General features: G+C 38.9%; 11 protein-coding genes across 26 annotated transcripts in view; 9 read left to right on the forward strand and 2 right to left on the reverse strand.

Annotated features, from left to right (window-relative positions):
* The first annotated feature begins 9,827 nt into the window (after positions 1–9,827).
* LOC308699947 (uncharacterized protein) lies at positions 9,828–23,899 on the forward strand. 8 transcript variants are annotated; one of them, XR_014031241.1, is made up of 6 exons: positions 9,835–9,891; positions 10,862–10,942; positions 11,074–11,328; positions 16,427–17,716; positions 20,909–20,993; positions 21,756–23,899. XR_014031241.1 is itself a non-coding variant. In XM_081381149.1 (5 exons), exons 3-4 carry the CDS (start codon positions 11,271–11,273, stop codon positions 17,707–17,709), a joined length of 1,341 nt encoding a protein of 446 aa, XP_081237275.1. In that variant the 5' UTR covers positions 9,835–9,891; positions 10,862–10,942; positions 11,074–11,270; the 3' UTR covers positions 17,710–17,716; positions 20,909–21,233. The 8 variants fall into 8 exon arrangements, 4 of the variants coding, with proteins under 4 accessions (XP_081237273.1, XP_081237275.1, XP_081237276.1 ...); XR_014031242.1 differs by lacking the exon at positions 10,862–10,942; XM_081381149.1 differs by lacking the exon at positions 21,756–23,899 and having other exon boundaries at positions 20,909–21,233.
* Positions 23,900–29,115: 5,216 nt separating this feature from the next.
* Positions 29,116–57,192, forward strand: LOC308699899 (uncharacterized protein). Of its 2 annotated transcripts, none has more exons than XM_081381045.1 (5): positions 29,116–29,184; positions 30,363–30,648; positions 37,939–39,373; positions 54,028–54,125; positions 55,092–57,192. In XM_081381045.1, exons 2-4 carry the CDS (start codon positions 30,591–30,593, stop codon positions 54,095–54,097), a joined length of 1,563 nt encoding a protein of 520 aa, XP_081237171.1. In that variant the 5' UTR covers positions 29,116–29,184; positions 30,363–30,590; the 3' UTR covers positions 54,098–54,125; positions 55,092–57,192. The 2 variants fall into 2 exon arrangements, with proteins under 2 accessions (XP_081237171.1, XP_081237170.1); XM_081381044.1 differs by having other exon boundaries at positions 29,122–29,184; positions 55,113–57,192.
* A 1,567-nt stretch (positions 57,193–58,759) lies between these two features.
* LOC308686868 (uncharacterized protein) lies at positions 58,760–87,806 on the forward strand. 2 transcript variants are annotated; one of them, XM_081358937.1, is made up of 5 exons: positions 58,760–58,898; positions 77,810–78,029; positions 84,012–85,296; positions 85,955–86,051; positions 87,150–87,806. In XM_081358937.1, exons 2-4 carry the CDS (start codon positions 77,972–77,974, stop codon positions 86,022–86,024), a joined length of 1,413 nt encoding a protein of 470 aa, XP_081215063.1. In that variant the 5' UTR covers positions 58,760–58,898; positions 77,810–77,971; the 3' UTR covers positions 86,025–86,051; positions 87,150–87,806. The 2 variants fall into 2 exon arrangements, with proteins under 2 accessions (XP_081215063.1, XP_081215062.1); XM_081358936.1 differs by having other exon boundaries at positions 58,787–58,898; positions 77,805–78,029.
* Positions 87,807–109,112: 21,306 nt separating this feature from the next.
* Positions 109,113–120,772, forward strand: LOC308704063 (uncharacterized protein). Its single transcript, XM_081388137.1, has 4 exons — positions 109,113–109,277; positions 113,558–114,983; positions 118,542–118,638; positions 119,398–120,772. The coding sequence occupies exons 1-3, from the start codon at positions 109,160–109,162 to the stop codon at positions 118,609–118,611; spliced, it is 1,614 nt and encodes a 537-aa protein (XP_081244263.1). The 5' UTR covers positions 109,113–109,159; the 3' UTR covers positions 118,612–118,638; positions 119,398–120,772.
* Positions 120,773–122,644: 1,872 nt separating this feature from the next.
* Positions 122,645–138,592, reverse strand: LOC308704146 (uncharacterized protein). 3 transcript variants are annotated; one of them, XM_081388256.1, is made up of 3 exons: positions 138,540–138,579; positions 134,522–134,808; positions 122,645–124,579 (listed from the first exon to the last, which is right to left on the reverse strand). In XM_081388256.1, the coding sequence occupies exons 2-3, from the start codon at positions 134,637–134,639 to the stop codon at positions 123,372–123,374; spliced, it is 1,326 nt and encodes a 441-aa protein (XP_081244382.1). In that variant the 5' UTR covers positions 134,640–134,808; positions 138,540–138,579; the 3' UTR covers positions 122,645–123,371. The 3 variants fall into 3 exon arrangements, with proteins under 3 accessions (XP_081244382.1, XP_081244383.1, XP_081244384.1); XM_081388257.1 differs by having other exon boundaries at positions 122,651–124,579; positions 138,524–138,592; XM_081388258.1 differs by lacking the exons at positions 134,522–134,808; positions 138,540–138,579 and adding an exon at positions 132,768–132,910 and having other exon boundaries at positions 122,651–124,579.
* Positions 138,593–147,487: 8,895 nt separating this feature from the next.
* On the reverse strand, positions 147,488–159,513 carry LOC308704690 (uncharacterized protein). The gene is made up of 2 exons (XM_081389179.1): positions 159,381–159,513; positions 147,488–150,905 (listed from the first exon to the last, which is right to left on the reverse strand). The coding sequence occupies exon 2, from the start codon at positions 150,898–150,900 to the stop codon at positions 149,497–149,499; it is 1,404 nt and encodes a 467-aa protein (XP_081245305.1). The 5' UTR covers positions 150,901–150,905; positions 159,381–159,513; the 3' UTR covers positions 147,488–149,496.
* Positions 159,514–159,965: 452 nt separating this feature from the next.
* Positions 159,966–178,905, forward strand: LOC308698252 (uncharacterized protein). The gene is made up of 12 exons (XM_081378184.1): positions 159,966–160,141; positions 161,396–161,946; positions 162,091–162,220; positions 167,137–167,368; positions 167,496–167,775; positions 170,170–170,424; positions 170,553–170,739; positions 170,839–171,081; positions 171,179–171,350; positions 174,602–174,750; positions 174,986–175,248; positions 177,127–178,905. Exons 2-11 carry the CDS (start codon positions 161,602–161,604, stop codon positions 175,201–175,203), a joined length of 2,211 nt encoding a protein of 736 aa, XP_081234310.1. The 5' UTR covers positions 159,966–160,141; positions 161,396–161,601; the 3' UTR covers positions 175,204–175,248; positions 177,127–178,905.
* Positions 160,010–190,615, forward strand: LOC308698329 (uncharacterized protein). Its single transcript, XM_081378315.1, has 4 exons — positions 160,010–160,136; positions 186,347–186,486; positions 187,030–188,017; positions 189,430–190,615. The coding sequence occupies exons 2-4, from the start codon at positions 186,429–186,431 to the stop codon at positions 189,470–189,472; spliced, it is 1,089 nt and encodes a 362-aa protein (XP_081234441.1). The 5' UTR covers positions 160,010–160,136; positions 186,347–186,428; the 3' UTR covers positions 189,473–190,615.
* A 7,090-nt stretch (positions 190,616–197,705) lies between these two features.
* On the forward strand, positions 197,706–201,774 carry LOC308701878 (uncharacterized protein). Its single transcript, XM_081384349.1, has 14 exons — positions 197,706–197,844; positions 197,927–198,004; positions 198,120–198,197; positions 198,281–198,376; positions 198,558–198,873; positions 199,010–199,295; positions 199,418–199,441; positions 199,881–200,090; positions 200,273–200,364; positions 200,466–200,570; positions 200,680–200,794; positions 200,874–200,955; positions 201,175–201,339; positions 201,424–201,774. The coding sequence occupies exons 2-14, from the start codon at positions 197,967–197,969 to the stop codon at positions 201,704–201,706; spliced, it is 1,890 nt and encodes a 629-aa protein (XP_081240475.1). The 5' UTR covers positions 197,706–197,844; positions 197,927–197,966; the 3' UTR covers positions 201,707–201,774.
* Positions 201,775–215,423: 13,649 nt separating this feature from the next.
* Positions 215,424–265,000, forward strand: part of LOC308693264 (uncharacterized protein) — a 67,533-nt gene continuing 17,956 nt past the window's right edge. Inside the window, exons 1-4 of one of the 3 annotated variants that reach the window (XM_081370061.1) lie at positions 236,366–236,436; positions 253,973–254,092; positions 254,524–254,777; positions 255,271–256,870. In XM_081370061.1, coding sequence (XP_081226187.1) covers positions 254,618–254,777; positions 255,271–256,870 — 1,760 coding nt within the window. In that variant the 5' untranslated portion in view covers positions 236,366–236,436; positions 253,973–254,092; positions 254,524–254,617. Of the gene's footprint in view, positions 215,449–236,365; positions 236,437–253,972; positions 254,093–254,143; positions 254,778–255,270; positions 256,871–265,000 lie in introns of those variants that run through there. The other 2 variants (XM_081370062.1, XM_081370060.1) reach the window with 2 other exon arrangements.
* LOC308693288 (uncharacterized protein) lies at positions 215,427–254,066 on the forward strand. 3 transcript variants are annotated; one of them, XM_081370088.1, is made up of 4 exons: positions 215,427–216,922; positions 217,401–217,519; positions 221,474–223,220; positions 254,004–254,066. In XM_081370088.1, exons 3-4 carry the CDS (start codon positions 221,479–221,481, stop codon positions 254,017–254,019), a joined length of 1,758 nt encoding a protein of 585 aa, XP_081226214.1. In that variant the 5' UTR covers positions 215,427–216,922; positions 217,401–217,519; positions 221,474–221,478; the 3' UTR covers positions 254,020–254,066. The 3 variants fall into 3 exon arrangements, with proteins under 3 accessions (XP_081226214.1, XP_081226212.1, XP_081226213.1); XM_081370086.1 differs by lacking the exon at positions 254,004–254,066 and adding an exon at positions 226,442–227,404; XM_081370087.1 differs by lacking the exon at positions 254,004–254,066 and adding an exon at positions 226,442–227,404 and having other exon boundaries at positions 216,545–216,922; positions 217,165–217,519.

Here is a 265,000-nt window from a genome sequence, read left to right on the forward strand (position 1 = left end):
ATGTTGTGAAGCACAACACAAGCCACTATGATGTCGCATGCCCTCTCTGGACTGACACGGAGCCCACGCAGACACTGAAACCTAGACTTCAGGATCCCTATGGTCATCTCCACCTTGGCCCGTGTTCGGCTGTGAGCCAGGTTAAAGCGGGTCTGTGGTCCGGGATCAGGTTCAGGGTAGGGTGTCATTAAATAGGGCAGACAAGGGTATCCTCTGTCCCCCAGCAAGTAACCATTGTACTGTCCTGTAATGATTCAAATGTACAATACAAATATAGTAAAAAAAAATAAATAAAAAAAATAGTATACAGCAAAACATACCCTCCTGAAATGACTGACATAATGATGACTCGCGGAAAATTCTGGCATCATGCACAGATCCTGGCCATTTTGCCTCCACATTAGTAATGATGTGGGTTGCCTCACATATTACCTATAGTTAGAGGGAAAAAGTAATGAGTTTAATGATTTTAACAAGACAAAAAATTAGGAACACAAAATGAAATTGTTACCTGCACATTGATACTATGAATAGATTTCCTATTAACATAGTCTCCCTCATTTACTGAAGGAGCTTTAATAAGGAATGTGTGTGCCATCAATGCACCCAATTACATTTGGAAATCCTGAAATAGAAAGTCATATATGGAAGTTTAAAGTGAGTGTGTGTGTGTGTGCAGGATGAATACATGTATAGATATAAATAGTATGACTACATATTTAATATGCATCATAGATTTTACTACAAAGGACAAACCTGCCACTCTGTGGAATTCCTCTTTAATAACACGCAGAGGTTTATGGCCAGGGAACTGTACAAACGTGTGTAAGAATCGTTTAAGTGCCAGACATACTGTGCGAACGGCTCTACACACAGTTGCCTTTCCCACATGCTCTGCATCGCCCACATTGTACAAAAAATGCCCTGACGCAAAAAACCGAAGTGATATGCACAGAATGTTCTCTGTTCTAAGCGCAGACCCGCGGTTTGTGACATTTGCAATATGTGGTCTCAAGAGATGTGTTAAATAAATTAACGAATCTTTTGAAAATCGATAATGCTCTTTCAAATAATCATTAGGAAATGAAAATACATCAATTTGCGGTCTTATAACTCTCTCCCGGCGAAAAAAACCTAGTATAATTTGTGCCTCCACGTCCACAGGATTGTCATCAAAAGGGCACGCCATGCTCAGTAACCTTCTGAAACAAACTAACCCTGGAACATAACCTGCTACCGCGCAGGTTATCTTCAGAGAGTAAGTTCCTATGGTTACATACATACCCAGAAAGTTACCTCCGTTTTTGGAACCGAAAGTTGAGGTTATCCACTAACTTACCCTTAAACTTATCCGGGTATGTCACATAACCTGCTTTCTGGAATACCCCCCAGGTGATTCTTTGAAACATATTTCCACACAGAACTCAACACTCCAGACCCCAAATCAAAAGTCTAATCTAGGGCCCTAAATGGAGTGGGCTCCAGCCAGTCTACGCTAACCAACGAAAAACCCCAGCTAAGAACTTTATGGCCATGCAAGCTTCAAAGAGCCCAACTAAAGGCTCACCTTTGTTTTGTTTTGTTTTGTAAACATCTAATATTTGGTCTTCTGGAGAACTACAGATAAGCACAGCCAGGGGCCTGTACCATGAAGCCGGTTTAGGTGGCTAGCCAGCTATGTTTCAGTTTAGTTTCCGCCAACCCTGGGTTTTAGGTACTATGAAAGTAGCTTGGCTTTAATCTGTGTTCGTCGCCATGGTATCTTACGCTGCACGGCTAACCTGCTCCGGGGCAGGTTATGTTCTGGATTCAAGATCTCAGACTGAAGTTTGACCAATCAGCTGAGAGCAAAGAAACATATAGGTGACGTAACTTATTCCCAGTGTCTGTTACAATGACTTCACCTTTTCTTCCAAATCCGGTGGACATCTCAGCACAAATTGTTTGACGAGCACTTCGTAGAGAAAGAGTTTTTAGCCAGACAAAATCCCCTTGCCTTTCTTGATAGTTACTTGTATGAAAGATACAGATTTTCCGTGGAAGGAAGAAAAGAGTTGTAAACATTCTTATCTTTGCGAACTTCTTGAGCCGCACATAAAGAATTTAACACGTCGAATTCATGCACTTACTGTACCGCAAATGGTATTGCGTTGCGTTTTTTGCAAGTGGTACATACTTGCACGGTGGCTGACGCACAAAAGCAAGGGGAAAACATGGTCTGTCAAACCAATCGCAAGGTCACTCTGCAGGAGTACATGAATAGTTTCATTAATAGTGTTCCCCGGACATTTATCGACCATGTCCATAAAAGAGGGCTTTTATAAAATTGCCGGTAAGATATATTGATAGGGTGACATCATATGAACACTTTTTTTTTTTTGTCAAAAAGCAAATTTCACAAATGTACTATACAATATAATACATGTTAAGAATTATTTTAAATCTTTATTATTATTCTGTTAATCTTATGATAGGATTCCCTAGAGTCATTGCAACATGTATGCAGTCTATTGCTCCAATCTCCACTGCTCTAGAGGAACATGAGGCAGATTATGTTAATAGAAGTCCTATCACAGCCTTAATGTTCAGGTAGAGATGATGTGAATATGTGAGATGATTATTTTCTGTGAGATGGATCTTTAAATTAATAGTAACATTAACAGATATAATAATGATCTACTAAACATTTCATCTGCAGACGACTTGTGGTCACATGAATGTATGATCACATTAAGTTTGGATGCCAAATGGCCTGGCTCCAGTGCTTGTCTCACAAATTTTCCGTAAGTCTGTTGTGTCAACGCTTTGAGGAAAGCAAGTTAAATTTGGTACAGTACAAAACACTGTTAATTTGAACTGAGATAGAAAAACCTATACACAATAACCCCCTATCATGACCCTCAGACAGGGCCACAGCACCACTTCAATGTGGCCCTCAGTAAAACCAGAGTGAAGATAGAGATGACCTTTGGCATCCTAAAGGCACATTTCAACTGTGTTTGGCCCTTAAGAGTCACCAGAGCGGGCATCACAGATAGTGGCTGCATGTGCCATTCTGCACAATATAGCCACCAGTAGAAAGGAGCGAGAAACACCACAAAACCAGCTTCTCCCCGATGAAACTGTTTTATTATATTACACTTAATAAAGCACATTGAAACTGCACATAGGTCTCAAACTGTTTTATTGGTTTTGTGGGATGGGGAGAAAGAGAGCAAGAGAAAGTTGCATTAATAAATATTTATACTAAAGTGTTACTTGGTTAAATAAGTTCACATACTGAGATCAGTTTTATCCAGCTGTTTGATCTCCATGTTTTTTTTTTTTTGAGCCTCCTCAGCTCACAGTCCAGCTCCTTTAGTGTGCAGTCTAGTTCAAGACTCCTTTTGTACAGGGCCCTGACTGAGTCTGAGTTCCACCTGAAACATAATTCCACCACAAACATGATCATTACAAGTTTTCTGGAGGCTCATCAAATCACAAAAAGTTCCTTGACTTCCTACAAACACAGGATTGACTGTAGTTTATGTCAAGGGTTTTAAATCCTTACACATTTCTTCTGAAGCCCATTGAGGTAGAGGCCTCAGTTTCTGGGGCAGGTCGTGAAAAATCCTACAATAAAAGAGATGTGTAAGGGCCAGTCCCTTTTTGATGCCAAACATTCAAATGTTTGCCATAATAAAAAGCCCAGTGCATTCACATCAGCAACTGTCTGAGAACACACAGACAGAGTGTCTTCACCATTTACTCCACCCTAATAAATAAAAATAGGCCAATGTAAAGCATAGCTGTTGTAAAGCAGGTTATGTTTGGTGTTCTGTCTGCTGCATACTGACCTCTGTGTGGGAGACTGTGTGTGTGTGCTGGCTTCAACAGGGACACTGTATTTCCCTCTACTGCAGAACATACAGTCAGCCATATTTAAAACTTAAAAAAGTAGTAATGTATTGCACACGTACCCAGTGTTACTTGCTTAGAGGAGCCAGCACCAGGGTCAGACTGTACAGCACCTGTAATCCCATCCATAATCGGCCGTCCCTTATTGCCTACTCAGAGCCAACTCCTCCGCCAGTGTATTCTGAATTTAACTATTTCTGTTTGCTGCAAACAAGTGTTTGTGATAAAATGTTCACAAAAATAATAAAAGGTTGTGGTAAATACTCACCACTTTGAATTATATTTGTATATTTTGTCTTTATCTGCTGCCAAGAACATTTGGAGTTGGGGTTGCATCTAAAAAAAATCAATGAATATTAAAGGACAAGTTCGGTATTTTACACTTAAAGCCCTGTTTACAGATCGTTTCTGATGAAATAGAACGGTTAAGATTAAAATTTGGACACATGCTGCTGTCCCGGGAATTTTAGGTTTCTTTCGCTTTCCCCAAAACCTCTAGAATGGGTGTATAGCTGCACTCGAACACTCCTTCATAAAACGCATTAAACTTTCGTTTACAAAGACCTGAAACTCACAGAGTGGTCAGGGGTGTTCACTGATATGCTCACACAAAAATCGCTGCAAAAGATGCATTCCAACAGGTTTTATCGTAGTTTTTGTCTCCTCCATTGACTTGTATAAAATGTGCTGTGTGAGGTACGGTATTACTCCGCCGCTTCTTCTTCTGCTTCTTCTGTGTATTCAATGAAATGCCAGCGGTTTGCTTGCAATTGGCAAAGGTGCATCGCCACCAACTGGGCTGGAGTGTCATTTATTCAAGCTCTCAACGGAAGAATCTACGGGTGAGAGGCGTTTGGAAAAATAGATCCACAGTTTTACAACGAATGGTAAAACACCTGTTGGAAAGCATATTTTGCAGCGATTTTTGTGTGAGCATATCAGTGAACACCCCTGACCACTCGGTGAGTTTCACGTCTTTGTAAACGAAAGTTGAATGCGTTTTATGAAGGATTGTTCCAGTGCACTAGAGGTTTTGGGGAAAGCGAAAGAAACCTAAAATTCCCGGGACAGCGGCATGTGTCCAAATTTTAATCTTAACCGTTCTATTTCATCAGAAACGATCTGTAAACAGGGCTTTAAGTGTAAAATACCAAACTTACCCTTTAATCTTTCTTAGTACATACATGCACATTTTTTATACATTATAAAAATAGGCTATATTACACATAGGCTACACATACATATAATAATTTTACACAAATATAGAACGTATTTGTTTAACTTACACATTAACAATCAGCAATCTTTCTCCAACAGTCTTCTCTTGCTTTGGCAGCAGAGACCGTATTGTTTCGAGCTTGAAATACATATTTAAATTCATCGTAATAATGAATGATTATCTCTTGCTCCTCCGCGTAAAAAATATATCGCTCTCGCTCTACCCGCGATTGGTTGTTCAGTATCGACGTCACTCTTTTATGTGCACACGCGCGTGGAGTAATCATAGCTTGAGGATCAAAGCCTGAGTTGACAGAGAAAGTTGAAGAGCTGCATCATGGTACCAATAAAGCCTGATTGCATCGGTTTGGTTTTGTCAACTCAAAACTAATCCTGTATCCCTGAGTTTGTTCAGCTACCTTCATGGTACAGGCCCCAGTTATTTAATTTAAATGGTTTTCTTTTCACTCACAGTGAGTTTTTTGCACATTATAGGATTCCTGTTACAGGGGAATATACAAATGTTTTGATGCAATATCTCCTGAAATTTGTATTTGTATCCCCACCTACTATAGTAAGTTCTAATAGAGCTCGGGCGTAGACGTTATGGAATGATGCATTGTGGGTAACCACGGCCATTTTAGAGGCAACGCAGAAGTGTTCGGAATAAAGTAATAGCGTAGCCGACCGGTCTCCACCGGCACCGAGAAAGAAAGAGAAAAAGTTATGGGCCGTGACAAAAAAAGTTGGCTATACCGTATACTGACAAACTTAATAATGAAGCCAAACAACGCTACTTAAAAAAAAAAAAAAAAAAAAAAAAAAAAAAAGATTTGATCCCTATGAATAAAGTCTGGAGGTGGCTAATACCAAGCCTCAGTTTCCCTGATATTTTCCTACCTGGTCTGTGGAGTAGCGCTTACATCTCCGATCCAGAACCGGATTTACAATTTCCTGTGCCCTCGGCAACAACATTCACACACACATTTTAATTGTTTAATAAACAAATGTTTTTTATTTTGTCACATTTGGCTGCAAAGATGAGGTTGACGATGCTGATTGGCGATCTTTGCTGTAAGTGAACGCGCCAGAGAGAAATGCAAATTGCATACGGATTAACTTACATAAGCAGAGAGCTGTCTGTTTTCTTTCGTTTTGAATTGTTTGTTTAAAAGTAGACACTTTTAGAAAAGTAGAAACTTGTCACTGGAGGCTCACTTGCAGTTCACAAATGGATGAGTGCAAGATCTGCAGATCTACAAAGTAAACGCGGAGAAAACAATCGTTCGCACCGTTAACCAAGCATCAGTAGTGACACACACACACACACACACGTACACTTGTCAGATTCTGTGAGCTACGAAGCTTGTCTATGCGGGTTTGTTACACTTCAGGAGTAATTTATCATACGTGCAATAATCCACTGTTTTCGTCCGGTTGACGACCAGCGGCGACCCAAGCCATTCGACGAAAATAGGGAAAACTAATATGATTTATGAGGCGTTTGCCCTGTCGATCATGAGACCGATTACAGCAGTTCACAATACAGCAATACTGAACCATTTTCCAGAAAATAACCTAAATGAATGACCAAATGATCAACGTTACCTACTGCCTACTATACGCTACTATACAGTACAATCTCTTACTTCCGTACCGTGATTCCCACAATGCATTGCGGCGTGACGCAACGATCCCGAGCTCTATAGGTAATATTTATTTCCCTTAACTCACAAAACAGATCCATAAGAGCAGGGGCGCAACAGTGTCAGAGAGGTATGCAGCAACCAATTTTGGCGCCCACAATTATAAATTAAATATAATTAATTTTTATTTTATTTTTACCATCACTTTGGCGCCCCCATGGTGTTGCCCCCCCCCCGCGCCGCATATAGCGCATACCCACTTTTTGCGCCACTGCATAAGAGCGTTATTTCAAACAGGTTTGGCTTATAATCAACATTTAATTACAAACAAAGTTAATGATTTAATCATTTAAAATTATACATAGAATTTACCCAGTTAAACTTTGTGAAATTCACAACCAATTTTGTGACTGATTTAAAATGCACTTTTTTTGCGACAGTTGCGCTGAAACTGTAGTTCATGTATTTTGACTCTGCCCATTTGTAAAACCATTCTGGCAAAATATTTCTGATTTTATCACTCCGAGCTTTGATGGCCAATTTGTGTTGTTTTGGAAACTTCTATTATTTGGTCTTTTGGAGAACTACAGAGATAAGCACAGTCAGGTTTATAATACATTGTATTTAACATGTTTTACATCATTTAAGAAAGTAATTGAGCTTTATATTGATCCGATTTTTTATAAAGAAAAAAGCAGTTCAAACTTTGAAAATGTATTGTGTGTCAATGTGTTTATGTAGTTGTACATTAATCCCCCTAGTGTTACATTTGTTGTGTTTTTTTTGTATACTGTAGTGTATGGAAGTAAAATAATCTCAAATGTTTTTGAAACAAAAAGCCTGTTGAATTGTACTTGAAAAATAATAGGCATTGCATTAACCATGCTTGCATTTTAATGCATTGTATTTTTAGGGCTTGCATTTTTATGGGCTGAAATTCAACATGGTTGAATATTTAAGCTGTGAATATTTCAATTAAAAACATTTCAAACACATTTTCATTATTAAAAATTCAATAATCCATATTCACCTTTCATATTTCACTTCCAAAATATTCAAACTGTTTAAAAATACAACCTATAATATTCAACAGGCAATTTTCGGTCCATTTTATTTCGCTTCCACAAATTCAGTGGTTCAAATTCGACAGTAAATTCAACGGAACTGCAGGAAAACCAATAGATTATCGAGCATACTATCCATCTGCTGTTAGTCAATCCCACCAGCAGGTGGTGCAAAAGCGTTGTTGACGAAGACCAGCAACTGTTAGAGCAAGCCATTCATTCATTAAACTCATTTAACAGCAATGTAAGTGTATTTGTGATTATTATGACGGCGGTTGTATGTTAAATTCAGTGTCTTCACGGTTACTTTCCCTGTGTAGCCTACAATCATCTTTCTCTACCGTGAACAAGATAATGTTATTCCCCGATGCGGATACGCAGATCCAATGTTACATTTTTGAGGTTGACGTATATTTCTCTTGGTTGTTTAGTTGCCTTAACTTTATATTGTGGCGATGTGCTGCATGCAAGCTATAGGGTTTCCCTCAAAACGTCAGGATTCCCCTGCTGGACATATAAAACGCTTAACGTAGCTTAATGGACTAATTACAGTGATATAAAAGACCAAACTCGCAGGCAAGCAGATTGACTCAGAATAACGCACAAAGTTTAATGCTGAGCGTTTCCCAGTGATAGACTGGCATAAAGTTGGCTTGACGTTTGACATTCGCACATTTAGGGACCGTCTCTAAAGTGTATACGTCTTTGGTATACACGTTTCAAATTTCAATATCATTTGAATAGAACGACTTACAGTCATAAAACCAACTGTAAAGTGTTCATGTGGTGCCAGCCATAATGCGCACCCTTTGGATTTTTGATATTTATACAAATAAATTAAAGTTTGCTATTGAAGTTAGAAACGTGTATGCCAATGTTGTATGCAACTTTTGAGACGGTCCCTAAATGTGCGAATGTCCAAATGTCAAGCCAATTTTACATTTATTAGGCTACATTTAGTCATTTATTTAGCAGACGCTTTTATCCACGTGTGTGTGTGTGTGTGTGTGTGTGGAGAGAGAGAGAGAGAAGAGAAAAGAAAGTGTTAATGATCAAGTGTTGATTTTATGCCAGTATATCACGAAACGCTCTGCATGAAACTTTGCGCGTTACGTTCATATTCTTAGTCCATAGTAGCCTACATCCCCATAAAGGTGCGAGTTTGGTCTTACATATCACTGTATTAGTCCATAGCGTTTTGCCCGGGAATCCTTGAGTGTGAGGTATTGAGGGAAACCGATTATAATCCTGTTCATGTAGGTAGAGAAAGCTGATAACATGTAGGCTACAAAATGTAACAATGAAGTTATTGAATGAAACATAAACACAGCTTTTGTGTCTTTATCATCTTTTCCGCATATACTAATCATTTTCATTTTATGAATGAATGGCTTGCTCTAACTGTTGCTCGTCTTCGTCAACAACACGTGCTTTTGCACCCCCTGCTGGTGAGGTTGACTAACAGCAGATGGATAGTATGCTCGATAATCTATTGTTTTTCCTGCAGTTCCGTTGAATTTACTGTCGAATTTGAACCACTGAATTTGTGGAAGTGAATTTGTGGAAGCGAAATAAAATGGACCGAAAATTGCCTGTTGAATATTATAGGTTGTATTTTTAAACAGTTTGAATATTTTGGAAGTGAAATATGAAAGGTGAATATGGATTATGGAATTTTTAATAATGAAAATGTGTTTGAAATGTTTTTAATTGAAATATTCACAGCTTAAATATTCAACCATGTTGAATTTCAGCCCATAAAAATGCAAGCCCTAAAAATACAATGCATTAAAATGCAAGCATGGTTAATGCAATGCCTATTATTTTTCAAGTAGTGCAATTCAACAGGCTTTTTGTTTCAAAAACATTTGAGATTATTTTACTTCCATAGTAGTGTTTGTAACTCTTCTTTTTTGTTAACAGTAATAAAAAACTACCCCCAAAAGAAGGGTTCAGCCTTTGAATTGCGACTTCCTTCGTCGCGCCGCTGTGACGCAATCGCACTTCAAGGCGCGCAAACACACACACACACACACACACACACACACAGCGTCGAGTCTTCTGAGGTGAGGAAAGCAGTGTACGGTATTTCTCATATTTACACAACTTTCAAACACACTTTATACAGTTTGATTAAGCGACAGACTCATTTCTGTATTGTTTTCATCGATCACAGCGATACTTGTGCGTCTTTTCTGGCGTCTTCCTACTGAAATAAACATTTAGTGCAGCAGCAGCGAGCATGAGGAGAATATGTGGAGTTCATTCAGACCTGAGCGATTTTGTGTTCGTTTGTGTGATTGTCTCGATGTTTGAGTGAGAACTGTTACTGAATGTCAAGTCAAAAGTTAAAGTTTGAGATCTGTGAGGGGAATGGGACTCGATATCAAGTGTTGCTGCTGCCGTTTTATTTACTCTTAACATCTTTGGATTAAATTTGGTATTTCTTTACTTTGCATTGTTAAAATAGACTGGAAAAGATACCGCTAAATACTTTACATTGAGCCTATAGGGAGCCACGTGAGACAATTTAAACCTATACATGCAAAAAATAATATATATATATATGAATACAGTTTGACATTGTACATAGTGCAATAATGTTTAAACATTATTGTTTTGTGGTGCTCTTTATTTTAATAAAGGTTTTATGATCATTGTCAGTTTCTGCACACAAAACTGTATCATGTTAATGATCTAATTACATTATTGCAATGAATGTAGGCTAGTTATTAAATAGTTATAGTTATTGTCAACAGTGTTTGCGTTATTGATGTTTCATATTGTGAAAAATAAGAGTATTGTCTTTCAATATAGCTGTTTTACAGGCTTTTATCATGTATCCTAAGTTCCTGACTCAAATAATGTGTTTCTAACAGCAAACAAGTGAGATGATCTGCTGATGATCCTGAATGGCTTGTTGAATGAGTGTTGATAGTCTGAGGCTCATCAATATTAACAGATCTGCTGAAAACACTCTTTATTTCATGACAATAGTTCCTGTTTTCACCTCATTTATTATGCTGTTGTTTTCAGATCTCCTGTACATTGACACTTAAAGCTCATTTCATTGGTGTCAGCAGACTGAGGGGATTTGTTGGAGACAAATCTGTAGATGTACTTCTGTTTATGCTTATAACTGTTTTTCTTACCATTGTTTATACATGGAAGATTTTACACTATTTATATTCTGTTATCCATGAGCATAAAAACAAACTCAGTAACTGATATATTTTTGATTTTGCTAGATCAGCTCCTCCCACTGTAATTCATCATCATTGAAGCTCCTCCCATATCACTCACATGATCAGTGAAGCTCCTCCCACTGCAATTCTCCAATAAATGCTGGAATATTCCCATCAGCTACAAGTGAAGACGAGCATCAGAGCATCAGGAAGAGCTGAAATCTGCAAAGACTGAGTTTATTAAAGAGGACAGTGAGAACATGAGTGATCCAGAACCCTGCAGAATGAAACACACTGAAGATCCTGAAGAACAAAGAGGTTGGTGTTTATTCTTCATTCATTCATGATGCTAAAGAACATTCATGTTAGAAACATTCAAGCACTTCATTATCACTTTTAGATAAACAGTACTGTGAAATGGTAAACAGGTTTTCAAACTAATTATATCTCTGTTATTTTACATTTAAATCTGGTTCACATTTTCTGCATCCATGTTACCAACATTTTTTACATTTCACTCTCTCTCTCTCTCTCTCTCTCTCTCTCTCTCTCTCTCTCTCTCTCTCTCTCTCTCTCTCTCTCTATAAACAGTAAATTGTATGAACTTTCCAAAATTGAGCAAAATTTGATTTATAGTTCCTGATAAAGTTTTATTTCTCAAATTATAGAAGTTATTAATTCTTCTCACAGTAACTTTGGTAACAGGGTTGATAAATGTGATTGACACTGAACAGTTTGTGTAAAAACAGAGAAAATGGATTGAGATTATTTTATTGTCCTCCCATCAGGCAGTAGAAAGAGCCCAGATAATTAGTGATCGACCGATACAGATTTTTAAAAATATTATTTATAATTTTTTTTATAACCAATACCGATTATTTGCATGGTTATGTCCCCTATAACCGATATACAGAACCAATATTTATTTATTTATTGTTTTATTTCTGTTTTTGACAGTTACAGCAATATCACTGAACTGAACTGATTAACACTTGTTTTCAATACTGTAATTTCTGTAATTTCACTTGAATAGGAAAACAAAAACTTTCTAAACCACCTGAATAAAAAACATTGCTACTCCAGTGTAGCTTATGCTGAGTTCACACTGAACGATTTAGGCCCGATATTCGCTCGCCGATAGGTTTTGTGAGATCACCGACAAGTGTCCGAAATCATAGGCAAATCGTTCACGTGAGTGACAGTCAGGCAGTGTGAATTATCAAAGATGCGATCTGAGAGAATCGCTGACGAGTCGCCGACGCATGTGAGATATTTGGCATGCTAAATATCTGGAGCTGTTGGTGATTCATAATCCTGCTGTGTGAATGTGTTCTGACTGAAAACGACATTGGCGATGACCTACAGCCAATGAGATCGCAAGATACAGGGCAGCGGGATGTTCGGGGCGGTGTTATAGACCACAATATCAGTATTTTAATAAATATACCTACAATTATATCTAACAGAAACAAAGCACAAACATTTGCTTGACCAGCAACAGCACAAAAAAAAGAACAGTGACCACAATTAATTGAATTTCTAATTATGATTACGGATGTCACGATTATGTAATCGTTCAAATATAGATTACGAAAAAGGTCCATCTACATTATTCTACGTGCTTAAGTCAAGTCACCTTCATTAACAATGTAGATGGTTTCAAAGCAGCTTTACAGTGATAATAGGAAAATTACAGTAACAGAGGTTGTTTTGGCTTTACAGCAGCTCTAGAATAAAGTTATTTTCCAGCTAAAGTTAATTTTGATTGATTCACTCAATCAAAGATCATTATTTATTAACTTAGGGGTAACACGACACGGTTCTAACAGAAAACACTCAACGCTCTCCGGTCCGCTCATCTGCACAAAACAGTGCCTGGTGGCTCGAGAACGCGATATAAAAAATCATCGTGCTGATTGTTTTTGGCCATATCGCCCAGCCCTACCCCCTTCAGCATGTTATGTTGTGAGAGGAGAATCACGACTACTTCAGAGAACCCAGCGCAATATAGGAACTACCAAAGTGTACACCGAAATAAAGCCTCGCGCACAATTGTGGCGCTGCGCACTGTATATCACTTCACTATATATAATGTGTAAAAGAAACTACGAGCATGCATAGTCGTTACGTTGTAAATTAGCAAGTCATGAAATGAAAGTAAAATACCAAAAAATCACGTTACTGATACTTCAGTCTTCATGTTCGCTGAGAAGGATTTGCTTGCAGGTATGATGTTCATTCTGTTCATCAGGAGCAGTTTCCATGTTTCATTAACCGTTCTTGTCAGTATTGTGTATTCATCCTGGTAAATGTTGTTTCCATAACCACAAAATGCCACTTAATGTGTTATTTTATACATTTTTAAATTACTGGTGGCTCATGCGAATGTTGTATTAACAAAAACTAGTTTGGGATTCGGGCTGCACGATATGAGGAAAAGTTGCGATGTGCGATATAACATTGTTTAATATTGCGATGATGACGTTATGACTTGCGATAAATACTCAAATGTGAATGTTAGCTATACTGTTCCCATGTCTTAGTGCTTTAATAGGTTATTTGCGTGATAGGTCAAATGTTTATTACCTGCCTGGTTCAGATTACGCGATTTAGCGCGAGTGAGTGAGTGAGCGAGCGAGGGACAGTGAGTGAGTGTGTGTGTGTGTGTGCGCGCGAGTGAATGTTTGCGAGTGAATGTGTGCGTGTGACGGCACGCGATGACTGGTCGGAAAGCAACGTGTAGTCTGACATGTTTCTTGTCCATGACACGACAAGATTTTAGGAGTCAAAATCGTGTAATCTGACACCGTGACTATGGTAACAGACACAAAAATCTTGTAATCTGAACCAGGCGTTATTCATTGTGTCAGGCTGTCTGTTGCAATGTGTTCATCGCGCGAGTTCATCGCGATGACAATGAAAATTCGATGTATCGTTCAGCCCTATTTGGGATATTTAATCATTTAGCCTCATAGGCCTAGTGTTTATTTATCAGTATTAGTCATATTCTTACAATTTATGTCTATATACGTGTGTGTGTCAACAATTATTATTAATGCCAAGAATTATTAATGTTTTTTTCTATCTAGATTATGAATTACCTGTTGGTTATAATAAAGACTCGGCACTCATTTCTTTGTAAAACGCACAGAACAAAATGGTGTGTTACACTTTACTGTGCGTTCAAAAACATGTGCAACTATTCTTCTGTGAAACAAACAGAATACAAAGTGTGTATTTGTCCAACCATACAAAGCTCTATTTTTATCTGTGCATTTACACAGAACTTCTGTCATCATAATCTCCACACAGCGGTAATTAGGGTTGGGTATCGGTTGGGTTTTATCCGATACCAGTACCTACTCGGTATTTTTCAAACGGTTCCGGTGCTTCAACGGTTCTTGAAACGGTACTTAACAAAACTAAACTGCACACACTTTATCAAAAAAATAATACCTGTGTGTGTGTGTGTGTGTGTGTGTGTGTGTGTGTGATTTTCTGAAAAAGATTTTCTGATTAAATGAAAAATTGTGCCCTTTAAAAGGCTACTGATGTAGCCGAAAAATACTAGACTAACACGAAGAGGAACACTGGCAGCTGAACTTGAACTTTAGTCAGGCATGTCAGAGGTTTTGGGTTCTAATCCGCATTCATAGTTTATTTTTTTATTTTTTATTTTTTATGATTATGCTCATCAGTGGTTGTATATCAAGCAGGGACACTTTGTGTCCATTATATTTTGTGATTTCACCAGAATGAATAGATAGGCGTCGTCTAGGGCTTAAAGGGATACTCCACTTTAAAATGAAAATTCTGTCATCATGTACTCACCCTCATGTTGTTTCAAACCTGTATGAATTTCTTTCTTCTGCTGAACAGAAAGGAAGATATTTAGAATAATATCAGTAACCAGACAGTTTCTGGTCTCATTGACTTCCATAGGCTAGTAGGAAAAAAAAAATACTATGGAAGTAAATGAGACGAAACTGTCTGGTTACTGATATTATTCTAAATATCTTCCTTTCTGTTCAGCAGAAGAAAGAAATTCATAAAGAATTGAAACAACATGAGGGTGAGTATATGATGACAGAATTTTCATTTTAAAGTGGAGTATCCCTTTAAATCAAACTTCATTCACGCACATATGAAACCCTTGCATACACATAGGCCTAGCCTACTAAGTAGTCATACATGTATACTGCTGAATGCTCAAACTAATATGAAATGCTCAACATCACATCTAAAGTCGCTCACGCACAAACACGCAAACTCTACACACACGAGACGCGCGGAACTCTCCGCGCATACTCATCTGAGACGCGGGCGCACACACACACACACACACACACACACACACACAAACTCTCCGCGCACATAATCATATAGACGGCGCCTCATAAATAGATCGATCTCCGCAACGAAGCGCATGTCGGAGTGACATTGCGGTGAGCGCGAGCCACAAGAGAAAACACTGTATCCGCGCCACTGATCGCAGCGGCAACGAGCACTTTGATCACTTGATTTAAAAAACGCATTTCAGCGCTAGATCGCCTCTTATTTAACAAACGAACTAAATTAATGCTGGCTCTGCTGGTTTACTGGAGATGTTTTATTATTGGATCATTCGTGCCGCGAGATGTTTTATAGGGGGCGGTAAAAAACGTCAGGCACCGAAATCAGGCACCGAAAGTTTCGTTCTTATTCGGTCTGGTTACTACCGTTTACGTCGGAACCGGTTCCCTATTGGAACCGGGTCTCGGTTCCCAACCCTAGCGGTAATGATTTAGACGTTTAAGCCCTGAAGACATTTTAAGAATTGTTTTGTCTGAGTGATATTCACTAAAGTACAGACTCATAACTCTATAAAACTAAAGCAAGGAGAGTCAAAAGGGAGGTATCGTTTGATAGGACACTTTTCAAACCTTTAGACCATATATAAAAAAACAAAAACATATTTGGACATTCTCATCCTGAGAAACTGCTTATAAAAGAAAACATTGTTTTCTTATTATTTTAAATTCTTAATTGACATGCAATATCTCAGGAAGGACACTTTTTTTGGTGAAGTTCTCCTACATGTGAGCTGCATCCAGATCAGATTTTGTGGTGATTTCGTAAAGTAATCAAAATTTACAGTATTTGGAACAACGGAAGCCTTTTTGTTTAGCCCTTGACGCCCCTAATGGGCATTTTAAAAACTGTTCCTCTATGAGGAATATCTCGTGATCAACGCAATAGATTATATTTTAATCGGGAGAATCTGCTGTGAATAATGATGTGCCATTTTCTAAGATCTGTGTGTTTCATGAAGGTATGAGCCAAAATACCACTTAGACTTTTATGTCCTTTCACTTTATATTTCTCTCTTTTAATTATTTTGATATGCTGAAAATTAAAACATTTTCTTTCATTTCAGACCTGATGGAAGTGAAGGAGGAGAGTGAAGAACTGAGTGAAGTGAAGGAAGAGAGTGAAGAACTGAGTGAAGTGAAGGAGGAGAGTGAAGAACTGAGTGAAGTGAAGGAGGAGAGTGAAGAACTGAGTGAAGTGAAGGAGGAGAGTGAAGAACTGAGTGAAGTGAACGAGGAGGAACATCATGTCAAACCTGGAGAAAAACCTTTGAGTCGCTCAAAGACTAAACAGACATTTTTAAGGAAAAGAAGAGCCAAGAAATCTTTCACCTGCACTCAGTGTGGAAAGAGTTTAACACGCAAACATCATCTTGAGCGTCACATGAGAGTTCACACTGGAGAGAAGCCGTTCACATGTGATCAGTGTGGGAAGTGTTTCATAGACAAACGTAATCTTAAACAACACATGAGAGTTCATACAGGAGAGAAACCGTTCTCATGTGATCAGTGCGGGAAGAGTTTCGCACAAAAACCAAATCTTAATATCCATATGATGATCCACACTGGAGAGAAGCCGCTCACTTGTGATCAGTGCGGGAAGAGTTTCGCACAAAAAACAAATCTTAATATCCATATGATGATCCACACTGGAGAGAAGCCTCACACATGTGATCAATGTGGCAAGAGTTTTGCACAATCAGGACACCTTAAGGTTCACATGAGGATCCACACTGGAGAGAAAACGTTCACATGTGATCAATGTGAAAAATCATTTCTTAGGGCATCAAACCTGAAGGCACACCTGATGGTTCATACGAAGGAGAAGCCACATTCATGTTCTGAATGTGGAAAGAGTTTTTCACTGCTGTATAGTTTACAAACACATCAAAGAATTCATTCTGGTGTGAGAGAGTACATGTGCTTTGAGTGTGAGAAGACTTTTACTACAGCAGAAAATTTAAAACTGCACCAGAGAATTCATACTGGAGAAAAACCTTACAAGTGTTCACACTGTGACAAGAGATTCAATCAGTCATCATATCTAAAAATACATGAGAGGATCCACACTGGAGAAAAACCTTACAAGTGTTCACACTGTGACAAGAGATTCCGTAGCTCAGCAGAAATGAAAACACACGAGAGGATCCACACTGGAGAAAAACTTTACAAGTGTTCACACTGTGACAAGAGATTCATTCGCTCAGCAGAACTGAAAACACATGAGAGGATCCACAGCAGAGAGAAGCCGCACACGTGTGATCAATGTGGAATGATTTTTTTCTTTTATAAGTCACCTGAAAAAACACATGAAGATCCATGCAGAGGAGAAACAACATCACCAGTCTAAGATCACGGTAAGTAGTTCATCTTTATGAGAAACTCAGTCTCTTCTGTGTAAGTTAGTTTCTTATCAGCTAGGATGAGCGTCATGACATTTTGTTGGTTGATCTAACATAGGGCTGTGTGATATTAAAACAAAAATGCGATATACGATACCTTGTTAAATAATACAATATTCAATATGCTATACGGTATTGCTTTAAGTGTGTAAAATTAATTAAAATTATATTTAAAAATTAGCCTAGAAATCTAGACGCACCCTAGTGGCAGCAAAAATTATTTTGCAGCCAGGGTAGTCTAGCAACTCTCCGTTGACTTTCGTGCTGGAAAAACCTAAATTGGGTCAGGCCAATCACGTCATGTATGGAGTAGGCAGGGCGGGCTTAACATGATGACGACAGAGTTATGACAGTTCCCTGCTAACGTTACTTGAAAACAAAAAAGAGCTGCTTCTGGTGAACAGTCTTTCGAGTTGGCTTTGGCCGCGACTCTGGAGGACTTGGAGCAAAGAGCAAAGAACGGCACTTAAGTCATTCTTAAAAAAGGAAGATGTGTTCCCTTGTTTTGCCGGCCTGATTTAGAAGTTGAATCTATCAACTAACGTTAGCTCTGCTGTTGGGAAAACGCTCTTGTTGGTTGAAGCGCTGTCCTATTGGGTGCAGAGGGAATTTGAAAGACAGCCGTTTATCCTGCCCCTCGGATTGAGCCGTGTCTATGGTGAGTTGCCAGACCTAACATCTTGATGTAGGTCTGGCTTGCCAGGCTATTTAAAAAGATTTAAAAGATGAAAATGGTATAACAAATATACACTATATTGCCAAAAGTATTGGGACACCCCTCCAAATCATTGAATTAAGGTGTTCCAATCACTTCCATGGCCACAGTTGTATAAAATCAAGCACTAGGCATGCAGACGCTTCTACAAACATCTGTGAAAGAACGGGTCGTGCTCTCAGGAGCTCAGTGAAGTCAAGCGTGGTACCGTGATAGGTTTCCATCTGTGCAATAAGTCCATTCGTGAAATTTACTCACTATTAAATATTCCACCGTCAACTGTTAGTGGTATTATAACAAAGTGGAAGCAATTGGGAACAATAGCAACTCAGCCATGAAGTGGTAGGCCATGAAAATAAGTCAATAGCTACAGACCTCCAAACTTTGTGTGGCCTTCAGATTGGCTCAAGAACAGTGCATAGAGCTTCATGGATTGGGTTTCCATGGCCGAGCTCTGCATCCAAGCCTTACATCACCAAGTGCAATGAAAAGTGTGGGATGCCACTGGACTCTAGAGCAGTGGAGATGTGTTCTCTGGAGTGACGAATCACGCTTCTCTGACTGGATATCCGATGGACAAGTCTGGGTTTGGCGTTTGCCAGTAGAACGGTACTTGCCTGACTGCATTGTGCCAAGTGTAAAGTTTGGTGGAGGGGGGATTATGGTGTGGGGTTGTTTTTCAGGGGTTGGGCTTGGCCCCATAGTTCCAGTGGAAGGAACTCTTAATGCTTCATCATATAAAGATATTACAGACAACTCCCAGCTTTGTGGGAACAGTTTGGGGATGTTCCTGTTCCAACATGACTGTGCACCAGTGCACAAAGCAAGGTCTATAAAGACATACATGAGGGAGTTTGGTGTGGAGGAACTGGACTGGCCTGCAGAATCCTGACCTCAACCTGATAAAACACCTTTGGGATGAATTACAGCGAAGACTACGAGCCACACTAATGCGCTTCCAGAAGAATGGTCTAAAATTCCAATAAACACACTTCTAAATCTTGTGGAAAGCCTTCCCAGAAGACTTGAAGCTGTTATAGCGGCAAAAGACGGGCCAACTCCATATTAAACCCTATGGATTAAGAATGGGATATCCTTAAAATTCATGTGCATGTAAAGGCAGACGTCCCAAAACTTGCCAATATAGTATAAATGCTTCACATTCTTTTTGGAAAAGAAAGCCTCACTACAACTTCTGAAAGTGACCAGCAGTGTTTTAGCATTACATAAAAAGTAATGTCACAAATCTGACAATGTAATATTAACATGAATGTAAAAAATAAACTATTTAAATACCAACAACTCCTCTTTGGTCAATTTGGCAATATATTAGCCTGGATGCCAGCCGAACTTCGCCCCGCCCACAAAATTTTTAGGTCGGGAAGTTCGGTCTGGACTCGATCCGTTGAGGAGCTATTATGCCCGAAAAAAAATTGTTCGGACCAATCAAATTGTCAGGGCGGGCTTTATACGATGATGGACAGATGAGCAACGTAATCATCCACGTCATCAACGAGCGTTTGGGTTAAATTCGTTAACAACAAATATGACTGCCACTGGAGAATTGAGATTTCACGAGTTCACACTTACAAATAAGTCAGATAGAATAAATGCATATTTGGTGTGCTGTCTGAGGAGAGGGCTCGGGCTCGGTATTCGGCCCGAACCCAAAGTACTCCCCCCGTATTCCTGGCTGTGGAAGGACAAGCTGAGAGTGAGTGGAGGGATGCTGAAAACTGTCAAGGAATGTTAAGTGAGTTGACAGAGTGAATACATATATGCTTCCTCTCATGCTGATAGGGTAGACATTGTGTTTGATGACAAGTTGATTGGATTGATTATGTGAACGTGCTCCTCCCGAACTTTGTTTATGAAACATTATATGTAGATTCCGCCATTGCGTCTGTTATAGAAGATATCGACAGCGCATTAATTTTAAAAGAGGAACAGAGAACCGCGATCAAGGAATTTGTCGATCGGAAACATGAATGAAAACTTAATCCGTTGCTCTGATTGGTTGTAGGTCTATCCAGTTGAGTGCAGAGGCATTTTCCTTCCTGGTTCGGTTGAAACACGCCCCATAATCAAAGCTCAATGGACCAGTATCAGTCTCACATTCTGACTAGCCTTCCTAGAAGAGTTGAAGCTGTTTTTGGTCAACTTGGCAATATATAGTTATATCAACCTAAAACTTAATATCAAGATTTTGTGAACAAAAACTCCTGAAACTATGGGTTGAAAATTATTTATTTATTTAAAAAAAAAAAAAGTAATACAAAAAAATTCCATTCAAGTTTAAAACTGCACCAGGCAATTCACACTCGAGAAAAACCTTACAAGTGTTCACACTGCGACGAGATTCAATCTGTCAGCAAATCTGGATTATGTGATCTAATCCAATATTTATTTATTTATTTTTTCCTGAGTACCAGAAAGCATCTGGAAGGAGAGGACGGAGAGAACGCCAGTGATCCAGAACCTGCAGAATGAAACATCATGATACTGAAGAACAAAGAGGTTGGGGTTTATTCTTTATTCTTCATTCACTCATCATGCCGAAGAACATGCTGATGCTCACTAGATTTTTTTCAAGAACTTTTTTGATTTTTGACATTTTATATTATAACAGTTTATTTTTCTAAACTGTTTTAATTATTCTTTTTTCTTTTTATTATTTTAATTTCTTCTATGTAAAGCACTTTGAATTTCCACTGTGTATGAAATGTGCTATATAAATAAACTTGCCTTGCCTTATATAAAATTGAGATTCTTCTAATCATTCACAAGATATTCACACACACACACACACACATATATATATATATATATATATATATATATGTATATATGAGCTAGCTAATTATTGCTATATGACAGCATAGGCTAATTACTGAAAGCTTTCTCAAATCATAAGTCTGCTATGCTATTAAATATTAATAATGTAAATAACCTTGTGTATTCGTTTACAATAGCAGTTAAAATGTTAATGTAGTGCTAGTCATTTGTCCTGCATTAGTTATTGATTAGTTTTGCCTGAATTATGAAACTTGTTCAGTAGTTCTCTGGGAAGCTTTAAAAAAATAGTTATTGATTAGTTAATAGTGAACTACCACTTTCATTCTGTGAGCTATTACTTTACTAATTCATTAATCAGTTTCTTGTTAGTTAATAGTAGTTACTAGATTGTTAATATTGTGTTGCTCATTTATTTCTGTGTAGATTTTCATTAACGAATGAACCGTATTCTAAAGTGTTCCCTGATTATGTTGATGTTTATAGGTGTTTTGTCGTTCTGAACAGTATTTGGCGCGTCTTTGATCATCTACCGTTGGAGGCCGATGACGTCACTGCTCACGCCGTCTTTTCCATCATTCAGTTTCACCGTCGAGTCTTCTGAGGCGTTTCAATGAGGAGGAACTTGAACTTTGAGTTTTTGTTTTCAGAATGGATCCACAAATGAGCTGTTCAATGGGGTGTTCAAATGAGCCGTTTTATTGGTTGGCGCCGAGCCAATTAAATTACAACGCATTATTTAGCCAGCCGGGCCGTATCCAGATCACATGAAGACCTGCGCCTAGACACGACCACAGCGCATCCCTGAAGTGTCAGCAGAGATTGTCAACTAGACTCTTCTCTGCGAAGACGACATGACACGACAGTCATCGGCACTCATCCTCAACAAACTCGTCTCAATACCCGTGACTCCGATCTTCAACCAGATGGAACTGGATAATATTCTGAATGTTCTGATCCAATCTGACTTCTGACCTGTAATGCTGCCTGGATCATAATCATACACTGTTCTCTCGATGGCCAGAGGAGAACTGAGCGACTGAGTCTGGGTTCTCTCAAGGTTTTTTTCTCCATATCTGTCACTGAAGGAGTTTTGGTTCCTTGCCACTGTCGCCATTTTTGCCTTTATCTTTTGGCTTGCTTAGTTTGGGACATATAATTTAATATTCAACAATATTATTGATCTGCCTGCATCGACACCATTAAATGAGAACTAAACTGAGCTGAATGACATGTTTTTATTTTTTTTTACATTACTGTCTAGTGAGAATTCGTTTGCCAGGGTATCTACTAACGTACTTGGGAAAATTGAGCTAAAAGCTGATGAAAAATCCACAAATAGGATTTTAACATGAGTCTTTGGTTTCTCTAAATGTGAAAACAGCAGATGTAATACAGTTAAAACGGCATCCTCTATCCCCCTAAAGGACTGATATGCAAATTGCAGAGGATCTACAGTGTGAGATGTACTTTTTTACTAAACGCTCAACTTTTCATCACTAGAGATGTTTGTGCTATTGGTCGAAAATCATGTTATCCTAAAGGTCTTGAAACTTTTGCCACTGGAACTATTGCAGAAGTTCTCCATAAGGCAGGAACAACACCAGAATTATAAGATACTCTAAAAATCTCAGTAAAAACTGGTGCTAACTGAACCGCACAGTGTTTTAAAACATAACACATATTGCATAACTGGACCTGGCCTTTTACAGGAATAATATTTATAAAAGAACTAACTAACCACTTCTTCATAATCATCAAAACCAGCAAAAGATGTAGTCATAGGTGATGGTGGCTTCACTGAGACACCATTACCATCTCCCTTATGACAGAAATATGAATTAAGCTGATTGGCCATCTCTAGCTCCTCACGTCCTTGTAACATTGTTACAGTAACAACACAGGAAGTGTGTGTGTGTGTGTGTATTTGTCTTTTAATCTGCTTCTGTATATGCACCTCTGAGTTACCACATCCTGTTTTTGTATGACTTCCTCTTCTTATTAATAAGGATATTTAATTATTTTGACACGCAGGGTTTATATTTTGGGTAGACCTTAAAGATCTTAGTAGGAATGACAGTATCCACTCAGTAATTTATATAATCAGTAACGAAGTCAACATGTTCATTGATGTCTACACCAAAAACCTCCCACTTGGTATATTCAAAACACTTCTGCAAAACACCACACATCATTGTCCCACACTTTAACAGACTTTACCTGAGAATTTTAGGTTGTAAATGATCTCTTTTGTAAATTATTTGATTTGTGAATTATTCTCTCCATACCTCTGTTTTATTAGCGAGTCAGCTGCTTTCTTCTCATATTAAATCAAGTCCAATGAAAGGTATCACTATCACTGATAGAGAAATAAAGAAAACCCATTTAGTCGATGACACTAAACTCTTCATTCAAAACCAAAACCAGATTTCTGTGGCTACTGAATTAATCTGGAAATGTTCAAGGGCATCTGGTATATTTTGCTAAATGTGAGATTATGGCCATCAAGAAATGTTCTGAAGCTTCTTCCCACGTAGCAAATTTTATCTGTTGTTGTATTTGTTATCCTTGAACTGATGAAATTGGCATGATAGATTTACCTGACATAATAAATTGTTACATTTGATTTTACTCTGACTTGCTCTGAAATTGTTTTCCCAAGTAGATTAAACAGATTTTATTTCAATTTTGTCCCAGTGCATGGCCAGTTGTGGGTTATTAAATGGCGGAGACTTGGGCCAGTAATGGTCATTGTGTGGCCCTTGTCTTTGATCCAGATCTGGGCCACTACAGGGCCGTCATTCTTTTCGTTATGTGGGCCGAGGGAAAAGGGGTTCTGTGGGACAGAGCTGGGTCAGATCACATATCCTATGTGGGAAAGTGCATTTATATGACCCAAGGTCACAATCCTGATTTGGATCAGATGATCACTGGATTGATCTGGATCACACTCCTCCCACCAACATTCAACCGTCATGTGTTTTGCCGTGATCATGCTGTGCCATTATTGCCACACACGACACGGCCCAGCTCCAGCTGACAGGAGACATGCCATTGCCCACAGGAGGCCAGCAGTGCCAGATTGAGGACACATTCGGGACAAGACTGCTTGCTATGTGGGGTATTATGGTATTCCCTTGAAAAAATGAGGTTCAGTATTTGGGAATAGTCATTACTAAAGATCAGCACAAAAGGTGTTTACTAAATTTCACCCCAATTGTTGAAAAGGCGAAAAGGAAATTAAATCAATGGCTTTTGGGAGATCTTTCTTTAAGGAAGAGAGATCTAATTACAAAGGCTGAGGATATTTCTAGACCGACTTATACAGCAATGGCTTTGCATCTGAATAGACACATTTGTAAAGAGATTGATAAAGTACTATTTGACTTTATATGGAAAACAAAATACAGTACATAATGAAATTATGTGATGAAAATTGTGAATTTTAAATAATACATTTTAAGTAAATTGGCTTAGTCAGATTGATAGAAATCCTTCCTCCATTTGGAACCTCATCCCTTCCCATATGCTTTCTAAAGTTGGTTATATTCATTTTCTTCTTGTTTGTAATTATAACATTGACAAAATACCAGTAAAATTATCTGAATTTCATCGCCAGGCATTTTTATAATGGTCCTTAATTTTCAAGCTTAACTTTTTACCGCATAAGTATACGGACCAACAAGGATATGTTATAAATGCAAATCATTGTTGTTACGACCGTCTAGGGATCTGTGTCGTAACTAAGAAAAAAAGTGAAATGAGTCTCACTACCAGAGAGATTAGGAAAACGTATTTACTTTTATTTACGGGCAACAGGAAACAAATTCCAACTTCAGAGGATGACAAGGCCAAAATAATAAACAAAATCCCCTTCGTGTTAATAAACTAAATTCCTAAACCAAAGAAAAGAAAATGAAATACACAATCCTTCCCTAACTCCCTAAATAAAAAAACAGAGTGCAAAATATATACATCAAAAGAAATGGCGTCAAACCTCCTACAGCCCTTAATACGTTGACAGTACAAATCACCCAATAGTTACATAAGGTAATTTAGACAATACAGATTCATATCAATAGCAGGACATAGCCTTGAACTCTTTCTCTCTGGCAAGATACTCAATCCTACGAAGTGCGAATTTAAAAGGCAGCGACGCAAGCACGCGGTGGCACAAAAGGAATCTGGAAGGTGTTTGGGGTGGTCCTTTTATTCTGGCTGGTTGTGGAGACGAACCAATCGCCGCGTCCCGTGAATTATCTGGAGGAACACCCATCTGAAAAACAAGCAAATACCCAGAAGGGACACCAGAGGGCAGAATAACACACAAACTCCTAACATTGTTTTTGAAATATTGTTTTGACAGTGGCATCATATTGGTAGATCAGGGGCTCGTTCTTCGTACGTTGCTTATTACATCCGAGATCAAATGACACATCCAAGATGATATCATCGTGCTAATCATGATCCGGCTAATTGGGTTCTTCGAACTCATCTGTTGTTTATGATTAGTATCGCTGGATTGAGTTATCTGAGATAACTGCGCGTTCATGCGCTGGCTTAAAAGGGGATATGTATCGATCGTAGAAACATTGATCAGCAACGCTGCTATTGGCTGTTCAGCGTGGCCAAAGAGCGCGCACAGTTTTTCTCCTCAACAGAGCAAGATAGTCGAAGTTTATTCGGAATTTTAATGTTTAATCAAAACGCCAGGAAACACAAAGTCTGCAAAAGCCAGGAGAGAGGGCTGGCAAAAAGTAGCAGACAATTTAAATCTGTTAGAAGTGGCCATGTTAGATGTTTTTATCACTTATTAGCCTTTTTTGTATTTTAATAATTGCATAATTAGGCTACTTTGTTCATTGTAATGTCAGAGTCACCACACTAGAACATGGGAACAAATAAAAGTGAAGTACAAAAATATTCTACACAGCCTAATGGTAATTTTTAGTTATATTATAGTCTCTTCTCTTTTATAAAAGGCACTGTTAAATAAATGGTTGTCTGTTTATAAAAGCAACCAAGAAAAAGGCTGAAAAAAAAGAAAAGATCTTAGTAGCCTACACTGTAAAATAATTGTACAAATATTGCTGCATTAAATGAAGGCCGCATTAAAAGTAATGATGAATTGCTTTGACTTGTGAAAGTGAAAACTGATAAACTTATATTAATGTAAAAATATTTTGCCATGAGTTATTGATCAAATTTTCCCGAGTGTAGTTCATTGTAATGACATTGTGTTTTCCTCTTTTGTGCACTTTTACATAATACACCAACACTTGTATCTGTTCCCAAGAAAGTGGTGGCTGAAATATGTGCAGTAAGTGGACATTTTCTAACTTTCCAAAGGAAAGAAAGTATAAGACTTTGTAATGTCCATTTGTTTCCATTGCACTGAATAACCCCTCTCAGATAACTGTCATATGGAGGAATAGCCTACCTGCAAGTGCATAAATAACTTTACTTCATTTATACTTGTATGCTTTATGGCTGCAATATAAGTTGCAGGATTCCACATCTACAGAAAGGCCTACAGAAGAGTCTGCACAGATAGAGAAGACATAGGCCTACAGGAGGGCAGTGGATAGACAACTTCTCCTTTTTATTTGTTGCATGAGGCATGTGTCTAATATCTTGTTGCAGGCACTTGACCACTGGCTTTTCTTTACAAAGAACAATTGAAATAAAACTCAAGGAACTAAGCATATTTGTCTTTTATTAAACATTTAATGATTTTTTTTTTGGCAATGTTGTGTAATATGGCACATGTAGCAATGTCACAGGCCCTGTCAGATGTGCAACCCTCAGACTTTTCAGACACTGAAATCTTCCCTTTAGTTAGCTGAAGTTCATCTCATTGTGTGCCCTTGTCCTGGCTAGAGCTGCATTGTAAATGGTTTGGGTCAGGGAATGGGGTCATAAAACACCTGTCTGCAGGAACATGTCATAATCACCTATGAAAAAATGCAGTTCTGTTAGGATCAATAAGTGTATGTAATACAGTGAGCTTGATATTTAATTGTGGAACTTTCCTTACCACTTTCAAATAATGTGCAGGAATGTGAATCTCTGAAAATTCTTAAGTCATGCACAGATCCTGACCTTTTTGCTTTCACATTTGTGATTATGGAAGATTTGTCAACTGCCTTTTTTTATTTGATATAATATTATTAATCTGGAATATTAAGAATCACAATTGTAACTGGGCAGCACATTTACATTGTGAACCCCCTTTCTGTTCACATAATCCCCTTCATTGAGGCCTTGATGGCAGCCTATAGTCTATGGTACCAATCACGTTAGTGAAGCCTGAGTGACATATACTGTAATCGGCATGGTCATGATTGCATGATCTTCATAAAAAAAGATGATAGCCTAAAGAAATTGCTTTAAAAAAAAACTGCTTTACAACATTGGGTCTTAAGTGGCTTGGAAATGCCAAAAAAAAAAAACTGTTTTTTAAACCTAAAAGCTCCAGGTAAACTCCAAATGACACGACAGACAGCACTTTCCATCAACTTCTCCGCATCTCCAGTGTAAAGGAAAGAGCCACTCGCAAATAATCTTAGGGCAATGCAAACAGTTTGTGCTGTATTTAAAGCCAGACTCCGACAAGTCGAAAATAAATGTGCGTTTCCAACAATTTAATAATGTAAACGACAATCTCACGAGTCACGAGGAAAAAAAACATCTCAGAAAGTGCACTATCGCGCTGCGCTGGACTTCCCGTATCAGCTCCGCTTATGAAGCCGCAAACTAATCCTGTTTACATGAAATAAGCCTGCTCTCGAGCAGGTTTAAGCTTGCGCAGCTGTTGCTATGACAGCAAGTCCAGGATGAGCTTCGAAGAACCAAACGATCCAAGATCATGCTAAATCGTCAACAATCAAATCCAGCTAACTGAGTTAGTGACGTACGAAGAACGAGCCCCAGTTATTTAATTTAAATGTTGTTGTTTTTTCACTTACAGTGAGTTTTTTGCACATTATAAGATTCCTGTTACAGGGGAATATACAAAATGTTTTGATGCAATATGTAGGATTTGAGGGCGAACTAAACACAAATGAGTCTTCCAGGTGATTCGTTCAAACACAATTCCACACAGACCTCAACACTCCAGACCCCAAATCAAGTCTAATCTAGGGCCATAAATAGAGTGGGCTCCAGCCAGTCTACGCTAACCAACGAAACCCCCAGCTAAGAACTTTATGGCCATGCAAGCTTCAAAGAGATGAGTCCAACTAAAGGTTCATCTTTGTTTTGTGTTGTTATCTATTATTTGGTCTTTTGGAGAACTACAGATAAGCACAGCCAGGTTTATATAATGCATTGTATATAACATGTTTTACATCATTTAAGAAAGTAATTGAGCTTTATATTGATCAATCCGATTTTCTATGAAGAAAAAAGCAGTTCAAACTTTGAAAATTTGTAAATGTGTTAATGTGTTATGTAGGTCTACATTAATCCCCCTAGTGTTACATTTGATGTTTTCTTGTATACTGTAGTATTTGTAACATACTCATCTTTCTCGTTAACAGCAAAAAAATAAAAAAAATAGTGCCCCCCCCCCCCCAAAAAAAAGAAGGGTTCAGACTTTTTTTATTATTTTTTTTATTAATGCCATGAACCAGAACAATACAATGAGACATAATTACTTAAAGTAAAACAAATACAAAATAATAAAGTAAAATAAAATAAGAACAGTGCCAGAGGACAAGAAAAAAAAGTATTACAAAGGTTCAGAGCCATAGAGAGAAAGAGTTTCTCTCTATGGCTCTGCAAAGGTTCAGCCACTGTGACGCAATCGCACTTCAAATGCGCCGCCCTCCGGATTGACACACACACACACACACACACACACACACACACACACACAACGTCGAGTCTTCCGAGGTGAGGAGAGCAGTTTACGGTATTTCTCATATTTACACAACTTTCAAACACACTTTATACAGTTTGATTAAGCAACAGACTCATTTCTGTATTGTTTTCATCGATCACAGCGATACTTGTGCGTCTTTTCTGGCGTCTTCCTACTGAAATAAACATTTAGTGCAGCAGCAGCGAGCATGAGGAGAATATGTGGAGTTCATTCAGACCTGAGCGATTTTGTGTTCGTTTGTGTGATTGTCTCGATGTTTGGAGTGAGAACTGTTACTGAATGTCTTGTCAAAAGTTAAAGTTTGAGATCTGTGAAGGGAATGGGACTCGATATCAAGTGTTGCTGCTGCCGTTTTATTTACTCTTAACATCTTTGGATTAAATTTGGTATTTCTTTATGTTGCATTGTTAAAATAGACTGGAAAGGATACCGCTAAATACTTTACATTGAGCCTATAGGGAGCCACGTGAGACAATTTAAACCTATATGTAAAAAATAATATATATACATAATGAGTACATTTTGACATAGTAAACGTTATTGTTTTGTGGTGCTCTTTATTTTAATAAAGGTTTTATGATCATTGCCAGTTTTTGCACATACAAAACTGTAACATGTTAATGATCTAATTACATTATTGCAGTGAATGTAGTTATTAAAATATAGATTAATATGGACATTTTATTGTTTAGTAGGGTATAGTTATTTACCTGAGTGTCAGTCAAGTGTTTGTTTTGTATTATTGATGTTTTATCCATGTCATATTGTGAGAAATAACAGTATCCTATTTCAATATAGCAGTTTTACAGGCTTTTATCATCCTGACTCAAATAATGTGTTTCTATCAGCAAACACTCAGAATAAAGTGAGATGATCTGCTGATGATCCTGAATGGCTTGTTGAATGAGTGTTGATAGTCTGAGGCTCATCAATATTAACAGATCTGCTGAAAACACTCTTTATTTCATGACAATAGTTCCAGTTTTCACCTCATTTATTATGCTGATGTCTTCAGATCTCCTGTAAATTGCTACTTAAAGCTCATTTCATTGGTGTCAACAGACTGAGGTATCTGTTGGAGACAAATCTGTAGGTAATTTGTTGGAGATCAAATTCTTACCATTGTTTATACATAGACGGTTTTACACTATTCTGTTGTCTATGAGCATAAAAACAAACTCAGTAACTGATATTTTTGATTTTGCTAGATCAGCTCCTCCCACTGTAATTCATCATCAGTGAAGCTCCTCCCACTGTAATTCAACATCAGTGAAGCTCCTCCCACATCACACACATCATCAGTGAAGCTCCTCCCACTGCAATTCTCCAATAAATGCTGGAATATTCCCATCAGCTGCAAGTGAAGACGAGGATCAGAGCATCAGGAAGAGCTGAAATCTGCAAATACTGAGTTTATTAAAGAGGACAGTGAGAACATGAGTGATCCAGAACCCTGCAGAATGAAACACACTGAAGATCCTGAAGAACAAAGAGGTTGGTGTTTATTCTTCATTCATTCATGATGCTGAAGAACATTCATGTTAGAAACATTCAAGCACTTCATCACTTTTAGATAAATAATTAAACTATAGGCTATGTGCACAAGCGCCGCGACGAACTTCCGCTATTGTCAGAAGTCGGCATATCAGTTTCCGGTTTACGGCCGCTTCATCGCATCCGCTGTAAACAAACAAGATGAGTGCTGCTGTTGTACGAAATAAAGAGATATAATGTGCGTGACACATCTAAGTTTCTAAGAACTGTAGGTGGATCTTACGGCCATTTCCCACATACTCCGTGTGTGTGTGTGCGGTGCAGGAGCTATAGTACTTCACATGATGCGTTTGCAGTGAATAACTGAGTCATGGCTGTACCACAAACACTTACTATTTTTATTTAAAATCCAGAAGTTACGCTGCAATTTTTATTTAATAAAATGTTTTTTTCAGCATTGCGATTCTCTTTGTACACATAACCTACACTCTTTAATGGACGCATGCACTTTTAAACACAATTTAAACAACGTAGGGTTATTATTCCATGCATTACTTATATTAAGTTGCTCAAGCAAGTGGTCAAATATTGAACTGTAAATTGACAAAAACAGACGACTCTCATGCCTTTTCTTTTCCATTTAAATTTTAATAAAATAAATCTTGCATAGCACAAAGAACTTGTTTTTCCACCTCCACAAATGAGATTGTTGATCATTATGTCGCCTTGTTGAAGTAAAAAGTAAAATCTTGTAATCTGAACCAGGTGTTATTCATCGTGTCAGGCTGTCAAAATTCGATGTATCGTTCAGCCCTATTTGGGATATTTAATCATTTAGCCTCATAGGCCTAGTGTTTATTTATCAGTATGAGTCATATTCTTACAATTTATGTCTATATACGTGTGTGTGTGTCAACAATTATTATTAATGCCAAGAATTATTAATGTTTTTTTCTGTCTAGATTATGAATTACCTGTTGGTTTTAATAAAGACTCGGCACTCATTTCTTTGTAAAACGCAAAGAATAAAATAGTGTGTTACACTTTACTGTGCGTTCAAAAACATGTGCAACTATTCTTCTGTGAAACAAACAGAATACAAAGTGTGTATTTTTCCAACCATACAAAGCTCTATATTTATCTGTGCGTTTACGCAGAACTTCTGTGATCATAATCTCCACACAGCGGTAATGATTTAGACGTTTAAGCCCTGAAGGCATTTTAACCCTTTCACGCATAGTTGTAACAACAATGACTTATCTTAGGGAATTAATTAGCTCAAATTAGCCTTAATGTGAATATGCATACGTTGCTTACATGAATTAAAGAATTCCCAAATAGGGAATTGGTCAAAACCTCGGCTTATATCAGAGGTTACACAATTACTTGTAGTACTCACTGATATAGACGGGTAGAATATGTTCAATTTGGGGAAATTTTAGATATAAGTTGAAGAATGTTCATTTATTGTACGAACTGTATGTCCAGCACACAAAATGTACAATATCTGAACGGAAATCTCACGTCTTTAACACTGATAGACAATTCCTTTTCTGTGGCCACAAGAAAATAACTATCTTCGTGTTTTAGACCATTTGAGATTTCTTTCAATAGTAAAATTTATCGTAGAGCGTTAAGAGGTAAAGATCTGCACTACTCAGGGACTCAGTATTGAAACAAACAGGCAAACTTAATTCAAATGATTTAACAAAGTTTATTCAAACGAGCTACTGGTTACATATACTAATTTTAAATCACACAGGAGTAAATATGCATAAACAAAAACAATATACGATCGCAAATAAGGAATACAACAAAATAAACGTAAGATCAAAAGGTTAGAGTAGGGGAAGAAAAAGGGAGAATATAAGAGAGAGAGAGAGAGAGAGAGAGAGAGAGAGAGAGAGAGAGAGAGAGAATTTTAAGAATGGGTTTTGTGTGTGTACACTGAGAGCGTGGTAAGGAGAGGTGTGTGTGTGTGTGTGTAGGAGCACGCCTTTAGCAGCACGTGGCCGTGTGTTTCTGTCTAGGAACACGTGAATAGGTGGGCGTGTATGTGTGTGTGTAGTGCAGATGTGTGCGTCAAAGAGTGTGGAAGTGTGAGTGAAGAGAAATTAGAGATAGGTAGAACAGTTCAGTCATTCACACGAAACCCCAATAGACACAGTAATGTTAGACACTTTAAACAGCACTTCAGATTGTAAAGTTAAAGTCTACGTTACTCGGGGTGAAGCTCGGCCTTTGTGTGTCCGTGCGTCGAGTCGGAGTAGACGAAGCGTCTGGTCACGTGGTCACCGAAACAGAGGTCACAGCGTCTAGTTGCTATGGCGACTGGAAACGAGCGAAAACTTAGCAAGATGACTTTAGCTTTAAGTTGATTTCGTTGGTTGGTTGAAGGAGACTATCAACTGAAGTAAAAGTAGTTTTAAGAAAATAAAACTTGGAAGAAAAATGAAAATAAAGCGAACGAAGCTTCCAAGGATGGAAGAAGGCGTGTCGTTTCTCTCTCTCTGGCGATGTGCATTTTAGAGGAGGAAAACATGATATTTTAAAGGGGCCCAACTCACGCCCTCTCACGTATGTGAGCCAATGGTCCTTAACGGCGGGTCGGGTCCACCTCCTGACGTTTCGAGGGTCGATACGCCCCTTCCAACTAAGTATTGGAAGATAAATTCGTTCCCAATATTGATAACACTGTGATTAATAAGAGACTGCGTCTTCGGAGATTTTGGGTCAAAGATTCAACACCGTTGAGATTTTTGGAAGAGAACAATACCGTGAATGACCATGCTATGGTCTGAAGTCATGAAGATATAAGATTTTCCACTATAACAAGCATTTCATTCTTTGAGTATATCATAAAACTAGATTATAGCGGTCTGATTTATAGGGACCGTGACATATAACACAAATACATTTCAAGAATACATTTGGAAAAGGGTGATTTTTGATCACAATGTCCGGACATTTGAGCTTCTCTGTGTAATTGGAGGGGATGCCGAAAGTTCACAGGTTGTCGTGTCCGATGCGTGAACTGCGTCTCCCCCCCCCCTTTCTTTCCTGAGGGGGAGACCAGTATGTATGTATGTAATCAATGGGCATAGTATTTGGGATAAGGGATCATGCATACATCACGAGAATACATTTTAAACATTTCACAAGATGATTTCGATCCATACAATGGTAGGATCTGTGTGTGTTTCCTTGTGTGTGTGTGCGGACAGTCTTGAGAGTTCACACCCTGGCGCGTTGAACATTTGTCCCCGAGCACGGGATGAGAGTCTATGTGTGTGTGCGTTACTAGTTTTGATTAGATTAGCGGTCGAACAGAGTCTGGTTGTTTTCTTACGTGTTGACTGAGTGTCTAAATGTAAATGAATGTCTGACAGAGAGTCCCTAGGGTCCTCTTGAGATTGCTTTTATTGGTCAGGGGGGATTGCTCTTGTTGATCAGCGGATGTTCGCGGAGCCATAAACTAGAAGTCCCATATGGTCGATCAGTAAGGGATCTCTGTTTTCAGATAGGCAGTTCCATGATTTATGCCATTTGTCGGCGCCGTTGGGTCTATGTCCTTCAAGGAAGGATCTTGAGACAATAGGGGTGTTTGTGTATTAGAATTTGTGTTAATCTAATCAAGTCAGACAGCGACAAATGGGGTTTGGTCACGAGGAGTTTGAGCAATTTTTTAATTACATGCACTGGCCGTCTCCTTTGTGTTACATAGTGGTCACTACAGTGGACAGCTATTAAAATAGCATTTTCTTGAATTTGCACGGGTTTTTATGGCAAAGTTGCACATCAATCTCTTCATTGGACCCTGGTGCATCATCCTATAAATTGCAACCAAGTGGCAAGCCTTTGTGTTTCGATTTTTTTCCCCCTCCAAACCAAGATGGCCAAGGGTCAGTCAGACATGCCAAGTTGCTCCAGAATATCCACCCATTCCTTCTATCCTAGGAGACTCTTGTAGGTAAAAAAAATATTGCAGCATCAAGCAATATCTAATGAGTCATATCACAGTAAAATTTTCCACGTTTTGATTTTAGATTGAGAGAAAACTCAGCTAACTTTCAGCTACAATTCATAATTATAATGTGAATATTGTTTTTGAAATTTAAAACTTAAAAACTTAATATGCATTGACTTTTTCTACTGCAAATAAATGTACTGGTATTATTAGAATGTAATTTTCATTGACATTGAAAAAAGTCATGTGATTACATAATGTATGACACTTGTAATGCAATATCTGATATCAAAGATACGCGACGTGCAACTTGTATGAAGTTGTATGAAGCCATTGCAATTTTTTGCATTTATATTTTTTGTATATATTTTATAGTTTTCACATTATTTGATATAATTGCATTGATTAGTTTGTTAAATTCACATACTTTATCTGTTTGATTATTGTCTTATATTTAATACACTATATCTATATCACTAAACCAACCGCATGCTGTCCACTCAAGTGGACATCTGAAGATCTCTTTGAAAAATTTGTAAAAAAAATAAAATAAAAATCAATTCTTGTTTTTCATACCCTAATAGCAATAAAAACACATAGGAAAAAAATCCTGACTGAGGTTATCATAATTCATGCATGAAAGGGTTAGGAATTGTTTTGTCTGAGTGATGTACATTAAAGTACAGACTCATAACTCTATAAAACTAAAGCAAGGAGAGTCAAAAGGGACGTATCGTTTGATAGAACACTTTTCAAATCTTTAGACCATATTTAGACATTCTCATCCTGAGAAACTGCTTATAAAAGAATTTTTTTTTTTTCTTATTTTAAATTCTTAATTGACATGCAATATCTCAGGAAGGAAACTTTTTTTTTTTGTTTTAGTTCTCCTACATGTGAGCTGCATCCATATCAGATTTTGTGGTGATTTCGTAAAGTAATCAAAAGTTACAGCATTTGGATGAGGAATATCTCGTGATCAACGCAATAGATTATATTTTAATCGGGATCTGATTTAACCCCCTGGGGTCGACGGTATCGCCGGCGATACCAGCTCGCTTTTTTTCAGTTCAGTTCAAAAGAAATTAATTTTGCTCTGTGGACTTTGATATTACAAGCAAGTTTCATACATCAATCGATTCTGTTAAATGTGTATTATTTTTGTGTATACTCACAATAAAAACAAAGTGTTTTGCTTTTTGCCAAATAAAGAAAAATAAACGTGATGCGAGTTCTGCCTTCTCTCTGTCAGTGAAGACCATTCTGAAACGCGTCCGAAAATGAACGGTAACTCAGCGAATACTCAGTCAAACAGACGTACAGATACACAGACATGAAGCTTGAATTCTATGCTTTTATATGAGGTAATTTATATAAAAAACAAATATTCTTATCTTGTGAAATCTGTATTAAAAGAGAGCAATCCCAGTCGAGCTCATTAGAGCTAATTCAAAAGTAATGTGACTCCGCCCACGGAGAGCGCGTGCTATTCAAACGCAAATGTCTGAGGCAATCCAAGCAAACCTGTGAACGCCCCCATCTCAGCTCGAGAAAACAAGTTTATTCAGATCATTGTAGCCTACGTGTTTACACCATCTGGCAGCACTGTGAGAAATATTAATAATGGAAAATCTACCTCAGAGTGCGGGTATTGCAGGAGAGAGGATCCGAATATGTAGTAATTTTTTTTTCCTTCTCAAGTTAATCGCGTTTCTGTGAATGAATGAACGGCAGCCGCAGAGATGCACTGTTTATCACAGCTCGCAAAAAGACAGTTTAAATTTAAATTGCGTCTCTGTGTGAATGAATGATGATGTTTTAGCAAACTGTATTGCTATACTGAGTTGAGTAAAAATCGACAGAAATATGTTGAAATAAAATGTAGGCTATTTGTATAAGCAACGTATTAAACTGCAAATTAACATTTATATGCCCTATATTTCATAAAAACAACGTTACAGTCAGGCGTTTCTGTTTGTGTATGAATGTTTCGGTTTTTAGCAAACTGTATTGCTACAGTCAGTAAATATCCACTAAAATATGTTGAAATAAAATGTATTTGTATAAGCAACGTATTAAACTGCAAATTAACATTTATATTTCTTATAATAAAAATTAAAGACCTATGTTACATACATATGAAAGACAACATTTCGTTGATTAGTTTTGGATAGATTATACATTTTTACTGTAAAATATCTGCCACCTCAAATAAGCTTTTGTTTGCCAATATTTGCTTATGTTAAATATAATATGTTTTGTCAAAAATAAAGTTATCAAATAATCAATCAAATCCTTAACTTTGAAATATGTATGATAAAATGTATACTTTAGTTTTTACAAAGAAAGATTACACTTGAATTGTTGTTGTAATTGTAACCTTTTTAATAAAAAAAATATTTACAAGGTAGATGTAAACAAACTATTAAAAGGTAAATATAAGCCTTTTCTTTAAATAACTTTTATTGTGTTTTATTATTGACAAATTTGGGGAGAGGATAAATATTCCAAAACTGAAAATACAGTATGAGAATTAACTGCACAATTACTAGACATGTTTTCCTTGGATATTATAGGCCAAATTGCAAGCACAATATGTGGAAAATTAAAAAAGAATTGAGATGCTTCCAACTGTTGCTCTTGCATTCTTGTGGCTCAGTGACTCACCTGAATGAATGGCTAATTAAGTATGCAGGCCCCATTGTCTCCTAAGGTGTGAACTACTACATATACATGACCGTTGACGCCCACTCCGCATATTGCCTTTCCAAACAGAAAGTGCTTTGCAAAATTCAAATCAATGTATTGTGTTATGTGAATGATAAGGCAGGGTGATTTTCACTTCATTTTGAAGAAAAAACACTAGGCGATGACATCTTTTAGACAAAAGTCTTATTGGCACATATTTAGAATGTGTTTTATGGCCTAATTTCAGAAACTTTAGTTTTTAGTTTTTTCAATAACCATGCATAAACATTATTCTCTCAAAAATGCAGACATGTACATTCTTGTTGCTCACATTTCATGGTAGCCCTGTTTGTGCTAAATAGTGTGTAATTTTTTTTTGCCATTAAAATGTTTATAAGCAACTGAAAAAAGCAAAAATGTCAGGGCATGTCAGAACATCTCAAGGACCCCCAAAACACCTTAGACCCCAGAGGGTTAATCTGCTGTAAATAATGATGTGCCATTTTCTAAGATCTGTGTGTTTCATGAAGGTATGAGCGAAAATACCACTTAGACTTTTATGTCCTTTCACTTTATATTTCTTTCTTTTAATTATTTTGATATGCTGAAAATTTAAACATTTTCTTTCATTTCAGACCCGATGGAAGTGAAGGAGGAGAGTGAAGAACTGAGTGAAGTGAAGGAGGAGAGTGAAGAACTGAGTGAAGTGAAGGAGGAGAGTGAAGAACTGAGTGAAGTGGAGGAGGAGAGTGAAGAACTGAGTGAAGTGAAGGAGGAGAGTGAAGAACTGAGTGAAGTGGAGGAGGAGAGTGAAGAACTGAGTGAAGTGGAGGAGGAGAGTGAAGAACTGAGTGAAGTGAACGAGGAGGAACATCATGTCAAACCTGGAGAAAAACCTTTGAGTCGCTCAAAGACTAAAAATACATTTTTAAAGAAAAGAAGAGCCAAGAAATCTACAACCTGCACTCAGTGTGGAAAGAGTTTCACAAACACACGTAATCTTGACCGTCACATGAGAGTTCACACTGGAGAGAAGCCGTTCTCATGTGATCAGTGCGGGAAAAGTTTCCCAAGGAAAGATAGTCTAGAGATTCACATGAGGATCCACACTGGAAAGAAGCCGCTCCCCCGCACTCAGAGTGGGAAGAGTTTCATAGACAAACGTAATGTTAAACAACACATGAGTATCCACACCGGAGAGAAGCTGTTCACTTGTGATCAGTGCGGGAAGACTTTCACACAAAAACCAAATCTTAGTCGACATATGATGATCCACACTGGAGAGAAGCCTCACACATGTGATCAATGTGGGAAGAGTTTCGCACAATCAGGGCACCTTAAGGTTCACATGAGGATCCACATTGGAGAGAAGACGTTCACATGTGATCAGTGTGGAAAAAAATTTCTTAGGGCATCAAACCTGAAGGCACACCTGAGGGTTCATATGAAGAAGAAGTCTCACTCATGTTCTGAATGTGGAAAGAGTTTTTCACTGCTGTATAATTTACAATTACATCAAAGAATTCATACTGGTGTAGGAGTTCATATGTGCTTTGAGTGTGAGAAGACTTTTACTACAGCACAATGTTTAAAACTACACCAGATGATTCACACTGGAGAAAAACCTTACAAGTGTTCACACTGTGACAAGAGATTCACTCAGTCATCATATCTGAAAATGCATGAGAGGATCCACACTGGAGAAACCCCTTACAAGTGTTCACACTGTGACAAGAGATTCAGTATATCATTAAATCTGAAAACACATGAGAGGATCCATACTGGAGAAAAACCGTACAAGTGTTCACACTGCGACAAGAGATTCAATCAGTCGTCATATCTAAAAGTACATGAGAGGATCCACACTGGAGAAAAACCTTACAAGTGTTCACACTGTGACAAGAGATTCATTCGCTCAGCAGATCTGAAAACACATGAGAGGATCCACACTGGAGAGAAGCCGCACACGTGTGATCAGTGTGGAAAGAGTTTCTCTATTAAAAGTCAGCTGAAGCAACACATGAAGATCCATGCAGAGGAGAAACAACATCACCACAGTCTGAAATCACGGTAAGTAGTTCATCTTTATGTGCTGAGAAACACAGTCTGTTCTGTGTAAGTTAGTTTCTTATCAGCTAGGATGAGTGTCATGACATTTTGTTGGTTGATCTAACATAGGGCTGTGTGATATTAAAACAAAAAAGCGGTAATTCCCTACAAACCAAGCCTTAAACTTCTTGTCTGGCCTTAACAATTTTGATTTTTGATTTGAATTTTATCACTTCGGGGACTTATGAATTTTATATGCGAACCGAAATTTCCCGACAACGCTTTATCTGTAGAGTGGTAAAGGGATCCTCCATAAGGAGAATCTATTTGGCACTTCAGCACTGCGTTGTCATCGGGTCCAGGCGCAGGTCCTTCATCAGATCTGGATACAGCCTGGATCCGGCAGGCTGCGGGAAAACCTTGGGATAAACAAAACCACTAAAATTAGCGTAGATGCCATTCTTCTTATGATGTAACGAGTACATCAGGATTTATGGGAAGTGTTCCCGGTTCCGGCTGACCTAATCTATGCAGCCTAACATTGAATTTTAGAAGTCTATAATGTGTTATGTGTATGCTAGGTCAAAGAGATGTGTCTTTAGTCTAGCTTTGAACTGACAGAGTGTGTCTGCTTCCCGGACAACGTTAGGAAGATTGTTCCAAAGTTTTGGTGCTGAATAGGAAAAGGATCTACCACCAGCAGTCGATTTAGATATTCTAGGTATTATCAACTGGCCGGAATTTTGAGATCGCAATAGACGTGAAGGACTATAATGCGTTTAGAGCTTGCTCAAGTACTGCGGAGCTAAACCATTTAGTAAGTAATTCAGTGCTTTGTAAGTAATCAGCAATATTTTTTAATTTATACAACATTTAATAGGGAGCCAATGCAGTGTTGACAGAACTGGGCTAATATGGTCATACTTCCTGGTTCTGCTAAGAACTCGAGCTGCTGCGTTTTGGACCAGCTGTAGTTTGTTTATTAAGCGTGCAGGGCAACCACCCAGTAGAGCATTACAATAATCTAGCCTTGAGGTCATGAACGCATGAACTAATTGTTCCGCATTTGTCAATGAGAGCATATGGCGTAATTTAGATATATTTTTAAGATGGAAAAATGTGGTTTTACAGATATTAGACACGTGACTTTCAAATGAAAGATTGGTATCAAAGAGCACACCCAGGTTCCTAACCGACGACGAAGACTTGACAGAGCAGCCATCAAGTGTTAAGACAGTATTCTAGATTATTACATGAAGAAGTTTTTTGTCCAATAATTATAATCTCTGTTTTTTCAGAGTTAAGTAGTAGCAAATTCATCCAATTTTTTTATATCAGCTATGCAATCTGTTATGCATTCTGTTAATTTAGTGAATTGGTAGTTTTCATTAGGCTGTGAAGAAATATAGAGCTGAGTATCATCAGCATAACAGTGAAAACTAATGCCATAATAATAATAATAATAATAATAAGTTTTATTTATATAGCGCCTTTCCAGAGCTCAAGGACACTTTACAATAGACAAACAACAATAAAGGCAGTTGACAAAGACAGCAGACAGAACAACAGTAGGCAGTTGAGAGTGCAAGTACAGTAAGTGAAAAATGGGTAGATGGGGAGGCAATCAGCATAATACAGACAGATATAACTTTGAGAAAAAAAATTAAGAATTATAACATTCAGAAAATAGGTGAGTTTTGAGCATGGATTTGAATGCTTGCCATGCTTCCTAATGATATCTCCCAAGGGTAGCATGTACATAGTGAACAGCAGCGGTCCTAGTACTGAGCCTTGTGGTACGCCATACTGAACTTGTGATCGATAAGACATCTCTTCATTTACTGCTACAAACTGATAACTGTCAGATAAGTATGATTTAGACCATGCTAATGCAATAACACTAATGCCAACATAGTTTTCTAGTCTATTTAAAAGAATGTTGTGGTCACTGGTGTCAAATGCAGCACTTAGATCAAGTAACACTCATAGCGAGATACAACCACGATCGGATGATAAGAGCAAATCATTTGTGACTCTGTGACTCTAAATCCTGACTGAAAATCCTCACAGATATAATTTCTGCTGTGTAATTTTGCTGTGTAATTTCATTACTGCTGTGTTGCTTGGAAATTTCTGGGCTTGAAGCTTTCTTTTTCGTTAGTTTAGCCAGTTTCAAATAAATACCTAGGGTTTTGTTTATTTTCTTCTGATAGGGTTGAAAAATAAGCAGATCTAGCAGCTTTTAAGGCCTCTCTGTATGCAATTGAACTCTCCTTCCATGAAATGTGAAATACCTCTAGTTTTGTTTTCTTCCAGTTGCACTCCATTTTTCTGGCTGCTCTCTTAAGGGCCTGAGTGTGCTCGTTGTACCACGGCAATGGACTATTTTCTTTAATCTTCTTTAAGCGCAACGGAGCAACTGTGTCTAAAGTGCTGAAAAAGAGAGTTAAAATTTTCTGTTGCAATATCGAGTTCTTCTAAGCTATCTGGGATGCTGAGATGATTAAACTGATTAGGAAGATTATTGATAAAGCAATCTTTAGTGGCAGAAGTGATAGGTCTAACATATTTGAAACACGGAGTCGGCTTTGCAGCCTTGGCTAAATTTAATTTACACGAGACTAAATAATGATTTGAGATGTAATCGCTCTGCTGCAGAATTTCAACGGCATCAACATTTATTCTGTGTGATAATATTAGATCTAGAGTATGATTACGACAATGAGTCGGTCCTGACACGTGCTGTCTAACTCCAATAGAGTTCAGAATGTCTTTAAATGCCAATCCCAATGCATCTTTTTCATTATCTATATGTATATTAAAATCACCAACAATTAGTACTTTATCTGCAGCCAATACTAACTCTGATAGAAAGTCAGCAAATTCTTTGATAAAATCTTTATGGTGCCCTGGTGGCCTGTAGACAGTAGCCAGCACAAATCTCAAACATAATTTGTCATTTACACTATATATTTTTACATTAATTATGTACAAATAAACAACTAAATACTTGAAATTGTTTAAGTTGTGGGCCCTGAATCTATAATCTATGGAAGTTTAACGGTTTGAATGGAATTATGGAAATAAATAAACTTTTCCATGATATTCAAATTTTTGGAAAGGGTCTGCATTGCCAAGTTGATCAAAGAGGAGTTGTTGGTATTTAAATAGTTTTTTTTTACATTCATGTTAATATTACATTGTCAGATTTGTGACATTACTTTTTATGTAATGCTAAAACACTGCTGGTCACTTTCAGAAGTTGTAGTGAGGCTTTCTATTCCAAAAAGAATGTGAAGCATTTATACTATATTGGCAAAAGTTTTGGGACATCTGCCTTTACATGCACATGAACTTTAAGGATATCCCATTCTTAATCCATAGGGTTTAATATGTATATTTGTATATTTGTTAATATTATAACAAATATACACTATATTGCCAAAAGTAATGGGACGCCCCTCCAAATCATTGAATTCAGGTGTTCTAATCACTTCCATGGCCACAGTTGTATGAAATCAAGCACTAGGCATGCAGACGCTTCTACAAACATCTGTGAAAGAACGGGTCGCTCTCAAGAGCTCAGTGAATTCAAGCGTGGGACCGTGATAGGTTTCCACCTGTGCAATAAGTCCATTCGTGAAATTTCCTCACTACTAAATATTCAACAGTCAACTGTTAGTGGTATTATAACAAAGTGGAAGCAATTGGGAACAATAGCAACTCAGCCATGAAGTGGTAGGCCATGAAAAAGTCAGTAGCTACAGACCTCCAAACTTTGTGTGGCCTTCAGATTGGCTCAAGAACAGTGCAGAGCTTCATGGATTGGGTTTCCATGGCCGAGCTCTGCATCCAAGCCTTACATCACCAAGCGCAATGAAAAGTGTGAGATGCCACTGGACGAATCACGCTTCTCTAGCTGGATATCCGATGGACAAATCTGGGTTTGGTGGTTGCCAGTAGAACGGTACTTGCCTGACTGCATTGTGCCAAGTGTAAAGTTTGGTGGAGGGGGGATTATGGTGTGGGGTTGTTTTTCAGGGGTTGGGCTTCGCCCCTTAGTTCCAGTGAAAGGAACTCTTAATGCTTCATCATATCAAGAAATTACCGACAATTTCATGCTCCCAGCTTTGTGGGAACAGTTTGGGGATGTTCCTGTTCTAACATGACTGCGCACCAGTGCTCAAAGCAAGGTCTATAAAGACATACATGAGCGAGTTTGGTGTGGAGGAACTGGACTGGCCTGCAGAATCCTGTCCTCAACCTGATAAAACACCTTTGGGATGAATTACAGCGAAGACTGCGAGCCACACTAATGCGCTTCTAGAAAAATGGTCCAAAATTCCAATAAACACACTTCTAAATCTTGTGGAAAGCCTTCCTAGAAGAGTTGAAGCTATTATAGCGGCAAAAGACGGGCCAACTCCATATTAAACCCTATGGATTAAGAATGGGATATCCTTAAAGTTCATGTGCATGTAAAGGCAGACGTCCCAAAACTTGCCAATATAGTATAAATGCTTCACATTCTTTTTGGAAAAGAAAGCCTCACTACAACTTCTGAAAGTGACCAGCAGTGTTTTAGCATTACATAAAAAGTAATGTCACAAATCTGACAACGTAATATTAACATGAATCTAAAAAATAAACTATTTAAATACCAACAACTCCTCTTTGGTCAATTTGGCAATGCAGACCCTTTCCAAAAATTTGAATATCATGGAAAAGTTTAGTTATTTCCATAATTCCATTCAAACCGTTAAACTTCCATAGATTATAGATTCAGGGCCCACAACTTAAACAATTTCAAGTAGTGATCGACCGATATATCGGTCGGCCGATAATAGGGCTGAAACGATTAGTCGACTTTGTCGACAACGTCGACAATAAAAAATTGTCGACAAATATCTTTGTTGTCGAGTAGTCGTTTGATCCCACGTGACCTAATGTAAGGGCCTGCAATATCGCGATTTGACCGCTACGGCGCTGTAGCGCTAGAGTGTGATGCAGCCGTTACAAATGTCTGCCGTTACAAATGTTGGTCTGCTGTCTGCCGATCGATTGCTCCTGTCTGCCTCGCTGCCTGCTGTGAGTGTGTTTGTGTGCTTCAGTGCTGTAAGCTCCGTCTTAGCCTTATATTTCTTTGTTTTGAACCATCATTTTACTACCATTTCTAGTTGTTTATACTACTACATTTTACCCAACATCTCAGATTAACCTGACATCGCTAGCTTTTGTTATTAGTACTACTAGCACAAAACGCTAGTAATTCGCTAGCCTGTTAACGCGCCACTCGTGCGCTCAGCTATTTTTATTTATTTATTTTTCTCTCGCGCGTCCGCGCCTTTGAGTTCATAAAAAGCTCAGGTGAGTAAGAATCAGTCAACAAACACGGTGAGTAATGTCTTGTCCTGTTATTGTCACTTGCACTTCATGTCACATGTTTAGTATAGCCTTCTCTGTCGACAATATAGGATTTATATGTGATAAATGTAAGGAGACAGTTAGGTTGACAGAGAAGATTTCAGAATTAGAAACACGCATCCAAACTTTAATTGAGGATAGTAAGAGTGCTAGTGCTTTAGATGTTTTGGATGCGCATAGAATAGAGAACTCTTTACATGGCGTGGTTCCGGCTGAAGTAGAGCCTGCGCAGCCGGGCAAATGGGTGACAGTGAGGGATCGCTCTAGTCGCGGATCTAAAAACCACTCTTCCGTTCCGATTACCATAACAAATCGATTTGCCCCGCTCAGTGAAACACCCACTGAGAATGATTGTGCCCTAGTTATTGGCGATTCTATCACACGGAACGTGAAAATAGAGACACCAACCACCATAGTCACATGTTTGCCGGGAGCCAGAGCGCCTGACATCAAAGCAAATTTAAAAGTGCTGGCTAATGCTAATCGTAAATTCTCTAAGATCATTATTCATGTCGGCACTAATGATGTTCGACTCCGCCAGTCGGAGATCACCAAAATTAATATTAAAGAGGTGTGTGAACTTGCAAGTACGATGTCAAGGACTGTAATTTGCTCTGGCCCCCTTCCTGTTCGCAGGAGTGATGAGATAGTTAGTAGATTATGTTCGCTTAACGGTTGGCTGTCTAGGTGGTGTCCGCTTAATAATATAGAATTCATAGACAATTGGAAAAGTTTTTGGGGCAAACCTGACCTGTTGAAAAGAGATGGTATTCATCCCTCCTGGGATGGTGCTGCTCTTCTCTCTAGTAATATGGCTCATAGTCTTAGAGCTCAAACATGACAATCTGGGGCTCAGGTCAGGAAGCAGACAGACTGGCTAAACCGACCGTCTGCTAGCGGCCTCGCGTCACCAAGGTCAGATAAATCCCATCACATAGAGCCTCTTTCACCTAGCTATCATCATATAGAGACTGTGTCTGTTCCCCGAATTTGGAAATCCAAAAAAACGTTTAAACCCATCTAAGGTTAAAAATTTAATTGATGTTCAACAAATAAAAAACAGCTATATTACAGATGAGCAAATGCTAAAGCTTGGGTTGCTGAATATTCGATCGCTTACTTCAAAAGCACTCGTTGTTAACGATATGATTTCAGATAATAACCTAGATGTGCTGTGTTTGACAGAAACCTGGCTAAAACCAAACGATTACATTACTTTAAATGAATCAACCCCGCAAGATTACTGTTATAAACATGAGCCTCGTCTGAAACGCAAAGGGGGTGGTGTTGCTGTAATTTATAGTAATAGTTTCAAAACCACTAAGAAATCAAGTTTTAAATATAATTCTTTTGAAGCATTGGTGCTTAATGTAAAAATATATAGTGTAAACGATAAATCACGTTTGAGATTTGTGCTGGCTACTGTATACAGGCCACCAGGGCACCATACAGACTTTATCAAAGAATTTGCGGACTTTCTATCAGAATTAATATTGACTGCAGATAAAGTACTAATTGTTGGTGATTTTAATATACACATCGATAATGAAAAAGATGCATTGGGATTGGCATTTAAAGACATTGTAAATTCAATTGGAGTTAGACAACACGTGTCAGGACCTACTCATCGTCGTAATCATACTCTAGATCTAATATTATCACACGGAATAGATGTTGATGCCGTTGAAATTCTGCAGCAGAGCGATGACATCTCAGATCATTACCTAGTCTCGTGTAATTTGCATTTAGCCAAGGCTGCAAAGCCGACTCCGTGTTTCAAATATGTGAGACCTATCACTTCTGCTACTAAAGATTGCTTTATTAATAATCTTCCTAATCAGTTTCAGCATCTCAGCATCTCAGATAGCTTAGAAGAACTAGATATTACAACAGAAACGTTTAACTCTCTCTTTTCCAGCACTTTAGACACAGTTGCTCCGTTGCGCTTAAAGAAGATTAAAGAAAATAGTCCAACGCCGTGGTACAACGAGCACACTCGGGCCCTTAAGAGAGCAGCTAGAAAAATGGAGCGCAACTGGAAGAAAACAAAACTAGAGGTATTTCGCATTTCATGGAAGGAGAGCTCTATTGCTTACAGAGAGGCTTTAAAAGCTGCTAGATCTGCTTATTTTTCAACCCTATTAGAAGAAAATAAACATAATCCTAGGTATTTATTTGAAACGGTGGCTAAACTAACGAAAAATAAAGCTTCAAGCCCAGAAGTTTCCAAGCAACACAGCAGTAATGACTTTATGAACTTCTTCAATTATAAGATTGATAATATCAGGGACAAAATGATAACTATGCAACCGTCTACTACAGTATCGCATCAGGCAGTGCATTGTAGTCTCCCTGAGGAAAAATTTGATTCATTCGTTGCTATAGGAGAGGAAGAATTTACTAAACTCATTAAATCATCTAAATCTACAACATGTATGTTAGACCCTATACCGACTAAGCTACTGAAAGAAATACTTCCAGAGGTCATAGATCCTCTGCTTAATATCATTAATTCGTCTTTGTCTCTAGGATACGTACCAAAAAACTTTAAGCTGGCTATGATTAAACCGCTTGTTAAAAAAACGCAACTTGATCCTTCAGAATTAGTCAATTACAGGCCGATCTCGAATCTACCTTTTCTGTCAAAGATATTAGAAAAGGCAGTATCCTCACAACTGTGTTCCTTTCTTGAAAGAAATGATATCTGCGAGGATTTCCAGTCAGGATTTAGACCGTACCATAGTACCGAGACAGCTCTCGTTAGAGTCACAAATGATTTGCTCTTATCATCCGATCGTGGTTGTATCTCTCTATTAGTGTTACTCGATCTTAGTGCTGCGTTTGACACCATTGACCACAACGTTCTTTTAAATAGATTAGAACATTATGTTGGCATTACGGGAATTGCACTAGCATGGTTTAAATCATACTTATCTGACCGTTATCAGTTTGTAGCAGTAAATGATGAGATGTCTCATCGATCACAAGTTCAGTATGGCGTACCACGAGGCTCAGTATTAGGACCGCTGCTGTTCACTCTGTACATGCTACCCTTAGGAGATATCATTAGGAAACATGGCATTAGCTTTCACTGTTATGCCGATGATACTCAGCTCTATATTTCTTCAAAACCTAACGAAACTTATCAATTCACAAAATTAACGGAATGCATAGCGGATATAAAAAATTGGATGACTTGTAATTTCCTACTTCTAAATTCTGAAAAAAAACAGAGTTTCTAATTATTGGACAAAAAACTTCCTCACGTAATAATCTAGAATACTGTCTAACACTCGATGGCTGCTCTGTTAAGTCTTCGTCGTCGGTTAGGAACCTGGGTGTGCTCTTTGATACCAATCTTTCATTTGAAAGTCACGTGTCTAGTATCTGTAAAACTGCATTTTTCCATCTTAAAAATATATCTAAATTACGCCATATGCTCTCATTGACAAATGCGGAACAATTAGTTCATGCGTTCATGACCTCAAGGCTAGATTATTGTAATGCTCTACTGGGTGGTTGTCCTGCACGCTTAATAAACAAATTACAGCTGGTTCAAAACGCAGCAGCTCGAGTTCTTACCAGAACCAGGAAGTATGACCATATTAGCCCGGTTCTGTCAAAACTGCATTGGCTCCCTATTAAACATCGCATCAATTTTAAAATATTGCTGATCACTTACAAAGCACTAAATGGTTTAGCTCCGCAGTACTTGAGCGAGCTCTTAACGCATTATAGTCCGTCACGTCTATTGCGATCTCAAAATTCCGGCCAGTTGATAATACCTAGAATATCAAAATCGACTGCTGGCGGTAGATCCTTTTCCTATTTAGCACCAAAACTCTGGAACAGTCTTCCTACCATTGTCCGGGAAGCAGACACACTCTGTCAGTTCAAAGCCAGATTAAAGACACATCTCTTTGACCTAGCTTTCACATAATACATTATAGACTTCTATAATTTAATGTTAGGCTGCATAGATTAGGTCAGCCGGAACCGGGAACACTTCCCAAAAATCCTGATGTACTCGTTACATCATGAGAAGAATGGCATCTACGCTAATTTTAGTGTCTGTGTTTATCCCGAGGTTTTCCTGCAGCCTGCCGGATCCAGGCCGTATCCAGATCTGACGAAGGACCTTCGCCTGGACCGATGACAACGCAGTGCTGAAGTGCCAACTAGTCTCTCCCTATGGAGGATCCCACTACCACTCTACAGATAAGGCGTTGTCGGGAAAATCCGTTTTCGCATTCCTACCCCAAAGCAACCAAATAAAATAAAATTCTATATCAAAATTTATAGGGAAAGACAAGTACTTTGTTTAGGCTTGGCTTGTAGGGAATTCCAAACCTGCATATATTCAAACGCACATAACTATAGAACCCATTCTAAATGCTCATGTGAACGCCATCAGTGTTTCTCACAGGTTCGCGTTTAAAGTCTGTGTAGAGGGAATGGTGTCGTCTTAGCGGCCCCTAATTTAATAACAAATGATCATTGCGACGGAAGCAAATCAATCAAAACTAACTTTAGATGGAAATAACTTAACTCTGCTGTAAAGCCGAAACAATCTCTGTTACCTTAAATTGTACGCTTATCTCTGTAAAGCTGCTTTGAAACAATCTACATTGTTAAAAGCGCTATATAAATGAAGATGACTTGACTTGACTTGACAAATGCTATTGCGGTAGAAGAAAACACAGCGCGAATTATGACGGAGTGCAAACGAATCCGAACCGATCCGAACTAGCAAGGTGTGTAAAGTTTCATAAAACTTCAAACCAAGAATGCTGTCGTGTGCAATACATGCAAGGCGTAACTTGCTTTTCACGGGAGCACAACATGCATGTTAAAGCACTTAAAGAGGAAAAACCCGGCACGAGACGAGCCGGTGAGAGGTGAATGTTCTCCAGCTGGAGCTAACGTAAATAACTAGCAGTAACGTTAAATCTCTTTTTAGAGAATGCAATACTACTAATAATAGCAATAATATTAACAATAATAATATAATTATTATTTTTGCATAGAATAAAGCTTGATCGAGCTTAGGAGTCAGGGCTGTTTTTATTAACGTTATTGTAACTATTAGTTATTACAGTCTTATCACTTGCCTGTATTTTGTTCCATGTTCATGAAGACTTACATAAGGAGATGTTATGAAGAATATCATGTCAGTTATTTTTTATACTGTAAATTAAAAGGTGAATGAGAATGTCTGTCAGCTCAGCTGTCAATTTTTTTTAAATTGTGTTCTTATAATAATTGTTTGCAGTTTAAGTTTGTCTGTAATGCAGCTGATCATTTTTTTTGTTTATTTTTTTCTATTGAAAGAGAACCGAATATTTAACCAATGCTTTTTGCATTTGTGTGTGATTTGAGTTGGACAGAAATCTGAAAACTTTAAAGAGAATGACCTGTTTAGTTGCTCAAAGTTCATTAAACCAACCATTTCAAAAGCTGAAGTGATTTTCTTTTTTTATATTATAGTTAGAATATGTATAACTCAGTGTTTTAACTAATTGAAAAGGCTGAATAATCGTTCCAAACTTACTGATTAGTTGGCGAAATAATCGACGATTAGTCGATTAATCGTTCTAATAATCGTTAGATTAATCGATTATCAAAATAATCGTTTGTTGCAGCCCTAGCCGATAAATCGGGCCGATATTTGCGGGTTTGACGTGTATCGGCATCGGCCGATACGCGGCTGCTGCGTTCGCCGATAGTTTTTTCCCGGCATTATTTACAGACAGGCGTCCGCAGGCAGCTCTGTCCCTCCCACACTAGCAGAGTGCTGGAAGCCTCTTCAAGACAACGGCAAGTTTTAAACTTTCAAAGCATCTTTTAACTGTTTGACTTAGCTGAAATATTGACATACACTTGAAAAGTGGAAACATGTTGCTCTATATGTGTGTGCAACTAGGCAAGTTTGTGGGTCCAAATGGAAAACGCGAATGCCTCATCTATAAAACTGCTTGTCATTGTATTTAGGGAGCTGCAAATAGCTAAGTTTGAGGCTATCCATATGTGTGGTCATAAAAGAAGCGACGCGGTTGCGACACGCATGTGATGCCGTGCGCTCGTTTGTCCAGGCGCTCCTATGCCGTGGTGAGATGAAAACAAATACATTTTTTAGGGCCTGTTCACATATCGCGTTTTTTGCGCGCTCAAGTTCGTTATTTCAAATGTAGGCGCGCGGTATGCGCGCTCATAATGGAAGCGACACGCTCGTTTTTTCCAAGCGCGTCCGCGCCGCATCGAGATAAAAACATCTCAACTTTTCAGAATGCCGCAAGCTTGGTGGAATAATACGACAGCATCGAAAACTCGGCCGAACAGCTGATCATAGCTGGACAGGGCGGGTTTTTATTTCTCATCTCCATAAATATATGTAGTCGTAAAGGGCAGGAAATAAATTAATCCTTCCTCCATGTCATCATGGAGAGCGCAGTTCATGGCTCCATAGCAACGACAGACGTTTATTATGCTGCTTGCTTGTTGCTACTTTGTGCAATAGTGTAATTATTTTATTCATGCTTAAATATTTATTTTCAGAATTTACTTAAAGAATTTGAATTATGCTTAAATATTTATTTTCAGTAATTTTAGCACTGAACTTTTTTTTACTTGTTCTACCTCACATGTTTTTAATATTTGTCAAATATTGTTTTGTTTTTTTTAAGTTCAATAAATGTTCCTTTTTTAAATTGAGACTTGTAACATTTGTTATAATCATTGTGTCATTTTTATGATTTAAATTGAGTGAGCAAAAGCAGCATCGGCTCCAAATATCGGCCCAAGAAAATCGGCAGCCCGTATCGGTCATCGGCTAAGGCTGATGAAAAAAAATCGGTATCGGCATCGGCACTAAAAAATCCATATCGGTCGATCCCTAATTTCAAGTATTTAGTTGTTTATTTGTACATAATTAGGGCTTCCAGCTCATAAAACCCACGAAAACAGGATTTAAAAAAATTAGAATATTACATGGAATCACACAGTAATTACACAGTAATACCATGGTCATTGAACCAGGTTTTGGTTCTTTTGGCAGTGTGGGCAGGTGCAAATCCTGCTGGAAAATGAAGGAAGCATGAAGTGCTCTGAAAATGTCCTGGTAGACGGCTGCATTGACTCTGGATTTAATAAAGCACAGTGGACCAAAGTCCTCTTTTCTGATGAGAGCAAATTTTGCATCTAATTTGGAAACCAAGGTCCCAGAGTCTGGAGGAAGAATGGAGAGGCACACAATCCAAGATGCTTGAAGTCCAGTGTGAAGTTTCCACAGTCTGTGTTGGTTTGTGGAGCCGTGTCATCGGCTGGTGTTGGTCCACTGTGCTGTCCACTCAGTCGTCTACCAGGACATTTTCAGATCTTCATGCTTCCTTCAACAGACAAGATTTATGGAGATGCTTCCTTAATTTTCCAGCAGGATTTGCACCTGCCCACACTGCCAAAAGAACCAAAACCTGGTTCAATGACAATGGTTTCACTGTGTAATTACTGTGTGATTTCATGTAATATTCAAATTTTTTGAAATCCTGTTTTTGTGGGTTTTATGAGCTGGAAGCCCAAATTATGTACAAATAAACAACTAAATACTTGAAATCGAGTTGAAGTTGTGGGCCCTGAATCTATAATCTATGGAAGTTTAACGTTTTGAATGGAATTATGGAAATAAATAAACTTTTCCATGATATTCTAATTTTTTGGAAAGGGTCTGTATATAGTTATATCACCCTTAAACTTAATATCAAGATTTTGTGAACAAAATCTCCTGAAACTAGGGGTTGACAATTAGTTATTTTTTATAAAAAATAAGAACTACAAAAAAATTGCATTCAAGTTTAAAACGGCACCAGATAATTCACACTGGAGAAAAACTAGGGCTGTACTCAACCAAAGAAAATCTTGGTTGACTGAAGTCCTGAAATTTTCGACTAAAAATCGACTAAAAATTACGTTAGAAAAAAAAACGTTAAATTAATTAGATGCGCACTGTGCGCAGTACTTGGTAGCCTTGTAGTCCGCCTAAATGAATTATAAATAAACATAAACAACTAGTAGGCTATTTGCAGTATATTAAATCGTTTTTGACCTAATTATTTTGCACTGAAATGAGTCTGACACTCGAGTCTGTCAGCGCTGCATCACGTGCACCTGCGCAATATCATAGCTTATGATTTCCGAAAATAGTACTATGTTGTCAACTAGTGATATCATCACAAGAACTGTTGAGGAATATGCAACATAATTTAGACAATTATAATAAGAAGTTATAACTGTCAGACACTATAATTTCACCGTGCATGTCCTCGCACCGAGCGAGGCTGAACATGAGCTCAGCTTCGCAGCTGAGACACGAATAGACTATTAACTTAAAGCTTTTACTCTTAATAAACACAAAAGGCATGTCCACTTTAATAAAAAAATAATATTTATTAAACAAACCAGATCAAGAGCAGAAACGAAATAAAGTGCATAACTGAAAAATAAAGCATCCTAGGCTCAAAATTAACACAACCAACAGCGCAATTGCGCATTAGGCTCCAAATAAAAAATAAAAATGTTAGGTTATCACACTAAAACATTGAAATATGCAAATTCTGATATGTTCATAGCCTACTCAAAACAGACAGGGCAAGCTAACGCAGACAAGCGAGCTTACCACTTTTAGATGATATGTCATGTTTGTCATCAAGCTGTGGAAAACTGTTGCTTGCAAACTTTGCATTCGACCTTTTTCATGTTATCAATTTTAACAAAATGCTGCCACACTGTCGATTTCTTTGTTGTTGACATGTTAGAAGAGGACTGACTATTAAACGCTCTCACAATTAAATAAATAATATACAGCTTCAAACCTTCTACGCTCGACGCTCTCTCTTGGGTTGAACTAATCCAAGAAAGGTGAAAACAAGGGGGGTTTTTGAAGACAGACTGTTACAGTGAAACAAGGGTACTCTGAAAACACCCCCATTAGCAGTTAGTGCTTTCCACTTGATGAAATGAGTGCGCCTCAGCGCGGCAAAACTGATGAAATAAACGCGGCAGAAAATCGACCAATCAGAATTTTGGTCGAACCAGAACGTATCGACCAACTAATCGACTAGGACAGTACAGCCCTAAGAAAAACCTTACAAGTGTTCACACTGCGACAAGAGATTCAGTCTGTCAGCAAATCTGGATTATGTGATCTAATCCGATATTTATTTATTTATTTATTTATTAATTTTTTAACATGTGATTAGCCTGAGTACCAGAAAGCATCTGGAAGGAGAGGACGGAGAGAACGCCAGTGATCCAGAACCTGCAGAATGAAATGTCATGATACTGAAGAACAAAGAGGGTTTGTGTTTGTTCTTTATTCCTCATTCATTCTTCATGCCGAAGAACATGCTGATGCTCACTAGATTTTTTTTCTATAACTTTTTGGATTTTTGACATTTTATATAAAATTGAGACGGATCTTCACTTTATAATACAGATCCAAATAATTAGTAATTCCCCTAGAAGTATGCAGTAACACTTGAGTCACTAGTTAGTTACCATGATTCTTACAGTAGTTACTAATGAAAAGCCATTAAAGTGTAGATTCTTATAATCATTCACAAGATTTTCACACACACACACACACACACACACACACACACACACACACACACACACACATATATATATATATATATATATATGATTATTGCTATATGACAGCATAGGCTAATTACTGAAAACTTTCTCAAATCATAAGTCTGCTATGCTATTACATATTGATAATGTAAATAATCTTGTGTATTTGTTTACGATAGCAGTTAAAATGTTAATGTAGTGCTAGTCATTTGTCCTGCATTAGTTATTGATTAGTTTTGCCTGAATTATGAAACTTGTTCAGTAATTCTCTGGGAAGCATTAAAAAAATAGTTATTGATTAGTTAATAGTGAACGACCACTTTCATTCTGTGAGCTATTACTTACTAATTCATTAATCAGTTTCTTGTTAGTTAATAGTAGTTACTAGATTGTTAATATTGTGTTGCTCATTTATTTCTGTGTAGATATTCATTAACAAATGAACCTTATTCTAAAGTGTTCCCTGTTGCCTTTGGCTTGCTCAGTTGGGGATACTTAATTTGATTAATCGATTCAACAGTGCTATTGATCTGCATTACCAAACGTGGATGTTTTACACCAGAAACATACACTGATGTACTATTTTATTTAATACTGTGAAGCTGCTTTGATACAATCTGTATTGTGAAAAGCGCTATATAAATAAAGTTGACTTGACTTGACTTGATTATGTTGATGTTTATAGGTGTTTTGTCGTTCTGAACAGTATTTGGCGCGTCTTTGATCATCTACCGTTGGAGGCCGATGACGTCAATGCTCACGCCGTCTTTTCCATCATTCAGTTTCACCGTCGAGTCTTCTGAGGCGTTTCAATGAGGAGGAACTTGAACTTTGAGTTTTTGTTTTCAGAATGGATCCACAAATGAGCTGTTCAATGGGGTGTTCAAATGAGCCGTTTTATTGGTTGGCGCCGAGCCAATTAAATCACAACGCATTATTTAGCCAGCCGGGCCGTATCCAGATCAGATGAAGACCTGCGCCTAGACACGACCACAGCGCATCCCTGAAGTGTCAGCAGAGATTGTCAACTAGACTCTTCTCTGCGAAGACGACATGACACGACAGTCATCGGCACTCATCCTCAACAAACTCGTCTCAATACCCGTGACTCCGATCTTCAACCAGATGGAACTGGATAATATTCTGAATGTTCTGATCCAATCTGACTTCTGACCTGTAATGCTGCCTGGATCATAATCATACACTGTTCTCTCGATGGCCAGAGGAGAACTGAGCGACTGAGTCTGGGTTCTCCCAAGGTTTTTTTCTCCATATCTGTCACTGAAGGAGTTTTGGTTCCTTGCCACTGTCGCCTTTTTTGCCTTTATCTTTTGGCTTGCTTAGTTGGGGACATTTAATTTAATATTCAACAATATTATTGATCTGCCTGCATTGAACACCATTATATAAGAACTGAACTGAGCTGAATGACATGTTTTTATTTTTTTTTACATTACTGTCTAGTGAGAATTCGTTTGCCAGGGTATCTACTAACGTACTTGGGAAAATTGAGCTAAAAGCTGATGAAAAATCCACTAACAGTATTTTAACATGAGTCTTTGGTTTCTCTAAATGTGAAAACAGCAGATGTAATACAGTTAAAACGGCATCCTCTATCCCCCTAAAGGACTGATATGCAAATTGCAGAGGATCTACAGTGCGAGATGTGCTTTTTTACTAAACGCTCAACTTTTCATCACTAGAGATGTGAGTGCTATTGGTCGAAAATCATGTTATCCTAAAGGTCTTGAAACTTTTGCCACTGGAACTATTGCAGAAGTTCTCCATAAGGCAGGAACAACACCAGAATTATAAGATACTCTAAAAATCTCAGTAAAAACTAACTGAACCGCACAGTGTTTTAAAACATAACGCATATTGCATAACTGGACCTGGCCTTTTACAAGGATAACATTTATAAAAGAACTGACTAACCACTTCTTCATAATCATCAAAACCAGCAAAAGATGTAGTCATAGGTGATGGTGGCTTCACTGAGACACCATTACCATCTCCCTTATGACAGAAATATGAATTCATCTCTAGCTCCTCACATCCTTGTAACAACACAGGCAGTGTGTGTGTGTATTTGTCTTTTAATCTGCTTCTGTATATGCACCTCTGAGTTAACACATCCTGTTTTTTGTATGACTTCCTCTTCTTATTAATAAGGATATTTAATTATTTTGACACACAGGGTTTATATTTTGGGTAGACCTTAAAGATCTTAGTAGGAATGACAGTATCCACTCAGTAATTTATATAATCAGTCAACATGTTCATTGATGTCTACACCAAAAACCTCCCACTTGGTACATTCAAAACACCTCTGCAAAGCCATTGTACTATCATTGTCCCACACTTTAACAGACTTTTCCTGCGAATTTTAGGTTGTAAATGATCTCTTTTGTAAATTATTTGATTTGTGAATTTTTCTCTCCATGCCTCTTTTTATTAGCGAGTCAGCTGCTTTCTTCTCATATTAAATCAAGTCCAATAAAAGGCATCACTATCACTGATAGAGAAATAAAGAAAACCCATTTAGTCGATGACACTAAACTCTTCATTCAAAACCAAAACCAGATTACTGTGGCTACTGAATTAATCTGGAAATGTTCAAGGGCATCTGGTATATTTTGCTAAATGTGAGATTATGGCCATCAAGGAATGTTCTGAAGCTTCTTCCCACGTAGCAAAGTTTATCTGTTGTTGTATTTGTTATCCTTGAACTGATGAAATTGGCATGATAGATTTACCTGACATAATAAATTGTTACATTTGATTTTACTCTGACTTGCTCTGAAATTGTTTTCCCAAGTAGATTAAAAGGATTTGATTCCTATTTTGTCCCAGTGCAGGGCCAGTTGTGGGTTATTAAATGATCGAGGACACATTCGGGACAAGACTGCTTGCTATGTGGAGTATTATGGTATTCCCTTGAAAAAATGAGGTTCAGTATTTGGGAATAGTCATTACTAAAGATCAGCACAAAGGGTGTTTACTAAATTTCATTCCATTCAATTTCATTCAATTTCAAAAGCGAAAAGGAAATTAAATCAATGGCTTTTGGAAGATCTTTCTTTAAGGAAGAGAGATCTGATTACAAAGGCTGAGGATATTTCTAGACGGACTTATACAGCAATGGCTTTGCATCTTAATAGAAACATTTGTAAAGAGATTGATAAAGTACTATTTGACTTTATATGGAAACCAAAATACAGTACATAATGAAATTATGTGATGAAAATTGTGAATTTTAAATAATACATTTTAAGTAAATTGGCTTAGTCAGATTGATAGAAATCCTTCCTCCATTTGGAACTTCATCCCTTCCCATATGCTTTCTAAAGTTGGTAATATACATGTTCTTCTTGTTTGTAATTATAACATTGATGAAATACCAGTGAAATTATCTGAATTTCATCGCCAGGCATTTTTATCATGGTCCTTAATTTTCAAGCTTAACTTTTTACCGCATAAGTATACGGACCAACAAGGATATGTTATAAATGCAAATCATTGTTTTTGAAATATTGTTTTGACAGTGGCATCATATTGGTAGATCAGTTATTTAATTTAAATGGTTTTCTTTTCACTTACAGTGAGTGGTTTTTGACACATTATAAGATTCCTGTTACAGGGGAATATACTAAATGTTTTGATGCAATATGTAGGATTTGAGGGCGAACCAAACACAAATGAATCTTCCAGGTGATTCGTTGAAACATATTTCCACACAGAACTCAACACTCCAGACCCCAAATCAAGTCTAATCTAGGGCCATAAATAGAGTGGGCTCCAGCCAGTCTACGCTAACCAACGAAACCCCCAGCTAAGAACTTTATGGCCATGCAAGCTTCAAAGAGATGAGTCCAACTAAAGGCTCACCTTTGTTCTGTTTTGTTATCTATTATTTGGTCTTTTGGAGAACTACAGATAAGCACAGCCAGGTTTATATAATAAATTTTATATAACATGTTTTACATCATTTAAGAAAGTAATTGAGCTTTATTGATCAATCTGATTTTCTATGAAGAAAAAAGCAGTTCAAACTTTGAAAATTTGTAAATGTGTTAATGTGTTATGTAGTTCTACATTAATCCCCCTAGTGTTACATTTGTTGTAACACTAGGGGTGTTACAACAAAAAAAGAGAAGGGTTCAGCCTTTGAATTTTTTTTTTTTTTTTTTTTTTAATGCCATGAACCAGAACAATACAATGAGACATAATCACTTAAAGTAAAACAAATACAAAATAATAAAGTAAAATAAAATAAGAACAGTGCCAGAGGACAAGAAAAAAAGTATTATTAAGGTTCAGCCATATTAGACATTATTCTCTGGTTCAGCCTTTGAATTGGGACATTCGTCGCGCCGCTGTGACGCAATCGCACTTCAAATACGCCGCCCTCCGGATTGACACACATCGACACACACACACACACACACACACACACACACAGAGAGAGAGTTTCAGCGCCGAGTCTTCTGAGGTGAGGAGAGCAGTTTACGGTATTTCTCATATTTACACGACCATCAAACACACTTTACAGTTTGATTAAGCGACAGACTCATTTCTGTATTGTTTTCATCGATCACAGCGATACTTGTGCGTCTTTTCTGGCGTCTTCCTACTGAAATAAACATTTAGTGCAGCAGCAGCGAGCATGAGGAGAATATGTTGAGTTCATTCGGACCTGAGCGATTTTGTGTTCGTTTGTGTGATTGTCTCGATGTTTGTGTGATTGTCTCGATGTTTGTGTGAGAAGTGTTACTGAATGTCAAGTCAAAAGTTGAAGTTTGAGATCTGTGAGGGGAATGGGACTCGATATCAAGTGTTGCTGCTGCCGTTTTATTTACTCTTAACATCTTTGGATTAATTTGGGTATTACTTTACTTTGCATTGTTAAAACAGACTGGAAAAGATACCGCTAAATACTTTACATTGAGCCTATAGGGAGCCACGTGAGACAATTTAAACCTATATGCAAAAAAGAAAAAAAAAATAATATATATATATATATATATATATATATATATATATATATATATATATATATATATATATATATATATATATATATATATATATGAATAGAGTTTGACATAGTAAACGTTATTGTTTTGTGGTGCTCTTTATATTAATAAAGGTTTTATGATCATTGTAAGTTTCTGCACAAAACTTTAAGACATTAATGATCTAATTACCCACGTAAGAGGGGACGTTCTCGCGACCTTGTGCAACGTCCCCTAAAAGTTCTCTAAATGTAACGAAAGTTCCGAACCTTTACAGAACATTCGGGACGTTCATAGAACGTCCTCTTTTGGTTATGAAAGTGTTGCAGTTCAAGGTTCCTTATATGACTTTAGGGGGACGTTCTATTTGGGGTATTTTATGGTCACATAGCAAACGTTACAAAGAGGACATTCGGGACATTAACAGAACGTTCTCGCATGGTCCTCTGTTGGTCATATAATAACGTTACCAATGTGACTTTAGGGGAACGTTCCATACTGGTTATTATATGGTCACACAACAACGTTACAAAGAGGACATTCGGGGCGTTAACAGAACGTTCCCATACGGTTCTCAGTTGGTCATATAATAACGTTCCCGTTATTACTTTAGGGGGACGTTCGATATTGTTTATTTTATGGTCACATAGCAAACGTTACAAAGAGGACATTCGGGACGTTAACAGAACGTTCTCGCATGGTCCTCTGTTGGTCATATAATAACGTTACCAATGTGACTTTAGCGGAACGTTCCATACTGGTTATTATATGGTCACACAACAACGTTACAAAGAGGACATTCGGGGCGTTAACAGAACGTTCCCATACGGTTCTCAGTTGGTCATATAATAACGTTCCCGTTATTACTTTAGGGGGACGTTCGATATTGTTTATTTTATGGTCACATAGCAAACGTTACAAAGAGGACATTCGGGACGTTAACAGAACGTTCTCGCATGGTCCTCTGTTGGTCATATAATAACGTTCTCAATGTGACTTTAGGGGAACGTTCCATACTGGTTATTATATGGTCACACAACAACGTTACAAATATGACAAATTAATGAAAGCAAATATGTATTAAATGTACATCCAATTCATGAAAATATTAAATAATAATACAACAAGTATTAAACTTAAAAATAATAACACTGGTTAAAATGCTAGCCAATTTATTACGTCCTCTCTGCTAATTTTTTTTACTCTACTTTTACTCTACAAATCTAAAAACCTTGATGTGTCCATAAATCCCTTATTAACAAATAGACATACAAAACAATACAATGTCATAGATCAAGGCAACATGAAAATAAGCGATGCATAAGTGATGCAGTTAAATTTTTCACCACAGATTTACATTGGAAAATTGTGGATTTTTGTGGAGCTTTGACACTGTCTCCTAGCCTACATGCTGAAGTCGTGCATTCAATTTGAATTTATCAAGCGCACTTTACGACTTAATATAGTCTAAAAATACTTAGCAACATTGCTGCAGGATGGTGAACACATTTACCATTTATTATTTTCTATATAAATGTCTATACATTTCTATATAAATATTAAAAATTTATATTTTAGTGAGGCACTGCCACACCCGCGGCTGACTGACTCTGTTGTATTCAGAAGGGAGAGCTGCAGCCCCATTCAACTGTGAGCCACTGCTGCTGGTGCTGGCTATATATCTTCCATTATCTGTCCTTTATGTGCGGAGTGGGGAGCGCGCGCACTGCAGGCCATGGAAGCGCCCGCACAATCACTTGCATTTTTGCCTGTCAACAGTGTAAACAACTTAAAATAAAATACAACCATTTCTGGTCATACAGATACGAATAATACATTATTCAAAGCTTTTATTTGTGTAAACTCACAATATCAAGAAAACATTGTGCTTTTGCTAAATAAACCACCACAAAAAGAACTGTTTTAAAGGTTACAATCTGCTATGAATATGAAGATTGAAGATTGTTGTATTGTATCTTCTATAAAGATGAATATAACATTTCGTTAATTAAAAAATAAGCACTTTAATGTTGTATCAATAAATAAACAACTTTTGTCTGTTAGATGTGTTTTGACTACTTTTTGTATGTTGTATAATTATATCTAGGTAATGAAGATACATTAACAAAAAAAATCATATATATAAATATTAATATATATATATATATATAGGCTATAAAACCGCTTGAGCGATACATAATTTCAGGAAAGTAGCTGCTTGATAAAGTGGACAAAGTTAATGGGGATTTCAAATTGTCCATAAACTCAATATGCCACAAAGATCACACCACGACTGAACTTCATTCTGGGGGAAGAATTTTATTTTATTTTACCATCGAAGAAAAAATCAATTGGATGAGTCAGGTTCTGCACATCTGAGAAGAAGAAAAAGGTAAGACGTTTACAATCTCATACATGATTACAATAACGATTTTTCATGAGAAATGTTAGGTAGCCTATCTATAAGACGAATAAAACACGACAATTTTACAACCGGGAAATATGACTTATTGGGTCTATTTGCACTTCAACATTTTTTAATAAATTTTAAAAAATAATACTAAATTATAATTATTATAATACGAATTATATATTAGTAACTAATACTAAATTATGCTCACAACAATTATTTATTTGAAAACAATACTTAGTTTCAATATAACGCAAAGTATGGTGATATAATGGATAGGCCTATGTTTTATTTAAAAAAATAATAATATAGGCTAGGCCAAGCCTACACACACACGAAGATATACTCCAAGTTGCATTAATTAATTAGTTAATTATTGGGTGCGGAACCCAGTTTTTTTGTTTTCATTTATATTATATTTTATTACATGGCTTGGTTGAATTCTAATGTAGAATGCGGTCTGTTTTTTCTCGTTGCCATGAAAAACAGTGTTGCTATGGACGCAGGATTCTTAGAGACGGAACGGACTATTTTCTTTATTATTTTTTCACATTATCCCTTACATAAGATAACGTTATTATTATTATAACGCAATATATCATTATATAAATATACTTTACATTTTTTAAAAATAAAATAAAAAACGTTTAACACCTATGTCACAAATTCTAAATCTGGCAGAGGGCATATATAAACTGGGGTCTGTGACCATCGCGCTCACACACAGCCCAACTCTTTGACTCACACCTCAATAGTGGACATCCCAACTGGACATCCCAACTGTCAGTTTCTCTGAGGTAGGCCTAAATGTCTTTTTAATTAACCATTTCATTTAAATTAAAAACACAAAACAAAATGACATAAAATATGTAGACATGATGATAATAATAATAATAATAATATGGAATTTTAAGGGCAGTAGCCTTTGAGCGAAATTTTCTTATGGTAAAACGGCCGTTTCCACAATAAATTGACATAAAATTTACGGACTGTCTTTTCCAGTAGTAAATGTACCACATTTACTCACACAAACTGCTTTTCCGTCTTTTTCTTTAACTTTATACCACTCGCCCGCACTGTTAAACGCTGTTATGCTATAGGCTAATTGTCGTTAAATACCGTTATGTTTACGTGACGTCATTTGGTCTGAAGGAGTAGCCTATCCTTTTCAGATTAATTTTTTTAGGGTTATTATTACTGTCATGTTAACATTAGCTACTTTAAAATAAATTATGAATGCAATTATTATGAATATTGTAAGTTATACTTTATTTGAAAATTAACGCGCCTTCACACAGCCTCCGCACGAGCGCGACGGTGCCGTCATCACGGTGTGGGCGCGAGACCCTCACTGCAGAACACGAAATCCAGGGGGAGGAGTTGGATTCAGATCCAACTCCTCCCACCTTACATATACCTAAACCTATATCCATCTCCACCCCCTGATCCCTAAACCCACCCCTAAACCTACCAATCTCCACACCTTAAATCTGGATCCAACTCTGCCCCCTGGATCTCGTGTAGGCTACTGCAGTGAGGTGCTACTGCCATTTCGCGTGGATGTGTGCACGGCAGTTTTTGTGACTTTGCGTGAAACTCCGCTTCCAGAGGTGCACGAGCTTATTCTGGCCGAACAGAAAAAAAAGAGCCTACAATAGCAGAAATAAGCCTTTTTGGGGAAAATAAAATGTCCATGTTTAATAATGTTCATGAAATTAAATTTGTATTGGTTTTATTTATAGCCTACATAACAAAACCAGAACAAACAATAAATACATAAATACACTGTATACAAAATACACAAACAAAATAAAATAAAACCGAATTAAATAAATAAATAATTATTATTATAGAAATTACAGTTTAATGCACAACCGGCAACTTAGGCAAGTCATAATTCAGGCATGGATCTAGTATCATCTATCCTTTGAAGTAACACTAACAGTGTAAATAACATTCTCCCACGTCATATATATGATTTCCATTCACTTTATGCCTCTTCTCTGTGCTTTCCAGACCCTGCCCTACAGACAGACTAGCATGATGTCATCTCAGAAGGTAGGCTTGTCTTGCAAAAAAGGTTGAATGATCTTTAGGTTTTCTACTTAAATTATATGTGTGTACCCACCATTTGCAGAGAAAAAAACACATAGCTATGTCACACAACTGGATGCCTGCAGAAGCTAGGAAAAGAGAATATAAGCGACTATGGCAGAGGGTGCAAAGGAAAATGAGAAATGTGCACATTAATGCAGCTGGTCCTAGTACTGTGCTAGACAGTGAAGCACACAATCCCAGGGACCCTATGCCAATCTGGAGCCCAGGCCTAAAAAATGCAATGACGGGAGAATCTGAAAGTGACAGCGAAGAAATGTCGTTTGTCAAAACTGACATCAATGCAGTCACATCGCTACAACATACAATGGCAGAAGACACAGAGAATATGGCTCTTGAATATTCCAGTAGTGACATGGATGGAGAGTTTTTTGAGAATACTGCCAACAATGATATGCCCACTGAAAATTTAGCAGAGGAGTTAAAGAAGTGGATCAATGAATATAATATCAAGCACAATGCTGCAGACAAACTGCTCAAAATTCTCAGGGATCAAGGGCATAAACACCTGCCATCAACTACTAAAACATTATTAAAAACGGATCATGTTGAAAGCCAAATGGTGTCTGGTGTGGAATGCATTAAATTAGGAGTGACTGAACAATTAATCATGTGCTTGAATCGGTATCCCAACAATTATGCAAGAGACATCACTGAGCTTGAGATTTCCCTCAATGTAGATGGACTGCCACTCTTTAAGAGCACTGGTAAATCATTCTGGCCTGTACTCTGCACAGTACATCTAAAACCAGCAAGCACATTTCCTTTGACCATTGCCCTTACTGAGGCCAAGCCCAAATCACTGGACTTCATTAAAGTCATATCAGATGAACTGAACATGCTTGTAATGAATGGCTTTGCATGGGGAGAAACAACAATCAGTGTAAAATTGAGATGCATTACCTGTGATGCACCAGCAAAAGCCATGCTGAAGTGCATCAAACAATTCTCAGGTTACTATGGCTGTGACAAATGCACCCAAAAAGGCAACTGGGAAGGGCGCATCACATACCAACAAGTGCATGACCTCACTTTGAGGAATGATGTCTCATTTAGAGAGCAACACCAGCCAGAACATCATCATGAAAATGCCGTGTCCCCTTTCAGCAATCTCCAAATTGACATGATCAAGTCTTTCCCTGCTGACTACATGCACCAGTGCTGCCTGGGAGTGATGAGAAAAATGCTCCTACTATGGTCACGGGGCAAGTCGGGGCATCGGCTATCGCCGGCTCAGCTGAGGGAGGTCAATCAGAGGCTAATAAATTTGAGAAGTGACATACCCCATATTTTTGCCAGGAAGCCACGGAGTCTGGAGGAATTGGAGAGGTGGAAGGCCACTGAATTCAGGCAGTTTATGCTCTACACTGGCAAAGTTGTTCTCCGGGGAATCCTGCCAGAAACCCTGTACAGTCATTTCATGGCCTTTAGTGTGGCTTTGTGCATACTAGTGTCTCCACATTTAACACAAACCCACAGTGTGTATGCCCATGAGCTCCTCACATATTTTGTAGAACAAGGCCGGCACATATATGGGAAAGAATTCCTGGTGTACAATGTGCACTCACTGCTTCACCTCACTGCTGATGCCACCACATACGGATCATTAGACAAATGCAGTGCCTTTGCATTTGAGAGCTACCTGCACCAGCTGAAGAAGATGGTAAGATCAGGAAACCATGTTCTAGTCCAAGCAGCAAAACGGCTCCAAGAACGTTCACAGATTCCTATACAATCAAGTGAAGAGAGACCAATACAATTGAAACATCCTAATAATGTTTACATTGTTAGCCCAACATCCTGCTGTGAAGTTCTGGAGAGGACCAACTCCGGAAAGCTCTTGTGTAGAGTCTTCTCGCACTTAACATCGTACCTTTACGAGCCATGTGACTCGATGATCTATGGAGCCTATGTATGTGGTCCATCAAAGATGGAGATTCTGGACAAGACAAACTTGCAAGGAAAGGCAATGATCCTTGAGGACGGGCATGGCCGCAAAGTTGTCTTTTCGCTCCTTCATGACCTTGATTAAGGAAACATGGAAATATGTACATAGTTAGTATTATTTATTTTTCTGTCATTGCTTTAATGTCTTAACTTAGATTTCATATTTATCGGCCCTCTTTTCTAAGGAGTGTATGTTCTTCTGTTTGTAATGTAGGTTGGATTTTACATAGTTATTTTTGAACAAGAAAATGCAATTGCTGTGGCGCCTGCATTATGGGTAGAGGAGGTGAATGGGGTAAGGGTACACAGACATACACACACACACACACACACACACACACACACACACACACACACACACACATAATTAATAACGGAAAAAAATAAGATGTGATTAACTTTTCCCTGAAATGTTTTAGGTTCTGATTTGCTACTGGCCCCGTAGAAACGCTGCTGCCATGGCAAAGGCCTCCCAAAGGCCAGATAAGGAGCTCTGGAAGCGGCACAAAATAAGAATACTCTCCGAGACTGGTGAGAGAACTGAATAAATATATAGTCATATGGAGGTACACTGCCTTTAAATAGTAAAATGATTACAAAAACAACAATAACAACACAACACAAATTTACTCTGTCCTAAGACAACTATAAGACAGCCAGAGAGCGAGCCAAAAAAGCTGTAGAAAGTTCAAATGTGGAAACAGAAGAAGAGGAGCTAAAAGAGCGGAAAAAAAAAGTACCATCAAAATACTGGACAGAGAGTGAAGGTAAACACACGTGATTGCTTTTTCATGCATTACTCCGCTGTTTATGTATAAAAATCCTGCCATATGCCATGCATGATTACAGAGATAACTACTGTATAAAACTAAACTATATATAAACTGTTTCATCCTGAATTAATAGGAGAATGTGAGATTCCTTCCAAAAAAAGGAGAAAAATGTCCACATCCTCTCAAAAGCCACCAAGCCTCCCAAAGCCTCCGAGTTGTAAGTAACAGATTTAAATTTTGATGTCATTTCTGGTGTTGTGTTGATTTGATGGTGGTGTGTCCAGTGTCAATTAGTGAACAGGCAAAATAAGTGCATTGCCAGCTGACGAAGAGGCTATTTTGTGTGAAATACAAACAGATTTCTGATGAAAATCCTATTTTAAAAATTTTGAATTTGGTTGGAGTGTCTTATATTGTGCGAGTTGTAGGTTGGTATTTCTTGTCATGGTATTTTGTGTAAGTTACAATTCCTTGTCAAAGTACTCAACTCCCCTGAACTACAGTATGAGTTTATCCCATGCTTTCAATGTCTGTTCTTAGACAAACCACCTACTGACATCACAATCACAGCTCACTCACCTGAGGAAGATGAGCCATCCCTGCCAAATCTTTCAGCTAATAATACTTTCCATGGTATGTATGTTTAATGTTGGTCTTCTATTCATCTGTTAAGATAAATGTGTTTTTTTTAAATCTTCAGTAAATTAAGATTATGGCTGATTTTTTTTAATTACTGTCTACTAATCTCAATCTCTGTTACCTTAAATTATACGTTTATCTCTGTAAAGCTGCTTTGAAACAATCTACACAATCTACAATCTAAACAACCCCCCCCCCCCCCCCCAATCATCTCACCTATCTCAATTTTTCAGATTTCCAGCATCTCATCGAGCAATCTGAGCAGCGGATGCTCCTTGCAATAGAGAGAATGTCGACAGATATTTCAAATTCTATTGAACGTCTGGTCCAGGCTATTCAACAGAATCGTCCTGGTCCGGCAACCATCACAACACCACCACAGGAGACCATTGAGAGGCCCTGCAAAACAGTGCAGGAGCTACAAGCTTTAATATTAAAACTTGAGGGCCCAGAAGGAAAAAAAAGGATGGTATGGTGATATAGCACAGGGGTCTGCAAACCTTTTTGTCACAAAGTGCAATTTTTAAGTTCAAAATGTAGATCTGTGTGCATGTTAATTTACCTGAATGAAATACATACACCACTCACATTTGCTTGTGTGCCAGCGATTAACCCTGCTCCGCGTGCCATTGCAACACTAACATTTGCTTTTTAATATTTATCTTTATATGTTGCATAGATACAGTTTTTGAGCCTGATGGGAGGCAGCAACATTGGAGATGCTGTGAGGAGAATACTTCGGAAAATAGCAACCAATGAGGCCTGGTCAAATTACAGCCTGAAAGGCCGAAAAGGAAAACTGACCTTCATTGGGACAGCCCTCCACCATATTGTTTTAAGTATGCTTTTCAAAACTTCTCTCTTCTTCTCACTTCATCATGTAACTTTTTAAAGAGCAAATGATAAACAGAAAAATGTCTGTACACTGTCAGAAATAGGGGTACAGTAGGAGTCCATTTCTGTCCCCCCAAGGTACAATCTACATTAGGGCCTATTATTGGACATAAAGGTAGGCTACATATATGTACCTTTTTGAGGGTCAAAAAGCATTAAAAGGTACATATATGTACCAATTCTTTTAAAGGTTAAGGTACAATATTGTTTGTACCTTTGAGGGTACAGCCCCAGTGACAAGCCATTGTACCCCTAAAGGTACAATTATGTACTTTATTTTCTGAGAGTGTACTGTCCGTTCCTTCGGATAATTTGTTTTCTTAAGTATAATTCCGTTTTTTTAAGAAACTGCTCATTTATCACATCATAGAAAAGTGATTTTACTTTAAACCATTCAAGCGCAAGAATCGAGCGCTGTTCTGTGATGCACATGCCTCAATAACGGCCCATTTCAAATGTTTACTGCTTTCTTCTCTTTCTTTGTGTGCCAGTCATATACGACCCAAGGCGGAATATAAACCAACAACTGAAATGCCAGACCCTGTAGGCAGAGTCCTGCACGGGTCCGATTTTGTAAATCCGCACCCGCCCGCAGTGGCGTCATGCCCATTCAAAGTGAGGGGGCACGTGCCCCCTCAGATTTTTCCCCCCTGATAATTTTTTTGTCACAACTTTATTCCTATTATGCTCCAAAATATACCAGAGCCTATAATGACTCAAATGTATTCTTCTGGATGTGTAATACATCGGTCAGCATCAGCCCGCCCCTTTTTCCTAATATGGTGTCTGTGTATCAAATCTAGAGCTACAGGCGTAGCGCTCTAGAATCTTTGCTGTGTATGTTCAAGCAACTCACACGTTGAGCTGGCAATGTTTTACAGATGGTCTTGAAGTGGTAAGTGGGCAAAGCAACAAATCGGCATTGAATTAGTTATTGGATGATATTAAAAGGTAGTGGGATTATTTGTGGTTGACCTGGAAATTTTAACTTGATCAAAAAGTTATGGATTTGATATTAGCTGCGAATTCAGAGCATTAACTTAAGTTGTGTCAGTGTAACGCTATCGATAGCTAGCCTAGTCTAACCGTAAACCTTATTCAGCACTGAAATCTGTCAAACTTCTTTCAAAGTCCTTCATCACATATTAATATTAATATTAAAATAACTTAATTTCAGAGCACCACAAAGTCAGACCTCAGCACCTTTATGTACCTTTAATGTAAGATCGTTCTTAGGTCACATACCAACTTAAAATCATAACATAAAAACTGCAATGGTACTGTTTTTAAAATCATGTGTAGTAGGCCTAAGTGTACAGTAAGTGTGTGTGTAAACATGCTTTAATGAAGTAGACTTCAAAAGCTTTTGAATTTGAGCTTACAGTTCATCAAACTGTCTTTTACATAAACTTACAAAATATACTTTAACTTAGTCCTCAGATAGAGGAGGGTTGCTGCTAGCTCCGTTAAGGTATTTCTGTCCCTCCCAAACTGCACTGAAATGGTATGTTTAGCAGCCAGAATTTAACAATTTTCAGGGGGAGAAACCCCCTGACCCCTCCTAACATGATCCATATCACCCGTCAGAAAACAATTGCAACGTCTCAGATTGTGCCCCCCCAGAATTTTGGCTTGCATGACGCCCCTGCCCGCCCGTACCCGCAGTGCTTAAAACCGCATCCGACCTGCTTAAAATAGAACCGACCGACCCGCACCCGACATAAAATCATTTAGCCAATCACATTATAGACTCAATTACAAAAATGTGTATTGCCCAACGTAACGTTGCGGTTCTAGACCATTTCAACTGGGGGGGCCAAGCTGGGGCCAGATGTACTGTTAGAGGGGCCAGTTACATTTAGTCCTTATTGTTGTCATATCATGTTCTGCACTGCACTGTAGGCATTAACAGGCAAAATACCATGTTTACAATCATTCAACAATGTATTTGTATTTCCATTATATTTTCTACATTTGCATTACATATTCAGAATCAGCCACATTAACTGTATTCTACGATTTTTGTGGGTTTTTTTTTGCAAAAAGATCAACAAATTCATCTAGATTTAAGGCCTTTGCCCTCCTTGACTCTTGAATACTCCTTGAATACTTAGAACACCTAAATTGCTTAATCTGTCATCTGACATTGTGGACCTGAGATAGGTTTTCACCAGCTTTAGTGCACACAATATATACAATTAAATTATGCTTATTTTAAATGTATTGTGCAGGCTAGGTATAAAAAATATAGGAAAAAACATGATAATTTGAAACGCTTCAAAACAGAGCGCACAAAGCGCGTATGCGCATCGCATGATGTGCTCAAAGCAACGTGGAGTCACAGTGTTCAGCGCTGCGCTGCACAAGTGCGCATTTAAAAGTTCACGGCACAAAGCGAAGAAAAGTCGAACGCACAAATCCTAGTGTATATCTGTCCAACAGTTTATTGATCATTTGTTTCTTCACAGTTTTAAATTCCAGTTATTGTGCGTTTGATGCCGATTCATAGTCCTTGTGGTGTGAACAGGCACACGGTAGCGAGTCGTTTAAAAACAGCAACAAACATAAAATACAAATACACAAAATAAAGTCATGTTATGCAAATCCACAGCCTTTTATCTACAGATCATGCATTATAATGTGAATATATCATATTGGAGAGAGTTTTACCGTGCATCCTGCTGTAACCGGACGAGGCGCGCGCGCTGTTTGAATACTGAATGGAGAATGATTGACAGCCGCAGAGGAGGGAAAACGAGTTTCCATAAACTTTAATTTAATGATGTAAATAGACTTCTGTCCCTCACATTAAGCTATTGAATGGCTTCAGATGACTTTGTGAAATTATAATCAGACCCTCTCAGACCCAAGTCACCCAAACTGACGTGAAAAAGAGGCGTAGAAAAGCAAACTGTTTGCATCCCTGTTTAAGTAAAAATACTCAGCACCATGAGTTTGTTGATCATATATTTTATCCTTTTTCAAACTGCCACAAACTAACAAACGGCCAGGTTCTAACGTTACACTTCTGTAATGCATTTAATAGATCCGATTTAAGCAGTCCCTCTAGGGTTACATTTGTGTTCCGTGCTGTCTAATAACGGATGTGAAAAACAACGATAGCAAAAAATAGTTTTGTAAAAATTATTTCACACTCCACATTTAGGGGGGCCACAAGGGGGTCCAAGCTTGTTGTCACAGGGGCACTGGCCCCCCCTGGCTCCCTCTAGAACCGCCACTAACACAAGGTTACACGACAAATAACACAAGGAAAAGACAGGTGTCGTGCCGAAAAGTGATGGTATAGGCTACGCCGAAAATTGATTGCGCCCAGTCTCTTTACGTCTACAGCTGGATCAAACAGACATAACGTGCAAATAACCATCAGTTTATGTCCGTGGTAATAGCAAAGGTATCTGTGTGATACTTTAACGTTTCTTTTTACATAGTAACAACTGTGCCCAAATAAGTGTTTGCCGTTTATAGCTTAATCATGACATTTACATTATTATAGGAAATAATAGAAGCCTGTTGTTGCCAATGGAATACGTAAAACGGAAAACGGACTGTAGCCTATAATAACATAACTTACTGCTCAACTATATATAAAATAAAGACATGATCTCTTTGCAATTAGGCTATCCTTATGACTCTGCATTATTTTACCTGATGTGTACAAACCAATCCAGCCCTTTTTACCTGTTAAAATACCTTTAAATGTCGAAAACAACCCATAAAATGCAGTATTCTACTTACAACAAAATGATTGAAGCCTCTACTTATTGCAATAAATAATGCAATCAATTTTCGGCAGACCATCACTTTTCGCCTGTCCATGAAGAACATGGCTAACGTTACCACAAAACTGAGTAGCCTTGTAAAATTTATCCAATCGAACAAACGCGGCAACAACACGCAATTTCGTCTAGCCTATCTGACAATTTTGGGTTCAAACACGCCCTGCACACCACACATACTTAACATAGTTAAATTTGAAAAATACTGTTCGATAGAACTGCTAGGTTTGTTACCTCAGCGATGAAGTTCCACATTTGCGGCTATCCAACACGAAAATGCATGCAGCAAATAAGCCGTTCACAATATTTTCTTAACTCCACAATTTCTCCCACACACTGGACTTGATTTTTGATGACGTATTGTCGACAACTTTACAATCTCCACTAGCTATTCTTTTCTTCAACTCCTCAGCATCCATCTTGACGACTGCAAGCAGATCGCGCGCGGTTATGATGCATTTTTAAAAGTGAAAGTATAGGTAACGTATAGATTCCTGGGAGGGCGTGGCGCGTGGGCACAAATAAACGGATGTGGATTTTAAATTATTTGATCAACTTGAAATACAGGCATATTTTTGTAGATGTGTTCCTAAAAATGCATATATTTTTACGTTTGCATGTGATTGTTTTAACCCTCTGGGGTCCTTCGTTTAACAGTCACACTTGGGACCTTCGGGTCCAAATGGACCCGGAGGGCGGGATTAATATATATATAAAAAAATCTTAATATTTTTTTTTTTACTTGTTTTTTATAATATTTTTTCTTTTCTTTTTTGGTGTTTTGAGATAATTTTATGATTTATAATTAATATTTATGCAATAATTATGACCCATTTTTTCCCATTGAATATAATAGAATTTTTTTATATATATATAATTTTTATTTTTATTAAAGCTGTATTTCATTTTAGAGTCAAGCCTAGGCCTCATGAAAGCAATTTTTGAAATGAGATGGGCGCCAACTGGTGGACACACTGAGCATTTTTATCACGCAATAGCACATTTTTACCACTAGTGGATTTACAGCTCTCTGTAGAAATGCTTGCGAATTCTAGTGATTTTTGCCGTAACAGATTTAGTCTGTTTTGCACTCTTGATGTTTTAGAGATTCACCCCTTCACTGTTGAGTCATTTTTTTCTGCATCCTGGCTGATTTGTAGATTGTATGCGCAAAAAAACCTCTGTGTTTTCATATTTTTGACAATTTCCCATTCATTTCCTATGGGGGTCATTTTTGACCAAAGAGCAGAAGTGTGATGACCACTTAGCATGCTTGGATCATGACCTCAATATTTTTTGTGTGTTCACATACCTAATACCATAAAAGTCACCTAGTTTCGTAACATTCCGATGAAGCTGTGATTTTTAAAAATTCAAAACAGATTTTTGTAATCTGAATTTATTTGTGTGTATGTGTATAAAAGTGTGTTTGTGTGTGTGTGTGTGTGTGTGGATGTGTCTGTTTTGCACTCTTGATGTTTTATAGATTCACCCCTTCACTGTTGTGTGCTTTTTTTCTGGATCGTGGCTGATTTGTAGATTGTACGCACAAAAAAACTCTGTATTGTCACATTTTTGCCAATTTCCCATTCATTTCCTATGGCGGGTCCATTTGGACCCGAAGGTCCTGAGTGTGACTAATTTTTTTACAACCACTTAGACTATTCAAATCCTGTCCCCAATTTTTTTGGGTGTTCATATATCAAGTAGCCTACCAACAAAGTCACCAAATTTCGGATCATTCCGATGAAGCTATGATTTTTTAAAAAATTTTATTTAAACGCTTCGGGTCCATTTGGACCCGAAGGACCCCAGAGGGTTAAATCCGTGTTTTAGACCCGTGTTTCCCCCGTGTCCGACCCGACCCGCACCCGTATCCGACACAGTTGGATATTTTTCATCCGTTTGAGCAAAATTTGCGGGTCACCCGTCGGGTACCCGAACACGTGCAAGACTCTAACTGTAGGCTCAGAGCCGTCGCATAGACTGTGCGAACTGTGCAACCGCACAGGGCCTCGCGCCACTAGGGGGCCTCGCAATCCTGCTGTTTTTTTTGTTTTTATGTTTTTTTGTTTTTTTGTCCCCACCACTTTTTAAAACATCTCGCGGCACGAATGTAACAATTCTACAAATAAATAAAACATCTCCACGTTTTTGAAATCAAGTGATCAAAGTGCTCGTTGCAGCTGCGATCAGTGGCCCGCGGATACAGTGTTTTCTTGTGTGGCTCGCGCACACACCGCACTGTCTTCATTTCGACGCGCGCTTCAATCCGTTGCGGATACTCTAACATAATGCACACAAATGTGTCCCTGCTTGATATACAACCACTGATGAACATAATCGGTTTTGATGAGAAAAAAAAAACTAACGTTATACGAGAAAAAAAAAAAAAAAAACTATACGAGTGCGGATTCGAACCCAAAATCTCTGATATGCTTGGCGAAAGTTCTACCACTAGACCAATAAGATATACGTTGGTAGATCTATATATGTATTCACACAAATTCTCGAGCTGACTTGATGTAAAACCACTCGTTGCACAGTTGATTTTTTTTCCCCTCTGAAATAAATAGCAAAAAGTCATAGCTGAGACTATGTGCAAGATTATGCTGTATTATTCTACTTGATAAAAACGTATTGCAGCGAGATTATGCATGCAATAGAACTAGAACAGCTACGTCCGTGTGACTGTTATTCATGCGCAATTGAGCATCCACATCAAAGAGCAGGGCCTCGCATTTCAAGTTCGCACAGGGCCTCGCACCACCTGCGACGGCACTGTGTAGGCTACACCATATATGCTTATATTTAATTTCACGAAAACACAAAAAACATTTTCAATATTACAACAAATACAAATTACTGTAGGCTATCACAAGAACCATTTATGAATTAGTTAATTCGTTTTTCCGAATCAAACAAAATCAAGTCGTTATTTTAGTAGCATGAAAAACATTATAAATTAATATCTTACTTACATCTACAGTTTTCCTCGAGTGAATTCGGTGAAATCCAGATTGTGTCTGTCTGTCACATGTCTGAGGTGGCCATGTGGCGACTCACTGGCGTCAGTGGCGTGAACGCGGCAAAAACTCCCGCGAACCAGCAGTTTTTTTTTTTCTTCACTCTTATCTAAACTCATATGATTGGTTATTGCATCATGAGCTCATCCGATTCGTGTCTGATTGTTTATAATGCTCAACGCTGAAATAAAAAGTAATATGTTGCATGCCATGTGTAGGCTAACTTACTGTAATATGGCGCAACACTTTTAATTTATTTTCACATTTTATTTCAATAGTGATACTTGTCATAGATTTATTTAGATTGTTTTACCCCCCTTGCAGAATATGCATTTTTATCCATTTTGGAGGGGGCAATTGTGTCTCATAATGTAGCAATTTTATATCCACATCGCGCCGTTACCCGGTGCTGTCCATGGCGATGGTGCTGAATCTGTTGATATTGATGGCTCGAGAATCAATTAGCCTATTCTCTCGTGCAGGGGCTGATTCACTGCGTTATGTGAGAAAGCGGTGTTCTTTATAAAAGCACTTCAGAAATAGTTGAAATTGCACCTATTAGGACTCATGGGATATTATAAAAAATATAAAATAAAAATATAAAATAATCCAAACTATAATAATAACTATAATAGCCTAGTCTACATATTTTAAAATGTAATCATGTATCACAATAACGTCATAATAATGGTCCATTTTAAATGTTTACGTGCTTCTTTTTTACATTTTTGTTCGGTGGAGCTTTGAATTATTGTTTTTGTAAATACTTTCCAGCATAGTCTTTAGAGACTTTCACATTTATTTTGTTACCTTTTTTTTCTCTTCTAGGTGCTTGTGCCAAACAATTTCCGAAACACACGGAAAAGGAAATAGATACATGTATAGGGGAAACCCTCAAACATGCACCTCACCGTGCAAAGGTGGTCGCGACACCTGTAAGTTGTTTTATTCAATGAGATCTCATTTTAAAAGTAATTAAAAAGTCGTTGAAGTGATTGGTAAATATAATGTTTTGTTTTTTCAGGCAGCGGAAGAAGAACTTCGGGCACCTCCTGAGGATGGAGACAGTGACTGAGACACACACACACACACACACACACACACACACACACACACACACACACACACACAGTATATATTTAATATAAGTAAATTAAAGGTTAATGTCTTTGTTCTTGTTGTTACTGTTTCCTAATATTTGGAAAAACTTTTTTATTTATTTACTGTGTTTGATTTATTTTCTATACGCTTCCTATATGCATGACAACATTAATATTAATTTATAATTATAAATATATATATATTATTAAAATTATATATATATATATATATATATATATATATATATATATATATATATATATCATTTATATAATATATAATTTATTTATAATCTGTTTTTGTTCACACAAAATAAATAAATAAATAAATAACGGATCCCTGCTTTGGATTTTATCTTTGAATGTGTTAAACGTGCATGCTTATTCCTGATTAAGGTTCTGCAAGAACAAGTGTTTTTTGCAGTAACATTCTAGTTTGGTTCCCTACAGGTAGCCTACTTGACACCAGTGGGGACGTTGTGAGAACGTTTTGGGAACATCACATTTCAAAATAAAACATGGTCCCCTAAACGTTCCGATAACGTCCTGAATGTTCCGTGAAGGTCCACAAAATAACGTCCCCCGACCCTTTAAAGAACTCCACATCATGACCGTCTCCGAACGTTCCCAGAACGTTACTAGGCGACGTATTTGACACCAGTGGGGACGTTCTGAGAACGTTCTGAGAACATCACATTTCCAAATAAAACATGGTCCCCTAAACGTCCCGAGAACGTCCTGAATGTTCCGTGAAGGTCCACAAAATAACGTCCCCCGACCCTTTAAAGAACTCCACATCATGACCGTCTCCGAACGTTCCCAGAACGTTACTAGGCGACGTATTTGACACCAGTGGGGACGTTCTGAGAACGTTCTGAGAACATCACATTTCCAAATAAAACATGGTCCCCTAAACGTCCCGAGAACGTCCCGAATGTTCCGTGAAGGTCCGCAAAATAACGTCCTCTGACCCTTTAAAGAACTCCACATCATGACCGTCTCCAAACGTTCCCGGAACGTTACTAGGCGACGTCCTTGACACCAGTGGGGACGTTCTGAGAACGTCCTGGGAACGTAACATTTCTAGCTGGGTAGGCTACGTTATTGCAATGAATGTAGTTATTAAAATGTCGAACTATATTTAGATTCATTTGGACATTTTATGGTTTAGTAGGGTAGTTGTTTACCTGAGTGTCAGCGGTGTTTGTTTTGTATTTTTGATGTTTTATCCATGTCGTTTTGTGAAAAATAACTGTATTGTCTTTCAATATAGTTGTTTTACAGGCTTTTATCATCTATCCTGACTCAAATAATGTGTTTCTAACAGCAAACACTCAGAATAAAGTGAGATGATCTGCTGATGATCCTGAATGGCTTGTTGAATGAGTGTTGATAGTCTGAGGCTCATCAATATTAACAGATCTGCTGAAAACACTCTTTATTTCATGACAATAGTTCCTGTTTTCACCTCAATTATTATGCTGATGTCTTCAGATCTCCTGTAAATTGGTGTCAGCAGACTGAGGGGATTTGTTGGAAACAAATCTGTAGATTTACTTGTTTATGCTTATAACTGTTTTTCTTACCATTGTTTATACATGGAAGATTTTACACTATTTATATTCTGTTGTCCATGAACATAAAAACAAACTCAGTAACTGATATATTTTTGATTTTGCTAGATCAGCTCCTCACACGCTGTAATTCAACATCGGTGAAGCTCCTCCCACTGTAATTCTCCAATAAATGCTGGAATATTCCCATCGGCTACAAGTGAAGACGAGCATCAGAGCATAAGGAAGAGCTGAAATCTGCAAAGACTGAGTTTATTAAAGAGGACAGTGAGAACATGAGTGATCCAGAACCCTGCAGAATGAAACACACTGAAGATCCTGAAGAACAAAGAGGTTGGTGTTTATTCTTCATTCATTCATGATGCTGAAGAACATTCATGTTAGAAACATTCAAGCACTTCATCACTTTTAGATAAACAGTTCAACTATGAAATGGTAAACAGGTTTTCAAACTAAATATATTATCTCTTTTATGTTAGGCTACATTTAAATCTGATTCACATTTTCTCCATCCATGTTACCAAACTTTTTGACATCTCTCTCTCTCTCTCTCTCTCTCTCTATATATATATATATATATACATACTGTATCTGTAAACTGTATGAACTTTTCCAAAATGTCTAACAGGGTTGTAAGCAATTTAACTTGAGCAAAATTTGATTTATAGTTCCTGATAAAGTTGTATTTCTCAAATTATAAAAAAAATAATACTTAGTTATTAATTTTTCTCACAGTAACTTTGGTAACAGGTTTGATAAATGTGATCGACACGGTTTGTGTAAAAACTGAGAAAAAGGATTGAGATTATTTTATTGTTGATATATATTGAGTTTAATCAATCATTACGGACTCTAGGACACACCTGGTCTCTTTCTCGCACTGTCGCTCACGGACTCTAGGACACACCTGGTCTCTTTCGCGCACTGTCGCTCACGGACTCTTGGACACACTCGGTCTCTCTCGTGCACTGTCGAGCATGCTCTCGGACACACTTGGTCTCTCTCGCGCACTGTCACTAACGGACTCTCGGGCACACTCGATCTCTCTAGCGCACTGTCGAACGTGCTCTCGGACACACTCGGTCTCTCTCACACACTGTCGTTCGCTCTCGGACACACTCGGTCTCTCTCGCGCGCTCTCGGACACACTCAGTCTCTCTCGCACACTGTCGAGCGCGCTCTCGGACACACTCGGTCTCTCTCGCGCACTGTCCCTCACGGACTCTCGGACACACTCGGTCTCTGTCGCGCACTGTCCCTCACGGACTCTCGGACACACTCGGTCTCTGTCGCGCACTGTCGCTCACGGACTCTCGGACACACTCGGTCTCTCTCGCGCACTGTCCTTCCCTAGATCAAACATTGTATTAACAAAAACTAGTTTGGGACTGATATTTAATAATTTAGCCTCATAGGCCTACTGTTTATTTATCAGTATTAGTTATATTCTTACAATTTATGTCTTATGTTCATGTGTGTGTGTGCGTGAACAATTTTTATGTAAACAAATTTATTATAATAGGTCTATATAATTCCTAAAAAAGTGGTTTGTAGCTTGATGACTATGGGGAAACGTGGGTCCCATGGCTAAACGAGTTGAGAACTACTGGTATAAAGCTATTCAAAACATACAAATATGCTAATTATGATAAACGTTATTAATGAACGCAATAACAATTTCAAGGGAATAGTCGACAATTCTGATTTTTGTCATAATCGTGCAGCCCTAATACATTGTCAGAAAAATAAACCGATCATCCCAATTACGGAGTCCATCTCATCTGGCATGTTATCAGAATTATTAATGTTTTTGTCTGTCTAGATTATGAATTACCTGTTGGTTATAATAAAGACTCATCACTCATTTCTTTGTAAAACGCACAGAATAAAATGGTGTTACACTTTACTGTGCATTCAAAAACATGTGCAACTATTCTTCTGTGAAACAAACAGAATACAAAGTGTGTATTTTTCCAACCATACAAAAGTCTATTTTTATGTGCGTTTACACAGAACGTCTGTGATCATAATCTCCACACAGTGGTTATAATTTAGACGTTCAAGCCCTGAAGACATTTTAAGAATTGTTTTTTTTTTTTTTTTTTTTGAAAAAAAACATCAGGATGATCTCATCCTGAGAAACTGCTTATAAAAGAAAAAAAAACAATTTTTTCTTATTAGGGCCCAAGCCCTGAAAGGGCGAAGGCCCTATTGTTTTTGGTAGGATTATTATTATTATTATTATTACGACTATTCAGGTACTTTTGGGGCCCTTAACATGCTCAAAAACTCTTGAAACGTTGCACACGGGTCAGAACCCGTGGCCAGCAGGGCCGGGCTGAAGCTGGTACCCGAGCATCAACTCGACACCCTGGAACGGGGTCCGAAAACTTGGTCCATAAATCAAACACGCTTGCATGTAATAATATGAAACTCGGTACACATATAGATCTCATCGGGCCAAACAACTTTCACGCTCTAAGTTTTACGCCAGCCCAAAAGGAAGTAGACTATTTAGGGTTGTTTGGAAATTTGAAACGCGTCTCCTAGGGAATTCACCCAGTCGCCTCCAAACTCGGTGTGCATGAAGTCAAGACATTGAGGATGAAAAATTGCCAGGGGATTTTTGATATCTCGAATGGTTTGGCCGTGGCGAGGAAACAAATTTATGGCGAATAATGGAAACAGTAAGTGTGCTATAACTTCTGCATATATTAACTGATCTTGATTAAACTTCAGCAGTGTGTTTGTTGTAAGAGGCCGATCACATGGATGTGACTATTGTGAGTCAAAGTTATAGCGCCACCAACTGGCAGCAGGAAGTGTGTCACTTTCAAAATGCTTTTGACAAAAGTGGGGGATTAGTTTTACCTACAGTTTAAAAAATCAATATTTATATTGGTCTCATTGAGCCGGACAACTTTCTAATTTACAGTCATTAGCTCCGACCAACAGGAAGTCAGATATTTTGGTTTGAATGTGGATTTCTTTGCAAAATCAGCCTCTGAATTTTTACCCACTCCTCTGTAAGGAATATGACTTAGCTCAAATGATTATAGGGAATCAAAATTATGAATCAGGTTGATTCATCTATATTCTTACAATATTAATAAATTATTGAAGCTGAAATTTAGACTTATTCGTATACATCAATGTTCAATTACAATGAATTATAATTCAATCATTAATATACCAAAATGTCCCTCTTTCAGATCAAATAATCAGAATAATTTTAAGGGAAATTAATGTATTAATTAAACAGTTGTTTGTCCCGCAAACTGGTCGTAAAATTAATTCCATCAACTTCTCAACAAAATTATCTCTTTCTTATAATTCGAAGAAAGCTATGTTTTCTGGCCAAGAAAATTAGCTTCTTGTTCTTATAAAATGTAGGTTACTTAACAGTAGCACCTTTGTAAAGCGTAGCTTGATCATCATTTCATTGACTTGTACAATGAACACTTATACAGAGACAATCTAGGATATAATGGGTTTTTTTAATAATTGGACTAATACTACATCGAACTAAGCAATACAAGTTCTACAATTTACACGAGTAAATATGTATGTACAGGACACGTAAACAAAATACAAGACTAAACGGATAACAGATGAGAGAGGGAGAGGAAGGGAGAAAGTGAAACTAAAGTTTCAGGACGAGAGAGATCACCGAGATGATCTCAGCATGGCAAAAACACAGGCAGTAACCTTGAGAGACAACAAGGAATCAAATCACATTAAAAGTTCAGTAAACTTATCTTGCAAAATGGTTCTCTTTGTTGCTGAAGAAGAGCTCCTTTAAGAGCGGGGCGTGTTTCCTCGTGTCTTCGGGGCGAGCAGACTCGCGCGCAGTTTAAAGGTTCACTGAAACGTGAAGTGGCCAGAAACATGATTCAGAGTTCAGTTCCCTTTGTGGAGGGAGTAACGAATATAAAAATAATACTTAGTAAAGAAAATAAAACGGAGATGAGGACTCCCTAGGTCCCATGGATCCAGGAATTTCCTCAGACGCAGTGCTCGTGCACGTCCTCAATGAAGAGGAGCGCGCGCCGCGGGATTTTCAACAGAGTCTTTTCCTTTGAGTTGAAGTTGTCGGCTGAAGTTCGAAGACGAAACAAAACTAAAAGACTTAAATAAAATAAAATATAAAGCCCCCTAAACGGGAGCCATTGATGGTCTCCCTGATGAGGAGGGTTCGAACAAGCAGGAACAAACAAGACGAAAGAAAATACCGAACTCAACTGAACGCCGAGTGTAACCGTTTTTCTAGGGTACAGAAATGTCAACTCCTCCCTTGGCTTAGGCCAATTGGAATGTGAAATTCCAGGCGGGAGAAATTTCCTTTGTCTCACTTAGGAGTTCGATTTGCATGTTTTGTGACAGTCTTAGGATCATGCCATTTCTACTTTAAACAATTATAACTGCAGTAAAATGCATTTTATCATAATTTGGTACCCATATCTTTCCTACGGGTATATGGAGGTTCAATTCAAGACCACATTTGGTATGTTTAAAAGCTACGGCATAGAAATGACTTCTTATTCTGTAAAATAAGCATTAAGAGTTCTACTAACAATCTAGGTTAACCCAAAATGTGATGTACATTTACAAATGGAAATGAAAATTGGACTTTTAAAAAGATCCACATGGCATATCTATGATTGCAACAGGGTGCACATCTGAAACATTATTCCTTTAAGGTTTACAAGAATACAACAACCCATCACAAAGAACAATCGTGGAAAAGAGAAATTACATTCAGGTTTACATATTTCTTCAATGGTCATACATATAGAAAATGTAGGATTTAAGTAGGGTTAAAGATTAACACTGCTCCACTCCTAAAATCTCTGTTGCTGGACATTCCATTAGGCAATAAAACACAGTTCAACACAGGGGGGAAGGGATTGCCAGAGAATGTTAGTGAACCTTCTCTAACTAAAACACTATTGATTAAAGAATACATTTCAAAACCACACCTCTAGAAAATCATAATTATATGATCAAACGAATTAATAAAACATGCATACAGGAAGGTCAAACCCAAATCTGAGTTACATACATTAAAACTATATTTCTATAGGAGGATGTTTGTGTGTGTGTGTGTGTGTGTGTAGAAAGTTTCAAGTTTCGTTATCTCTCTGTGGTCCAGAGAGGGGAAGGGGGGGTTTGGAATGCAGAACTTATCCTCCAAGGTGCAATAAAGTGTCGCGAAGGACCATTTATTGCCGACTAGCTGGAGCCAACACAACTGATTTACCTTCGGGGGTTCAGAGTGGGACAGAAAGAAGGAATGTGCGTTTATGTTCTGATTCAATGAGCCATGATTCATAGCCAATGTGGCTACACCTCTTAAGTGGTTAAATAGTCAACCTAACATATAACATATAAAAATTACACTGCTCTGTATAAATTGTCAGTAGTACAATTTGTACCATTCACAGTAAGCACCGCTTCACTGTGATGTTTCCAAGCACATTTTTGCGCGTGTGAAGAGGATGATATTTTTTCCGTCGATATTGGAACATGAGTGAAGTACAAAGCCTATAATAAACAATAGCTTAGCATCCAAATATATCGCAAATGTTGAAACATTTTGATTCTAATGAAAGGGTTACGTGAGCCCAACACTGCTTACTTTCGTTTTTATTTTTACATTAAATTTAAAGGATTTGTTGTGGAATATTTTGAGTGTATCATAAAATCAGAATAAGGTAAGTCAAGTAACATTTTCTGTCTTTTTTATATATATATAGCTGCGAGCAGCGATGAAGGGCCAAAGCCGTCGGCACCGCCACCCAGGTGCCTTTAGGTAACTTAAGGCACTGGGGTTGCGGTGCCACCGGCTTGGGCCCGTAATCGCTGCTCGCAGCTATATTTTTACATTTTTATTTGACATGCATTATCTCAGGAAGTAAACAAGGTGGGAGGACATTTCTTTTTTGGTGAAGTTCCCCTACATGTGAGCTGCATCCAGATCAGATTTTGTGGTGACATCATAAAGTAATCAAAAGTTACAGTATTTGGAAGCCTTACAAAGTAAGTTACAAAGGAAGCCTTTTTGTTTAACCCTTGACGCCCCTAATGGGCATTTTAAAACTGTTCCTCCATGAGGAATATCTCGTGATCAACGCAATAGATTATATTGTAATCGTGAGAATCTGCTGTATATAATGATGTGCCATTTTCTACGATCTGTGTGTTTCATGAAGGTATGAGCGAAAATACAACTTAGACTTTTATGTCCTTTTTTTTATATTTCTCTATTTGAATTATTTTGATATGCTGAAAATAAATCATTTTCTCTCATTTCAGACCTGATAAAAGTGGAGGAGAGTGAAGAACTGAGTGAAGTGAAGGAGGAGAGTAAAGAACTGAGTGAAGTGGAGGAGGAGATTGAAGAACTGAGTGAAGTGAAGGAGGAGAGTGAAGAACTGAGTGAAGTGAAGGAGGAGAGTGAAGAACTGAGTGAAGTGGAGGAGAAACATTATGTCCAACCTGGAGAAAAACCTTTGAGTCGCTCAAAGACTAAAAAGACATTTTTAAAAAAAAGAAGAGCCAAGAAATCTACAACCTGCACTCAGTGTGGAAAGAGTTTCACAAACACACGTAATCTTGACCGTCACATGAGAGTTCATACTGGAGAGAAGCCGTTCTCATGTGATCAGTGCGGGAAGAGTTTCACAAGGAAAGATAGTCTAGAGATTCACATGAGGATCCACACTGGAGAGAAGCCGCTCCCCTGCACTCAGAGTCGGAAGAGTTTCATAGACAAACGTATTCTTAAACAACACATGAGGATCCACACTGGAGAGAAGCTGTTCACTTGTGATCAGTGCGGGAAGAGTTTCACACAAAAACCAAATCTTAGTCGACATATGATGATCCACACTGGAGAGAAACCTCATACATGTGATCAATGTGGGAAGAGTTTCGCACAATTAGGACACCTTAAGGTTCACATGAGGATCCACACTGGAGAGAAAACGTTCACATGTGATCAATGTGGAAAAAAATTTCGTAGGGCATCAAACCTAAAGGCACACCGGAGGGTTCATATGAAGAAATCGTCTCACTCATGTTCTGAATGTGGAAAGAGTTTTTCACTGCTGTATAATTTACAAGTACATCAAAGAATTCATACTGGTGTAGGAGTTCATATGTGCTTTGAGTGTGAGAAGACTTTTACTTCAGCACAATGTTTAAAACTGCATCAGACAATTCACACTGGAGAAAAACCTTACAAGTGTTCGCACTGTGACAAGAGATTCAATATATCATCAAATCTGAAAATGCATGAGAGGATCCACACTGGAGAAAAACCTTACAAGTGTTCACACTGTGACAAGAGATTTAATCAGTCATCATATCTAAAAATACATGAGAGGATCCACACTGGAGAAAAACCTTACAAGTGTTCACACTGTGACAAGAGATTCAGTTGCTCAGCAGATCTGAAAATACATGAGAGGATCCACGGCAGAGAGAAGCCGCACACGTGTGATCAGTGTGGAATTAGTTTTTCTTTTATAAGTCACCTGAAGCAACACATGAAGATCCATCTAGAGGAGAAACCACATCACCGCTGTCTGAGATCACGGTAAGTAGTTCATATTTATCTGTTGAGAAACACAGTCTGTTCTGTTAAGTTATTTTCTTATCAGCTAGGATGAGCATCATGACATTTTGTTGGTTGATCTAACATAGGGCTGTGGGATATTAAAACAAAAGTGCGATATACGATACCTTGTTAAATAATGCAATATCAATATGTTATACGATATTGCTTTAAGTGTGTAAAATGAATTAAAATTATATTTTAAAATATTTAAAAGCTGAAAATGATATAACATATACACTATATTGTCAAAAGTATTGGGACACAAATCTGGCTATTTAAAGCCAGAATAACTGGTTGTTTAAATAACTATTTAAATACCAACAACTCCTCTTTGGTCAACTTGGCAATATATAGTTATATCAACCTAAAACTTAACATCAAGATTTTGTGTACAAAAACACTTGAAACTTGGGGTTGACAATTAGTTATTTAAAAAAAAAAGAAAGAAAAGAACTACAAAAAAATTGCATTCAAGTTTAAAACTGCACCAGGCAATTCACACTGGAGAAAAACCTTACAAGTGTTCACACTGCGACGAGATTCAGTCTGTCAGCAAATCTGGATTATGTGATCTAATCCAATATTTATTTATTTATTTATTTATTTATTTATTTATTTATTTTAAACATGTGATTAGCCTGAGTACCAAAAAGCATCTGAAAGAAGAGGATGGAGAGAACGCCAGTGATCCAGAACCTGCAGAATGAAACATCATGATACTGAAGAACAAAGAGGTTGGTGTTTATTCTTTATTCTTTATTCATTCATCATGCCAAAGAACATGCTGACGTTCACTATATTTACATTGCTTCAGGCTGAGAATAAAAACATGACAAATGAAAGCACAAAAAAAAACAATGTTTGATTATTTTTTTACTGAAGAACATGCTGATGCTCACCAGATTTTTTTATTTATATATATATATATATATATATATATATATATATATATATATATATATATATATATATATATATATAAAACTTATTTGATTTTTGACATTTAATATAAATCTGAGACTGGAACAGCGTAGAGTGCAAGTGACCTGATGGTTTAGGACTGGACCCCTCAGGTCTGGGAGGAAGTGTTTCAGAGCCTGGAGCACCGCCAACATTTCTTGACAATTTATATGCCATGAAAGATGAGGGTCCTGCCACAGACCAGCCCGTGAGAGAGGCATCCGTCGTTAGCGTGACGCGACGACAGGGAGCTCCCTGCACGGGCCCTTGGGACAGGAACCAAGGTTCTTTTCACATAACTAGGGCACGAAGACATCGTGTGACTTTTCTTGGCATTCAGCCTCAACCCCAACCTCTTGATGTGAGCGAGAACGACATCTCGATGCCGAACCGTCTGATGCTCCGATTAAGCTAGAATCAATCAATCGTCGATATAATTCAAAATGCGGAAGCCCTGGAGTACACTATGTATCTTATGTTGCTTCCAAAGGGCAGTAGTAAATAAAAAAAAATAATAAAAAAAGATATTTCAACAAAATAACATTTTTACATTTTCATCCTGTTCAAAAGTTTTCACCCCCTGCTTTTAATGCATCATGTTTCCTTCTGGAGCATCAGTGAAAATATGTGATTTGCTTAAAGATCACGTCAATCCTGCACCGTCTAGAGTTTCATGATCAAACTAGTGATTTATAACACAAATCATCTTCATGACATTAAAATAGATCATAATTGTGCACAGCAGTTGTTGACCAGATTTGATGGGATTAAAATGACTATTGAACTCATCAGTGATCTTGACTTAGAGCCTCAATTTTCATTTCACATTTGTCTCTCATTTGAAATCTCACTTGATTTAATGTTTCTTTTAGACCTGAAGGACGTGAACAAGAAAGGGAAAAAAGAAGCCAAAAAAATCTGTCACCTGTAAATCTGTCACCGTTTCACATATAAATTAAGACTGAAGATTCACATGAGAGTTCACACTGGGAAGAAGCGGCTCAGGCTTTCGCTCTGAAATCACTTCTGCTTCTCATTCTGAAGAAAGACCATTTAACTCTGATCAGTGCGGTAAACAGTTTCATTGAGCATCAGTCCTGAAGAAACACTTGAAGATTCACACAAAGGAGAAGATTCATTCGTAATATTACAGCAGAAAAGACACGGCGGTGTGTGTTTCAGTGCTTGAAGTCCTTTACTACAGAAGAGGAACTGAAAGACCACCAGAAAATTCACACTGGAGAAGAAGGCCATAACACTTTTAAGAGAGACATGAATCTGATATTAATTTTTAACTCGTTTATTAATTGTTTTTTATCAGAACATCTAGTTTCTCTTCTACTTCTACTTTCATGCAAATGCAAGATATACTTTCATGTATCTTTGAAACTGGACACTTTTCTTCTCTTCTTCTCTTGAGATGCTTTGGCTCTTATAAGTCAGTCAGAGAGATCGGTCTCATTCTCTTTCAGTTTTACTTAATGTTTGTATTTGCTTCATGTAATGATTGATTAAACTCAATATATATCAACAGCTCTTTGTTATTGTCCATCTTTATTTTATGCTGATTCTGCTTGAATCAAGAATAATTTTATTTCTGAAACCGGTGAACCTTTCCGTTTTTTTGATTTCTCTATAGAAATTAAATGGCTAATCAATTATATTTCACCCAGACATGACTGACATTGAATGAGATTGTTGTCTGTCTACATTATTAACAGTTTCACCCTTGATATCCAGTATAGTTTGTTCAGGTCAGTTGATATTTCATTCACACCATGAGGCTTCATGAAGTCAGAACAATAAACTTTATTACTATAAACTTTAAACAACACAGTTTTTACAAAATAAACAAATGATTATTGTCTCCATCTCACCACAGCTCTACGCAACTGGAATAAAGATAAGCAGTGAGTAATCCTTGTTGTTATTGTTGTGATTCGTAGATATTTTCTCGTTGTGAAAAGTATTTGGCAACTACCGTCTTTGATCATCTACCGTTGGCGGCCGATGACGTCACCGCTCTCTTCCCTCGTTCAGTTTCACCGCAGAGTCTTCTGAGGCATTTCAATACGGAGGATCATGAACTCTTAAGTTTTTTTGTTTGTTTGTTTTTTCAGAACAGCTAAATTAAATGAGTTCAATAACTCTGAATAGGCTGACTCGGAGTTAAGCCTGTGCACCACGAATATGTACGTTTTTTTTGACTAATATAAATTTTCATGGTATCCCACAGGCAAAAAAACTGAAAAAAAAGAAAAAAAAACATGGCAGCAACTACAAATGAAGTATAAAAACATATTATCAACATATATCAGGTAAAGCTTTAAGCATTATGGGGGTCCTATTATGTACTAGAATATGCTTTCATACTTGATTGTTCAAAAAACACATTCTTTTTCACATGTTTTACATTATTATAGCTCCTCTCTCCCAGTCAGTCCCAGTTAAATTTGTGTGTATAGCCTGCATTGTGGTTCTGGAAGCTGTCCTCCATGAAATGTGCGGCACACAGATAAACATTTAACCACTCATCAGCCTTTGGATGATCAAATTAATTGTGGAAAAAACAGCATCTCTTTGACATAGCAGCAGCTCATCCAGGCCTTTTTGCATATTCTGTGGGTGGGGATTATTTTAATGAGGAACATTATGATTTCATAAGGTCCCAAAAATCACGTTGTAGTTCTTGGAAAATGGACTCTGTTCAAAGTACTCTAAACAATGTTTTTTTAGGCCAAAACATTTTTTGTCACATCCAGCAAACATCTCACTATCCGCTAGCTGTCTGTCCCCTGAACACACTGTAAAAAAACGCAGTCTCTGTAGACAGCCCAGGCTCCACAAATGGCAACAAAAACAAACTGGCCCAGCCTGGACCACGAAACATGACAAACCGTGTTCCAGACAATAACCGACAAGAATGATTTGGGGGTGGGGGGGGTTAGTGTGCATGCACATCAAGGGGGGTGTGAGGAGTGGAGGAGAGAGAAGCATGAAGAGGGAAGTGAGCTAGAGGAGAGATGTCCTAACAACGACTAACAGTAAAATTGTATATTCTTGAGTATTTTGATATGGCCGACACACGACCAAAGAGACGACGTTCTGATTAACAAAGAATAGGGAAAAGGAGAAGGAACGCGAAGTCCCGAATTTACAACGGAAAATGTTCAAAAGGTGGCGAGAACTCCACTGACCACAATTTTATGACCTCAATGTTTGCTTTAAATGTCAGCTTCAACCACATCGCACATGTCAGCAATAGTGTGGTTCTGGCCTTGCAATTGCAAATTAAGCTGATTTAGGTGAGACATGATATCGCACAAAAAATGCACGAATGCCATCTCTGTGGTGTCGTTCAAAAACCTCAGAAATGTCTCTGCCTTTTGGCTTTGAAGGCTGCTTAAAAATGAACAAAATTAATTTTGAAGTCCACGCACTCTTTCCAGCACACGGTCCTTGCTCAGCCATCGGACATCATTGTGCAGCAAAAGATCATACCGTTCTGCAGACATTTCCTCCAGCAAGGCTCAGAAAAGTCGATGGTGATGACCAGAAATTGCGCAAAAAAAGTCACAATATCCATTGTCTCTTTAATTTTTCCAGACAATTTGGCGCACAACACCAAATCATGAATTATGCAGTGAAATGCCATGAGTTTTGGGCTACGTTTACACGTGGCCGGCTATTTTCATAAACGGACATTTCACCCTCTCTGTTTTCAAAAATAACATCGTGCACACCTGGCAGTTTTCAGAAAAGTGTTTGTTTACATATGCCGTTGTTGCTATTTTAGGGATTCTGATTGGCTAAAGTGGGCTTGAGCTTCTCGTTACACTGCCACCTACAGGTTTTGCATACTCTTCGTGTTGGAGGGAGGAGAAGTTGTTGCAAAATTGCTGACCTCCGAGCACTCATTTGTCTCTGCTCCTTGACATAATAGAGCAGCTGTATTTGCGAATGCAAACGGACAAAAAGGGTTTGCACCAACTTAAATGCGACTGCTACTCTGAATGCATCCATGACCACTATAGCCAAATGAAAATGTAAACATAGGTCGCACTTTTGACGCAGGTGCAAGTTCTGTCGCATACTGTGACGTCGGCTGCCTAAAACTAACTTTTCTCAGTTTACATGCAAACGTGCAAACGAAGTTTTCCAAAATCTCCACTCTGGTTTAGGGTTGAAGAGGAGATAGACACAACACCAAGCATTGGAAGAATAATAAAATCCAACAGGAAAAATAACAACTGTTGCTTTTGTATTTGTAGTTAATAAAGATGACCAAATAAATTGCTGTAGTGGGGGTTACAGCATATATCTTGGACTATCCTTCCAGGGAAACCAGGTTGTTTTTGGAAATTTTCCCATTCATTTAAGTTGCCATCGTCAGCCTAGGTAATCCGAGGTCCGCATGCTCGATATAGACGACATAAGATGCTTATTCCAATGGTGGCGTGGACATTTTCCAAAATCGCATATTAGCCAAATTGGCCATAGGCCCTGTACGGACACCTCTGGGGGTGCAGGCGCACTGCGGGACGGTCCACCAAGTGCTTTTGGGGTCCGCTAACTACCTATTCTTCACCATAGTCCTCCTCAGTACCACAAAGTGCCTATTTTGACCCCTAACCACCTATCCTCTTCTTCATTGCCACGAAGTGCCTATGGTGCCCCCTAACCACCTAAACTTCACCATAGTCTTCCTCATTGTCCACGAGTGCCTATTTTGGCCCCTAACCACCTATCCTCTTCTTCATTGCCACAAAGTGCCTATGGTGCCCCCTAACCACCTAAACTTCACCATAGTCTTTCTCATTGCCATGAAGTGCCTATTGTGCTCCCTAACCACCTAAACTTCACCATAGTCTTCCTCATTGTCCACGAAGTGCCTATTTTGACCCCTAACCACCTAAACTTCACCATAGTTTTCCTCATTGTCCACGAAGTGCCTATTTTGACCCCTAACCACCTATCTTCTTCATTGCCACGAAGTGCCTATGGTAGCCCCTAACCACCTAAACTTCACCATAGTCTCCCTCATTGTCCACAAAGTGCCTATTCTGACCCCTAATCACCTAAATCACCCTAATCACCAGGGCGAGATCCTTAGTTTCAAGGTTCTACGCTGTTCCCAAGAGTGTGTTTCAGCGGTTCTGCCTGATCCACACATTGTTCAGCTTTCTCCATCCACAAGGGTATTTCTGGACCCCAGTGACTGCAGGCAGATCAAGATTGTGGCTGCCAGGGCCCCCGGGGGCCAAACGGCAAAGCGTCCCATGTACAACTTAACCCATTGATTTTCACAGTTGTTCTGTGGACATTGGGCAACAAGTTTTTTTTTTTGTGTGTGTGTGCAGACGTTCCCCTCTCTGTATGTATTCGGGGGCTGTGTGATGCAGCTTTCTATGAACTTTCGGGCCCCTAGCACCTCCAGGGGCCAAACAAGGTCCAGTGACACATGCAACTTATTCAATGCGATTTCATAGGTACTTCGTGGACGGTGGTCCGATTGCCCCAAAATTGACAAGGGGGTGGCTCTAGATGCTTCCTTAGCCTATTAGGCTCTCTAACCCTAACTGCTGCATTAACCCTAGCAGACTCATGATCCCATAGAGATCAATGTGAGACAGAGAGATGCATAAAAAATAGCAAACAATAAACTTGGCATCTCTCAACCTAGCCTGCTCGCTATGTCGCAGAGGGCCACGTGACGCAACTTTTAGTCGAATTTGGGGCCCCCGGGGGCCAGGCGGGAGCCTGGCGGGAGCCTTTGACACGTGCAACTTATCCCATTAATTTTCACAGGTGTTTGGTGAACATCCCACGGAACGGTCCCAATGGCTCCAATTTGAATCACAATCACTCACCCGTATCTTTCCAACAACTCACCCGTATCTTTCCAACAACTCACCCGGCCATATCTTGGCGCCTGGTGGCTATGATTTAAGCAATAAAACATTTATAATTATGAAATATGACCTTTTAATTCACTGACCACGGACAGCCTAAGGAGGTCCCATCAAATAAGTTACAGGTGGGCCCTTCCTGTGCCCACCTGTAACTTATTTGACAGGGTCCCAGTAAGCTTTTCATGGACATGTCATTTTAAGTCTAATGATGCATAGTTCTGTCACCTTCTGTCTTTGAAAATGAACTTGCAGACAAGACAAACATCACACACAAGAAAAATTAAACCGTTTGCCTTAATCTCAGTGCCACTTTATTCCATATAGCCTATGACTAATTATTGAACCACAAGGAAGAGGACCTGCGGGCAAGTGATGATAACAGGCTAGTATTTATAATAAGATTGATTTCTACATTACAGGTGTGTTATGTTATGATTAAAAAGTAAAATTAATTATCTACAGTCTATATCAACAAATATAATCATCAAGTTCCCAGTCAAGGTAATGCTGTCTCTTAATGTCTGATCAGAGCATTCTAGATTTTCTGCCTACTTTTTTATCTAGCTTGTTGACTTGGCTTAACTGCTAAAGAAAACAATTGGGTGATCACATGCTGCTTTATCCTATTATGGCTGAAAGTAATGCTCATACTTTGCATCAATAGAAAAATAAAGATAATGACACTTGTGGGTTCACATTTCTTTGGGTTCCTTAGGGTTACCAGTGTTTTCAGATTAATCCAGAGCTTCATATTTGTAAAAAAAAGACTTGCTCTTTAGCACAGCTTCATACATAAGTTTAACCCTCTGAAGCAAATCAGGATCCAAAATATAATCCCCTCCTAGGATGACATCGGCCACCAAGCTTCCTTTGCACTTCTTCCCCAAAAGTAGTATGGGGAAAAAATCAAGGGCAGCAAGTTTGTCAAGCTGAAATAAAAACATTTTTAAATAAAAAAAAAACATGGTTGGTGAAACATACGTAAACGTAGTATAGTAATGAATTCCTTGATATGAGTTGTACATTTAATATGACCATTAAACAGTTGTCATGAAATTAATATTTAAATTAAATTATTGTATTCGGTGCATGTTTCCATCAAAATTTTGGGAAAAAAACGTCCTCAATTTAGCAAAAACATTTTACGGTCGCTTGAGGTGGTTTTTGTCTTTTTCGAAAAAGAGTTAATGTGCTGAATGGAACATGGTAACAACTTTGCCCAAGTTCTGACAAAGAACATTTAAGTCACATCACTGATCAGCTGTTTACACAGTCAGGCACATTACTAAGCAGGGGAAAAGAAACTAACCAGGAAACCTTCAGTAGCGGCGAGCAAAGAGCCCAGCACTAAATCCCCATCTGACATGCGGCGTGGGAAATGTGGTGTATGGGAAACCGCTTGGGCGGTGTTGCTCGGGACCCTGACTCTTTCTGATTATGGCTCAGCCTCTGGAAGGTGTGAGGCCGGTAACAGCCCCCATAGCGCCGAGGTCCCATCTCCTAAGGGGTGGGTTGTTTGCAGCCCAAAGCTGGTGGAAAACGGGGCGGGTTAGGGACAGCTTCAGTGTGGGAGGATCCCCTCGCGGGATCTTAATTAATTCTCTCCAACCCAGTTGATAGAAATACACATGATATTTTATACTTTTTTGAAACATTTCAAAAGTTCGCTTGACAATTACATGGAAACATGGCTATTGACTGTTAAACTTTATTGTGTTAATTGACTTAACTTCATAAATTCCTATTAGACTCCAGAACTTTGACCTAACCTTACCAACACATGGCTGCTATTGAGAACAACTGTCCTGTTGTTGTTTTTCTTGACTGACTCCTTCCATTCATTTTTTTTTTTATTTTGAAAGTTGCATCTCTTCGCTGCAACTTTTGCTTTATACGGCTGCAGTTGTTTGCAAAGTGGGCAAGCCTTGTATGCAACACTTATTAGGGTGTTGCACCCTGGGCACATTTTCTTTGAACTTCCTGGCATCTCTAAAATGAAGTAAAAAATTACATTAAAACCTTAATACAACTTGTTTTTGGAACATGAGATCCAGTAACAAGAGGCACAATTATAACGTTAGATTTTTTTAAAACTAGGTTGTTACTATAAAGGGGGTTTGTACTACTGGCTAACCCAGCCACTTGCCAATGCCAACTGTCACGTGTCACCTATTACGCGGGACGTCTGTATATTGGGCCTAATTGATTTGTCCCATACGCGACGTCCCTTGTCCCGTTTATTGTCTGCTACGCTGATCTAACCACTAACTGATAAAACAGCAACAGCAGCAGAGTTGCAAGCACATGTAAAGTCATGTTTTTCCTATTTTCTGTATGACTGTTAAAAGGCGCGTGACATTTGTCTGGGGTTTCTCATTCCAGATTTATGCAGTAACGTTAGGCCAAGTTATATTGTTATTACTCACACATCATGAGTCTAATGACAAAGAAATGCATCAATTATAACATTTAAGCAAAACGTGATCATTACTTATTATGAACCTTCTAACTACAAGCAATGGCGACTGAAACAGAGTGGATCATGTTGGAGTTGGAATTTATCGAGGTGGAAAAAGAGCTTACATTTTGTGAAATTACTAAAACTAAAATGCAGAAACAAGAGAAGGTGTCGGAAGAGATGGTACATGCAACCCGTGAATTGGTTGAGGCAGAGTGAGGGGGAATTCTCTGTGCTTGTCTGGCCACTGAGAGACATGGACGAGGATATGCACTTCAGATATTTCCGAATTTCGGCCGGTAGATTCAACGATTTGGTTTGTCGTGTGCAGCCATTTATCGTACATCAGTGTACACACAGTATGCCTGTAGACATTACGCAACAGGATGTAGTCATCAAGCACAGTGTCTTCCATGGTGTCCAGGGTATAGCTTTGTGGAAAGCATTGTACAAATAGTTTCTTCCCTGCCCTTCAGTCGCCCAATGGGAAAATATTGCTGCTGAATTTTGTGGAACTTTCCGAACTGTGTTGGCAATGCACGTAGACAGAAAGCACGTCAACATAAAAGCACCACCGCACTCCGAGAGCAACTACTTCAACTACAAGGGCGCACACTCCATTGAAAATATATTTTTTTAACTTTTGTGTTCTCTTGTAAAACTTTGCTTTCTCTCACAAAACCTGTTTTGAGTTCGGACAAACATGAACTCTTTCCCCTGCCAGCATTTAAAAAAGAAAAGTTGCCAACCACCACCTGCATTTTTGATAATTTACACAAAATTGTCATGGCCCCCAAAATATTTGTTTTGTATGAACATCTAAAAATGCAATATATCATCTTTGAGATAGTGACCATAGACCTGCATTATATGACTGACAGACAAAAACGGTTTGACCTAAAAATATCAAAATTGAAACTACTGCGGAAACAAAGACACCTACATCTTGGATGCCCTTGAGGTAAGCTAAAACATACCAAAATTTAATTTCAAAGTGAACTATCCCTTTAAGTAAGACTTGCGTTATAAAGTAAGTTTTGCATGCAAAAACTTGCTCGAAAGTTTGATAAATTATCATTAGATCAATTATCAATTCAGAGATCAGATAATTTAGAAGTATTTACCTGGTACTACACACTACGCACATATTTCCTGAACCTTTTATTACCTGCTTTTAAATAGATAATTCATAAATGTATCAAATGGTGTTTGCTTATGATCAGCATTTGGCCACCTCACTCCTGGCGGGAGGAAGTTAGTGGAGAGAGTTTTATCCACCTCTACATTGCGTTTATCCACCTCAAAATGTCACGTTATTTGAGCGGACTTTGCTTTTCCAGTGCGTGATCGCCGATCGGCACATGATTCGAGCATTTGGGCCGTTAACTACAGAGCAGAAAAGCGTGCAAACACGGAGCAGAGAGCACAGCGCGCGCCACACACACACACACACACACACACACACACACACACACACGGAACAAAGAGAACGGCGCACACACGTAGAAGAAAACACACGCTCGTGATGTTACTAAACAAGCTGCGCGAGAATGAAACTTGATCGCAGTCAAAACAGGAAATCAATAAAACAATGCAAAAAAGTGATTTACAGGCAGCTGGTTTAATGTAGGGAGCATGTCAAAACGTACTCGGTTACTAACGTAACCTCGGTTCTCTCTAGAAGAGGGAACGAGTACTGCGTTTTATCAAAACGCTACGGGAAAAGTCTCTTTTACACTGAAGCAAAAAATTATCCTTTAATTTTCATATATGTAAAACGCGTTGCGGCAGCAGCAGACAGCTATGGCGAGACGGCTTGCTCGCTCATTGGCTGCTCTGCGGCAACTGCTTAAGCCTATCGAGCGAGGCCTGGGATGACATCAGGCCAATGAGGGCGCTTCGCGCCCTCCTCGCCACTTCCCGCCGAAACGGGCGTGGCTTACCTCTAAAAGGAGCTCGAGAAGGCTGACTCACTTGATTTTGATCGCCGAAGCGAACCAGAGTGAACCGTACGCACGGCAGAGAACGCAGTACTCGTTCCCTCTTCTAGAGAGAACCGAGGTTACGTTAGTAACCGAGTACGTTCTCTTACGAGAGTCCTCTCGTACTGCGTTTTATCAAAACGCTACGGGAACCCCTTGCAAAACGCCGTGCGTGCTGGGATAAAAAACACTGATCACCGGAAGCTTTTTCAGGCATACAGTGCATAATCACCAGATTGACTCACACAGAGTCAGGGAATAAGGGTGAGAGCCTTAATTCCCTAAACTTTAGCGTCGTAGAAAAAACATGTCCACAGACGCGAGTATAATCATCATATAGACAGGGTAGGGAACCTGAACTAATGCGGAAAATGTGGGTCTTACACAGTTCTGCCCAAGATAGTCGGTAGCGCATAGCGCATGAGTTTCAGCGGTCTGACTAGACGGCCGAACAGATTACACCGACAAAAGCTTAGCCTGCAAGGCGGGAACCTCTAGGTTATAAAACCTGATAAATGTAGACGGCGAGGCCCAACCTGCCGCCGTACATATATCCTGTAGGGAAATCCCGCTGGACCAAGCCCACGAAGAAGCAACGCTTCTCGTAGAGTGCGCTCTGACTCCCAACGGGCATGGAATGCCCTTGGCAGTATAAGCCAGCGCTATGGCGTCAACTATCCATCTGGATAGACTTTGTTTCGAAACAGCCATTCCTTTGGAACGTCCGCTGAACGAGACAAAGAGCTGCTCTGTCTGTCTGAAGACAGCAGAGCGGGACATATAAGCTCTTAAAGCCCTAACAGGGCAAAGAAAACTCGAGTCCCCTTCCTCACTCGATGCCGGCAGGGCAGCCAGGGATATGACCTGAGCCCGAAAAGGCGTGTTGAGGGATTTCGGCACATAGCCATGCTTAGGTTTGAGTATGACTTTAGAGTCATTAGGACCAAACTCCAAGCACGCCGGGCTCACAGAGAGCGCGTGCAGGTCGCCTATGCGCTTCACTGAAGCGAGAGCCATCAAAAACACTGTTTTGAAAGACAAATGTTTGAGGCTAATAGACTGGATAGGCTCGAAAGGGGCACCTTTCATGGCCGCTAGGACCGTAGAAAGGTCCCACAAAGGAACTGAAGGAGGTCTGGGCGGATTCAGTCTCCTAGCTCCCCTGAGGAAGCGGATGACTAAATCATTCCTTTCCAGCGACTGACCCAGCGTTGAACCAAAGAACGCTGAAATAGCCGCCACATACACTTTGAGCGTGGAAGGGGATCTGCCCTTATCCAACAGCTCTTGTAGGAAGGAGAGAACCTCCGTTACCTCACATTCGAGGGGTGAAATGCTCCGAGCTGTACACCAGCCGGAGAAAACCGACCACTTCGAAGCATAAAGCCGCCGTGTCGACGGTGCTCTAGCCTGAGTGATGGTATTCACGACTCCCTCTGTGAGACCAACGGGTATCCGTTGAGCACCCACACATGAAGGGACCACAGTTCCGGGTGTGGGTGCCAAATCGAGCCCCCGGCCTGCGAGAGGAGATCTCTCCTCAACGGCAGTGGCCATGGAGCGATATCTGCCAACTGCATCAGAACTGGGAACCATATCTGGTTCTCCCAGAACGGAGCTACAAGCAGGACTGGGCATTTCGTTTCCCTGACCCGTTCCAGCACCTGTGGCAGGAGGGAGACGGGGGGAAAAGCGTATAACGGGCAGCGCGGCCACCTCCGGGACAGCGCGCTGTCGGTCTTTGAAAAGAACGCGGGGCAGTGCGCGTTTTCGCGGGACGCGAAAAGGTCCATCTCCGCTCTGCCGAATCTCTCCCACAACAGCCGGACTGTTTGTGGGTGTAGAGACCATTCGCCCGGGGGAACATTGTTCCTGGACAGTCTGTCTGGGCCCACATTCTGAAGCCCAGGTACATGCACTGCTCTCAGCGAGCGTAAGTTGTGCTGAGCCCATAATAGGAGGCGTTTCGCCAGCCTGTACAGGGATATGGATTTCAGACCGCCCTGGCGATTTATGTAGGACACCACAGCCATGTTGTCCGAACGGACTATGACGTGTTCGTCCTTGATGCGGGGACAAAAACACGTCATCGCGTTGTGCACTGCCAGCATTTCTAGGCAGTTTATGTGTAGGAGCTTTTCTCGTTCCGACCACAGGCCGAAGAACGGTCTGCCCTCGAGCAGAGCTCCCCATCCCGAGGTGGATGCGTCTGTCGACACCATCCTCACTCTCGAGGAAGTCCCCAGGCTTACACCTGATTGGTACCAGTCGTCCGCCGTCCAAGGCGCCAGGGCTGAAACACAGCTCTGATCGACCTTGAGGCGTAATCGACCGGTCGCCCACGCTCTGCGCGGTACCCGCGTTTTCAACCAGAACTGCAGCGGGCGCATGCGGAGCAAGCCCAGCCGGAGAACTGACGATGCTGAAGCCATGAGACCCAGCATCTTTTGAAACTTCCTGAGCGGGGTGACAGCGCCGCGGCGGAAAGACCTCGCCGCGCGCTGAATGATCAACACGCGCTGTGGTGACAGCCGCGCTGTCATAGACTGTGAGTCCAGAACGACGCCCAGAAACAAAATCGTTTGACTGGGGTTCAATGAACTCTTTGTCCAGTTGACTGTGATACCAAGATTCTCGAGGTGATCGAGTAAAATGGTTCTGTGCTCCACGAGCTGTGATCGTGATTGAGCTAGGATCAACCAGTCGTCCAAATAGTTCAGCACTCGCATGCCTCTGAGTCTGAGAGGAGCGAGCGCTGCGTCCATGCATTTCGTAAATGTACGGGGTGCTAGGGACAAGCCGAATGGCAGGACTGTATACTGGTATGTCTGACCCTCGAAGGCGAATCTCAAGTATCGCCTGTGGTGTGACGCTATTTGTATTTGAAAATACGCGTCCTTCAGATCTATTGACATGAACCAGTCTTCTCGGCGAACATGCGCGAGAATTTTGCTGGTTGTGAGCATTTTGAAACTGCGTTTCACCAATACTCTGTTCAACCGTCTTAGATCCAGTATGGGTCTGATACCGCCGTCCTTTTTGGGGACTAGAAAGTATCTGCTGTACAGTCCCCCTTCGCTTAGAGCTGGGGGAACGCGCTCTATCGCCCCTTTGCTTATCAGTTTTGATATTTCGGCTCGAAGTAGGTGAGCTACTTCCAACGAGACCGTAGTTTCGACGCGCGCTATGAAGCGGGGAGGGCGTCGACAAAACTGTAGCGAGAAGCCTCTCTTTATAATGCCTAGCACCCAGTCCGAAACCCCTGGGAGCGCTGCCCATGCTTCTGCATGGCTGGCTAGGGGCTGGATACGGAGCGCGCTCTGATCGCCGTGCGACAGAGGTGCTTCGGGGGATACAAACATAGGCGTTATGCCTGTGGCATTTGAGGCGGGGCGCGCGCTTAATACAGCGGGCGAGACGCTCGTCCTCGACCTTACTACAGTGCTTAGCTGAGTGAGGGAGGACTGAGAAAGTCTCATAGGACCCATGTGAGCGAGTAGATGTGGGCTGGGAGCGGGCACATTTACTGCTTTGGGCGCGGCGTCTGCCTGAGCAGAGCGCGCGCTCACAGTTCTCGTTTTTACAGAGAGCCTGTGATGTGTTAGACATGGTGTTCGTGGGCACTGGGAAGTGGGCACTCTCACTATGCTGGAAGCGCAACCGACCTGAGTCGATTTTATGTGCGCGGGCCCTACGTGTAGGGCTGTGCTTATGTGTAGTGATGGGCACTGGGGAGTGGGCATCGAGACTACATTTATAGCACCATCGGCCGTGGCCGGGACACCAGAAAATACACTCTTTTTGAGATTTATCTGGGTAGCCGTGAGAACGGCTTTTGTGTGCAGGCAAGCGGGCGGCAGTGCAGGCTTGCTCTCTGCAGAAAACACTGGAACAGTCGCAAACCTTGGGACTGAAACAGCGGGGCGCTTGGGTGGGAGGCCGGCCGCAACGGGACTCACACACCTGCGCTTTCCCAGGCTTGCTAGGACTTCTTCGGCACTTCCGGTTTTACCACAAGAGGGGCGCCGGGCGCTGGACCGAGAGCGGGGCCTCGAGCTGCGCTGTTGTGGCTGCTGCGAAGAGGCGGCCGAAGGCGGGGGCTGAGGCTGAGAGCTCCGCGGGGTCCGTTTGTCACGAACCGCTGCAGAACCGGAGCGCTTCGGCAGGAAGTGCTTGAAGGCTTGAGACGCTTTCTGGGCCTCGGTAAATCTCTCCACGAACTCGGAGAGAGAAGAACCAAAAAGGCCGGTGGAAGACAGCGGGGCATCGAGAAACGCAGTGCGCTCGGAATCGGCCATCTCCGTGAGCGTCAGCCATAAGTGCCTCTCAGCGACAGTGGCGGAAGCCATACACCGTCCCATGGCTTGTGCGGCGGCTTTAGTAGCTCGGAGCGTGAGATCTGAAGCGCTCTTTAAATCCGCGATGCAGATAGCGTCAGGTCCCATCTCGTCCAGCTTACGGAGGAGATCACCCTGGTAAATCTGCAGCGTAGCCATGGTGTGTAGCGATGACGCGGCCTGCCCAGCGGCGGAGAAGATTCGCGCGAGCAGCGTCGACGTCATGCGGCAGGCTTTGGAAGGCAACACCGGTTTAGTCCGCCGTCCAGCAGAGGGCGGGCAAAGGTGGGTCGCTATCGCCTGTTCCACCGGCGTAAGAGAGAGGTAGCCTCGGTCACTGGCATTATCCAGAGAGGAAAATGCGGGTGACACAGATGAGCGCGTCCGCGCAGAGTAGGGCGCGTTCCAAGCCTTCGCAACTTCTTCATGTAACTCAGGAAGAAAAGGAGCGGGCTTAGATTCCGGAGAAGTGCGCTCACCAGGGAGGAAGCTACCATCCAGCCGGGTTCGAGAGGGGGGCTCCGGTGCAGACCACTCGAGGCCGAGGCTCGCCGCGGCCAGCGCGAGTACCCGCATGAGCTCCGTCTCTATGTTGGCTCTCGTTGAGGGCTTGCGGGCAGGAGGCGCGAGATCCTCAAAGCTCGCCCAATCCTCGCTGCCTGAAGCTAGCAGAGAGCAGGAATCCTTCTCCCCCGACGCGGCCTCTGAACCGACTTCCTCTGATGAAGCGGCGGCAGACTGCGGGCGCTGGGCATCAGGAAGTGATTCGAGAGAGGCCGGTGAAGCTGGCGGGCGAACCGGCGAGCTTGGTCGGGCTGGAGCGGGTTCCGGGACCCGCTGCGAGCGGCGCTTCTTACGGCGCGGCATCGCGGCGGTGAATGCAGGCTTGGAAAAGGATGCCAGGCGAGTCCTCAGAGTCACCATCGGCAAAAGCTCGCAGTGAGGGCATCCGCCGTCAGCGAGCGCGAGCGCTGCATGGTCCTCACCCAGGCAGGAAACACAGATGACGTGCTTGTCTCCCTCGGTGAGTGGGGCTCGGCACGAGCCGCAGGAAGGCATCTTTAAAAAGACGCAGCTCTTTTAGGGGTGAGTGTTGCGGAGAACACACACACACACACAGAAAAGCAATAGTATGAAAGGATATAGGCGTCGGAAAGCGCAGCAGGTACGGCTGTAGAAGGCGGCGTTGGCCAGCGGCTTCGAGGGCTCGTCCCGCTGATGTGCTTGCTTCAACGACGCTGCTTCCGTGATCCAGCGATGCGTGCGCTTCGCTGAAGAGATTAAAATCAAGTGAGTCAGCCTTCTCGAGCTCCTTTTATAGAGGTAAGCCACGCCCGTTTCGGCGGGAAGTGGCGAGGAGGGCGCGAAGCGCCCTCATTGGCCTGATGTCATCCCAGGCCTCGCTCGATAGGCTTAAGCAGTTGCCGCAGAGCAGCCAATGAGCGAGCAAGCCGTCTCGCCATAGCTGTCTGCTGCTGCCGCAACGCGTTTTACATATATGAAAATTAAAGGATAATTTTTTGCTTCAGTGTTTCGTGAAAAGAGACTTTTCCCGTAGCGTTTTGATAAAACGCAGTACGAGAGGACTCTCGTAAGAGAACCCAACTGTGCAAGAGATTCAGAGGGAATCAAGCCTGCACCAGGTTAAAGACTTTTCCCTCTACATGGATGGGGATGGTTGCAACATGTCATTTTTCTCCAATCAGAAACAAGCTAGGGTGATGACACTCATACTGAACATGCACAGTTAGACCCTCCCCACTCCAAAAAGACAGTAGACATATTCAACATCAAAAATTGTTTTGGAGTATGAAAGTAAACATTTTCATGAGATATATTTTTGTCATACTGTCCTGAAATTTTGTATGAATTAAACAAAACTTACTTCGTTTGAATTATTGTTTTGTTGACTTCTAAGTGGCATGGTTAGCATGTGTCAAAGTCAGTGTGTCTAGCAGACACATGATGTTCTGTCATGGCTGATAGGGTTGGGGACGGTTGCAAGCAACAAGATATAAATTGCATGTTTAATAAAAGTTTGTTGCATTGCAAACTGTTCAATTCTTCCTGTCTGACACTGAAATATGGAGAGATTGAATAGCATCTGTAACACCTGCACACTGAATCTGTGTAGGCCAATGTTCTACACATGAACAAACAAAACTCAATAACTGTTATTTGATAAATATGAATAAATAAATAAAAAAGACTACAATAATATTATTGAAATAAATAATACTATAATATTATAGTAGGCCTAAAACAGTTAATATTTTCAGAATTCTATGCTCATTGAGACAAAAAGCTTAAGTTAATTAATGAAATTAAAGGTATTTTTAACATGTTGCAACCGTCCCCTGGGTCGGGGTCAATTGCAACATCTGACTTCTTCCATTCAAATAAATACTGTGAACAATATGTCTTATATAATCATCTTTAAATGGTATGGGTAATTGGCAGACAGAAGTTTAATATGTACAAATTTGGTTGGTCTAGTCCAAATAGTCTGAGTAACTGAGAGAAATGCAAAAAGTGTTGCAACTGTCCCCGGTCCCCACTAAACTTGATAGATTTCAACCATATTATTCCTTTCTGAGTCTCTTTAACAAGAACTTAGATTAATGTATGAATTGAATAGTGATTGTGTGCCCTATGATGAGGGAACAACAAGTGATACCCTTGGTAGTATACCATCAAATGATAGCCTATAGCGATGTCATCAGGATACACATACAACGGTAGGCAGTGGCCCACCTTACCGGGTGACCATGTCGTGGTCCACCAGAATTTAGTTTACCCACCTCTTTTTTTACCACTACACCATATAATTAGGGCTGCAACTAACGATTATTTTGATAATCGATTAATCGGACGATTATTTTTTCGATTAATCGATTAATCGGATAGGTTTTTTTAAAATTCAATTTGATTTTTGTTTATAACTAAATAAAACCCTAAATCAGGGTATTTATGTGTAAAAGTGTACTTTAAAAAGTGCAAAAGCCACACATTGAGTTTTACTAATATAATCTTTAATTTTTACATTTTAAACCCCAAACACAAAAGTTTGTCCAGTTTTTAAACAGTGAAACTTCTTTAAATATCCAAAATATAAATAAACATAACAAAATATTGAGTTGCGCTGCTCATATAAACTTCACATTATGAAATTAGGACACAAACATGTTTGTAATAAGATATTAAGCAGCAGATTTTGAATTCCAATGTAGAATGCGATCTGTTATTTCTTGATAACACACACCAGAAAAACAGAGCGTTGCTATGGACGCAGGATTCTAACCGTAGAGACGGAACGGACTATTTTCTTTAGCGGAAGCAATACAATCATTTTTAAATCAATAAACTCCTTTTTAAATCAATATTTTGTGTAAAATTATTGATTTATTTGGTGGATAGCCATGTAATAAGCGGGATTATCACTTACATAGTAGACAAATGCAATAAAAAGAGAGCGGAATGGAGGTACGCAGCTGACAACAGGCTTGATTAAAAGTACAGGAAAAATGATGCATTACTGCACAAGCATTCGCTGAAAACCACTGACTACAGTGACTAAAAAACAATATTTTACTGCTGCTGTTATTAACTGCCTTTATATTTAGTGCTTCACTTTGAAAACACCATTTAATTTAACCTATTTCTGCAGTAGCGCTATTTTAATCCATCACTTATGTTGCGAGCGAACTGATTGCGCAACCTGATGCTTGATACAAAATAGATCTAGTGTGACAGTGACTGTCCCGAAGTTAGTAAACAAAGCTGTATACACAGTAGCATTGAATTAAACTAGACTATACCATTTTCACATCTTCATATAATGAGAATATACAGTTTTTGCTTGCCGTGCTGATGTATCTCTCCGATTACTTTGCCATTTCGCGTGACTGCGTTGTCATGAAAGTGACGTCATCAGTAACGCTCCCCGTGACGTGAGCAGACCAACTAATCGACAATGACATTCGTTGACAACGATTTTCATAATCGATTATTATCGATTTTATCGATTAGTTGTTGCAGCCCTACATATAATGCATTGTATGTAACATGTTTTACATCATTTAAGAAAGTAATTGAGCTTTATATTGATCAATCCGATTTTCTATGAAGAAAAAGGCAGTTCAAACTTTGAAAATGTATAAATGTGTGTCAAACAATGTGTTTATGTAGTTCTACATTAATCCCCCTAGTGTTACATGTGTTGTGTTTTCTTGTATACTGTAGTATTTGTAACATACTCTTCTTTTTTGTTAACACAGTAATAAAAAACTACCCCCAAAAGAAGGGTTCAGCCTTTGAATTGGGACATCCTTCGTCGCGCCGCTGTGACGCAATCGCACTTCAAAATACGCCCACACACACACAAACACACACACAAGGCTTGTTCGACTTCATGCAGCTCTGCGCAGACCGATCGGCGGCTGACTTGAAGCAGTGCATGCCGGTTAGAAATTTTGTCCGACTTGATCCAGCGCCGACGCCACGTGACTGTGACATATGCCATCAAAGTACCGCGAGACCGATTCGAGAGTAGCCGGAGAACTCAGCCAGCGCAGCTTCTCAAGAGCGGCTGCACTGGGCTTCACGAGGGCTGATGACGACACAGCTGTTCCACGATTGGCCAGATCCATTGCATGACAACGATCACGTGTGTTTCGTGTTTATTCAAACACCTTTAGTTCCTCTAAAGCGCACAAATCAGTTTTTTATAACAGTAAACACTCTTTTCATGTAGTTGCGATGTTATATTGTGTCATGTTTATCAAAATAAAACTGATTAAAAAACGTAGACTCCACTTCATTGATAGTAGCTTATGTTGAAGGTTGAACTTTATTCTTGTTCAAACAGACGCTGTGTGAAGAAGCAGTATATAAAGTATTGAATGAAAATGTCTCTGAAACATTATTTGGCAAATATTGCATTTATTTCACTTCAGCTGTGGTAAAGTATGCAAACACCACGTGAGCGGTCACTACGGGAACCAGAAAGTGTCCGACTTCACGTCTCCGTTTGCAGCTCCACCCCACCTGCACGCGGCTACTCTCGCCGATCGGGTGCATCCAGCCGCAGCCGCAGCCGATGTCGAACACACCTACAGACAGAGAGAGAGAGAGAGTTTCAGCGTCGAGTCTTCTGAGGTGAGGAGAGCAGTTTACGGTATTTCTCATATTTACACAACCATCAAACACACTTTATACAGTTTGATTAAGCGACAGACTCATTTCTGTATTGTTTTCATCGATCACAGCGATACTTGTGCGTCTTTTCTGGCGTCTTCCTACTGAAATAAACATTTAGTGCAGCAGCAGCGAGCATGAGGAGAATAACGTTATGTGGAGTTCATTCAGACCTGAGCGATTTTGTGTTCGTTTGTGTGATTGTCTCGATGTTTGCAGTGAGAACTGTTACTAAAAGTCAAGTCAAAAGTTAAAGTTTGAGATCTGTGAAGGGAATGGGACTCAATATCAAGTGTTGCTGCTGCCGTTTTATTTACTCTTAACATCTTTGGATTAGGCTAAATTAGGTATTTCTTTACTTTGCATTGTTAAAATAGACTGGAAAGGATACCGCTAAATACTTTACATTGAGCCAATAGGGAGCCACGTGAGACAATTTAAACCTATATATGTAAAAAAAATAATATCTATGAGCATAAAAACAAACTCATATGAATAATACAGTTTGACACATAGTACAATAATGTAAACATTATTGTTTTGTGGTGCTCTTTATTTTAATAAAGATTTTATGATCATTGTCAGTTTCTGCACAGAAATTTAAAACATTAACGAATTAGGCTACATTATTGCAATGAATGTAGATTAGTATGTTGAACTATATTTAGATTCATATGGACATTTTATGGTTTAGTAGGGTAGTTATTTACCTGAGTGTCAGCAGTGTTTGTTTTGTGTTATATGTTTTATCCATGTCATATTGTGAGAAATAAGTATCATCTTTCAATAGGGCAGTTATGTGCCAGTTTTACAGGCTTTTATTATCTATCCTGACTCAAATAATGTGTTTCTAACAGCAAACACTCAGAATAAAGTGAGATGATCTGCTGATGATCCTGAATGGCTTGTTGAATGAGTGTTGATAGTCTGAGGCTCATCAATATTAACAGATCTGCTGAAAACACTCTTTATTTCATGACAATAGTTCCTGTTTTCACCTCATTTATTATGCTGATGTCTTCAGATCTCCTGTGAATTGACACTAAAAGCTCATTTTTTGGTGTCAGCAGACTGAGGGGATTTGATGGGTATTCTGTTTATGCTTATAACTGTTTTTACCATTGTATATGGGTGGGAGACATGACATGCAATTCTACCCGTCCATGATGTCATAACCTAATAAAAATGGGTATTTTAAAAAAATATATATCTTCATGTTGTTCCTCAGACAAGATATTATTACAGCATACCATAGCTGTAGTTGGTGTATAAAGACCTCTACTTCAAATTTTTATCTAAACATCAAAATTGTCATGTGGTGTGACTGTCCGGGATATGTGTGACCTTACTAATATGACAATATATATCAGCAAAGTATAAATAATTGATAGATTAACAGTTTAAGTAACAGAATTAAGCCATTTCAACAGACACAGAAAGTGTTGATGTCTGTGTATGATTTTAAAGCAAGTTCTGGCCAAATACATTTTGTCCGTAAAATGGGCTTCATATGGTGAGAGTCACTGCAATCTATATTTTAAACGGGGTAATAATTTGGATATCATTATGATGAAGAGGTCCACACTCAACCAGGAAGTTGCAGTGTCATCTCTGGAGTGGTTTGCAAGGTCAAGAGTTGAGTTCTGGCTTTTTAATTTTTAATTAAAAAGCTCTGTATCTGACATGCTCACTAGTGGTCAATGTTTTGTGTCTTATGGTGTTACATTATTTACATAAAAATGAAACTCTTTATACGAATTTTACTTATTAATTCTTAAAAATCATTCCTGCCATGTGGCAATTTACATGCTAAGTATAAGCTAGCTGTTTTTAGTTAACCAAGAGATTAGCTTAACTGAACAAAACGTCATATGGTGTGACACTGTATAATATGGTTTGACTGTTTTTCTAAGTCACACCATATGATATATTTGTCACACAATATTTCATACACCTTTTTTAATGATAAATAAATAACTATTCAAAACAAATTCAATGATAATAGTGAATGTTTAATAGTGAACATTAAATTACCTATACAATGAATGTATTTCTTTTCAATTTTATACTTAATTTAATGTTCTTGAAGTGAGATGGTGTTTGATTTACTCATATTTATGAGTTTCTTATAATTTTAAAAGTTTTTAAACAATGTTAGTATGTTTTTTGATTAATGTTACCTGAATTGAATTAATTGAATGTTGAATGCAAATAAAATACATTTTTTTGCATTGACAAATTGTGGAGTGGTGCAGTTCATCATATAGCGTGACACTATATCATTTGGTGTGACATTCAGAATTGTGCCAGTAAAAATACTTTCTTAATTATAAATCATAAAAAAAGTCAACAGAACACAAGAGAAATAGTATCAGCAAGAGTCACAAGCATTTTCATAGATTTATAACCGGGTTTAACATAATTAATCTAAAATATCTGGAAAGGCTGAGGAGAGATGACTTTGCATGATGATTTAGAAAAACAATACAAAATCTAATGAATCTGCATGAAAACAATTTATGTTGAAGTTAGTTACTTAGGGAGAGTATATCCCATTTTCATTTTATATAGAATAACTTTTATGTCACACCATATGACAATTTTAGGCATGAATGCAACAAATTGGTGAATAAATCCAATTGCAAATACAAAATCTAAAAGACCACATATATTGTGGGAAAAGCAAGAGTCAGTACAACACAACTCAATATTTTTTATGCCTAATATTTGAAGTAAAAAATAAAAACTTTTTTCAGGCTTATATGTCTCCCACCCATATACATGGAAGATGTTACTAAATATGCTGTTGTCCATGAGCATAAAAACAAACTCAGTAACTGATATATTTTTGATTTTGCTAGATCAGCTCCTCCCACTGTAATTCATCATCAGTGAAGCTCCTCCCACATCACTCACATCATCAGTGAAGCTCCTCCCACTGCAATTCTCCAATAAATGCTGTAACTTCCCATCAGCTGCAAGTGAAGACGAGCAGCAATGCATCAGGACGAGCTGAAATCTGCAAAGACTGAGTTTATTAAAGAGGACAGTGAGAACATGAGTGATCCAGAACCCTGCAGAATGAAACACACTGAAGATCCTGAAGCACAAAGAGGTTGGTGTTTATTCTTCATTCATTCATGATGCTGAAGAACATTCATGTTAGAAACATTCAAGCACTTCATCACTTTTAGATTTAAACAGGTAAACTATTAAATAGTACAAACAGTTTCATTTTTGGGTAATAATAGAAGAAAATCCAAGGCACTCTTCTTTTAGAAATTAATAAAAAGCCTTTATTTGACTGGCTATTTCATGTTAGAAAATTTTAAAAGACATGGGGAAAAAAACAACCCACGCGTAGCGGCACAAACAGCCTTCTTCAGGGTATGTTTTACAATCAAACACTTTCCTCTTTTATAGGTGCTAATTAGAAACACCTGAATGACAAATTACATGCACATACAGAGAAGATCCACTAGGAGGTTGCATTACAAATTACATCAAAGAGAAAAGAAGAAGATAGAAAAAAAAAAAAAAAAAAAAAGTACATACATACACATACTCATATATACATAAGGAAATACCCTGGGTTGAATGAAGAAATAGATTTTAGTCCTTTTTTGTAATTTTTTTTTTTTTTTTTTTTTCCTAATGTGTATATGAGTATGTTTATGTATGTACAGGTTTTTTTTTTTTTTTTTTTTTTTCCTTATGTGTATATGAGTATGTGTATGTATGTCCATGTTTTTTTTTTTTTTTTTTTTCTTATGTGTATATGTGTATGTATGAACTTTTTTTTTTTTTTTTTCTATCTTCTTTTCTCTTTGATGTAATTTGTAATGCAACCTCCTAGTGGATCTTCTCTGTATGTGCATGTAATTTGTCATTCAGGTGTTTCTAATTAGCACCTATAAAAGAGGAAAGTGTTTGATTGTAAAACATACCCTGAAGAAGGCTGTTTGTGCCGCTACGCGTGGGTTGTTTTTTTCCCCATGTCTTTTAAAATTTTCTAACATGAAATAGCCAGTCAAATAAAGGCTTTTTATTAATTTCTAAAAGAAGAGTGCCTTGGATTTTCTTCTATTATTATTCACTGAATTCCCGACCCCAAAGAGCACCTTCTAAACAAACTTTTTTGAACTCCTTGAGCACCCTGGACATTTTTCTCTTTCCAGTTTCATTTTTGGTTTTCAAAAATGGTCAGTAAAGCGAAGTTTGTCAAATGTTCATATTGATTGTCAATTGATTGGATGTAGAAAAAAAAACATCTTGTGTCACAATAGGTGTAATTGTGATTGTCAAAACATTTGGTAACTAAACAGAATTTTACACCATTTTTACACCGTGTTGGTCATTAAATGGCTTTCCTGAGGTAAATGTAACGTTCCGTGGCATAATTGTTCTCCTGCAGTTTTATTGACCTCTTTCCGTGGCTGAAAAACACTGATTGATCGAAATTATGTATGAGGCATAAATACCTTTCGGTAAGTTGTACTGTATCTTAAAAGGTAACAGATGTTCGGTTTACTTGAACTACAGCGATCTGTCCATCACATTTACAAGCGCCAAAACGGTATTTATTGTCTAAATTTTGTAATAAAATGGACAGAACCTGAGAGCTGAGAATTGTTTTCATATCATAAGTAACCTGCTCTGTCTAGTCTGTCAGTGTCAGTGTCCTCTTTGCTCCGTGACTTTTCTCTGTGGGAGAAAATGGATGTGTGGCGCGAGAGCGTGTGAAAAGTGTAAATTGCGTGAGTCTCACGCTGAATGCGTAGAGTTGGCAGCCCTGCTTTTAGAAGGGGGATAAATCGACGGCAGCGTTCCTCCTTCCGCCATTCTTCTTCTCCATGTGAGGATTCATTACGTACACACAATGGGTCTCATTCATGAAACACGAGCAGAACGAATTTTTGTGTAAAACGTGTGTAAAGGGGTTCTGGCGTAAATTTTCGGATTCATTAAAATGTTCGTATTTTCCAAATGTTAGTTGGTTAATTATATATTATTTATATATACAAAATAATTATACACAGTACACATGTGTACTGTGTATAATTATTTTGTATATATTAGTGCTGTAGCGGTGCGTCGATGTCGACGTCAAAATTACGTCGACGTCATATTTTTTGCGTCGACGCTTCTTTATTTTTTTTTTATTTTTTTTTTTTTGCACCATTCCCGGAGGTACAGCTCGCCACACACACACCGCCCGCCGTGTTATTGTGCCATGTTTTCTCCCTTTCTTTCCAAACCGCGACAAACGCCAGTCTCCTTTCTCTGCAGAATGCCATAAATCCGCTCAACCAATCACAGCGCACCATTCCACGCATTGTAAACAGTAACGGTGGCGCTCTGACACCCGGCATCCTAGTTTTCCTTATCTACTTTGCACTTTTTGATCAACAAACAAACAAAAAAATGTATACATTTGACGGCATTGATGAACCTGTGGTGGATTCTGCCGTAGGGAAGAAACGTAAGCCATCGAAATCGAATCATTTACGTGAGGAGATTAAGAAGATGAGGCACGCGGGAGGAAGAGAAATGCCGACTGTTGCTTGTTCTCACACGACAGCGTCAAACTTCTGTCGAATGCTGACACGTTAACCCCAGGGGATCTTTTAAAAAACTTTCAATTCTTGTGCTCAAAGTCAACGAAAACCGAGCAGGACCTAAGCCATTTTACAGATGATCGCCGTCAAAAAAAGAAGGTCGCCGTCGTTCAGAAGGTATTTCTTAGCGATGGCTGATTGAATGTAGCCTATGTTTAGTCCAGATTAGTATTGACCGAGTTCAGAGGCTGTCATATGTGGATCAACTTACTTTGTTGTGTATTTTCAACAGTTTCAATGTGAAAAATAACTTTTATATTGATTCAATGGATTAATTGCATAAACAAAAAATGGATATCACATTTATACTTTATTATTCAGAAGTAGGCTAAACATTGTAGCTGGCAGTGTGTTTATGTCAGAATGTTTATTTTTAAACCACAACCTTCTAAGTGCTTCTTTTACCGATATATTTAACATATCTTTTGCATTTCTCATCCAAACAACGTCAAACTTGGCACTGCACTTACTCGTGCCCAGACAGCTGCTGTCGAGTTAGAAATCCATCGGAGTAACGGTTCGACAGAGATATGCGAATAACAGACAGGATAAATAATTCCAATTAGTCGTTAGATTAGTCGACTAATCGATAAAATAATCGCCCGACTAATCGTTTAATAAATAATCGTTTACCCCAGCCCTAGTATATATAAATACACACACATGCATGTAGAAATATTTGCATACATATACTGTATATATTTATATATCATTTATATAAAATATAAATTTATTTTTTTATATATAAATAACACATTTTTCTTAAATATATACATGCATGTGTGTGTATTTCTAGATACAAATTTAATTATACACAGTACACTCACATATATTATTTAAACACAAACTTTTATTTTGGATGCGATTAATCGCGATTAATCTTTTGACAGCCCTAATTATAATAGGTCTATATAATTCCTAAAACAGTGGTTTGTAGCTTGATGACTGTGGGGAAATGTGGGTCCCATGGCCAAACGAGTTGAGAACTACTGGTATAAAGCTATTCAAAACATACAAATATGTAAATTATTATAAACTTCATTAATAAACGCAATAACAATTTCAAGGGAATATTTCAACAGTTATGATTTTTGTCATAATCGTGCAGCCCTAATACGTTGTCAGAAAAATAAACCTATCATCCCAATTACAGAGTCCATCTCATCTGGCATGTTATCAGAATTATTAATGTTTTTGTCTGTCTAGATTATGAATTACCTGTTGGTTATAATAAAGACTCGGCACTCATTTCTTTGTAAAACGCACAGAACAAAATAGTGTGTTACACTTTACTGTGCGTTCAAAAACATGTGCAACTATTCTTCTGTGAAACAAACAGAATACAAAGTGTGTATTTTTCCAACCATACAAAGCTCTATATTTACCTGTGCGTTTACACAGAACTTCTTATTTGACATGCAATATCTCAGGAAGGAAACAAGGTGGGAGGACATTTCTTTTTTGGTGAAGTTCTCCTACATGTGAGCTGCATCCAGATCATATTTTGTGGTGATATCGTAAAGTAATCAAAAGTTACAGCATTTGGAACAAAGAAAGCCTTTTTGTTTAGCCCTTGACACCCCTAATGGGCATTTTTAAAACTGTTCCTCCGTGAGGAATATCTCGTGATCAACGCAATAGATTATATTTTAATCGTGAGAATCTGCTGTAAATAATGATGTGCCATTTTCTACGATCTGTATGTTTCATGACTTCATATTTCTCTCTTTTAATTATTTTGATATGCTGAAAATTAAAACATTTTCTTTCATTTCAGACCTGATGGAAGTGAAGGAGGAGAGTGAAGAACTGAGTGAAGTGAAGGAGGAGAGTGAAGAACTGAGTGAAGTGAAGGAGGAGAGCGAAGAACTGAGTGAAGTGAAGGAGGAGAGTGAAGAACTGAGTGAAGTGGAGGAGGAACATCATGTCAAACCTGGAGAAAAACCTTTGAGACGCTCAAAGACTAAAAAGACATTTTTAAAGAAAAGAAGAGCCAAGAAATCTACGACCTGCACTCAGTGTGGAAAGAGTTTCACAAACACACGTAATCTTGACCGTCACATGAGAGTTCATACTGGAGAGAAGCCGTTCTCATGTGATCAGTGCGGGAAGAGTTACTCACGGAAAGATAGTCTAGAGATTCACATGAGGATCCACACTGGAGAGAAGCCGTTCCTCTGCACTCAGTGTGGGAAGAGTTTCATGGACAAACGTATTCTTAAACAACACATGAGGATCCACACTGGAGAGAAGCCGCTCCCCTGCGCTCAGTGTGGGAAGAGTTTCACAAGCACAGGTTATCTTGAGCTTCACATGAGACTTCACACTGGAGAGAAGCTGTTCACTTGTGATCAGTGCGGGACGAGCTTCACACAAAAACCAAATCTTATTCGACATATGATGATCCACACTGGAGAGAAGCCTCACACATGTGATCAATGTGGGAAGAGTTTCGCACAATCAGGACACCTTAAGGTTCACATGAGAGTTCACACTGGAGAGAAAACGTTCACATGTGATCAATGTGAAAAAAAATTTCTTAGGGCATCAAACCTGAAGGCACACCTGAGGGTTCATATGAAGAAGTCGTCTCACTCATGTTCTGAATGTGGAAAGAGTTTTTCACTGCTGTATAATTTACAAGTACATCAAAGAATTCATACTGGTGTAGGAGTTCATATGTGCTTTGAGTGTGAGAAGACTTTTACTTCAGCACAATGTTTAAAACTGCACCAGATGATTCACACTGGAGAAAAACCTTACAAGTGTTCGTACTGTGACAAGAGATTCACTCAGTCATCATATCTGAAAATGCATGAGAGGATCCACACTGGAGAAACCCCTTACAAGTGTTCACACTGTGACAAGAGATTCAGTATATCATTAAATCTGAAAACACATGAGAGGATCCACACTGGAGAAAAACCGTACAAGTGTTCGTACTGTGACAAGAGATTCAATCAGTCATCATATCTGAAAGTACATGAGAGGATCCACACTGGAGAAAAACCTTACAAGTGTTCACACTGTGACAAGAGATTCATTCGCTCAGCAGAACTGAAAACACATGAGAGGATCCACAGCAGAGAGAAGCCGCACACGTGTGATCAGTGTGGAATGAGTTTCTCTTTTATAACTCACCTGAAGAAACACATGAAGATCCATAAAGTGGAGAAACCACATCACCACAGTCTGAGATCACGGTAAGTAGTTCATCTTTATGTGTTTAGAAACACGGTCTGTTCTGTGTAAGTTAGTTTCTTATCAGCTAGGATGAGCAGCATTACATTTTGTTGGTTGATCTAACATAGGGCTGTGTGATATTAAAACAAAAATGCGATATACGATACCTTGTTAAATAATGCGATATTCGATATGCTATACGATATTGCTTTAAGTGTGTAAAATTAATTAAAATTATATTTAAAAGCTGAAAATGGTATGACAAATTTACACTATATTGCCAAAAGTATTGGGACACCCCTCCAAATCATTGAATTCAGGTGTTCCAATCACTTCCATGGCCACAGTTGTATAAAATCAAGCACTAGGCATGCAGACGCTTCTACAAACATCTGTGAAAGAACGGGTCGCTCTCAAGAGCTCAGTGAAGTCAAGCGTGGTAACGTGATTGGTTTCCATCTGTGCAAAAAGTCCATTCGTGAAATTTCCACACTAGTAAATATTCCACGGTCAACTGTTAGTGGTATTATAACAAAGTGGAAGCAATTGGGAACAACAGCAACTCAGCCATGAAGTGGTAGGCCACGAAAGAAGTCAATAGCTACAGACCTGCAAACTTTGTGTGGCCTTTAGATTGGCTCAAGAACAGTGCGTAGAGCTTCATGGATTGGGTTTCCATGGCCGAGCTCTGCATCCAAGCCTTACATCACCAAGCACAATGACAAGTGTGGGATGCCACTGGACTCTAGAGCAGTGGAGATGTGTTCTCTGGAGTGACGAATCACGCTTCTCTGACTGGATATCCGATGGACAAGTCTGGGTTTGGCGTTTGCCAGTAGAACGGGACTTGCCTGAATGCATTGTGCCAAGTGTAAAGTTTGGTGGAGGGGGGATTATGGTGTGGGGTTGTTTTTCAGGGGTTGGGCTTGGCCCCTTAGTTCCAGTGAAAGGAACTCTTAATGCTTCATCATATAAAGATATTACCGACAATTTCATGCTCCCAGCTTTGTGGGAACAGTTTGGGGATGTTCCTGTTCCAACATGACTGCGCACCAGTGCACAAAGCAAGGTCTATAAAGACATAGGCTATATGAGCGAGTTTGGTGTGGAGGAACTGGACTGGCCTGCAGAGATTCCGGACCTCAACCTGATAAAACACCTTTGGGATGAATTACAGCGAAGACTGCGAGCCACACTAATGCGCTTCCAGAAGAATGGTCTAAAATTCCAATAAACACACTTCTAAATCTTGTGGAAAGCCTTCCTAGAAGAGTTGAAGCTATTATAGCGGCAAAAAACGGGACAACTCCATATTAAACCCTATGGATTAAGAATGGGATATCCTTAAAGTTCATGTGCATGTAAAGGCAGACGTCCCAAAACTTGCCAATATAGTATAAATGCTTCACATTCTTTTTGGAAAGAAAGCCTCACTACAACTTCTGAAAGTGACCAGCAGTGTTTTAGCATTACATAAAAAGTAATGTCACAAATCTGACAACGTAATATTAACATGAATGTAAAAAAAATAAACTATTTAAATACCAACAACTCCTCTTTGGTCAACTTGGCAATATATAGTTATATCTAGGGGTGCACGATATATCGGCCGCCGATATAATATTGGCCGATATGGTAATTTTTTTTACACATCGGTATCGTTCCGATGTCAAAATAGGGCCGATGTGAACAGGCCGATATTTGACGTGAAGTTGAAGATGAAGTTGACGATGCTGACTTGCGATCTTAGCAATAGTGAACGCGCCTGAGAGAAATACACATTTCATACAATGACATAACCAGAGAACAGTCTGTTTTCTTTCGTTTTGAATTGTTCTGTTTAAAAATAGATGTTTCAAGCTTTCTATATATATCTCAGGTTAGGTCTGGGAGGCAGGTAGGTTTCGGTTTATTTGAGACAGCTTTCAGTTCACGCGCCGTCGCCTCCATGTCCTGATTAAATATTTTCTAATATTTACTTCTTATTTATTTTTGATGAAACATTGATCAAAATTAAGATACAATTAATACAAAACGAAATTAAATTTAAAGACAGGCTTTATGCTTTGTGTTTGAGGTCTCTGTGAAAGTTTTAAAGCGGTCTTTTAGTGCTGCTTTCAGACGTGCGTAACAGAGAACTGTCCCGTCAGTAACATTGTTAACGCAGTCCAGTGCGACTTATAAACATAAGTCGCACTGGACTGCGTTAACAATGTTTCCCTCTTCATGACACATTTTTGAATGATCGTTTTTTGACTTGTAGATATTTGAATATATTGCTTGATATTTGATACCCGTTCGAATTTGATTTTTCTCAAAAGTGATAGCACGTGTGATTTGTGGATTACTGATAAGCGCGAGTGGAGAAACAGGTGTTTATTTATTAATTCTCAGTGTTGAGAAACGTAGCCTTCATGTGTTATGTTATTGTGTTAATAATAACTAAAGTAGCCTACCTTTATGTTACATATTTATTTTGTATGAAAACTAGCGCGTTCGTTACTTATGGATTAAAAAGTAGGCTACCGTTGTATCAGTGCTGCGCGTGTCTCCCTCACAAACACGGGTGCGCGCACACAGAGAGAGAATATAATTGTAAAATGAAAAATTGACGGGCTAAGTTTAAATTTTGTTCTTGCTTGTTTTTTTTTTTTCTATCAAAATGTCAGAAAGCATTTTGTATTATCCATCCGTGTTTTTAAAATTCGTTAAGTGACGGACGTTTTACTGTTAACACAGCCCATATGTCGGATTTGTCTTATAGCCTACTTGTTATTATTTTTAGAATAAGTGATTCGTTATGCTATTATTGGACTCCTGTCTATTCATTGTCAACTGTTTTCTATAAATATGTTTGTATTGGCTAACATTTATTCAGCTAATGCGTGTCCTGTTTAAAATGTGCAATGTTCAAAGGCAAAGACAGCACGTCACAAATAGAAGCCCTTTTTTCTGTGGAATTTAGTATCATATTTGGATACTGGAATAATAAATGAAGTAGCCTATCTTAATTGTACACAATGTTCCCGGTTTTTTTTTTTCTGTTTTCTAAAGGTTTCTTAATTTTAGACAAGTTGACCAGCACACATTATATGCATTGCAATATAATGCATGTGTGTCGTATGTGTGACATATTTTGCATACAGGTAAAGGTGCCCAATATCATTCATTTCTAAAGTAAAAAAAAAAAAGTGTTTTGGAAAATAGCTCTTTATTTGATAATCATTAAAATTTGTTTTCTATACAGAGAAATCGACATTGGTAAATATCGGTATCGGCCATAACAGCAACATTATTATCGGTTATCGGTATCGGCCACAATTTTCACATCGGTGCATCCCTAGTTATATCAACCTAAAACTTAATAATTTTGTGAACAAAAACTCCTGAAACTTGACAAATAGTTATTTAAAAAAATATATATCATTCAAGTTTAAAACTGCACCAGGCAATTGAAATTCACACTGGAGAAAAACCTTACAAGTGTTCACACTGCAACAAGAGATTCAGTCTGTCAGCAACTCTGGAATATGTGATCTAATCCGATATATATATTTTTTTTTTTAACATGTGATTAGCCTGAGTACCAGAAAGCATCTGGAAGGAGAGGACGGAGAGAACGGCAGTGATCCAGAACCTGCAGAATGAAACATCATGATACTGAAGAACAAAGAGGTTTGGGTTTATTCTTTATTCTTCATTCACTCATCATGCCGAAGAACATGCTGATGCTCACTAGATTTTTTTTCTTTATAACTTTTTTGATTTATGACATTTTATATAAATTTGAGACAGATCTTCACTTTATAATACAGATCCAAATAATTAGTAATTCCCACAGACGTGTGCAGTAACACTTGAGTCACTAGTTAGTTACCATGATTCTTACAGTAGTTACTAATGAAAAGCCAATCCTAAAGTGTAGAATCTTCTAATCATTCACAAGATATTCACACACACACACACACACACACACATATATATGAATATATGAGCTTGATAATTATTGCTATATGACAGCATAGGCTAAATACTGAAAGCTTTCTCAAATCATAAGTCTGCTATGCTATTAAATGTAAATTAAATTGATATATGTAAATAACCTTGTGTATTCGTTTACAATAGCAGTTAAAATGTTAATGTAGTGCTAGTCATTTGTCCTGCATTAGTTATTGATTAGTTTTGCATAAATTATTAAACTTGTTCAGTAATTCTCTGGGAAGCATTACAAAAATAGTAGTTATTGATTAGTTAATAGTGAACGACCACTTTCATTCTGTGTGCTATTACTTACTAATTCGTTAATCAGTTTCTTGTTAGTTAATAGTAGTTACTAGATTGTTAATATTGTGTTACTCATTTATTTCTGTGTAGATTTTCATTAACAAATGAACCTTATTCTAAAGTGTACCCTGATTATGTTGATGTTTATAGGTGTTTTGTCGTTCTGAACAGTATTTGGCGCGTCTTTGATCATCTACCGTTGGAGGCCGATGACGTCAATGCTCACGCCGTCTTTTCCATCATTCAGTTTCACCGTCGAGTCTTCTGAGGCGTTTCAATGAGGAGGAACTTGAACTTTGAGTTTTTGTTTTCAGAATGGATCCACAAATGAGATGTGTTCAATGGGGTGCTCAAATGAGCCGTTTTATTGGTTGGCGCCGAGCCAATTAAATCACAACGCATTATTTAGCCAGCCGGGCCGTATCCAGATCAGATGAAGACCTGCGCCTAGACACGACCACAGCGCATCCCTGAAGTGTCAGCAGAGATTGTCAACTAGACTCTTCTCTGCGAAGACGACATGACACGACAGTCATCGGCACTCATCCTCAACAAACTCGTCTCAATACCCGTGACTCCGATCTTCAACCAGATGGAACTGGATAATATATTCTGAATGTTCTGATCCAATCTGACTTCTGACCTGTAATGCTGCCTGGATCATAATCATACACTGTTCTCTCGATGGCCAGAGGAGAACTGAGCGACTGAGTCTGGGTTCTCCCAAGGTTTTTTTCTCCATATCTGTCACTGAAGGAGTTTTGGTTCCTTGCCACTGTCGCCATTTTTGCCTTTGTCTTTTGGCTTGCTTAGTTGGGGACATTTAATTTAATATTCAACAATATTATTGATCTGCCTGCATTGAACACCATTATATAAGAACTGAACTGAGCTGAATGACATGTTTTTATTTTTTTTTACATTAGTGTCTAGTGAAAATTCGTTTGCCAGGGTATCTACTAACGTACTTGGGAAAATTGAGCTAAAAGCTGATGAAAAATCCACAAATAGGATTTTAACATGAGTCTTTGGTTTCTCTAAATGTGAAAACAGCAGATGTAATACAGTTAAAACGGCATCCTCTATCCCCCTAAAGGACTGATATGCAAATTGCAGAGGATCTACAGTGTGAGATGTACTTTTTTACTAAACGCTCAACTTTTCATCACTAGAGATGTTTGTGCTATTGGTCGAAAATCATGTTATCCCAAAGGCCTTGAAACTTTTGCCACTGGAACTATTGCAGAAGTTCTCCATAAGGCAGGAACAACACCAGAATTATAAGATACTCTAAAAATCTCAGTAAAAACCAAAACCAGATTTCTGTGGCTACTGAATTAATCTGGAAATGTTCAAGGGCATCTGGTATATTTTGCTAAATGTGATCTTATGGCCATCAAGGAATGTTCTGAAGCTTCTTCCCACGTAGCAAAGTTTATCTGTTGTTGTATTTGTTATCCTTGAACTGATTATGAAATTGGCATGATAGATTTACCTGACATAATAAATTGTTACATTTGATTTTACTCTGACTTGCTCTGAAATTGTTTTCCCAAGTAGATTAAACGGATTTGATTCATATTTTGTCCCAGTGCAGGGCCAGTTGTGGGTTATTAATTGGCCGAGACTTGGGCCAGTAATGGTCATTGTTACCCCTTTTCCACCAAGGCAGAGCTGGTGCTGGTTCGGAGCCAGAGCCTAGTTTCAAATCGGTTCTTTGTTTTTCCACCGCCAAAGCACCAGCTCCGAACCAGTAAAACTGGTTCTTAAGTAGCACCAAATCATTGCAGGGTCTAGAACGGAGCCAAGAAAGAACCGCTTGCGTCAGGGGCTGGGGGCGGGGTTACCGTGACCAACAAGACGAATAGAAACTTGTGACCGCCATTTTTAAATAGCAGCTAGTCGAGCTAATAGCAGCTCGATTATAATATTCGTCTATGTAAGTTACGGCGAGCTGCACGAACGCGTTGGATTCCGATGTATTTTTGCAAACCCATGAGCATCCATAGTATTGCAACGTCCGTTATTGTTGATGGCTTGTTCGAGATGCATCGGAGCGGCAAGGACCGATCGGAGCTGCGGGAGTGTTTGGAGAGCATACGACTCCTTGTGCTTTTAGATCGCTATCGCAGTGCTTTGATGTCATGCGGCGATCGATCTGCGAGAAGCCGATGCATCTCGAACAAGCCTGCCGTGTTTGTGTTTGGCGCTACCGCACTAGCGGTTGCTGGGCAACATGAGACGTATACAGTGACGTAAGATCTGGCTCTGTTGTGGCTCTCTAGCCGGTGGAAAGGCAAACCGGTTCTTAGTAAGCTCGTCAGTCGAACCAACTCTGAACCAGCTCTGGCTCTGGCTCTGAACCAGCACCCGGTTCTTGTTGGTGGAAAAGGGGTATGTGTGGCCCTTGTCTTTGATCCAGATCTGGGCCACTACAGGGCCGTCATTCTTTTCGTTATGTGGGCCGAGGGAAAAGGGGTTCTGTGGGACAGAGCTGGGTCAGATCACATTTCCTATGTGGGAAAGTGCATTTTTATGACCCAAGGTCACAATCCTGATTTGGATCAGATGATCACTGGACTGATCTGGATCACACTCCTCCCACCAACATTCAACCGTCATGTGTTTTGCCATGATCATGCTGTGCCATTATTGCCACACACGACACGGCCCAGCTCCAGCTGACAGGAGACATGCCATTGCCCACAGGAGGCCAGCAGTGCCAGATTGAGGACATATTCGGGACAAGACTGCTTGCTATGTGGGGTATTATGGTATTCCCTTGTAAAAATGAGGTTCAGTATTTGGGAATAGTCATTACTAAAGATCAGCACAAAAGGTGTTTACTAAATTTCACCCCAATTGTTGAAAAGGCGAAAAGGAAATTAAAGGAAAGGAAATTAAATCAATGGCTTTTGGGAGATCTTTCTTTAAGGAAGAGAGATCTAATTACAAAGGCTGACGGTATTTCTAGACTGACTTACACAGCAACGGCTTTGCATCTGAATAGACACATTTGTAAAGAGATTGATAAAGTACTATTTGACTTTATATGGAAAACAAAATGCATTACATAATGAAATCATGTGAATTCATATGAAAATTGTGAATTTTAAATAATACATTTTAAGTAAATTGAAATCCTTACTCCATTTGGAACTTAATCCCTTCCCAAAAGTTTTTGCTTTCTAAAGTTGTTAATATTTTCTTCTTGTTTGTTATTATACCATTGACAAAATACCAGTGAAATTATCTGAATTTCATCGCCAGGCATTTTTATCATGGTCCTTAATTTTCAAGCTTAACTTTTTACCGCATAAGTATATGGAACAACAAGGATATGTAATAAATGCAAATCATTGTTTTTGAAATATTGTTTTGACAGTGGCATCATATTGGTAGATCAGTTATTTAATTTAAATGGTTTTCTTTTCACTTACAGTTAGCTTTTGGCACATTATAAGATTCCTGTTACTGGGGAATATACTAAATGTTTTCATGCAATATGTAGGATTTGAGGGCGAACCAAACACAAATGAATCTTCCTGAGGGGTATTCCAGAAAGCTTGGTTAACTTGTTCTTCTTTTGATTTCTGTGTGAAGATGCATTTTATTTAAACCCCTGGCAAAATGATGGAATCACCACAATGCTCACCCAGCGTTTTTACTTTATAGCAAACAAACAAAACCATATCAAGATATCATTCCATATCAAGTAGAGGAAAAAAGTACCAGACCCTTTGAGACCTTCAAAATGATACCAAACATGAATTATCATGCTCTTTTAGGTGATATTTGAGCATCTTCAGTTCATGATGCTCAATGAGGAGGATGAGGGGATAGAGAAAGTGGGAACAGAAACCGATGTGGGCAATCAATAGTGAGGCGAGACTCTTCTGTCTCCACACAGTGCGGTGGGTGTGTTAGATGTGGTCCTCTTTTATAAAGTGTTTAAATGTTGATTCCAGCAAGAGTTCTGTGTTTCCTCAGAGTGTGGTCGAGTGGGTTCAGCCATTTTGGCACCAGTCTTACACCACTATCAATCGGCACTTACACTAAATGTAACAACATCAGAATCATTCTCTCGTTTTGGCGATTACCTAGTTATTTTTTGTTACTGACATTTAAATCAGGCTACTCGTCGAGTCAGCCAAGTAAAATTCTTTCACTTGGACCTTCAAAAAATCCACTTGGCCCAGACATGCGTTAATGTCGAGCCCTGGCTTCAGCTGACTTTCAAAAGCGAAGCCCGTTCCGTTCTGATCACACGTGTGCGGCTTCTCTCTACTGTGGATCTTCTCGTGTGTTTTCAGATTTGCCGACTGACTGAATCTCTTGTCACAGTGTGAACACTTGTAAGGTTTTTCTCCAGTGTGGATCCTCTCATGTGTTTTTAGACTTGATGACTGACTGAATCTCTTGTCACAGTGTGAACACTTGTAATGTTTTTCTCTAGTGTGAATTCTCTGGTGCTGTTTTAAATCACTCACTAAATTAAAACTCTTCCCACACTCAAAGCACACATGATCTTTTACATGAATATGAATTTTCTGATGTGTACGTAAATTATACAGCACTGAAAAACTCTTTCCACACACAAAACATGAATGTGGCTTCTCCTTTGTATGAACTTTAAGGTGTTTCTTTAGGGCGGGTGCCACAAGAAATGTTTTTCTGCACTGATCACATGTGAATGGTTTCTCGCCGGTGTGGATCCTTATGTGCTCTTTAAGGTATGCTGATCGTGTGAAACTCTTCCCACATTGATCACAATTGAACGGTTTCTCTCCTGTATGAACTCTCATGTGGTTCTGAAGCTGTGTTGATTGTGCAAAACTCTTCCCACACTGATCACATGTGAACGGCTTCTCTCCAGTATGAATTCTCATGTGAAGCTCAAGATGTTGTTTTTTTATGAAGCTCTTTCCACACTGATCACATGCGTGTGGCTTCTCTCCAGTGTGGATCTTCATGTGTTCTTTAAGGTGTTTTGACAGCGTGAAACTCTTCCCACATTGATCACATGTGTGTGGCTTCTCTCCGGTGTGGATTTTCATGTGTTGATTACGGTTTGTTATTTGTGTGAAACTCTTCCCACACTGATCACATGTGAACGGCTTCTCTCCAGTGTGAACTCTCATGTGAATCTCAAGATTACGTGTGTTTGGGAAACTCTTTCCACACTGAGTGCAGATGAAAGATTGCTTGGCTCTTCTTCTCTTCAAAAAGGTCTTTGTCTTTGAATGATTTAAAGGTTTTTCTCCAGATTTGACAAGATATTTCTCCTCCACTTCACTCACTTCTTCACTCTCCTCCTTCACTTTCATCAGGTCTGAAATGAAAGAAAAAAGGAATTAATTTCATTTTCAATGCATCATAAAAGTGAAAACTATTATACATTCGATCAACAGAATTATCAAAAATAATATCAAAAATGTACAATAGAGCTGCTATTATGACACCAATGTTTAGATTGCCGTTTAATTAATTTCAATATCCACCTTTTTTCCTGACGAGCCTCACGTAATAACCTAGAATACTGTCTAACACTTGATGTAGTCAGTTTGTGGCTGTAAATGAAGAGATGTCTTATCGATCACAAGTTCAGTATGGCGTACCACAAGGCTCAGTATTAGGACCGCTGCTGTTCACTCTGTACATGCTACCATTAGGAGATATCATTAGGAAACATGGCATTAGCTTTCACTGTTATGCTGACGATACTCAGCTGTATATTTCTTCAAAACCTAACGAAACTTACCAATTCAAAAAATTAACGGAATGCATAGCAGATATAAAAAATTGGATGACTAGTAATTTTCTACTACTTAATTCTGAAAAAACAGAGATTTTAATTATTGGACAAAAAACTTCCTCAATTAATAACCTAGAATACTGTCAGAATACTGCCTAGAATTAAGTCTTCGTCGTCGGTTAGGGTGTGCTCTTTGATACCACTCTTTCATTTAAAGTCACGTGTCTAGTATCTGCAAAACCACATTTTTCCATCTTAAAAATAGATCTAAATTACGCCATATGCTCTCATTGACAAATGCGGAACAATTAGTTCATGCGTTCATCACCTCAAGGCTAGTTTATTGTAATTCTATTATGGGTGGTTGCCCTGCACGCTTAATAAACAAACTACAGGCCCTTGCACACTGAGCGGGAAATTCGCGTCCGAAATTTTCAATATATTTCAATGTATTTTTTTTTTTTTCTGTATGGGTCCCCAAAAGTGTCAAAATATATATGGCATACTGTATATTCCAAATACATTGAAATATATTCTGAAATATAACAAAAATATATGATGTTAAGTGTGAAATATATTTATTGGGCCTATTTCAAATATTTGCATATATTCCAAAATATATACTGAAAATATATTTCAAATATATTTCTTTTGTGTATGGGAAAGCTCTGCTCATACTGAGTTCAGATATGGATAGTACAATTACAACATACACAAAGGTAATCAGATGTCAGGGGTGGAACCAATGAAAGCAGGGAGACAGAGGAGATTCTTTAGCTTGGAGTTGTTTTTATTAACATTCTATTAACAAAAAGTCTCTCCATCTGAATCTGTCGAATTTCCACACTGACTCCTCTCATCATCAGTACTACTCTTATCTGAGCAGTCATGAGGTGTGAGCTGCCGGGGCAAGGGGGGCAGGGTGTGACACACTGGTCGACACTTTCCGTTCACTAGTTCCCAGCCGTGACCAATGGGAGAAGGATGCTCTTGCAGGTTGTAATGGAGCTGGCAATATGTGAGGCAGTTTGTCCTTTCCATATGAAGATTCAAAGAGTCATCATCAGGTGGGAGACAGATTGTACACTTATTCTTCAGTTTGTGCCATTTGGAAACTCTGGCCTTCCCGCAGCTCACATCTGCACTCTCAGCATAAATGATGGAGAGGACTAATGCCTTCATATCCGCTCTGACTTCATGTTTTAATTCCACTCTCACCCACTCGTCCCAGAGCTCTCTTGCCTCAGAATTGATCTTCACCTTCTCCAACACCTTCTTCTTCCCATGCCCATAGAACCCTGAGGTATGGTCTCTGCCAGTGATCACATGGAGAGGTATGATGATATCTGCAACCTCTTACGAGAGCATGGCACGGCAGTTGATTAAGGCATGCTTGCGTTTAATCAGCAGATCACCTCTGACTTGCTGCGAGGCATAAGCTGCTTGGACATACACATCTGTGTCATCACAGTCTAGAACAACAGGTCCAGTGTACTTACTTGCTCAAGGATCCCTTTCCCACTCTACAGATAATAAAATATTTCCATCGTGCCATGAAATATGAAACGCTTTTTTCTGGACTTAAGACTGAGGGTGAAAAGGTAAAAATAAACCTTTATAGATCCTTTAATTATGTCTATTAGGCACATTGTTGGCACCTCCTTTCTTTTTGACATTTTAATGGAGTCAAAGCTTATTTAAGGGGTTCCAGAGCCCCACGAACACCTGTATTTTGCACACTGATTCTAAGCCAATTTGACAATGATCCTGCTTGACATTTGTAGTTATAGCTATTACTTCAAAGTTAATTGACTGACTGACTGATTGATTGATTGAGTGATTGAATTACATTCTCCCCAGGGTTAGGGTTAAGATTAGTTATGAAAAGAAGCAGAGATATTCAGAGCTTCTTCAAAAAAAAAAAAGAGTCAGAGCCAGCCACAGCTTCTACCAGCTGCAGTGAAAAGGCTACATTCAAGTTGTTTGTCACTCCAGTTATACAATTACTACTGTCTAAAACATCACTACACAAGAACAATAGTTAAAACAGTTGTAAAAGACAGAAGAACAATAATAAAATGTGCATAATACATATATACACACACAGAAACACACGTTTGTGTGTATGTATGTATGTATGTATGTATGTATGTATGTTTGTACATATGTATGACTGTGTGAGTGTAAAATATATATATATATATATATATTTATATATATATATATATATATATATATATATATATATATATATATATATGTGTGTGTGTGTGTGTGTCACAACCTCCAGCCTATTGATGTCTCAGATTTCTCAGATATCTGTTTATTCCCACAGCTGACCAGCCACACCCAGAGGAGGATCCAGCAGTGTCTGGAGCTCCACCTGCTAAGCATGGTAACTCAAGTTCTGTTATGTCCAGATATGTAATTTATGAACAGTTACCTGAAGTTGTCGTGTACTCTCATACTAAATTTAATTTAAAAAGGACGGTCCAATTTTGCCCAAAGTGTATGCTATTAATTTGCTAAGACACAGCAAACCCCACACTTAAACCATAGACAATCTATTCTTTAAATCTCAACACAAAACATTATGAAAAGACAAAGGAAAATGTTTGACACTAATTTGTACACATACAGTCTATGGGGGTGTAATGGTTTTACTACTTCAGGTTCTTCATCTAGTGATACAGAGGGCATGTCAGTAGGTGATGGTGACACCGATGACAGAGAGGCACAAGACATGTTGCACAAGACATGCTGCCCCACCTGGACCTCACGCTATGTTGTGACATTTTATCTTTCAGTTTACACAACATTATGAGTGCCTTCCATTTAAATAACATGGAAGTTGTAATACTGACCACAAATTCACTTTGTAACTAATCATTTTGAATGAAACTTCATAAAAACTGAAGTAAGGACTGATCACGATTATTTATAATATTTATTATCACTAGAGGGAGCGGGGGCCGGTGAGAGGATTTTTCACGAGTGAAGATATTACAGCGCCCAAGTCGAAGTGCTCACAAGCACTTGCTATGGTATTCCGCCATACAATATAGTTATCCATTTTACACGCTTAGAAAAGCGCAACGTTTTGTTTTGTGTCACCGTCCTAGGTCGAGTTACACTACTCGAGTAACTGTATTTAAATAGGGAAAACGTCAAGGTGTTTTGTTGCTTCTCTGCTTGGCACCTATTGAATGAACTGGGCTAAGCTAAGTGCTAAAAAAGTTTCGCGCAAGACAGAGCGATTTAGTGCACACACTAAAACGAGAGAGGTATGCATCAACCCGTCTTAGTTAAGGGAATAACATAGTTTAATATGAAAACACGGTGCAGTATCCCTTTAACGCTGGGTTCTTTGTGAATCTGTGCAGGGTTGTCTTGCACTGGCAACCAAAAACCCACTTCTTTGGTGACATTGACTTCCCTAAAGCCAAGCACAGTGCTTTGATGGGCGTACTGCTTTCGCTCTCTCGCTCTGGTCTACGGGTGCGTGCGCCCTTCCGGCAGAAGTGCCCTTAGGACCCGTATAAGGAAATTCCGCCCCATCTGACGTCACACAGGCCCATACTCGAAAAAAACTTTCCGAAACTTGTGACAAACCGGAAGGAGTATTTTTGCCACAGAAATACTCCATCAAACGTACAACTTTATTTTTGAAACTTTGTCCATGTTTAGCATGGGAATCCAACTCTTTAACAGTGTAAAAAACTCAGTATGCATGAAATAGCATATCACCCCCCCTTTAAGGTATTTCCGCGAACCATGCATGGCAACAGGAAGAGGTCCTTCAACAGCGAGTGGTATAAACAACACCCATGGCTTGAGTACTCCCAAAGCCAAAACTCTGCATACTGTTTTGCATGTCGAGACTTCTCTTTTGACAAACACCCCAGCATCTGTACTCACATCACAACTGGGATTCTCTCATTGGAAAAAGGCAATGTACAAAGATGGTGGATTTAAAGTACATGAAAAGTCAGAGGGTCATGTCAATGCCATGTTTGCATGGGGTGAGCACAAGAAGGCAATAGTAACAGATTGTTCCATACATGATGCCCTTAATGAAGCATACAACAAGAAAGTCCAAGAGAATCGAAAATATATTAAAACAGCGGCTGAAGTACTTCTTTTGACGGCAACACAAAACATTGCACAACAAGGTCACCGTGAGACAGAAGAGGCAGATAACAGAGGAAACTTTTTAGAAATTTTGGAAATGATTGCAAAGCATGACCCCAGTGGTACAGAAAAAAATGAAGGGAAAGCAGAATGCCAAGTAGGCTACACGAGCAGTGTAATACAAAATGAAAACCGAGAATGCTTGGCAAATATGGTCCATGAGGAGATAATTCAGGAAGTGAATGAAAGTGAAGTGCTCTCTGTGATTGCTGATGAAACCAAAGACCTGAAAAAGAAGGAGCAGCTCTCTCTGGTACTTAGGTACTACTACAATGGGGCAGTGCACGAAAGTTTTCTTAAATTTCAACAAACGACACGATTAGATGCAGAGGGACTCAAGGACAAAATCATCCACTGTTTTGAAAGATATGGACTTGAGTACAGATCCAATCTTGTTGTACAAAGTGAGTGGGAAACACTCTGAAATGGCAGCCAGAATAAAGACTGACGCAAAACATGCAGTTTATGTACACTGTAACGCACATTGCCTGAACTTGGTACTCACTGATACTGTGAAGGCAGTCCCAGAGGCTGATTGCTTTTTTGCACTACTGCAGAAGCTTTATGTGTATATGTCTGGGTCCTATGTTCACCAGAAGTGGCTGGATGTGCAAAAGGAAATGTATGAAGGTCAGCCGAGGGACTTGCAGAAGCTCAGTGACACGAGATGGGCATGTAGATACTTGGCCTGCAGGAATCTAATGGACCGATTACCTGCTGTACTTCGTGTTCTGCATGACATTCCTACAGAAAATAGTGGGGAAAGATCTGTAGATGCTCGAGGTTTGCTGACTTAGCTAGACCTAAGCTTTGTCAGTCTTCTTGCAACCTTCCGAAGGCTCCTTGGGGATGCAAAGGTGCTGTCTGACACCCTCCAATCTCCTTCACTTGACCTTGCCATGGCAGTGGATTTAGTAAGTGCACTCAAAGACTCATTTCAGGTGTACAGAAGTGAAACATTTGTTGACAATCTGTGGAAAAGTATTGTAGACACTGCCACAAAGTGCAATATAGCCATTGAAAATGCAGGGAAAAAGAGGTCTCAAAAAGTTAATTCCAGACTTGGTGGGTCTGTCATAACCTCTACATTGGGTCAGCGCAAATGTAACGATGGTGACAAGGATTCCTTTAGGAGGACAATCTTCTACCCCATTGTGGACACCATACTTGGAGAGTTAGACAGGCGCTTCTCCAAAGACAATTGTGAAATAATGAGAGGAATACAAGCTTTGGACCCCAAAAGCACGTTTCCTTCAAGAGGAAGCAGTCTTTCGCCTAGGAGAAATTTATGAAAGAGATCTCAGTCATGAACTCCACCAGACAAGGAGGCTTTTGCAAAGGAAACAGCAAAGTGGAATGCCAAACTTGTCCGGTATTGTTGAACTTGCAGTGTTCCTTGAACCCCATAAGGATGTTTTCACAAGCTTTTTCATCTATGCAAGATAGCCATAGCCCTTCCGGTAAGCAGTGCAGCATGTGAGCGCAGCTTCTCAGCTCTTAAACTCATCAAGACCCATTTGCGCACAACAATGACAGATGACAGACTGAGCAACCTGGGTGTTCTCAGCATTGAGGCTAGAATAGCAATTGACATGAACAAGTTTATTAAACTTTTTGCTACAATCACCAAAACAGGAGAATTCATCTGGTGTAAGATGAATGATGAATTTTTTAGTTTTGTTTGGTTTGTTACAATTGTTTGTTTAATTTTCACAAGTTACATTATGAAGAAGCACCTTAACCCCTAAATTATATTTGGTTTGGTGGCATTGCATTGGACTTTAAGTCTTGTCTTGTGGTCTTTATGGCCTATGTGAAAGCATTTTGTTATTGCACTTTGTTACTATTATTAAAATCCTCTATTGTTCATGACAGTTTGAAGTTTTACATAACATTTCTTTATAGTATATATGGCCACCCCACTCTAGCTTTGTGTCCCATCTTGGCCACCCCAGTAAAAATGTCCTGGATACGCCACTGGTTAGCGGCCCCTAAGTTAATAACTAACTATCTTTGCAACAGGAGTGAATCAATCAATCAAAACTAACTTTAACTGGACAATAACTTTATTCTAGAGCTGCTGTAAAGCCAAAACAATCTCTGTTACTGTAATTTCTTATTATCAATGTAAAGCTGCTTTGAAACAATCTATATTGTTAAAAGCGCTATTTACATGGTGATTTGACTTGATGAGCCAACTGCGTTTTGAATTATGGGTGGTATTTCCAGTCTGGGGATCTTCCATTCAAAATGACTGAAACAAATAATTTCAAATCATAAGGTTGAGTAACAAGTATAGTTCATCTGTCAATTTGACTCAATGAGCTGTCAATTTTTCTTCATGTTTTATATTCAGACATCATGAGATTAACATAACACTTGGTATTTTAACGTGACGGGTTATAACAAGAATATGGCAAGAGCACATTTTTCTTCCATATTATAATCTTTTTTCCCCTTTATATTCTGCTATAACAGTATGAAAAAGGACAACACATACTGCACTTTTGTGGTCTATTCTCCTGATTTAATTTACAAATATCCCAAGAAAATTACGTTTTAGGGGTTATTCATGGTCTGTTGAAAAAGTACCTTGTTTTTACACTTTTAAATGTAATTTTATTTCTCAATGGTTGCAGGTCGAGTAGAATAATGTCATCTCATTGTACCCAGTTTTTAAAATGAGCATTTTATTAAGTTCATAGATCAAGTATTTCACTGGTTGTTTACGGCTTAGTGGAAGTAAAACACTCAACTAGTGTTGAATTAACAATTTTTAGCATTATCTGTGTCCTACAAGTTTCAAAATGGTTGAAAATAAGTGTGAACCAGATATACTATAAATATGAAATAAAATACCTAAAATAATATTCAGTTGAAGTAATGTTGACAATTAAAGCTAGGGTAGGTTGGATTTTTATAAAATTTTATATTTTTTTTTTAAATTTGTTTAAACTGTCTTTATATACCAATACATAATTAAAATGTAAGTGCTCTGAAAAAGAGTATAAAAATCGAGTGACTGTAGACCTTTTAATCTGCAATTAACACAGCTCATTATTTCCATTCACTCTACCCCTCCCTTCTGGGCTCCTTCCAAAGCCACGCCCCCAAAACACATGAACGCGTGACGCCAAACACTCAGGCTCAGCTGGAACAAGACGCATTTATTTACCTGAGACGAGTGGAGAGGAGCGCAGTGCATGCAGTGACATCATGTCAGAATCACATGTAATAAAATACCTAACTTTATCACTATAAATATAAACAAATAAGATTTATTTTAGTACTCACTATCAAGCTAGCATATCGATACTGGTAAAGTTTAAAATATCGGCTACTTTGTTTGATTCGGTAACAAGCTATATTTATAGCTAGCGAGCTATATTTATAAGGCAAAGCTAAAAACAGGTTGCACTGATACACGTTTTTCCATTACCATCAGTTACACTGTGATGAAGGTGAATTTCGTGTTAGATTCATAACATATATGGTGTTTTGCATGTAAGAGTTTCCATGATGAAAGCATTGTTGACTCTGATGAGGACTAACGTTACAGTCCGGTGACAAGTACCTCATGGTCGGTTCAAGGACAGGTCCGGGGTCGAGGGCGAAGCAGAGGAGGTCGTTCAAGAGTGCGGGCAACCAGGGTCCGAGGAAGTAGTTTTTGCCTTGTTTGCCTTCGCTGACTGAATATGCAGGTGCTTTGAATTTTGAATGCTCTTTCTCTGCCATAATTTCACTCTTCGTAGGTTCCGCGCATCTCTTGACTTGCACTCCTCAAATCAAACGGGTGCGCGCGCATATGGGCAGATCTAGCAACAGGGGTGGTAGCCATGGTTGCGAGAGTGAGTGACAGCACGAGACATGAAGGCATCTGATTGGTTCTTTACACTCGGACCGAGTGGCAGTGATTGGTCAGAGTTTTTACTGTCCTGCAGCTGCTACAGAGGTCTGATTGTTTTCATTCCTTTTTCTGAACACATAATGTATTGACTACTCTCAGGATGGAAGGACCATTTCACCCAGTATAAAAAAAAGTGTTTCTGAACAGGATTACCTACCCTAGCTTTAATATGAAATTCTCAAACCTCCCTTTACTGACCACTTGTTGAAAGTCGAAACATTTTTGCACCCATTTCATAGGTAATTCTAATTCACAGCTGTTGAAGACCCTGTGTACTGAAAATCAAGTTTTAAAGGTATTTAAAAAATGTTTAAAAATTTAATTTTGATGATCAAAGATGAGTTGTAATGGATAAAATTATTGACTAGAGAGGGACTATCCTGCTTCAGCAAATCTTAAAGTGAGGAAGTGCTTGAAGCTTTATAACATGAATGTTCTTCAGCATCATAAATTAACAGGCGTGTAAAGATACCCTCATGTCAGGATTCGATATGTATCATGATAATGAACTCACGATATGATATTATTGTGATACTCCAATACATATGTGATGCGATCTGGGAAAACCCGTCGGATGTCGCGCTGGGCCGTTTTCAGTAAATTCCAAAATAGTTTGAATGTCAGTTTTTTTGTCAAATTTTTTTTTCCATTAAATTATTATTCTATAACATCTTTTCTCTTATCTCTGAAAATATCTTGGCAAAATTCCCTTGTTTAGTGCAGAAAAACAGCGATTTATAGTGTCAAGCTGAAAATACTCTCTTTCTCTAATGCATTCTATGCGACCATTAGCGCCCGGCAGAGGTGAAAAAAAAAAAAAAAAAAACAATCGCCGTATATCCCATACACCTGTCCGTCTCGTAAGACTACAAAGATAGTTTACCTTTAAAATAAACCGCATACATGTACAGTGAATGTGTATAGTGCGCATTTCGCGCCAATCCTGTTTAAACTATAACGTCACGCAGTTTCATAACAATCGCGAGATGGACGCGTCTCAACGGTGACAGTTATTTAAACCTGTTTTTCTCAAAATTCCGTTCCAGAAAATCATAGAGATCGGCCGACTTCAGATAAACATAACTTCTGCTAGCAACAAGCTATGATAAAAATAAAAACAGATTTGGAAAGGGCTTGATACCAGCATCCATATGATATCAAAACCTGTAATAGGTAAAATTTCACCATGTGGTGGGTTTTCCCAGATCGCATCACATATGTTAAAAGGTTAACAAAAAATGTATTGTTGATTAAAATGCTAAATATCATATTATATTGTGGGTGTAAATGAATAGGCTTGGACTTGGTGCTGGAAACCCAATTCACAGGACAATAGTGACACCAGAATAAAAATATTAATTGTGATATGATGGTGACATGATTGTTACACCCCTATGAATGAATGAAGAATAAACACCAACCTCTTTGTTCTTCAGGATCTTCAGTGTGTTTCATTCTGCAGGGTTCTGGATCACTCATGTTCTCAATGTCCTCTTTAATAAACTCAGTCTTTACAGATTTCAGCTCTTCCTGATGCATTGCTGCTCGTCTTCACTTGTAGCTGATGGGAATTTACAGCATTTATTGGAGAATTGCAGTGGGAGGAGCTTCACTGATGATGTGATGATGTGGGAGGAGCTTCACTGATGATGAATTGTAGTGTGAGGAGCTTCAATGATGATGATGAATTGTAGTGTGAGGAGTTGATCTGCCAAAATCAAAAGTATATAAGTTACTGAGTTTGTTTTTAATCTAATGGACAACAGAATATAATAAATGTAAATTCTTCAAAATATAAATGGTAGGAAAAACAGTTGAAAGCATTAACAGACATACACGTACGTATAGTAATCAACAAATACCCTCAGTCTGTTGACACCAATGAATTGAACTTTAAGTGGCAATTTATATCTGAAGACATCAGCATAATAAATGAGGTGAAAACAGGAACTATTGTCATGAAATAAAGAGTGTTTTCAGCAGATCTGTTAATATTGATGAGCCTCAGACTATCAACACTCATTCAACAAGCCATTCAGGATCATCTGAAGATATACAGTATATATATAGCCTATACAAACGAAATGTTTTTTTAAAGCACTTTTATTTAAGTTATTGCTGTTGTTCATTTAATTTGTTTTAAAATTCACATTTCATCCAGAGCGGTTTCTTCTCGCTTTGCAATGTTTTTGCTTTCTTCTCGATGTGCAATGCGTGCATAGGCTACACAGACCACGGTCTGTGTAGCCTATGCACACATTGCACATCTGCTCACGCAACTTTCTCTCTCTCGCGTGCCGGTCACCACAACACAGCAAGCAGGCAAAGCACACGACGGCACGCAAACTATATATAGCCTATTTCGTTTTTCTTAGTTACAAAACCCGAACCCGACCCGAACCCGAGACTGTTCAATAAACATTAACCTGAACCCGACCCGAAACCCGCACATTTTTCGGGACCCGTCGGGCTCGGGTCGGGTAGCAAACCTCTAGATATGGCTAATTTGGCTGGAATTACAACAGATAATGCGTCACACAACCGCACGGCTTCCAGTGAATACACCTGGATACCATGTTTTGGGCACAATCTGCATTTGGCACTGAACAAAGCCATAGATATCGATCGTGTGGCAAGCTGTCTGTCCAGGCTCCGTAAGACTGTGTCAGGCTTCTCCAGATCAAACAAGATGTCTAGACTGCTCAAAGACAAACAAAAGTCTTTAAACCTGCCACAACATGCATCAATCCATGATGAGCCCACCCGATGGGGTTCCTATGACATGGTGGAACGATTTTGTGAGCAACAGCAAGCTGTCTCTGCTCTTCTGGCTGAGGACCGGAAGAAGTGGCACCTGATGCCCAGGGACACAGACATGACCACTTTAGAAACCGTGAGGGATGTTCTGGCTCCACTCAATGACTTCACTGATGCTCTGAGTGGAGAGAAAGAAACCACCATATCATCAGTCCTGTCCAAATCAAAGCCTGCCTAAAAGACGAGGAAGGCGACCGCCCCTTGGCTCTAGAGATGAAGAACAAAATTAGAGGAGATTTTGAGAAAAGATATGATGATCACAACCTGCAGATGACACTAAACACCTCCACATTCCTTGATCCTAGATTTAAAGGTACTTTTGTAACTACGGAGGAGGATATAAAGATGGAACTGCTCCGTAAAGCTGAGGCCGTTCAGCTTCCACCCCACAGTCCAGTGGACCCTAGAGGAGCAGGTGCTGCACCAAAGAGGAATAGGAGAGCTCTGCACCATAACCTCAGAGAAGAAAGGGGCAACATTCTCCCACACCTGCAACACCCACAGATAGATTAAATGGTGAGTTTGTTGACTACAAACAGTTCAGAGAAACCAGCCCCGCAGAGGATCCCCTGGCCTGGTGGAGTCAACATGAGGCACAACTGTCCATCCTGGCGCACTTTGCGAAGAAGTATCTTTGCATTTCTGCTTCAAGTTGTGCATCTGAACGGGTATTCAGCACATCTGGGAATATCTGCTGTCCGAGACGTTCCAGACTGACTGAGGAACATTTAGAAACGCTAGTTTTCTTGGCCAAGAACTGAACTGGACATCAAGAAATGAACATCTGCTGGTCATTCTAGGGTTAATGCTCACTAGTGAAAAAACAACAACTCAGGTTTGATAAGAGATAATGCAGCTAAATTTGATTTGTTTTTTTTAAACTGAATGCCATCGCTTTAATTTGTTATTTATGTTTTGATATTTAATATTTTGTTCGTATGTTTAATATAATTGTTGTTCATATTTTCATTCAAAGTCCAGAATTAAAATAAAGTTCACTGGTTGAGTTTTCTCCTCTGAAAGGAAAGGTTGCACAACTGACAGAATAAGTTACAATATCTGAGATATTGCTGCTAAATTTTATTTGCTTTTTTACCTTGAATGCCATTGCTTAAATTTATATTATTTATATTTTGATATTTAATCTTTTGAGTTCAGAAACATTGTTTAATATAATCGCTGTTCATATTTTTATTCAAAGTTCAGAATCAAGATAAAGTTATTACTGGTAACTCTTATGTTTCTTATGATAATGCTGTTATTATTATTATTATTTTACCTTGAATGTCATTGCTCTAAATTATTTTTTATATTTTGATATTTCATATTTTGTTTAAATGTTTAATATTCTGCTGTTCATATGTTCATTTATTAGTGTGTTAGATGATTAGAATGTTGTCCCGGTTTTAAAATAAAGCACAGCAAAGATATTTGAGAGTGTTTCTCCCTTTTCAGGAAAAGTATCGAAAAAGTATCGAAATAGCAATTCTTGACTTAGTATCGGTATCGAAACAATAATTTTGGTATCGTGACAACACTAAATTTAAGGTGGATCTATGCATTAATTCACAAAAATTCTCGCCATTGACAACATATATTAGGCTACATCTCATTTTAAATAGACAAATTAAACCCCATGTAGCCTACTAGGCTATTTAAATCGATTGCTGGACATCGTAATGTTATTGTACATATATCTGATTTAGCATTGTATTAGCAACCCGCACCCCACCTGTCCCACCCACTTTTTAAAACAAAGTTACACCACTGTCAGCAGATAATCTTTTTTTGAAAGTTAGAATGATTTGTTAGACTTTTCATTTGCTGTTAGAAACACATTATTTGAGTCAGGATATATGATAAAAGCCTATAAAACTGCTTTAGTGAAAGACAATACTGTTATTTCTCACAATAAAACATGGATGAATCATCAATAATAGAGCTAAATAAATTGACACCTATCTTTGTGAACTTCTACATGCATAACCATAATATGTCCATATGAATCTAAATTCGACTTAATAACAACATTAAGTGCAATAAAGTAATTTGATCATAAACATGTTAAAGAATTGTATTTGCAGAAACTGACAACGATCACAAAACTCTTGAAAATAATAATGTTTTCTGTGTCAAACTTAAATAATAGTTATTTATATTCACATTTATATATATATTTTAAATTCCCCACGTTCATTACTCATACAGGACAATAGAATATATCTAAATTTTGACAAGTAAATGAAATCTGCAAAAGATAAATAACGTTATAGACAAAGAAATAAAGGTAAACATGAAAATGGCAACAGCAACACTTGGGATCAATTCCGCTCACAGATCTCAAACTTTAACTTGACATTCAGTAACAGTTCTCACACAAACATCGAGACAATCACATAAACGAACACAAAATCGCTCAGGTCTGAATGAACTCCACATATTCTCCTCATGCTCGCTGCTGCTGCACTAAATGTTTATTTCAGTAGGAAGACGCCAGAAAAGACACACAAGTATCGCTGTGATCGATGCAAACAATACAGAAATGAGTCTGTCGCTTAATCAATCTGTATAAAGGGTGTTTGATGGAGTGTAAATATGAGAAATACCGTAAACTGATCTCACCTCAGAGGACTCGACACTGAAACTGAATGACGGAAGAGACGGCGCGAGTGAGTGGTGGTGACGTCATCGGTCTCCAACGCACGCGCGTACGGGACATCCCCGCATCCATTCTTGAGACTTCATTTGCTCACATCTATTCTGTGTTTTAAGTAGGAACAGGTATAATTACAATAAACATAGGCCAATAGAACTAAAATACATGGTAAACCGATAATAAGATACAATCACATAACTTTTTTTTGATGTCAATGAAAATTACATTCTAATAATACAAATACATTTATTTACAGTAAAAAAAGTCACTGCAGATTAAGTATTTGATTAAAAGGCTGCAGCGAGGACAGTCTCCGAGAGCACACCGACACTGGAACTATCCATCCAGGCCACTGGTTGGCGCTCAGGTGTGGCCAGCCGATAGAGATAACACAACATGAAAGACAGGCAACATAGACGCTGAATCTGATAAACACTGAACACATGCGAGTATTAATGTATGAAGAGTTCAGATGCAAAAGCCTCTAAGTGCCATCTGAAATTTTCTTCTAGAATGATCATTTTTATCAAGCTCATATATTTAAGTTCAGTAATTTCACTTAAATGACAATTAAGGTTATCATCATTGTCATTTAAGTGAAATTGCTGAACTTAAATATACGAGCTTGCTAAAAATTATCATTCTAAAAGAAAATTTCAGATAGCACTTAGAGGCTTTTGCATCTGAACTCTTCGTATATATCCAGTGGTACCTCCTTGGACATTGTCAGAAGTTCCAGTCGACTTAGGCTTATTGGAGGAAAAGGAGGTTAATGGAATAGATCATTACAGGGCTCAGAAGTATATAACAAGCAAATATAAAGAATGAATTATATTGTATACTAATGCGTCTAAACGGACTGATAAGAAAATGGGAATTGCTCATGTTATCCCTCAATTAAACATTGCATTTGCTAAAAGAATTAATGATGATTTAGCTGTATATACAGCATAAATGATAGGAATATGGATGGCATTGATGTGGGTAGAGAGCAATAGACCTAAACAAGCAGTGATAGCTTCAGCCTCCAGCTCAGCATTGATAAGCCTTAAGCATCTTCACTCTGAGTCTAGACAGGACATAGTGTTTGAAATAATGCAATTAGCAAACAATCTGATTAAGTCTGGTATTAGTACTACATTTATATGGGTACCAGTGTCACGGGGTGACGAAAAGGCAGGCGGAACCAAAAACTATCAGTGCGTGTTTCCCTTGGGGAGCACTTCTGGGGTAACACCAGGCCGGTTCCGGTTTGCTGTCATGGCCGACTGGGAAGGTGAACAAGGGAAATTAGTGCCAGCTGCATCAAGTCAGAGTTGATTGCGGTGGAGATTGGGACAGTAATTCAGGAGGGAATAAAAAGAGATTTGAGAATCTGAAGGGGGGAAGAAGGGCACGGTGAGCGGAGACGCGCAGCACGTGAGCGGCCGTGGCCGTGGCCGTGGCCGTGGGAGGCCACCGGAGAGAGAGGCACCAGCAGAGGGGGACACGACGAGAGAGTGAGAGGTGAGGCATGCGGCACGTGAGCGGCCGTGGCCGCGGTCGCGGCGGGAGGCCGCGGGTGAGAGTGGACGAGAGAGAGACAGACGAGAGAGACAGATGAGAGAGCCAGAGAGAACTTCGGCTGGATGGCGGGCGGAGGCCTTGGTGCACTGTGGGTCTGTTGAGTTGCAGTTTTATTGTGGAAGTGAGCACGAGTGAAACCTTGCAGTGTGTGGTGGAAATGTGAGTGTGGGATTTGTTTCTGCTGTTCACTCGCAATCACAGCTGTCCATTCCTCTCTCTGCCTGAGCTCAAGGAAGAGCCTGCTAATGCTGGAAGAACCTGCTAATGCTGTGAGTTATACATATTGTCCTCTCTCTGTCTGAGTCCAGTGAAGAGCCTGCTAATGCTGTGAGTTACACGTGTCCATTCCTCTCTCTGCCTGAGCTCAATGAAGAGCCTGCTAATGCTGGAAGAACCTGCTAATGCTGTGAGTTATACATATTCTCCTCTCTCTGTCTGAGTCCAGTGAAGAGCCTGTTAATGCTGTGAGTTACACGTGTCCATTACTCTCTCTGCCTGAGCTCAGTGAAGAGCCTGCTAATGCTGTGAGTTACACGTGTCTATTCCTCTCTCTGTCCGAGTCCAGTGAAGAGCCTGCTAATGCTTGAAGAGCCGGCTAATGCTTGAAGAGCCTGCTAATGCTGGAAGAGCCTGCTAATGCTGTGAGTTACACGTGTCTATTCCTCCCTCTGTCTGGGTCCAGTGAGGAGCCTGCTAATGCTGTGAGTTACACGTGTCTATTCCTCTCTCTGTCCGAGTCCAGTGAGGAGCCTGCTAATGCTTGAAGAGCCGGCTACTGCTTGAAGAGCCTGCTAATGCTGGAAGAGCCTGCTAATGCTGGAAGAGCCTGCTAATGCTGGAAGAGCCTGCTAATGCTGTGAGTTACACGTGTCTATTCCTCCCTCTGTCTGGGTCCAGTGAGGAGCCTGCTAATGCTGTGAGTTACACGTGTCTATTCCTCTTTCTGTCCGAGTCCAGTGAGGAGCCTGCTAATGCTTGAAGAGCCGGCTACTGCTTGAAGAGCCTGCTAATGCTGGAAGAGCCTGCTAATGCTGGAAGAGCCTGCTAATGCTGGAAGAGCCTGCTAATGCTGGAAGAGCCTGCTAATGCTGGAAGAGCCTGCTAATGCTGGAAGAGCCTGCTAATGCTGGAAGAGCCTGCTAATGCTGGAAGAGCCGGCTAATGCTTGAAGAGCCTGCTAATGCTGGAAGAGCCTGCTAATGCTTGAAGAGCCTGCTAATGCTGGGCCGAGAGACGCGAAGAGAACGCTGAAGAGAATGCGGAAGCTGTGGATTATGTCCATTCCTCTCTCTGTCCGAAAGTGCTGAGAAATGTGAAGAGATACATGAAGAGAACCTGAACTGAAGAGACTTTTAATATTGTTTTTATTATTTAATAAAAAAGTATATTTATTTTGAATTCTGTGTCTGCCTGTCTCCTTCGTGCCCACGGCCAGCTCCTCAGGGGCGTCACGCAAGCGAAGGGGTGGGCGGCCCGCTGGCGCTCCACCCCGACCTGTGACATAAAAAATGTCTGTCACAGGTCGGGGTGGGCCAAACCAGACTGCACCCACCCCTAACCCACAATCACCCAGAGGAGCGTATCAAAGGAGGAGGCAGGAGTAAAAGGAATATAAACTTTTATTCCAAGAAGTCCTAGTCTAAAATTCCTTGTCCTCTCCTTCCCAGGGACCCAGAGCAGCACCGCCGTGGGTATGAACCGGCGAGACTCCCAGTGGGAGAGCGTTGGACAGGGGAATATCACGGGTGAGTAGGGAGAACGGAGATCACTTCCTCCACAGACTGGCGTCAGACTCACAGTGGGAGAGCGTTGGACAGGTGAGTATCACAGGTGAGTAGAGAGAACGGAGATCACTTCCTTCACAGACTGGCGTCGGACTCACAGTGGGAGAGCGTTGGACAGGTGAGTATCACAGGTGAGTAGAGAAATCCCAGCTCGCTCCCTCACAGACGGATGCCAGACTCACGGTGGGAGAGCAGTGGAAGAGCGTTAGACAGGTGAGTATCTCCGGTGAGTAGAGGGATCAAGGCTCGGCTGCAGCAGACTCCAAGTCGCAAGCGGAACGGGGCTTCACTAGGACAGACAGAATCAACTTCAACAGCAGTGCACAGTTCTCACGTGTGTTACAGGGGACAGATAACTTCACACCATGCAGGTAGGCTTAGGGCTGCAGCAGACTCACAGTCGCAGGCTGAACGGGGCTTCTCTAGGACAGACAGAATCAACTTCAACAGCAGTGTACAGTTCTCACGTGTGTTGCAGGGGACAGATAACTTCACACCATGCAGATAGGCTTAGGGTTGCAGCAGACTCACAGTCGCAGGCTGAACGGGGCTTCTCTAGGGCAGACAGAATCAACTTCAACAGCAGTGTACAGTTCTCACGTGTGTTGCAGGGGACAGATAACTTCACACCATGCAGATAGGCTTAGGGCTGCAGCAGACTCACAGTCGCAGGCTGAACGGGGCTTCTCTAGGGCAGACAGAATCAACTTCAACAGCAGTGTACAGTTCTCACGTGTGTTGCAGGGGACAGATAACTTCACACCATGCAGATAGGCTTAGGGCTGCAGCAGACTCAGTCGCAGGCTGAACGGGGCTTCTCTAGGGCAGACAGAATCAACTTCAACAGCAGTGTACGGTTCTCACGTGGGGTGATGTTGTCTCGCAGAGGTTCTTCTTTCTAGACACCGCACGTAGATGTAAGCAATCTCACTCAGCTCTCACGGTAAATAGTAGATCCCCAGGGCACATGGGCAGTTGCGGGGCAATAACAGGTATTCTTCCACACACACACACTGCAATCCAACTCTAAACATGTATTCGTGAGGGGAAACGTCAATTTACACACTGCAATTCCACTCTTCTAGTGCGCATAAGGCCAGCACTCACCCACAGATCCTGGTCTACCCGACTGATGATCGCCAGGGGCGGACAGAACACTCGAGAGATTTGTCTTCACGGTCACAGACGGACTTCACTCTGCTGGACTCCAATCGGGGAGAGGAGATGAGGAAATCAACAGGAATCAATATTTCACTCGGTGAAGGGTGTACACATGCTCCAAGCACTTCAATCCAATACCCAATTTAGTGTAGAACACATGCAGTTATGAGATTCAGTTTGATAACTACTCATCTTTCTCTTCCCCAGCTCAGTCAGCGAATTTCATTCCTCTTGGCCGTCCCCGAGTCCTCTCAAATAACACTCCTTTTCCTTCAAGACAACCCCTCAACTGCAGTTCCATACACAAATCCCCACGGGAGAGAAGCCAACAACGATCAGGGGGAAGAACAATCCAGATCAACGGGGCAGAAGAACAGCGCAACACCACAGCATGGCACCGCACCACACAGCACAACCCAGCCTTCTCTTCCTTGTGTGTTTTTATCCTGTCAAGAAGCGGGAGTGGTCTCAATCAAACGCTCAGCGTGAAGTCCCTACACCTGTCACCAATCTGCCGTTTAGTTGTCATGACGACAAACACTCATACAGGTCCGGGGACGGTGTTGCGCTGAAGACGTCCCAACGGGAACAATTCTCCAGAGGGGAATTGTTCCGGGGCTGTTTGTCACCCCGTGACACCAGCTCATATAGGTGTAGGAGGTAATGAATTGGCTGACAAATGTGCGAAAAATGCAGCAGAGAAGCCTGAAATAGAGGTGAATATTAAATACAGTAAAGCTGAAATTAAAAGTATAATTAAAGCAAAGATTAATGGAAAATAGCAGTGTTTATGGGATAATGAAAAGTCTGGAAGACATAGAATTCAAGGAAAAGTGGGAAAGAACAGGAATACATGTAGAAGTAAGAGTGAAGAAGATGTGGTATCTAATGAGGCTAGGTCATACAGGATTAAACAGAACTTTATTTATAATGAAAAAACATGTAGATGGAATATGTGAATATTGCAATAGTCAAGAGACTATAGAGCTTGTAATTATGCATTGTCCTAAATATCATCAAGCCAGACAAAGATTAATTTCACAACTTGGTGAGAATCAGATGACATTAAATTTGCATGATATATTGCAAGAGGATCTGGTGAAATTTGTTTTTCTTTTTTGTTTTCTTTTTTGAAGATAACTGGGTTATTAAATAGAATTTAATGAAGTGTAGGTCGACCCTTGATCCACACTCCAGTCCAGATGGGGCCGGTAATGCACCGAAAGCTGGTTGCCAACCGCCATATAAAGAAGAAGAAGAAGAGTATTAAAGTCCCTGTAAAGTCAAAATTAAGTATGTGTTCTGAGTTTGTCACACCACAGAAAAATGTGTTATTAGCCACCCAGCCAAATTTGAATGATAAAAAAAGCCAGCAAGTACATAAAATAAGCGATCAAAATCTTGAAAAAATGAGCAGTAGTCTCTGCTCTCAAACGCTGGGGGCGTGTCCGCTGGCTGCGCTGAAACCACGCCCACTCGAGGCAAAGCTCGCTGCCGTCGACTCGCCACACTCAACTGTCACCGCTACAGCCGGAAAGGATGCTCCTAGCAGCTTAATTTGTTTTACAAAGCCGTACATGTTCGAGCCTGGACTACCTACTATAATTATAACATAAGCACACAAGGCAACTTACACTCATTGGTGGGCACGCACTGCCGATGATGGCACCAGTTGTCGGCGAGATAGTCGGTTCGGCCACATTCACCAGTAACTGCGGATTATTAGTGAATGAATCCCAGTTGTCTCCGACGAAAGTTTATAAAACTATCCCGTGTAAAATGATCACTACAGAGGCGGGTTTTGGGGGTGATCCTCAGCTCTCCATCAAGGTGGCTCTTCACAAAATGAATCCTCTTGTTGATATGATAGTTTTTCGGAAATTTAAATAAGGACACCGATCTGTTTTGTACGTGATCGCATCCAGGTAATACGCATTTCCGTGACGAAGGCATAGCTAGCTAGCAAACTGTAGGACAGGGGTCGGCAAGTAACTTTGGCCGCGGGCCAATATTTTTTTTAGCCAGTAGATGGCGGGCCAGCTACACAGAGTAGGCCTATGGATACAAATTAAATACTCTTATATAGGCCTATGATCGCGGAATATGATGGGTCGTCACAGTCCGTGGATCATTCGTTCAATCGTTTTTTTCAAATTAAAACCAAAAATAAAAAGATGAAAAACAACTTGTTTTTCCATTCCTGAACTAAAATGAAAAAAAAAAAACGAATAATGACGGGTTTTCTGATTTTCTGATTGTGCTCAGATCAAAAATAGAAAAAAATAATTACTGGATTAGACAAATTTTAATTTTGATTTTTAATTTTTAATTTAACACATTTTAAACAGATCAAGTAGGCTACTATTGTGGTAACAGATTACAGCCATTTTAATAAAGTCCGACTTTTGAACTTTATTCCTTTTCTATTATTATTATATATTCGGGACACACACACATACACACCTATGGTTTAAGAAGGTCTGCACGGGACTGTTTTTTTTTTCCGTCCCGCTCCCACGCGGTTCTATTCAGCAACCGCTTAAAATACACTCGATGTTCACCCGCTTTATTTCCCGACCTGACGGGTCCGCAAAATTTAGATCTCGTTTCCATAATCTCACATTCAAATGTCAATAAAAGAAAGTCTCGGAAAGAAGGAGATTAAGTAGCCTATAATAATTATAAATGCTATACAAAAATTGCTATACGGCTTTTATCAAGTAGTGGAAGAGTTTTGTGCAGCATTTAGGACTTCCAAAATGTTCCGGCGGGCCAGAAAATAATCCAGTTTTGGCCCGCGGGCCGCCACTTGTCGTTCCCTGATGTAGGCTGTCAAACTGACAAAATAGTTTCACACTTTCTATGTGGACGGGCTGATGCATTCTCAGTTGTCAAAACGTGGTTCATTTACTCTGATTCAGACCATAGACTGTAAAAAATAGATTAAGACTCAAACATCATTGCAATCGCCTCGCACTCATCACCCGTTACTATGGTAACGGTAAACACAGCTCCGCAAAATCCGTACATTTTGACAAGGGGGCATTAACAATTGATGCATAGGCACTGACGTTAGCCAATCATAACAGTGGGTGTTAACACTGAACTCTTAAAGAGGAAACACCCCCAAAACAGACTGTTTGAATCAGATGATGAGAAACAGGGTGGGAAAAGGTCATAAATCACTAAATTTTAAACGTTTTTTGTCCAAAAAACTATAGTAATACTATAATTGCACCTAAGGGAACATAATAAAAGAAAAGAAAAAAACATGTCATGACCCCTTTAACAAGCGCAGTTTCAGTGCTATGTTGTGGCCTGAAACCAGACTGAAACTTTTCATAGATGTCATTTTTTTGCAAGAAAGAGCCCATTTGGGCGGACACAACTTTTTCTAGTATTTTAGACATAAAACGAAGTTTTGAAATGGGTCTATAATTTGCTAGGTTATTTGGGTCTAATTGTGGTTTCTTAATGAGTGGTTTTATAACTGCCAGTTTAAATGTTTTTGGAACATGACCTAAAGATAAAGATAAGTTAATAATATTGAGAAGAGGTTCTTCCACTACAGGTAACACTTCTTTCAGTAGTTTAGTGGGTATAGGATCTAATAAGCATGTTGTTGTTTTCGATGAAGTGATACGTTTATTTAACTCTGTTTGTTCTATAGTTGTAAAGCACTGTAATCGTTCTTGCGGGGTGATAATTGAGGCTAAGTTATAAGGCGCGATTGAGGATTGAACGTTCATAATTGAGGTTCTGATGTTTTCTATTTTCTCAGTGAAAAAAATCATGAAATCATTACTACTAAACTGTAAAGGAATATTTTGTTCAGGTGACGCTTGTTTATTTGTTAGTCTAGCCACGGTGTTAAATAAAAACCTAGGATTGTTTTGGTTATTTTCTATTAGTTTGCGGAGGTGCTCAGCCCTGGCTGCTTTTAGGGCTTTTTATAACGTGACATACTGTCTTTCCAAGCGATTCTAAAAACCTCTAAATTAGTTTGTTTCCATTTACGCTCTAAATTACGGGTTTCTCTCAGCAGTTTCATGTCATAGTTCTTTATGTTCCGAGATGTATGCAAGACCGTTTTGTGTTTGAGCGCCCCCAAGTTGTGTTTTACTGTAACTTCAGAAGCTCCAGACACGTGAACAAAAGCGCCAATCTCATTGGTCGGATAGTTTTTGACGCAGCGCTTCAAACCAAAATAACGAACCCGAGGCGTTTTTTTTAAAAATGACGCTTTTACGCGCGTGGCGATTTTCGCGCCGGTGTGCACACTCACATTGACGCCCTTTGTTTAGTCATGAGGCGTTAAACGTCGGCGGATGAACAGGCCTTTAGGGGTTAACAGTTTAGGACCGAAGGACCAGATGTTTGAAAGAAGACCCGGAGTCAGAATTATAAAAAATTGATGAAAAGTTTTACTGAAGATAGTTTGCAGTTTCATCAGCAGAAGTCAGCTTCAAGACTCACACAGGAGTTCGTAGGCCGCCCCGCTTACAGTAACAAAGATCACAGCAGTTATACCATTTCCAAGGTCTAAGCTAGGTCATTGCTTACAGGTTGAATAATTCTCATTGGCTAAGAAATAGATAAACATAGTAATTTCCCACACATATACAGATAGACTGAAGCACAGATTTGGGTTGCTGGGTGCCAGCATGTCTCAAACAACAACTTAGTCAATCTCCAATAATGCCAGTGGCTCCTTAACCTGTAAGCAAGAAGACTAACACACACACACCGACACACATCTTTTCCAAGGTTGGATTTGGCCAGGCTCTAACTATAAACAGGAGTCTCGTCTCAAAACATCAAGATAAGTTATTTCTCTCAGGATAGGACATTTTAGTCTAAATGGAAAATATAGGCTTTAACTGAGAAATGGTCCCTTAAACTATAGACTTCAATGACCCCTATGTGTTTTAACATGTTGAAGACCTTTCTCAAACACAAAACATGCCCCTATTTCATTTCTGGAAGCTGGGATAAATAAGCAAGCATTGTTATTGCATTCAAATATCAAATACAGACGTTAAAGAATACATGAAAAGAACATTTCAGTAATCACACTCGTAAGCTCTATAGACGAATCCGACGAGCGTTCTGTGTAGGCTGCCATCTTGTGGCGACGCCATTACTGAGCTGTTACTAGTATGTAAACAAACCTCCGTGATAACGCAAACGCACCCTCGATGACAGCTACAGCCAGGCAGTATTGTTGGGTTGATGATGTTAGACAGTGGCCTCCAGTCACAGATGAAGGTACAAACGATCTTACAGATTATTTATGAAAATAGCTTGGCAATAACTATGCTAGCTAGGCAAGCTAACGAGGAAACTATTAAAAGATCTGTCCATTTGGCAACAATAAATAAATGAATGATATCAAATAAACGAATTGATGTTTTTCATTTGTGACCATTATTTATCTCATTTTCACATTTCAAAAGGAAAGGGTAAGGTACAGCTAACTGCTAGCCTTGTTGGTTCTCAGAGTGAGAGTCACAGTCAAGCAAATACAGTAATGTTACTAACGTTACTGCCCCAACGCGCCCCTTCGGTTGTTTTAAAGGTATTCAAGAGTATTTTCTCCTTCGCCTGGCATCCGATGATCAACAAAATGCCAACTGCAGGTCACTGATAGAGGGTCAAAAAAATTATCTGAGCTCCGTATGGGTTGGTCAAATAATGCACACTCTACCAGATGATAAATACATAGTTCTTAAAGGACCTGTCCGATTTTCTCAGACCATTAACAACACTTATACAGTTCAAATAACTCTGCAGAGGAAGAATAGTAAAGTTGTATATGTAACGTTAGTGACAGTCGTAAATCGCAGGCTGTTTATTCCAGTGGACGCAACCAAACCAATAGGAGGCAATGGCGCAACGCTACCCAGCAACAGCTCAGTAATGGCGCCCGCTTACTTCCGGTAGTTTCGCCGGATTCGTCTATAACAAAGTAAAAACTCCAGAGAAGTCATTCAGCTCATTTGATATTTAGAAGTAAAAAAAACTGATTAATGCCTTGATTTTAATCACTCATTACATATACATTGAAGCAGCAGTGGATTCCAATCCACCCCCTTCAAAAGACACTATTGAAGCACAGGGCTGGACTGAACTGATGTGCAGGAGTGGAGCTGAAAAATGAGACCAGCTCTTTGTGCCTTAGCATCTTCATGAGAGCCTGAATATCCTCTTGAACAGGAGAATAAGGACTGAATGTCAAACCATGTTTTAATAGCTAAGAAAAGACACCCTGATGGTTGATTCCCCACAAATAAAATAAGGTTTTGCCTGCTCCTTATATTATATTTCACAACATTTCACCGTAGTATCACCAGACAAAGCAACTGTATTAGTGCAATCCTAGTGGTCGTCTCAGATTGCGGTGATGTGGTTTCTACACTGCATGGATCTTCAGGTGTATCTTCAAGTGAATATTAAAAGAGAAACTCTTTCCACACTGATCACACGTGTGCGGCTTCTCTCTGCTGTGGATCCTCTCATGTGTTTTAAGATTTGCTGACTGACTGAATCTCTTGTCACAGTGTGAACACTTGTAAGGTTTTTCTCCAGTGTGGATCCTCTCATGTGTTTTAAGATTTGCTGACTGACTGAATCTCTTGTCGCAGTGTGAACACTTGTAAGGTTTTTCTCCAGTGTGGATCCTCTCATGTAATTTCAGATGTGATGACTGAATGAATCTCTTGTCACAGTGTGAACACTTGTAAGGGTTTTCTCCAGTGTGGATCTTCTCATGTGTTTTCAGATGTGCTGATATAGTGTGGATCCTCTCATGTATTTTTAGAGATGATGACTGATTGAATCTCTTGTCACAGTGTGAACACTTGTAAGGTTTTTCTCCAGTGTGAATTCTCTGGTGTAGTTTTAAACATTGTGCTGTAGTAAAAGTCTTCTCACACTCAAAGCACATATGAACTCCTACACCAGTATGAATTCTTTGATGTACTTGTAAATTATACGGCAGTGAAAAACTCTTTCCACATTCAGAACATGAATGTGGCTTCTCCTTCGTATGAACTGTCAGGTGTGTCTTCAAGTGTAATGCCCTAAGAAATGTTTTCCCGCATTGATCACATGTGAACGGCTTCTCTCCGGCGTGGATCCTCATGTGAACATTAAGGGATGATGATTGACTGAAACTATTCCCACATTGATTGCATGTGAATGGCTTCTCTCCTGTGTGGATCCTCATGTGAACATAAAGGTGTGCTAATTGACTGAAACTATTCCCACATTGATTGCATGTGAATGGCTTCTCTCCTGTGTGGATCCTCATGTGAACATTAAGGGATGATGATTGACTGAAACTATTCCCACATTGATTGCATGTGAATGGCTTCTCTCCTGTGTGGATCCTCATGTGAACATTAAGGTGTGCTAATTGACTGAAACTATTCCCACATTGATTGCATGTGAACAGCTTCTCTCCTGTATGAACTCTCATGTGAATCTCAAGACTTTGTTTGCGTGTGAAACTCTTTCCACACTGAGTGCAGGTGAAAGATTTCTTGGCTCTGTACTTTAAAAATGTATTTTTAGTCTTCGAGCGACTCAAAGGTTTTTCTCCAGGTTTGACTTGATGTTCCTCCTCCACTTCACTCAGTTCTTCACTCTCCTCCTTCACTTCACTCAGTTCTTCACTCTCCTCCTTCACTTCACTCAGTTCTTCACTCTCCTCCTTCACTTCACTCAGTTCTTCACTCTCCTCCTTCACTTCCATCAGTTCTTCACTCTCCTCCTTCACTTCACTCAGTTCTTCACTCTCCTCCTCCACTTCCATCAGGTCTGAAATTAAAGAAAAACTTTCATTATCAAATTTTCTAAATAATCAAAAAAAAAATCGAAAAGAGAAATATGGAGTGAATGGAGATGAAAAATTATCTCAGATGTAACAGACAACTTCTATAAAATAATACAATAAGTCGTTTTATAAATTAATTATATGTCCCTGAAACTAGAGCTGCACGGTTAATCATTAAAAGATTGCGATCTCGATTCAACCCCCCACGCCATCTTAACCCTACATTTCTACAATGCTGCCCAATGATATTCAACGAGATAACGCGCTAGGGGTGGAACCAGGGTTCGTACAGATTCTGTAAAAAGAAATTCCAGGACTTCAAGGACTTTTCAAGCACTACTTTTTTGGATTTCAAGGACTTCAATCTGTACTTATCAAACTATATATTTATTTAATTTTTTACTCAAATTACAGATATACGATATCTAATGTTTCACATCATAGAGATCAATCCATTGACCAGCGCTGTCAGGCATGGGAAATCCCCTTAACCATTGAAAGGATAATGAAACTGATTTTTTTCCTATGAATATATGATTGACCTGAAGAATAAAAGTTGTATCATATAATTGCAGTAATATCATGCTCATAGCCATGTGAAATAGCACTATATCTCAGACAAGCTGCAGCGTTAATTTAGTGTGAAACAATTGTATTTTTTCAACAACAATTTTTTTCAATTAGGGATGCACCGATACCACTTTTTGTAGAATGAGTCCGATACCCATACTTTAATTTTTGGTACTCGCCGATACCAAGTACTGATACCGATACCTGAATTGGCTTTATGCACAGCTGCACTACTTCCTGAACTTCAGCCAGCTCTTTTGTTTCCTGTCTGCCATTCTTGGACAAACTGATTAATCCAGGTGTGCCTGACCTCAGTAGTCACAACAACAATAATCAGACACCTGGATTAATCAGTTTGTCCAATAATGGCAGACAGGAAACAAAGGAGCTGGCTGAAGTTCAGGAAGTAGTGCAGCTGGGCATAAAGGCTATTGTCACTGCATTTGTAATTTTTAAATGCATTAGTAGATAAACCAAAAGAATATAAATCATATTAGTTGGCTTAATTTGTTCATTAAATATATATTTATTTCAGTTATTTTCATGCTTAATTAAGCCTGCTAATTTATTTCAGTTATTTTCATGCTTAATTAAGCGCAGAGAGAGAGAGAGGGGCGTGTTTTAGCAGAATTGATTCATCTTCTTCTCCTTGCCCTTGAACGGTCACAAACACAAAATTGTCAAAATACTGGTCTAAATGACCATCTCAGCTGGATGCAACGATTATAGATTTTGTTGGTACGATTATAGTTTGAGGAATAATCACGGTTTCACGGTTATCACGATTATTTTGCATTCATTAATTTCACAACACTATTAGTTTATAAAATCACACGAAAACTCCTTATATTTTAAAGTGTTATTTATTGCTGCTCAGCAACCAAATAATACACCACAAAATAATAATACAAACAAACAAGTCCATTTCTCTCTTTGGAATTAAAGAAAAGTGAAAAAAAAAGAAGATTTTTGACTTACTTTAACACTGAAAATAAATAACAATAAAAATAAAAATAGCCTTTTGAACTAGTTCATAGTTCTTTTTTTTCCATGCTTTTTTTTTTCATTTTTCAAAATGATTGCCACAGCCCATATTGAACCACAGACAATTATTTTATCAGTTTTAACTCTGAAGCTATGCGTCAGATGTTTGTTTCCCATCCTCACCGACCTTGTCATAAAACTGGTTTAAATACGACGACTCCTTGCTGCTTTTTGTTTTGATTTAACGTAAGTGATGAGTCGTTCATGAACGATCCATTCATTGCGCCTGTCACGTGACAAATGAACGAAAGACTCTGAAGGTAAAGTAATTATTGATGTTTCCTGTAAACGATTTTTGACGGCATTATAATGATTTCTTCATTCAGAATATGATAAAGATTGCAGAGGTGGATATGTTCTGGGAATTTTGCAGTTAATAGTATAACATTTAAAGCCCCTTAAATGAACGAAATGACTCGAAAAAAGATTTGTTCATTTTGATGAACGAGATCGAACAAGAGAATCAGTAGTGGCTGGTGTTGCCAGATTGGGTGTTTTTTCCCGCTACATATTAAGGCCGGTTTATGGTGTGTTTTAGCTGTGTTTTCGCCTGGAAGGCTCTTTAGAAATCTGGCACTCTATTGAAGAAAGTTAAACTGAGAGCGCGGCGTTCACAGACCAGAATGGACGAGTTCACAGTAACGTTCATCAGGCAGTAATACAGTACGTTCAGTTCACGTTCGCCCAAAATATGAACTAGTTCCGTGCTCCGTGTCTCATAAGCTCTTATAATGTTTTCATTTTGCGCAAGATGCAACATTTCCGTTCCGTGAAACACAAACGCGGTGTTGTGGAGCCTTTACGATTAATTAACCGTGACGAATTAAAGCGCGGTTAATAGTGAAATCGGTTAATCGTTGCATCCCGAATCTCAGAAAGTATTCTCTTGTTTATGTCATATGTGAACAGTCTTGAAGTGACAGCACACACTTAATATAATATATATATACTGTTTTCTGTGTCACTGATATTAACAAAACAACAAAATACAGCTTTAACAAAGATTAAACTATATTTAATTTTAAACAGTGACAAATAGTGTTATTTTACATTTAGGCTTAATTATTATTTTCTGTACCTAAATATACTGTTAGACTTTGTAAACTTTGTTATTTAGTATTCATCTCTGCTTGTAATTGTAAAACTCAGTACACATATAGATCAACTTTCGTGCTCTAAGTTTTACGCCAGCCCAACAGGAAGTCGGCTATTATGGGTTGTTTGGAAAACGCTTGCTGTGGAATTTGAAATACTCCTCCTAGAGAATTCATCCGATCCCCTTCAAACTCGGTGTGCATGAAGTCAAGACATTGAGGATGCTAAATTGCAGACGGATTTTTGAATATCTCGAATGGTTTGGCCGTGGCGAGGAAACGAATTTATGGCGAGAAAAGAGAAACACAAAGTGTTATAACTTCTGCATACATTAACTGATCTTGATGAAACTTCAGCAGTGTGTTTGTGTTAAGAGGCCGATCAGATGGATGCAACTATTGTGAGTCAAAGTTATAGTGCCACCAACTGGCAGCAGGAAGTGTGTCACTTTCAAAATGTTTTTGACAAAAGTGGGGGGGGGGGGGTTAGTTTTATATACAGTTACAAAAATAAATAACTGAAATATGTATATTGGTCTCACCGAGCCGGACAACTTTTCTAATTTACAGTCATTAGCTCTGAGCAACAGGAAGTCAGATATTTTGGTTTGAATGTGGATTTCTTTGCAAAATCAGCCTTGAATTTTTACCCACTCCTCTTAAGTGGTTTATTTTATTCCCTCCAAACTTTTTCAACATGATGAAAATACATTAAAGATGCTAAATTGTGAACGGATAATAAATATCTTTGTTTTGCTATGGCGAGGGATTAAAGGGGGGGTGAAACACTCAGTTTCAGTCAATCTCATGTTTAACTTGAGTACCTATAGAGTAGTATTGCATCCTTCATATCTCCAAAAAGCCTTTAGTTTTATTATATTTATAAAAGAAAGATAGGCAGTACCGAGTCTTTCCGAAAAAAAAAAAAAACGTGTGGCTGGAGGCGTGCCGTGTCGGCGGAGCTAAAGAATCACGAGCGCTATTCACTGTTTACGTGCTGTGCTTCCATCCACTGGTCCCTTAACGCTGGGTTCTTCGGGAATCTGCGCAAGATTGTCTTGCCCTGGCAACCAAAAACACACTTCTTTCTTTGACATCGCGAGCAAAGCGCTTTGATGGGCGTACTGCTTTTGCTCTCTGCTCGTCGCTCTGGTCGAGTGCCTTTAGGACCCTTATAAGGAAATTCCGCTCCAGCTGACATTACACAGACCCATACTCGAAAAAAACTTTCCGAAACTTGTGACAAACCGGAAGGAGTATTTTTCGCACAGAAATGCTCCTTCAAACGTACAACTTAATTTTTGAAACTTTGTCCATGTTTAGCATGGGAATCCAACTCTTTAACAGTGCAAAAAACTCAGTATGCATGAAATAGCATTTCACCCCCCCTTTAAAGTAATGTCACAAAAGGAAACACTAAAAGCCTGATATGTTCTAAAAAATTAATTATACACCATTTATTTCTACATAAAATTTTACAAATATCAGAACTAAACCCATTTTATTCTTTTTTTTCAATTTAATAATTGTTTAAGTTTAAAAACAGCCAGAATGTTTTTCTAGTCCAAAAAATAAATAAATCATGTCATTCATAGTGCTATACTGCCCTCTCGTGTTCAAAATCAGGTATACTAGGTATGTGACGGTGAGAATATTTTACCATCGGGTTAATCAATGTGTGACACCGCTTGGGGCTTTTGAATCGCTAACGTAAAAACAAAAGTAAAATATGTTCATCTGCACAGACATTGATAATGGTGCGGAGCAGAGCGAGCGTTTTCAATGAATTCCTATGGAAGCAGGAATGAACTAAAAAACGTTGACTCTGTTCTGCCCGTTCCTCGCCGTGGACGCGCACCGTTATGAATGCCCATGCAGCCGTGAGCATTTTAGTTTAATTTTAAAATAAGCACCTTTTGGGAGGGCGGATTGCTTGAAATTATTATTATTATTAACACAATGTTGTGTTTACGTATGTGTGCTCGGCAAGACCGTTTTGTGTTTGAGCGCCCCCCAAGTTGTGTTTTACTGTAACTTCAGAAGCTCCAGACACGTGAGCAAAAGCGCCAATCTCATTGGTTGGATAGTTTTTAACGCGGCGTCAAACCAAAAAAACGAACCCGAGGCGTTTTTTTTTTAAATTACGCTTTTATGCGAGGCGTTTTTCGCGTCGGTGTGCACACTCACATTGACGCCCTTTGTTTAGTCACGAGGCATTAAACGTCTGCAAACAGGCCTTTAGTCTTAGACCAGTGAAATGAGCTTAAAGTGTCAATTTACAGGAGATCTGAAGACATCAGCATAATAAATGAGGTGAAATGAGGAACTATTGACGTGAAATGGGTAGAACTATTTACTATCCTAGTACAACAGTTATCAGTTTAGAAGTATTCATGTGAATTAAACGTGGGACAATGGCCTTCATCATCACAGTATGCTAATGCTGCGAATCAGATGCGAGGGAATCATCATTATGCAGACTGAGGACTGATGTGTCTCTTACACCTCTAATACACATCTGTGCCATTTGCTTCACAGGACAAACACGAGTCATTCTAGAATTGGGGGTTCATTTCGAGTCTACCAGATAAACCCTCTTTAATTTAAAAAAAATAATAAAAAAAACTTTTTTGAATCAGTTTTGAATAATAAAACTAATTATATCACACTATCACTAAAAATAATGATTTATGTATATTTAGGAAAAAAATATTAATATTAACTAAATATTAATTTATTATTATTATTATTATTAAAAGATAAAAGATCCACCAATAAAAGATCCACCAAAGGAGGGAGAGCATTTTCACATTTAGCTCCAAAACTCTGGAATAGCCTTCCTGATACTGTTCCCAGTTTAAAACTAGATTAAAGACGCATCTCTTCAGCCAGGCATTCATATAATACTTTTAATCTTACAGTTAATTCCGGTCTCTAGTTCATAAACGCCAGAGGAGAACTGGCCCCCGACTGAGCCTGGGTTCTCCCAAGGATCTTTTTTTCTCCATTAGGTCACCTGATGGAGTTTTTCGGTTCCTTGCCATTGTTGCTTTTGGCTTGCTATCAATTAATCAATCAACAATACTATTGATCAGCATTACCAAACGTGGATGTTTTACACCAGAAACAAACACTGATGTACTATTTTAATTTAATACTGTGAAGCTGCTTTGATACAATCTGTATTGTGAAAAGCGCTATATAAAGTTGACTTGACTTGATTATTATTTATTATCAAATATTTAATAGAAATATTAACTAAATGACTCCCACTCCAACTATTATTGACTGTCTCTGCCTCCTGATTCATACATTCAACTTGAATTATCAATTAGCCTAAGTCTAATTTTCAAACATGTTTTATGTTTACTCTATTAAGTTATATAAACAGAATATATATTTTCTGTATAATTTGTACAGTGCTATGCATAAGTTTAGACACCCATGCTAAAGTTGACTAAAAAGAGGAATAAAAAATCATCTTTTGGAAATTAACTTAACGCCTTAATTAAAAAAAATAGGAAAAATCCAACCTTTAAGGACACCAATTTTCTTTGTGAATGAATAATGTATCGTAAATAAATAAATGTTCTTCCTTAAAATACAGGGTGCATAAGTCTGGACACCCCTATGTTAAATTCCCATAGAGGCAGGCAGATTTTTATTTTTAAAGGCCAGTTACTTCATGGATCCAGGATACTATGCATCCTGATAAAGTTCCCTTGGCCTTTGTAATTAAAATAGCCCCACATCATCACATAGCCTTCACCATACCTAGAGATTGGCATGGGGAACTTTCCATAAGATCATCTCTCAATGCAAATCAAACCAGCTATTAGGCTAACTGAAATAAAACCATGCCAATCTCTAGGTATGGTGAAGGCTATGTGATGATGTCCCTCTATGGGAATTTAACATAGGGGTGTCCAAACTTATGCACCCTGTATTTTAAGGTAGAACATTTATTTATTTACGATACATTATTCATTCACAAAGAAAATTGGTGTCCTTAAAGGTTGGATTTTTCCTAATTTTTTTAATTAAGGCATTAAGTTCAATTTCCAAAAGATGATTTTTATTCCTCTTTTTAGTCAACTTTAGCATGGGTGTCTAAACTTATGCATAGCACTGTAATTTAATTAAAAAAAAAAAATAGATTTTGTGTCTGTCCATACGTTCTGGTCAACTATTTTACACACACACATATATATATAACCTCCAAAGCATTTGTAAAAAAAAAAAAGCCTGACTTGCAAAAGGAACTTTTTTGAATCAGTTTTGAATAATAACACAAAATATATCACACTATCACTAAAAATAATGCTTTATCTATATTTAGGAAAAAATAATAATGGGAAATATTAACTAGGCTAAATGACTCCCACACCAACTATTATTGACTGTCTCTGCCTCCTGACTCATACATTCAACTTGAATTATGATGAAACAATTAAGTCTAATTTTCTGGTCAAATCTGTTATAAAACAAAAAAACTCCAAAGCATTTGTAGAAAAAGCATGTGACTTGCACCAAGGGATATCACTTCCTTTGGTGGGAAATTCTGGAAAGCAGTGATGTCACTATTATTCTCTCATTCATTTGTAAAAAATGTTTAGGATACACCAATAGTAGATTAATTATTTGTCAAATCTATTATTGTGATATTGCAGTGAATCTCTCATTCACTTAAAAAAACGATAATATAAAAAACCCCATACAATTCTGTTTTTAGACATGCCATGTGGTATCTGGTTTGAGGTTAGTTTTTTTTTAACAAAAGTACAAAATGGTGGAAAATGTTAACTCTGTTATCGTCAACCTAATTTGTCTATAACAGAGTTGACAGATTTTTCCGTTAGTACACTGATGTTCAGTATTAATATTTTACATTTTACAAGTTTAAGATCAGCAAATATTGAAAATGTTGAATTTAAAGTGCATTCTTTGAAAATAAAAAAGTTTAACAGAAAAAAAACTTACTTTTTGTTTTTTCCTCTACTTGAAACGCTTATTCCCACTACATACTGATCTATCTTCACTCTTCTGACAGCTTATGAAATGGAAGCTTGTTTCCACCACAGAATAAAACATTTTTAAAGATAATTGCGATTTTTTTATCTCACAATTGCGATTTTATATCTCGCAATTCTGACTTTATTTCTCAGAATTGCGAGATATAAAGTCAGAATTGCGTAAAATAAAGTTTTTTTTTTTTTTTACATCAGAATAGTTTAGGCCTATATCTCACAATTCTGACTTTATAACACGCAATTGCGACATCATGCAATTCTGACTTTATATCCCCCAATTGCAACTTTATTTCTCAGAATTGCGACTTTATATCTCGCAATTGCGACTTTATTTCTCAGAACTGCGACTTTATTTCTCACAATTCTGACTTCATATCTTGCCATTCTGAGGAAAAAAGTCACAATTCTGACCTCATATATCGCAATTGTGAGAAACAAAGTCCGAATTGTGAGATGAAAAGTCGCAAATTATTTAGTGGCGGAAACAAGCTTCCATACAATCTAGATACGGAAACATAAAGAACAATAAAAACTTTAAAGGGATCAGATTACTAACAACAGAGTCAGATAACTAAATGCTCATTCTCCTTCTGCTTTTTGATCCATTGGTTCAAATTAGCACTGTAATCCTTCAAGATATAACGTTAGTGTTCAGATGCAGCTGTTAAAGGGTTGATCAGCTTTTTTCGAAGGCTTGAAAAAAAAAAATCATATAATTTACCTTTATTCTGCACCGCGTGTCCCTCCTCGTAAACCGATCTGATGACGATTTCCTGGTTATAAGAAGCCTCTCCCTCAGAAATACAAGACGGGCTCTGATTGGTCAGCTTGGCCCAGTCTGTGTTGTGATTCGCTAACCGCCTAGTTCACGCTGTCCGGAATCGTCACGCCGTTACCATAACAGCAGATGCATGTGCTCCGGTGTATTTGTAAACACAGGTCAATTTTGCCTTATCAATTTCAGCCTGAATCAGATTTAGAGAATATTATTGGAGAGGAATCGAGCAGAGCTTGTGCACGAACAGCTGTTACAGGACGTTTCAGAAAGGTATAGAGCATGTAATTATGTTGTCCTAAATATCATCAAGCCAGACAAAGATTAATTTCACAACTTGGTGAGAATCAATCAGATGACATTAAATTTGCATGATATATTGCAAAGAGGATCTGGTGAAATTTGTTTTTCTTTTTTGTTTTCTTTTTTGAAGATAGCTGGGTTATTAAATAGAATTTAACGAAGTGTAGGTCGACCCTTGATCAGTCCAGATGGTGGCGGCAATGCACCGAAAGCTGGTTGCCAACCGCCATATAAAGAAGAAGAAGAGTATTAATGTAACAAACAAAACGAAAATCAAAAGAAACAAAAGACAACTTAGATGAGTGTGTTGTTTTGCGCCACGTGCATTTCTGTCAGCGATGGAAATGGAGTGTTTGGGTGTGTGAAACCAGCGTGCTAATCGACCCAGCAGGGAACGAGGTAAGGTAAGATAAGTTGTGTGTGTGTGTGTGTGTGTGTGTGTGTGTGTGTAAGTAAGTAAGTAAGTAAGTGAGTGCTGCGCTAACCAACAACAGAGACAGGTCACTCTTAACAAAATTCGAATTTTCTCATCTTAACATTCTTTTCTTTTCAGCATGCCTAGTTTAGTCGTAGTCACAGAGTAAATAGCAACGTAAAAACAATAATAAATCAAATTAACACCAAAATGGTTGTACATTCATTTAAACAGAAGCAGAATAATATGCACATAATCATAAACCACTAAAGTGGGTGTAAATTAATTCCAATTAATTAATTCATTACCATTTTGACCTGTTTCAATAATCTTAAATGGAAAACTCAGATATTACTACAAATATTTAAAAAGCTTACTTGTTTGCAGCTGAGCTGTCAAATCTGGAAATTGAAATCAAGTCGATTCTGGAATGACAGCGCATTAAAGTTCCAGCAGTCTCATTGGTTAGAATGAACCACGTCATGATGCTATCTAGTGTACAACTATTTGCACTGTTTTATTGTGACAAATGAGTTCATTTTATTTTTAGTCACTGTAAAAGCAATTCTCAAAAAAAAAAAAAAAAAAAAAAATCTAAACGCATTATAAATAAATGATAGAAATGTATTGCTAAAACACATTATAAAGACTGTGAAGTACTTAATTGTTAGCCTGACGTCGTCATACTCAGATTTTAGTCAGAATGTGAGACTGATACTGCTCCATTGGGCTGTGATTAAGAGGCGTGTTTCAACCGAACCAGGAATGAAAATGCCTCTCTACTCAATTGGATAGACCTACAACCAATCAGAGCAACGGAGTAAGTTACGTATGTTCTTCATTCATCTTTCCGATCGACAAAGGCCTTGATCGCGGTTCTCTGTTCCTCTTTTAAAATGAATGCGTTGTCGTCAATATCTTCTATAACAGAACAGATTCGATGGTGGAATCTAGCCTACACATCTCAATTCTCCAGCGGCAGTCTTTCTTTGTCGTAAACGAATTCAACCCAAGCACTCTTTGGTGACATGGATGATTACATTACTGTTGATGATCATCTGTCCATCATCGTATAAAGCCTGCCCTGAATATTTGATTGGTCTGACTCTGAACAGCTCGGACCAAGTCCAGACCGAACTTCCTGACCTCAAATGTTGTGGACAGGGCTAAGTTCGGCTGGCATCCAGGCTACTTAATTGTGGAGTTAGACTGTTAAACAGTTTTTCACCATTGTTGTTTTCAGGATTTTTTGGGCTAAAACGGTGGTTCTGACGCACTGGAGCCACTGAGGTCCTGGCCCTGCCCCTACTGTTGATGACGCACTGGAGCCGCTGAGGCTGGCCCCTCCCCGTATAATATAACTAGAGCACATTCGCATCAGTTCGCCGCTCAAACGTGGGTTACCGTCAGTACTATTATTTACTACAGCCTACAGTTTGCTAGCTAGCTATGCCTTCGTCACGGAAATGCGTATTACCTGGATGCGATCACGTACAAAACAGATCGGTGTCCTTATTTAAATTTCCGAAAAACTATCATATCAGGAAGAGGTGGATTAATTTTGTGAAGAGCCACCTCGATGGAGAGCTGAGGATCACCTCCAACACCCGCCTCTGTAGTGATCATTTTACACAGGACAGTTTTATAAACTTTCGTCGGAGACAACTGGGATTCACTGATAATCCGCTGTTACTGGTGAATGGGGCCGAACCGACTATCTACCGTCTCGGCCTTCATCCTCCCGTAGAGCCGACAACTGGAGCCATCATCGGCAGTGCGTGCCCACCAATGAGTGTAAGTTGCCTGTTATATAATTATAGTAGTCCACAGTAACTCTACTAAATTCTGAAACCCTCTAACATGATTTTTTTGTTGTTTATGTGCATCACTATGATTCCTTAGACAAGTAATTTCAACTGTTATCTTTTCACAAAGCAGTCCCTTCCATCCACAAGAGAGACAGAGTGCCAGTGTGACAACATGCAGAAAGTCACCCGAGAAGTTGGATGTCAGACAGATCTCTTTGTGGGGAAAACGACTGTGGCCACACAACTGTCTAAAAATACAGGTATGTTGAGAGGTCGAGTGCCTAGTTTGTCTTTTTGAAATTTGCACGTGTTTTGTCTTGCTTGTTTTCACATTCAGTAGATTTTAAACCATAACATCGCTAAAAGAGGGTGCGCACTGCCACACACACACACACACACATAGAGGTCGACCGATATGGTTTTTTTCAGGCCGATGCCGATGCCGATCTTTTGAAATCCGGGTCGGCCGATGGCCGATTAATGCTGCCGATTTATTTTGGCCGATTATGTGCTTGTTTTTAACCTCTATTTGAAAGATAAAATGTAACACAAATAATTACTTAAGATAGACAAAATTTCTCAACAAAAACATTTATTGAACACTTTACCAATCTGCACTTGTACAAAAGACAAAAAGAACTTGAGATATGTTTGGTAATTGTACCTGAATGAATTGAAAATTAATTTGCTACTAATTTCAGATTAATATATTTGTTTTCCTTAACATTTTAATTAACAGTAACTTAAACACTTTGCAGTTTGAATGATGTCCTGATAAACAAAATGACAGAGTATGTTTTTATGTTTCCACTGTTCGATCGCGCCCGCGCCTCACACACACACACACACACACGCGCGCGCACACAAATATAAGTAAACACTTTGCGACTTTAAACACACGCGACTTTTCGATCTCGATCGCGCCTCTCTCTCCCTCTCTCTCTCTCTCTCTCTCTCACACACACACAACATATTCCAGCATTGCAATCTTTACATCGCAGCCGGAGCTAAAGCGGAGCTACAGATTAGGCGTCCCTAAAGAACTCGCGTATCTAACAGTAGTTCCGCATTTACTTTGCACGCGACTTTTATTTATTTTTATAGCGTGTATTCTCCGTGGAAATGTATACACCGAACCGTGACGCCTGTACCGTTTCGGTTCAATACGAATACATGTAGCCTACCGTTCCACCCCTAGTCTACAGTGAAATACAGTCACACATTACACTACTGTTTGGCCAGCATTTTAACCGTGTTTAATCCAGCTAGCTAACGGAATGCTAAAGTTAACTGCTGAATAGTGTCAAGTGCAGCGAAGCGATGTTTCTGTTATTCTAACGTCCGTTTTCAGAGCATCCAAGAGAAGCACAGACATAACAGTAGCACTGATATGAAGCACAGAAATGCGCATTGATATTCGGTCCGGTAAATAACGGTCGTTAAGGCACCAGTGCCGTATTAGCTCCGGGTCTATCTGTAGCTACCCAACCCTAGCGACAACGACGCTAGTAAAGCAAAGCCAGTCCTTCACTATATAGTTGGTCTCTTTTTTTATTACTTATTTCTCTGCATTGAGTGACAACCCTTTCAAATATAAGACACACAAACAGAACAAATAAAAGTCTCAGATTCACTGTCTGTAAATATTTGCTTACTTATTGTGACATGATAACAACCCTTCTGCTGTGCTAATGCAACCTCAACTACGCTATCAATTTCAAAGTAGCCGAACGTCATGTCGCCTATTCATGTTTTTTCTCTAAGTTGGCAGTAACATATCAAAAGTTTTTAATTAAATATAAAAGAGTGTTCTCCAAGGAACTTAGCTCCTTCCTTAAGCACTGGATGAGGTCTGCTCACTCTGCTGGAGAATGACTCTAGGCGCGGCGTGCGTCGAACGCGTGTTCCACAACAACAACACTAGGCTGCCCACAGATGCGCCTGCCTAATAATCGGCTTGATACACTTGGATATTGGCCGATGCCGATTATGTTAAAAATGCAAAAAATCGGCCGATTAATCGGCCGGCCGATGAATCGGTCGACCTCTACACACACACAGAGAGGCGCGTTTCAGAGAGCGCACAAACTCCGAATTGAATACTCAATATTTATTTTATTTATTTTTACATTTAATTATTACATTTTTTGTACCTGAAATGAATAGTTAAATCTTACTTTATTTGTAACTTCATAGTTTTTGCTGCTGTATCAGCGTAAATTGTGATCCTGGACCACAAAACCAGTCACATGGGTCAATTTTCTTAAATTGAGATGTATGCATCACCTGAAATCTGAATAAATAAGCTTTCCATTGATGTATGGTTTGTTAGCATATGACAATATTTGGCCGAGATACGACTATTTGAAAATCTATTTGAGGGTGCAAAAAAATCGAAACATTGAGAAAATCTTCTTTAAAGTTGTGCATTTATGTTCGCGATTGTGCTTCATTCACTTACAAAAATAAGTGTTTTATATATTTACAGTAGGAAATTTTCAAAATATCTTCATGGAACATGATCTTTACTTAATATCCTAATGATTTTTGGCATAAAAGAAAAATCCATAATTTTGACCCATACAATGTATTGTTGGCTATTGCCACAAATATTCCTGTGCGACTTATGACTGGTTTTGTGATCCAGGGTCACAATTGGGCTTTAAGTATGACATTTTTTTTTCTTGCTGATCCGAAAAATGATAATTTGTGGCTCAAATCCTTTGAACCACTATCTCACACTAATGAACACAGACAGTAAGGTTTTCGTATTTTTAATTTTTTTACTTCCAGTAACATTCTCATGAATGTCATGCGTCCTGTATGAAATCAATTGCAAGGACAGAAATGTTTAAAAAAAATCTGTTCTACTTACATAGCTCCACCTCTCTCACAAATATAAACACTATACTAGGTATGGGACGATTATCTGTTTCACTATAAACCACGATAAAATGTACTGACGGTTATCATTATCATTTACAATTGAATTATCATTAAAACCATGTTTGATTATTGTGATTTTAATAACTCGCTGTAAATCCTGTCCAGCCAGCAACAATCTGACTCAAGCACAGCGCGCAATGTTATTGTTGTTTTTTTTATTCGAGAAGGAACAGCGGAAGGCAGTGGCCGTGCTCGGGAGATTTTTTTTCAGCCTTTTAAGAGGACCAAATCTGAGGTGTGGTCATATTTTAGCTTTTACAAAAGTCCTGAGTGAAACTTAAAGGGATAGTTCACCCAAAAATGAAAATGCTGTCATCATTTACTCTTCCTCAAGTTGTTCCAAACCTGTGTGATTTACTTACTTCTGCTGAACACAAAAGATATTTTAAAGAAGGTTGGTAATTAAACAGTTGCTGGTCCCCATTGACTTCCATAGTATTTTTTTTTTCTACTATGGAAGTCAATGAGGTCCATCAGTCGTTTGGTTACCGACTTCCTTCAAAATATCTTCTTTTGTGTTCAGCAGAAGAAAGAAAGTCATACAGGTTTGGAACAACTTGAGGAAGAGTAAATTATTACAGCATTTTCATTTTTGGGTGAACTATCCCTTTAATCAAGGATGGTCACCCTGTCTGCAGAACATGCACAAAAAAAGTCGCTTCAATAGCGCGAAACACTTCAAATCTGAAGAGTCGTCTTGTGTGACCATCACCCTCTGTTGTATAGCGAACGCAAGGCAAGTTAACTTTGAGCTCAATACCAAAACTACGTCTGGAAAATATTTGGCCACAAAATGTTGTTTTGAGTTGAAATATTTGATCTCACTCACTCAAACGTGAAGCTTCCGCAAAGAAAAGTTTGCAGCAAGTGGCTTTGATCCACAGACAAACGAACAATTTCAAACAAGAGTGACATTTAATAATGTATGTTGTACACTTATTACACTGATTTTTAAGAAGACAATACAAAACACCGATACAAAACAATCGTCCAGACAAGATGATCACAACAATATTATCAAACTCTGTAAACAATATATCAACTCATTTCATTTTCAATACAATCAAAAACGGAGACGCAAGACGGCAAGTTGTATTTGAATGAAACAAGGGAGCGCGTCCGTTGTGATACATGGATGTGCGCTGTGTTATAATGCAGTGTTATTGACGACGGTCATTATAAGGAAGGAAATGCCACAGAATTAGAATATAATCTTGCTTAAAAAAAGTGCATAGAGCTGCTTGTTTTATATGTTGTTTGTTGATTTTCAAATATAAAAATTGTTGAAATGTTTTCAGTGTGAGCATCAGTTATATTGTTTAAAGGTCCCGTATTATGCCACTTTTCACACGATGTAAATTTTTTGGGGCTCAGAAAAACGCGCTGTTTTAGTGTGTGCCCTTTAAATGCAAATGAGCTGCTGCTGGACGACCCAGGGGGCGGAGCCTCATAAGCTCACGCACAGTCTCTCAGGACAATTTCATCTCACGGAATGATGATAATATCAGAAACTCTCAGTAACGTGTTCATTTCGAGTCGGACAATAATGCCTACAGTCAGAGTGCTGTATAGAGATGGAACAGGTATAGTTTAGTAGTTTAATTACGGTTATTATAACGTATTTGTCATCTGCTTGTAGGCTATGTATCCATTATTTATTAATAGCCTACAAGTCTGCTGTCTGAATGATGATCAAACATGTACTGATGAGTTTAATAAAGTTTATTGTACATCACACAAAAGATGAAGTGTCAGATTTACTTTAGAAAATCACCGTAAGAGCTGAGTAAACACAGTAAGTTATAAGAAGTGCGCAAGTACATAAACAAATTTCGGTAGAGTTGAGGGAGCATTCCTGTGGGCGGAGGTTAGTCAAAAAACGGTTCTAGTGACGTCATTAAAGAAGGAAGTAGAGGGATGTAGTCCAAACGAGCCGTTCACTGTAGGCGACTTCTGTTAAATAAAATATCTCGCTTGGCATTGAACTTTGAGCTTTATAATTTTACAGATATTATTTATGTTCTAACAGCAACATTACACACTAACTAAAGTTTGAAACATGGGATCACGAAGAACGGGACCTTTAACACTTTTGTTTTAACAAAACCGTGATAATATTGATAATCACAATAATTTTGGTCACTATTATCGTGATATTCAATTTTCATACCGTCCCATTCCTACACTATACATAAAGAATTCCTATTACTATCCCTTTTTTTTTTTTCAGATTCTCAAGCTACGGTAGCCACGAAGAGTGTTGCTGTGGGCAACACCACATCCAAGCTTCTTCCGCTCTGCTCTTCAACAACACTAAAGCGGAAAGCAGGATCACCTGATAGACCACCAAAGCGTTCTCTCTTGGAGTTTCCTTCTTTTCAGGAGTCTGTAATCAGTCTCAACATGGCAGATCCTGATGACCTCCCTAGCATGTCTGAATCGGTTGACACCACCAGTGAACAGTAAGTTAACTTTATTTCTTATAGATCTTTGTTAATCTAACATAAGAGGAACAATCTCTTCCTCAACATTATTTTAAATGATGCTGATGTGAATGTTGTAACAAGTCTTTTTTGTATGTGTGGATAGAGCACCAACCAAGCCACCACAGGACATGGTGAAATACTTGATATATGAGGAGTGCCTGCTTGAGCTTTTTAAAATCTGCCCCACCTGCTCAAGAGTCTGCAAGGTGATCAAATTTGTAAAAGGAACATTCCTTTCTGTAACCCAGAAGTGCCTCCACCTGAGCTGTTCATACACCAGAGAGTGGAAGAGTCAACCACTTCTGGGCAGCTCTCCAGCGGGGAATCTGCACCTATCAGCCGCTGTCTACTACACTGGCTCTTCTTTCATCCAGACTAATAAGGTTTGGAAAAATAATGACATTTATTTGTAAAAAGTTTATAAGGCCAGTGCATCGCACAGTGCTACAGTGGGATGTAGTCATAGGCGTCGATTTCGGTGGGGATGGTTTTAATAATAACACTTTTTTGATAATAATAATTGGACAGTTCGATTTTTTTTTTTTTTTTTTTAAGACTGTTTTCAGTAGTTATGAGGAGCAATATGAGAGAGAAATTTGGTGATCGTTGCTTAGGTACATTAAACCACGTAAAGCTTTTTCACGTTAGGACTTATATATGAAGCCCATGAGAACCGTTTGGGAGACAACCCAGAGCCGCTCCGCTGTCCTGCTGAAAATGTGAAGCAGAAACGCTTAATGTCTGATAACGTCCATAATAATTGGACTTTGGGTTTGATTTTTTTGACAATTTTCAGTGGTTATGTGGAGCAATATAAGAGAGATATTTGAAGATCATTGGTCGTAGGGCTGCACAATTAATCGAATTTCTAATCGCGATTACGATTATGGATGCCACGATTACGTAATCGTCCAAAGCCGCGATTACAAAAAAAAAAAAAAAAAAAATCCACTCTGCGTGCATTTAGAGCATGTAATGAGAGGCAAATCACAACTACTTCAGAAAACCCAGCACAATATGAAGGAACTACCAGGCAGCGACGTATGTGTACGCTGAAATAAAAAGTCTTTCACCTCCGAAAAACGAACGTTCCTGTCATGTCAGCCGTTATAGGCTACTGTGTTCGTAAGCGCACACTCTTCAATTGCACGCGCAAATGCGGCGACGCGCGCTGTTTATAAAGTGCAAAGGAAACTACCAGCATGCAACGTTGTTACGTTGTAAATTGGTAAGTCACAAAATAAAAGTAAAATACCAATAAATCACGTTACTGGTACGTCGTGTGTTAGCTGAGAAGGATTTGCATGCAGGGATGATTTTCATTCTATTCACCAGGAGCAGTTTTCATGTTTCATTAACAGTTCTTGTTAGTATTGTGTATCACCATGGTAACTGTCGTTTTAATATTAACCCCCAAATGCCACTTTATTTTCACAAAAAAAAGAAGTTATTTTTTATATTGACTGTGGTGGCTCATACCAACATTGTATTTACAAAAGCTAGTTTGGGACTGCTATTTAATAGCTGTAGCATAGGCCTGATGTTTATTTATTAGTAGTCTTTACTATTAGTCATATTCTTACAATTTATGTGTATGTTAAGTAAAGGGGGACAGTGTGTGTGTTCACAATTTTTAAGTAAACATATAATAATATGCATATATATATATATATATATATATATATATATATATATATATATATATATATATATATATATATATATATATATATATATATTCAATGTAAATTGTGATAATCGTAATTAATAATCGCAATTACAATTTCAAGGGAATAATCGACAATTATGATTTTTGTCATAATCGTGCAGCCCTAATTGGTCGTTGTTTAGGTACATTAAACCATGTTAAGCTTTGTCCTTAAAATAGGCTCTAATGAAGCAGAAACGCTTAATGTCAGATTACGTCCATAATTAGACCTTTGGTTAAATTTTTTTGACCGTTTTCATTGGTTATGAGGAGCAATATGAGAGAGAAATTTGGTAATCATTGTTTAGGAACATTAAACCACGCCATGTCATATTGTCAACATGGTACTCATGAACCAGAAAGGTCATGTCTAATGCTTTTTGAACACTTAAAAGGAGAACTCAGGTCAATTTTAACATTGAGCTCATTTTTTTTGTAAATTTGGAGTGCTGTCAATACTAAACCTATGCGCGTTAACTCGACAATCGACTACTGTGGACCGAAAAACTGGATGTAAATACAGGTATGAGCGCTGGCTGAATTAACATAATTTTTCTTCATATCTTTCACATCTACTGCAGTCAGATTCACCCGCGTTCACTCTGAAGGAATCACTCACATTAGCTGTGCACTTGTAATGACACATCAAGGATGTTAAGAGGCTAAAAGCAGGTTTAAAACTTGCCCCATTGAAGTCAACAGGGTGCAAATTTTAAAAAGAGGATAACACTGTGTTCTTGTCGTTGTTCTCTGTATTGACAGCACTCCAAATTTACAAAAAAAATTTAATTTGCATGTTAAAATTCAACGGAGTTCTCCTTTAAGGCTTCTTAATGAAATGAGTCGGACATCATCACATTTTTGTATACATTTTTATTTATTTACATTAGTAAGCTACAGGACATTATCTTTCAAAACACGATCTGTGTGAAAGAGAGAAAAAAAATTAATGGGTCATTGTAGCACTTCTGAAAATGCACTTCCGAATGAGTCTCTGTCCGCAGCACATTTCAAACCAAACTGACGCCCATGGATGTAGTACATGCTATTTTCTGATTTTACTTTACAGATGCTCAATGCAATGCATGTGAGAACCATCAGCAGAATGACACATCGAAATCATGTGCGCAACTACATTCTGCCTTCTGTGCTGCATAAATGGCGATTACACCAGAGCGACCTGCTTGAGGGACTAAAACAGAGCAAAACTGTTTCTCTTGGTGGTGATATGAGAGTTGACAGTCCAGGCCATTGCACAAAGTATGGCTCATACTCCATGATGGATCTCAGCACAAACAAAATTGTTGATATCCAGCTCGTACAGGTAAATAGATTATAAAAACCAAGTAGGCGGTATTTGCCAGGGAAACTCTTGGGGCATTTTGAGAAATTAAAGTTCAGACTTAAGAAGTCTGTATTTAAAGAAATGTTATGTCTGTTTATGATACACAGAGAAATGAAGTGGGAAGCAGTGTACGTATGGAAAAGGAAGGGCTCATCCGGAGTCTGGAATTTCTCGAAAAATCTGGTGTCAAAGTAGCTTCCCTGGTGACAGACCGACACACCCAGGTTCAAAAGTTTGTCCGGGAACAGAAACCAGACATTGACCACTTTTGTGATGTATGGCATTTATGTAAAGGTAGGATAATTCTGAAAATGTAGTTTGATTATTTTTCGTACAGCTACATTAACGCCCACTGTAGAACAAATGTATTACATCTCTTTAAACTGTTCTCAGCACTCACCAAGAAGATGGATGCCATGTCCAAGGAGAAAGACTGCAACAAGGTCAAAATGTGGCGAAAGAGCATCAAAAATCACCTCTACTGGTCCGCATCCGGTTCATCAAATGGAGAGGAAACAGTGGCAAAATGGACCTCTCTTCTTAACCACATCCAGAATGTGCATGTCCATGAAAATCCACTCTTCCCCAAGTGCCTCCACCCTCCTTCCACTGACAAAAACAAGTGGCTGAAGCCTGGTACGCCACTATTCAATAGCAATTCTGCTAATCCTGTAGTATACTCTCAGCTGCTGTGCACTCATTTATGTATTGGTTGTTCTCTGTCCTCTTCTAGCAACAAAGGCCATCTACAAGCTGGAGAAGGTGCTGATGAACAAGCGTGTTCTTGGTGATGTGAAAAAGCTGAGCTCTCTCCACCAAACATCTGCCTTGGAGGGATTCCACAGTGTGACTCTGCGGTTCGCACCAAAAAACGTGGCCTTCTCATACTTGGGGATGCTTTGCAGGTAAATTGTATAGTAATCATGTTGTCAATATTGTATAGTAACAGCACTTTACCAACGGCCAAGCCACACTGCCTACATGAGTGGTATGTGTGCGCAGCAGAAGCTTTTCATTTTGGCGTCCATGTTAACAGATTAGACAGAGTTTCCGGGGGGCATTAAATGGATTTTGCGAAAATTAAGGCAATCAAATGGCTTTAAAAGCATTAAATTTGAATCCTACAGGCATTAAAAATTGATTATAGTTTTGAAAAATTGTATCCAGACATCAATAGCTGTATTAGTATCAGTGATACTGACCTCCATTCACATAAAGATGCAATTAAACAAGTATTTGAAATGTATATAATATATAAATATATTAATTTGGAGATTAACTGTGAAATGAATACATTATGAATTATATAAACTAAATAGAAACCTACAAAAGTAGTTTAGTTTTTATTTAAAGGGATAGTTCACTTTGAAATTAAATTTTGGTATGTTTTAGCTTATCTGAAGAGCATCCAAGATGTAGGTGTCTTTTTTTCCGCAGTAGTTTCGATTTTGATATTTTTAGGTCAAACCGTTCTTGTCTGTCAGTCCTATAATGCAGGTCTGTGGTCACTGTCTCAAATAGCATGCACAAGTCCAAATTAAAACAATTCCCCATCGTAAGTACACATTGATGGCCTAAGACACGAAACGAGCGGTTTGTGTGAGAAAACGAACAGTATTTATATCGTTGTTACCTCTTATAACACAACCACGTCGAAGTGATCTGAGGGCGCGGGCGCTTCCTGCTGTGTGACGTGTGCGCAGACTGGTGCATAGATATATATATATACTAGATGTCGCCTTGGCTATGGCAGTTCATTGGAACAAATGTCTTTAATGCGACATCTAGTGTATACACATCTATGCACCAGTCTGCGTACACGTCACACAGCAGGAAGCGCCCACGCCCTCAGATCACTTTGACTGTACTTACATTTTTTCATTGATTTTTTTCATCGAATATCGCGGACGTGTCTGCGATAATTAATGCGATATGGCTCAGCTTGTCAGTTAACTACGGCTCTTTGTAGTAAATGCCGTTCCATCTGAAAGCAGGTGATGGCGATTTACTACTAATCAAGGAACCGGCTTTACTGATGAGATGCGCCTAACAATGTCATGCGATATATCGCCCAGCCCTTCTAATAGGCTATTCGTATGGAGATGAGTACGAAGCTTCCCAACAACCACACGCTCAAGCACTTTTGCCAGGAAAGGTAAATTAGAAATGGGTCGATAATTAGACATGTCAGTGATATCGCTATCAGCTTTTTTTAAGAACTGGCATAACTGCAGCCATTTTTAGAGCAGAAGAGACATTCCCTGTAATGAGTGAGGCTTTTACAATGGTAGTGATGTGGGGTAAAATGACAGGCAGACATTTTTTCAAAACAGTCGTAGGGAGTGGATCAGGTATGCAAGTAGTAGAGTTCATAGACAAGAAAAGTTTAGAAATAAAATCAGAGTCAACAGCACTGAAACTTGAAAAAACAAGACCAGAGAGATTAGGAGGATGCAACTCAATCACCTCAGGAGCAGCCTCACAAGCAATAGCGTTATGGATATTCTTATTGAAAAATAATTGAGAAATGCATTACACTGCTCAATGGTGGAACAGTTAAAGTCACTCTGAGGTTTGATTAGATTATTGACTGTTCTAAACAGAATGTTGCTACTAATAATAGTAGAATAATATGCCACTTTTGCAGCTTTGAGAGCATTATGATACTCAATCTGATGCTGATTAAAATATTAATCTATGAACTGTTAAACCAGATATTTTTATATTTCCGCTCCAACTGCCTGCCTAACGCCTTCAATTTGCGCAACTCAGATGTGTACCAGGGAGACGATCTCTTAAAAGACACAACACGGTTTTTTTTTTCAGAGGAGCAAACTCGTCCAGAATAGATGTAAGAGTAACATTATACTGGTCAATAGAGGCTGCAACTGGTAAATCACCCATAGTATAACTAAGGAGATCAAGATCAATATCACAGATTTTCCTGAAACCGATAACACGTTCTTTCACATTCTGCAAAGGAGGAGTCAGATTGAACGTGAAGCTTGATAAAAATGATCATTCTAGAAGAAAACTTCAGATGACACTTAGAGGCTTTTGCATCTGAACTCATATATATATATATATATATATATGTATATACAGTGCAATGCATAAGTTTAGACACCCATGCTAAAGTTGACTAAAAAGAGGAATAAAAAATCATATTTTGGAAATTGAACTTAATGCCTTAATTTAAAAAATTAGGAAAAATCCAACCTTTAAGGACACCAATTTTCTTTGTGAATGAATAATGTATCGTAAATAAATAAATGTTCTTCCTTAAAATACATGGTGCATAAGTGTGTACACCCCTATGTTAAATTCCCATAGAGGCAGGCAGATTTTTATTTTTAAGTATTTATTTATTTATTTATTTATTTAATTTTTTAGGATACTATGCATCCTGATAAAGTTCCCTTGGCCTTTGGAATTAAAATAGCCCCACATCATCACATAGCCTTCACCATACCCAGAGATTGGCATGGTTTTATTTCAGTTAGCCTAATAGCTAGTTTGATTTGCATTGAGAGATGATCTTATGGAAAGTACCCCATGCCAATCTCTAGGTATGGTGAAGGCTATGTGGTGATGTGGGGCTATTTTAATTCCAAAGGCCAAGGGAACTTTATCAGGATGCATAGTATCCTAAATTAAAAAAAAAAAAAAAACTTACAAATAAAAATCTGCCTGCCTCTATGGGATTTTAACATGGGGGTGTCCAGACTTATGCACCCTGTATTTTAAGGAAGAACATTTATTTATTTACGATACATTATTCATTCACAAAGAAAATTGGTGTCCTTAAAGGTTGTATTTTTCCTAATTTTTTAAATTAAGGCATTAAGTACAATTTCCAAAATATGATTTTTTTATTCCTCTTTTTAGTCAACTTTAGCATGGGTGTATAAACTTATGCAGAGCACTGTATATATATATATATATATATATATATATATATATATATATATATATATATATATATATATATATATATATATATATATATATATATATATATATATATATATATATATATATATATATATATATATATATATATATATATTAGAGAAGCCACACAGGTAGAGAGAGAGGGGCAGTGTGGCCATGGCGTCATTATGTTGGAGTAATCCCATACAAATCCTCATTTCAGACTTTACCTGGCTGCATTGCATTTCAATGAAAAGTCTGGCCATACCCAAGCGAGGACTGCAGCCGGAGAACTGCAGTTCAAAATTAAATTTCCCAAGGCCAAAAGAAGGGAACATGTGGTGTCCATGCCAAAGACCAAATATTCTACTGGTTAGTTAATTCTCAATTGTCTTTTGCTATCTCCATACTAACATATACATGATTCTGCATTAATGCATTTACCCCGCTGGCAAGATTTTGGCACCACTTGAGTGACAAGGTGTAGCACATTTACCAGTGTGACAAGCAGTAAAAACACAATTTCTATTGCAGTTACAACAGATTGTCAACAGAGACCATATGAATGACTCAAACTATATGCTTTGTGTTCTCGCCTGTGTTTTAGAATATGTGACTGAGCTTACGGACATCCTCTTTAACGAGGTGATCCAGGACCCTGCACCCTTTGTGGCTGATATGAAAGCAGTGGCTGTTCCTGGATTCCTATGTTCACAGTATGAGCAACCTGGGAAATCCAACGCAATTCCTAGCCATGTGTCCAGGTTCAGCTGTCCGGTTTGTGAGGGAACAGCTCTAACACACGGTGACCCAACACCCATCTAAGTCCACAATCCCTTTCTTAATCAATCAGCTGTATTCTGCCAACATGTAAGTCACCATCTCCACCATTCTATTCGTGCCCTTACTCAATTTTGTTATTTTGGTAATATATACAGTACATTAGGTCTGTCACAATAATTACATTATCGACTTGTTGCACAATATATATGGACATGATAGTCCAGGTTTGACAGTAAGTTGTGACGTATTACTCAAAAACTGATTGACAGCTGTCCAAAATGTCTATGAAATGTATTAAGTGTTTTGAATAATTGTGTATAGCACATCACCAAACAAGTACAATATAAAGATTGTTTACATTTAAATGGGAGGTTTAAAGCCTGCGTACTCCCCATCTTCATCCGGGTACTCCTGGTGAATACATAGCACTATACAATAAGGTATGACTACCCTGTTGTGCTTTCCCAAGTATTCCCAGCACCAGGAAACAAAACATCTGTAGGCCAGGTAGCGAGCACGACTGTAATGACAAGATAAAAAAACCACGTCACATGCAGTGGTGGACAGTAATGAAGTAAATGTAATTCGTTACTGTACTTAAGTAGCTTTTTTGCGTATCTGTAGGCTACTTTACTGAAGTATTTAAATTTGGGAAGACTTTTACTTTAACTCCACTACATTTCAAAGTCAAATATCTTACTTTTTACTCTACTACATTTTCAAAATCAGTTGTTCCTTTTTATTTATGAGTGGATAAAAACTTAACTGGTCAAACGAGCCACCAATCACAGTAGCCTACAACGTGCGTGCTTTGTTTTGAACTTGCCTCTGTGTTATATATTAAGCGCGAACCAGAGCCGTTAAATATGAGAGTTGCGACCATAGACAGTATATAAGAGGTTGCGACACACACGGCTTGTTCGACTTGAACCTGCACAGACCGATCGGTTTATGACATCAAAGTATAGAGCGAAATCACGAGAGCGATTTAAAATGCATACAGAGCCGTCTACTCTCTAATCGCTCTTTTATTTTAATGTCATTCACCGATTGGTCTGTGCAGTGTGCCGTTTCAAGTCGAACAGCCTACTGTGATCTCGCCGCCGCGCGGTCATGTGATTCATGTAGCTCTCAATAGTTCCAAACAATTTGTGTGTTGCCAATAATTTTAAGCAGGGCAGAGAGCAGCAGCTATTATTGCAGCAATTATCGGTAAATACTGACGCATAATGAACATTGCTTATTACCTTGACACTAAAATTACTTGCATATAATATTATAGCATATAATTTTTTCTGAGGAGTAGCAGTCTAGCAGAAACACTGCATTAATACGTTTTGGTGTTTAATTTTGTTGGGAAATTGGCTGCTCCCATAATGTAGTGTGTGTATATATATATATATATATAGGTTTATGTGAATGTATCATAACATTAGGATGTTTATACTTATGACCATATCTACGCTCATGAAAAATATGTACAGTAAATACTGTAAATGTATTATACCTTATGGGATCAGTCCCCTTATGTCATTTTGTTAATAGATTGATGTGCCAAGAGTGACATTAGTCTTCACGTAGACTGAGTTAAGCAAGAGTCTTGTAAAAAAACAAACAATAGGACATTATAGCCATAAAAAAATCATAGTACTTGGATACTTAAGTACATTTGAAGGCAAATACTTTTGTACTTTTACTCAAGTGAATGTTTAAAGGCAGCACTTCTACTTTTACTTGAGTAATATTTTACCTTGAGCATCTTTACTTTAACTCAAGTAGGCTACATGTGTACTTCGTCCACCACTGGTCACATGATACTATTATATTTATAGGTTTGTTTTGGGTCGGTGGTCTTCTGTCTGATAATTGCAATAAAAACTGACATTGTGAAGTTGTTATCAATATCTGGTGTCTTTGTACAACAAAAACACCCTTGGGCTTATTTTTCCTCTCCTGTTTGGTCAGGTCTAACAAAACGGGACCCCAGAATATGACCATTTGATTCATCAACCTGCAGTCTGCCTCAAATCATTCATGTATACATTAATAAACATCATTTCGTGATATGATTGCATAAATAATGTGACTTGGTTCTTGTGTCCTTACCAGTTTTTGAAAAACACACATGGCATTTGTGTCAGGAGTCTAGTTTGATTCCTCTGCTTGTTTCTCTTCTCTCTCTTTCATGTGTGCTTTCACACAGCTGAACTCATTCTCAATCAGCGTTCTCTCTCCTGCTCTTCTCACACCTGTTTCCCATTTGCCCTAATTTTCTGGCTATTTAGATCTAGTGTTCTTTTCCCCTCTTTGTCGGTTTATTGTTTGTTCGTTCATGTCCGTTTTCAGTCTTTTCCAGCATACACTACCTGACCGCTTCTACCTGTGCCTTTCATCCTGCCTGGTTACTGCCTGGTCCTGGATAACAGTTACCTATTCTGCGTCCGCCAAGACGGACGGAGATCGGCAGACAGCCTGTGTTGCATTTCATTCTTTTATTTCAATAAATCATTAACCAGCTTTCGCTCTTGTGTCTTTTTCGAACTGTGACAATTTGATCAAATGTAATTTCTACACATTCATCTACTAGTTGTGTATTCATACTTTTAATGATCATTGTGGGAGACACATTTGTTTATCTTATTTACAGTTTAATTCATAGTGTGACTAAAGATAATCACATACATTTGAGTTGTCAATTCTATATTATGAACAATCTTAGAGAAAAGTTATCTGAACAATTTAGACCATATTCTGTTTTTCAGCTTGTGTGTTGCAATAATGATATTCAGCAGTCCATTCTCTCATATGCATTTATGCACAGTGTTTTCATACTTAATATAACAACCATGATGGCTGTTAGTTTGATCTGTGACTATAAAGTGTAAAAATGTTTATTCTATGTTATTTATTGCTGCCAAACTTTGAGCATCGTGACTTGGCAGATGTTGTTTATGCTCAAACATCAACATTACACACTAAAGTTAAAAAAGTTAAATCAGTATCAAGCACCACTTTAAAGAGGATCGTTCCCCAAAAAATGGAAATAGTCATTATTGAACTATTGAACAAATTGAACTATCCCTTTTAAGGACAAGCATGTTTACTGGCACGCATCTAATATACACACATATGACAGACGCACCATATTTCCTCTAAAAATGTTTGCTTCCACTTTAGACATAACCAACTCTGTTTATGTAAACCTTGTGTGTATTTGACAGAATTAGAGCAACGAGACTCGAAAGATAACTTAGTCCAGTATCCAGGTGCTGTTTAAAAGGCTATTAGTTCCTGAGCTTCGAGTGTTTGTACTCAGAAAGGTGCATGTTAGAACAGCGCATCAGCACGCAAATGGAATGTTTAACTGGCAAGGCTTTAAAGCACATGCAAATAATGAACTTTTGTGAATTACAGTGTCCCGTACCTCTGCATTAATGTGTGATGTGTATGTATGTCGCGGTATACAGTATGTTGAGACGGAGTCGCCAGAACTGCAACTGATAGAATGCACTGTAACACGATACTACGATATTTCTTCAAAAGCAGATCGTGGAGACATTTTAATTGTCCACGATCAAAAATTGCAATTTCGCACACCCCTACCACAGGGGGACTTCAAGTATGGGATGGGTTGTTGAATGTAATGACATTTTACTGAATCGTTTAAATTAGTTTGATTAATCCTGAGCCTTGAGCGTCTCTGCTCTTGATATGTCACTGATGAACATCTTTGGCTTTAATGAGAAAAAAAGAAAAGAAAAAGGGTGGTTTAGGATCAAGAACTTCTTGCACGCATAACAAACGTTCTACCAAACCATTAGAACTCACAAATACTAATAACAGATCTCTTCTTCTTCTTCGGCGGTCACTCGAGACAAGTATGACTGTCCTCTCCGTCGGATCGCCTTATTTGTGGATCCTCATGTGGCTGTAAAGGCCGATCTGTGATCCTCAGATTCTGCTGCAATGTGGGCATTGGAAGGTTGAGGTGGTGTATGGTGGTAGAGCCTTTCTCTCTTTGTCCTTGCGGTGTTGTCGCTCTGCATCTGCGGCATGGCGGAGTTCTGTTTCGTGGTGTGCTGCACCTTCCTGCACTGCTTTTCTCCAGTCCCTGTTAAACGTGAGATTCTCCCAGTTGTGGACGTGATGTTAAACTTTTTCAGGCTGGTCTTGATATTGTCCTTAAAGCGTTTCTTTGGCCCACCAGGGGCTCGCTGTCCTTCTTTTAGCTGGAAGTGCAGGATCTGCTTTGGGAGACGGTTGTTGGGCATGTGGATGACATGTACTGTCCATCGGAGTTGGTGCTGCATTATGGTGGTAGTGATGCTGGGCATATTTGTTTCCTCCAAAATGCTGGAGTTTGTACGTCTGTCTTCCCAGCTGATCCAGAACCTGAGTTTTCTTGATATTCAAGGCCAAACCCAGGGCTCTGTATGCCTTGGCAAGGGCATTTAGGATGCCCTGGAGGTCTTCAGGGGAGTTTGCTGCAATGGCACACTCCCCAGTCCATCTCTGAATCTGAGCCATTTACTGTAGAAACTGGGGTCAGGATATGCTGAGCGCACTTACTCAGAAGCAGCACTCCATTGGAGTTGATGTTACCGATGCCCTCCTTTCCAATAGTGCCCTTCCAGAGGTGTTGGTCCCAGCCTACCCTAGCATTGAAGTCTCCAAGGAGGATGATATTGTCCTCCCTGGGGATTATTGACAGTGTTTCTTCCAGGCAGGCATAGAAGGCTTCTTTTTCTTCCACATCGGAGTCTAGGGTAGGGGCATAGGCGCTCACTACTGTCCCTGTCTGGTTGTTGGCCAACACCAGACGGATTGTTATGAGGCAATCGATGATCCCCACAAGAAGTTCGGAGTGGTGGTTAACAAGCTGGTTTTTGATGGCAAGTCCAACTCCATGGTTTCTAGCCTCATCGGCTGTCTTTCCTTTCCAGAAGAAAGTGTAACCACCTTTCTCCTCCTTCAGCTGCCCTTCACCTGCCCGTCAGGTTTCAGAGAGAGCAGCTATATCAATCCGGCATCTTTGCAGTTCTCTGGCTATGATGGCAGTTCGTCTCTCAGGTCTGTCACTGGAGGTGTTGTCCATTAGAGTGTGCACATTCCAGGCTCCAAGGGGTGCTCCAAGGGGCTCCAGAGGGTGTTCCCTCTGGACACGGTAATCCAATCGGAGGGTATGAGGCAGGCTATTTTTAGGGCACCTTTTCTAGCCCCTTCCCCATGTAGGGTAACAGAGCGGATCCTGAATAGGACTGCTTAGTCATGGGTGTAGCTGCTGAAAGAGCTCTTCTGAATCGACTGATTCTGACACTCATCGCCTGATGTGCCAACTCATGTCTAGGGGCTTCCAGACTGCACAAACCTGCCCCTGTCGCCACTTGCTGGTCACCATAGGACTTTATCCGGGGTGGTAGGGTGGATTCCTTTTGTGGAGGACGCCTGTGCGTGGCGTTGTTTAATGTGTGGAGGCTGGTGCATAGACAACCACCACACAGTCCTTGGCAGGTCTGGGTCAGGATCCAGTGGCATGGAGTCCAAGACGACTGGGGACCCATCACTGCTGCAGCCTTCATCCGCCTTTCCAGTCGTTGTGATTCTCCACTTAAGTCAGCCATCATCCTCCGCCTGTTCCAACGTTGAGGTCTTGTCTTTTTTTTCAGGGTGTGCTCCCTTAGCCTTTGCCACTATAGGCTACCCCACAAGGCAGTGGGACTATTTACCCATAGCTGGGGCTGTGGTTTGCGGGTGCCAGGGCATGTCCACTGCTTGGTGGGCCTGCTCAATGCGCCTCTGGGACCCACTGCTGGTCCGAGATCCCCTACAGTTCAGCCTGGGTCCGCTAAGGCCCAGTTACCGTGTGTGGCTGCAAGGAGGCACTGTAGGAGTCTTGATGGAGGAGAGGCTTATGCACTCCGCTCCTCTTTTTGCCCTTGCACAAGGGCTAGTCAGTGGCAGTAGCTGTAAGCAGAATGTAGCAAGCAGAAGTAGCATGCAGCATGCAATATCTACTAAACTACAGGCACTACTATCCCAGTATTACTGCACTGACGCATCACACACACCCTGTGTGACAACACACACACACACTCTCTATGTATTTATTCACCAGTGTTTGGAATAACGCCGTTTAAAAGAACGGCGTTAGGTAACGTCGTTATTTTTTCAGTAACGGGGTAATCTAACTAATTACTTTTCCCGTTGTTACAACGCCGTTAACATTACTGGACGTTAAATGCGGTGCGTTACTATGCATTGATTGAATAAACAGTGTAATCCGAACGCACCCCTGGCTCGCAGCCTCGCACAGCTAGTGAGGAGGTGGGTTAATAACGAGGTAAGCGATTATGATTGGCTAAGGCAGGGGTTCTCAAAGTTTTGATAGGTGAGGGCCAATTTAGGAACCCAACATTGAACTGAGGGCCGCCAAACGGACGGGGGAGAAAAAGAAAATACTGAAAAGAAAATCCCATTTGAAACAATTTTAATGACCAGGTTGCATCTCTACAGTTTACATTTATTGAGGCTATTATTATATAACTGAGGCTAAACCTGGCAAATCTTGAGAAAAATTGCAATGCAAACAAAATCCCTGGGGTTCTCTACCCTCAACAGACAAATTTGGGATATAACAGTCCTGTGTGCAGTCCATTTCACGAACAAACTTATTTAGAACAAACAGCCTCAGTGTGCCTTGCTTCTTATCAGCATAGGCCTTATTCAGGGGCAATTCCAGCTACCAAAGCACCACAGGAAAACCTGACAGGGAGAGAGAGAGAGAGAGAGAGAGAGAGAGAGAAACTTTTAAAATAGAAGCTTACCAAACAAGTCATCATCATCATCATTCATATCTATAATTGCCTGTCAGTCGCGTTTCCATTATTACAGATTTGCGCAAATGCTTTGCACTATTATTATCTATCTTTTTAACCCATAATTGAAAAACGAAAAATAAACGGTTGTTGTCTTTTTAAAACGCAAAGTTGAACACCAAAATTTTAATTTGAACTGGCTACACCAACTGCTGCGCAAAAAAGTAAATATCAACGAATTTTCAGATTTTTGTTTATGACTTTTTGCCCCTTTATTAAACATTTAAAATATTCACAAATTAATATGGAAAACATTTCGATTTTACTGGTTTTCTAAGGCCAAATTAGAACCTGGAATTGATATTTTTCCCACAGTGCTGAATATAGCCTGTGTCTCTGGAACCACAGCCCACAGAAAGGTGAGTTATAGAATAATGATAATAAATGTGTCTGAAAAAAACAGCGAGGCATTTTAATTGTTTATTAATAAACTATTGTTTTCTAAGTGTCGGCTAAAAAACATCTCCATCTCCGCTGTTAAGCAGATGCGCTTTTAGAGAGAAATGCACCTTTCATACGGATAAAATCAGAAGGTATTAGCTTTCGATTCGAGTTTGTTTGTTTAAAAGTGGACATTTCAAGCTTTAGTATAGGCTATATTTTGTTTCAGTTCTCGCGCTCCAGTTCACGGAGATCATGAAAGTGCGTAGGCTACTGATTGTTTTGTTTTATTTTACAAAAGCACGTTTTTTTGTTATTATGAGTTTACACAAATAAAAGTAGTTGCGAATAATGTATTATTATTTTCTGTATGACCAGAAATGATTGAGTATTTTAAGTTGTTTCCACTGTTGATAGGAAAATGCAAGTGTTCGCGCCCGTGAAAAATTTGAAAGGTAATGGAAACGCGGCTATAATAAGCTTGTCATTAAGTCACTTGTCACTTGCGATCGGTCGGACCACACCTGTAATTACCGCTTATGCCTATAGATGCCGTTAAACACCACTAAACGGAGATTCATTTTTTCAAAGCAATGTAGCCTACAGTTTTAACAGTTTTACAGATGTTATCAGATGTTATCGCGGGCCGCCAGAAATATTTCTGCGGGCCGCCATTGGCACGCGGGCCGCACTTTGAGAACCTATGGGCTAAGGCATAGTCATGTGTTTCATGGTAGCCAATCAGAGCCAGTGTTTTTACACACATGCCAGCACACGCGCCACACACCAGCTAAACCGATATTCGATCGGTGCATACATTTACACGGAGAATACACGGTATAAAAATAAATAAAAACTTGCGTGCAAATTAATTAATTTAATGCGGAACTACTGTTAGATACGCAAGAGAGAGAGAGGCGCAGGCGCGATCGAAAAGTGTTTGTGTGTATGTGTGAGGGTGTGTGTGTGTGTGTGTGTGTGTGAGGCGCGGACGCGATCGAACAGTGGAAACATAAAAACATTCCGTAATTTTGTTTATACAGGACATTCAAACTGCTAAGTGTGTAACGCTTGGACCGGATAACTCGAGAGAAATCGAGGGAAGAAAGAGCTTGAAGGCGGAAAAGGCTGTATCACGCACATTTAATGATAAGTGCACAGGCAATGCAATCCTCTCATACATGAGAGCTACTCTTTCTTAGTGTCACAAAACTTAGTCAACAAATAAAATATACAGGAAAAGGGTAGAGCACGTCTAGCATCTACAATGGTCTCAACTCGTCTCCTACAACGTCATCACGCATAATACACGTCATGACTGACGTAACCATCTCTCTTAAAGGGCACACTGCACTATAATGTGATAAACATGAATACACAGTAACGATCGTTACAAGTGTTTCCAAATTCTTTGACATATAGCAACTTTTCTTTTTTTAACAGTAACGCAAATAGTTACTTTCCCTGGTAACGAGTTACTTTTATTATAGAGTAATTCAGTTACTAACTCAGTTACTTTTTGGAACAAGTAGTGAGTAACTATAACTACTTACTTTTTTAAAGTAACGTTCCCAACACTGTTATTCACTAACATGAAGAATCACAGGACTAACCACATATTTTATTATCATAAATGTGAGGCTAAAACTATCGCATTTAACAAGTTCTATGTCGATAAATAAAAATTTGATTTCTGGATATTGTGATGTTATTTTTGTACACACACTTTGTGTTTTCATGTTTTATGAGGGCTTTCCATATGCATAATGGTTTTTATACTGTACAAACGTATATTAACTCCCCTTACACTAAACATTCCCATCACACAATTTTTTGTTGCATTTTCAAAAAACATAATTTAGTGTGATTTAAAAACTGTTTTCCTCATGGGGACCAAAGTTATTTTCCACAAAAAAATTGTGAGAAATAACAGTATTGTCTTCATAAAGCCCTGCATTTCAGCCCGAGCCCGACGGGCCCCGACTTTTTTACGCCCCTAGGGCTTCGGGCTTCGGGCCAATTTTCACGTCATAGTTCACATGCGGGCCGGGCCTCGGGCCTTTTTTGGGTTATCCTTCTTTTTATATTTTTACACATTAATTAAAAAAATATGAGAAGTTGACGTCGACGATAGAAAAACAAACATAGAAAGACATTTAATAACCTCATAACTTTCATAATCTTATCATTACACTGACATATGATTGACATGACAGTCGCACGCACGCACACACACACAGAAGGTTTCCCGTCAGCGCAACCCACGATTCACCTCATGTGCAAATAATAGAGAATATTAAGAGAAAAATCGCGAGTGATAGAAGAGAGCACTTGGTTAAAATCTTCCACTGTGGATGCTATTCTTTTTCTCCACGATGCTCTGTAAGAGACTGTTCTAACTTTTCGTTTGATTGGACTTTATTTTCGTTTAACTGTTGGAAACTACTGATGTTTTTTGTTTGATTGGACTTTATTATCGTTTAACTGTTGGAAACTACTGGAAAAAAGAATGGCCATGTTCTGTGGTGCATTTTTGAGGTAAGATAACCTGCAAGTTTGTTTTTGATTTATTTAATTTAATTAGTTTAGATTGACTATTGCTCATTTCGTTTGCTAGCGCTGTTGCGAGCAGCCTGAGCCTGCCTCAGTATTTCAAAAAAATTTACTCACTGTGGTTTAATAAATAAACATTAAACTAATTGTCTGTGTGATATGCTTTAAGTGTTTTATATCTATGGATTTTATTGTAGCCAAGTAAAGTATTAGCGTTGATTGAGAGGCTAAATTGATCATACATGTTTTACTCGCTGTTGGCTCGGCTTGCTTGGTCGTCTTTTTTTATTATTATTTTTTTTATGCTCCAAACATTTGTCTAAATTAACTTAATAAAGAAATGAAAAGAAACATAACTAACAAAACGGATATTTTAAAGGCTGCAAATAGCACCGCTGTGAAAAAAAAAAAAACGGGCTCGGGTCGGATTCGGGCTGATAATTCTGATGAGCTGTCGGACACGGGTCGGGCTAGGGCCTGAGCGGCTCGGGCCAGGGGCTCGGGCCTAAATTTGAGGCCCGTGCAGGGCTCTATTTGTGTTCGTTTGTGTGATTGTCTCGATGTTTGGAGTGAGAACTGTTACTGAATGTCAAGTTAAAGTTTGAGATCTGTGAAGGGAATTGAACCCAATTGTTGCTGTTGCCTTTTTCATGTTTACCTTTATTTCTTTGTCGACATTTATCTTTGGTAGATTACATTTACTTATTAAAATGTATGTCTATTCTAACACTTTATTGACCCTGCATGAGTAATGAACGTGGGAAATTTCCAATCTATATGCATGGGAATATAGATAAATATGAATGAAGTTTGACATAGGAGACGTTACATTTTCTTTATTTCTAAGAGTTTATGATCATTGTAAGTTTCTGTACACAAATATGTAACCTGTTAATGATCAATTACTTTATTTAATTAAAAGTTATTAGAAAGTCAAACTATATTTAGATTGACATATTATGGTAGTTTTTTGCCTGTACAGGTTTGTAAAGATAGATTATTTTGTTATATTATTGATGATTTATCCATGTTATATTGTGAGAAATAACAGTATTGTCTTTCAATAGAGCTGTTTTACAGGCTTTTATCATCTATCCAGACTCAAATAATGTGTTGCTAACAGTGAGAAAAGTGAGATGATCTGCTGATGATCCTGAATGGCTTGTTGAATGAGTGTTGATAGTCTGAGGCTCATCAATATTAACAGATCTGATGAAAACACTCTTTATTTCATGACAATAGTTCCTGTTTTCACCTCATTTATTATGCTGATGTCTTCAGATCTCCTGTAAATGTACACTTAAAATTTGTTTCACATCATCAGTGAAGCTCCTCCCACTGTAATTCTCCAATAAATGCTGGTATATTCCCATCAGCTACAAGTGAAGACGAGCAACAAAGCATCAGGAAGAGCTGAAATCTGCAAAGACTGAGTTTATTAAAGAGGACAGTGAGAACATGAGTGATCCAGAACCCTGCAGAATGAAACACACTGAAGATCCTGAAGAACAAAGAGGTTGGTGTTTATTCTTCATTCATTCATGATGCTGCAAAAGTTTCTTTTTCTTCTTCTTTTTTTTTAAACAAATGGTCAGTAAAGGGAGGTTTTAAATAGATTGTCAACATCAGGTCAAACTAAATTTAAATATTTTAACTGTTTTATTTTATATATGGTTTATAATTTGTAACAGTGTTACCAGAATTTTGTGCATATTTTTTACAAACATGTGTAACAAATAATAATAATTCCAAAATGTAAAAATGTACAATCTACTCCGCTTTACTGCAAACATTAGTGTCCATTCTTGCAGTGAAATTCACTTGATCTTGTGTTTCTTGTTTCCCACTTTCACATGTGTGAAAACATGGGATTTGTGCCTATAATGTTTAAAAAATAACTGGAAGATAAGTGTACCTTATTCATAGAAAGTTTCAGGGATGTTTAATTAATTTATAAAAAGACAAATTATTGTAATATTTTATAGATTATTTTTTCTCCATTCACTCTCTCTTTGAATTATTTTGATTTAGAAAATTAGAATTTTTTTTTTCATTTCAGTGAAAGAACTGAGGGAAGTGAAGGAGGAGAATGAAGAACTGAGTGAAGTGAAGAAAGAGAGAGAAGAACTGAGAGAAGTGAAGGAGGAGAGTGAAGAACTGAGTGAAGTGAAGGAGGAGAGTGAAGAACTGAGTGAAGTGAAGGAGGAGAGTGAAGAACTGAGTGAAGTGAAGGAGGAGAGTGAAGAACTGAGTGAAGTGAAGGAGGAACATCATGTCAAACCTGGAGAAAAACATTTGAGTCGCTCAAAGACTAAAAGGACATTTATACAGAAAAGAAAAGACAAGAAATCTACAACCTGCACTCAGTGTGGAAAGAGTTTCACACGCAAACAAAGTCTTGAGCGTCACATGAGAGTTCATTCAGGAGAGAAGCCGTTCACATGCAATCAATGTGGGAATAGTTTCAGTCAATCATCATACCTTAATATTCACATGAGGATCCACACCGGAGAGAAGCCGTTCACATGCAATCAATGTGGAAATAGTTTCAGTCAATTAGCACACCTTTATGTTCACTTGAAGATCCACACAGGAGAGAAGCCGTTCACATGTGATCATTGTGGCAAAACATTTCTTGTGGCATCAAACCTGAAGAAACACCTGACAGTTCATACGAATGAGAAGCTATATTCATGTTCTGTATGTGGAAAGAGTTTTTCAGTGTTGTATAGTTTACAAGTACATCAAAGAATTCATGCTGGTGTGAGAGAGTACATGTGCTTTCAGTGTGAGAAGACTTTTACTACAGGGAGCGATTTAAAACGGCACCAGAGGATCCACACTGGAGAAAAACCTTACACGTGTTCACACTGTGACAAGAGATTCAGTCGGTCAGCAAATCTGAAAACCCATGAGATGATCCACAGCAGAGAGAAGCCGCACACGTGTGATCAGTGTGGGAAGAGTTTTTCTTTTAAAACTCACCTGAAGCGACACATGAAGATCCATGCAGTGGAGAAACCACATCACCACAGTCTGAGATCACAGTAAGTAGTTCATCTTTATGTGCTGAGAAACAAAAGCTGCTTTTCCACCTTCAGAAAAGGTTCCAGTTGTGTTTCCACTTGAGCCTGGTTCGGTACGGCACAATTACAAACCGTTCTCGGCCCTGAACTCTCAGCACACTTGGCTAACCGTGCCGAACCGTGATGGGTGAATGTGTGCCGTGACATCGACACGCAGGATTGGTCACTTGTCTGTTGTCTGGTTACCAGTTTCTCTGTTGCTGGCTAAGCAACATAAAAGCAATTTGAGTGACGTAAACACAAAATTATAATAAAATTAAAAGAAACAACATGGTTCCTGTGCTCACCAACCATGTTATTTTCCAGATGCGTTTTGTCCATAGAAATGTTTTTCACTGCTGTAAATTGACATGATTTAGCATACACGATTAATCTATAATTGTCTTGGTTGTGAATTATTTTCATGATCGATTTCAATCTATAAGTTCTTGCAGCCCTAGTTAATTAAAGTTTGTATTGATCCTGAAACATCATGATACTGAAGAACAATATAAAAATACATTAAATTAATTGATTTTGTCATTTTAGATGAATTTGACCCAGGAAAAGCCTAAAAAGCAGGTGAACTGGGAAGTCTGAAGGCCTTTTCACACTAAACACAATTGTCTTGTTCAAGCTGATTTTGAATAGAAAGAGAGACATTCACGCTGGGCTGGAATATTCAACCGCTAATGATGCAATGCTCTTTTCGTCAGAAAATATTTCTACTATTTTATTTGTCCTCAAAGACAAGTTCTGACCAGATATAAACTTTGAGCTGCTGCAGATTCACATTTAAGAGCATTTGGTGGCACTAGTGAAACCAGCATTAAATATTGGAATTACTTTAAATACATTTCATGGACAGTTTGAACTATACCCAATGAAAAACACTGGGTTAAATACAACCCAATTTGGGTTGTTTATTGGCCAAAATATGCCATGACTGGCTCCATAACCTGTCCATCAACAATAATGTACAGTTCTGAGAATATATTTTAACTGTCTAAGCATTTATATTCTGTATCTTTTAAAAAAAAAAAATCATAAAATATTTTGCAAGGCATCAGGCGTTTTCATCACGTGAAAAGACTGACGTATGTTGCTTTGAATAAATTTAAATGATATACAGAACAATAACAAATTTATAGATACAACATATGCACACAAACCTGTATTTTACAGAAGATATGTTTGAAACATGTCTTTTGCAGTTTAATACACGCTCTGAACCACTGATTTGAAACAAAATATTCATAAAGGTGTCTGAGATTCTTGAAGAAGTGTTTCGAAATCGCCCAACACTACTTTAACTACATGAGTAAGACATGATTAGCAAGTTGTTTGCATAAAATAGTCCATTAAAACTCATTTGATTTAAATTTTTTTTTTAGACCTGATGGACGTGAACAAGAAAGGAAAATCAGAAGGCAATAAAATCTGTCTCCTGCCCTCAGTGTAAAAAACGCTTCACATGTAAATCAAGTCTGAAGATTCACATGAGAGTTCACACTGGGAAGAAGAGGCTCAGGCTTTCGCTCTGAAATCACTTCTGCTTCTCATTCTGAAGAAAGACCATTTAACTGCTCTTGTTACCAGCAATTGCTGCCTTGCTTATGGCAGTAATTATGATTGGATGTTTGATTAAATGTATCCGAGCTGGTCTGGGAAGTTTTATCAGAAGCATTGTCTGGGGAGGGATTGGAAGAAAAGATATTGTGGAGGAGAAGGAAGAGGAGGAAGACCCTCACTATGAGCGGTTGCGCCCAGCCTGCCGGGGCCCATTGCCCCCTGTTGGCAGGGGACCGTTGCCCCCAGTCAACATGGTGCAGTTGCGCTCGGCTGAGCGGTCAGGGTTAGTGAGTGTCTACCGTAATGCTTCTGCATTCCAACAGCCAAATACAGTTGCTGCAAATCAGCCGATAAGAGAGTAATTAGTGTGATGTTTAAGATTAAACAATTTGAGTGTTTTGGTCGTGGAAAAATTTACGACCAGAGTGTGGAATTGCAGTGGATTCTAATTAGATAAGATTAATTATGTTACTAACCATGAAAATCTGAACTTATATTTTGATATTATGATAAACTTTCTATTACACTTCCCATTTTTATATCTGATGGTGATTAACTTTCCATTCCAGATCTAACAATAAAACAGGATAACTTTTACTTCCTTTTCATTTAGGATGTAGCCACCAGACGAACTTTCATTATGATCTAACCTTTTAACAAACTTTTGACTCAATGTAACCTTGGTCAATTGGAACATTGAAAATGGACTCAATGCTCTGTTTATTTTGACTGTATTGTGAAATGATTGACTGAAATATTAACCCCTTACAATGTTTTTTATATTTTGCTGACGTAGTTAACAAAAGGTAATGAAAGAAGGGGTTTGCTTTAAACTATTTAACCAATCATATTGATAGCGCATGACATGTTAGTCATCATGATTCTATTTTGATGTGTCTGGCTTTACCCTATAAAGCCTATTGTATTCTTATGTTGGGTCGAGAATATCTGAGTATTGCTCGAGAACTCCCGGCTGTTTTGAATAAACCATCTGAGGGACATTTACTGAAGTCTGTCTCGTTTATCATTTATGCTGCGCAGCAAGAGAACTATTTAGTAAGTGAGAACAAGTTAGACTAAGAGATATCAAGTGGGGACGTCGATTTGAAGACGAGACTCTGATAGACTAAACGTCGACAGTAGACGTTAGGGGATGTCGATTTGTAGATGAGACCCAGATAGACAAAAGTTCAACAGTATACGTTAGGGGACGTCGATTGTAGACGAGACCAAGATAGTCAGATTCAAGGAAAATTCCACCACAGTTTCTACCGGAAGCATTTCCAACAGAGGAGAGATGCAGGCGGTTGGCAACACCTGGTCTGTGAATGGTCAGGGGTCAGGAAGTGAGGGATCAGGAAGTGAGGATGGGGAGATGGAAGTTGGAAGCGGGAGTTTGGAAGAATGGAAAGTAGTAAAGAAAAAGCGAAAAAATAAAGATAGAGACGAAACGGATGTTAATGACATCGAGATTGAAAAAAAAAACGGTGAAAAGGAGTGAAGATGAGTACAAGGTATTTATCAAAATGTTGCAAGAGGGGACTAATTTTGATGAGTGGAGCTCAATCAAACTAACCAAAACTCTACATAAAGAAATTGGCGAGGTAAGGAGCACTAAAAAATTGAGAAATGGTTCTTTACTGGTAATATGTAAAAATGTGGAACAACAACAGAAAGTAATAAAGATAAATAAACTAAATGGACTGCGAGTGAAGTGTTCAATGGTGTATGACAAGAAGCTTGTTAGAGGTGCACTGTTATCCTTGCTGTAAAAAAAGGCCAAATTCTGACAATATCATACCATTTTCCATTAAAACAGTAATATACCGTAGAAAATAAAACTACACAGCAAAAACTCCAGTGTTAAATTAACACTACTGGGAGTGTATATGAGTCCACACTCAAGAGTGTAAAGTGTTAAAATATGAGTGTTAAATTAACACTCAAGAGTGTTAAAGTTAATGAGCTAATTAAGTGATTAATTTAGTAATGATTGATCATTATTGAAGACACCTGATGTTAACAAGCAGAATCACTGAAGGAGAAAATCACAAATTGTAAGCCACCGTTATGGTGATGGGTGTTTGCTTTAGTCGGGCTCTTGACCCTTATACATTTACTTTAGATTTTGTTTGGCTGTTGTATCTTATAACTGCCTGATGAACAAAGAGAAAAAGTGATCTGATGGTGTTGGTTATATTATGACAATCATCTTTTGAACTTGATCACTGAACTCATTAAGATCCTTATTTCTGACTTAGATTTATGTTGTTGATTACAGCATAACTGTGAAACTGCATAAATATCCAGAATTTTAGATATAATACAAAGGATTTCTTAAAAGTTGTTTTGAAAAAAACAAACAAAAATCTTTCTTTTAGGCACACACAGACGTCAAGATTCAGTCTATGCATCTCAACAATGGTGACGAGCAGAATATTCAATTAGGAAAAGTAAATTACACAGACAATTCAGATCATAATTTATTCATACCGCAATGCATGATGGGAGCCATTAATGAGTTGTGATTGGTGGCAGCGACTGCAACATGCTTTATTATTGTCACCATTGTTGAGATTCACAGGCTGATTATTGATGTCTGTGTTTCTAAATAAATTCATTTGAAAGTCTTTTGATCAGAACAATGGTTATGAAATATTTTTGGATTATATGAAAAATACTGAAAATCATGTGCTGTAGAATCACAGAGCTGCTGTAACTAACAAATTAAGCCATCTCAATAAGTTTTGTTTTACAGATCACAACATGATTATGGCAAAACATAACCAACACCATCAGATCACATTGTCTCTTTGTTCATCTGACTGTTATAAATCAATAACAGCAGACAAGCAAAATTTAAAGTAAACATATAAGTGTCAAGAGCCCAACTAAAGCAAACACCCATCACCTTAATGGTAACTTACAATTAGTGATTTCCTCCTTCAGTGATTCTGCTTGTTAACATCAGGTGTCTTCAATAATGCTCAATCATCACTAAATTAATCACTTAATTATCTCATTAACTTTAACACTCTTGAGTGTTAATTTAACACTCATATTTTAACACTTTACACTTTTGAGTGTGGACTCATATACACTCCCAGGAGTGTTAATTTAACACTGGAGTTTTTGCTGTGTAGCCTACAGGAATATACTGTGAATTAACAGTGCTCAAAATCGACACTCAGAGGCTGTTTTCCCAATCACACACTATACCTCATTCACTATTCCCTACATTAGTTCACTAATATAGTCCACTTGAATGAAAAGAAGTTAGTGAATTTAAGAAAGTGAAACTTATGTAAACAAGCAAACACTGCATATTGTAATTTAAGGTGCATTTCCCCAAAATGTTATAGAAGTTAAATAAAATAGCATTTTAAACACTGATCGTCTTTTTATCCTATTAATCTCTTTAGCCTCTTTTACCCAAAATGCAATGGATTACCGATCTACAGACCATAAGTGTATTTTAACTTTGTCCTTTTTATGGACCATTTTAAGTACACTGTTAACCCTTGCTGTAAAAAAAGGCGTAATTCAGACAATATCATACCATTTTCCATTAAAACAGTAATATACCGTAGAAAACAAAACTAGCCTACAGGAATATACTGTGAATTAACAGTGCTCAAAATCGACACTCAGAGGCTGTTTTCCCAATCACACCCTATACCCTCATTCACTATTACCTAGTGAATACATACGTCCTACATTAGTTCACCAATATATTCCCCTTGACAGAGTGAATGAAAAGAAGTGAGTGAATTGAGACAGTGATGAACACCTGATAAGCAGAATCACTGAAGGACAGAGAAACAAGAAAAGAAAAAAGAGAAACACAAAAACTACAACTGACTTCCAGCAACACTGAGTGTGAAACCAGTTTACAAACCAGTTTACAAACCAGTTTACAATTATTTCTTTCATACATGTACAAAAGTTGTTGACATTGAGTTAATAATAAAGTTTGTTGTCACCATGATGGAGATCAGTATTTGCTTTAGTTGGTCTCTTGTCCCTTGATTGCTTACCATTCATCTCTCTCTGACTGCTGTAATTGTGAGTTTATAAAACACATTTGTTATGGCAAGAAAAAGTCAAGAGGAAGAAGATTAATTGTTTTTGACTTTTGTGATGATTTAACAATCATCCAGGACATGTCTGATTTTCAGATCTTTCCTGTATATATTCCTTGAATTAATGGATGTTTCATATTTAGCATATTTATCTGTGACTCTACAACATGAAATCAACATTTCTGTAATCAGGTCTTCTGAACAATATCATAATCATATAGTGCATTAAAACATTTTTAACTCCTGCTTTACTCAGACACACATAGACATCAACAATCATCATATGAATCTCAACAATGGTGACAATCAAAAGTTCCATGTCGCAATGCATGCTGGGTTCCAGGATAATATAAAACTCCCAGCATTCACTGCTGCATGAATAATAAAAAAATATTGCCACCATTGTTGAGATTCATGTGCTAAATTGTGATATCTCTGTGTTTCTAAAAAACAGTATAGCTCTGTTTTTTTGTTGTTGTTTTTTTGGTTTATGCATGATGTGTTAAAAAAATAAGTCATTGTATTTTTTTGCTGTGGTTTCACAGTGGTGATAATGTAACACTTTTGATTGAGGATTAAACTCTGAATGAGTTCCTTAGTGAATGAACAGGCAATATGATGATTTTATCACCATAATCAACATAACCACCATCATTCATAAACTGTGTGTGTGCACAAGTGTGACTTGCACAAAAACAGCTCAAGCAGCAAAAGAAACACTATTGTTTTAACATCAGCAACCCAACTAAAGCAAGCACTGATCTCTATAATGGTAACTTCAAACCAAACATTTTCAATTAAACATCTCAATAACAACTTCTGTAGATGTATGACAGAAATAAAGTCATACTGGTTAATACTAAGTGTAATAATGTGTAATGGCTGGAAGTCAGTTGTAGTTCTTGTGTTTCTCTATTTTCTGTTGTAACTGCAGGTGTTCATCACTAATGCTCAACAATCACTTACATATTCACTTAATTATCTCACTGCAACACTGCGTCAGTGTTACTTTTTACTCTTTGTAGTGTGGATTTCCCTGTGGGGTTGAAAGGGTTAACAGTGTAAGATAAAAAGACACACCCACAAAATGTATTTTAAAGGGACACTATGCAACAATTTCGTGTTTAATAATCATCTTCGTAAGTCGGTATATGGTTAAATGACTCATTACAGGGTGAATGAAGACTCTCTCGCCCCCCCAACTGCCTCTTAGGAAGAATATCCCGCTTGCAACTTCGGTGTACACGACCCGCGTCCTTCAGTCTCGCAAAGTCTCGCACAGTCTCAGACATCGCGAGAAGCAGGATCAGTTTACGGCAAACATCCCCAGCACAGAGGCAGGCTAACGAAACCCGGCTAGCGGTTTTTGCAAACGTGTGTAATGGCTGAGCCGGTGAAGAAGCAGCGCAGACCATTGAGTGAAGAAGCAAAGAAAAGGAAAAGAGCTTCAGACCGAGTGAAGGCTCGCACACGGATTAATATTGGTCAAGCTTTTCCAGAATGGCGAGAGCTGAAAGACAGCGAAGGCTCCAAGACGGATGCAGACCTCGTATTCTTGCTTTTGCGCTTGTAAGTAACACTTTGATATTTTATTCTTGTGCATGGTTGTACTTTCATTGTGTTCGTTATTATCTGTAAATGTGTTGTTTACTGTATTTCCAGATAAGGTTGGTGAAGTATCTTTGGTAATTCTATGAATGTCTGTTACGGGTAGGGATGGGCGATATATCGCATGCGATTGTTATGCGCATCTCATCAGTAAAGCCGGTTCCTTGATTAGTAGTAAATCGCCTTCACCTGCTTTCAGATGGAGCGGCATTTACTACAAAGAGCCGTAGTTAACTGACAAGCTGAGCCAAATCACATCAATATCGCGGACGTATCGGCAGCAATAATTAATGCGATATGGCTCAGCTTGTCAGTTAACTACGGCTCTTTGTACACAGCAAAAACTCCAGTAAATTAACACTGCTGGGAGTGTATAAGTCCACACTCAAGAGTGTTAAAGTTAATGAGATAATTAAGTGATTAATTTAGTGATGATTGAACATTATTGAAGACACCTGATGTTAACAAGCAGAATCACTGAAGGAGAAAATCTCAAATTGTAAGTTACCATTGTGGTGATGGGTGTTTGCTTTAGTTGGGCTCTTGACCATTATATGTTTACTTTAGATTTTGTTTGGCTGTTGTATCTGAATTGTAACTGCCAGTTGAACAAAGAAAAAAGTGATCTGTTGCTGTTGGTTACATTATAACATTCATCATTTGACCTTGATCACTGAACTCTTTAAGATCTTTCATTCTGACTTCGATTTATGTTTTTGGTTAGAGAATCTGCATAAATGGCCAGAATTTTTTATATAATTTAAAGGATTTCTTAAAAGTTGTTTTTTTTTTAAAATCGTTCTTTTAGGCACACACAGATGTCAAGATTCAGTCTATGCATCTCAACAATGGTGACGAGCAGAATATTCAATTAGGAAAAGTAAATTACATAGACAATTCAGATCATAATTTATTCATACCGCAATGCATGATGGGAGCCATTAATGAGTTGTGATTGGTGGCAGCCACTGCAACATGCTTTATTATTGTCACCATTGTTGAGATTCACAGGCTGATTATTGATGTCTGTGTTTTAAATGAATTTATCTAAATGTCTTTTGATCAGAACAATGTTTATTAAATATTTTGAATTAGAAGTAAAGTACTGATAATCATAGGCTGAAGAATCACTAATTTGCTGCTAACAAGTTAAACCAAACTATCTCAATAAGTTTCCTTTTTCAGATCACAGCATGATTATGTCAACACATAACCAACACTATAAGATAATATTTTACTTTGTTCATTTAACTGTTATAAATCAATAACAGCAGACAAACAACAGTAAATATTAAAGTAAACATATAATGGTCAAGAGCCCAACTAAAGCAAACACCCATCACCTTAATGGTAACTTACAATTTGTGATTTTCTCCTTCAGTGATTCTGCTTGTTAACATCAGGTGTCTTCAATAATGCTCAATAGTCACTTAATTAATCACTTAATTATCTCATTAACTTTAACACTCTTGAGTGTGGACTCATATACACTCCCAGCCCCAGGAGTGTTAATTTAACACCGCTCCATCTGAAAGCAGGTGAAGGCGATTTACTACTAATCAAGGAACCGGCTTTACTGATGAGATGCGCATAACAATCGCATGCGATATATCGCCCATCCCTAGTTACGGGGTAACGTTAGCTAGGTGGCTAGCGGAGTTTGTGTGTTTGATAGCAAGCATGGATATGGTTTTTTAGGTAGTCACAGTTCTTACACTCTTTTTTTGTGTGGCCACGCGTCATAGAGTTTTGTTGGTAAAAATACTAGTAACGTTATTCCAATATTTTCTGCAATCATCGTAGTTCATCGTAGTGGGTAGCGGAGATTTTGGCTTGATCCAGCTAGATTGATGCCGCCCTTCTATGTGGCTAAATTCGCTTGCATGTTGCATCCAGGTGTTACTTTACTTTTATTTGGCGCAGGTGTAGCTTTTTTTGCAGTGCGCTACATAGTGTAGAAGCCGATGGCTCACCGATCACATTTGGGGGTTTTTAAGGCAGCTGGCATCCTTTGAGTTGCATTACTGCACCACCGATCACATTCTGTATTGATTCATAATATGCTACAAATCCTCGTCAACCACAATGAAGCCCAGACTCAACAAATTTTCCATGATCGTCCTGTTTGTAAATATAGAAGTTACATGGGCTGACCAAGTTACTGTTATTGACACCCCGCCCTCGTAACAACACACGCACACACGCACACACACACACACACACACACACACACACACACACACACACACACACACACACACACACACACACACACACACACACAGTGAGTGTCTAGGGATTTCACTCTACTCTGCCCAGCCCCCAACAGTGTAGTCAACAGACAAATGTACCCTAATTTCAAAGCATTCCACAACAATTACCTATATGCATGCAATTTCACAATGTACTTTTAGAAATTTGCCAAAACTGCATTCTTATTTTTTCTAGTTATAAGCGCTGGCAGTGTACATCCACACCAAGCAAGACCCACTCCAGACCACCGAAACCACCTATTTCCAGTATCACAGAAGACTCAGATCGAGACCAGTATGTTTTCTTCCCCATGCCTTTATTTATCCTGTCTGTCATTTTTTATTTCCAGTTACTTATGCACTTTTTTACGTTTCAGGGATGTTCCTCCAAATCTTCCTGAGCTTGGTGTACAGCAGATGTCTAGAGAGGGAGAAGTTGGCGATTTGGAAATGAGGTGAAGTTCACTGCCATATGATAGTATGGTGTATTGTTTTCAGAGAGGGTTTCTTGATCTGATTTTTTTGTGGCTGTTGGCTTATGTTTTGGATTATCTATTTTTCTGTGCGCAGCATGCACTCTATGAGCATCGAAGAACAGCACCACGAGTCATCAGATGAAGAGGAGGCTAATGATTTTAGGAAGACCATGTAAGTGCTGTCCATTAGTCTTTCATTTACTTCCATTGACCTCTTTCCTTTATCTGAAATATCTGTATGTGTTGTCTGAACAGCATTGAGTTTGATGATTTTGGGGCTAACCCAAGTCTCTTGGGTTTGGAGGAAGGAGACAGTTCGGATGTGGATTTTGTCCCTTCTCTTCATTTACGGTATGTTTGCATTTTATTTATGAATTTTGGGTGAAAGTTCAGCTACATTTGTCGGTCGTAAAGCGCAGCGTCTTTCTTTCTAAACTGAACTACAACATTATCTTTAGAATATTTTCTCATGTAATTGTTTATGTAAAGTATTTTGTCTAAAGATGATCAATATGCATATTCAACTCTTCAGAATGGTCGGAGACAAGGCAAATGACCTGACTGAAATCAGTGTGGATGAGGCTGTATTAGACATTGACATGCCCGACCCTCCCGCTCCCGAATCAGAGACCACCACACATCCTCACAGAGTACTCTCTGAGGATGATCTAGTCGGTAAAAAAGCCAGCATAACATACAACGACAATCTGCTTGATCTCGCCATGAACTTGAGACTACCAGTGCAACAGTGCACCTTTGTAGACAGAGTGCTAGGCGTAGCATGCTCTGGTGCACAACCTTTTCAAGTTGCCATGAGAACACGGGGGACAGGAGTAGTTTTAGAATGGGTAAGGTGTGAAGATTGTCAAAAAGTCAATTATGTTGTCTTGAATTGGCTTTTCTATACAGTGCTGCTATTGTTTGTTACCTTTGTATGTATGTTTGTATTGTTTCTCACATAACATTGCCATTTCTTTACATTAGTTATGCCCCTTCGGACACTCCGTATGGAAATGGAATTCGCAGCCAACCTTGAAGTTCGGCATGCAGGGCGGAGACTTTATGCTGTCTGCCAATATTCTTCTGTCCGGGAACAACTACAGAAAAGTAGCCCTACTCTTCCAGTTTATGTCGATGGGGATGGTTACCGAATCCACATTCTTCAGAATCCAGGATGCTTACTGCATAGAGCCGGTGCAGGAGTTTTGGGATAAAACTAGAGCAGAAGTCCTAGACCGTTTACGGAAGAAGGACCATGTTGTTCTCCTGGGTGAGGAGGGTCTTGCACCTTTGATCAACTTTTACACTGACAAGTCTGTATGATATGCTATGACTGTATGATTGGAAGCTGAAATCTGTGATTCTAATGCTTATAATGTCTTTTCCCAATAGGTGATGGCAGAATGGATTCTCCTGGTAAGTTCTGTATGCATACTGTCAAACTTGAGAATCAGATTTGTATGTATGTACTGTTGTACTGCTTTATCATTATCTTCTAATATCTTTGGTTTTATGTTGATGATGCTTTTAGACTGAAATAGCAACATGGCTGCTCCAAGACTGTCAAATTGTTCTTTTAGCATAACATTTTGCTTTGTAGAGGGTGCAACCCTCAAGGCTAACAATCCAAAATATGTCAAGGCAAAATGTCCACTGTCTCAAACAACCTCTCTTTGTGAATTGCATAATCTGAATTAGATTTTTCCAGTAGTTAGAGATTGGGATGTGTAAATTATGTCTGTTGCTCTCTCCTGAGCATGATGGATAGATCATAGCATCTTTCCTCATTGACTGTTATTCTGGCGGCCTCTGTACTAATGTACATAAGTTATATGCACTTGTGCTTTTCCGTCAGGTCATTGTGCACAGTTCTGCACATACACAACAATTGAACAAGAATCCCGAGATGTGGTCCACATTGTTTCCGTTGATATACGCGAAACAAATAAAAACTCAGTCATCATGGAGAAGGAGTGCTTTGTTCGCACAATGGATGAGCTCCTTCAAGAGCTTTCTATAAAGGAAGTGGTCAATGATGCCCACCCACAAATCACCGCTTTACTGAGTAAGGACAACTTTTGGTTATGGTGAAGTCATAAAGCCTATAGACCGTCCCAAGTTCAAGTTTGATCACTGTTCCCACAGGGTTTCATTTTCACCATACAATTTGTATAAAGTAAAAAGTAATAAAAAACGTAACTGTCATTTTTGTTTACATTGTTTACATGGTCTCTCTTTTTGTTATAGATCCCGAGCGTGGCAAATACAAAGCGTGGGGTATTCAGCACTCATTGGATATCTGGCATGCAGCCAAGAGCCTAAGCAAGAGGCTTCGACGGGTATGCATCAGTACATTTATAGACATGTGACCAGTTTCTATATGTTGTTTTGGTGTTGTGGAAAGAAGCTAGCTATTGTGTACCTTGTGTACCTTTATCAGGCTGGGACCGTGAAAAGTCAGAGTGGTATTCAGCCATGGATCAAGGACATAGTCAACCACTTTTGGTACTGCAGTAAGCATGCAGACACAGAGGAGCAGTTCAAGGTATGGTTGATTTAAAAAAAAAAATGTGTCGATTAGGACAGTTTAGTTGATATGCTAGCAGAGCAGGTTTGTGGCTCCATGCACTGTATAACTTTTATCATTTATGCAGATGATCTGGGTTGGTGTACTTCACCATGTCTGCAATGAGCACTCCTGGGCAACCAGTTGCTGTGAACATGAGCCACTGGATGAAGACAGCCAGAACAAGCCTTGGATCATACAAGGTAATTTCAATCAATACTGGTGCAGAATTCAACACTGTATGTGAATGCATATGTTTTACTGACTGTGTTATGACTATAGGTTCAGCTGCTCACAAGGCACTTACTGCTGTTGTCCTTGATAAAAGATGGCTGACCCTGGTGAATAAATTCCTAAACTTCAGGTAAATAACTGTAAGACATGGTTGTATTCACCCAAGTTATTTTTGAATTTCCAGTATTCCTCACTCAAGTGTTTGTCATGTTTGAGATGCAACATATTTTACCATATTTCAATGTAATCTGTAATGAGGATTTCATTTCTTATTTAAAAATATAAGACAAAACATCACATGTATTACCACGAGTGTTGTTGTAATTATCTGTCTCTCCCACCTACACAGGACCACATCTGATTTGGAGTCATTCCAAAATCACATTTTGATGTACGCAGCAAAGCGCATGGCCTACTCTCCGTTTGTATACAAGACTCGGACATTGCTGGCAGCTATTGATTATAATAAACACAATCAACGCCGCCCTGCACGCAACAGAGATGGACATAAAATGTAGGTATTTTTGTAACATGTTTTTGTTTTTGTTATATTGTTTAGATTGACTAACGACATAAACAAATTGTTTTTGCTCTGTAGTTACAGACGGAAGTACAACAAAAAATCAAAGAGCTGGAGCGTTTACATCGTTTACACGATGAAGGAGAAGAAGCAGTACACGTACATTCCAGAGATCCAGAGGGCCATTCTTGCCAGGAGACTGCGAAGTGGGTCTGGCCTTCCCCGCAAACAGACGCTAAGACCTGATGACCCAAGGCGTCTGGGTGTACTTGCTCCAGAACAGCCACCTCCCACATCAGAACTAGTGGCGATTCATGTCACACGAGGGGACAGTGGTCCCAGAGAATTAGAGGACCATTAAACAGTTTTCATATGGCAATCCACACAAAGTTGTGTACATAGACATGTAAATAAAAATAGCTGATTCTGAAACTTTGTCCCAAATATTTTTTATTTATAAATGTACTGTGAAAGACATATAGGCATACATACAGCAGGGATGAAAAGTGGTAAGAAGAACTTTTACAATGTGTATGGTAACAAAAAACTATTTACAATATAATAACAAATCGTACTATGCAGCAAATATTGTAAATATTTATGCTAGGCGGCTCACCCTGAAGCCGGTGTACTGGCCTCTGGGGTCAGGGAAAGTGTCCCTTATCCGACAAACACAGCAGCTGGGTATTACTACTCGGTTGCCCACACCCAGGCGGCCATGCTGCCACAACACAAACTGCCTATAAGCTGTATGTCTGAACTGTCGCTGTTCCATCCCCGGTTCTGCATTATCAACCAGTGCAAATATGTCATTCCAGGCTGCCCTGGCCAGCCGCAACACACCCTCGTCTAAAATATAAAAGTCCATGTAAGCCATCTTGCTTATGCATTGCTGTGGATGTTGCCGGCAGCATTTCCTCTCCCGGTCTGTGTTCATCTCCCGGCAGTTTCCACAGACACACCAGTGGAGTCTGGCAGGGTCAGGGTCAGGGTCAGGACGCAGGGGCACCTCCAGAAATGACATAATGTCGAACATCACCCCCGGGGACCTGGTTATCACTCTCTCTAAGAATAGGTCCTTCTGTGAGGTGTCTAGTGAATGAAGTGTATCCTAAAACACACACAAAAAAAATGTATAATTACACGTCTTTGAAAAAAAAAAAAAAGGCATCTCTGGTCTTACATTATTTTGACAAACCTTCATTTCATTGATGCGTCTTTCCTGGAGATCCTGCAGTCTCCTCACTTCTTCAGCATCCAGTCTAGCACCCCTCCCCCTAGAACCCCTGGGGGTTCTCTGTTACCCCTTTTCCACCAAGGCAGAACTGGTGCTGGTTCGGAGCTAGAGCCTAGTTTCAAATCGGTTCTTTGTTTTTCCACCGCCAAAGCACCAGCTCCGAACCAGTGAAACTGGTTCTTAAGTAGCACCAAATCATTGCAGGGTTTAGAACGGAGCCAAGAAAGAACCGCTTGCGTCAGGGGCTGGGGGCGGGGTTACCGTGACCAACAAGACGAATAGAAACTTGTGACCGCCATTTTTAAATAGCAGCTAGTCGAGCTAATAGCAGCTCGATTATAATATCCGTCTATGTAAGTTACGGCGAGCTGCACGAACGCGTTGGATTCCGATGTATTTTTGCAAACCCATGAGCATCCATAGTATTGCAACGTCCGTTATTGTTGATGGCTTGTTCGAGATGCACCGGAGCGGCGAGGACCGATCGGAGCTGCGGGAGTGTTTGGAGAGCATACGACTCCTTGTGCTTTTAGATCGCTATCGCAGTGCTTTGATGTCATGCGGCGATCGATCTGCGAGAAGCCGATGCATCTCGAACAAGCCTGGAGTGTTTGTGTTTGGCGCTACCGCACTAGCGGTTGCTGGGCAACATGAGACGTATACAGTGACGTAAGATCTGGCTCTGTTGTGGCTCTCTAGCCGGTGGAAAGGCAAACCGGTTCTTAGTAAGCTCGTCAGTCGAACCAACTCTGAACCAGCTCTGGCTCTGGCTCTGAACCAGCACCCGGTTCTTGTTGGTGGAAAAGGGGTATGTCTGACCAGCCTTGAAGTTTTAGGCCTACCTCCAATGGCCTGAGCAGTGTACTCAGACGAGGCTGAGGTTGACGTTGATTCCTGCAATATCACAAAACAGTTGACAATATTACACTTACTTTACAGATATGAGTTGAATTACGATGGCCTAGACTTTTATTTTATGCCACTAAGTCAACGCGTCTGATAATAAGCAATAAAAATTTTGCACAAATCATGATCGAGCTAGACAAAAAACGTTCTGTTTTCTTAGACAAGCAAAGGTAAACCATCATTCTACTAGATGAACTTATAGACCTTGATAATATAACTTTAGACAAATATTAGCCTCCGATATATATATATATATATATATATATATATATATGCTCATGCACACTTAAAAAAAAAAAAAAATACACGAAAACATTAGTTCGCCTCGTTCACATCGTTCATTCCTGGTATAATAGTATGCATGACAACAATAAAATAAATAAAAAAAAAATCAGTTGGAAAGAAAATATTGCTTTACTTGCCTCAGTAGACATAACTGGTTTTGAAATAGCCGGTTCCTCTGCTCAGCCGGGTTGACAGCTGATCAGCTGGGCTGCTCGTGGCGAGGGGGGTGGGATGACAGCAGTTCATTTTTACGACAGAGTGTTTGAAAGCATTTACTACCAGACACTAGGGGGAGCTCCGTCGAGAAAAAACACTCAAAGTTGCCTGGTGTCCCTTTAACAGTAATAAACTGTAAGTTATAAAACAGGTTTATACTGGCAACACTGTTGCCAGTAGTTTACTGTAAAATCTTGTTTTTTGGGTCACCATTGTGCAGAAGAGTAGAGCCTGTGCTTCAGTCCAGGAGAAGATCTACAAATATTGATGATACGCTGCATGTTGCTTTATTTAAAAGACGGTGACTGTGTAGTTGCTGGTCCAGTGGAAATCTCTTTATTTACCAAATTTTTTTTGTGGTTTCAAATGAAATAAGTTCACAGTAATGCTTTGCTCACATTATTAATGCATTATAAATTTTAGTTAATACATTTAAATGACAGTTGGTTAATTTAAGACAGTCGGTTTCTGCAAGTGAAATTAGTTAACTCGAGTTTTAGTGCATTTTTACAGTAACATACTGTAGATTACAGTAAAGAACTGTACAATTAACAGTAAATTACTGGCAACAGTGTTGCCAGTATTTTACTGTAAAAAAACCCGGTAAGGTCTAACAGTTTGAGTGACGTGAAGGAGGAGAGTGAAGAACTGAGTGAATTGAAGGAGGAGAGTGAAGAACTGAGTGAATTGAAGGAGGAGAGTGAAGAACTGAGTGAATTGAAGGAGGAGAGTGAAGAACTGAGTGAAGTGAAGGAGGAGAGTGAAGAACTGAGTGAAGTGAAGGAGGAGAGTGAAGAACTGAGTGAAGTGAAGGAGGAAAGTGAAGAACTGAGTGAAATAGAGGAGAAACATCATGTCAAACCTGGAGAAAAACCTTTGAGTCGCTCAAAGACTAAAAAAACATTTTTAAAGAAAAGAGCCAAGAAATCTTTCACCTGCACTCAGTGTGGAAAGAGTTTCACACACAAACAACGTCTTGATCGTCACATGAGAGTTCATACAGGAGAGAAGCCGTTCACATGTGATCAATGTGGGAATAGATACAGTCAATCATCATACCTTAATGTTCACACGAGGATCCACACCGGAGAGAAGCCGTTCACATGTGATCAGTGCAGCAAAACATTTTGTAGTGCAACAAACCTGAAGTCACACCTGAACGTTCATACGAAGGAGAAGAGTTTTTCACTGCTGCAATATTTACGAAGACATCAGAAAATTCACACTGGTGTGAGAGAGTACATGTGCTTTGAGTGTGAGAAGACTTTTACTACAGCGAGCCTTTTAAAACTGCACCAGAGAATTCACACTGGAGAAAAACCTTACAAGTGTTCACACTGTGACAAGAGATTCAGTCGTTCAGCAAATCTGAAAAGACATGAGAGGATCCACACTGGAGAGAAGCCGCACACGTGTGATCAGTATGGGAAGAGTTTCTCTATTAAAAGTCACCTGAAGATACACATGAAGATCCATGCAGTGGAGACAGTCTCCACATCACCATAGTCAGAAATCACTGCAAGCAGTTAATCTTTAAGTGCTGAGAAAAAAAAGCTGCTTTTCCACCTTCGGAAAAGGTTCCAGTTGTGTTTCCACTTGAGCCTGGTACGGCACAATTACAAACCATTCTCAGCCCTGAACTCTCAGCACAATTGGCTAACCGTGCCGAACCGGGATGGTAGAATGTGTGTAGTGACATCGCCACTCAGGATTGGTCACTCTGTCTAAGTGACGTAAAAGCAATTTGAGTGATGCAAACACAAATTTATCATAAAATTAAAAGAAAAAGACCATGTTATTTTTCAGATGCGTTTTGTCCATAGGAATGTTTTTCACTGCTGTAAATATAATTAGCTTGGTTGTGGATTATTTTCATGATCAATTTCATCATTTAGTTCTTGCAGCCCTAGTTAAGTTTGTTTTGATCAAAGTTTGTTTTGATCATCAAAAACAATTTAAGAAAATTAAACATAATGTTACTGAAGAACAAAGAGGTTGCTGTTTATTCTTGATTCCTCATTCATTCATCGAGATTTGTTTCAGGTCAAGAATATAAAAAGACATTTTTGGGATCCAAACACTGGGTTGTTATGTCTGACCCAGAATCTGGGTTACACAAAATCTACCCAAACTCTATAAAAACAACCCAAAAAATGGACCTAAAAGGCTTAACCCGGGATTTGGGTAGAAAAAATTGCCCAATATTTTTTAGAGTGTAGTGATGGGAAAAACTAAGCTTTTCAAAGGTTTGAATTAGTTGGCGTTCGAAACGCCACACGCTGGTCAGAACAGTGTACATGCAACAAAAACTCACCCAGTCAACATTATGATCTCACAGTGATGTCACCATGTGGTCACAACGTCTGCAATCTGAGTTCACAGTGTTCTAAAAGTGTAACCGCACAGCGCTCTCACTGTGTGCTCAAACTATGACCACAATATGAGCTCATCCCAGCTAGAAATGTTATTGTTCTATGAATGTTTTGAGAGCATTATGTTATGTTCTTGTAATATTTTCTGTAGTTAATTTTATTTTTGTAACCAGAATGTTCTCCTAAAAGGTAGGATAACACTCTCTATAAACATTTCAAACATGTTTAGTGATGACATTGATAGAACATTATCCCCCTAACATTCTTAGACAGTTATAGCGGGAAGTTTCGATGTTTAGAAATTATGTTTAAGAGGTTTACATGTTGAAGTTTGTTTGAAGAGTTTGGTCACCATTGTAGAGGTCAGTGTTTGCTGTAGTTGGGCTCTTTGGTCTTAGGGCTGGGCGCTTTAAATCACGATATTGTCATGCGCATCTCGTCAGTAAAGCCGGTTCCTTGATTAGTAGTAAATCACCATCACCTGCTTTCAGATGGAGCGGCATTGACTACAAAGAGCCGTAGTTAACTGACAAGCTGGGCCGTATCGCACTAATATCGCGGACGTATCGCCAGCGATAATTAATGCGATATGGCTCAGCTTGTCAGTTGACTACGGCTCTTTGTATACAGTAAAAACTCCAGTGTTAAATTAACACTCCTGGGAGTGTATATGAGTCCACACTCAAGAGTGTTGAAGTTAATGAGATATAATTAAGTGATTAATTTTGTGATGATTGAACATTATTGAAGTCACCTGATGTTAACAAGCAAAATCACTGAAGGAGAAAATCTCAAATTGTAAGTTACCGTTATGACGATCAATGGTTGCTTTAGTTGGGCTCTAGGCCCATATATTATTAACTTTAGATTTTGTTTGGCTGTTGTTTCTGAATTATAATCACCAGTTGAACAAAGAATAAAGTGATCTGATGATGTTGATTATGTTATGACAATCATCATTTGAACTTGATCACTGAACTCATTAAAATCCTTCTTTCTGACTTTGATTTATGTTGTTGGTTAGTGAATCTGCATAAATGCCCAGAATTTTTTTATATAATATAAAGGATTTCTTAAAAGTTGTAAAAAAAAAAAAAAAAGCTATTCTTTTAGGCACACACAGATGTCAAGATTCAGTCTATGCATCTCAACAATGGTGAGGAGCAGAATATTCAATTAGGAAAAGTAAATTACATAGACAATTCAGATCATAATTTATTCATACCGCAATGCATGATGGGAGCCATTAATGAGTTGTGATTGGTGGCAGCCACTGCAACATGCTTTATTATTGTCACCATTGTTGAGATTCACAGGCTGATTATTGATGTCTGTGTTTTAAATGAATTTATCTGAATGTCTATTGATCAGAAAAATGTTTATTAAATATTTTGAATTATAAGTAAAGTATTGATAATCATAGGCTGAAGAATCACTAAACTGCTGCTAAGTTAAACCAAACTATCTCAATAAGTTTCCTTTTTCAGATCACAGCATGATTATGTCAAAACATAACCAACACTATAACATCACATTTTACCTTGTTCATGTAACTGTTATAAATCAATAACAGCAGACAAACAACAGTAAGTAGTTAAAGTAAAACAGTTAAAGTAAACATATAATGGTCTAGAGCCCAACTAAAGCAAACACCCATCACCTTAACGGTAACTTACAATTTGTGATTTTCTTCTTCAGTGATTCTGCTTGTTAACATCAGGTGTCTTCAATAATGCTCAATCATCACTAAATTAATCACTTAATTATCTCCTCAGCCCTAAATGCCGCTTCATCTGAAAGCAGGTGATGGTGATTTACTACTAATTGTGTCCATAATATGAGCACACAGTGAGTGCACAGTGCGGTTACACTTTTAGCTCACTGTGAACTCACATTGTGGTCATATGGAGAGATCACTGTGAGATAAACGTGTTGGGTGGGCAGGCCAAACATGCATAAAAAGAACTTTTACAAACCATTTCAAATGTGTTATTGAAGGTAATCAATCAAATGCAATCAACAAATCATCTAATATCATAAATATTAACTATAATATGTGGTTTTAATACATTTTCAGAGCTTGTTTTGTTTATTCCATGGATTGCTCAGCTAAACAGGCGAATAAGAGACTATCCACTACTATAATTATTTTTAATTATACATTATTATGTCTCATTAAAATGTCTACTAATGTTTAAAACTGATCAGAGATCAGGTAAAACCCATAGACACTTGTTCAATGGTTCGCTGCATGACGGGTTCACAGAGATCATTGACATTTAAAACATTTTGAAACGTTATGAGGCAACGAAGCCTTGTTTACTTTGCAGTTTGATACACACTCTGAACCACTGATTTGAAAAGATTCATAAAGGTGTATAAGCTTTGCGAAGAAGTGTTTCGAAATCGCCCATCACTACTTCAACTACATGAGTAAAACATGATTAGCAAGTTATTTGGATAAAATAGAGCATTGAAACTCACTTGATTTGATGTTTCTTTTTAGACCTGATGGACGTGAACAAGAAAGGAAAAACAGAAGCCACAAAATCCTGCCCTCAGTGTAAAAAACGCTTCACATGTAAATCAAGTCTGAAGATTCACATGAGAGTTCACACTGGGAAGAAGCGAAATGCAGGAAGTCCTTTACTACAGACGATGAACTGAAAGAGCACCAGAAAATTCACACTGGAAAAACCTTTGGAGGCAAAGTTCAGGGAGCCGAAGAAGAGGCCATAACATTTTTAAGAGGGACATAAATCTGATATTAATTAACTCGCTTACATTTGTATTTTATTTGAACATCTAGTTTCTCTTCCACTTCTACTCTTGCATTCAATGCAAACACAAGATATACTTTCATGTATCCTTGGACACTTTTCTTCTCTTCTTCTCTTGAGATGCTTTGGCTCTTATAAGTCAGTAAAGAGAGAGATCTGTCTCATTCACTTTCACTTTTACTTAATGTTTGTATTTGCTTCATGTAATTATTGATTAAACTATTGACTCATTACTTATTTTCTGCTGATTCTGCTTGAATCAGGAATAATTTTAGTTCTGAAAGTCATGAAGTATCCTGATATGATTGCTTTTTGAGCTTTCCGTGTTTTAATTTTCTCAATAGAGCTTTAGTAAATTATATTTGACCGCACACATGACTGACGTTGAATGAGATTGCTGTCTGTCTACATTATTAACAGTTTCACCCTTGATATCCAGTATCATATATTCATTTCATAGTTTCTTGTAGTCAGTTTGATGTTTTATTCACACAATGAGGCTTCATGTAGTCAGAACAATTACTATGAACTTAAAGGGATACTCCACCGCTTTTTTCATATCAAACTATGTTATGCCCTTAACAAAGACGAGTTGAAACATACCTCTCGTCTCAATGCGTGCACTCAATCACTCTGGCGCGCGGCGACACTTTGACAGCACTTATCTTAGCCCAGTTCATTCATTAGGGACCAAACAGAGATGAAGTTAGAAGTGACCAAACACCTCCACGTTTTCCCTATTTAAATACAGTTACACAAGTATTTACACGACCAAGTATGTTGACACAAAATAAAACGTGGCGCTTTTCTGAGCGGGTAAAAAGGATAACTATAATGTATGGCGGAATAGCACTTGAAGTTGGAAGCACTTTGACTCAAGTCACGTTGGTTCTAATGACAGAAGTGAGAGGGAGAGGATTTTTCAAGCGTGACTTTTTACTGCGCAGAGTTGAAGTGCTCCCAACTTCAAGTGCTATTCCGTAAAAAGGATCGGTGTGATCAGTGTGAAGCATAGGAGACTGCCGTAAAGCAAAACATGGTAGGCCAAAGTGATGAATACCATCAAACAAAGCATGTAGCTGACAAGATGGCAATGTGCCAAGAGCGCCAAAAAGACAGAGGGGATAAAGATACTCAAACAGTCTGTTTTGACCTACAGAATGCTATTTCATGTCCACGTGCCGAAATGAGCTCTTTCTTTCTACAAGCGGAAACTTAATTTGTATAATCTTACTGCTCACTGTTCGCAGACTAAAAAAGGCTACTGTTCTTTGTGGACAGAGGCAATGTCTATGAAGGACTAAAAATGACAGAACGAAAAATAAATAAATAAATAAATAAAAGTAGAAATAAATAAATAAATGCAGAAATAATAGTAAAATAAATACATTTTGGTAATATAAATGGCTATTTCTGTATTTTTACATGTATTTATTTATTTATTTATGCATTTCTATATGTATTTATTTATGTATTTATACATTTATTTATATATTTATGTATTTATATATTTATTTATTTATATATGTATTTATTTATACATTTATTTATTCCTACATTTATTTATTTCTGTATTTCCACATTTCTACATTTATTTATTTCTGTATTTCCACATTTCTACATTTATTTATTTCTGTATTTCCACATATCTACATTTATTTTTCCCTGCGCATGTATGCTAATTGACCAATGGCTAACCACGCCCCCTCCACTCACTCAGTCAACATTCGGTAACAGCAGCTGTCACAGTAGGAGACATTTCACAGGAGGCAATTGATGATTTTTTGGAGACAGAAAGATTATATATCATCTCGATGTCACCAAAAGGGCCTTAAATATGCATTGGAGGGTTATATTAATAATTTTATTGTTGAGAAGGCCGATAAGCTTCAGCTCCAGAACAAAGATTTACAGTTCACAGTGTAAATGTTATAGTTTGGTGCTATTTCGCTTCAAACGCTCGCTTTATACGCGTGTCCTATTCGCTTTGGATTCAAAATGTTCAAGCGTCGAACTAGACGCGGATACGCGCGAATTTGACGCTCTATTCGCGTTTGGTGGGAGCGCAGAATAATGAACAGGCTGCGATGTCAAGATTGCATTGCTGGAATGTGTGTGTGTGTGTGTGTGTGTGTGTGTGTGTCAGAGAGAGGCACGGGCGCGATCGAACAGTGGAAACATAAAAACATACTCCGTCATTTTGTTCATACTGGACATCATTAAAACTGCAAAGTGTTTAGCCTACTTATATTTGTGTAAAACACAACATTGTGCTTTTGTCAAACTGTAAACTCTTGTCAAACTGTAACCTACAACTGTCACCCAACCAAAATCACACACACACACGCTGTTTAAAAGCCAAAATGACAAGAAAAACCATAAAAACGAATGAAAACTGATAACTGCAATGCATTGCAGTGGACGAGGAAGCAGAGAATGTCCAAGTGTATTGGGTTAGCTATGCGTACTGTGATTGGCTCATCGCGTTTGGGGGCGTGGCTTAGCCATTGGTCAATTAGCATACATGCGCAGGGAAAAATAAATGTAGAAATGTGGAAATACAGAAATAAATAAATGTAGAAATGTGGAAATACAGAAATAAATAAATGTAGAAATGTGGAAATACAGAAATAATTAAATGTAGGAATAAATAAATATATAAATAAATGCATATATAAATATATAAATAAATAAATATATAAATACATAAATATATAAATAAATGTATAAATACATAAATAAATACATATAGAAATGCATAAATAAATAAATAAATACATGTAAAAATACAGAAATAGCCATTTATATTACCAAAATGTATTTATTTTTACTATTATTTCTGCATTTATTTATTTATTTCTACTTTTATTTATTTATTTATTTTTCGTTCTGTCATTTTTAGTCCTTCATAAATGTCAGGTAGGGGAGGAAATGATGTTGCAAGTGCACTAATGAAAATAGTAGAACACGTTGTACGTGATCATCCACATGCCACTGAGATGATTACATGGAGTGATAGTTGTGTGCCTCAGAACAGAAATTCCATAATAGCCTTTGCTATGGCAGATTTCCTGACAAGGCATCCTCAAATTAAAAAGATAACAATGAAATAAAATCAAACCTGTAAAGCACAAAGGAAAAGGTAAGATTTCACATTTTTGTTTTTTTGTTGGGGCAGTTAGCACTATCCATAATAATCACTACAGACTGTAATTATTAATTAGTCCTTAGACATACTGGTGATATTGTACTATACTGTATTATGCTGACTGGTGAAACAATGCAATATGAATTCTTCCTCTTCAATTAGAACTCATTTTCTAATTCAATACATTTCATTAATGCAAAACTGCCAATCACCTACTATCAATCCCACACTTTTTTGCTAATCTGGGATGTGTTTCCCGTAAAACGGCGTAAACTCGCTGCTTAACTACCGTAGTAAGATGCATCGTTGAAGAAATCAACTAGCTTGGCGTGCCCGGGCCCGGGCGTGAGTTTTTATTCTAAATCTAAAGTTCATTTAAATTTAGAATAACTAATAGAATAATTATTTTCTGGAGTTGTGCAGAACAATAACTGGCTCTATTCACACATGGGCTCAAGCGAACATTAGCCAATTCGGACATTGCCCTTCTCATACAACGTTAACGTTACCGCTCCTGCGGTCAATATCTAACGTTAGATTAGTTGACGGTTGCAGTGCATGTGAGAAAGGAGCTATAGTTTATTCAAGCACTTTGACTAACTTTGTTAGAGACAAACGAGCCTTATCACAATACACTATCATTAAAGGGTTAGTTCACCCAAAAATGAAAATTCTGTCTAATTACTCACCCTCATGTTGTTCCAACCCCATAAGACTTTCGTTCATCTTCGGAACACAAATTAAAATATTTTTGATGAAATCTGAGAGCTGGATCACTCCTCCATAGGCTTCTGTGACTGAAACTTGCTGGCCCAGAAAAGTTATTAAAGAGATTGTTAATATAGTCCAAGTGACTACAGTGGCTCAATCTTAAGTTTATAAAGCGACGAGAATACTTTTTGTGCGCAAAAATAAATAAATAATGACTTTATTCCACTATTCATGTCCTTCTCTCTGGGTCTCGAGTTAGTTCACATAGTGTTTTAGCGCAGCGCTTCTGTGTTGTACGTCACACGCATCACACACATGACAAGCGTCGGCCAATAGTGAGCCTACGTGGTGACGTGCAACACAGACGCGCTGTGTTAAAACACTACGTGAAAAGACTCGAGGCCCAGAGAGAAGGAAATGAATAGTGGAATAAAGTTGTTATTTTAGTTAGTTTTTTTTGCGCACAAAAAGTATTCTCGCCGCTTGATAAACTTAAGATTGAGCCACTGGAGTCACTTGGATTATATTAACGATCTCTTAAATAACTTTTCTGGGCCAGCAAGTTTCAGTCACTTAGAAGCCTATGGAGGAGTGATCCAGCTCTCAGATTTCATCAAAAATATTTTAATTTGTGTTCCGTAGATGAACGAAAGTCTTACAAGGTTGGAACAACATGAGGGTGAGTAATTACTGACAGAATTTTCATTTTTGGGTGAATTAACCCTTTAAATTTACCTTACATCACAGTGAAATAATAACTTTTTTGTCAAAAAGAGGCAACATATTCCAATAGTCTGGTTTGGCTATAGCTTTAGCTAACACCTGCACAAACACAGTTGTCTGTAAAGTAATAGCCTAGTTGTCCATGCCACTAAACATAAATGTGAATGAAAAACACTTATTCACGTTAAAAATAACACAATTTCGAATGCTTACCATGTCTAAAAGTGATTTCCTGGGCCACAGACCGTCTTGACGTCTTCACATTCAAAGCGAGCAATGGCGGATGGAAAAACACTGACTGGCGCGAGCAAGGAGTTAGTTGATGTGATGTCATGTGGTCACGTGACATGAAAAACTCTGGGTTGAAGTAAAAATACTATTTAAGTCAAATTGTTGCTTTTAATTTTGTCTAGGTTGTTTGTTATTTGCTTTAAGGAAAACTGAACAAAACAGGTTTAAACCAGAAACCATGATTTTCACTTAGTCCAATATAAAAATTCACTTTAAATAAACAACACAGTAGTTTCCCTTTTTTTAGTGTAGTAAATTAAATCTGGTAGATGAGCCCGTCTACAGTTTGATAGAACAGTTTGCATTTGCATATAGTGTTTGAACAGTTTTAATAAAAAAGGACCAAAACCAAACTTTTCTAAGGCAAGAAAAAGAAAATTATTTTCAACGGAATCAAATGCTTTATAAAAGTCTAAACACAAAATAAAACTCTCATCTTAAATCCGAGTAATCAATAAGATCTAACACTAATCTAATATTATTTGAAACATGCCTCCCCGACAAGAAACCAGACTGGGATTCATCTACAATAAAATCTATTACTTTTTTAAGACGTTTAGCAAAAATTAAGGCTATAATTTTATAATCATTATTAAGAAGACATATTTGGTGCCAATTATCAAGCAAAAGAACATATTTTGGGTGGTTTTGGAAGGACTGAGTAAGAGTGCCTTTTAAAATACTTTCTCTGAAAACTTGCAAAAGAAAAGGAGCTAATTGTTTTGCAAATAATTTGTAGAGTTCTGAAGATAAAACATGCACTCCTGGAGATTTATTAAGTTTAAGACAATAATGGCTTCAGTGACTTCCTCCAAACCAAGTGGTAGGTCACACATTCTTCTCTCTGCCCCATGAATTTTACAAAAACTAGGAAATGAATTGAATAAACCTGTAGCTGTAATCAAAAGAGGAACTATTCAACTTTTTATAGAAATCAGCACAAAATTTTGAAATTTCTAGTCCATTAATCTGCAATCTATGAATTGTCTTATGACTGTAATTATGTCTCTCAATTTTAAAAAAGTATATAAAAATAAGATGAATTTTGTTCACCGTTCTCCAACGCTACCTAGATCTAATAAAAGCTCCTTCAGCTTTGGTTCTATGGAGATATGTTTTTTTTTTGTTTTTTTGCAGAAAAGATAACACAGATAATAACATTAAAAAAATAAAACAAAAACAAAATAAAAACAAAAAGAGGATAGCTCACATTCAATTTTAACAAATAAAGATATTACAAAATATCAGGGGTATTAAAGAGAGTATCATAGCATTTAAAATATTTCACAGATTTTCTGTTTTTTAACAGTCTTATTGAAGTCTATGGAGATATGTCCCGTACGCGCGTGCGTTAGATATGACGTCACCGCGTGCTCGCGCCGTCTCGTCCCTCATTGAGCGTCGAGTCTTCTGAGGTGAGGAGAGCTGTTCACGGTATTTCTCATATTTACACAACTTTCAAACACACTTTATAGAGCTTGATTAAGCGACAGGCTCATTTCTGTATTGTTTTCATCGATCACAGCGATACTTGTGCGTCTTTTCTAGCGTCTTCCTACTGAAATAAACATTTAGTGCAGCAGCAGCGAGCGTGAGGAGAATATGAGAATTTGAGTTCATTCAGACCTGAGCAATTTTGTGTTCGTTTGTGTGATTGTCTCGATGTTTGGAGTGAGAACTGTTACTGAATGTCAAGACAAAGTTTGAGATCTGTGAGGGGAATTCAAGTGTTGCTGTTGCCATTCTCATGTTTACCTTAATTTCTTTGTCGACATTTATCTTAGGCAGATTACATTTACTTAATGAAATTGATGTATATTCTAACCTAACGCTTTATTGACCCTGGCCTGTATGAGTAATGTACGTGGGGAATTTCAAATCTTCCCAGAACGTTCCCTGCAGGTTATTTTTAGGTTTAATTTTTATAACCTTAAGAGAACGTTCCCTGCAGGTTTATAACCTCAAGAAAACCTTCTCAGAACGTTCCCTGCAGGTTATTTGTAGGTTTTATTTTTATAACCTAAAGAGATTATTTAAAAGTTAATTTAAGGTTATTATTTGCAGGTTATTATTTAAAAGCATACGTTCGCAAACCATAAATACCTACATGATTTGGCATAAATCCAGAAAAAAGCGCTCCCTAGTGGTTTATATCTCGTTGAAAACGCTTGTGCTGAATATTATAACACCTATTTCTGAACATTTTGTTAACAATTACTACATTGAATATGCCTATAATGCATCCATTTAAACATTAGACATCACAGTAGTTTAAACACTGTAGACCCTGATAAACAGCACTTAAATAGCCTATTAATAACTGCATATTAATATATTCACATACTGTATGTGAAGCACTGTGTTAAATATATTGAAATATTTTTTTTATATTTGAAATACATTTAAAAAATACTTAGAACATAAAGCTTATCAATTGTTCCTCATGTTATATCTGTAAATTTGTTTATGAGAAAATATGTTCATAATTATAGCATGTAGTTTTTGCTATTTTGTTTCTGTTTACCATTTCTAAAAGTAGGCCTAATTTATATTATAATGTAGCCTATATATAAGTGACTTAAAACATTGTTTTACATTTTCGATGCTTTAATATTCTCATTCCATTTACAGTTTGCGATGGCCACAGGCCATGTGAAATTTGGCCACAAATTCTCCACTTAATAATGTATCAAGTTTCAGGATATTTTAACTGATTATCAAATAATTCACTGCATCAATTCTAAATTTATGTAAATGCTGCGTGACTTCTGCGTGTTTTAATGGGCGCGCGCGCTGAACATTCAAGCCGTATTTGAACTGGAGCAAAGGGCGTTACCATGGAAACGAGGCAGCAGCTCAACTGACAATCAGCGAAACTCCGTCTCACTGTTGTTTTAACTACTTTAAGGTAAGTTTAGTCCATAAAATTACACAAAATAGGACATAAATGTTTCTGAGACTTTGTTTCATGTAAATGACTCGCTTCCGTTGAATATTTACTTTATAGAAATGGTTTAGTGTCTTAATCACATCTTATGTGTATATGAGAGATTTTGTAGTTTTGTAAAGGTTTTGCTGACAATGGATGAATGGAAATAAGCTAATTTATTTAACCTAAAAGTACGCACTCACTGTATGGTTAATTCATAGTTATCAAGTGACGTCATACCATTACACCCACCTGGAGGGCAAAATAAGCCTTTCCTCCATTGCCCACCAGTCATTTTTATCAGGTTTGTAGTTAGTATTAATGTAGTAAAACAGTGTTATTAAAAGATCAAATTCAATATGCTGCTTATTCATGATGCATACTTTGTACAGGTAAGCAGATGAACACAGAACAAATTATTTATAACATAATATTGTTTGTCTTCTCCCCTTTACAGTATTGTTTGCCATCTAGTCCTGATCACAGAGTTCAGCTCCAAACCCAATTAAGCAGACCTGAGCAGCTGATCCAGGATCACCAGAAACTCTGCAGGACTTTGGTCTGGACACCAGTGATGTAAGTTCAGAACATAATGCAGGAGATATCAACATTGTCTCTCAAGGTCCACTTACATGCAGATGTTTACTCCAACCTAGTCCAGCACACCTGAACAAGCTAATTAAGGTGCTAAACTCTGGGTGCATATCACTCAGGTCTCTAGCTCAGTAGTCAGTGGTTAAGGGCCGTCTTTATAACAAAATCCTTACAGTGCACTGAAACATTTGCTCACTAAAAACGCACTATGTTATCTGAAGTTCTGAAGCTCAAACTTTAATCACACGTGACAGTTCAATACAAAATGACATGTAATAGCTGATTTTAAAACACAAACCAATATTATATTTCAGCATAAACATACATCGCTAGACAGCTAATGTCTAATCAAGCAAACATTTACAATTCAGGGTTTTTCCTGTCTGAAAATGAGGCGGAGGTGGTAAAATCGTAACACTAGGGGGGTCCGGGGGCATGCCCCCCCCCCCCCCCGGGAGAAAATTTTGTACATTTTAAAGATAAATTCCTTAATCTGGTGCACTTTGAGTCACTCGAATCTGTTGTTAAAAATAAATAATAATCCACCCGCCAACCACCCATATTCTTTGATTTAGATATCTGCATCTGATCATCACATTACAATTATTCAATTAAGCATGATAATATGGTAACATATCACACTGAAGTAGGCTGATTTAAAATTAACATTTATTTAAATTAAAAGTTCTTCTTTTGGCAAAATACATTTCCTTTATAGCCTAAGCAGAGGCTTTACTCCCTTTAAACTTAAATTGTCAATGTTTCGTTTTTGAAAACACTCTTATCGGAATAATTTTTGCATTTTTATAAAGAGCATTTTCCCCTAATTTTATTTAATGTATGCTAAATTTCATTTCAAATTCTTACATTTTATCAATACATTCAATTAAAATAATAAGACACTAGGCTGTTACCAATCAAATTAAATAATTTACATTGAAAAATTATAACTGTATTAAATGAGATTATGAGATTGTTTTAAATATTTTTTGAATATACAAATAAGGAATGTTGAAAAGAATGCTACTTTATTAAACTAAACCGCCAGGAGCGAGTCATTGAGTCATTCATTTAAACGATTCGTTCAAACGGCTGATTCATTCAGAATGAGGCGGTTTAATAATGGGTAATTGAATCTTTGACTCGAGTGATTAGTTCAAAACGCTGAATCATTCAGTAATGAATCATAAATGCGTGTTGCTGTGAGATGCGCTATGGTTCTATTGTTTGGAACTATTTTCGCTGCTGAAACAGAACAAAAACAGTCATTGCGTCTAAAAATGTAAGTAACTTAATTTTAACTATTTGTTTATTGAACTGTTATGAAATCAATATCTCGGTTTCAATCGTGATGGCATTCAGGAAAACAGCACTCTGGTCGTGTGTAGCCTATATAACGTTATTGTTTCTTAACCATAATTAATATGTTAAAAATAAATGCGCGAACCTCAACAGCGCTGTTACCGTCCGTACATTAGGTAAGTTACCATGATGGGAGTTCCGTGTCTTTATTACACTCAACACATTATAATGATTTATCTGTCTTCCACCTTTGATTGAATGGAATGTTGTTATTACTTGGCCCGCTCGACCCGCGGATTATGATCCGTGCAGCACTATGGACACAAGCGGGAACCGCAACAGAACCGTCACGGTGGGAAAAGTGTATATGAGCACGTGACTGTCTGTCCGAGTTTTGTCGAGAGGCGGAGGCGGCACGAAATTTGACGGAGGCGGCCGCCTCATAATTGTCTATGCAGGAAAAACCCTGCATGTCTACACATTTCTCAAGAGGTTATACATAAAATACATAGGTTTATCTCTCCTTCATAGCGAGAATTAAGTGAGAGTCCCGTTTTGGTTGTATAATCAAATATATATCAAAGTATATACATAATAGTACCCAAGCCAGTAAATCATTCACACAATGTTCTGGAATGTATGTTAATTTCATGTTGGTCAGTTCATTGTTAAATGAATGCAGGAGAGTTCGTTTTGCAGATTGTTTCTGTCTTTCCATGGTCTCTCTCTTGCATTTGGCCTGCATTCTTTAACACCCATAAAACCTTATCTGATTGTTATCTGGGTAACGGAGACCGTCTTGTTGGAGGATGGGACGCAGATCCCAGAGAAGTTTGAAAGTTTTTATGGTACATGTACCAAATAAGTGTGTCTGATCTGGTCTCAGTTGTTACAGTAGGGCTTCTGTGACCGACAGTAATGCAGTCTCAGTTGAATGCCCTTTCTTGAAGCCGGATTGGTTGACATCCAGCTGGTTGTTCAGAGATAAGAAGGATGTTACTTGGTGGAAAACAGCTCTTTCAAGTGTTTTCACAATGAATGGTAGGAGAGAGATAGGTCTGTAATTCTCTACAAATTATGTGTTTAGCGTTGGTTTTTTAAGCAGTGGAGTTACCCGAGCCTGCTTGAATGCAGCAGGGAAAGTGCCAGTATGGAGGGATGAGTTGGTGATGTGTGTGAGTGCTGGGAGAAGTGTGGGAGAGATGGCTTGTAGAAGGTGTTGAGGGGATTGGGTCTAGAGGGCAGGTGGTAGGATGACTGGAGTGGAGAAGTTTAGATACTACTTCATCGGTTAACGGAGAGGAGGAGGAGGAGAGAGGATTATTGGCTATAGAAGGGGTCGGTCTGGGTTCCTGTGTGTGTGGAGCTGAGAACTGACTGCTGATAGATGTTGTTTTGTTGGTGAAGAAGTTAGCAAAATCATCAGCAGTTAAAGAGGAGGTGGGTGGTGGTGGAGGTGGGCATAGGAGAGAGTTGAATGTCTTGAAGAGTGATCGTGTGTTGGTGGAGCAGTTGATCTTGTTGTGGAAGTAGGAAGATTTTGCAACATGAACATCAACAGAAAAGGAAGAGAGGAGAGATTTATACATACTCGGGTCAGATGTGTCTTCTGATTTGTGCCGTTTCCTCTCTGCTGCCCAGAGTTTGGTCCAGTGTTTGCGAAGAACCTCAGATAACTAGGGGTTAGAGGGAGTAGTGCGTGCAGGTTGGCACAAACTTCCTTTGTGTTCAGGTTGCTGAACACAAAGGAAGATATTTGAAAGAATGTTTTAAAGGGTACATAACATGCACAGTTTCACCTAATCTCATGTTAATCTTGAGTACCTATAGAGTAGTAGTGCATCTTTAATATCTCCAAAAAGTGTTTAGTTTTATTATATTTATTAAAGAAAAATACAGCTTTCGATTCTCTCCGGAAAAAGCTGAGGTCCTGGAGGCGGAGCTATAGAGTCAAGCGGTAGTGCTTGATTTCCAGCAAAATACAGAAATCTGATCCAATTGTACTTACATGAATGGGGTCTTTTATCACTGGGACCGCTCCACATTTTAATAGCAAACGATTTGCAAATCCAGCGTCGACCTGGGCCTTGTTAATAAAACATTCGTCACTGAAATGACCAGAACACACAACCGCACTTGGTACACTCCGTTGCTGCTTTGGAAAAACAAACTGCATCCACTGTTCCTGTAACACTGGGTTCTTTGGAAAGCTGAACACGGTAAGCTTTCCCTCACATCCAAAAACACACTTTTTTGGAGACATTCTTGAACAAATCCTATGCAGCGCTGGCTGCCGATGATTTCCTGTTGAAGCGTGTTGATGTGCGCGGTCTCGCTCTCCTCTGGTCGACGTGTGCGCGGGCGCGCTTTTCCGGGAGAAATGCTCATATAAGGAGTTCCACTCTCATCTACGTCATTAGATCCACGATCGAAAAAAAAACAGCTGAAACTTGTACCAACCCGGAAGTAAGATTTTCGGCACAGAAATTCTCCGTTATTCTTCCAAAATATATTTTTTAAACTTTGCCCATGTTTAGCATGAGAATCCATCTCTTTAACACTGTAAACAACTCTGAATACATGAAACACCATTGCACCCCCCCTTTAAAAATTAAAGTTTTTCTTTAATTTCAGACCTGATGGAAGTGGAGGAGGAGAGTGAAGAACTGAGTGAAGTGGAGGAGGAGAGTGAAGAACTGAGTGAAGTGAAGGAGGAGAGTGAAGAACTGAGTGAAGTGAAGGAGGAGAGTGAAGAACTGAGTGAAGTGAAGGAGGAGAGTGAAGAACTGAGTGAAGTGAAGGAGGAGAGTGAAGAACTGAGTGAAGTGAAGGAGAGTGAAGAACTGAGAGAAGTGAAGGAGGAGAGTGAAGAACTGAGTGAAGTGGAGGAGGAGAGTGAAGAACTGAGTGAAGTGAAGGAGGAGAGTGAAGAACTGAGTGAAGTGAAGGAGGAACATCATGTCAAACCTGGAGAAAAACCTTTGAGTCGCTCAAAGACTAAAAATACATTTATAAAGAAAAGAAAATACAAGAAATCGTTCACCTGCACTCAGTGTAGAAAGAGTTTCACAACCAAACAAAGTCTTGAGCGTCACATGAGAGTTCATACTGGAGAGAAACCGTTCATGTGTGAACAGTGTGAAAAGAGATTCTCAAACAAAACGGCTCTTAATGTTCACATGAGAGTTCATTCAGGAGAGAAGCCGTTCAAATGCAATCAATGTGGGAATAGTTTCAGTCAATTATCAGCCCATAATGTTCACATGAGGATCCACACAGGAGAGAAGCCGTTCAAATGCAATCAATGTGGGAATAGTTTCAGTCATTTATCATCCCTTAATGTTCACATGAGGATCCACACAGGAGAGAAGCCATTCACATGCAATCAATGTGGGAATAGTTTCAGTCATTTATCAGCCCTTAATGCTCACATGAGGATCCACACAGGAGAGAAGCCGTTCACATGCAACCAATGTGGGAATAGTTTCAGTCAATTATCAGCCCTTAATGCTCACATGAGGATCCACACAGGAGAGAAGCCGTTCACATGTGATCAGTGCAGCAAAACATTTCTTAGGGCATCAGACCTGAAGAAACACCTGACAGTTCATACGAAGGAGAAGCCATATTCATGTTCTGAATGTGGAAAGAGGTTTTCAGTGTTGTATAATTTACAAGTGCATCAAAGAATTCATACTGGTGTGAGAGAGTACATTTGCTTTGAGTGTGAGAAGACTTTTACTTCAGCACACAATTTAAAACTGCACCAGAGAATACACACTGAAGAAAAACCTTACAAGTGTTCACACTGTGACAAGAGATACTATCAGTCAGCACATCTGAAAACACATAAGAGGATCCACACTGGAGAAAAACCTTACAAGTGTTCACACTGCGACAAGAGATTCAGTCAGTCATCAGATCTGAAAAACCATGAGAGGATCCACACTGGAGAAAAACCTTACAAGTGTTCACACTGTGACAAGAGATACTATCAGTCAGCACATCTGAAAACACATGAGAGGATCCACACTGGAGAAAAACCTTACAAGTGTTCACACTGCGACAAGAGATTCAGTCAGTCATCAGATCTGAAAACACATGAGAGGATCCACACTGGAGAAAAACCTTACAAGTGTTCACACTGTGACAAGAGATACTATCAGTCAGCACATCTGAAAACACATGAGAGGATCCACACTGGAGAAAAACCTTACAAGTGTTCACACTGCCACAAGAGATTCAGTCAGTCATCATCTCTGAAAACACATGAGAGAGAAGCCGCACAGTGTGGGAAGTGTTTCTCTTTTAATTGTCACCTGAAGCGACACATGAAGATCCATGCAGTGGAGAAACCACATCAACACAGTCTGAGATCACAGTAAGTAGTTCATCTTTGTGCTGAGAAACAAAAGCTGCTTTTCCACCTTCAGAAAAGGTTCCAGTTGTGTTTCCACTTGAGCCTGGTATGGCACAATTACAAACCATTCTCAGCCCTGAACTCTCAGCACACTTGGCTAACCGTGCCGAACTGTGACGGTTGAATGTGTGTAGTGACATCGACACTCAGGATTGGTCACTTGTCTGTTGTCTGGTTACCAGTTTTTCTGTTGCTGGCTAATAATACATTAATGCCAGTATAACAGTGTTATGATAGAATAATTTCACACGTTACATCTATTCAGATCCGCTTTCAGACTACAAAGCATATTGCAGAGAAGTCATAGATTTACATAATTTACTGCTTGCAAACCCCAGCCATTTAATATAGCACAATTATCAGACTCCGCACACAACTGCTCGGTTTGCCATTTATGCAACCCAAAATAAAACAATTTACACAATGGAGCTGCTACAATTGACCTATGGCTAAGCCACGCCCCCTCCACTCACTCGGACAAACAGTCAACATTCAGTGACAGGCGCTATGGCTGCTGTCACAGTTGGAGACATTTCACAGGAGGCAATTGATGATTTTTGGAGACAGAAAGATTATATATCATCTCAAAGTCACCAAAAGGGCCTTAACTATGCATTGGAGGGTTATATTAATCATTTTATTTTGAGAAGGTCGATGAAAAAGCTTCAGCTCCAGGCAAAGATTTAACGTTACAGGTCAGTGTGTAAACGTTATAGTTTGGTGCTGTTTTGCTTCAAACGCTCGCTTTATATGCGCGTCCTATTCACTTTGGACGCGCAAATGGATTAAAAATGTTCAAGCGTCGAAGTAGACGCGATACGCGCGAATTTGACGCTCTATTCGCGTTTGGTGTGAACGCAGCATAATGAACAGGCTGCGATGTCAAGATTGCAATGCTGGAGTGTGTGTGTGTGTCAGAGAGAGAGAGGCGCGATCGTGATCGAACAGTGGAAACATAAAAACATTCTCCATTTTGTTCATACAGGACATCATTAAAACTGCAAAGTGTTTAGCCTACTTATATTTGTGTAAAACACAACATTGTGCTTTTGTCAAACTGTACTCTTGTCAAACTGCAACGATTCTAGAAGCTAGGCTAACGTTACGTTAGAGATGTTAAAAATAACGTTCAAATACAGTGTGGACTTACCTTCTAACAGATGTAGACATCCTTGTTTAATTTATCCACGTTTAGATGGTGTTGTGGTCTAAGTTACCGCATAAATTAATCCAGAGCAGACACTTATCTCGGTTGAGATGTGGCTTGGGAAAGGGTAAAAAATACACACCGTCGCCCAGCCTCTCAGGATACCTAGAGTTGGAGTTGAATGTACCCCATGCACACTGTTTGACCATTTTAAACTTAAAATGACAAGAAAAAACAGATAAAAACAAATGAAAACTGACTAACTGCAATGCATTTTAATGGGCGTGGAAGCAGAGAATGTCCGAGTGTATTGGGTTAGCTATGCGCACTGTGATTGGCTCATCGCGTTTGGGGGCGTGGCTTAGCCATAGGTCAATTGTCACGATGTATCACTCATCAATGCTACAGGTGTATAACAGGACTCAAGCCCCGTTCACACCGCCAGCGACAAAGCGACATGATCCCATTCATTTCAATGGAACGCTGGCGACTTCCGGCGACAAGAGTGACAGTGACCGTTGGCGACAGAATGTGGGCGTGTCAAGCGATACAAGACGCGTGACAAAAGTTCAGAAATTTCAACTTTATGCAAATGAGAAGCGATTTTCGCGAGCGACAACCAATAGGAAAGAAGACTTTCAGTGGAGCTCAGCTCACGTCACCGTCTCGAGTGCAGGCGAGACAGAAGAGCTCGAGGGCGATTTCACTGTTTTAAATTATTTGACTGTAACCACATACGTGGATATAATAAAATGATGCATGGAAAAGAAACTGTCGACAGTCTCAGTGAGTTTAATTCACACATTTAGTTTGAGTGTTGTAATTTTATGATGCAAGTTTAAGTTTAGCACTGCTGCAGTTCATTTTACAGTTTCCCCTGCATTATGTTTACTATTAGGGACAATAAAATTGATTATTTGTCAAATTCGAGTGACTTTTTAGTAATTTATGACAGTATGAGTTAATCTGTTGATTGATCGATCATTAATCCAGTAGGCTAAAAGATTTAATCCACTGAATACTGCTGTGGTAATATAAAAACACTCTCCCAACAGCATACTGTTTCTTTTGAGCCTAATTCCAAGTCAAATTAAAATGATATAGTTGTATATATCACTTGTGGTGGTATTTTGTATAGATATGGCCAGACGTGCAGTCTACCAATAACATTAGACAGCACTATGAACGCCCACAATCAACTTCACAGTACAGAGACTAGCGACATACAGCGACAAAGTCGCTGGCGGTGTGAACGGGGCTTAAGATGACCACTAGGATTGCGCTAATACAGTTGCTTTGACTGGTGATACAAGGTGAAATGTTGTGAAATATAATATAAGGAGCAGGCAAAACTTTATTTTATTTGTGGGGAATCAACCGTCAGGGTGTCTTTTCTTAGCTATTAACACATGGTTTGACATTCAGTCCTTATTCTCCTGTTCAAGAGGATATTCAGGCTCTCATGAAGATGCTAAGGCACAAAGAGCTGGTCTCATTTTTCAGCTCCACTCCTGCACATCAGTTCAGTCCAGCCCCGTGCTTCAATAGTGTCTTTTGAAGGGGGTGGATTGGAATCCACTGCTGCTTCAATGTTTATGTAATGAGTGATTAAAATCAAGGCATTAATCAATATTTTTCCTTCTAAATATCAAATGAGTTGAATGACTTCTCTGGAGATTTTACTTTGTTATAGAGCTTACCAGTGTGATTACTGAAATGTTCTTTTCATGTATTCTTTAATGTCTGAATTTGATATTTGAATGCAGTAGCATTGCTTGCCTATTTATCCCAGCTTCCAGAAATGAAATGGGGACTGGTTTTGTGTTTGAGAAAGGTCTTCAACATGTTAAAACACATAGGGGTCATTGAAGTCTATAGTTTAAGGGACCATTTCTCAGTTAAAGCCTATATTTTTCATTTAGACTAAAATGTCCTATCCTGAGAGAAAGAACTTGTTATCTTGATGTTTTGAGACGAGACTCCTGTTTATAGTTAGAGCCTGGCCAAATCCAACCTTGGAAAAAATGTGTGTCAGTGTGTGTGTGTTAGTCTTCTTGCTTACAGGTTAAGGAGCCACTGGCATTATTGGAGATTGACTAAGTTGTTGTTCGGGACATGCTGGCACCTAACAACCCAAATCTGCGACCTGGAAGGTCACGACGTGCCTAACTTCAGGGTCCGAGTGTTAGATGCATAATCTATGGAGATATGCTTCAGTCTGTCTGTATATGTGTGGAAAATTACTATGTTGATCTATTTCTTAGCCAATGTGTCACGTATCACACACAAAAGAGAGAGATCCAAGTGCAGTTAATTTATTGGGGTAATCCGTACTCACAATCAGTTCAGGCAAATGGTCAAAATCCAATAAGTCAATCCAAGAACATAAAACACGAACAAGAACAGGCAGCAAACAGGAACAGACGTGTGAGGACATTAAACAAGGACTCCGTGACAAACACTGAAACTGACAAGGTATATATACACAAGTGTTAAACGAGGTGACGAGAAACAGCTGAACACAATGAACACTCAGTGACAGACAGGATCATGGGAAATGTAGTAACAGAGTGTAGGACACCGTGCGGGAAGAGGACCTCCAGTGGACACCCAGGGAACACAAACCAGACACTGTGACATAACCCCCCCTCTACGGAGCGGCTACCAGACGCTCCAAGACAAACAAAACAAGAGTCCAGACGGGAGGTGAAATGGTGGAGGATCAGGGGGTGGGATGGGGGGCCAGGTCCATGGAGGGGAACAGAAATAGGGAGTGGCGGCTTAGCTGGCGGCCAGGGCGAAACAGACAGTCCATCGGGCGGCCAGGGCGAAGCAGACGACCCATCGGGCGGCCAGGGCGGAGCAGACGACCCATCGGGCGGCCAGGGCGGAGCAGACGACCCATCGGGCGGCCAGGGCGGAGCAGACAGTCCATCGGGGGGGAGGGCGGAGCAGACAGTCCATCGGGGGGGGAGGGGCGGAGACGACCCCTCGGGCGGCCAGGGCGGAGACGACCCCTCGGGCGGCCAGGGCGGAGACGACCCCTCGGGCGGCCAGGGCGGAGACGACCCCTCGGGCGGCCAGGGCGGAGACGACCCCTCGGGCGGCCAGGGCGGAGACTTTCCCTCGGGCGGCCAGGGCGGAGACTTTCCCTCGGGCGGCCAGGGCGGAGACTTTCCCTCGGGCGGCCAGGGCGGAGACTTTCCCTCGGGCGGCCAGGGCGGAGACGACCCCTCGGGCGGCCACGGCGGAGACGACCCCTCGGACGGTGGAACTGGCACCACCGGAACTGGCACTGGAACTGGCACCAACAGCTCAGGCACTGGAACTGGCACCAACGGCTCAGGCACTGGAACTGGCACCACCGACTCAGGCACTGGAACTGGCACCACCGACTCAGGCACTGGAACTGGCACAGACTCCACCGGCTCAGGAACTGGAACAGACACCACCGGCTCGGGCACTGGAACTGGCACCACCGGCTCAGGCACTGGAACTGGCACCACCGGCTCGGGCACTGGAACTGGCACCACCGGCTCAGGCACCATCGGCTCGGGCACTGGAACTGGCACCACCGGCTCGGGCACTGGAACCACCGACTCAGGCACTGGAACTGGCACCACCGACTCAGGCACCACCGGCTCGGGCACTGGAACTGGCACCACCGGCTCGGGCACTGGAACTGGCACCACCGGCTCGGGCACTGGAACTGGCACCACCGGCTCGGGCACTGGAACTGGCACCACCGGCTCGGGCACTGGAACTGGCACCACCGGCTCAGGCACTGGAACTGGCACCACCGGCTCGGGCACTGGAACTGGCACCACCGGCTCTGGAACAGACACCACCGGCCCAGAAACAGGAACAGACATCACCGGCTCAGGAACAGACACCACCGGCTCAGGAACAGGAACAGACACCACTGGCCCAGGAACAGACACCACCGGCTCAGGAACAGGAACAGACACCACCGGCCCAGGAACAGACACCACCGGCTCAAGTGTATGCATAGCCCACACACACCACATGGCTGTGGCCATAATGGCCAGTGTCGCGGTCACTGAGGGCTCAGGAACAGACGCCACCGGCTCAGGCTCAGGAACAGACACCACCGGCTCAGGCTCAGGAACAGACACAGGCTCGACGGCGGCCATCTTGTCAGGGGACACAGGCTCGGCAGGCGTGACGTGAACAGGCTCGGCGGCGGCCTTCTTGTCCGAAGACACAGGCTCGGCAGGCGTGACGTGAACAGGCTCGGCGGCGGCCATCTTGTCCGAAGACACAGGCTCGGCAGGCGTGACGTGAACAGGCTCGGCGGCGGCCATCTTGTCTGAAGACACAGGCTCGGCAGGCGTGACTTGAACAGTCTCTGGATCGACAGACGTGACCTTCCTCCTCCTTCTCCGCCTACGATGGCAAGACGGTAGCCTCGAGCCCACCGCCTTAGGGGGAGTTCCACTCACCAGGTCAGGTGTGTCGGTCATCTTCTCAGGAGACCCAGACGTGACTGCTGTATCCCACTGACTCCGATGCTCAAGGTATCTGGTAAAACCCCAAAAGTCCAAGACTTCCAGACCCTTCATTTCCCACCCCGGCAATGGGTCATCAAGACAGGTATTAAAAATGTCTTTTAATGCTGCCTCATTGTATCCCATTCCCCTCGAGAGCGTCCAAAATGACTGAGCTATACAACCCACCGGCAGGCCCTGCTGACGAAAGCTCATCAAATTCTGGACACGCCCCATCCTCTCTTTCTCCGTGGCAGGAGGGAGGATACGGAACCCCATCATGCTGGATCTCTTAGGTGACGGAGTCCTTCTGTCACGTATCACACACAAAAGAGAGAGATCCAAGTGCAGTTAATTTATTGGGGTAATCCGTACTCACAATCAGTTCAGGCAAATGGTCAAAATCCAATAAGTCAATCCAAGAACATAAAACACGAACAAGAACAGGCAGCAAACAGGAACAGACGTGTGAGGACATTAAACAAGGACTCCGTGACAAACACTGAAACTGACAAGGTATATATACACAAGTGTTAAACGAGGTGACGAGAAACAGCTGAACACAATGAACACTCAGTGACAGACAGGATCATGGGAAATGTAGTAACAGAGTGTAGGACACCGTGCGGGAAGAGGACCTCCAGTGGACACCCAGGGAACACAAACCAGACACTGTGACACAATGAGAATCATTCAACCTGTAAGCAATGACGTAGCTTAGACCTTGGAAATGGTATAACTGCTGTGATCTTTGTTACTGTAAGTGGGGTGGCCAACGAATTCCTGTGTGAGTCTTGAAGCTGACTTCTGCTGATGAAACTGCAAACTATCTTCAGTAAAACTTTTAAATTTTTTTATAATTCTGACTCCGGGTCTTCTTTCAAACATCTGGTCCTTGGGTCCTAAACTGTTAACCCCTAACAAAGCCTATAATCAGTGAAACTCCTCAAATGACCTTAACTAGAACATCATTATAGAGCAGCACAAAATACACAAAAATACTGTGAGGTTCCTAGAACAATTAATACTCAACTTGCCAAGCCTAGTCAACGTTTAGAGGTAATATTAAATGGTAATTAAAATACAATAAAATGCAGGATGTGCTCTATCAGCATAATTGCATAATCAGGGTTCCAGACTGCGACCAAAATGGTATGTGAATGTGCGAGTTAAAATTTTATGTGGACGCTTTTGTGCATGGTCATGTAGCCTACAACTTGTTTGGCGGGCGCTAAAACTGCGTTGAACTTGTTATAGCGCCCGCCAAAGAGAATTTGATGAACTGCGCCGCTTGTGACAGGGCACATGTTTAAAGGTGAACTAAGTAACTTTTTTACTTTAAACAAACAGCTTCGGAGTCATTGTAATAGTTATATGACTTTTTTGGGGTTGAATGGTGGTTGTCTCGCACCCCCGGAGCGCCTGTGTGTGGAAAAACCACACTTGCAACTTTGGGCCGGCAGGGTGACGGCCTCAGTGTCAGGAAGTATTGCGTGATATCAGGTCTCGCGATGTAATGAATTGCTTTACGGCACTGCACACATACACTATCTAAACATTTATATGCTAGCCTTCTGTGTATCATACATACCTCAGTGAAAACAAATGCACATGACGAGCGGGAGAAGATGGGAGGGGAGAGAGTCGCCAACGAGTTTTGACAACAGTGTTGTCAAATATCTATTCCGAAGCTGTAGGGGGAGCCCTATAGAGAAACCCGTGAGCAAAAAGCGAGAAAACAGCGAAGAAATCGGCAAAGCTGCATAGTTCTGCTTTAACTGAAAGAACGAGCAGAGAGAGAGCCCCAGTCTCTCTTCGGAGCCAGGCGGAAGTGTAAACAAGACTTTACCATCTCCAAACTAAGCGCTGTCTTGCTCTCTCTCCCTCGCACATATTAATCAAAATAAATCGACACGGTGGTAAAAGGTCGGAAAGGTCAGAAGTTTCATGTGGAGCATTCGAAGATTTTTTTCCTGAATTACCGCTGGGTGTGAATTGTGCTAAATAAGTTGCCTTATCTTCTCTGAAAAGCGTTCCGGACATTCAGCTGACATAAAACAACACTTTAATTAAACGAAAAAAAACTATCCAGTGATGAAATGTTTTCTGTGTTGACACAAATTTTGGATGTCCATGTCTTTCTGCTGGGATAATCACATAACGCGCATGACACGTCCAATTCGCGAACTAATGACTCCTTTGAACCGATTAATTTTAATGGTTAAAACAACTGATCTTTCCAACAGTGAACTCAGGAGACGTCTGAATCGGTGTATAATCAGTGACACTTTACAATAAGGTTCTATTTATTACATAAATTACATAAAAGTACAGTTTGCTAACTCAAGCTTAAGCTTTAAAATAAATAAAACCACTTGTTTTTTTGAAAAGCATATGACTACATTTTTCCACACAGTGCTATTAAGAGAATCGTTAAAGAATCGTCAGTGGCATTGATATTGATAAAATCTTATCAATTCCCATCCCTATGTGAAGACAGTAAAATTATAATCAAACATTAAAGAACATACATGTTTTTTTAATAGTTTTTTTTTTTGAGAGTTAAAAGATTAAAACATTTTGCTAACATGAGGTCCTGTGTCACTGTCAGTCTTTTTACATCCGTGCAAAACTAGCAGACTGATCTCATGAAATGGCGTATGTATGACACGCCAATTCGTATTTCCATTTTTGGCGTGTTATCAACACGCATAATCGCTTTTCAGCGTGTTTATCAACGCCGTTGATTTACGTTACATTACTGTATATAAATATATATGACCTACCCCAACCGCGTCCCTAAACCTACCCATCACTCGGGTTAATACCATTTATGAGTGTTCCCCTACCATCCTAGGAAAAAAAATATTGCTCCCCAGATGTAGATATACATTTTCCTCCGTTTCGCTCGGACATTTAACGGCGTACACATACACGCGGAATCACTCGGACGTTTAACGGCGTACACATACACGCGCGTGGACATACACGCGGAAAGCTCAAAATGCGTATAAATAACACGCCACTTGACTTGAAAGTGGCGTGTTATTTATACGCAAAGTCATGATGTCATGTTGAAACTAGGGTATGCAGATTAAGACCACCATTCGTCAGCATGCATTAATTAATCCCATGGCTTGTAGCAAAAAAAAAAAGGTGCGACCAAATCATATGCTGGTGCGAAAGGTTAGTCTGGAGCCCTGATAATCAGTGTTGGGTGTAATGCAATAATAACTAATTAATTAATTACTTTAATTAATTTTTATTCAAAAAGTAAAATAAGGAATTACTCTTAAAACAAATTAGTACAGTAATCTTATTACACTGTTGAAGATGTAATTAGAAGCTTTTAGTCGAATAACGTCAATTACGAGGATACAGTCTTCCGTACAAGTTTTTTTTTTTTTTTTGGAAAGAAATGTTGTAGTTGAACTGCCTCAGACATGGATTTTAACTAGGGCTGTCAAATTTAGCGCGTTAATAACGCGTTAACGCAAAATCATATTAACGGCACTAATTTTTTTAACGCTCGATTAACGCAGCGCGTATTTTCTGTTTGACCCGTGACCCAACCCCTAGTTGGAGAAATGGAGATACACAGTGTTGCCAACTTAGCGACATTGCAGACCCCTTTAGCGATTTTTTCCCTTCAACAAAGCGCCCAAACCTTATTTAGTTTCTGAGAATACTGCTCTCCCAGCACGCGCGCGCGCCTCTCTCTCTCTCTCTCTCTCTCTCTCTCTCTCTCTCTCTCTCTCTCTCTCTCTCTCTCTCTCTCTCTCTCTCTCTCTCTCTCTCTCTCGCTCTCTCTCTCTCTCTGCGTCTCACGCGGAGGAGCAGCGCTTTAATTCAGTTAAACACAGATATTATGTTGCTTCTCTAATTTTACAAATATAGCCGAAATCAGAGCACGGATATTGTCTTTAGCTTATGTGTATTTGATTTCACCAGACGACGGCTCGATTATCAGAATTTTTGTGCAGATTAACGTCTTGGAAGGGAGAGCTGGTTATGTTTATTTGGTCGCGTTTCAGTCACCATTTCAAATTCATTCCGTTGTTTGACAACAGAAACAGTAAAATATAGGCTACGTTTTATTGAGAATGTATTGATAATTTAGCTTCATCAAAATGGGCACAGAGAGAGACAAACTACAATGTAATAATAAATGCTAAATGTACATTTAGCATTTTCAGAAGAGCTGCCCTGTCATGCAAAAATCTAAACATTTTTGTGTTAAATTGCTAAGTGCAAAGAAAGAGAAGTAATGAGAACCTGGTATTTCTTTGTTCTTTCTACATGTGTCTAATAGACATGAACAAGTTCTTTGAAAAACATCTATGACCTTTGAAACATGTCTCGTCTTCATGCTATATTGACTATGGTTTTAATAATAAACATACATTTGCATAAATCATCTATATTTATCAATGCCCACGTTGATTAGAGTATTACAAACTTGAAAAGTATAAATTTAAGGTATATTTAGAACAAATAAAAAATGTGCGATTAAATGCGATTAATCACGAGTTAACTCATGACAATCACGCGATTAATCGCGATTAAAAATTTTAATCGATTGACAGCCCTAATTTTGACATAATAGTAGCTTTTTACTTTTATCTGGAGTTTCAACAAAAGGAAATTCTACAGGTGCATATCTACCAACATGGCTTTACCATAACCATACCAGACTTTACAGGCGGAAATACTTTTCAGAGTGGATGGAGGTGATCCTCTGCTTATTTTGCCTATTTTTTGCTTCACTTGAAAATGTTCCTTTCACATTTCGTGAAAGGACTGGAGTCACTTAAGTTCTAAAATAATAATAATCGAAGGCTACTAAAAAGGTGAATCTGCGTGGCCCTGATTGGCTGCGGGGTGTCCCGTATGCGTGTGCGTTGGAGGCCGATGACGTCAGGGCTCTCTCACGCTGTCTCTCTTCCGTCACTCAGTTTCAGCGTTGAGTCTTCTGAGGTGAGGAGAGCAGTTTACGGTATTTAGAATCAAACTTCAAGAGATTAGATGTTTTGCAAGCTCAGGCTCTGAGAATATGCAGTGGATCATTTAAAACATCTCCGGTATCATCGATGCAGGTGGAAATGGGAGAAATGATGATAAGAATAAGAAGATTGAAATTAATGATGGCATACTGGGTTAATCTCCAGGGACATAATGAGTTACATCCTGTCAAAACTGTATTAACAGAATGTTGGGAACATAATGAAACAAATTATACTAGTTTTGGATGGATAGGTAATGCAAAGGCAAGAAATATAGGATTACACCAATTACAATACAGTAATACAGTTTCAATTTCTTCCATTCCTCCTTGGTTATTCCCTTTGCCAAATGTTGACCTTAATATACAGCAGGAATTGAAAGATAATTTGGGACAACTCCCAACATGGTTTATAGTTCAGAATTATTTTAAGGAACATTATCCAGAATCAGTGTTTTTATTTGCAGATGGATCCAAAGATCCTGAAACAGGATTTGCAGGTGCAGCAGTATATATTCCAATGAAAGATTGTTTTATTAAGAAAAGAGTAACCAATCATTTGTCAATATATGCAACAGAACTGTTGGCAATATTACTGGCCCTGCAGTGGATAGAGGAGAAGAAAATAAAAAACACGGTCATTGTATCAGATAGCTACTCATCACTAGAAAGTATACAATCTGGCAGGTCATTAGTTAGGATGGATATTATCAATGAAATATTCAGTAAAATGTATAATATGGAAGTTATGGGTATTTCTACACGTTTCATTTCGGTTCCTGCTCATGTTGGTGTGGAAGGAAATGAGAGGGTGGATATTCTGGCTAAACAAACTTTAAGAACAAAGCAAGTAGATTTTCAGGTCCCATTAAAGGGATACTTCACCTCTGGGAAGATGAATGTGTATTTAAAATAGGTCATTTAAGTAGAAGAAATGTGGAGAAATTTTTTAATTTGGAGCTTTCTAGACTGAGAATAGCCAGAAAATGTATTTTTGGCTTATGTGGATGAAAGACGACAACTCCCAGAATGCACTTGCTTCGCTGCCTTAGGAGGCCACGCCTACCAGTTAAAGAGCACAGTTGAAAACAACAAGGCTAGCCTAATTAAGTGATGAGTTTGCCAGGGATTTAGAGACCCAAAATGTCCGGGATTCGGCTTTTGCGTTCTACAGTCGCCATTCATCATGTTTACTGTGGCGAGCAGGACGAGGCTGACGGCCGCGGGAGAACGGCGCGAGGCCGGTGGCTTCATTACTGAGACGCGCCGGGTCTCGCATCTCTCACGGAGGAGCGGGAATTTTCTTAGCAATGTTAAAACGCACATCAACCGATCACTTGTTTAGCGTTCATGTAAACACTACAGTCAGATTCACCGATCGGAATTAATTCAGTTAGATTGAAACGAGAGGTGTGCATGTAAACAATGAATGGCGACCACAGAACGCAAAAGCCGAATCCCGGACATTTTTGACAGTCTCGCCCGCCGGACAAGTCCGGGAAAAGGAAGATGGTAACCCCTACTTACTCAGCTTTCTCCTATTATTCAGCTTTCTCCACAGAACAAGAGCATGCTAGCTTAGCTTCCAAAGAAAGACGGCTGATACTGTGTACATTCTGTGAGTGAGATCCCACCCTCTATGGGCGGGTTAAAAACATGCGGAACAACGCCATCTACTGGCTGTAGTCTTTAGCCTCTGGACAGAAAATCCTCCGATGATGCAAAATGACGATTTTTGCGTCATCGGAGGATTTTTTCCAGACAAAAAATACATAAATCTCTCCTCTCAGGGGGATATGAGGGGGGAAAGCATGGTAATTCGAAAATACTACAGGTTTTCTACTAATACAAAGCTTAATGCTAAATCCTGAAGTAACCCTTTAAGTAAAGCAGAAGCAAAAGTACTTATAAGAACATATGCACAATTGGTATGGCAGGTATATTGGGATGATAATGAAACAGGTAGACATTTACAATATACAAAAACAAGTTGGTGCTGGGACTCCTCCGAGAGTAGGAACCGAAGAGAAGGAAGTATTATAACTCGGATGAGAATAGGTCATACTGGACTTAACAGTACACTATATAAAATGGGAAAACACCCAACTGGGGAATGCATACACTGTAGCCAACAAGAAACAGTTGAGCATGTATTAATCCATTGTAGGAAATATAATAATGAGAGATGTCACCTTATTCAAGCATTGAAGAAAGTAAAACATCATGATTTTACTTTATCAGGTCTATTAAGGGAAACAGATAGTAAGTTGTATGATGAAATCATTAAATTTGTGAAAGAAAGTAATTTATATAATAGAATATAGCGGTTTTGTTTTGTTTTTTGTTTATTTGTTATGTTTTATTTCCAGTTTGTTTATTTGTTTTGCTTGGTTGTTATGTTTATTTATTTTGTGTAAAAGCAAATAACTTGATCCATATTCCATTCCAGTTGGTGGCGGTAATGCAATAAGCTAGGTTGCCAACCGCCAATAAACACCAAAGAAGAAGAAGAAGTTTACGGTATTTCTCATATTTTGATGCATGTTTTTATGTAACAATGTTCATATGTTCTCTAGTTAATAATAAAAAAATACAAAATAAATGTGGCAGAGGGTGTGCTTTGGGTACATGCAGAAGGCTTAGACAAAGTGTTCATTAAATGGTATGGTTTTTATTCAGAAATATTATTTTCTCCACAGTCTTTGTTTTTTTTTTTAAACAATTTCACCAGCTTTAGAGAATATCCCCTCACATGGAACAGATGATGCAGGAGTACACAAAAACAGTTTAGAAAGCTGGTATAAATGAGGATATATTGCTTTGTGGGTGGACCAGTAGGCAAGAGGAACAGCAGAACGCTGCAGTGGGGGATCGGTCATGTAGCGCTGGACCTCTATGGTTGCATCTGATGTTGCACTTTTGTTCCTCCTTGCATTACTTGCCCAGCAGCTCCCAAATATTCACCTCATCTGCAAGGGAAATGATAAGCAAATCCATGTTATGAATAATGAATAGTTTTAAGTAACCCTCTAGGATTTTTACTTTACCTTGACCTGTAGTTTCAAGATTTTGTGCTGTGTCTGGCTGTGCTGAGTGGCTGGGTGTTTGATGAGCCCTTAAAATCACAAATCATAAAAATGAATGATAATTTAAAATAACAATTAAAAGAAAATAATTGTGCTTTTTTAAAAAAAAAAAAAATGTGTTTAAAAACATTCACACAGAAATAAAACTGCCTTAAGTTAAAATTGTTAAAATTTCAATCTCAAACATCTCAAGATTGAAATGTTGAGTGAACATTTCAATCTGTGACGAAGCAGGCGAGGCGAGAGCCAATGAGCGTTTGATATTACTGCCGTAACCATAGTAACCTGTCGTAACGCTTCTTGAGGGCGCAATTTTTGAATTTGAATTCATAACAAGCGCGGGGTTTGACGTTTACGGTCAAGATGACGATTACTGGATAAAGGGCTGAGTTTGGATCTTTTTCTGGCAAATATGGATTCTGAAGGTTTGGATTACATCAAGCTAATAAAATTGGTGTATTTTGTGAATCGATGTTGTGTTGTAAGGTTAATTATTGTGATTATACTCGTCTGTCTGTTGTTTTTCTTTATAATCATTGCCTAGGTAGTTTTAAGAAATGGTTATGGTTAGGTTTAGGGGTAGGATTCGTGGCTCAAACTATATTTTAATGCCATATTGTTCATAGAAATGCCATTTTCCTATATCTTACCATTACGTTTTATAATTTTAATATTGTCCATAAAATGGGTATGTTTACGTGTGGGAGTAGAGTTAAGGGATCTTACATTTATAATCTATGGAATTAACCCCAGTGACGGGTAGGTTTAGGGACGGAGTTGGGGTAGGTCATATTTATAATGTAACGTTAAGTCAACGGCGTTGATAAACACGCTGAAAAGCGATTATGCGTGTTGATGGCACGCCAAAAATGGAAATCGAATTGGCGTGTCATACATACACCATTTCATGAGATCAGTGTGCACCTTGAATAAAGCTGTGTTTGGATTCAAATAAATAATTTGGATTTGAAATAACTGTCTCCCTTTCTCCTCTCTTTCCCACCTTTCCTGCCACCGTTGATTTATTTTCTCCCATTAATGCTTTTAACCTCTGCTTTGCTAATTTTTACGTTTGTAAATCGTGTTTCCCGTCAAAATAAAAGCTTGATGCATTTGATGCTTTTTCAGTGCATTTGTTTTACAATATATGGCTATTACTGTCATGGGTCATATGGGTTGGACCTTTTAATTTTGAACTCTCAAAGTGCACTAGATTGATGAATTTAACATTAAAATGCACAACATTTTCTTACCCAATGTCCACCCACCACAGATTTACCAAAAATCCTGTAAGAAATACTGTAATTGCTATGCCAATGCAGCTTATAGCTTGTTGTTTTGGATTCATCATTGTGGAGTATAGTTCAATTATATTAATGAATGACAATTTTGTACTTATCTCATCTGTTAACTCTCACTCATTCATACTCACTCATCACATAACATTAGGTTTTAAGGAATAGGAGTTGGTATATATATTCAAGGGCGTGCAAAGATGGGTGGTGTTTCTGATCATATGTAGTGGGCCAGTCTGGGCCAAAATGCCAGGGCCAATTTTTTTTGTCCCAGTCCAGCCCTGCATGGATTTAAATATAATAGTAGCTTTTTACTTTTATCTGTGGTTTCAACAAAAGTAAATTCTACAGTTGCTAATCTACCAACATGGCATTACCATTTGTCTAGGACGTAACAAAATATCCTGCACCGGATGTTACAGGCGAAAACACTTTTCAGAGTGGATGAAGATCCTCCTCTGCTTATTCTGCCTATTTAGTGCTTCACTTGAAAAAGTTCCTTTCACATTTAGTAAATGGACTGGAGTCACTTCAGTTCTAAAATAATAATAATCGAAGGCTACTAGTCAGGGTCGTAGGATTTAGTAGGGACGCTAGGGACGTGTCCCTACCAATATCCAGTGACACTGAAACGTTCGGACAGAGGCCGTCGGATCCATGTGCAGCACTTTATCTCAACTTAAACACAAGCAGACATAAACTCCGGCATACAGTTAAACAAGGGGCAATCCAGTAACTCGTGGTGATAACAGGCTTAGGTTGAGGCAGGCAGCACAGGTTCATAAACAGTCCAGAAAGCAGGCAAGGGTCAAGAGTCCAGGGAAACACAGAATACTAAAACAGGGAATAATGCTCAGAGATGTACGCTTACAGTGTAACAGGACTTCGCAAAGGACACAGGGATCACTCAGGCTTAAATAAGGAACTCAATAACCGGTAATCAAACACAACTGAAACATAATTAAACATAATGAGTCCATGGTGAAACATCATACAGGGAGAGACTGCCCTCCAGTGGCTCACGCGGGCACTCCACATGACATAGCCCCCCCTCAAAGGAGCGGCTTCCAGACGCTCCTAAGAGCTCCGGGGGGAGGTCAAGGCCCGTGTGGGAGGGCCAGGCCCGTAGATAGGCAGGAGGCCAGGCCCATGGAGAGACCTGGGGCCTGGAGACCAGAGCAGGGCAAGAGACCATGGGGAAGCACGCGTCGTAGGCAACCAGGGTGGAACACACTTGACAGGAGACCAGGGTTGAACACACTTGGAGGGGTCCCAGGACAGAGCACACTTAGACGGAGACAAGGGCGGAGTAGACTCAAGACTGGATGTGACCAGTGGCATGGGAAGCACAGGAACAGACAGGACTAGAGGCATAGGAGGTTCAGGTGGAGATAGCACAGACAAGGTCCATGTCAGCGCCACCTCCATGGCCCTCTCAGGGTACCTACTGCCCCCCCAAAAAAATACTTGGGGAAATCCACGGGAGGAACCTCCGGGCTGTAAACGGGTTCAAGAGAAGCCTCCCGGAGCTTGAAGGATGCAGACAAGGCGAGGCGCAGAGGCGGGGCCGGCAGGGCAAGGAGTCTAGGTACGCTCATCGGAGCCTGGCGAGCCGAGCGAGTCCTCTTCCTCTTCCTCCTGTGACGGCGCGCTGTTGGAACTAATAACTCTGGATCCAGGGGAACAGACTCGTTTCACTTAACTGGACCTGACTCCATAGATTCAGCCGAACTTGACTCACTTTCCTCACTGGATTCACTTGATTCGGGACTTGATCCACTTGACTCAGGGCTAGATTCACTTGACTCAGGACTTGACTCGGGATTTGGTTCACTTGACTAGAGATTCGATTCACTTGACTCGGGATTCGGTTCACTTGACTCGGGATTCGGTACACTTGACTCGGGATTCGATTCACTTGACTCGCTTGACCCACTTGATTAACTCGACTCGGTACTTGATTCTTTCGAGTCGGCTGGCACGCGCTCAATCTCCGGTTCGGCCGGCGAAACCTCCGCTGTCTCTGGATTAGCAAATTCAACAGGACCAGTGCGGAATACGGGCTCAAAGGATCCGACACGATTAGTGGGTTTGGCAGAAACGGTATACTTGAAAGCCCCTCTGATGGTCATCAAGGGAGGATCGAACAGTTTGGTGAGATGAGGCTTTAGCGGCGTGCGGAGTGAGTGAGAGAAATCCGCCGTATACGAACCTCCCCGGAGCAGGGACAAGAGCAGTTCCTCAGGATCCTCTTCTCCTGCGGGGAGTTCAAAAGCCTCTCTGAATAGGGCGATAAACACGTCATAAGAAGGGAACGACATCCGACCTGGTTCCCAGAACGCGCCTACCCACTCCAGAGCCTTTCCAGAGAACAGTGAGCAGATGAAGGAAACGCGGTCATCATCCGAGGTGTAAAACTGGGGCTGATGATTCATATACAAGCTGCACTGCTGAATGAATCCTTCACACACCACAGGTGAGCCATTAAACTTTTCAGGAAGTGACAGACTGGGATAGTTAGATGCAGTACTCACACTGGGTTGCGGTGGAACAGGTGCAGCGGGAGCTTGGGCTTGATTAGCGGCTGTGCTTAAGCTCTGCGGAGACAAAGATTGCATAGAGTTTGCTAGTTCCTCAAGGAGAGATGTTAGTCTCGTCAGCTGTAAATGATGAGAGTCTAGCTTGGAAACTTGGGTATTGACCACGGTGGATAGATGCTGAAAGTCTGCTGGATCCTGTGGGGGCAAAGTCTTCTGTAACGTTCGGACAGAGGTGGTCGGATCCATGTGCAGCACTTTTTTTCAACTTAAACACAAGCAGACATAAACTCCGGCTTACAGTTAAACAAGGGGAAATCCAGTAACTCGTGGTGATAAAAGGCTTAGGTCGAGGCAGGCAGCACAGGTTCATAAACAGTCCAGAAAGCAGGCAAGGGTCAAGAGTCCAGGGAAACACAGAATACTAAAACAGGGAATAATGCTCAGAGATTACGCTTACAGTGTAACAAGACTTCGCAAAGGACACAGTGATCACTCAGGCTTAAATGAGGAACTCAATAACCGGTAATCAAACACAACTGAAACATAATTAAACATAATGAGTCCATGGTGAAACATAATACAGGGAGAGAGTGCCCTCCAGTGGCTCACGCGGGCACTCCACATGACAGACACTGATATGTCCATAGCAATAATTTCGATCAAAACCTAAAATATATTTATATATAACCACTGTTGTCCGGTTGTGTCTTGTGGTTTTTATGTATTAGGCTTATTTTATTTAATCAGGAAACATCTTATTTAGATTAAAATCTCTTACAAGAGCGTTCTGAAAAAAATGCGTAATTCACAGTACACAAACGGTTAATATATATCTGAGTCCCGCCTGCTTAACACACATCGCTAAACTGATTGGCTTTGTTTTTTATATCTAACTTGTGAGAGGATCTGGTGTGAAGCGGCAAATGCTCCTCCAAAGGAAAACTAGATGCGGTAAGCTAAGGAGAAATCAACAGTTCTGTGCACAAAAATGTGGGACAAATCAGTTTTTACTACTGTATTACAATCGCGGGATAAGCGGCGAACAATCGTTAGTTTGACAATCGTGAGAGAGAGAGAGCGAGAGAGAGAGAGAGAGAGACGTTTAACAACTTCATATTATATTATCACATCATCACATTTCCATAATTTATAACAATTCTTAATAACAATGAGTAATAATAACATTTTAAATTCAATATTAATTCCTTCAAATTTCAGCAATACCACTGAAACTCTAATTTATCATCATCATTCACAAAAATAAAATTTGCATTTATACACCACGTTTTTTTTTTTAAATTAGCATATCATTGTTCATTTTATAAAATTCATACTCTATTTTAACTCTGGATTCTACCAAAGATTTGAACAATTCTACTATATTAATTCTTTTCATTTCAATACTTGGCAAGTTAGACGGATGACATAGCCATGAATTATGAAAAAGTGGTTCTTCAAGACCAAAATGACTCTCTCTTTCCATCTTAAATATACTCCATGCTCTCAACACAGACTGATAGAATCCATTTATACCCAAACATTTGATTGCATTGTTAGAAATAAGGAATAATTGTCTATCAAGTCCCATTTTACTAACTGCTTGTAATACTGCTAACCCAAACATAATCCAAGGTTGTGGATCAGTGTTATACAGCAATTTTTGAGCTGATTGTAATCTCATAGCTTTCCATTTAGCAGTTAGATCAATGAGACCTTGACCACCCTCAAACACAGGTAAACTCAGTATGCCTGAATGAACCCAATGATGTCCTCCCCAGAAAAAGTTCACAAAATGTTTCTGGAGTAGCTGCAAAAGACCAGCTGGAGGGTCTAAAACAGTCAGTCGATGCCACAACATTGAAGCAGCTAAATTGTTTATCACTAAAACTCTGCCTCTACATGATAACTGTGGTTGAATCCAATTCCATCTCGTCAATCGTCCCAATATCTTTTCAACCACTCCATCCCAATTCCTTGTCATATACTGCTGAGTGCCAAAAAAGATTCCGAGGATCTTCAATCCCTCTGTGTTCCAGTGGCACTGTTGTGGAAGATGAGGTGGAACTTCTTCCCGCCACTGACCACAAAGTAATGCTTCCGTTTTGTTCCAATTTACCTTCGTTGAAGATGCTTTTTGAAACCAGTCCAGACACTTGCTCAATTGAAAAATGTCTTCTTGAGATCTTATTATGACTGTAACGTCATCAGCATAAGCAATAAGCCTTACTACAGTAGTTTCTGATATATTGGGATTGAGGACTGAAATACCTTGTAGCTTTTCTCTAAGAACTCTCAATAAAGGTTCGATGGATATTGAATACAAGAGTCCTGAGAGGCTGCATCCTTGTCTTACGCCTCTGCGCACAGGAAAAGTTCTTGTTAGTGTTCCGTTAATCTTCAACATACTAAAACATCTGTGTAAAGTATCTTGATCCATGAGATGAACTGTTCTCCAAATCCAAAAGCTGATAAGGCGTTAAAAAGGTATTCGTGGTCGACTCTGTCGAACGCCTTTTCCTGGTCAAGTGATAGAAGGCCCACATCAAGTCCATAAATCTCAGTAAAATGCAACAAATCTCGCACAAGAAAAAGGTTATCAAAAATAGAACGTCCTGGAATACAATAAGACTGGTCTTTATAAATGATCGAAGCCATAACATTTTTCAAGCGGTTTGTTAATGCCTTTGAAAGTATTTTATAATCTATCCCTAAAAGGGAGAAAGGGCGCCAGTTCTTTAAAAGTCCTAAATCTCCTTTCTTTGGCAATAACGTAATTATTGCTCTTCTGCAACTGAGAGGAAGAACTCTTGATTTTTCACATTCGAGGAACACAGAGTGCAGATCTGGTCCAATAAATGACCACAAAGCCTTGTAAAACTCGGACGTCAGTCCATCCAATCCTGGAGATCGTCCCACAGACTGCTGTTTAGCAGCCTCGCTCAACTCTTCAAGTGAAAGTGGCTTTTCTAATTGCATCTTCTCATCTTCATTCAATTTTGGAGTTCCAGTAAGAAAATAATCTGTTGCTTCAGAATCACAAGGTTCAGAACTATACAGTTCTTCATAAAAGGACAAAACTTGTGAAGCAATTTCTCTCTTATCTGTTGTCTCTCTTCCATCAGATAATTTAAGATGACTAATTAACTTCTTCTCTCGAACCTTTTTCTCCAAAGCAAAAAAGAATGATGTTGAAGAGTCCATGTTGTTAAGCTGAGTGAATCTTTTTTGTACTATTGTTCCTTGATCTCTTTCTTCATGCAAATTTTTCAGGAGAAAATTGTATTGTTCAAGCAAATCCACACTTGTTCCACCGCTTTCACTTATGAAGCTATTCAATCTCATAATTTCTTGTTCCAACTGTTCGATTTTCTTCTGAATTTCTTTTGTATTATTTTTTACGTACTGTTGGCAAAAAGACTGAATATGGATTTTCCCAATGTTCCACCACTGACTTAGGGATTTAAACTCTGTCTTTCTCTCTCTCCAAGCTCTCCAAAAGAAATCAAATAGATATACAAACGTGCGATCTCGCAACAGTGTGTTATTAAAATGCCAATAAGATTTAAAGGTATTACTCGATGTTGTAACTATAACAGAGACATAGAAATGGTCAGAAATTGGAGTAGGAACAATTTTACCATCAAAAACGTTTCCTCTTCGACATCTCTGAACATATATGTGACCCTGGATCACAAAACCAGTCTTATGTCGCACGGGTATATGTGTGGCAATAGCCAACAAAACATTGTATGGGTCAAAATTATAGATTTTTCTTTTATGCCAAAAATCATTAGGATATTAAGTAAAGATCATGTTCCATGAAGATATTTTGTAAATCTCCCACCTTAAATATATAAAACATTTATTTTTGTGAATGGATGCAGCACTATCGCCAATAGAAATGGACAACTTTAAAGGCACGTTTCTCAATATTTCGATTTTTCTGTACCCTCAGATTCCAGATTTTCAAATAGTTGTATCTCGGCCAAATATTGTCCTATCCTAACAAACCATACATCAATGGAAAGATTATGTATTCAGCTTTCAGATAATGTATAAATCTCAATTTTAATAAAATTACACATAAGACTGGTTTTGTGGTCCAAGGTCACATATTCGATCTAATCTAGCACCCGATATTGTATTGGAATTCACTTTCAACCATGTGTACTGCCTACTTTTGGGGAAAGATTCTCTCCACACATCTACAAGGGAATAAAAAGTTACTACTTTCTTAAGAGCTTCAGCAGAATTAGGATGTGGTTCGTCATGATTCCTATCAACTATATGATCAAGAGTACAAATAAAATCTCCAGCCACAATAATCAAGTTATCACGAGGAATATCAATCAATCATTGCATCCTGTAATTTCTTAAAGAATAAAACTCGTTCGTACCCAACATTAGGAGCATATACAGTACATTAATAAAGGAAAAAGACAGACCTTGCAAAATAATATCCACCCGCTGCATTCTTCCAGGAATAATTTCTATCATATTGGAAGCGTTACCCTGAACACTTTCCGATATGAGAACAGCTACTCCAGCACTTACACTGGAACCATGGCTAAGAAAAGCCTGTCCTTTCCATTCAGCCATTCTGCCTGGTTAAATACATCTGTGTGTGTTTCTTGCAAGAATATCACACTTGACTTTTTAAAAGCCAAAAATTTGAAAAGTGCACTTCTCTTTTCTTTATTACGACATCCATTTACATTTAAAGATCCGGTATTTAAGGATGTCATAATATCTTAATGCAGCAGGTGATATCTCACAACACTGTCTTTTTCCAAACGGCTACTTTTTTTTCGTATCTTGATGAATCATCTTCTTTACTTTAGTAATTATTTTTTTAATGTGATAGCGTTTTTGTCTACTAAACTCCTCAACTGTTGCATTTATCATCACATCTCTACAAGATGCTAAAAATCTTCTTAAATCTGGAAAAAACAAATCAAATTGTGGGTTCCGTACACCTTTAGTTTCATCAAGGAAAGCACTAATCTCTCTTGTAGAATATACTTTTGTTTCACAGCCACTCAATTCTGATGTGCCTGTTTGAGAATCAATGTCTCCTATTTCTAAAAAACTCCCTACACTCATCAGAATTCATCAGAATCACTATCAGACCTAGCGACACTAGAGCCGGCTGTAAATGACTGACTACAATTTTAATTTACTTCGTCTGATTTATCATCATTTTTGTCATTTGTTTCTGCATACTCCATCAGATCTTCATCTCTGTTTTTAGACTGAAAAAGTGCTTTTTGTGCTTCTATACTTTCATTTTTTTTCCCCTACAGCATTAGTACTTGTAGCGCCATCTACTGTGTCATCTACAATGTTTACGTTGTTTATCTCTACATTTCTCTCAACAGCTTCATCAATCACTTCGTGAACGGCCGCGTTATTTTCTTTAACGCCCGCATTATTTTCCTGGACCTCCGCATCATTTCCCTGAACGGCCGCGTTATTTTCCTGAACATTTTTTGGGGGAGTTGTTTGTGAACCTGCCAAAATGTTAACGTTCTGTTGTTTGGGACATGTCTGTTTCTGGTGTCCATGTTCACCACACAAAAAACACTGCATATTATCTGAAGGGATAAAGATTGTATAATCTTTACCCTCTTCTGCTATTTTTAGCACCAGATTAAGCGGTTCATTTTGCGAATTGGGTATCATATACTTAAAACGTCGGAAAGTCATGACATGCTTAAAGTTTGGATTTTTAAGACCCAACGGAATCATCTTAATCGGAGCAGTTAATTTTCCGTACCGTTCAAGAATTTCTTTCAAAGTTCCTTCTTTTATGAACGGTGGTACGTTTGAAAGTACAACTTTCTTAGAAGGATTTGACAAAGGCAATACCGGTAAAAATGTATCATTCACAACAAGTCCTTTCTCTAACAGTTCATCAACCATTGAAACTTCTTTAAGAAATATAACGAGTGCTCTGTTCATCCTTGAGGCAGATTTAATATTTAAACCACCGACCTGTTCAATGATCGCTATCAGTACGTCCTCAATTGACATGGAATCATCCGGCGTACACTTGCAACCATGGTCGAGGGTCAAGCGTGAAAAATCACTGCCTAACTCCATACCTGCGCGCAAATTGCGGTGGGTGTGTGGAGATCAGACATCAGAGGAGACGTGACCATGTGTGTGTGTGTGTGTGTGTGTGTTTGTGTATGTGTGTTTGTGTCTGTGTGTGTTTCTGTGTGTGTGTCTGTGTGTGTGTGGAGATCAGACATCAGAGAAGACGTGACCTTGACCGTGACCGTGTGTGTGTGTGTGTGTGTGTGTGTGTGTGTGTGTGTGTGTGTGTTTGTGTGTGTGTGTGTGTTTATGTGTGTGTGTGTGTGTGTGGAGATCAGACATCAGAGGAAACATGACTGTGTGTGTGTGTGAGTTTCTGTCTGTGTGTGTGTGTGTGTGTGTGTGTGTGTGTGTGTGTGTGTGTGTGTGTGTGTGAAATTAGGTAGAAAGTAAGGTAGAACAGTTAAGGCGGGCATACACTGTGCGATTTTCGTCCGATTTTGAGCCGAATTCTGACTCGTGCAACTCTTTTTCGGGTCGGGCCGATTTTCAGCTTTGTCGTGCGTCGTTTGTCGTGCAGTGTTCGTGCAGTGTACAGGGGGAAAAGAGAGGCGATTAACCTCTCACGACCGGCAATCGGATGGTCGGATGAATTTCAGGCATGTTAGAAATTTTGGTCGCTCCTCGTGACTATATCGCACAGTTGAAGCAGAGCTACGAACCGATTGCCCTAAACTCAGTGTTTTTTCCCTCACTGCGCCTGCGCGAAAACAATTTCATCTGCAGCAAAAAAAAAAAAAAAAAACCTAACCCTAACGAAAAAAGGGAGATCTTTAAGTTCTGTAGTTCAAAGCTATTACTGTTGCTTACCTCCAGTTCGTGTTGCAAAATGGATTAACCATTACCCACTTCTTCTAAGCCACCTGCGATGTACACTTTGCCTCTTTTATTATTAAAAAAATGTTTGGAAATAAAGCTGTTTTTAATTTTCATTGATGAATTATTGCAGTGTTCGGACACATATTATAGACTGTTAATAATTAATTATATGTATAATTCATTGTAATCGACCTAAATGTTTTAGACAATTTTTAATGAGGAGAAGTAAAGCTTCTATGTAGGCTAATATTTTATTATCCTCACAGCGCGTTAGTTATGCGGTGATGCGCTATGAAATTGTTGCGTGGCTATGTAATTATAATAGCCTATCAGTTTAATAATAAAAGTAGCCTTCCCTAATAATAATAATAATAATACAAGCCTACTAATAATTTAATATATAAATTGGAAATGCTAAATCTTCTTGATATTGATAGCTGATGCTTGTTTTGACAATATCTCTGGATAGGCTACATGATATCGTCCATAGGCGCAACCCGGCACGAGGATTTATCGCGCTGATTCGCGCATATTTCACACGTATAGTGTGAGCAGTCAAGTCGCAGCTCGACGTTCGGACCGTACAGTGTGAGCACATAAATCCTGAGCTTTGGCTTTACATCGCATGCGATCTACTCGTTCAGTGTGAGTAGGTTCCTTGCTGAAATCGCACAGACATCGCACAGTGTATGCTCGCCTTTAGACTATGTGTATTAGTATGTAGATACAGTGGGTTATCCTACCGGTCACTATTGTTGCCGTTGACATGTTCAGGGCTCTCAAGTTTTACCAAAAGCTTGGAGTGAGATCACATGCGGTTAGGGGAGGAGCCCAAATGGAGCCCCGCCCCCATATGTCCCCGCCCCCCCAATTTGACCCATTGTTCATAATTAACCAGCCCAAATTGAAATTATAATTGGTAAATCTGATAAATGACAGAGCAATTCATCACATCAAATATACTCTTTAATGTTATATTTCAAAATTACAAATAAGTTATACAAAAATTACAAAAATATAACAAATTGCTCCAAACAGTTTGAAAAAACAACCATTTTTGCATTTTGAATGTGTCTAGTCAAAATGGTATAATTATTTATTGTGTGGTGCATGGGACATTGTGAACAAATGACATATTAGAGTATTATTGTGTGTGTGTGTGTGTGTGTGTGTGTGTGTGTGTGTGTGTGTGTGTGTGTGTGTGTGTGTGTACACAAGAGTACACACTCCAGCTTATGAAATGTGTTTTGTGTTTGAAAAATATAAAATGCAATGGCAATGATTAATGTATGTTTTGACAGGATATAAAATATTACCCAGAGCACTCTGCTTTAATACATGTAGCCTTAATGTAACTAGAAAGACTATTAATACAGTATAATATATAATTTAAAATAAAATCAAATAAACAAATTTAAATGTATTTAAAATAAAATGAAGAAATACATCTTCATTCCTTCCCATACCCACTAACATTCCCTTAGTTTAAGAAAACGTAAGCTAGCCAAACTGAGCCAAAGCTTCTGGCCTGGTTGCAAAGTAGTTGTAGAGTTTTTGACTGCATCAATAATTATGTAAACGATGGGCTATATATTAAATGTTCTAGCCTAAAAATGTAAGACGAGCTTTCTTCCAACTTACCTTCTCCATCACGACGTGTGTTCACGCGATGTTGTTGGTTACCTAGTAACGAACGTACGGTGGCCGAGAATGTTCCGTCAACTTCCGTGTGTTCGCGCATCTGTGTTGCCTTGTAACGAACGCAATTTGGCCGAGATACGTGCTGCTGGCGGCAGGAAACTTCACTTTGTGTGCCTGCACCTGGTATATAACATTATATATAAATCAACTTGGACAACTTGGTTGACATTGCCTTTTCAGCGTGAGAAATACACGGTGTGGCGTGTGAGCGTTTGAACTGGTTGAATTGCGTGTGTCTCACGCCCAATGCGTGAGACTTGAGAGCCCTGCATGTTTGTGAGTTCTATTAACACATTAAACAAAGTTGAGTAATTGCAAATGCATATATCAATACTACCACCTTAAACATGATGTGTACCAAAAATCTATGTCCTATCTTTATGTTAACATACTTGACCACCCTTTTCTTTGGGAGCTTTCTTGCTGCCATCCTCTTCTCTTGGCGCAAACAGTAAGTAAACGGCTCTGGTCATGTGACAATTTACAGTAAACATGCGACACTGCACATATTTCATTGAGACCCTTTATTATTTCAATATCTGCTGGAAATGCATTGATAGATCATTCAGTAACATTTTTATAGCCTTAGAAATGAAACATTTTTTACTGTCACTATTGTGACCGGTGGGTGTGTGTATGTGTGTAACACTACATTATAGGGGCAAAATGTCACCACAAAGATGACAATAGAAAAAGTTTTCTGTGATAGGCAGGGTTAGTGTAGGGGGATATAATATACTGTTTGTACAGTATAAAATCATTATGTCTGTAAAAAGTCCCCATAAAACATAAAAACACAACATTGATTGGTCTTGTTGAAATGAGAGGAATGTTTGATGAAGTTGAAACCCTTGTCATCCCAGTCTCATCAGCTGAGGCTGAAATAAGTTTCAGTGCTCTTAGGACACTGAAAACATGGCTCAGAACAATGGCACAAGTGACACTTAACAGTATTGCTGTGTGTCATGTCCAACAGTACAAACTGGACATTATTGATGTGAAACAAATGCCAACAGTTAATTTCTGTAAGTTCACTTTTAAATGAAAATTCTGTCATCATTTACTCTCCCTCAAGTAATTTCAAACCTGTATGCATTTCTTTCTTCTGCTGAACACAAAAGAAGATATTTTGAAGAATGTCGGTAACCAGTATTGAGGGTTTTTTTCTACTATGGAAGTCAATGGGGTCCATCAACTGTCTGGTTACCGACATTCTTCAAAATATCTTCTTTTGTGTTCAGAAGAAGAAAGAAATTCATACAGGTTTAAAACAACTTAAAGGGACAATAAGTAAGAATTTCTCCCATCTAGCGGTGAAATTGTATTTTGCATTCAAACGAATAGCGCTCTACAGCGCCTCACTTTTAAAAGTGCATGTTGCATCTACGGTAGCCGTTATGTACCAAAAAGCTAAGCTTCTAGCACTTCATCGAGTTTTCCTTCGGGTGAACTGGTTTGTTATTTCAAACAAACTGCAACTTGACACAACGAACAAACGAATGTTAGTTTTGATCAAACAAAACTTACAACCTTGTTTTTAGGACCTTCTCTACTTTACTCAATAGATGCTATTCATCAAAGAGCCTGTTTAACTTTTAACTATAAATGTTATACTGTCTATAAACAAATAAAGTATACAACCAAGCAATGAAAAGCTTGTAATTAAGACAGTAACATTGACTTACCTGTCGAGAAGAAAACAGGAAACTTCAGCGTCTCTTTTGAAAGCTTTCTCCTGCATTAGCTGTCCTGACATTAACCCTTGTTTTTTGTAATCTCCGATCACGTTTCCTTTTACGGTCTATTATGGACTTTTTCGATGACGATGACTCCTTATCCTGTGACTCATATGTATTAATGAACGGTGTATAAATAACCGTACAGTGCAGCCTTTTAAACTTGCCGCGACAGTGACAAGCATAGACATGATGTCTATGGTGACAAGCACCACTCTCTGCTCTGATCCTCCGCTTCTGTTGACTTCAGTCACGTGACGCGGGCTCTGAACGAAACGCGTTGTGGAAACGCGTTGGCCTAGTACTTTTTGTCCCTCTCTGCTATTATAGTTTTTCAAGATGGCGGAACTCAGTGCCGGCCCGAGCCTTTTGGGGGCCCTAAGCAGAATTTGATTTGGGGGCCCCCTCCCACCACGCGGAGTCACCTGTGCTTGACGATTATTGACACAATGTCACTCTATAATGTTACATTATAAATTAATACAATGAGGTTATGTATTAATACAAAATAAATAGCTACTTAATAAAAAATAGATACTTAAATAAAAATGTTTTAACTTTTTCTTTAATCTTTTACTAACTCTTTGAAACTTCTGAAAACAAACTGTCAAAAAACATATTAAAAAAAAATTATTTGCAAAATATCCTCCAACGTTTTGCAACCCTTTGCAGTTTGAATGATGTCTTATATGAACATGACGGAGTATGTGTTTATGTTTCCACTGTTCGATCGCGTCCGCGCCTCACACACACACACACACACACACACACACACACACACACACACACACACACACACACACACACACACACAACATAGGCTATTCCAGCACTGCAATCTTGACATTGCAGCCTGTTCGTTATAGCCGTAATAAAAAATAATAATAAAATTGTCAAACTAACATATAAAAATTACACTGCTCTTTTTAAATAGTCAGTAGTAGCCTACAATTCGTACCATTCAGTGCTGTGTAGCCTAAGCACCGCTCCACTGTGATGTTTCCAAGCACATTTTTGCGCATGTGAAGAGAATGATTTTTTCCCTCGATATTGGAACGTGGGTGAAGTACAAAGAAGCCTATAATAAATAATAGTTTACCATCCAAATCCATCGCGAATGTTGAAATATTTTGATTCTAATGAGAGAGATCCGCTTTCACTTTCGCTTTAAATTATTTCGTTTTGGCTTGTTTATAGTTATTTTTTTATTCTTGTTCTGTTCTGAATATCATTAAATTTAAAGGATAAATCATTGATCAAATCAAATTTGTGTGAAATGGCTTAACATTAGGCTACCGTGACTTTGCGCACGAATTTTCTATGCACGCGAGGTTATGCGCATATGACTCAAACACTGGCAGACACAGCAGCAGTTGTAGGCAGGTATATTGATCATGAAATCAGAATTTTCTTGTCTTGAATTATTAATCCATTCATTAATTTATGTCACTTGTTTAATTTAATAAGGCCTAATATGTAAAAAAAAAAAAAAAACTCGCTTGGGGGCCCCCTGGTGGCGAGGGGGCCCCAAGCAGCCGCTTAGTTCGCTTATGCCTCGGGCCGGCCCTGGCGGAACTACATGGAAGCCTCCGTGGACCTACCCGTCCCATGTATATAAAGATAATAAATTCTTCGTTTATGAGGATTAGTCAGATCATTGGCATAGGTATTTGTACACCATTGAGGACATATGTATGATTAAAAATATTGCTTTTAGATAATAAAATACCTAAAAAGCTACTTATTGTCCCTTTAAGGGAGAGTGATGACAACATTTTTCATTTTTGGGTGAACCATCCCTTTAATGACAGATGCAGCTCAGCTTCAGGGGATGTCCCCATCCCCACCAATTTCAAAATCTAACCTACTAGTTTGCTACTGGTAAATTTGTGAATCTGCGTGGCCCTCATTGGCTGCGGGGTGTCCCGTATGCGCGTGCTGGAGACCGATGACGTCACCGCTCGCTCGCGCCGTCTCTTCCCTCATTCAGTTTCAGCGTCGAGTCTTCTGAGGTGAGGAGAGCAGTTTACGGTATTTCTCATATTAACACTCCATCAAACACACTTTATACAGTTTGATTAAGCGACAGGCTCATTTCTGCATTGTTTTCATCGATCACAGCGATACTTGTGCGTCTTTTCTGGCGTCTTCCTACTGAAATAAACATTTAGTGCAGCAGCAGCGAGCATGAGGAGAATGTGTGGAGTTCATTCAGACCTGAGCGATTTTGTGTTCGTTTGTGTGATTGTCTCGATGTTTGTGTGAGAACTGTTACTAAAAGTCAAGTTAAAGTTTGAGATCTGTGAGGGGAATTGATGGGAATCGACCCCGAGTGTTGCTGTTGCCATTTTCATGTTTACCTTTATTTCTTTGTCAACATTTGGCAGTTTACATTTACTTATTAAAATGTAGCCTATGTCTATTCTAACTCTTGATTGCCCTGTATGGGTAATGAACGTGGGAAATTTATATAGATCAATACTATTAATGAAGTTTGACACAGGGAACGTTACATTTTTCTTTATTTTTAAGAGTTTATGATCATTGTCAGTTTCTGTATACAAATGTTAATGGTGGAATTATTATTATTATTAATTAATTATTTCAATTAGTTTTTATAAAGTCAAACTATATTTAGATGCACATTCACATGTTTTGATATTGTAATTATTTGCCTGTAGAGGTTCATAAATATGTTATCTATTTAATTATTTTGTTTTATTATTGATAAATTATCCATGTCATATTGTGAAAAATAACAGTACTGTCTTTCAATGTAGCTGTTTTACAGGCTTTTTGTGTTCCTAAAAGCAAACACTCTAAATAAAATGAGATGATCTGCTGATGATCCTGAATGGTATTTGCAACGCCAAGGTCATGGGTTCGATTCCCAGGGAAAGGTAGAACTGATAAGAATGTAAATGTGTACCTTAAAATACAATGCAATCGCTTTGGATAAAAGTGTCTGCCAAATGCATAAATGTAAATTTGTAAATTAATAGCTTGTTGAATGAGTGTCGATAGTCTGAGGCTCATCAGTATTAACAGATCTGCTGAAAACACTCTTTATTTCATGACAATAGTTCCTGTTTTCACCTCATTTATTATGTTGATGTCTTCAGATCTCATGTAAATTGACATTTAAAGCTCATTTCATTGGTGTGAATAGACTGAGGGTATTTGTTTGTTACTGTAGCCTATGTTTATTTCTGCACATTCAACTGTTTTTCTTAACATTATTTATATTCGGAAGAATTTATGTTTATATATTCTGTTGTTCATGAGCATAAAAACAAACTCAGTAACTTTTATATATTTTGGATTTTGGCAGATCAACTCCTTGCATTACAATTCATCATCAGTGAAGCTCCTCCCAGTGCAGTCACATGGTCAGTGAAGCTCCCCCCACAGCAATTCTCCAATAAATGCTGGAATATTCCCATCAGCTACAAGTGAAGAGGAGCATCAGAGCATCAGGAAGAGCTGAAATCTCGGAGGCTGAGTTTATTAAAGAGGACAGTGAGAACATGAGTGATCCAGAACCCTGCAGAATGAAACACACTGAAGATCCTGAAGAACAAAGAGGTTGGTGTTTATTGTTCATTCATTCAAGCATTTCTTCTTTATTTTACATTTATTTTATATATGGTTTATAATTTGTAACAGTGTTACCAGAATTTTGTGCGTATTTTTTTTACAAACATGTATAACAAATAATAATCATTCCAAAATTTAAAAAATTATAATCTACTCCGCTTTACTGCAAACCTTTGTGTTCTTTCTTACAGTGTAATTCACTTGATCTTGTATTTCTTGTGTCCCACTGTCACATGTGTGAAAACATGGGATTTGTGCCGATTATTTAAAAAAAATAATAACTGGAAGATAAGTGTACCTCATTCATGGAAAGTTTCAGGGATGTTTAATTAATTTATAAAAAGACAAATTATTGTAATATTTTATTGCAGTTGTCTGTTACATCTGGGATTTTTTGTTTATCTCCATTAACTCCATATTTCTCTTTTTGAATTATTTTGATTATTTAGAAAATTTGAAAATGAGTTTTCTTTCATTTCAGACTTGATGGAAGTGAAGGAGGAGGAGAGTGAAGAACTGAGTAAAGTGAAGGAGGAGAGTGAAGAACTGAGTGAAGTGAAGGAGAGTAAAGAACTGATGAAAGTGGAGGAGGAGAGTGAAGAACTGAGTGAAGCGAAGGAGGAGAGTGAAGAACTGAGTGAAGTGAAGGAGGAGAGTGAAGAACTGAGTGAAGTGAAGGAGGAGAGTGAAGAACTGAGTGAAGTAGAGGAGAAACATCATGTCAAACCTGGAGAAAAACCTTTGAGTCGCTCAAAGACAAAAAAGACATTTTTAAAGAAAAGAAGAGCCAATAAATCTTTCACCTGCACTCAGTGTGGAAAGAGTTTCACAAACACGCATCATCTTGAGATTCACATGAGAATCCATACTGGAGAGAAGCCGTTCACATGTGATCAATGTGGGAATAGTTTCAGTCAATCATCATCCCTTAATGCTCACATGAGGATCCACACCGGAGAGAAGCCGTTCACATGCAATCAATGCGGCAAACATTTTCTTAGTGGATCAAACCTGAAGAAACACCTGACAGTTCATATGAAGGAGAAGCCACATTCATGTTCTCTATGTGGAAAGAGTTTTTCACGGCTGCAATATTTACAAACGCATCAGAAAACTCATACTGGTGTGAGAGAGTACATGTGCTTTGTGTGTGAGAAGACTTTTACTGCAGCAAACTGTTTAAAACTGCATCAGAGAATTCACACTGGAGAAAAACCTTACAAGTGTTCACACTGTGACAAGAGATTCAGTGTGTCATCACATCTGAAAACACATGAGAGGATCCACACTGGAGAAAAACCTTACAAGTGTTCACACTGTGACAAGAGATTCAGTCGGTCATCACATCTGAAAACACATGAGAGGATCCACACTGGAGAAAAACCGTACAAGTGTTCACACTGTGACAAGAGATTCAGTCGGTCATCATCTCTGAAAACACATGAGAGGATCCACACTGGAGAAAAACCTTACACATGTTCACACTGTGACAAGAGATTCAGAGACTCATCATCTCTGAAAACACATGAGAGGATCCACACTGGAGAAAAACCTTACAAGTGTTCACACTGTGACAAGAGATTCAGTCTGTCATCAGATCTGAAAACACATGAGAGGGTCCACACTGGAGAAAAACCTTACAAGTGTTCACACTGTGACAAGAGATGCAGTCAGTTAGTAAATCTGAAAACACATGAGAGGATCCACACTGGAGAAAACCTCTACAAGTGTTCACACTGTGACAAGAGATTCAGTCTGTCATCAGATCTGAAAACACATGAGAGGATCCACACTGGAGAAAAACCTTACAAGTGTTCACACTGTGACAAGAGATTCAGTCTGTCATCAGATCTGAAAACACATGAGAGGATCCACACTGGAGAAAAACCTTACAAGTGTTCACACTGTGACAAGAGATTCAATCAGTCATCAAATCTGAAAACACATGAGAGGATCCACACTGGAGAGAAGCCGCACACGTGTGATCAGTGTGGAAAGAGTTTCTCTATTAAAAGTCACCTGAAGCGACACATGAAGATCCATGCAGTGGAGAAACCACATCACCACAGTCTGATATCACAGTAAGTAGTTCATCTTTATGTACTGAGCAACAAAAGCTGCTTTTCCACCTTCGGAAAAGGTTCCAGTTGTGTTTCCACTTGAGCCTGGTACGGTACGGCATAATTACAAACTTGGCTAACCGTGCCGAACCGTGATGGTTGAATGTGTGTCGTGACTTCGCAACTCAGGATTGGTCACTTGTCTGTTGCCTGGTTACCAGTTTCTCTGTTGCTGGCTAAGTGACATAAAAGCAATTTTCGACGTAAACACAAAATTGTAATATCATTAAAAGAAACCACATGGTTCCTGTGCTCACCAACCATGTTATTTTCCAGATGCGTTTTGTCCATAGGAATGTTTTTCACTGCTGTAAATTGACATGATTGAGCATACACGATTAATCTATAATTAGCTTGGTTGTGGATTATTTTCATGATCGATTTAATCTATTAGTTCTTGCAGCCCTAGTTAATTAAAGTTTGTATTGATCATTCAATTCAATTCAATTCAAATTTATTTGTATAGCGCTTTTCACATTACACATTGTTTCAAAGTAGCTTTACAGAAAGTGCATTTCATAAATGTACAAAGGAAATTAAAGTTAGTTAATCATGTATTAATTTAGGGCATAACATTGCTGGCGTTGAGTCGTCTCTTCACAGGCGTTGAGTCGTCTCTTCACGGGTGTTGGTGCATCTGAAGACTCCATGAGAGGCTGGATACAAACTAGCGTCCCGAGATAACAACAGTAAAAAAGCAGATGGGAAATAATTAGCATAGCTGCTGTTCATAATATTAATGCATTTGATCTGATTTAGCTGTAGTATAAAAGGTAATCATTATGTGAATGCTTGGCTAAAGAGATGTGTCTTTAATCTAGTTTTAAACTGGGACAGCGAGTCTGATCCTCGAACAATATCAAGGAAGGCTATTCCAGAGTTTAGGAGCTAAATGTGAAAACGCCCTCCCTTCTTTAGTGGACTTAGATATCCTAGGAATGACCAGAAGCCCCGAATTTAGTGATCTTAAAGAGCGCGATGGATTGTAGGGCGATAGAAGATCCATTAAATACACTGGAGCTAAACCATTTAGGGCTTTATAGGTCAGTAGCAATACTTTGTAATTGATACGGAACTTAATAGGTAACCAATGTAGAGATGATAAAATTTGTGTTATATGATCATATTTCCTTGACCTAGTGAGAACTCTGGCGGCTGCATTTTGGACTAACTGTAGCTTGTTTATTGAGGATGCAGGACAACCAGCTAATAAAGCATTACAGTAATCTAGTCTCGAGGTCATGAATGCATGAACTAACTTTTCTGCATCAGAAACAGATAGCATGTTACGTAGCTTAGCAATGTTTCTAAGGTGGAAAAAGGCTGTTCTTGTAACATATGAAATATGATTTTTGAAAGACAAGTTGCGGTCTAGTATAACACCCAGGTCTTTGCCTGTAGTGGATAAAGTAACAGGACATCCTTCTCAATTAAAGTTTTGTGGGCAGTTTTTTGGACCAATAAGTAATACGTCCGTTTATCTGAATTTAATAGTAGAAAATTACATGTCATCCAGTATTTTATATCTTTAACACACACTGTCAATTTAGATAATTTAGCGTTTTCATCTGGTCGTGGAGAAATATGTAATTGAGTGTCATCAGCATAACAGTGGAAACTAATTCCATGTTTTCTTATAATATTACCAAGTGGCAGCATATATATTGAGAATAGCAGAGGGCCTAACTTCTGCTTCTCATTCTGAAGAAAGACCATTTAACTGTGATCAGTGCGGTAAACAGTTTCACTGAGCTTCAGTCCTGAAGAAACACCTGAAGATTCACACAAAGGAGAAGATTCATTAGTAATATTATAGCAGAAAAGATACGGCGGTGTGTGTTTCAGTGCTGAAGTCCTTTACTACAGAAGAGGAACTGAAAGACCACCAGAAAATTCACACTGGAAAAACCTTTGTAGGCAAAGTTCAGGGAAATGAAGAAGAGGCCATAACACTTTTAAGAGAGACATGAATCTGATATTAATTAATTCGTTTACATTGTTTTTCATTTGAACATCTTCTCTTCCACTTCTACCATGCAAATACAATATATACTTTCATGTATCTTTGAAACGACACTTTTCTTCTCTTCTTCTCTTGACATTATTTGGCTCTAAGTCAGTAAAGAGAGAGATCTGTCTTATTTGCTTTCACTTTTAATTAATGTTTGTATTTGCTTCATATAATTATTGATTAAACTCTTTACTCATTTTCTCAACATCTCGTTGTTATTGTCCATTTACTTATTTTCTGCAGATTCTGCTTTAATCAGGAATAATTTTAGTTCTGAACGTCATGAAGTATCCTGATATTATTGCTTTTTGAGCTTTCCATGTTTTAATTTTCTCAATATAGCTTTTAAAATGCCTAACTAAATTATCTTTGACCGCACACATGACTGACACTGAATGAGATTGCTGTCTGTCTACATTATTAACAGTTTCACCCTTGATATCCAGTATCATATACATTTCAAAGAGTTTGTTCTGGTCAGTTTGATGTATCATTCACACCATGAGGCTTCATGAAGTTAGAACAATTACTATGAACTTAAACAACACCAGGCCCGGCTCCAGCTTTGAGATGTAGGGTGGGCCAATTTTTTCAGAGTAACAAAACTTTATTTTGTAACTAAAAAGGCAGGTCTTGATATTTGCTGGGCTCAACAAAAAAGGAGCTTTTCTACAGGTTCATTCTGGTTCAGATTTTTACTTGCCCTGCAAACATTTTCACTGGCCCATCACAAAAAAAAAGTTCATGTTTGTGACATCCAAATCTGACATTAAGACATAAAGTAAAACATAATAGTTTTTTTTAATAAATATAAAGACAAGTAAACAGTTCAAGTAAAAATAACAAATTGCAAACAATAGCACAAATATAAATAGAATCAGGGCAGGACTGAGGGGTCTGGGGCCTCTGGGCTTTAGTTTATGTTTGGGCCCTACATATGCTACAAATGACCTTAACCCTTCAAGGTCTAAGGGGTTTTAAGTCTGCCTGGCACTATGTTGATATTTTGACTTCTGGAAGGGTCAATTTTCATAGCAGAGTGAAGAAAGTCATATTTCTGGATTCTATGCGCTGATTTCACGCAGCCGCCATTTTTAAATCGAAAGTGAGGCTCCGGTGGGAAAAACCCTGGAAAAACCCCGGAAGTAAATATGACATCTTTGGAAACAAAGATGAATTTCTCAAGGTGAACGCATACCTTCACTCTAGGGGTCAAACAACTAAAAATCAAGTCAGGAATCTTGGTGTGACACTAGAGTCAGACCTTAGTTTCAGTAGTCATGTCAAAGCAATAACTAAATCAGCATACTATCATCTGAAAAATATTGCAAGAATTAGATGCTTTGTTTCCAGACAAGACTTAGAAAAACTTGTGCATGCTTTCATCACCAGCAGGGTGGATTATTGTAATGGACTCCTCACTGGCCTTCCCAAAAACACCATAAGACCGTTGCAGCTCATACAGAACGCTGCCGGCAAGATTCTGAGCAGAACCAGAAAATATGAACATATCACACCAGTCCTCAGGTCTTTACACTGGCTCCCAGTTAAATTTAGGATTGATTTTAAAGTATTATTACTGGTATATAAATCATTCAATGGCCTAGGACCTCAATACATTGCAGATATGCTCACTGAATATAAACCCAACAGATCACTCAGATCACTAGGATCATATCAGCTAGAAATACCAAGGGTTCACTCTAAGCACGGCGAGTCCGCTTTTAGCTATTATGCCAGCCGCAGCTGGAACCAGCTTCCAGAGGAGATCAGACGTGCTCCTACTGTAGTCACTTTCAAATCCAGACTCAAAATACTTCTGTTTAGCTATGCATTTAATGAATGAGCACTGTGCCAATGCTCGTCCGACTATCTGTACTGTACTGTATTTTATTTTTTATTTTTCTATACTGTTTTAATTATTCTTATTTATTTTTATTATTTTTATTTCTTCTATGTAAAGCACTTTGAATTGCCATTGTGTATGAAATGTGCTATATAAATAAACTTGCCTTGACTTGCCTAAAGATAAACAACAATGCCTTTGGACTACCAACCTGAAGCTGCTGCCGCGAATTACACTTTTGGATGTTAATATCCAATATAGGATATGTATATAGTTCATTCCTGCTTCTTTTTTTAGATATTAAAGATATTATTTATAAATGAATTTCACTGTATATAGTCTAAAGTATGAAAGAAATGTATGTACAGTTTTAGAATTGACACAACATCATTAAACACAACAATACGCCATCGCATTCACGACTCTCCTGTGATTAAAGGCGACACTTCCGGTTTTCTTCCCACTGGAGCGTTGCTTTCGATTTCAAAATAACGGCTGCGTGAAAGCATATAGACTCAAGCTACAAGGTGGATGCCTTGACAATTCACTTCTTGAGTCACTTGTATGTGTTCTGATGTGATATATCACCAAGAAATACAAAAACGGAAATTCAAATTCTTTTTTTTTTATTATATAAAAAGAGTAGTGGTGGGCCGTTATCGGCGTTAACGCAGCGACTCTTATCGCGCGATAAAAAAAATATCGCCGTTAATCTATTCTCCAAGTTGGGTTGTGAGCTGGCTCAAGCTACACAAGCTATGATGACGCAATCTACCCGCGGCCGCGAGGAACACCCGGCTGCAACGCATCATATTCGTCTTCATCTTAAGTAAACACGGCTGAAAGTTAAAGCTGGTGTAAAAGATCGGTGCAACATTCATTATTTGGACTTGGTTCGGATTTAAGCCGTCCGACGTAGACTGTGTGATGTAACAGTTCGGTAAGTTAACACACGACTAATCCGTTCTACCACCTCAAATTCAAAATGAAACATATCACTGAATACCAGCGCGCGCGTATTATTCCCAATACACTGTAAAAAAGAATACATTGATTTTATTAATATCTAATTAATAAAAATGAGGCAACAGATTACAAGCAATATTATTAATTAAATTTAACAAATTAGAATTGAGTAATAATTAATCAAATGAATTCCTTAAAAGTTAACCATTTAAAATGAGTAAAATTTACAAAATATCTTTTATTGCCAACATTGAAGACACCTGATGTTAACAAGCAGAATCACTGAAGGAGAAAACCATAATTAAAGTTACCATTGTGGAGATCAGTGTGTGTTTTAGTTGGGCTCTTGACCCTTAAATTATTAACTTTAAGTTTCGTTTGGCTGCTGTACCAGATGACCAAAGAGAAAAGGTGATCTGATGGTGGTTGTGTTTTAACATAATCATTAATTAACAATCATTTGACCTGAATCACTGAACTCATATAGAGTCCAATTTATGAGTTAAGTTAACTTTTTTTAACTATAGCAGTATAAAATTTTTAGCCTTTTCAATGAAATCTAAATGATTAAATCAATAATAAAAAATAAATAAATAAATAAAAATATAAATAAATAAATATAAATATATATATATATAAAAATATATATATATAAATAAATAAATATATATATATATATATATATATATATATATATATATATATATATATACACTGTAAAAAATTTGCTGTAGTTTTGCAGCTGTTTGCCAGTAACTTACTGTAGATTTAAATTTATGTTATTTACTGGCAACAGTTTGTTCAAAGTTAAATGAATATTAAACATTAACAAGTCTTTGTCTTTAAAGAATACAATTATAAAATAACAATCTAATGCAAAGCATTCTAGGAACCAGAAATCTTCATCAACCTTTTTCTGTTTTTTTTTTTCCTTCAGATTTTGGTTCCCAGAATGCTTTGCATGAGGATGCTATTTTAGTTTTATTCTGTAAAGATAAAGACTTGTTAATGTTTAATGTTCATTTAATTTTGAACAAATTGTTGCCAGTAAATAACATAAATTTAAATCTACAGTAAGTTACTGGCAAGTAGCTGCCAGTAATACTGTAATTTCTACATATTTTTCTAACAGTGTATATATATATATATATATATATATATATATATATATATATATATATATATATACAGTGGGTATAGAAAAGAATCACCCCCCTTTAAAATAATCACATTTTGTTGCTTTGCAGCCTGAAATGAAAACGGACAAAAACTATTTTTGTTTTATTCAGCTGTATTTACAACTTATAACATCCAAGTGAAAGATATAATACCAACTTGTCAGAATTTTTTTTTACAAATTAAAAAACAGAATCACTGAGTTGGAAAAAGAATCACCCCCCTCCTAAAAATGACTTGTAAACCCAACCAGGTGTAGTTAATCACCTTCTCAATAGCACACAAAGCCAATTGACTTTCAACAGTGATCAGCTGTGGTCATTTTGATTAGCTCAGCATGAAACAAGCTTTTCCTGAAGCATTTCAGTCATTGGTAGTGCAACTGAAGAAAACAATCAACTATGGGTGGCAAGGCATTGTCAAAAGATCTCCGGGATAAAGTTGTGGACAGGCACAAGTCAGGAGATGGATACAAAAAAAATTTCAAAGGCTTTATCAGTGCCTAGAAGCACAGTGAAGTCTATTATTAAGAAGTGGAAGGTATTTGGTACAACACAGACCCTACCTGGGTCAGGACGTCGCTCCAAACTGGATGAAAGGGCCAGGAGGAAACTGGTCAGAGAGGCTACCAAGAGGCCTACAGCAACTCTGAAGCAGTTGCAGGAATTCATGACAAAAAGTGGTCATTGTGTGCATGTGACAACAATATCACAAATTCTCCACAAATGTGGCTTGTATGGAAGGGTTGCAAGAAAAAAGCCATTCCTCAAGAAAGGCCACATGCAGTCACGACTGAGCTTTGCCAAAACGCACCTTGAAGATTCTAAGGCCACGTGGAAAAAGGTGTTATGGTCAGATGAGACTAAAATTGAATTATTTGGCCTCAACGCCAAACGATATGTCTGGCGAAAATCCAATACTGCTCACCATCCAAATAACACTATTCCTACAGTAAAGCATGGAGGTGGTAATATCATGTTATGGGTTTGTTTCTCTGCAGCAGGGACTGGAGCACTTGTCAGGATAGAAGGAAAAATGGATGGGGCAAAATGCTGTCAAATTCTTGAGGAAAATCTGCTGCTCTCAGCCAGAAAGTTGTCAACGGGAAGAAGATTTACCTTCCAACATGACAATGACCCAAAGCACACAGCAAAACTGACCACACAGTGGTTGAAGGAGAAAAAGGTGAATGTCCTTGCATGGCCTAGTCAGAGCCCAGACTTAAACCCCATTGAAAATCTGTGGAATGACTTGAAGACAGCAGTCCACAAACGGTCACCATCAAATTTAACTGAACTTGAGCAGTTCTGCAAAGAAGAGTGGTCAAATATTGCAACGTCTAGATGTGCAAAGTTAATAGAGACATATCCCAACAGACTAAAGGCTGTAATTAAAGCAAAAGGTGGTTCAACAAAATACTGAAACAAGGGGGTGATCCTTTTTCCAACTCAGTGATTTTTATTTTTTATTTTTTTTATTTTTTTCTGACATGTTGGTGTTATATCTTTCACTTGGATGTTATAAGTTACACTGAGTAAATACAGCTGAATGAAACAAAAACTGTGTCTGTCTTCATTTCTGTCATGATTCTGCCTTCCTGTCTGATTTTCCCTGGTCTTGAGGCAGGATCATGACAGGCCCATGTTTTATGTGCAAGCACATGGCCATTTGTTTGGGCCATGTGCTTGTGTTGTCTCGTTCTCTTGCCCCGCCTCCTTGTTATCCTCGTTTTGTCATTATTGCTTTACCCTTGTCACCTGTTTCCCTCATTAGTTTCTCCCCATTTAATCCCCTGGTGTTTGCTGTCCTGTGCTCGTTCATTGCTTTACCCTTGTCACCTGTTTCCCTCATTAGTTTCTCCCCATTTAATCCCCTGGTGTTTGCTGTCCTGTGCTCGTTCATTGTTATATCTTATGTGATACCTGATGTGATATCAACCTGTGAGTACTGTGTCCAGAGAAAAGTCTTGTCTGAGTTTGATCCTGTCTTAGCTGTTAGTTTATTGTTCAGTTTTTTGTTTGAGGTTTAGTCTTGTCTTGTTAGTCTAGTATAGTTGGTCCTGTCTTGTTTTGCCCCCTCGTGGGTTTTGTTT

The sequence above is a fragment of the Scardinius erythrophthalmus genome, assembly GCF_964197995.2.
Source record: "Scardinius erythrophthalmus genome assembly, chromosome: 1".
NCBI classification, from domain to species: Eukaryota; Metazoa; Chordata; class Actinopteri; order Cypriniformes; family Leuciscidae; genus Scardinius; species Scardinius erythrophthalmus.

Excerpts from the sequence above, each read along its gene's own strand:
- LOC308704690 (XM_081389179.1), bottom strand. The coding sequence starts at position 150,900 with ATGGAAGTGGAGGAGGAGAGTGAAGAACTGAGTGAAGTGAAGGAGGAG.
- LOC308698252 (XM_081378184.1), top strand. The coding sequence starts at position 161,602 with ATGCCTTCGTCACGGAAATGCGTATTACCTGGATGCGATCACGTACAA. Across the intron at positions 170,740-170,838 it reads TGTATGGCATTTATGTAAAG|CACTCACCAAGAAGATGGAT; the intron begins GTAGGATAATTC and ends AACTGTTCTCAG. Across the intron at positions 171,082-171,178 it reads AAACAAGTGGCTGAAGCCTG|CAACAAAGGCCATCTACAAG; the intron begins GTACGCCACTAT and ends GTCCTCTTCTAG.
- LOC308693288 (XM_081370086.1), top strand. The coding sequence starts at position 221,479 with ATGGAAGTGGAGGAGGAGAGTGAAGAACTGAGTGAAGTGGAGGAGGAG. Across the intron at positions 223,221-226,441 it reads CAACACAGTCTGAGATCACA|TGTGTGTGTGTTAGTCTTCT; the intron begins GTAAGTAGTTCA and ends AATGTGTGTCAG.
- LOC308698329 (XM_081378315.1), top strand. The coding sequence starts at position 186,429 with ATGAGTGATCCAGAACCCTGCAGAATGAAACACACTGAAGATCCTGAA. Across the intron at positions 186,487-187,029 it reads AGATCCTGAAGAACAAAGAG|TGAAAGAACTGAGGGAAGTG; the intron begins GTTGGTGTTTAT and ends TTTTCATTTCAG. Across the intron at positions 188,018-189,429 it reads CACCACAGTCTGAGATCACA|ACCTGATGGACGTGAACAAG; the intron begins GTAAGTAGTTCA and ends TTTTTTTTTTAG.
- LOC308686868 (XM_081358937.1), top strand. The coding sequence starts at position 77,972 with ATGAGTGATCCAGAACCCTGCAGAATGAAACACACTGAAGATCCTGAA. Across the intron at positions 78,030-84,011 it reads AGATCCTGAAGAACAAAGAG|ACCTGATAAAAGTGGAGGAG; the intron begins GTTGGTGTTTAT and ends CTCTCATTTCAG. Across the intron at positions 85,297-85,954 it reads CACCGCTGTCTGAGATCACG|CCTGAGTACCAAAAAGCATC; the intron begins GTAAGTAGTTCA and ends ACATGTGATTAG.
- LOC308701878 (XM_081384349.1), top strand. The coding sequence starts at position 197,967 with ATGTCTAGAGAGGGAGAAGTTGGCGATTTGGAAATGAG. Across the intron at positions 199,442-199,880 it reads TGGCAGAATGGATTCTCCTG|GTCATTGTGCACAGTTCTGC; the intron begins GTAAGTTCTGTA and ends CTTTTCCGTCAG. Across the intron at positions 200,091-200,272 it reads ACAAATCACCGCTTTACTGA|ATCCCGAGCGTGGCAAATAC; the intron begins GTAAGGACAACT and ends TTTTTGTTATAG.
- LOC308704063 (XM_081388137.1), top strand. The coding sequence starts at position 109,160 with ATGCATCAGGACGAGCTGAAATCTGCAAAGACTGAGTTTATTAAAGAG. Across the intron at positions 109,278-113,557 it reads AGATCCTGAAGCACAAAGAG|ACCTGATGGAAGTGAAGGAG; the intron begins GTTGGTGTTTAT and ends CTTTCATTTCAG. Across the intron at positions 114,984-118,541 it reads CACCACAGTCTGAGATCACG|CCTGAGTACCAGAAAGCATC; the intron begins GTAAGTAGTTCA and ends ACATGTGATTAG.
- LOC308704146 (XM_081388256.1), bottom strand. The coding sequence starts at position 134,639 with ATGCATCAGGAAGAGCTGAAATCTGTAAAGACTGAGTTTATTAAAGAG. Across the intron at positions 124,580-134,521 it reads AGATCCTGAAGAACAAAGAG|ACCTGATGAAAGTGAAGGAG; the intron begins GTTGGTGTTTAT and ends CTTTCATTTCAG.
- LOC308699899 (XM_081381045.1), top strand. The coding sequence starts at position 30,591 with ATGAGTGATCCAGAACCCTGCAGAATGAAACACACTGAAGATCCTGAA. Across the intron at positions 30,649-37,938 it reads AGATCCTGAAGAACAAAGAG|ACCCGATGGAAGTGAAGGAG; the intron begins GTTGGTGTTTAT and ends CTTTCATTTCAG. Across the intron at positions 39,374-54,027 it reads CACCACAGTCTGAAATCACG|CCTGAGTACCAGAAAGCATC; the intron begins GTAAGTAGTTCA and ends ACATGTGATTAG.
- LOC308699947 (XM_081381147.1), top strand. The coding sequence starts at position 11,271 with ATGAGTGATCCAGAACCCTGCAGAATGAAACACACTGAAGATCCTGAA. Across the intron at positions 11,329-16,426 it reads AGATCCTGAAGAACAAAGAG|ACCTGATGGAAGTGAAGGAG; the intron begins GTTGGTGTTTAT and ends CTTTCATTTCAG.